Source organism: Copadichromis virginalis, linkage group LG18 (genome assembly GCF_057382275.1).
Source record: "Copadichromis virginalis isolate Kocher_CV1m ecotype Utaka linkage group LG18, C_Virginalis_male_GT1.1, whole genome shotgun sequence".
In the NCBI taxonomy this organism is placed as follows: Eukaryota; Metazoa; Chordata; class Actinopteri; order Cichliformes; family Cichlidae; genus Copadichromis; species Copadichromis virginalis.
This window is the reverse complement of record NC_140635.1, coordinates 3,974,829-4,247,158: the sequence shown is the minus strand read 5'-3', so window position 1 is coordinate 4,247,158 and position 272,330 is coordinate 3,974,829. Positions and strand designations below refer to the sequence as shown.

The following is a 272,330-nucleotide window of genomic DNA, read 5'->3' as shown; positions in this document are numbered from 1 at the left end:
GAGCTGACGGTTCACTCGTTAAGCTGAAAGAAAGATGCTTTAATCACAGGAGTCACACATGTGTCCACTGTACCATCTGGGAACTCTTCTTGTTTAGCACTTTGTGTTGGATGTAAAAAGCAGGCTAGAATCATGGCGGTGGTCAACGACGGTCCAGGCGTGGGATTTCTCTCATGGAAATATGCACATTATCTTTCTATTGGTAGGTGGCACAGTGCACTTGTGGCAAGTAAGCAAGCTAGAGGACTGGCAATCATGCTGGCTATCCAGTTACAGAAGCAACACATTAACAAGAGAATTCTGAGTAAAACCAAAGTTACTTTCCCTAGTAACTAGTTACTTTGAAAGTTATATATGATGTTAATGCAGCACTACAAACGATACCTACAGCCACGATTACCAACTATCGGAGTTGCAAAAAGGCACAATGAAGAAGGTGCCTAAGAAGTACAGGAAGCTGTCCATATCTGAGGCCCTGGAAACTGCCATGCAATGACTCACGTCCTTGGCCAGCCGCTTGAAGAGGTACACCAGAGAGATAGAAGGCAGGAGAATAAACCAGCTGTTCTCCACGGAACTAGCCAAGGTGTACAGGGGCAGGGGAACAATATGAGAACAGCACCACCAAGGCTGGAGACAGAACAATACTGGAAGAGCATATGGGAGAAGGACGCAACCCATAACAGCAGTGCTCAGTGGCTAGTGGATCTGAGGGCAGACCACAGCGACCTCCCCGAACAGGGTCCAGTAACCATCACAGTGGCAGATATCCAAGAAAGGGTCTCCAGTATGAAGAGTTGGACAGCACCAGGTCCTGTTATGGTTCGCGCCTTCTGGCTGAAGAAGCTGACTGCACTCCACGAGCGCCTGGCAGCACAAATGAGCCAGCTGCTAGTTGACGAGAGACACTCAGAATGGCTAACCGAAGGCCGGACAGTCCTGATCCTCACTGGGTCACCGACCCAGGATCATAACAGATACTTTTGTTACAAGGAATGTCTTACATAGCTTAGCATAATTTATTGTTGGAAGCAAGCTCAGCCTTAGACATCTGCAGCAGTATTATTAAACCATATAACCACTGAATTCTGCAGAATAACTACATTTTCTTTTGATACCTTAAGAACAGTTCAGCTGTAATAGTTTGGCTCATAAAAAGGTGTTTGGATGTGTGGTATGACTACGTCTGCTAGTAGTGGTTATAAAAAAATCTCTTGGCACTTGTAATTGTCAGCCAATGGTGAATAATTTGATAATTATAGAAGTAATAATATCTTCATCCAGGAAGGCGTGCAGAAAGGTGAAGACATATCCAGATGTGGTGGCCCAACTAGTTAAAAAACTTAGACAATATGTGGCAACCAGACAATATCAAATTTGTCAAAATTATTTTTAGTAGTCTTCACAGTATCAATGCCATTTATCATAAATTAAGTTTATATGACTTTTCATGAAAAGGCATTTACCTCTGCATTTCATTCCACTATGAACTGAAAAGAAGTGAATGACTTGACAAGAAGAAATTGTTAATAAATAAACAGCTTTCTTTCAGGTCACATTGAGATTGATGACATTAGTTTTGGAAAAGCACTTCAAAAATGTCATGAAACCTCCACTTTTTTGGTAATTTTTGTGTACAGTGCTTATCGTCTTACCTTGTCATTTACCCTTTAAAAAACTGTTTTAAAAGGTCACTTTTCAACTTAAAATTTAAAACATTTAACAAACAAATACCAACTTAAGAGCTGTACAAAAATATATAATTTTACCACTAGATGGCAGAAGTAGCTTATTACCTAGTGCTTGAATCCTTAAAAATAAAGATAACACATAATTGTTTTTAAACAAGGAGACTTTTTTCATCCATTCATCCAACCATTTTCTTGCATTTATCCAATTTAGGGTCCTATTAAAAAACATTTAGCCAGTTATGTGGATGCATGTGCACAAATAAGGAGCTTTTCTCTCTAAAAAAAAACCTCTTAAATGTCCAACAAAAAAAGCTATATTGTGAGCTAGATAAGCTATTGTCTTGTTTTTGGTCAAGCTTTTAAATTGTTTAGACTCCCATACCTGTAACTTTCACTTAAGGTTCACTGAATCTTCAGTAACCTATATACAATGTTATGAAAAAGTATTTGGCTCTTTTATAATTTCTCATTTTTTGCATATTTGTTACACTTGTTTCAGGTCAAATCAAGAATAGTTTTAATTCAGTTGTGATGGAAAGTTTTAGAGCATAAACAACTTGTTTAATGTCATGCCAAAGCATCTCAACCCAATTTAAATCCACTAGGCCAGTACCAGGTGACCCTAAAGCCTTTTTCCTTTAAAAAAAAAAACCATTTAGAGGTGGTTGGTTGTGTGTTTCCAATCATTGTCCTGCTGCATAACCCAAGTGTGCATATTGAACATAAAAAATGAGAAACAAAAGCATTGATCCCATCGTAGGATAATGGTGATATCCACTTGTTTGTTGTTCTGTTGGATTTCTTATGTTTTTTTAAACCTTCCAGGTAAAAGTCTAAAGAGCTTGGAAAGAAAAGCGTCTGGACTTCTTTAAGTTGCTTGAAGACGTTTCACCTCTCATCTGAGAAGCTTCTTCAGTTCTAGGGTCAAATGGTGGAGAGTCCCAGCTTTAAGTCCTAGGGGAGTGTCCCCCAAAGGGGGTCATGAACCCCCTGTTAATCCTCTACCTAATCACACGAGTCAAGGTGTTAAAACGGGTGTAGGTCACAATTAGCCAAGGTTTCAGGTGAACCCTAGCCCCACCTTATCATGTGATTTCTTGAGGGCAAAAGGCCCAGGGTGTGAGTGGGCATTAAGGCGTCTGGGAAGGGATCTTAAATCTGGATTATAGATGGCAGACAGTTGGTGTCGTAAACCACCGCCTCTGTTCAAAGATGGTCATTCACAGTGGTCATAGATGGCTTCTTTCACTCCTCTTTCAAACCATCTTTCTTCTCTGTCCAAAATGTGAACAAAAGAATGACCTTTAACCTTTAGATGCAGATGGACAGCCAAGTCTTGCCCCCTGGAGGTGTCTCTTATATATATGTTATGCCATGCTGTTAAGTGGCTGTTTGGTTTCTCCAATGTAGAGGTCTGAGCATTCCTCACTACATTGTACAGCATATACTACGATGCTAAGTTTCTGTTTAGGAGTTCTGTCTTTGGGATGAACCAGTTTTTGTCTGAGTGTGTGGGTGGGTCTGAAGTACACTGGGATGTCGCGCTTGGAGAAGACTCTCCTGAGTTTTTCCGATAAACCGGCAACATAGGGGATGGCAATGTTGTTGCGTTTGTCTTTCTGATCCTCCCTAGCTGGTGTTTGATCTTCTTTTCTGTGCCTCTTTGCTAACTTGACTGTTTTTATCCACAACTTTGATGTGAGCAGTGAAGGCTTCTACTTCTTGGGTTTTGATTTTGACCCCGGTGTCATCTACATATCTGTACCAGTGGCTAGGTACTCTGCCTTTAAAAGAGCCAAGAGCCTTTCTTTCCACTTCTTCCATGTAAAGGTTGGCTACAATAGGTGACACCGGGGAGCCCAAGGCACATCCATGTTTTTGTTTGTAAAAACCCTCGTATTTAAAATATGTGGTGGTAAGGCAGAAGTCTAACAGTGTGCAAATCTAGTTGGGGTGAAGCTGGTTTTGTCTTCCTGCTGTCTTCTTGTAGTTGTTTTCTGACAGTCTCCACTGCTTCCGTGGTGGGTATGTAAGTGAAGAGAGAGACTATATCAAAGGACACCATTGTTTCATTGTGCGCAGTGTGAGCGGCTGTGGCGACACCCTCACGACAGTCGTGAGGATTTCAAACAGGTTTGAAATCCTCCCGACCAAGCGCTTGATGATCGGGAGCTGGTCATGAGGTGTTAATCGCTTCTCGTTACCCCACGTATACTACGCGATGCACGACGCACAATGAAGGCCAAACTCGGGCATATCACCAAAATGGTTGCACGACTCAAAAATCGGCTCAAAATGGGCCAAAAATCACACAGTGTAAGCCCAGCATACGTTTCTGGACCTTGTTCGTGAAGTCGGTGGAGTTTTTGATGTGATTTGGGGTGTTCCCCACAAGGGGTGCTAGGATGGTAGCAAGGTGTTTAGAAATGCTGTAAGTGGGAGAGTTTATGCTGCTAACAATGGGTCTGAGTGGGATCCCGTCTTTATACCCACACTTGGGTATGCCATCCCCTGGGTATAGATGATGATATGTAGGTCGGTCAATGATTTTGTCCTTTTCAAATTCTTGAAGGCAAGCGATAACTTTCTTTTTGTAGCTGCTTGTCTGGTCTCGTAGGTATTGTTGACACTGAGGAGTGTAGTAATCTTTGTGTGGTAGTGGTCTTTGCTTAGGGAAGCAACGGCCTTCTTTTCTTGTATTGTATGGTTAGATGGAGGAACTTTAGCACTGGAGAGGGTGGCTGAAACTTTCATCCTAATTTGCTCTACTTCTGTTTGTGATATTTTATTCATTATGGCGGTTTCTATGGCTGTGATGAGGTTCACTATGGGAATCTGTTAAGGAGAAATGGCAAAATTGAGTCCTTTGGCTAGTACTTTCTTGTCAGGTTCAGTGAGATTACTGTCTGAAAAGTTCTTCACCCATTTTCCTGACTGTCTTCAGGTGTGAAGTCTTCCTGTTCTTCTCTGTGTAGTGTGGGTTCTGATTGAGAAGTAAATGTTTTTGTTAGTAAAGTGTGGAATTTCCTGAGTTGTCTTTCTTAAATTTCTTAAATCTGGGACTCCCCACCATTTGACCTTAAAACCGAAGAAGCTTCTCAGATCAGAGGTGAAATGTCTTCAAGCAACTTAAAGAAGTCAAGACACTTTTCTTTCCAAGCTCTTTAAACTACGATGACCTGGATGACTGAAAACCTTCACAGGCATATCTTCCAGGTAAAATTTGAAAACATGGGTGCACCACCCCAGCTAAATCAACACAGGTTTTAAACTGTATAAGTTATCAGATAATTCACCTGAACAGTTTAAACAGAGCTTAAGTAAGATGTAGGCTAAAGGACAGGAAGCAGACTGCAAAAGATGTGTTTTGTCATGGCTGTGGTGTGGTTAGCACACTAATAAATATATTTGGTTTTGCCCTGATATACATGTAATTAATCCTCTGTTTTCAGTGGTAAATGTACAGATACGAAAGGTTCAGGCCAACCAATGCTACATTCATCATCAGAGAATAGGAGCAGTTCTTACACTATATGGAGCTGCTGGTGGTGAAGGTAAAAAATATGCTGGAAGGCAAGGTTCCTGTATGAAGAGGAGAAGGTTTGATAGTGTTTTCTTAAATGTTACTGAATTTTAAAGAACAGCTGCAGTTAATAGTGTGATTGGGGGTACAGCAGGGAAGCTTGATGTATTCATATGACTTTATCTGTGAGACCTGATTGTACAGTTTAGCTAAGTGGAGTTCTTCTGTTTGCAGTGCTGTAGTGTGATGCCCTGCAGTGGTACATTTGTTCTCTGTGTTGATCACCTGTACCTGTTTCTAACCGGTGTGGTTACATTGAAGGTGATATCGGTGTCATACTACATACTGTACTGTACATACTGTAAGGTATACTTTCTGTACAATGCAAAGTGCTGCATTAATGTAACTAGAACAAAGTTTTGGGATCTCTTCAGTGTCACACATGAGACAAGTTTTATTACAATAGTGTCATGGTCCTGAGTTTGTGGACTCAGTGGTTTTGTTTTGATTGTTATTATCTTTTGTTTCAGTTTAATTCTGTTTAAGATTTTCTAGTTCTGAGGTTTTAGTTTCCTTTGTAGTGTGTTAGTATTGTGTCACTGTGTTCATGTCATTTCCTGTTTTATTTTGACAGTGCCATGTCCTACGTTAGTGTGTCTAAAAAAAGACACAACCCCAAAAAAAAGAACCCAAAATGAAACTCAGCACCTCCTCTCTATCCATGTTCCCTCCCCTTCCGATCTGCACTTTGACCGAAATATAGTGACTTGTAAGAGCTGACAGGCCCCATTAACTGTAGAAACACAAGATTTTTAGATCAGAGTTCAGAATAGTTTCAGTTATAAGGAAGTGAAACTCACACAGTCACTGACACTCAGAGAAGAAATGGCGACGAAAGGAGTTCAGCTGGACCGAGAAACTTTTTCTTGTTCAATCTGTTTGGATCTACTGAAGGATCCGGTGACTATTCCCTGTGGACACAGCTACTGCATGAACTGTATTAAAATCCATTGGAATACAGAGAATACAAAGCAAATCTACAGCTGCCCTCAGTGCAGACAGACTTTCACACCGAGGCCTGTCCTGGTGAAAAACACCATGTTAGCAGTTTTAGTGGAGGAGCTGAAGAAGACTGGACTCCAAGCTGCTCCTGCTGATCACTGCTATGCTGGACCTGAAGATGTGGCCTGTGATGTCTGCACTGGAAGAAAAATGAAAGCCTTTAATTCATGTTTAGTGTGTCTGGCATCTTACTGTGAGAACCACCTTCAGCCTCATTATGATTCACCTACATTCAGGAAACACAAGCTGGTGGAGCCCTCCAAGAAGCTCCAGGAGAACATCTGCTCTCGTCATGATGAGGTGATGAAGATGTTCTGTCGTACTGATCAGCAGAGTATCTGTCATCAGTGTTTAATCGATGACCATAAAGGCCACGACACAGTCTCAGCTGCAGCAGAAAGGACTGAGAGGCAGAGAGAGCTGGAGGTGAGTCGACAAAACATCCAGCAGAGAATCCAGGACAGAGAGAAAGATGTGAAGCTGCTTCAACAGGAGGTGGAGGCCATCAATCAGTCTGCTGATCAAACAGTGGAGCACAGTGAGAAGATCTTCACTGAGCTGATCCATCTCATCCAGAAAAGAAGCTCTGATGTGAAGCAGCAGATCAGATCCCAGCAGGAAACTGAAGTGAGTCGAGTCAAAGAGCTTCAGGAGAAGCTGGAGCAGGAGATCACTGAGCTGAAGAGGAAAGATGCTGAGCTGAAGCAGCTCTCACACACAGAGGATCACATCCAGTTTCTACACAACTACCCCTCACTGTCAGCACTCAGTGAGTCTACAGACTCATCCAGCATCAATATCCGTCCTCTGAGCTACTTTGAGGATGTGACAGCAGCTGTGTCAGAGGTCAGAGATAAACTACAGGACATTCTGAGAGAGCAATGGACAAACATCTCACTGACAGTCACTGAAGTGGATGTTTTACTGTCACAACCAGAGCCAAAGACCAGAGCTGGATTCTTAAAATATTCATGTGAAATCACACTGGATCCAAACACAGCACACAAACATCTGTTATTATCAGAGGGGAACAGAAGAGCAATAGCAATGATTCAACAACAGTCTAATTCTAATCATCCAGACAGATTCACTGAATGGTTTCAGGTCCTGAGTAGAGAGAGTCTGACTGGACGTTGTTACTGGGAGGTGGAGAGGAAAGGGATAGGAGTTTATTTAGCAGTTGTGTACAAAAATATCAAAAGATCAGGAAATGAATGTGCATTTGGACGTAATGACAAATCTTGGGCATTAGACTGTGATACAAAGAGTTATACATTTTGGTACAACAATTATAAAACTCCTGTCCCAGGTCTTCCATCCTCCAGAGTAGGAGTGTACCTGGATCACAGAGCAGGTATTTTGTCCTTCTACAGCGTCTCTGAAACCATGACTCTCCTCCACAGAGTCCAGACCACATTCACTCAGCCGCTCTATGCTGGACTTTGGCTTTACTCTGATTACGGAAACAAAGCTGAGTTCATTAACCTTAAATAGACTAAAGTATTTCATTTTGGTGTGTATTTCTTTTTTCTCCATCATTGTTGTGACATCTCTGCACTGCACAGAGCTCAGCTGTCAGTCAAACATTATAGGTGGTACCTTGACGTCTTCTTGTTATTCTCTTGATGTTTTTCAGGGCCATTTTTTTTAGGTCGAGCTCTTTCCTGTTTCCTGGAGGCTATCACTACCCATGATGATTTTTTATTTACAAGCCAATGTTCTATCCTTCTACAGCCCCTCTGAAACCATGGCTCTCCTTCAGATTCCAGACCACATTCACTCAGCCACTCTATGGACCGATTATACAGAACTGTAACAGCTGCAGAGCTCTGTGAACTCGGATAGACGGGGGAGATAGATGGATAGGTCTATCTACGTTACTTTCTCTGCTCCATTTTTCTTTCTCTCTCTCTTGCTGTCACTGTTTCCCATTACTGTTGTGCCAAGTGGAGATGCACCTGCAGTTTCATTGAAGGGCAATGTCTTTCTCTAAAATGAACTGACAGCCCGGATAGTCTGCATGACTTTAACACAGAATATCTGGGCTGTCAGTCAATTTTATGGTGTTTTGTCCTGCTCTGTGGTGAGGAGTGTGTTTCGGTGACTTACTTTTCAGTTTAGTGACCAACTCCTGGGTTTCTTTGTTTCCCTTCTTTAAAAGGTTTAGTAGCTTATTCATCTCTTTTAGTTATAGTATGAATAGGAAAATTAATAAAACTCTTTAACAATTTTGCACTCCTGTCTCCTTTTTTCAAACCAAACACCGTTTGTGTCTTCCCCCCACTTCCACTGGACCTTTTAGGGGAACGTAAAATCAATAGTGTGTTTTATGTAAATATTACCTATTTTAAAAAAAGAACAGCTGCAGTCTTAATAATGTGTTTGGGTGTAGAGCAGGGAAAGCTTCATGCCCTCAGGTGACTGCATCTAGGAGACCTGACTGCACTTTAATTGTGTAGAGTTCTTCAGTTTGGAGTCCTGAAGTGTTGTGCTCTGCAGTGGTGCAAATTTTTTTTATGTGTTGTCACCTATACACCTGTTTTTTCTGGCAGTGTAGTTACACTGTACTACTGGTTTGTACTGAGAAGTAGACAAAAAAGACAAAACAAACTAACTTATGACACTAATGTATTTTTTAAACAGTCTCCTTGTTTATCAGCTAACTTTTCTCTGTTCATTTGGAATATTTGAATTATTTTAAGGAAGAGAAATACTGCATTCAGCAGATTTGCACAAGAAACTGAGAAGAATGATTTTTTAAAGAGGGTTTTTTTTTATGTTGCAACAGATGATGTCATATTTTTACTGGTAGGAGTTGCTCAGCACAGCTTACAAAGCATCTTATTTTCATTGATATCGAATGTGAAACTCACATCTTTCTACACAACTGAATTCTGATTGGATTTCGTTTGTATTTGTTTACAAAAGTGTGAATACAAGAAGTGTGTGCATTAGTTTTTATTTGGTTATCGTCTTGTTTTTGCCAGAAAAAAAGGTTGTTGACAAAAATGATGAAAATTACCAGTGAACAAAATTCACACTACTGTCAACATACTTTCTCGTTTCCTGCTCGTCAGATCTGGAGGTTGTAGATGGTGGAACCAACACGTTGTGACATATAAGAGCTGACAGACCCCATTCACAGCAGAAACCCATGTTCTTTTGATCAGAGCTCAGTCTAGTTTTAGTTTCAGGAAGTGAAACTAAGGCTACATTCACATTGCAGGTCATTGCAGGTCTACACAGCAAACGCGCTCTAGTGTGAACCCTTAAAGCGGCCCGCATGCGCAAAAGCAGACGTTACACACAACGCGCTCTGTTTAGACCCAGACCAAACAGTATTGTTTGACTGATGACCTTAATATAAAGACTTGTTTCGGACTTTACGTTTCCCAATTTTGCTTTAAGTTATTTTGTTATTTAAAAATGATCCTTATTGTTATTTTAGAGAGGAGCGGTGCTTCAAAGGATAGTTGGAAATTTCTGTCAGAATCTGCAGATTATACAGTACAAATAAAATGTTCATGTTTCTCCAACGTTGTCTTCCCAACAGCTTCACTGGATGGCCAGGAAGCATTCGTGTCTTATCGGGTGCTTCTTCGGAGCTGGTCTGTCTTGTGTCAGTGACGTAAAAGACGGATTTAATGCGACATGACCATTCAAACAGCAGTCGTTTTCTGAAACATCAGATATGTATCGGATTCAGTACCACATAGGAAAGTGACCCAGATCGGATTTGAAAATATTGGATTTGTGCTGTTGACACTGTCATACCATGATCGGATATGGGTCGCATAGGGTCAAAAAAGTCGGATTTGATCCGCTTTCGCCTGCAGTGTGAACGTAGCCTTAGAGTCACTGACATTACTCCTGTTCTGTTGAAAAACTCCATGTTAGTGGAACAGCTAAGGAATGCTGGACTCCAAGATGCTCCTGCTGATCACTGCTGGACCTGAAGATGTTGCCTTTGATTTTTACACAGATAAAAAAAAAACTTCAAAAAAGGCTTCAAGTTCTGTTTAGTTTGTCTGGCTTCTTACTGTTAGAATCACCTTCAGCCACAGTGTAATGTTGTTCCATTAAAAACAAAAAGAAAAGAAACACAAGCTGGTGGAGCCCTCCAAGAAGCTCCAGGAGAACATCTGCTCTCGTCATGATGAGGTGATGAAGATGTTCTGCCGTACTGATCAGCAGAGTATCTGTTATCTCTGCTCTGTGGATGAACATAAAGGCCACGACACAGTCTCAGCTGCAGCAGAAAGGACTGAGAGGCAGAGAGAGCTGGAGGTGAGTCGACAAAACATCCAGCAGAGAATCCAGGACAGAGAGAAGTACTGTGACATCTGTTTTTTGTTTTGTTTTTTGTTTTTGTTTGATTTTTTAGATGGAGCTCTTTTCTGTGCTTTTTTTTTTTTTTTTTTTGCCATGGAGCCTATCACTGCTTCTCTTGCTCTAAACTTGGACTAAGCATTAAACTGACCAGGGAGGCTTTAGGAAGTGCAGAAAAGGCGTCACCTGGTGGGTAAACACAGACATGACAACAAAAAAAATAAACTGCACAGACGTGACAATGGTTGAAAATATGTTTCAGAAAATGCACAGATTTTCTGAAACATGCAATAAGATCTTTTTAATATAACTTATGGTGTACAGAGCTGGTATTTGGCCCCTTCCTGGTTTCTCTCTTATTTATATATCTATTTGTTTTTGCATATTTGTTTGCATATTTGTTGTTCAAATTTACATGTTTCAGATCATTAAACAAATTGTATTAATATGCAAAGATAACTCAAGTAAATCCACAAAGGAATTTTTATAACAATGATTTCATGTATTAAAGGAATAAAGCTATCCAAACCTAAACCAAAGTCTGAATTTAAATTACACTGAGCTGCTTTGGCATGATAAACATAAGCCATAAACAGGCTATTCACCAGACTTAGGCTGGTGCACTGTGATTTCAGTTATGGGTTGGCACTTATTATTGGTCATCATATTGAAAAAATGCACATGTGGAAAGGCAGAATGTGCTAGGCATGCTTTTATGATCGGCTCCACCTATGCTGAGAAAGAAACTTTATGCATAGACTATTCCTTGGATCAATATTTAACTTGGATTATTTTAGAGTCATACATTCAGGTTTCTTCAAAGTACCAGTGAGGGGCTCGTAAGTAACTCGTTGAAATTGTACGAATGGCCTGAAGGGGGCAGCAATAACATTTTGATGCGTTTAATCTGCCGGAAATTAACAAGAAAACAATAAGAACGGAAATGACGCACGCTTACTACTTACCTCTGTGTTCAAGTGAGAGTTTATCGAGGCGAGATTAACTGCTGTTATCGAAGACGTTCTCTCAGGTTGCAAAACAATCGTCCGGTATGAGGAGGAGATCAATCATCACCGCAGACTGCTGGATATCAGCCGGAAACTCGAGATAAAGTTACACATAAATTGGTATGTAAAACTGTGACGATCACAATGAACTAACGCAGGAATACGACTCATGTAGGACACTGATCGGAGCCCAGATTGTAGACAGAAAGAGTAAATCAATGAGCAACTATGACCTGTTTGTATAGAAATAACACAAGTTCCCTTTTAAACGGTAAACTTCTTTTAGCGTTACACACGAGGAAGTGATTTTACTGGAAGGCTTCGTGTATTAAAGTCAAACAGAGACAAAGAAAGCTTCTGCTTTCTGCACAGTACCGTAGGTCTCTCTCAACATCGCCATGTGGCTGTTGTACAGGTCTTCCCAGCTACCATATACACTTTGGAGAAGCACAAAAAAAAATAACATAAAAATAAAACCTAGTGCGCGTCTACATTGCTGTTTACGGCTAAACGCACCTTCACAAATCGTTTGTGTGGTGCCTTTACGTATACACCGTAAAGTCAGAAATTCGGACCATACAAATTTCTTATTCTTAAATATACTTGTTTGTGATATGCGCATGTTATTCCCCTTTTTTCAGTTTACTGTTGTGATTTTAATACTTCAGCCAAGAGTTATTTACATTACTTTTCCATCTCTTTAAATCTTTAAATATATTAACTATTAAAATTTTCAACAAACAAACAAACAAAAAATCTTGTTCAACGCTGCGATTATTTTACATCTTGTTTTACTGCCGCGCTGAAGAGATAAAGCCCCCAGCTCTCTCTTGCTTTTTCTCCTCACTTTTGCATAGATAGATGTAGCCTGTCTTTCAAACTGTAATATGAACAGACCTATTCCCTTTAGAGACAACAATTAAATATAAAATTCTGTTTCTATGTCATATTATTTCAAACCCCCGACCAACAGTAGACCTGAAAATTATGAAGAGCATTGATAAGTGTAAACTTGACTAGTGACGCTTTGCAGTTAAGAGTGAAGGTAAATGGCAGACTAAATATATCTATTTAATGTCAGACACACTGAAGTGAGAGTGCTTGTGACTTGTTAAGGTACCATGCAAAAGTCTCGAGCCACCCCTCATCTCTTCATATTATGAGAAGAAAATTGGAAAACGGTTATTGAAACACATGCAAACATGCATGGAAATCCAGTATGTAAGGCTAAAACAGAGTTTGTACAATTCTATGAGCTTGAAAGGCAACACTTGGTATGACCACCTGTGTTCCTCAACACAGCCTGAAATCTGTTAAAATTAGCTTTCTTCTTGAATGACAGTCCAAAGCTCTCGACTGAGTTTGAGTTAGATGCCTGTTTTATGCTTGATTGGGAAAAAAAATCCTCTGATAATTGTCAGGTACAAGGGCTGGACTGAAAAAAGTGAAAGAGCAGCCAATTTCTAAAGACCTTCTGAAAGGCTGGAGAAGTATTACTCAAGACCTCTGTAAAACATTACCAGAAACTGGCTCCTTGGATGCAAAATATAAAGATTGGCTGAAGACTTTTGCACATCACTGGTATCTGTTTTAAGTTTTCCATCATTATATGTTGGGAAGTTCGGTGAGTTATGTGAGATAGGCTATTTATACATCCTAATTAGATCTGTAGTTCACCAATTGGTAAAAATACTTATTATGAGGAAATTCATGGCCTGATTCAAACCCTACATTAAATATGGACAGTATGAAGGATTACAGTAGTGACTGCACTGCACTGAGCTTTGGATGTGCTGCTGCTCCATGGTGCTGAAGCTCTTTGGCTTCACATCATTATGTGGTACCCTTGTGAGGTCTCTTAATTATTACGGTAGTATAGAAACAGAGCTGAAGAAGTCGCTCAAAAGCCAAACACTAAAATGCAATAAAAAGTCCAGAAAAAAGCAGATTGTCCCAAAGCCAGCTAAAATGATAAAATCTCAGTCTAAGAATATAAGAACACTTTGTTGGTAATATGTTTATATAGGAAGTAACAAAGTACAAATACTTTGTTACTGTACTTAAATAGAATTTTTGGCCTTCTGTGCCTTACTTGAGTACTTTTTACTTTTACTTCTTACATTTTCAAAACAGGCTTGTTACTTTTGGTTTAAGGGATATGAGGGAAGCTATTATTTCATGTCACTGCACGCCTTCAAACATCAAACTGATTTAAGCGTGAACAGTAACACATGAGGGGCAATCCTGTTCGTGTATTAATCACCAGGGTATGTTGATAAAAAGGCATTAAAGAGGCACAATGGTGTCTGATAGTCAGGGTTTAAAGTGGGTTGCGTTTTCTTCTTCTTTTCTTATTTTTGGCACAACACCAGAACAACTGCAGGTGTCCATAAGTTGCAAGTGTGATACTTCAGCCTCTAACTAGCCCTGCAGAAGAGTAGTGAGCATAAAGGGAGCAATGTTTTTTTAGTGGCAGGTGATTTCAAATGCAGCATTTCTATTGGCTCAACAAACATCAGCTAACACACAAACTGTTTGTGTGGAGTTTGTCTCACAGTGTGTTGCAAGCTAAAGGTCCAGCTGCTGTATTGCACTGGGAATGAAAAGAAAGAGCTAACTTCACTCAGAGATGGAGAAAGATAAGAGAGATAGGACAGGAGAGGATAAAGAGAGCTTAGATTTAAAGGGAAGGACTGCTCATTTAAAGCTTACATTTAAGTCCTTGTGCTTTTTATCAGATATTGGGTTTGTACATGTGACACTGTTTTGTTTTGTTTTTGTTTTTTTTTTAAAATATATATTGTAAAACATGCTGCAAAACAAACATGAGGTAGACTGTTATTTAAAGGCTGCATTAAAATAGATAAACAGGTTAGTTTGCTGTACTGTGATGGATTTAAAGTAAAGATCAGTGTGTTTGACTGGTGTACAGTGGCCGTCCAGTATAAAGACAGCACAAACTGTATACTGTCAGTGTAGAGCAGTTGTGTCGTACTCCAGTCCTTGTGGGCCTGTGTCCTGAAACTTTTCCATGTGTCCCTCCTGCAACACACCTGAATAAACTTAGTAGGTCATTAGCAAAACACTTGACTGCATGCTGCGGTAGCAACCCCTAAACCTACTCAAGTAAACTGAAGTGACGTAAAGTGTTTGGAAAGATGTACTTCTAAAACTACGTGCACCGTGTTCATTCAGTCATGAGCTGCTGTTACATGAATCAAATTGCTGAACTGCCACCTCAGCATGCAGTCAATTTCTATAGAGTGTTGCTAATGACCTACTTATGTTATTCAGGTGTGTTGCAGCAGGGACACATGGAAAAGTTTCAGGACACCGGCGCTTGAGGACTGGAGTTTGACACCATGAAACATCTGGTCGAATTCAGGTGGAATTGGACTTAAGTAGAGAATGTCTATAATTTTGCCAGCCTTCTGCATATCCTCTTTCTCTACATGCATGAATCTTCTCTGTGGTCTACCTTTTTCTTACTGCTTTGCAGCTTCATTCGAAGTACTGCTTCCATTTTCTCCATACACTCCCTTCACTCATTAGTACATATCCATATTTATCCTTAAACATGCTAACCTGCTGCACATCTTTTCCAGCTTGATCTCTGCCTAGCCACCGATGTGTTCCTGTTGACTGACTATCCTCCTTTTTCTTTGCTAACCTCTTCCTTTGAATACTTTCCTGTAGTTCCTCTGTCCATCAACAAGTCTCTTTGTTCTCTTTCCTCTCTCCAAAGGATACATCAATCACCTGGTTGTGAGTTTCCCTCACGACTACAACTGTACCTTCCCATTCATCTGGCAACACGTTCCTACTAGGGCTGGGTATCGTCACTGATTTCTAGAATTGATTCTATTCCGATTCACAAGGTCCTGAATCGATTCAATTCGACTTGAATCGGGGAAATTTTGCCTCAGACAGTCAGAAATATTATAATTCTGATCATTTATCAGTACATATCCATATTTTTATATCTATAAAAAGAAAGCTGACATTTGTGAGACTTTATCAGAGGTGTAAGCATCACAGCAGATGCCTTTGTGTCAAAGTAACTGAGCATTAAACACGGAAAAACATGAAGGCGATTTTCCTGGCCTGGCTTTTTATAGCAGATAACCTTAAAAATGTAGTAGAACAAAAACTGAAGAAACCCATGAATCAACATATAAACATTACCTGATGCTGATGAAGTGAAGCAGAGTAAAGTTACAGAGGTTTTATTAGAGACACAGCTAAGCGTTTTGCAATTTTGCATAATTCTAAAAAGTTTAAATTTCTTCAGTATTGAACAGCAGAAATGAGGCTTTCTTGTTGGAAGTCAGTTAGATTAACAAAAACAACAACAAAAAAACAGTGCCCGACAGCGCTGTACATAACGGTAGACTGGTGGGTAATAAGCAAGCAAATAATGCAGAAAACAGAGCTGTTTAGATGGGAAACTGTTGTTGAAGTACACTGAGAGAGTGAGCGCTGCAGGAAGTGTGATATTTTTTTTTTTTTATCGTGGTGGAAGCAAAACAGGAAGAGGGAATTAACGATGATGCTTATGTGAAGCGACATGTAAAGCGTAGTTTGGATCTTCTTTTGTGGCTGGTTCAATCAACTTTGTTTGGAGAGAGACAAAACCTGAAGCTTCAGAATCTAGCACAAAACAAGATTTAAGCACAAAGTGCAGCCCCGCTGACACATCAGAATCTGTGAGCTCTCGGCTTTCAGCCCCGACGGCGTGTCCATGCCGTCGGGTGAGAAACTGTTTCCGATGCGTTGGCGAGTCCACGCTCTCATTTACTGCTTTAGCCGTTTGGTGGTTCTCGAAATTTTGTGAGGTTTAACCTGAGACTCTAGCATTTTGGGCAAACTAAATTTATATTTAAAAATCGATTCAGGATTCGATATCACATTATTCAAGCTAGAATCGATTTTAATCGGAAAATCAATAATCAAAACCCACCTCTAGTCCCTACCACCCAGAGCCTGTCTCAACTCCTTCCAGAACTCTGTGGAACATTTTTCCTTCTTCAGCTTCTACCATTTAATCCTTGCTTCTTCCTTCACTTGTTTCCTCTTCTTGATATTTGAAGCCATACCATAGACTGCCATCCGATGCTGCCTAGCTGCATTCTCGAATAACACCACCTTCGGGTGTCTTTGCTTTCAGACCGCACATTCTGCATAAGCTGTAATCCACCTGTGTGCTCCCTTCTCCACTCTTATCTGTCACCCTAAATTCCTCCTCCTTGTTGATCCATGTGTTCACTACAGTTGTTTCCATCCTTTTCATGAAACCCACCATCATCTTTCCTGCACTACTTAACAGGAACACCATACCAACCCAAGACCTCCTTGTCTCCTCTTTTCACTTCACCTACATTAAAATCTGCAGCTAGTAATCATTAAATATAGATTTCTTTTTCTCATGGAAAGGATTTTCTGTCATGTAGTTACTGATGTTTGTTATCTCACAAAAGTGACAACCAAAAAGTGTTTTAAAACATAAGTTTCTTAGAACCTCCCCTAATGTTTTGTACTCTGCTATTAAGGGTGCTAGAACTCAAGAGTGACTCGCACAGGTGCTCTTGAAACATTTGTGCACTTATTCACATATATGAGAGACATGCTCATAGTGTAGAGGCATACTGGAAGATATTTTTTAAAATGTTTGTTTTCTTGTCATCACATCAATAACCTCTTTCTAGTGTCCCTTTCATTAAGACCTCCCACAGCAACATGAAGTGTGAGGAAGAGGAGGGTCTGGATGACCAGCAGATGTGTAACCAGGAGAGTACCTCCAGTATAGACCAGGAGGACTCGGAGCCTCCACAGATTAAAGAGGAACAGGATGAACTCTGGATCAGTCAGGAGGAAGAACAGCTTGTAGTGAAGCAGGAGACTGAAGGCATCATCATCTGGACTGGGGGAGAGCTAGATATTATGTGGAAGCCTGAAATAAAATTACACAGAATAGGTATGTGAAACTTCAAAATACCATTTATGTATTTTTTCCCCTAAACCTTTAACATTGAACATTAAACCTACATTCTCATAAGCCAAAGTGGAAACTGACTTCTTTCGTTCTGGTGAGGATTTCACTTCCCAGGTCCTTGGCCTCTGAACCATACTTGGCAATTTTTAATGCAACTTCAAATGCAGGACGGTTTGGTGAAAAAAAAGAAACTCAAAAACCAAAGGCAGAAAGTAAAACTCTCTCCCATGACGTTCTGCAGGAAGTACTCAGATTCAAGCATAATCAAAGATGGACAAGCTGCCCCAAGCTTTTGGGCTCTCAATTTCTAGAGGGTGGTCTTTTAATCGCCCACTTATTAATTTCAACTCATGACTTCACCCATGGCAGACATTAAGCTTCAAAAGATTGAAAACTGTCCAGTTTTCTGTTTATTATTTTTAGTGTGGTCACTCTGACCTGAAAATCTATTAAATATCCCCCCTTGTCAAAGCATTCCCCCTTTGAAGTGCCCTGTGTCCCATCTGAGGAACCTAAGTGCTATCTTTCTTCTACTACATGAAAGAAGACTGCCTGGACAGAAAACAGTCTACTAGTGCAGATACCTAAATACAACATATAGAAGTGCTTGAAACAGCCCATATGTGAGATGAATACATTACTTCTAAATAGGTGAGACATTATATGAGAATTAAAATAAAGTGTCCTTCAGTGCTGTTCTATAATATTCTAGTATGAACGTGTGATAATTTTGAATACTAGATTTACAACCTGAAATACCCAGTTGTGTTTTTTTTTTTTTTTTCATATCATTTTTGTCCATGTGTCACATCAGATCTCCCGCAACAATATATGTGTATGGAGGAGGAGGCTATGAATAACCAGCAGGTTGATAACCAAGATAGAAACTCCAGTCTGAACCAGGTCGACCCAGATCCTCCACAAATTAAAGAGGAACCGGAGGAACTCTGCACCAGTCAGGAGGGAGAGCAGCTTGTTCTGAAGCAGGAGGCTGATATCTTTATAGTGACTCCTATTTATAAGGAAAGTGACCACAGTGAATCAGAACCAAACTGTGACCATCTCCTTTCTTACAACTCTCCTGAACCAGAGAGCCAAGATCAGAAAGAAAGTGAGCATGTGCAGACAGGATCAACTAGATATGCAGAGCCGAAGAAGAGAAGACATCACAGTAACAAAACAGATAACTGTCCAGTGACGGAGAGTCAGTGCAAAACTGACATAAGTGAAAAGTCATTAAAATGTGACACCTGTGGAAAAACGTTTCAGTATAAATACAGGCTGACTAAGCATCTAAGAGTTCACACAGGTGAGAAACCTTACTCTTGCAGCACTTGTGGGAAAAGATTCAGTCAGCTCATACATGTGAAAAGCCATATGGCAATTCACACAGGTGAAAAGCCATATTCTTGCAGCTCTTGTGGGAGAAGATTCACAAAGAAATCAACTTTAGATCATCATGAAAGGATTCACACAGGTGAGAAACCCTATTCTTGTAGCACCTGTGGCAAAGGTTTCAGTCAGACGATACACTTGAAAACTCACATGAGAATCCACACAGGTGAGAAGCCCTATTCTTGTGAAACCTGTGGGAAATGTTTCAGTGACTCATCAGCATTCAGAGTTCATGTTAGAATTCACACTGGTGAGAAACCTTATTCTTGCATTGCTTGTGGGAAAAGTTTCCGTCACATGATAAACTTGAAAACTCACATGAGAATTCACACAGGCGAGAAGCCCTATTTTTGTGGGACCTGTGGGAAAGGATTTACTCAGAGAAAACACTTGAAAACTCACATCAGAATCCACACAGGTGAAAAGCCATATTCATGTAGCACCTGTGGAAAAGAATTTAGAGATCAGTCAACATTAAGAAAACATATCAAAACCCACACAGGGGACAAGCCACGTTCTTTTGACACCTGTGAGAAAAGATGCAGTCAGACAAACATAGAAACTCACACAGCTTAAAAGTTTCATCCTTAGAGTCTATCAGAGCCGTTAGACATAGCAGGGTGTTAATGGTAAAACTCACACTAGTGAGAAACCAAATAACTCCAAAACCAGAAGGAAGAGATGAACTTACATTCAGGTCAATGAGCTACATTTTATCTCCTGGACAGTAAAAACACTTTTTGTATTGTTTGTTTGCCTTATACTTATGATGTAGGGGAAACCCAGATTTTTACATTTGTCTGAGCAGATATATATGTACACCTATCAGGCATAGTATTATGACCAGTGAACAACATTATCTCTACATCTTGGCTCTTGTTGGGGGGTAGGATATATTAGGAAGCAAGTAAACATTCTTCTCTCAGAGTTGATGAGCTAAACAGGAAAAATGGTTGAGTGAGTGAGGTTGACTTTGGGTCAGACAACTGGGTCAGAGTATCTTCAAAAATGCAGCTCTTATGGGATGTTCCCGGTCTGCAGTGGTCAGCATGTATCCAACGTGGGCCAAAGAATGAAAAGTGGTGAACCAGTGATGGTCTCATAGACAGCCACGGCTCACTGATCCAAGTGGGATCAAAGGCTGGCCCATGTGGTCCGGTCCAACAAACAACCCCCAAAACAGAGTTAATGCTGGTTTTAATAGAAAGAAAGTTAGAATATACAGGGAGTGCAGAATTATTAGGCAAGTTGTATTTTTGAGGAATAATTTTATTATTGAACAACAACCATGTTCTCAATGAACCCAAAAAACTCATTAATATCAAAGCTGAATGTTTTTGGAAGTAGTTTTTAGTTTGTTTTTAGTTTTAGCTATTTTAGGGGGATATCTGTGTGTGCAGGTGACTATTACTGTGCATAATTATTAGGCAACTTAACTAAAAACAAATATATACCCATTTCAATTATTTATTTTTACCAGTGACACCAATATAACATCTCCACATTCACAAATATACATTTCTGACATACAAAAACAAATCAGCAACCAATATAGCCACCTTTCTTTGCAAGGACACTCAAAAGCCTGCCATCCATGGATTCTGTCAGTGTTTTGATCTGTTCACCATCAACATTGCGTGCAGCAGCAACCACAGCCTCCCAGACACTGTTCAGAGAGGTGTACTGTTTTCCCTCCTTGTAAATCTCACATTTGATGATGGACCACAGGTTCTCAATGGGGTTCAGATCAGGTGAACAAGGAGGCCATGTCATTAGTTTTTCTTCTTTTATACCCTTTCTTGCCAGCCACGCTGTGGAGTACTTGGACGCGTGTGATGGAGCATTGTCCTGCATGAAAATCATGTTTTTCTTGAAGGATGCAGACTTCTTCCTGTACCACTGCTTGAAGAAGGTGTCTTCCAGAAACTGGCAGTAGGACTGGGAGTTGAGCTTGACTCCATCCTCAACCCGAAAAGGCCCCACAAGCTCATCTTTGATGATACCAGCCCAAACCAGTACTCCACCTCCACCTTGCTGGCGTCTGAGTCGGACTGGAGCTCTCTGCCTTTACCAATCCAGCCACGGGCCCATCCATCTGGCCCATCAAGACTCACTCTCATTTCATCAGTCCATAAAACCTTAGAAAAACCAGTCTTGAGATATTTCTTGGCCCAGTCTTGACGTTTCAGCTTGTGTGTCTTGTTCAGTGGTGGTCGTCTTTCAGCCTTTCTTACCTTGGCCATGTCTCTGAGTATTGCACACCTTGTGCTTTTGGGCACTCCAGTGATGTTGCAGCTCTGAAATATGGCCAAACTGGTGGCATCTTGGCAGCTGCACGCTTGACTTTTCTCAGTTCATGGGCAGTTATTTTGCGCCTTGGTTTTTCCACACACTTCTTGCGACCCTGTTGACTATTTTGAATGAAACGCTTGATTGTTCAATGATCACGCTTCAGAAGCTTTGCAATTTTGAGACTGCTGCATCCCTCTGCAAGATATCTCACTATTTTTGACTTTTCTGAGCCTGTCAAGTCCTTCTTTTGACCCATTTTGCCAAAGGAAAGGAAGTTGCCTAATAATTATGCACACCTGATATAGGGTGTTGCTGTCATTAGACCACACCCCTTCTCATTACAGAGATGCACATCACCTAATATGCTTAATTGATAGTAGGCTTTCGAGCCTATACAGCTATTTGCCTAATAATTCTGCACTCCCTGTACAGTGCATTGCAGTTTGGGCGCTGCATAGTTGTCTTACCCTCACCCCAACTGGTCGTAGTCAATTGTTCCTCCTCCCTGAACCTGGTTCTGCAGCAGATGTCTTCCTGTTAAAAGGGAGTTTTTTTTTCTTCCCACTGTCACAGAGTGCTTACTTATAGGGAGTTGACTGATTGTTGGGGTTTTTGTGTTATACAAATAACATTGAATTACTGCATACCAGTCGGAGTGTCCATGCTTATCCCTGGCCATGTGGACAATGGGTATGTGAAGATCGTATCAACTACCTAGTATTGTTGTAGACCATGAACACCCATTCATGGAAATGGTATTCTCTGATGTGTGTAGTTTCTCAATCATCCAGGCATGTTAGTTTAAGGAGTTTGGAAAGAAAGTAACTGGACCTCTTTACCTTTTGTGAAGAAACCTTAAGAAGCCTGTGGCCTCTCTGTGTGGGGTAATGTGCCCCACCAAAAGCAAAAATGCTTGCAGGGAGCACAACAAGAATTTTGAGGTGTTGACTTGCACTCCGAATTCCCCAGATATAAGTCCAGTCGAGCATCTGTGGGATGTGTCGGACAAACAAGTCCATACCACAGTACACCTTCAGGGGTCTGGAGTCCATCCCTTGAACAGTCAGGGCTGTTTTTGCAGCAAAAGGGTAGCCAACACAATATTAGGCAGATGGTCATAGTTTTATGCTTGGTCAGTTTGTGTACATATGTATATTATAAATTTATATATTGTGTTAGTGCTGGTGAGGTGATAAATATTAATTGTAGATCCAGATTCTTCAGTTTTTTCACTTGACAGCGTTGTTACAGAAAAAATATTTTTCTGTGGGTACTTGGCTTTTTTTATAGCCAAGATTTTATTATTTTATTGTCTAATAAAGAGTCTTTAATCTCTTTAAAGAAAATTAAAAGCTTGACAGTTACAAGACCAAAAACAATGTGCCTTTATGGATTTGAGGTCACCTTATGTTGTAATACTTTTCATAAAAAATAAGCTTCCATATGGACCTCTTCTGTTGATTTATTTATCCTGATTTATTTAGTTCTGTTCCTTATTGTTGTGGGTTCTTTATTCTTAAAATTTAAATAAAAATTTCTGTAAAACGTGACAATTTTTTTCTGAAGTGTCATTTCTAAAATATGAAGCTTTGGTTGCGCCTGTCATTATTTTATATGTATTTTGAAACTGAGGTTTTGATTATTTGAGGAAACATGCTTCTGTGTGTATTACCGTTCCTGAGCTGCTCTGGCTGCAGAGCGTTGCTGCTTCATTGAAGATATTTGTGTAGAGTAGCTGCAGATTGACAGTTCATACAGCATAAAAATACACTGCTCAGATATTAAAAGAACACTTTTTAATCAGAGTATAGCATCAAATCAGTTAAACCTCTGGGATATTTATCTGGTTAGTTAAGTAGTAGAAGGGGTTGCTAATTAGTTTCAGCTGCTTTGGTGTTAATGAAATTAACAACATCTAGAAGGGCAACAATGACACAACCCCTGAAACAGGAATAGTTTTACAAAAGGAGCCACTGACATTTTCCCCCTCCTCATCTTTTCTAGAGTTTTGCATTTGCCAGTGTCACTACTGGTAGCACGAGCGGATACTTGGACCATTAAGAGTTTCCACAGGTAGCCTGAGTCCTCCTGGATGGCACATCAATATGTGCAATTACCAGAAGCTTTGCTGTGTTTGCCAAACACATTCTCAAGAGCATGGAGGAGGTTCTGGCACTGTAGGAGAGCTGAGTATGGCATAGAAGGTCCTTATTCCATCAGCAGTACTGATATCTGCTCCTTTGTGCAAAGAGGAACAGGATGATACAAAATAACCTAAATCAGGCCACTGGTGTGAATGTCAGTGAGCAAATGATCACAGACTTAATTATATATTTATGCGGTCAGTTTTAGCGACATAACAATATAAAAGATGGATGTAGCCACCATGAGGATTTGGCAGGTAGGGGAAATTATAGTTCTAGTGCAAAGGTGCATGGGGAAATTACTTACAAATAAGTCACCTAATATTTTTTATTGTGAGTTTTTAGTATTTAAAGCTAGAGGGGAAAAAATGAAACTAGTTTGTGAAACTATGCTAAGAACACACACCTTCAATCAAAGATGTCCAACCTTTCCTTCATCCTGGAGAGCAACTGTGGATCACACCCACATCCTCTGCAGGGACTGTTGTCGATTAAGCACTTACACCATGCACATGAGAAATGTAACTCCAGCGCTAAATAACATAAGAGCTTCAGGCAAAGAGAGAAAAAGCAGTGTTACATGTTGTGGCTCCTGTGAGCAAACTGACTCGCTGTGTCACACACAGATATTTAAACCTCTCTTTATTGATGATGTATAAGCTGCTGAAGGTTCAGTGAAGTTTTTTATATCTTTTTCTGCTAAGTTAACTGAAGTCTGATGATGCACAACACACGAGGGCGCCGTCATCATGCTAACAGGGGTGTAGAGGAGGTTAAAGCACCTCAGCTGAGCTTGTCCACATATTTTTAGGATGATACAACTCTTTGTCACAGCACACTGTGTCCCATCAAAGTAATTTAGTTTGAAGCTGCATCACATTCCTTCAGCTTCAGCACAGAGTGTTAAAAACAGAACAAACAGCAGGTTCAAAGCACCAGCATGGTCTTTGTTTTTTTCAGTAATGGGTGTCAATTTTCTGCCATCGCTGCTAGGCAACAGGACCAGCGCGACGTAAGAGATATAAAAACGCTGAGTGCGGCCTTCACGGCCTGAAAGGATGCAGCTGATGAGGTGGGTCAAAAGCTTTGTGCAGTTCAAGGACTCTGATGGATGGTGTTTTATGTGCGGTAGACGGTTAGCTTGAAGAGCCTGTTTTGGTGGTATGAGAGAAATATTTCAGTTGTCCGAGCAGCACTGCCTTTAATTCAGTGTCCGAGCGATTAACTGCTGAAAAAATCTGCTCAGAGGCTAAAAACACGATCGTACAGTATGAAGAGGAGATCAGCCTTTAACGCGGACTGCCAGCTATCAGCCGAAGACTCGGGATAAAGTCACAGATAACAGGTATGTGACGCTTACACAGGAGTAAGACGTGTAAGGACCCTGATCGGAGCTCAGTCTGCAGGCTAACAGACAATAATGAAGCAGCAGCTATGAGCTATTTTTTTAAAATAGATATACCAAATAAAGTCGCCACCACCCTCTCTCTCTTTAACAGTAAACTTTTGGCATTAAGCATCCAAGGAGACACAGGGGAAATTTACGTTAGCAGAGGATGGCGTTAGAGATTACGATAGAGGAGGCAGTAAGGGAAAGCAGTTTGCAGGGTGCCCCCAGTTGGATGTCCGCTTCGGCTCTCTGTCTGCCGGTCGGTGGCTACACAAGAGCCCGCTGCCGCCTGTGGCTCTCTTCGCCCAGCAGGCCGGCAGGAATTTTGCTTTCAGAGAGGGGCTTCAAGTCTGGACCAGATAACCAGATGATGATCCCACCACCCTCGCTTATTTTTGTTTTAAATATAAAATGTTAAATAATTAAAATGGTCATACTGGCCAAAATTATGGTAACTGTGACTTCAGCATTAACTTAGACTAAAAAGATCCAAACGAAATCTCAGTCTATTAGATGGCAGCACCCGATTCCCCTTTTTTTTTATTTACTCTTTTTGCCAACCCTTGGCTAAATGAGAGTCCGCTGCTCCAAGCTTTTAATGTGGAAAACTCAGATAATAGAAAAACGGTCAGAAATCCCACTTGGCAAAAATAAAATACAGAATGTTGTTCAACAGCATCTAAACTTATACACTTATACTACAGTCAGTTTTTAGAAAATAATTTCTTTTGGATTTAAGAAAAGGCATTTCTTCTTTGGCATTTGCGTAGTGCTTCCAGAACGCACTGGAGTGATGTGGCACCATTTGTATGTGAATAAAAATATTCACAAAACAGGTGCTCATCTTAGGTGTCACAGGGAGAGAGGCAGGGTGCAGCCTTCACGAATTGACAATCTGTTGCAGGGGTACACACAGAGAAAGAAACAAACTCTCTTTTTGGAAAATGCTAATGCGGTGGCTACAGGGCTGGCCTTACATTCCTTGTTGACAGTTCATTGGTGGTTGAAACTGAGCTACATTAGGAGGCAGCACACCTGAACAGGTTAGGCTTAGGGCATATGAAACAACCCTGCCAAACCTTCTATGTACTTACTCCTGCCTTGTACTACATGCCGTTGGATTGATGAACAGAGGATTTGGTTTCTGTCTTTGTTGCATGCATGCATTTACCATATTTTGTTTCTTCACTTTATTATCATAGCACTGAATCTCACATCAAGAATAAATGAGGTTACCCTTTTTTGCCACATTGTGGATGCTGTAGGGATTGTGTGTTGACTGAGACTCAAGTGGATACTAGGATTTATCCAGAGGAGAGCTGCATTATTACTAATGTGCCACTGTATGAACCTGACATGTTAGTGAAGCAGATCCCCATGTATTTGTATGTTAATGAAGTTGCTTTGCCACCTTCATAAATGCATGCATTACTCTTTTTTTGTAAGCTGTAGGTATTTAAGTCAGTATTATATATTTTTATATCTGTATTAACGCACTAATACAGTCCCAAATCTGACAAAAACCCCGAAACACTGCAAACCCATTGCAAGGGCGTAGATTTGGTTTTAGCATTGGTGGGGATGATTCAACCACCGAGCCCTGCCCTGTTTCTTTTTTTTTTTTTCCTTTTTTGTCTTTGCTTCTTGATAAAAAAAAAGGAGAAATATACTTGCCTACATATGCTATTCTACATACTTTTAAACCATTTAAAATTACAATTCATAGTTTTATATGTGAATTATATAATGTTAAATTACTATTAAACAAATGACTAAGTGAAACTAAAAAGAGCTCCCTGAAAGGCACAACCAATCACATTGGCCATATTTGTCACATGAGGTAGGACTCCAGTAGAGAACGTAATTTAACTCTTTCTGCACCGCTAAGTGAATGAGAGGTTGACAGATCGTTTTTTTCTTTCTATCGGGTTTATTTTTCTTTACTAGAAGAGACCAAATTATTGGTGGGGACAATTCAATAATCGCTGGATATTGGTGGGGACATGTCCCTTCCGTCCATGCCAAATCTACGCCCTTGACCCACTGTCACAGTACCTGGGTCATTGACCCAGTGTTTCGTTCTGGTAGGTCAGGTGTGTGGAGAATGGAGACAGAGGACCAAAATGCTGGACTCATAGATTTATTATTAGGTTGAATGAACTGAACATAAATGACTGAATGAACTAGGAACACACACGAGCAGTTGACAACAACAAGAGTTCAGCACTGTTTAATCAAAACATCAGGATTGACATTACAAGAAATATTTGGGGTTGGCTCTAAACATGCAGGGTGAGGACTGAGTGATGAGTTGCAGGATAGAGCCAAAGTTACTAATAATCTAACTAATCTTAGCTCTTTGAGCCATCTGCCCATGGAAATTACCCACTTGGTGTGATAACATACAAAAGATCACTGCATCACAGGAAACAACAATAAGAATAGCTAATCGGGTAGTGATTCAAGAACTCAATATGTACTGGATTATATTTGTTTAGAGGTGTATTTTCATGTCATCACATTAGTAACCTTTTTCATGTGTGCTTTTGTTCCTCAGACCTCTAATAGCAGCATGAAGTGTAAGGAGGAGGAAGGTCTGGATGACCAGCAGGTCTGGATCCAGCAGGAAAACTCCAGTCTGGACCAGGAGGACCCAGAGGCCCCACGGATAAAAGAGGAACAGGAAGAAATCTCCACCAATCAGGGAGAGGGAGAGCAGCTTAAACTGAAGGAGGAGGCCGAAAGTGAGGATGAACAACTCAAACTCAGTGATGATATGTGGAAACCTGAAATAAACTTACACAGAACAGGTATGCAAACCTGTATCGGTCTTAATAAAAAATGAATTTGAATAATTTAGGATCCTACTCACTGCTCAAATTTACATTTATTTTTAGAGAAACAGGAAGAACCTAAAAATCAGCTGCAATCAGTAGCAATAGTGCATGTGTTTCTTAAACATTTAACATCAACAACATTTCTACTGGTGCAGTGGAAATGATGAAACTGAAGAGTTCACTTCCTTGGAGCTGCAGAAAAACGGAGTCACTCTGATTATACAGCCTTTAGAAATGATTTGTTTCCCTCATAAAAATATTTGCTGAGTACAGATAGCACCATAATGTCAAAGGTCACAAATGTTTTGTGAAGCTTTAAAGACTAGTTTCTAATTTTCCAAATGTCACTGAGGGAATGTTCCCTGTTCTTCTTGTTTTTATTCAGCTTCAGTGATAGTGGAGGAAGCAAATATCTAGAAACTGTCTCAAATGTTTTTACCAGTCCCCAAATTACAGAGAACAGATGTATTTTCTTCCCCTGTTCTCCTCTCCATCTCTCACCTGCTGCTGTCTCGTTTTTTTCCTCCTCTTCCTCACACATAGCTGAATTTGTCCTGGTGTTTCATCAGGGGTGGAGAGCCTTCACCTCTCACCTTGTCAGTCTTTTCTGACTCTAGACACCTGCAGAATGAAGTCAACCATGACAGTTAACAACAAAAACAGCAGAGGTTTATCAAATATCTGTTAACTTGCAGGATGAAAACACAGTTTTTAATAGAATTACTCTTTATGTATTTTAAAAACAAAAAAAGGGGAAACAGGACATGTGACCCTGCAGAAATGTTGGGCTTTATTACAAAGGTGACAGACTCAGGTTGTATGATATAAGCATGACAAAACATGGAGGAGGACTTATTATTAGTGGTTTATGCAGGATGAGAGTTCTTTTAACTATAAACCAAGCACAGCATGGTTGGGTCTGTTTCCTCACCACAGCTCATGGGACAGATGTTTGGTCCCTGTGAATACACTTAGCTTAAAGATTGAACTGTCTGCTTGGTTTACTCTAAAACGTTTAAGTACCGTTGGCTTTACATCTACAAACAGACCCAGCTTCGGTAGAAAACTAAACTATCTAACCAAAGCTTGTATGACTCAAGCCAGGTTATGTGGCGATACCAGTAACAATTTTTGATTTGAAGTATTTATTAATGAATTAATTATTCATTTTGAAATATTGATTAGTGTTTTTATTTTACATTTTTATTTTAAATAAACGTATTAAATAATAAATTACTTATGTAATGTTTGAATAAATAAAATAATTTAAAAAAGGAATTTGTAAATTAATTTACAAATGCATAATTTACTGTACAATTTATGCACAGAATTCTTTATTTTGATGAGTGTGGCTCTTGTGGTCCTCCATAATTACTGAAGGGACCAGGTGACACGTGCACCCCCCCCCCCCCCCCCCCCCACACACACACAAAAACTCAGCAGTCATCTGTTATCAGAAAAATAAGAGAACTAAGTAAATTATATCTATATGTGTAGACTTAGAAGAGAGAGAGCCTCATTGCTTTTATCTCATTACTTTTTCTTGTTCTTTTAATTATCACGCGCTTGATTTTTACGAGTTTAACATTTCCACTTGCTGTTGACACTAAATCTGTGCCCGTGCAGAGACACAAACCCAACACCAGAAGTTTCATTTTGTTCTGTCATCCATTTAAGTTCTAGAATTACATGTTTTTGCTGTAAGCATAGAAATTCGATTTCAACAGCATCCGGGTCTGGAAAAATATATTGGCTTCATCCTGAGTCTGTGTTGTTAGTTTAGTTAGTTATATATGCATTTTAGTTATTGTTATATTTTAATCCTAGTTTAATATTAGTGAAGTTGTGTTTAGTTCCCTCATTTCTACGTTCATTCAATATTTGTTACTTTCCGTTGGTTCCTATTTTTCTTTGTCAGTTAAAATCTCTGTGTGATTTGGAGTTTGGCTTTCTCACCCTTGATTCATTTAGATCATTGCCTCAACATCATCACATTTTTTAAATTTTCTGACATTTGTTTTGTTTATTTACCGCTTCAGATTTTCCATATCAACATGTCTGTAAGGATGAAGAGGATTTCACAGACCAGCAGATGGATAACAAGGAGAAGAGCCACATTATGAACCAGGAGGATCCAGGGACTCTGCAGATTAAAGAAGAACACGAGGAACTCTACACCAGCAAGGAGGGAGAGCAGCTCGTATTGAAGCAGGAGACTGAAACCTTTCTTGTAACTCTTGGTTATGATGGAGGTGACCACAGTGATTCAGAGCCACACAGTGATCAGCTCCTTTCTCACAGCTCTCCTGAACCAGAGAGTCAAGATCAGGAAAAAAGTAAGCACATCAACTCAGAATCAACTCGATATGCGGAGCTGAATAAGAAGACATATGACACGAATAACAGTAACAGAGTGGAAAATTCTCCATTGTCAGAGACTCAGTGTAAATCTGAAATAAGTAAAAAGTCTGCAAAATGTGAGATTTGTGGAAAATCCTTTCATGATAAATCCAACCTAACGAGACATCTGAGATCACACACAGGTGAGAAACCTTATTCTTGTACCACCTGCGGGAAAGGTTTCAGTAGGAAATCAGGATTGGAGACTCACGTAAGAATCCACACAGATGAGAAGCCATATTGTTGTAACACTTGTGGAAAAAGATGTAGTCAGATGATACATTTGAAAAATCACATTAGAATCCACACAGGTGAGAAACCATATTCTTGTAATACCTGCGGAAAAAGTTTCAGTCAGCTAATTAACCTTAAAACTCACATGAGAATTCACACAGGTGAGAAGCCATATTCTTGTACCATCTGTGGAAAAGAGTTTTGTGCTTTGTCAGCATTCAACAGACATATGCGAATTCACACAGATGATAAGCCACATTGTTGTAGCACCTGTGGGAAAAGATTTAGAGACCAATCGACATTCAAAAAACACATGACAATTCATACAGGTGAGAAGCCTTATTCTTGCATCACCTGTGGAAAAAGATTTGGTCATAAACCAACAATGGAAAGACATCAGAGAAGTCACACAGGTGAGAAACTACATTCTTGTAGTACCTGTGGAAAAGGATTCAGTCAGATGATAAACTTGAAAATTCATATGAGAATTCACACAGGTGAGAAGCCACATTGTTGTAGCACCTGTGGGAAAAGATTCATTCAGATGATACACTTGAAAAGACACATGAGATTTCACACAAGTTGAAAATTTCACATAAAATCTGGAATAGCTGTTAGTTGTAAAAGTGGGTTTATGACAGGGCCAATACAGGCAAGCAGGCAAATTACTCAAAAGGTTGATTCTGTTCATCTGGACGTAGTGTTTTCAGTGGAAGAAACCATCTGTCACTCATCACTACTCCTCAGAGAGTAAAATGAGAATTTTTAAAAATGAGGATGAGAGGAGATATTTATCTCATATTTGGAAAGTTCTTCTGCAGTGGGAATTATTATTATTATTATTATTATTATTAATAATAATAATAATAATAATAATAATAATAATAATAATAATAATAATAATAATAACAACAATAATAATAACAATAACAATAATAATAATGTGTCTGAATAGCATATATAATAAGATATGATATAAAATCCTGGAAAGGTATATGCCTGGACACGGGAGAGAAGAGTCTGCCTGTTAGTTGAAACCAGGATTCTGAAGGAACGATGCGGATTTCTTCCTGATCATGGAAAAGTGGATTGGCTCTTGATTTTCTTGAAGATATTTAAAGATGTGTGGAAGTTTACCAACCAGTCTTGTGGAGTTGAAGGAGACATTTTCACATTTTCCCTTGGAACCCTGTTTTGGATGGAAAAGACTGAGAATATATTTAAAAAATATATCACCATCCTGTCCACTACCCCACGTTTTTCCCAACTATTGTTAGAACATTCCTTGAAAAAGTTGTAGTGTGTTAGTGCTTAAGTCTGTGAATCTCTTGTGTGAAATTAAATATCCTTATGCATTATCTTGCTTCTGGGTCTGTCCTTAGTCCTCTTCGGAAACTGATTATCTCATCGTTAGCCTTACTGGTATTGAGTTGTAAAATTTAGACAAAGTTTCCTTTTTAAAGAATCAATGTTTTGTTGGAGACAAACAGAGGCAGAACTAAACTTAACAAAAAGCGAGCCTTTTATTGTGACTGATTACAAGCATAAACTAAACAAGAAAACCAACTAGACAAGAAACTAATCATAAAGCCTAAAGTGGGAAAATTAACACATGAAAACCTGGAACACTTGGAAATACCTTGAAAACACAGGAACACGAAAGAGGATTAACTGGTGGTCTGACAAAAGGCTGAGGAAGACGGAGACAATGTATACACTAAAGGGTGACGAGGAAAGTGGAAACACAAGGGATGAAGTGAAGATTGAGGATGAAACGCAAAGGGGAGGAACGTGGGAGGGCGAGGGAGCCAGAAACATGGAGAGAGACACAAATACGAAAACAAACATGAGACAGAGGGAATAAACATAGACATGACTTGGGAAACATACATAGAGGACATGACAGAATCTCACAAGAGACACAAGGATGAGACAAAGACAAGACAACATAAGTAGAAATACAAAAAACTCAGACATAAAAGATTTGGACTCAAGACCAAACTGTATAAACTTGAACTTAAAACATCTTCATAAAGCTGAATACTGAATACAAAATAAGACTCAAATACTGAGTCAAAGACCTAGTACCCTGATAGTTCGTAATTTTCATGGGCAGATAAATCAAATTTCAAGAGCAGAGATGCTACCCTAAGCACACAATTTAGCCAAGAACCTGTTAAAGATTATTACAGAAGTTGTGATCAGCTTGACCATAGAAAGAAAAAACATATTCTGACATGTTTCATGTTTCTCTTCCTTCGTGAACATAAAGATGAAGTTAGAAAATTCTTTCATTGCTTCAATTCAAAAATGAAGAAAGATTTTGTGGCAGTAAATGTGTTTGCTTTATGAAAAACATAGTTTTATTTAATTGTGAATCATTGGTTAAATTTAGAAGTTTGAGACTCGAATCTGTGTTTAAGTGAAACATGATATTTTTTAATGTTCTTTGTCATATGCCTCAAATGTAAAACACTTTGGGTTATCTCAGATTTTAAATGTGCTATATTGTAGCAGTTTTGGTGAAGAAGTGAAGAAGACTGGACTCCAAGCTGCTCCTGCTTATCACTGCTATGCTGAAGCATAGACTTGACCCAATAAATGAGCCCCATTTTATTTTAATCTTTACTTGGTCTTAGACTGTTAGACCACTGACACCACTAAGGCTGCAGCTGTAAGGATGAAAACTAAAACTATCTTTCTTCTTTTGCAAAACTCAGCTCTTCTGCTGCTAGTATACAGTATGTATACCAATGTTTGTGATTGGTTAGATGGTGCCAATGCCACCACTCTCATGTGAACATGCAGTGGAAACCCTGGTTTAACTTAGTGATTTGATAACCAGCTTCATGTGAGCACATATCCTCGTGGAAAAAGGGGACGTGAATCCAGATAACAGACAGATATCCTGGGTACATTGAACTTGGAAGTATTTTAGGATTTTCGTAAACTGGAAACTCTTTTCTCTTATCTTTCCCATGGTTCCTTAATGCAGGATCGTTGTTACAGGCTGTGACTGCTGTGAACAAACTGACAGAAAAATATTTAAATGTTTGCTTACTGATGGTCGTCCAGAGTGTGAGCACAGGTTCTGCTTACTGAAAACCCATGATGACTGTTTGCTTTTTGTTGTTGTTATGTTGATGTCTCCAGAGTGACTCTCCTCATGTGATAGTTTGTGTAACTACTGTTGTTTTTAAAGCATATTTTTCATGTCTGCTGACCTACAGTTTATGACTGGTGTCTCTTATCCTATTTGTCACTGTGCTGGAACAACGACACTGCAGAGGATAAAAAAACGGTTGTTTTATGAGTTTTAACTCTGCTGCTCCTCATCCTGGAATGTGGTAAAGCCTGAAAACACTCCCTCTGCTTTCTGCTCTCTCACAGCTGATCCCTTCCCTTCACACACCTGACAAAAATGAGATCAAATGATGAGAAGGAAACAAAATCAAATGAGAGAGTGAACAAGAAACAAACAGCATAGGTCAGAGTTTAGAAACTGTTAAAACCATAAAGAAGTGAAAATACTGCATATATTAAACTCAGTGACTCTGGCAGATAATTACCTGAAAATTGGTACATTCGCTGACTGACATTGGATGACTTTGAAAAACATGGAACCATCAACAACTGCCAATAAAACATTTCACATAAACTTAATGTAGAAAAATAAGGCAAAGGCGAGGAACAAACTTTAACTCCCAAGAGCTGATCCTTATCTCAGAATATTTAAAAAACCTGGTCGCCTTCATTCCTCTTTCTCGTCACAGAAACAAGAATGAAAATTTTAACGCAATTAAACCATTTGGAGTGCAGAATGACTCAAAATCCCTGAAATGTCTCTGTCAACGCATTTCGGACAGTTTGTCCAAAGTTTGTCCATTCTGCGCTCTAGATGGGTTGATTGCGTTAAAATTTGTAATCTCATTAATCGTGATGAGGGTGTTAATGTTGACAGCCCTAGTTTGTTGGTTTGTTTTTATTTTGTTTTATTTTGCGAGCAAGTTATTAGATCCCGCTCCAGCCAGCCAGAGAATCCTCTGCCGTCCCCCCTTTAACGCGTTGAAGTTTACAACCCTACAACAAACACAAAAACTGAAGACATTATGATATAGACTTATAATTTGCACCGATCTGTTTTCTGAATTCTATCACACACATATAAGCGAAAAGTGAGCGCGAGGGCCCTCAGTGAGCCTGCAGGGCACCAAGCAGGCAAGACAGAGCAAAAATGTAAAATGATTTTTAGATAGACTGTATGATTCTAATCGCTGTTCTGTAGTTTGACTAGGTGATTAGACAATGTTTTAAGTCATATTTATTAATATTCAAAACAGATAACTAACATGTAAGCATAGGTTAAAGTAAGGGAACCAATCATTTCAATCATTCTCGAAACCTGTCTTTTCCCATGTACTTCACTAAACAATGACATGACTCACAAAAAATCCACTGACTTGTGTTACAACAGCCAGAAGCACAGTGACCCAAGACATATCAAAGTCCTCAGTAGATCCTACAGAGCTTAAATCCCAAATCACCACAAGTCAGTCAGAACCGAAAAACCCTCCTAGATAAGAGATCCAATTCAATTCACATGTTAGGAGCTAAAAGTTAAAGCTCTGAGTGTAAAAATTCCTGTTTAAATTCCTGTAAACTGTTTAACTGGGTCATAGTTGTTACTGTATTCAGTAAGTCAAGCATAACACACCATGCCTGTCACAACACGCTCTTTGTCACACTGTTAATACTTCCCCTGTATAAGGGTGGATTGCAAGAAGTAAAAAAGAGCTCAGTTTCCCTTCAGGGCACAGAGGCTGTTTGTCTTCACAGAACGTGAAACCTACGTGACAGTCAGAGAGAAAATAGGGAATTAGCGCAGCAAGAAAATCAAATGGACCCAGAAACCTTCACTTGTTCGATCTGTTTGGATCTACTGAAGGATCCAGTGACTATTCCCTGTGGACACAGCTACTGCATGAACTGTATTACAAAACTCTGGAATGGCGAGAAGGTAAAGAAAATCCAAAGCTGTCCTCAATGTAGGCAGATCTTCACAGTGAGGCCCGTGCTGGTGAAAAATACCATTTTAGCAAATTTAGTGGAGGAGCTGAAGAAGACTGGACTCCAAGCTGCTACTGCTGATCACTGCTATGCTGGACCTGAAGATGTGGCCTGTGGTCTCTGTATTGGAAGAAAACTGAAAGCCCGCAAATCCTGTTTAATCTGTCTGACTTCTTACTGTGAGAAACACCTTAAGCCTCATTATTATTCACCTACATTAAAAGAACACAAGCTGGTGGAGCCCTCCAAGAAGCTCCAGGAGAACATCTGCTCTCGTCATGATGAGGTGATGAAGATGTTCTGCCGTACTGATCAGCAGAGTATCTGTTATCTCTGCTCTGTGGATGAACATAAAGGCCACGACATAGTCTCAGCTGCAGCAGAAAGGACTGAGAGGCAGAGAGAGCTGGAGGTGAGTCGACAAAACATCCAGCAGAGAATCCAGGACAGAGAGAAAGATGTGAAGCTGCTTCAACAGGAGGTGGAGGCCATCAATCAGTCTGCTGATCAAACAGTGGAGCACAGTGAGAAGATCTTCACTGAGCTGATCCATCTCATCCAGAAAAGAAGCTCTGATGTGAAGCAGCAGATCAGATCCCAGCAGGAAACTGAAGTGAGTCGAGTCAAAGAGCTTCAGGAGAAGCTGGAGCAGGAGATCACTGAGCTGAAGAGGAAAGATGCTGAGCTGAAGCAGCTCTCACACACAGAGGATCACATCCAGTTTCTACACAACTACCCCTCACTGTCAGCACTCAGTGAGTCTACAGACTCATCCAGCATCAATATCCGTCCTCTGAGCTACTTTGAGGATGTGACAGCAGCTGTGTCAGAGGTCAGAGATAAACTACAGGACATTCTGAGAGAGGAATGGACAAAGATCTCACTGACAGTCACTGAAGTGGATGTTTTACTGTCGGATCCACAAGCAGAGCCAAAGACTAGAGCGGAATTTTTAAAATATTCACGTGAAATCACACTGGATCCAAACACAGCAAACACATATCTGTTATTATCAGAGGAGAACAGAAAAGCAACATCCACAAAGAAACAGTCTTATTCTGATCATCCAGACAGATTCACTGGATGGTGGCAGGTCCTGAGTAGACAAAGTCTGACTGGACGTTGTTACTGGGAGGTGGAGTGGAGAGGTGGAGGAATTATTGTAGCAGCTGCGTACAAGAATATCAGCAGAGTAGAAACTGGATGTTGGTTTGGACATAATGACAAATCTTGGGCATTAGATTGTTTGAAAAATAGTTATACATTTCAGTACAACAACATCCAAACTCGTGTCTCAGGTCCTCGTTCCTCCAGAGTAGGAGTGTACCTGGATCACAGAGCAGGTATTTTGTCCTTCTACAGCGTCTCTGAAACCATGACTCTCCTCCACAGAGTCCAGACCACATTCACTCAGCCGCTCTATGCTGGACTTTGGCTTTGTTATTCTTATGGGGACATTGCTGAGTTTGTTAAACTGAAATAGACTGAATCCTTTCATACTGTTGTGGGATTAAAACAGTATTTTAGTTTCCATTTCTTTTTTTATTTCCGTCATTATTGTGGCATTCTGCAATGCACAGAAATCAGTTACACATTACAGGTGGTACCTTGACATGTTCTAAATGTTCTCTTGATGTTTTTGAGGTCTTGTTAGATTGAGCTCTTTACTGTGTCTGTCTAGCCATAAAAACAATCACTTCTTGTGACTCCTGTGAACAAACTGACACGGTGTGGTTTTACAAATGTCTCTTTGCTGATGTTGCTGAAGATGCTGAAAGCTCAGTGAAGTTTTTTTTTTAATGTTTTTCTGAAGGTTAATTTTAAAATTGATGCACAACACAAGAGGGCACCTTCATCCTGCTAACAGGGATGTAGAGGAGGTTAAAACACCTCAGCTCAGTTTGTCCACATTTTTTAGATTCTGACATGTTTTTAGCCTGATAAAACCCTTTATGAGTCGATTGTATTGCAAATCATGGTAAAAAGAATCAAATTGTCATTAGCTAATTAATTTGGAGCTGTATCATGTAATATTATAGAAACATTTCCTTCAAAAACAGAATATTTACTAACTGACCTTTTTCCATGGACTCATGTCTTCCTCATCTTACTGCCACGTTGAAACCACAAACTCCAGAAGATGTACAACAAATTGTGCATCTTCACCACACAGCTTTCTACTGTTTACTTTCATACCCACTAAATAAGAACCAAAAATATAATATAATCAATATGAAAGTATGAATTTTTATGTACCCCTTAAAAGAAAAGAAATCTTATTTGCTTGTTTCTTCTTGGTCATAATCCTGGATCCTGAAAGGTTTTGAGTTTTTGGACTTCTAGTGTATCCCTGTTCACTGTACCCTCTGCTAAACACCCCTCCCAAGAGGTTTTGGCCTCTAGTCAAAGGAACATTGTAATAAAGCATATTTCACCCAGTGGGGGTTTAATTTATTCAAGCATAAAATAAATGTCTGTATGCCAAATGCTCAGGAAGAACAAGGAAGTCCACAACCCCAAGCGAGGTAACACAGAATCATTGCCATTTCTATAGCCAGACCAATCCTGCATCATCTCCCAAAAGCCTGTTCTGAGCAAAAACCCTGTATGTTATTGAGGCTGACTTCACACAAGGAGGACCTTTCCTTAAGATTAGTGAGCAAACTAGACACAGTACCTATAAACCTTTAAAAGAGAAGAAGATGAACCTTGTGGCTCACAACTAACCTGAAATTGAGTATGTGGTTTCCTTCCCTTTTTATAGTGAGACGGAGAGGAGCGGAGAGAGAGGGAAATCAGCTGGGACCGACAGCTGTCAGACTGGTGATAAAGACCTGTGTGTGTGTACCTGTGTATAGTGCATTTCACAGAGTATCATCCTACTTTTCCCTTCTGACTCTTCTATGGTCATCCATTTGCATTTGTACATGACATCAGAAGAGACACCAACACAGACTGAAAACACTGCATCATTAACTCATAATTTATATTTTACAAATATATAAAATACAGACAGTGTTGAAAAAAGAAAAAAACTAAATGACTGAGACGGATTCTGTTGTACTGGATTAACTTTCAAGATAAGCCCACGATTCCAGATGTTCTGCAAAACCTTTTTGCACAAAATTGCATTTACCTTATTTTACTGAGACAGTGTGCAAAGATGAGATCAACAGCAATGAGCTGTGGGCTGAAACACAACACAGATGTATAACATTGTTAATAAAGTTAATTTGTCTGAAATAAATTGATGACATTTATATGTCCTAGGGCCCATTCAGATGAACATCAAGATTCTCCTCAATTATTTAACTGTTTTTAATATTATTTAACAGAATTCTACTTGTACAAACACAGAAGGGCATTCAATAACAAGAAACCCAAAACTGGATCATCCATTAACTCAAGTTAAGGTAAATATGGTGAGTTGTGAATTTAATGTACACTCGGCCTAGTGTGGAAAAGCTGGAGTGCTGGGCTGCAGCTTGTCAGTCTGGTAACTCAAACAGGCTCTTTTCCACACTGTTCTTATTTATAAAGTGCATTACAAATCCGAACACGACTACTAACAGGTGGATATTTGTGTTTTAATTCAAATAGCCAAACAACATAGAGCCACTTACTCCTAAAGAGAGAGACAGTGAAAGTGAACAGTATATCCTTGGTTTCTTAACATAACACTCATTGTTGCAGACAGGTGTGGCCCAAAAAGTGATCCCTTAGACTGATTTTTAGTTTTAGTGTTATTCATTTTCCTCTGAGTTATCCATTCTGCCACTAGTTAGCTAACATAAACTAATCTAAGTCTATTAGCTGCAACTAACAAACCAACAACATGACATTGGATGATGTTCCATACTGACAGAATATGGCACTAAATATGTTTTTAAAACTTTGAGCACTTATTTCTTAATTCCAGCTTCACAGACAGCATTATATCTATATCTGTTTTTGAGATCAGGGCTCAAAGGTTTAAATTAGCATTTTTATGTGTAGTGTTTCATGTCTTCTATAAGTAAAATAAATAAATAAATAAAACCTTGTGCAGATCATAATTCAGAACTCATCAGATTTTTACATTTTCTTTAACATCAAGTAATATAGTAGAATCTTCCTTTAAATGTATGGCTATATTTCAAATCAAACTTTTAACAGCTTAATCAAGATGATTTTATGACCAAAATAATAATCGACTGTCTGACAAAACTGGGACTTAAAATCTGACATAACATCAGATGTACTTACTATGGATCAGCTAATAATCTAATTTGTTGGGACTAAAGTCTTCCTCATTCCTGGTTCTCTTTGTTTGACGAAGTCTATGTGTTGTATTATCTTGATTAACATGTTCAACTCTAGATTTGATGCTTCTTAGTAGTGAATAACGTCCACAACCCAGTCTTTCTCCCTTTTCAGTAAAATCTGCAAATGTTTGAGGGTATCTTTTAACAATGATCTTAGCAACCTCTTCACAAGATGCAACGTTTAGGGTTTCTGCAGTTAACTTGCATGGCCTCCACAACAATTCTAACCATACTTCTCCTGTCCTCTGGATGACCTCTGTCTCCTCTTGTGATTGCATGCGACAGTTGGAGTGGAAATCTTTCCCAAGCTCAAATTTTTTTTCAAATTCAAATTTTATTTGTCACGTACACAGTCATACACAGTACGATATGTAGTGAAATGCTTGGACAACTGCTCGTGACCTAAAGAGAACAAAAAAGGAAAAGGCTATGAATAAGATAGGAAATAAATATGAAAAATTAAAAAGGGTAAATTTAACTAGGAAGGAATAAAATATAAATTAAGGTTAAAAATGAAATAACTGTACAACACAAATTAGAATGAAGGGTAAATTTGACTGGGAAGAATAAGATAAAGATAAATATATAAATTAAAGTTGAAAATAAAATAACTGTACAACAAAATACACAATACACAATATAGAACTATATAAGAATGTATGAAGGAATCTAAATATAAATAAATATATACACAATAACAGCAGCTGTACAAGTATTAACCGGAAATGAAGAATATAGTGACCAGTGTTGTGCAAAACCAAAGTCCAGAAAGTCCAGTGTGTGTGTGTAAGAACTCTATGTGTGGGTCAGTACTGTGTGGTGGTGTGATTGAGAGACCATATCGCCTGCGGGAAGAAGCTCCTCCTCAGTCTCTCTGTGTTGGTCTTCAGGGAGCGGAATCGCTTTCCTGACCTCAACAGAGAGAACAGTCTGTTGTTGGGATGGCTGAGGTCCTTCACCATCTTCCTGGCCTTGGTCCAGCACCGCCTGCTGTAGATTGAGTGCAGGTCAGGGAGCTCGGAGCGGATGGTGCGCTCAGTTGACCGCACAACCCTCTGTAGAGCTCGTCTGTCCTGCATGGTGCTGTTCCCGAACCAGGTTAAGATGTTTCCCGCCAGGATGCTCTCTATGGTGCACGAGTAAAAGTTCCTGAGCACCTTGGAGGGCAGTTGGAAGTCTCTCAAGCGTCTGAGGTGGTAGAGACGCTGTCGGGCCTTTTTCACCACGGTGTTGATGTGACAGGACCATGACAGGTCCTGCGTGATGTGAACTCCGAGGTATTTGAAGCTGTCCACTCTCTCCACTGGGCACTCGTTGATGACGGGGGTCTGGTAGTTCCTCTCCTGCTTAGTGCTGAAGTCCACTATCAGCTCCTTTGTCTTACTGACGTTTAGAAGGAGGTTGTTCCTCTGGCACCAGTTCTCCAGATTCCTCCAGAGTAATGGTGTCATTCAAATTCTTTGGTCTGCCATCTAAAAAAAAAAAAGAGAGAGAGAGATCATTGGAAAAGCAACTTTATATGGCTATTTCAACAAATATGTCCTCACTAAAAGATGAACCCTGCAATTAGGATTGAGTACTAACAGAAAGGCAGTTTTGGGGACCTTGTCTGAAGATGAAAATCAATCCCAGGACTGCAAAAGAAATACAAACTCAAGGTCTTGCATTGAAAAGTTGAAAAATACATCGTAAAATACAGTATATTTTACAGTTTGTCACAATTTCCAACCTTAGTCCTACCATTACCAACTAAAGGTTAATGGTGTTAGATTCAGTGTCTACTTTTGCTTCGTGCATTGCACAGCTTCAAAGATCCTGAAATTCCTCTATGATGCTCTGTATAGTGCTGGTTGGCAAGAGCATTTTAGCCTGCATTTTTAAATGACACAAAGTCAACTGTCTTCTAATAGATTGTTTCCTGTCCTTGTATTATGGCAAATCCCCCAATTTCTTGTTTCCTTGACTGCTGAACTGTCTATTTATGTTTTTGAGAAATATGGCTGGAAAATGATGTTCGGACACTGAAGTATTTAGAGCAACCTTCAAATGGACATAATACTCCCCCCCCCCATGTTTGATATGAAATCTGAGAGGGGCACAAAGAGCTGTGAAGTTTTGTGCAGCATACCCACATCCAGGAACTTGACAGCTGAGGTCACCAGTGAACTTATAAAACTCCTCCTCAGTGGTCTCCCTTCTTGTCCTGTGATTCCTAGGCATATGTGAATGAAGGCAGAAAATGTTCTGAAAGTGGCAGGGCAGTTCTCAGTTCCACAAGAAAGCCTATAGTTAGCTACATGTTTGTGGCTTTTAACATGCAAACTGAACAATATAAATTTCCGTGCACTGAAGCCACAAAATTTAGAAATACACACAGTTGCAAAAAGTTCAGTGACCAATTACCTTTCCTAAATGACATATGCAATGCAAAAAATAAGAGTATTGTCAATAGGGACCAATTCCCAGTTTTTACATGATCAAAATTATTCACAAAAGGCTTCAATAAACAGAAAATGTGTGTCGACAAGAGAGCAGTGCACAAAAATGAAAAGATATCTGAGCTTGACGCTTTAATGGGTTTAACATGACTTAGTCAGCACTCCGCACCGTACAGGTAGTACAAGCACACCTGAAAACACTGACCAGCTAACAGCTTTAAGCATTTGGGCGCAAAGATCCATGGCTATATCCCAATTCAGGGTCTGCATCCTTAAAGCCGCATTTTAAGGCCGATTACGTCACCGTGAGGCGACAAAGGCTGTCCCAATTCGAAGGCTGCTCAAAATGCGGCCCTCAAATGCGTCCTTCATTTCCCTGAATTTTAAGGACGTGGCGGAGTAGACTTCGCGGCCCAACATATCCCAGAATGCATAGCGCCGCAGTGGGTGTGGATAATTTTGCCGAAAAAAAACGGCGGACGAGGGGCAGCCGAAGAGTAAACTTTAAGTAAGTACTGAATATTATGTCACTTATTTATGTGCAAATGTTTAATAACGAAGAACATGAAAACATTACTGTTGGCCACATGTCGGCAAAGTTATGTGACATTAGTGACGTTTGTACTAACTTGGTTTTAAAGCCTTTACTTTAAAAAAAAATACGCCGTTCAATAGCTGACCTTAATCTTACAGAGAATGATCAAAGCTCATGTAGAAACAAACAAACAAATGAACAAAAGATTTTCTCCTTCAATTCCTTCAAACAATGCTGTATGTAGCGTTTCCAGCTGTTAGTATCATGGTTGCTAGGCAACCTGGGCATCGCAACGGAGGCTAGACCGTCACATTTCACAAGCCTCGCACTTCCGGCCTTAGCGGTCTTTAAGTACGCGGCCCTTGAGGATCGTTGAGGCTGCGTACTTTAAGGCTGCAGACCCTGAATTGGGATACAGCCGATGTGTCTGCTCTTCTCTCGGTGTGCCCTTTGAACTGGCACAAAATGTGTGTTAGGCACCGTCAGCCAGAGTGCTGGATGTGGAAAGGGGACCCCTGTCTCCCACGCTGGCAACTCATACTTACCTGGCAGGGGAGATACCATGATCACGAAGGTGGTTCACCCAGGGTGAGGCTCAACCATTGCACTGCGGTTGTGCTGACCCCTGTGAATTCCCCAAATGCGGGAATCTCAACTGCATAATTTGTGGTAGTGGGGGACTGCGTTCGCGCTCTCCCCTCACTCTTGTGTCCAAATGCAAAGATCCATGGCTGTATCCCAATTCAGGGTCTGCATCCTTAAAGCTGCATTTTAAGGCCGATTACGTCACCGTGAGGCGACAAAGGCTGTCCCAATTCGAAGGCTGCTCGAAATGCGGCCCTCAAATGCGTCCTTCATTTCCCTGAATTTTAAGGACGTGGCGGAGTAGACTTCGCGGCCCAACATATCCCAGAATGCATAGCGCCGCAGTGGGTGTGGATAATTTTGCCGAAAAAAAACGGCGGACGAGGGGCAGCCGAAGAGTAAACTTTAAGTAAGTACTGAATATTATGTCACTTATTTATGTGCAAATGTTTAATAACGAAGAACATGAAAACATTACTGTTGGCCACATGTCGGCAAAGTTATGTGACATTAGTGACGTTTGTACTAACTTGGTTTTAAAGCCTTTACTTTAAAAAAAATACGCCGTTCAATAGCTGACCTTAATCTTACAGAGAATGATCAAAGCTCATGTAGAAACAAACAAAAAAATGAACAAAAGATTTTCTCCTTCAATTCCTTCAAACAATGCTGTATGTAGCGTTTCCAGCTGTTAGTATCATACTTGCTAGGCAACCTGGGCATCGCAACGGAGGCTAGACCGTCACATTTCACAAGCCTCGCACTTCCGGCCTTAGCGGTCTTTAAGTACGCGGCCCTTGAGGATCGTTGAGGCTGCGTACTTTAAGGCTGCAGACCCTGAATTGGGATACAGCCGATGTGTCTGCTCTTCTCTCGGTGTGCCCTTTGAACTGGCACAAAATGTGTGTTAGGCACCATCAGCCAGAGTGCTGGATGTGGAAAGGGGACCCCTGTCTCCCACGCTGGCAACTCATACTTACCTGGCAGGGGAGATACCATGATCACGAAGGTGGTTCACCCAGGGCGAGGCTCAGCCATTGCACTGCGGTTGTGCTGACCCCTGTGAATTCCCCAAATGCGGGAATCTCAACTGCATAATTTGTGGTAGTGGGGGACTGCGTTCGCGCTCTCCCCTCACTCTTGTGTCCAAAAGCAAACATCCATGGCTGTATCCCAATTCAGGGTCTGCATCCTAAAAGGCCGCATTTTAAGGCCGATTACGTCACCGTGAGGCGACAAAGGCTGTCCCAATTCGAAGGCTGCTTGAAATGCGGCCCTCAAATGCGTCCTTCATTTCCCTGAATTTTAAGGACGTGGCGGAGTAGACTTCGCGGCCCAACATATCCCAGAATGCATAGCGCCTCAGTGGGTGTGGATAATTTTGCCGAAAAAAAACGGCGGACGAGGGGCAGCCGAAGAGTAAACTTTAAGTAAGTACTGAATATTATGTCACTTATTTATGTGCAAATGTTTAATAACGAAGAACATGAAAACATTACTGTTGGCCACATGTCGGCAAAGTTATGTGACATTAGTGACGTTTGTACTAACTTGGTTTTAAAGCCTTTACTTTAAAAAAAAATACGCCGTTCAATAGCTGACCTTAATCTTACAGAGAATGATCAAAGCTCATGTAGAAACAAACAAACAAATGAACAAAAGATTTTCTCCTTCAATTCCTTCAAACAATGCTGTATGTAGCGTTTCCAGCTGTTAGTATCATGGTTGCTAGGCAACCTGGGCATCGCAACGGAGGCTAGATCGTCACATTTCACAAGCCTCGCACTTCCGGCCTTAGCGGTCTTTAAGTACGCGGCCCTTGAGGATCGTTGAGGCTGCGTACTTTAAGGCTGCAGACCCTGAATTGGGATACAGCCGATGTGTCTGCTCTTCTCTCGGTGTGCCCTTTGAACTGGCACAAAATGTGTGTTAGGCACCATCAGCCAGAGTGCTGGATGTGGAAAGGTGACCCCTGTCTCCCACGCTGGCAACTCATACTTACCTGGCAGGGGAGATACCATGATCACGAAGGTGGTTCACCCAGTGCGAGGCTCAACCATTGCACTGCGGTTGTGCTGACCCCTGTGAATTCCCCAAATGCGGGAATCTCAACTGCATAATTTGTGGTAGTGGGGGACTGCGTTCGCGCTCTCCCCTCACTCTTGTGTTCAAAAGCAAAGATCCATGGCTGTATCCCAATTCAGGGTCTGCAGCCTTAAAGGCCGCATTTTAAGGCCAATTACTTCACCGTGAGGCGACAAAGGCTGTCCCAATTCGAAGGCTGCTCGAAATGCGGCCCTCAAATGCGTCCTTCATTTCCCTGAATTTTAAGGACGTGGCGGTGTAGACTTCGCGGCCCAACATATCCCAGAATGCATAGCGCCTCAGTGGGTGTGGATAATTTTGCCGAAAAAAAACGGCGGACGAGGGGCAGCCGAAGAGTAAACTTTAAGTAAGTACTGAATATTATGTCACTTATTTATGTGCAAATGTTTAATAACGAAGAACATGAAAACATTACTGTTGGCCACATGTCGGCAAAGTTATGCGACATTAGTGACGTTTGTACTAACTTGGTTTTAAAGCCTTTACTTTAAAAAAAAATACGCCGTTCAATAGCTGACCTTAATCTTACAGAGAATGATCAAAGCTCATGTAGAAACAAACAAACAAATGAACAAAAGATTTTCTCCTTCAATTCCTTCAAACAATGCTGTATGTAGCGTTTCCAGCTGTTAGTATCATGGTTGCTAGGCAACCTGGGCATCGCAACGGAGGCTAGACCGTCACATTTCACAAGCCTCGCACTTCCGGCCTTAGCGGTCTTTAAGTACGCGGCCCTTGAGGATCGTTGAGGCTGCGTACTTTAAGGCTGCAGACCCTGAATTGGGATACAGCCGATGTGTCTGCTCTTCTCTCGGTGTGCCCTTTAAACTGGCACAAAATGTGTGTTAGGCACCATCAGCCAGAGTGCTGGATGTGGAAAGGGGACCCCTGTCTCCCACGCTGGCAACTCATACTTACCTGGCAGGGGAGATTACCATGATCACGAAGGTGGTTCACCCAGGGCGAGGCTCAACCATTGCACTGCGGTTGTGCTGACCCCTGTGAATTCCCCAAATGCGGGAATCTCAACTGCATAATTTGTGGTAGTGGGGGACTGCGTTCGCGCTCTCCCCTCACTCTTGTGTTCAAAAGCAAAGATCCATGGCTGTATCCCAATTCAGGGTCTGCAGCCTTAAAGGCCGCATTTTAAGGCCGATTACTTCACCGTGAGGCGACAAAGGCTGTCCCAATTCGAAGGCTGCTCGAAATGCGGCCCTCAAATGCGTCCTTCATTTCCCTGAATTTTAAGGACGTGGCGGAGTAGACTTCGCGGCCCAACATATCCCAGAATGCATAGCGCCGCAGTGGGTGTGGATAATTTTGCCGAAAAAAAACGGCGGACGAGGGGCAGCCGAAGAGTAAACTTTAATTAAGTACTGAATATTATGTCACTTATTTATGTGCAAATGTTTAATAACGAAGAACATGAAAACATTACTGTTGGCCACATGTCGGCAAAGTTACATTTGTACTAACTTGGTTTTAAAGCCTTTACTTTAAAAAAAAATACGCCGTTCAATAGCTGACCTTAATCTTACAGAGAATGATCAAAGCTCATGTAGAAACAAACAAACAAATGAACAAAAGATTTTCTCCTTCAATTCCTTCAAACAATGCTGTATGTAGCGTTTCCAGCTGTTAGTATCATGGTTGCTAGGCAACCTGGGCATCGCAACGGAGGCTAGACCGTCACATTTCACAAGCCTCGCACTTCCGGCCTTAGCGGTCTTTAAGTACGCGGCCCTTGAGGATCGTTGAGGCTGCGTACTTTAAGGCTGCAGACCCTGAATTGGGATACAGCCGATGTGTCTGCTCTTCTCTCGGTGTGCCCTTTAAACTGGCACAAAATGTGTGTTAGGCACCATCAGCCAGAGTGCTGGATGTGGAAAGGGGACCCCTGTCTCCCACGCTGGCAACTCATACTTACCTGGCAGGGGAGATTACCATGATCACGAAGGTGGTTCACCCAGGGCGAGGCTCAACCATTGCACTGCGGTTGTGCTGACCCCTGTGAATTCCCCAAATGCGGGAATCTCAACTGCATAATTTGTGGTAGTGGGGGACTGCGTTCGCGCTCTCCCCTCACTCTTGTGTTCAAAAGCAAAGATCCATGGCTGTATCCCAATTCAGGGTCTGCAGCCTTAAAGGCCGCATTTTAAGGCCGATTACTTCACCGTGAGGCGACAAAGGCTGTCCCAATTCGAAGGCTGCTCGAAATGCGGCCCTCAAATGCGTCCTTCATTTCCCTGAATTTTAAGGACGTGGCGGAGTAGACTTCGCGGCCCAACATATCCCAGAATGCATAGCGCCGCAGTGGGTGTGGATAATTTTGCCGAAAAAAAACGGCGGACGAGGGGCAGCCGAAGAGTAAACTTTAAGTAAGTACTGAATATTATGTCACTTATTTATGTGCAAATGTTTAATAACGAAGAACATGAAAACATTACTGTTGGCCACATGTCGGCAAAGTTACATTTGTACTAACTTGGTTTTAAAGCCTTTACTTTAAAAAAAAATACGCCGTTCAATAGCTGACCTTAATCTTACAGAGAATGATCAAAGCTCATGTAGAAACAAACAAACGAACAAAAGATTTTCTCCTTCAATTCCTTCAAACAATGCTGTATGTAGCGTTTCCAGCTGTTAGTATCATGGTTGCTAGGCAACCTGGGCATCGCAACGGAGGCTAGACCGTCACATTTCACAAGCCTCGCACTTCCGGCCTTAGCGGTCTTTAAGTACGCGGCCCTTGAGGATCGTTGAGGCTGCGTACTTTAAGGCTGCAGACCCTGAATTGGGATACAGCCGATGTGTCTGCTCTTCTCTCGGTGTGCCCTTTAAACTGGCACAAAATGTGTGTTAGGCACCATCAGCCAGAGTGCTGGATGTGGAAAGGGGACCCCTGTCTCCCACGCTGGCAACTCATACTTACCTGGCAGGGGAGATACCATGATCACGAAGATGGTTCACCCAGGGCGAGGCTCAACCATTGCACTGCGGTTGTGCTGACCCCTGTGAATTCCCCAAATGCGGGAATCTCAACTGCATAATTTGTGGTAGTGGGGGACTGCGTTCGCGCTCTCCCCTCACTCTTGTGTTCAAAAGCAAAGATCCATGGCTGTATCCCAATTCAGGGTCTGCAGCCTTAAAGGCCGCATTTTAAGGCCGATTACTTCACCGTGAGGCGACAAAGGCTGTCCCAATTCGAAGGCTGCTCGAAATGCGGCCCTCAAATGCGTCCTTCATTTCCCTGAATTTTAAGGACGTGGCGGTGTAGACTTCGCGGCCCAACATATCCCAGAATGCATAGCGCCGCAGTGGGTGTGGATAATTTTGCCGAAAAAAAACGGCGGACGAGGGGCAGCCGAAGAGTAAACTTTAAATAAGTACTGAATATTATGTCACTTATTTATGTGCAAATGTTTAATAACGAAGAACATGAAAACATTACTGTTGGCCACATGTCGGCAAAGTTATGTGACATTAGTGACGTTTGTACTAACTTGGTTTTAAAGCCTTTACTTTAAAAAAAAATACGCCGTTCAATAGCTGACCTTAATCTTACAGAGAATGATCAAAGCTCATGAAACCAAACAAACAAATGAACAAAAGATTTTCTCCTTCAATTCCTTCAAACAATGCTGTATGTAGCGTTTCCAGCTGTTAGTATCATGGTTGCTAGGCAACCTGGGCATCGCAACGGAGGCTAGACCGTCACATTTCACAAGCCTCGCACTTCCGGCCTTAGCGGTCTTTAAGTACGCGGCCCTTGAGGATCGTTGAGGCTGCGTACTTTAAGGCTGCAGACCCTGAATTGGGATACAGCCGATGTGTCTGCTCTTCTCTCGGTGTGCCCTTTAAACTGGCACAAAATGTGTGTTAGGCACCATCAGCCAGAGTGCTGGATGTGGAAAGGGGACCCCTGTCTCCCACGCTGGCAACTCATACTTACCTGGCAGGGGAGATACCATGATCACGAAGGTGGTTCACCCAGGGCGAGGCTCAACCATTGCACTGCGGTTGTGCTGACCCCTGTGAATTCCCCAAATGCGGGAATCTCAACTGCATAATTTGTGGTAGTGGGGGACTGCGTTCGCGCTCTCCCCTCACTCTTGTGTTCAAAAGCAAAGATCCATGGCTGTATCCCAATTCAGGGTCTGCAGCCTTAAAGGCCGCATTTTAAGGCCAATTACTTCACCGTGAGGCGACAAAGGCTGTCCCAATTCGAAGGCTGCTCGAAATGCGGCCCTCAAATGCGTCCTTCATTTCCCTGAATTTTAAGGACGTGGCGGTGTAGACTTCGCGGCCCAACATATCCCAGAATGCATAGCGCCTCAGTGGGTGTGGATAATTTTGCCGAAAAAAAACGGCGGACGAGGGGCAGCCGAAGAGTAAACTTTAAGTAAGTACTGAATATTATGTCACTTATTTATGTGCAAATGTTTAATAACGAAGAACATGAAAACATTACTGTTGGCCACATGTCGGCAAAGTTATGCGACATTAGTGACGTTTGTACTAACTTGGTTTTAAAGCCTTTACTTTAAAAAAAAATACGCCGTTCAATAGCTGACCTTAATCTTACAGAGAATGATCAAAGCTCATGTAGAAACAAACAAACAAATGAACAAAAGATTTTCTCCTTCAATTCCTTCAAACAATGCTGTATGTAGCGTTTCCAGCTGTTAGTATCATGGTTGCTAGGCAACCTGGGCATCGCAACGGAGGCTAGACCGTCACATTTCACAAGCCTCGCACTTCCGGCCTTAGCGGTCTTTAAGTACGCGGCCCTTGAGGATCGTTGAGGCTGCGTACTTTAAGGCTGCAGACCCTGAATTGGGATACAGCCGATGTGTCTGCTCTTCTCTCGGTGTGCCCTTTAAACTGGCACAAAATGTGTGTTAGGCACCATCAGCCAGAGTGCTGGATGTGGAAAGGGGACCCCTGTCTCCCACGCTGGCAACTCATACTTACCTGGCAGGGGAGATTACCATGATCACGAAGGTGGTTCACCCAGGGCGAGGCTCAACCATTGCACTGCGGTTGTGCTGACCCCTGTGAATTCCCCAAATGCGGGAATCTCAACTGCATAATTTGTGGTAGTGGGGGACTGCGTTCGCGCTCTCCCCTCACTCTTGTGTTCAAAAGCAAAGATCCATGGCTGTATCCCAATTCAGGGTCTGCAGCCTTAAAGGCCGCATTTTAAGGCCGATTACTTCACCGTGAGGCGACAAAGGCTGTCCCAATTCGAAGGCTGCTCGAAATGCGGCCCTCAAATGCGTCCTTCATTTCCCTGAATTTTAAGGACGTGGCGGAGTAGACTTCGCGGCCCAACATATCCCAGAATGCATAGCGCCGCAGTGGGTGTGGATAATTTTGCCGAAAAAAAACGGCGGACGAGGGGCAGCCGAAGAGTAAACTTTAATTAAGTACTGAATATTATGTCACTTATTTATGTGCAAATGTTTAATAACGAAGAACATGAAAACATTACTGTTGGCCACATGTCGGCAAAGTTACATTTGTACTAACTTGGTTTTAAAGCCTTTACTTTAAAAAAAAATACGCCGTTCAATAGCTGACCTTAATCTTACAGAGAATGATCAAAGCTCATGTAGAAACAAACAAACAAATGAACAAAAGATTTTCTCCTTCAATTCCTTCAAACAATGCTGTATGTAGCGTTTCCAGCTGTTAGTATCATGGTTGCTAGGCAACCTGGGCATCGCAACGGAGGCTAGACCGTCACATTTCACAAGCCTCGCACTTCCGGCCTTAGCGGTCTTTAAGTACGCGGCCCTTGAGGATCGTTGAGGCTGCGTACTTTAAGGCTGCAGACCCTGAATTGGGATACAGCCGATGTGTCTGCTCTTCTCTCGGTGTGCCCTTTAAACTGGCACAAAATGTGTGTTAGGCACCATCAGCCAGAGTGCTGGATGTGGAAAGGGGACCCCTGTCTCCCACGCTGGCAACTCATACTTACCTGGCAGGGGAGATTACCATGATCACGAAGGTGGTTCACCCAGGGCGAGGCTCAACCATTGCACTGCGGTTGTGCTGACCCCTGTGAATTCCCCAAATGCGGGAATCTCAACTGCATAATTTGTGGTAGTGGGGGACTGCGTTCACGCTCTCCCCTCACTCTTGTGTTCAAAAGCAAAGATCCATGGCTGTATCCCAATTCAGGGTCTGCAGCCTTAAAGGCCGCATTTTAAGGCCGATTACTTCACCGTGAGGCGACAAAGGCTGTCCCAATTCGAAGGCTGCTCGAAATGCGGCCCTCAAATGCGTCCTTCATTTCCCTGAATTTTAAGGACGTGGCGGAGTAGACTTCGCGGCCCAACATATCCCAGAATGCATAGCGCCGCAGTGGGTGTGGATAATTTTGCCGAAAAAAAACGGCGGACGAGGGGCAGCCGAAGAGTAAACTTTAAGTAAGTACTGAATATTATGTCACTTATTTATGTGCAAATGTTTAATAACGAAGAACATGAAAACATTACTGTTGGCCACATGTCGGCAAAGTTACATTTGTACTAACTTGGTTTTAAAGCCTTTACTTTAAAAAAAAATACGCCGTTCAATAGCTGACCTTAATCTTACAGAGAATGATCAAAGCTCATGTAGAAACAAACAAACGAACAAAAGATTTTCTCCTTCAATTCCTTCAAACAATGCTGTATGTAGCGTTTCCAGCTGTTAGTATCATGGTTGCTAGGCAACCTGGGCATCGCAACGGAGGCTAGACCGTCACATTTCACAAGCCTCGCACTTCCGGCCTTAGCGGTCTTTAAGTACGCGGCCCTTGAGGATCGTTGAGGCTGCGTACTTTAAGGCTGCAGACCCTGAATTGGGATACAGCCGATGTGTCTGCTCTTCTCTCGGTGTGCCCTTTAAACTGGCACAAAATGTGTGTTAGGCACCATCAGCCAGAGTGCTGGATGTGGAAAGGGGACCCCTGTCTCCCACGCTGGCAACTCATACTTACCTGGCAGGGGAGATACCATGATCACGAAGATGGTTCACCCAGGGCGAGGCTCAACCATTGCACTGCGGTTGTGCTGACCCCTGTGAATTCCCCAAATGCGGGAATCTCAACTGCATAATTTGTGGTAGTGGGGGACTGCGTTCGCGCTCTCCCCTCACTCTTGTGTTCAAAAGCAAAGATCCATGGCTGTATCCCAATTCAGGGTCTGCAGCCTTAAAGGCCGCATTTTAAGGCCGATTACTTCACCGTGAGGCGACAAAGGCTGTCCCAATTCGAAGGCTGCTCGAAATGCGGCCCTCAAATGCGTCCTTCATTTCCCTGAATTTTAAGGACGTGGCGGTGTAGACTTCGCGGCCCAACATATCCCAGAATGCATAGCGCCGCAGTGGGTGTGGATAATTTTGCCGAAAAAAAACGGCGGACGAGGGGCAGCCGAAGAGTAAACTTTAAATAAGTACTGAATATTATGTCACTTATTTATGTGCAAATGTTTAATAACGAAGAACATGAAAACATTACTGTTGGCCACATGTCGGCAAAGTTATGTGACATTAGTGACGTTTGTACTAACTTGGTTTTAAAGCCTTTACTTTAAAAAAAAATACGCCGTTCAATAGCTGACCTTAATCTTACAGAGAATGATCAAAGCTCATGAAACCAAACAAACAAATGAACAAAAGATTTTCTCCTTCAATTCCTTCAAACAATGCTGTATGTAGCGTTTCCAGCTGTTAGTATCATGGTTGCTAGGCAACCTGGGCATCGCAACGGAGGCTAGACCGTCACATTTCACAAGCCTCGCACTTCCGGCCTTAGCGGTCTTTAAGTACGCGGCCCTTGAGGATCGTTGAGGCTGCGTACTTTAAGGCTGCAGACCCTGAATTGGGATACAGCCGATGTGTCTGCTCTTCTCTCGGTGTGCCCTTTAAACTGGCACAAAATGTGTGTTAGGCACCATCAGCCAGAGTGCTGGATGTGGAAAGGGGACCCCTGTCTCCCACGCTGGCAACTCATACTTACCTGGCAGGGGAGATACCATGATCACGAAGGTGGTTCACCCAGGGCGAGGCTCAACCATTGCACTGCGGTTGTGCTGACCCCTGTGAATTCCCCAAATGCGGGAATCTCAACTGCATGATTTGTGGTAGTGGGGGACTGCGTTCGCGCTCTCCCCTCACTCTTGTGTTCAAAAGCAAAGATCCATGGCTGTATCCCAATTCAGGGTCTGCAGCCTTAAAGGCCGCATTTTAAGGCCGATTACTTCACCGTGAGGCGACAAAGGCTGTCCCAATTCGAAGGCTGCTCGAAATGCGGCCCTCAAATGCGTCCTTCATTTCCCTGAATTTTAAGGACGTGGCGGTGTAGACTTCGCGGCCCAACATATCCCAGAATGCATAGCGCCGCAGTGGGTGTGGATAATTTTGCCGAAAAAAACCGGCGGACGAGGGGCAGCCGAAGAGTAAACTTTAAGTAAGTACTGAATATTATGTCACTTATTTATGTGCAAATGTTTAATAACGAAGAACATGAAAACATTACTGTTGGCCACATGTCGGCAAAGTTATGTGACATTAGTGACGTTTGTACTAACTTGGTTTTAAAGCCTTTACTTTAAAAAAAAATACGCCGTTCAATAGCTGACCCTAATCTTACAGAGAATGATCAAAGCTCATGAAACCAAACAAACAAACAAATGAACAAAAGATTTTCTCCTTCAATTCCTTCAAACAATGCTGTATGTAGCGTTTCCAGCTGTTAGTATCATGGTTGCTAGGCAACCTGGGCATCGCAACGGAGGCTAGACCGTCACATTTCACAAGCCTCGCACTTCCGGCCTTAGCGGTCTTTAAGTACGCGGCCCTTGAGGATCGTTGAGGCTGCGTACTTTAAGGCTGCAGACCCTGAATTGGGATACAGCCGATGTGTCTGCTCTTCTCTCGGTGTGCCCTTTAAACTGGCACAAAATGTGTGTTAGGCACCATCAGCCAGAGTGCTGGATGTGGAAAGGGGACCCCTGTCTCCCACGCTGGCAACTCATACTTACCTGGCAGGGGAGATACCATGATCACGAAGGTGGTTCACCCAGGGCGAGGCTCAACCATTGCACTGCGGTTGTGCTGACCCCTGTGAATTCCCCAAATGCGGGAATCTCAACTGCATAATTTGTGGTAGTGGGGGACTGCGTTCGCGCTCTTCCCCTCACTCTTGTGTTCAAAAGCAAAGATCCACGGCTGTATCCCAATTCAGGGTCTGCAGCCTTAAAGGCCGCATTTTAAGGCCGATTACTTCACCGTGAGGCGACAAAGGCTGTCCCAATTCGAAGGCTGCTCGAAATGCGGCCCTCAAATGCGTCCTTCATTTCCCTGAATTTTAAGGACGTGGCGGTGTAGACTTCGCGGCCCAACATATCCCAGAATGCATAGCGCCGCAGTGGGTGTGGATAATTTTGCCGAAAAAAAACGGCGGACGAGGGGCAGCCGAAGAGTAAACTTTAAGTAAGTACTGAATATTATGTCACTTATTTATGTGCAAATGTTTAATAACGAAGAACATGAAAACATTACTGTTGGCCACATGTCGGCAAAGTTATGTGACATTAGTGACGTTTGTACTAACTTGGTTTTAAAGCCTTTACTTTAAAAAAAAATACGCCGTTCAATAGCTGACCCTAATCTTACAGAGAATGATCAAAGCTCATGAAACCAAACAAACAAACAAAAGATTTTCTCCTTCAATTCCTTCAAACAATGCTGTATGTAGCGTTTCCAGCTGTTAGTATCATGGTTGCTAGGCAACCTGGGCATCGCAACGGAGGCTAGACCGTCACATTTCACAAGCCTCGCACTTCCGGCCTTAGCGGTCTTTAAGTACGCGGCCCTTGAGGATCGTTGAGGCTGCGTACTTTAAGGCTGCAGACCCTGAATTGGGATACAGCCGATATGTCTGCTCTTCTCTCGGTGTGCCCTTTAAACTGGCACAAAATGTGTGTTAGGCACCATCAGCCAGAGTGCTGGATGTGGAAAGGGGACCCCTGTCTCCCACGCTGGCAACTCATACTTACCTGGCAGGGGAGATTACCATGATCACGAAGGTGGTTCACCCAGGGCGAGGCTCAACCATTGCACTGCGGTTGTGCTGACCCCTGTGAATTCCCCAAATGCGGGAATCTCAACTGCATAATTTGTGTTAGTGGGGGACTGCGTTCGCGCTCTCCCCTCACTCTTGTGTTCCAAAGCAAAGATCCATGATACTTACCTGGCAGGGGAGATACCATGATCACCAAGGTGGAGAACATCAAAATGACACCGTTATCCGGTAGAGAGACCAAAGCTGTGACAGTGATTATGCACTCTGAATACGTGAGAATGGAAGACATTAAGACCTGGTTGTCTTTCAAATGTATGGTGAAGAGAGGTTTGGAGTTAAAAGATGAAGACGGAATTACAACTGGAGCATATCGTTTCTACGTCCACCTGCAGAGAGATGAGACCTCGGGTGATTTGATCCACCTGCCCCCAATTATCCAATTGGTAGCAATCAGAGGATATGTTTTCTACCCGGGGCAACCGAAGACATGCCGCAAATGTGGCGGTAATGACCATTTACCTGCAGAGTGTGAGAATGTAGTCTGCAAAAACTGTAAAAGTGAAGAGCACACTACAATTGAATGTCCTGTTCCGCGGAAATGTAACCTTTGTGGGGGTGATGGACATACTTTTAGGGCATGCCCCCAATCCTACGCAAATAAAGTGAAAAAACCTCATTAACAACTAATTGAGGAGATGCCAGTCTTAATTGGAGGAAGTCTGCCAGCTGTTGAAGAGGTAATTAACAATCAAGTCAACGAGTTCCAGCAAGAAGAAGTTGAGGACCAAACGACCTTCAGCTGGGGTGGGGAACAAGTTGAAGTGCCCCCCCCCCTCCTCCCAAGTGATCACCAGTGAGGATGTAGTGACGGAGGAGAAGAAAGTATCTCAAATAGATACGGAGCCTAAGACACAGGACGAGGTCCAGGAGGAGATGACCGTGCCTTCGGGTACTCATACCACTTCACAGCCATCGACATCCCAAGAGTGCAGAGACATGCTTGACTACATGTTTTCTGAGATTTCAACGTTACAATCAAACAAAACTATCACTTTGGAAGAAGAAGGTTTTTCATTACCACCTTGTGACATTGAAGATAACATAACTATTTTTTCTGAATTGCTACCACAAGTAAATGTCAGTGTAGCACCGACATCACAAAAACGACAGATAAACACTTCAACAGAATCGTCTACAGGGATTTTGGAATCAGAAAGTGGGGACCAAATAGACTCCTCGTCAATACCCGTACTGGAAGAAGACTGATATCTACTCAGGGAGTTGTTCGTGAAAGTCAACAGGAAGGTAATGACGTGAGCGCCCCCTTTACGGCATGGCTCCCACGGAAAAAGAAAAAGAAGAAGGTAAAAACATAGTAAGAGACTTTATTAATAAAGCCAGAGAGTAAAAGATTCCCCCTATTTAGTACAAACATAAACTCCTTCTATGTATCGACAATCAACACAAGGGGGTTGAACGATGCAGTGAAGTGTCAATCCGTCTTTAACGTGTTACACGAAACAGGTGGGGACATTTGTCTTCTACAAGAATGTGCCCTTCCCTTTATGGACAATTATACAAAGTTCACAAATCGATGGACATATGGCCAATCTCTTTGGTCAGGGGATAATCAAAATCGGATGTCTGGTATAGGTATTTTGATCAACAATAAAACAGTTAAGATAGAAAAAGTGGAGGTTGTGGTGGACGGAAGAGCTTTATGTATGGATGTAGAAATAAACAGGAGTAAAATCAGGATTATTAACGTCTACGGACACACAGATTCGAGAGAACGGGCAGCATTATTTCAACTGTTACAACCATTTCTTTGTAATAGAAGACAGGTAATATTGGGTGGGGATTTTAACTGTACACCGGAAATAAGTGGAATCCAGGGTGCGGCCCCAACAGTGAAGAAAGATTCAAGTACTTGTGCTTTAGACAACCTAATTAAAGACGGTAAATTAAAAGACGTGTTCAGAGTTCTTAACCCGTCAGACCCTGGATACACCTGGTCTAATAATAAGTCCTCTTCACGGATTGACTTTCTGTTTGCCAGTGAAAGCTTAATACCCCTATCATGTAAAGTGGAACCAGTACCTTTTTCTGATCACCATAAGGTAATGTGTGGATTCAGGATTCAATCTTCCTTTCAGTCGGCCCCAGGGCCATGGAAACTAAACCTGAATCTTTTGAAAGACGGTAAAGTGACGGGAAGGTATAAATTTAAATTACAGCAATGGGTCTCCCTACAACCACTATATGAATCTGTAGAGGAATGGTGGGAGAGTATAAAGATTAGGACCCAAGTATTTTTTAGTCTTGAAGGGAAAAGGCAGGCAAAGAGGAGGCGACAATGGTTATTGAGAAAGCAAGCAAAATTACAAAGGTTCTATAACCTTCTGAATTTGGGCTTTGATGTTAGCGAAGAGATTACGAATCTGAAAAAAATGATGGTTTTTTAAAATGAGAAAAGCAAGGGAGTATTAATACGGAGTAGAGTAAAACATGTGGAAGAAAATGAAAAATGCACGAGATACTTCTTTAAAAAATTGTATAAAGCTAAGCCTGCAATTGACACCCTTATAAATGAAGAAGGGAAAGAAGTGAAAAGCACTCAAGAAATTTTAAAGGTAGTACATTCCTTTTACACCAATTTGTACAAAGAACAAAGTGTTGATGAGGAGACTGTAGAATCCTTTATCTCTAAGTTAACACAAAAATTAGACCCAGAAGATAGTATAATTTTAGACGAAAATATAACAGTAGAGGAAATCACAAGAGCCATGGAAAGTATGCAAGATAATAAGTCACCAGGTATGGATGGCTTACCTAAGGAATACTACCAGGCCTTTTGGGAACAACTTAGCCCCTCGTTGTGTAAGGTTTATAAAGAAGCGTGGGATAAAGGCGTATGGCCAACGCCCATGAATACTGGAGTGATTTCCCTACTATGGAAAAAGGGTACCAAAAAAAATTTGAGAAACTGGAGACCACTGACATTGTTAGGGGTAGATATTAAGATTTTATCTAAAGCCCTTTTTTTCCGTCTACAAACAGTAGTATCTAAGTTAGTTGGAACGGAACAAACATGTGGGATACAAGGTCGTAAAATGACAGATAGTCTAGCGATTATAAGGGACAGTTACCTCTATAGTTTAGAGTGGAACATCCCCCTTTGTATGTTAGGTCTGGATCTAGAAAAGGCCTTTGACAACGTCAGTCACGCCTTTCTGATGAAAGTTCTTGATAGTTTAGGATTTGGGGAAGGGTTTAGGAGATGGACCCAGGTGTTATATACTGGATGTAGTAGTGTTGTCGTTGTGAATGGGGTACAGACCGCTACGGTCCCAGTGAAATCTGGAGTAAGACAGGGATGTCCCTTGTCCCCTATTTTGTTTATATTGGTGATGGAGCCACTGGCATGCGCACTAAGAGCTAATGATCTAATTAAGGGGCTGATCCCACCGGGTAGCGGAGGGTTGGAAATAAAATTCTCCATGTATATGGACGATATAACTCTGCTGCTTACAGACAATAAGTCGATTGAAGTAAGTTTGGCAGTTTGTGAAGCTTTTACAAAAGCCTCAGGGATGAAAATTAATAAAGAGAAGAGTGAGGTGATTTACTTTAAGTGGTGGGAGATTAAAGAAAATGGGGATTGCAAGAAAAAACCAGAAACGTTGAAAATTTTAGGGGTGGAAATAGGAGAAAATATGAGAATTAAGTGTAGCCGAGTGGTAAATTAATAATAATATTTTCCATTTCAGTTAACCAAATATCCATTTAAGGTTCAAAAAGGGGTCTTAAAATGTTGTTTCTTTGTTTCCATGTATGGTAAGACAAGAATGTTATTGGGTAATTTAATGTTATTGCTGGTGCTATTTCTTTGGTTATCTGCATGTTGTGTGCACTTGAAGCTGTTAATTTTATAGGTTTGTGTAGTTGCATATTGTGGTCACTGGGGGGGGGGGCAGTGCTTAAGGGTTAACTGCAGTTTTCCAAAAAAAAACTTAACAAGAAATGCATCTTGGGACTTCCTGTTTACTTTTCTTTTTGTTGTGGATGTGGAACGGGAATGTTGTGAAGGAGTTAAATTGTTGGTAAGGAATTGTTAAATATGCACATAACTCATTGAAACATATTGTTATAATTGTAGTGCAGTGGCAAAACGTCAGTATTTTAACAAGATGATGTATTTCTTAAATGTATGATGCAAAGGACCTGTATGTGCAGCGTGGAGCGGCCATTTTCTCCATGAAAGGGATAAGCTGCGAGATCATCTGTGTGCTCCAGTATTGCAAGTGAGCTGAGATTTCTGTGGAATGTAAGTGTTTATAAACATGTATGTAACCCTTCCACATTTTTTTAAAGGAGCCTTGTGTGATTTAGTTCTTTGTATTTTGTTCTGCACAGACAGAGGCCACTGCCGTATTTTTGTATTTTGTATTTCATTTCATTTCTTTTATTCCTCGTATTGTAGTGGCGCATCTTTGTTTAATAGGTCATTCTGTTACGTTGCCACGTTACCTCTCGTGCTGTAGGTGTTCAGTACAAGTCCATATGGCCGCTGTTTGACAAAAGTAAAGGTCAAAGGACATTTTTTTTTGTTTATCCAGTCGTCATTGACAATAAAACTGCACATTAAGAACCCCAGTAATTGTGTCCTGCGTGGCTAACCATTTCCCAGGCTACATAAGAATTGGAATTCAAAATTACAAAAAATACAAGGGAAACTGTTGAACTGGAAAGATAGGGAACTCTCCTTTATAGGTAAGGTTCTGGTAATAAAAGCTGGAGTAATAGCTTCTATAGCCTTTTTGGCAACGACGTTGCCAATCCCTTATGAAATATTAACTTCATTGAGGAAGGCGATGTTTCATTTCTTTTGGGGAGGTCAACATGAGAGAGCAAAGAGGGAAGTTATGTACAAACCAGTAGGGAAAGGGGGGAGAGCAGTACCAGAATTAGAGTCCAAGTGCAATGCGATGTTTATCACCCCAATTCTTAAGGCATGTTTTAGTGATCCTAAAGATAAACTTTGGCCATACTTTACTAGGTTTTGGGTGGGTCGGAAAGTTTTGCAGGCGTGGGGTGTGCGCCCCCCCCTTAACGTGCCCTTTTCTGAACAATATCCTGTAATCTACAAGGTAGTGTTTAGTTTGCTGAAACGTCTTCCGACTAGGATAACCCTTCAGGAGATAACGCGCGCAACTATAGAGGAGACATTGTTTCCAACAGGTAGCATGTCACCGATAGGAAAATTGCGTGAAACCCACACTAAAATGGCTTGGGGTAACATAAATAACAAATGCCTGCTAAATCCTCATAAAGACTTAGCGTGGCAAGCTGTTCAAGAATGTTTGCCGACAAGAGCCTTTTTGAAAAAAAGGGAGTGCACGAGGAGTGCACAATGCCCAAGAAAGAGGTGTGGGGGTGACGAAACGATTAAACATATATTTTGGGAATGTTTCTTAGCACAAAAAGTGTGGGGCCTATTAAAACAGTGGTTGAATGAGTTAAGTAAAGAAGAGTTGACATATGAACTTATAATGTATGGGTTTTTTGAAAAAACTTGGGAGAAAAGGGAAACGTGTTGGTGGATAATGGTGAATTGTGTTAAAGATGCTCTGTGGAGAGCGAGAAACATTTGTGTATTTAAAAAATATGAAATATCTGAAAGAGTTGTAATCAATAGTATGAGTTGTTTGTTAAAGGATTACATTATGAGAATCTCAGTTGGGGATAGCGAAGAAGACAAAAGAAAGATGTGGAAAGTACCAAGGAAGTATTTGAATATTTGTATGTAGGAAAATGTGAGAGTATTAGTTGTTGTTTACTTGACTTTTTTTGTGGGGGTTTTTTCCCTTTGTGGGTTTCCCCATTTTGGGTTTTTGATTTCAGAGTCTTGGTTGCTTATTTGTTTTAATTCTTTATGAATGAACTGATGTAATTTTGATTTTGAACAATAAAACTCTTTGAAAATTGAAATTGGTTCATTCAATGGAGATGGTTCGCCCCCATGATGATGACAACATCTGATGCTACTGTTAGCATGGCAGGTTCCAGGCGGAACGCTGTACGTTTTGAGCTACAAGAGGTTTGTGAAATGGATCGATTGCAGTTTAGGACTGTTATTCAGAAGGAACTGGGTTTTTCACCTAACCAGTTGGATTACATTTTTGGCTTGCCTGGAAGAAGAATTTATGAAGTGATTTTTACCACGACAACTTTGTATGAGTCTTGTATTAACATCTTCAATAGAAAGAGACAATCCAGCCCCTAGCTGGCTCATATCGAGATGACTCCACTATCAGGCAGAGAGCCTAAAGCAGTGACTAAAGCAGTATGCATTCAGAGTATGTGAGAGTCGAAGATATTAAAACATGGCTGTCCTTTAAATGTTCGGTGTTAAGAGGATTGGATTTAAAAGACGAAGATGGGATTCGAACTGGAGCATATCGCTTCTATGTACATCTGAAAAGAGATGAGAACTCTGGAGAACTGATGCAATTAGAGGATATGTGTGTGGTTCTAATGACCATCTGGCCATGGAGTGTGTCAACGTGGTTTGTAGGAACTGTAAAAGTGGTGAACATATTATAAAAGATTGCCCTTACCCAAAAAATTGTAATTTATGTGGGAAAGAAGATCATACCTTTAGGTCATGCCCACAGTCTTATGCAAATTGGTTGAGAATGCCCCAGGTTCAGCAAGCAGAAGAAACTCCAGTGGTAACAGGGAATTCTGCACCAACGAATGCGGATAGAGGTTACAATCAAAGTAATGAACCTCAGCTGGAAGCCGTTGGGAACCAAACGGGGGGCTGACCAGGACGGTGAAACAGCTGGGAGCTCATCTTGTCAAGCAGGAAATGTTAGAGAGTCCAATAGAATTGAAACTATTCAGGAAGAGATGGAAGTTTTTCTAAGAACCCCAGACCTCGCGCTTCCTTCAACATCGAAAGAGTGTAGAGATTTGTTGGACTATATGGACCCTCCTATGGAGGGAAACAAAACATGCTGTAAAGCTTGACGAAGATTTTCTTCCTCTACCTGTGCATGCAAGCAAAGACAAGCCCCCCCCTTCCCCCAGAACTTCTAATACAACCTGGGTCTAATGATGTGTCAAGTTCACTCAAACGACAAATAAATACGTCAACGGAATCTTCAACCGGAGAGGTGGATTTGGATGGTACGAGTCACCCCACCCCCTCACCAGTACCCCAGTTTGAGGAGCAAGTTTCGAAAGTCACCCAGGAAACTACCCAGATAACCAAAGTGAGGGATAAAGTAGGGAAAGTAACATCAGCGGTTTGGTTAGTATCCAAAAAGAAGAAGAAGAAAAAGGCAAAGGTCCAGCAGAATTAACATTTCTCCTTTAGGGGTCAATGAACACACTTCAAGTAACTACTATAAATACGAGAGGGCTGAATGACGTTGTGAAATGTCAGTCAGTCTTTAACTTGTTACATGAAGCTGGTAGTGACATTTTTTTACTTCAGGAGAGTGCAATATCCTACATGGACAACTATGCAAAGTTTGAGAAACGATGGGTATACGGGCAATCTGTTTGGTCAGGGGATAACCAAAACCGTTTTTCTGGAGTGGGGGTGTTATTTAATAATAGAACCTTTAATATAGAAAATGTGGAGACTGTGGTGGATGGGAGAGTGTTACTTGTTGATGTGGAAAGATGTGGGGTCAAATTTAGGATTATCAATGTTTATGGATATACTGACAAAAAAGAACGAACTGCACTTTTTCAAACTTTGCAACCCTTTCTTTGTAGTAGAAGAAATATAGTAATGAGGGGGTTAATTGTACCTTCGAAAAAAGAGCTAGACGGAGTGAGAACCCTGTGGATAGAGGGGATGGGAGCTCCTGTGTGTTAGAAAATTTAATTATTGATGGTAATTTGAATGATGTTTATAAGTCACTTAATTTAAAAGACCCAGGATATACTTGGTCCAATGGGAAATCCTTTTCCCGAATTGATTTTTTTGTTCGTATCAAAAGCTCTGAATCCTATTTCTTGTGAGGTGGAGCTAGTGCCTTTTTGAGATCATTATAGGTTAAAAGGTACTTTTGAAGTGCAGTCCTTTTTTAACCCGGTTTCGGGACCATGGAAGTTAAATATAAATTTATTAAAAAATAAAAAAGTGGTTGGGAAATATAAAATTAAGTTACAACAATGGTTTTCTCTCCAACCTTTATATGAGTCTGTGGGTGAGTGGTGGGAGAGCATTAAAGCTAGGCCTTTTTTTGTTTGCAGGGGAAGAATTTGGCAAAAGGGAGGAAGCAATGGGAAAGAAGAAAACAGGCTCGTTTGCAAAGATATTATAACCTTCTTGTTTTGGGTTTTGATGTGGGTGAGGAGATCACGAAATTAAAAAAAGAGATGATGGTGTGTCTGAATGAGAAAAGCAAAGGGGTATTAATAAGGAGTAGAGTAAAGCATTTTGAAGAAAACGAAAAATGTACAAGGTATTTCTTTAAGAAATTGCATAAATCCAGACTAATTATTGATTGTTTGAGGGATGATGAAGGGAAGGAAGTGGAAAGCACAAGAAATTCTTGAACTGACTCATTCCTTTTACAACAATTTATATAAAGAACAAGGTATTGATGAAGAAATAGCAACATTCTTTCTTTCAAAGTTATCATAAACATTAGATTCGGCTGATAGTATTTTGTTAGAAGAAGATGTAACTATAGAGGAAATTACAAGAGCAATGCTAAGTATGCAAAATAATAAGGCACCAGGACTGGATGGTTTGCCTAAAGAGTACTATTTTACCTTTTGGGAACAGCTTAGCTCCTCTTTGCTTTTAGTTTACAAAGAATCTTGGGACAAAAAGGTATTACCGTTGTCTATGAATGAAGAGATGATTTCGCTGTTGTGGAAGAAGGGCTCAAAAAAAGATTTAAGAAATTGGAGACCCCTAACACTGTTAGGTGTGGACATAAAAATTTTAACAAAAGCCTTATTTTTCCGGTTGCAGGCGGTTGTACCTAAACTTATTGGTGTAGAACAAACATGTGGGATATTGGGACGGAAGATGACAGACAGTTTGGCTATTATAAGAGATAGTTATTTTTATAGCCAGGAGCAGAATATTCCCCTTTGCGTTTTAGGAATTGATCTAGAAAAAGCTTTTGATAATGTTAATCACATGTTTTTGATGAAGGTTCTTGAAATTTTGGGTTTTGGGGAAGGTTTCAGGAGATGGATTCATGTGTTATATAGTAGCTGTAGTAGTGTGGTTGTTGTTAATGGAATGTTTACTGATCCAGTTGCGATCAAGTCGGGGGTACGTCAGGGATGTCCGTTGTCCCCTATTCTGTTTATATTGGTAATGGAGTCACTTGCATGTGCTTTAAGACTGGATAATTCAATTACAGGGTTAATCCCCCTAGGTAGTGGGGGGAAGAAAATAAAATTCACTATGTACGTGGACGATACAACTTTGGTACTCACAGATAATATGTCGATAGACAGAAGTCTGTTGGTTTGTGAAACCTTTGTGGCAGCTTCTGGAATGAAAATTAATAAAAGTAAGAGCAAAGTTATTTATTTTAACTGGCGTGAGACTAAAGAAAATTGGGGATTGACCGAAAAATTTGAAACAATAAAAATTTTAGGGGTGGAAATTGGAATGGATATGCAATTTAAGAATTGGAATATGAAACTACCCAAAATACAGGGGAAGCTGTTGGGATGGAAAGACAGAGAGCTTTCCTTTGTAGGCAAAGTTCTGGTGTTGAAAGCCGAAGTAATCGTGTCTTTAGCTTGTTTAGCAACTATATTGCCAATTCCTTATACAATGTTGGCCTCCCTGCGGAAGGCCATGTTTCGCTTCCTTTGGGGAAGCCAACATGAAAGATTGAAGAGAGACATTATGTATAGACCAATAAAAATGGGGGGAAGAGCTGTTCCAGAGATTGCATCTAAACTTAATGCAATGTTTATTACTCCAGTCCTTAAGGCTTGTTTTAGTGACTTTAATGATTTGATCTGGCCATATTTTACAAGATTTTGGATTGGACAGAGAGTTTTGAAGGCACGGGGCAGGAGATGCCCCCTTAGTACCCCCCTTTCTGAACAATATTCTGTTGTCTACGACATAGTGATAAAATCATTAAAGTGTTTTTCATCTCAAATCATGCCCCAGGCTATAACCAGGACTAATATAGAAGAACTATTATTCCCAACAGATAGAATGACTCCAGTAGGGAAACTTCCAGAAAACCTCTGTAAAATGGCATGGCTTAACGTTAATAATAAGCTTTTGTTAAATCTTCATAAAGACTTAGCTTGGCAGGCAGTTTTGGAATGCTTACCTACAAGAGCCTTTTTGAAAGCAAGAGTGTGCACGAAGAGTGCACAGTGCCCAAGGTTGAGATGTGGAAATGACGAGACGGTTAAGCATTTGTTTTGGGAATGTCCTTTTGCTAAGAAGGCATGGTGTTTATTACGACACCGGTTGAAAGAGTTATATAAAGGAGACCTAACATATGAATGTATAATGTATGGGATTTTGAAAGGTAAGGGGGGGGGGGGGGAGATCGTTGGTGGATAATTGTGAATTGTGTTAAAGATGCATTATGGAGAGCGAGAAATATTTGCCTTTTTAAAAAATATGAAATTCCTGCACGAGTTGTGGTAAATGGTGCCTTTAATTTGTTGAATGATTATTTTCTAAGAGAAAATATCCCTTTGAAGAAGGGAGTATAAAAATACATGGTTGTTTAGTTGAAAAAATTAGAATATGGGACCCCTTATGGAAATCTTTAATTTTTTTTTTTAAGGTTTAATTTTATTTTTTCTTTTATTCTTCATTGGAGAGTTTGTGGGTTGTTTTTTTTGGGGGGGGGGGGGGGGGGTTAGTCTTGTTTCTGTTCAAAGTTAAGAATTTGTAGTGGTTTTTGTGTTATGAACAATAAAAAATTTTGAAAATTGAAAAAAAATTGATTGGTTCACCCAGACCCACCATGGCGACAACGACTGCTAACATGACAGGTTCCAGGAGGATTGCTGTGCGTTTTGAGATTGCGAAATGGACCGACAACAGTTCAGCAGGATTGTTATCCAGAAAGAGTTGGGATTCTCGCCGACGCAGATCGACTATATCTTTGGCTTGCCGGGAAAGAAAAGTTACGAGGTGATTTTTGCCACCAGTACCTTCTACGAATCATGTCTGGATAAGTTTAATAGACTCAGGCAAACTAGGCCTCAGCTGGAGAACATCAAAATGACACCGTTATCGGGTAGAGAGCCCAAAGCTGTGACAGTCATTATGCACTCTGAATATGTGAGAGTGGAAGACATTAAGACCTGGTTGTCTTTCAAATGTATGGTGAAGAGAGGTTTGGACTTAAACGACGAAGATGGAATTAGAACTGGAGCATATCGTTTTTACATCCACCTGCATAGAGATGAGACCTCTGGTGATTTGATCCACCTGCCCCCAACTATCCAATTGGGGGCAATCAGAGGATATGTTTTCTACCCAGGGCAACCAAAAACATGCCGTAAATGTGGCGTTAATGACCATTTAGCCACAGAGTGTGAAAATGTAGTCTGCAAAAACTGTAAAAGTGAAGAGCACTTGAAGGAGAATAAGAAGAAAGTTGGAAAGTATCAAGAATTACCTGTGTATTGTATATAAAGCCAAATGTAAGTATTTCTGTGTTGTGACAGCCTGTAGTGGTGTTTGCCCTTTGCTTTCTCACTTTGTATATTTGTTGTTTATTTTACTTTAGATGAATTGTTGTAATTTGTATTTGAAAAAAAAATCCCCCTTTGTGGGTTAAGCTTGGATTTAGAAAAAGCCTTTGACAATGTCAGTCATGCCTTTCTGATGAAAGTCCTAGATAAATTAGGATTTGGAGAAGTTTTTCGGAGATGGCTTCGTGTGTTGTACTATGGTTGTAGTAGTGTTGTGACCCCACGCCCGCCCCGGACCCACCCCGGACCCACCCCGGGGCAGCCAGGCTACCAGGTCAGTAACCCACGTCCGTCAGCACAGACCCTACCCTAGCCTCGCTGCACGCAGCCACAAGGAAACCGTCACCTAAGAGCCAACAGAGCCCTTAACAGGCCATGACCGCTACCCTGGGTTGAGCCCCCCAAGGAAGATGCTTCTGGGGAACCCCCCGACGCCCTAAGCCTGTTCCTACCCCCACACCAATCACAACAGCGAAGGTGGGACCAAACTATGACCCCCCCACCCCCACTAGGTGATGGAGCTGATCAAAGGAGCCCAGAGCAATTGATCTTATGTGGTGGCAGAGGCTGTATCAAGACTAATGTAATCTAATAGATAATTTCTATATTGGTTAGAATTAAGATTATTTTTATTTTTCCAGTTCATGAGGACTGTTTTCTTGGCTATGCATAGGGCAGTGAAAACTATATGGGCGGTATTCTTTTCTGTAGTGACATTATCTAAGCTGCCCAACAAACACACTAAGGGGGAAGTTAGAATGTTACATTTCAGACACTTCGATAAGTCTTCACATATCTCGCGCCAAAACTTCAGAAGTTAATTGATAAATCCGCTTCCCATTTTGCAATAGGAAGTGATATTGATTCATCTGTTTTAGAAAGCATTCTGTATATTTTGGATAGTAATTTGGGGGTTTTAAGAGTAAGAAATTGAACCACACTTGGTGGTGTTTGTAGTTCAACTTGACCCAGTTTTAATTTCTTTTTTACTATGGATTTAATTTGTTGATATTCTAAAAATCTTTTCTTGTTGATCCCATATTGTGTAACTAGTCTGTCAAATGAAATCAATTCTGTTCCTTCTAATATATGTTCTAAGTATTTGATTCCTTTACCACTCCAATCTGAAAAGTTTATCATATTATTGTTTTGTAATATGTCAGGGTTGTTCCAGATAGGTGTACGTTTGCATGGGATTAATGAAGACGCCGTCAATTTTAGAAACTCCCACCATGCTGTCAGAGAAGAGCTGATGCTGATGCTTTTAACACATTCATGTCGTTGGATGTTTGAGCTGATAAATGGTAGATCTGAAATCTCTAGATTATTGCAAAGTGCTTGTTCTACATCTAGCCAAGGTTCATCTAAGAGAGTATGTTTTAGCCATCCTGAGATAAACTGAAGCCTGTTGGCTAAGAAGTAGTGCTGAAAGTTAGGTAGTTCTAATCCTCCTTTATCCTTGGTCTTTTGTAGTGTTTTTAAGCTTATACGTGGAGGTTTAGTTTTCCAAAGGAACTTGGACATACACGAATCTAGAGATCTGAACCAATCTTGTGGCGGTTTAGTTGGGATCATTGAGAATAAATAATTTATTTTTGGTAAGACCATCATTTTTATAGCGGCAACCCTTCCCATGAGTGATATGGGTAGACATTTCCACCTAGCCAGATCACCTTCTACTTTCTTTAAAAGTGGGATATTCTTTAATTTAGTTAGATCTGCAAGCTTGGGGGAAACATTAATACCTAAATATTTTATATTTCCCAATTGCAGTGGTGTTGAAGAAGAATTATGGAAGGAGCAATTATTCGGAAGGTCTGTAGATTTTGACCAGTTAATTGAGTAATCTGATATTCTTGCAAAAGAGTTTATCAATTCAATCACCACAGAGATATTGGTTTGTGAGTTTTGGAGAAAAAGTAACACATCATCCGCATAAAGGCTGATTTTATGTTCCACGTTCTTGCATTTTATGCCCTTAATTACTGAATTCTGTCTAATTGCTGCTGCTAGTGGTTCAATAAAAATTGCAAACAGTGAAGGGGAGAGTGGGCATCCCTGCCTGGTGCCCTTCAGGAGACAGAAGCTGGAGGATTTTTGGTCATTTGTTTTGACACAAGCTGTTGGGGAATTATCTAATATTTTTAACCAGTTAATGAAAGAGGATCCAAAACCAAATTTGTGTAAAGTTGCAAATAGAAATTTCCAGTTAACTCTGTCAAATGCTTTTTCTGCGTCTAAAGAGAATATTGTAGTTTCTAGGTTTTTACTGTATGAGTAGTCTATCAAATTAAGTAATCTGCGTGTATTTGTTGATGAGTGCCTACCTTTTATGGTCAGGATGAATTAAGAGGGGGGTTATTTTTTTGCCTCTGTCGTGGGCAAAAAGATGACAGTCAATAAAATTCTAAAAGATAATTTATTGACAAAAAAATATATCAAGAGATAAAAGATAAAACAGTCCAGTGTCCCATTTATGAATTATATAAAAAACACACAGTCCCAAGGCCAGAGCCAGCTATGCCACACGGCCAGTTGCACTCCACGTGTTGCCTGTAACAGGGTTAGAAGTTGTCCTTGGAGACCCACCACCCTGCAAGCATATAGCCAGTGGTCACTCCAGCCTCTGCAACTCTGCTACCTTTAGGCTGTGGCATATAATAGGCCCTGGCCTGCACAGAGAGACAAAACGACACTTTCACTATAGAATTCATAGCACAAAATCCATCCATCCCAAACATATCTGATTTCATCACATTACATACCTGCACAGAGAGACAAAATGACACAGCAGTGTTTGTAGTGTGGGCTATAAGTAGACCAGTGTATCAGTGCAATCAAGTACACCTGCCTCTAATTAGTCCAACCCCATTCCAGCCATTGGCTCACCAAAAATGTGACACACACACACACACAAAACCACTCCCAACCCAGTGCAACTTCACACAATAATATGGAGCTGAATTAACACAGGCACATTAGTCTACCATGTTACATAAGGGATATTGGATGATAGCTTGAGGGATATACAGGGTCTTTGCCTGGTTTTAGCAGGAGATCAATGTTTGCAGAAAGCATATTGGATGAAAGTCTGCCCTTTTCTTTGATTTCCACCAACGTTCTGTAAAAAACTGGTGCTGGAATCATCCAGAATTCTTTGTAGAATTCTGCAGGAAAGCCGTCTGGACCTGGAGCCTTATTATTGGGCATACTTATCAGGGCTTCCTGGAGTTCACCTGATGTCAGTGGCGAATCCAGTGCTTGAGTGTCTAATAATTTTGGAAGAGTTATGTTGTCTAAAAACTGATCAATTTCCTTTTTAGATGGGTTTATTTGTGGTGAATACACTCTTTTATAGAAATCCCTGAAAATGTTGTTTATTTGTCTCGGGTCATATATTGTGTTCCCAGATGAATCTTGAACAGCACATATAGTAGTTTTTTCTTTATTTATTTTTAGCTGGTTTGCTAGAAATTGACCGGATTTATTACCATGTTCATAATTTTGTAAGCATAGTCTTTGTACTGAGAATTTTTTTTTTTTAATCAATTATCTCATTTAATTCTAGTTTTGTTTTGTGTATTTTGTTCAATGTTTCCTGATCTTGGTGGGACGAGTAGGCTTCTTCTAGGATTTGATGTTTTTTTTTCTAATTCCTGAATATTTTTTGTTTTCTTCTTTCTTTTTATATGAAGAGAAAGAAATTATTTTACCTCTCATCATAGCTTTCCCTGCTTCCCATAGAACAGCAGCTGATGTTCCAGGAGTGTCATTATCCGGTTGTTCAGTGATGACGCGACGAATCCTACTTCCGGGTCTAAAGTAGTCTGCGTTTAATATGGCTTTTGTGTTGTTAACATGTTTAATGTTATGTATTTTCTTCTATTTGATCTCAAAAAGCTCCTAAAACAGTCAGTGATCCCTGTTGACCTCCCTCGGCTTTTATTACCACTAATCATTTATTTAAGCTCAGTCTTTAAAACCTTACGATGTAACTACAGCCCAGCCCATGCAACAGTATATGAATGACTAACCTCGTATTGTTGATGGATTATCTCAGTTGTTCTCCTGGCTGAAGTTTGGTCCTTTTACAGCATCCTGCCATGCGATTACATTTGTTCCTGACCACCGAGAACACTCACGGTAACTTTTATCGAGTGGAAAAAAAAGTTAGCTTGTTTATATTATGCTAACATAGCTGTGTCGTTAGCGGTCACGTAGCACATCATTATATACCAGCTAGCCCAACTTCAGTAACCCTACAAACGTCACTGCTGTTTAGTTTTCTGTCTTCATTTATGCTGGAAGTGATAGCAGAGCTGTACGTTTTAATTTGTTTCCAAAACCCCGCAGTCAGGACATATTGTATTTAGATAGAAGCTAGCGAGCTAACTTCCTGCTAACTTCTGAAGAAAATATAATCTGATCAAACATTATTCAGCTTTAAATATTGTTCAGCTTTAAAGTTACTGTGCAACTGTGTAATAAAAATGTGTGCTCACGACTTTGGCCTTGAGAGCGATAAGAAGCGATCGCCTCATCCTGCAGGTGGAAGATATCTGCAAGCGAAGAGGCTAGAACACCCAAGGCCGATTTCCTTTTATGGAGTTGTTTTTCTGCTAATGCAGCACTTTCCTCACAACCCCCTCCTGTAAGTTTTAGAGAATATATACCCATCCTTACAGCAAATATTAGGAATCTCCTGATGTGAGCTGTGTTGAGAGGTTGTCTCTGTCTCAATAAAAGTTCACTGATTCCCCATCTGCTGCAGGTGTCCGGTTGTCTTCATTCTCCGCCAGCCTGGTTAAGTCAATTCCTCCTTAACATCTAAAAGAACCTATTTAATGAAGGAAGACGGGTTCACTTTGTGTTTAATATTATTCTATTGCTGTTGTTGTTTTTTTTATATCCTTCAATTGGCGTCACGGAACAGGATCCGCTCCAGGCCAAACTGGAACGGGTGGGAGGACATCGGCAGTGGTCTGAGTGAACGGAGTTTGGACAAAAGCTGTGTGCACACAAAAACAAGGTAAGCAGACCTTTTATTTCTGCTATATTGAACATTATAAAAATACTTAGTGTCCAAACTCCTAGTAATTCATAACCAAAATTGTCTGGCTTACTTAAGGCTTGTTGAGAATCAGACAAGTGAATAAGAGATAAGTGAAGAAGAAATAAGTGAATAAGTGAATAAAGATAAGAGTGAACTGAGGTCTGACCACGGTTGCAGCCGACGGGTTGCTCTCCGGTGTCGGATAAATACCTCAGTGCAGGTCTGGGACCTTGAAAGGGTTTATTAGTAACGCCTTTCTAAACAAATTAAAAGGTTAAAGGCCTTGAGAATATTTTTTAGTAATATTCTCTAAACTACAGAAGGGTTAGGAAGGCCCAGAGGACTTTATTAGAAAAGATCCTCTAAAACTTAAAAAGGAGAAGTACTGGTTGGAGTCCAAAGGAGGGGTCCCTTTGATCAATAGGAGAAAACGGATCTCTTCTTAAAACCCCGATGATTTTAGTGTTTTAAATGTTTTGATGTTCTGTTTGATATTGGACACACATAAATACACGCTGAATGCTTGCTGTGGAACACTGGGCAGGACAGTTTGGTTCTCCGTTGTTCACAGATTACACAATTAAAGGAACTAGGTTCCTCTTTTGGTTAAAATAATACACCACACATAGAATTTTTTTTTTACACATTTATTACATACATAAGGAGGGTAATGAGTGACTGCAGGTAATGTATGAAGTGTGAATGAGACGTGTGAACAAGGTGACAACCAACTAGCACCCCTATCAGGAAGCTCTAGGCAAGGTTACCCGCCAGACTCCGGTTTGGTAGAAGCTTGGTAACACCTGAAGGGATATTTCAGTGCTGACTCACCTTTAAAGCAGCGCCCCAGCTGTTAGTGCCTAACAGAGGCAGAAACCCAGCTGGCCCAAATTCTCCTTTAAAATCAATAAATAGAACATAAATTACCGGTGTGTGTAAATAAGTTGTATAAATCTGTTAGATCTGAAACTCCTGCTAAGAAACTTCCTCTCTACAACTCTTTTCTCTTCTCTCCCTCTTTCTCTCAGTTGGGATTCTGTGTGTGTATGTGTGCTGGAGAAATAAAAAAAAAGGAAAAGGGTCTCTCTCTCTGTCTCTGTGAGAGGAAAAAGGTGGGGGCCGAGTGAGCCCGCGGGGCCGAGCGGGTCCGCGGGAGCGAGCGTGTATGCTGTATGAGGAAGAAGGGAGTGAGAGGGAGCGAGTGAAAAGAGTAATCGAGTATTTGGTGATTTTTTTTATTATTTCAGAGGCACTGGGTAAGAGTTTTGACTTTAGCTGTGAGAGTTGTGAAAAGAGCAGGTTTTTCTTTTGTTGTAGACTGTGAGTAATCGGTGTTTTTCTGCCTATTGTGCTGCGTGGAAGACACAGAAGTGTAGAAATGTTTGTGGTTTATCTTTGTTTGACGTTTTATATAGAGTTGGTTGATTCAGGGTGATTTCTCCCGTTTAAGGGAGGAGTTGCATTGTGGTTATGTTAAAGCTTTGCTGTAGGGGTATGTGTGTGATTTTGTGCTGGCTTCGCATGTTTAAATGGATGCATAGAAGTTTGTCAGTGAGAAATTGTTATGGTGGGGTTTTAAAGTTAGTAAAGAGTCAAACAACGCCCACTGTTTTAAAAAGGCCCAAAACATCATAAAAGACACCTCACATCCTGGCCACTCCCTGTTCGAACTGTTGCCCTAAGGCAGACGGTACAGGGCAATCAGAGCAAGGACTAATAGACTCAAACACAGCTGTTATCCAACTGCAATAACACATCTGAATACTACAAAAATGTCCACCATGCCACTCTTGTGTTAATCTATGCACGGTCTGAAGCATGACGGTGGGAATACTTAGTATTTTAAGTATTCTATCTATTTTATTGATTGAATTTTATTGTTTTTTTATATTTGATATTACTAGGGATGATGCAATGATCGGGGACCATTCTTAATGTCGTCGGTCTCATGACAATGACAATAAAGTTTTTGATTTTGATTCTGATTCTGAAATACACCCTCCTCAAGAGTTCAATGATTTAGGCAGTTATGTTTATACAAATACTAAATGTATGTTTAGTGTCTTCATACAGGTGTTTTTTCTTAACCTGGAAGCCTGAGTACGGCAGCAGAAGACAGGCCAAGCTTTGGCTAAAATTCACGGCTGGACACCAGAGTTGTCCTCACCCCTCCCGGTAAAACAAAAAAGAGAGAATGTAGTTTGAGGCGGGTTTTTCTCGCTGAACTGCTCTGGGTGCTGTGTCCCTGAATCTCACCAGTGTTAACCTCTGGCGGAAGACATGGAGAAAAGGAAAAGATGTTCCTGGTAAATCACTGAAACAAATAAAACCACACACAATCAGAGAAAGATATGAGAAGGGTGAGGAACAGACACATGTGCGTGTTAGAGAAATGCCTCGTTTGAGAAAAAGTTAAAGTAACCCATATACAGACGCACCCATACATGCAATGAAGAAACAGCTTACATACATGTGCACGTACATGCAAGGTTAAAGTAGCGACACTTAACATACACCTGTTTTTAAATGATATAGTTTATACATTACTGACAATTAAACGCTTTGGGTTGCAGGACAACAACGTAACGTCAAAAGACAAAGACACTGGTCTGAGGATTAAGTGAGGACACGACAAATTTAGTGGTTAAAAGGGTCGACTTGGGACATGTTTTTGTTGATTGTTTAAGATAAATGACTACTGAATGATAGGAAATTCCTTCTTAGGTTTCTAAACAGGATCTTAAGAATTTTAACACGTACCTGTGTTGTCCTGTCAACTTGAGGGGTTATGAGTTGATTATATGGTGAAAAAAAAAACAAAAACAAAAAAGGGGGGAGACGAGATCTCGTTGTTTCTCCCCTCTCGGGATAACACAGCCAACACAGCACAGCCAACACAACATCATTTTCCTGTTCGCCTGTTTTGTTTTGTTTTTGTTTTTTCTGAGAGCCGAAGCTGACCTGGACTCCTACCCTCCCCTCTACCATCGTTGCCCTCTCCGCGACCATCTTTGACCCTTTGACCCCTGAAGGCCACAGCAGCTGGACTCACAACAACAACTTGAGGATGTCAACAGTGCTGCAAAAGAGTGATCTCATGCAGCAGAGACGGAGAGCACTAAACCTAAAGCCCGTTTCACTACACGGGGGAAATTCCCAGGCTGCGTCAGCTGACAGAGCTGTGACGAGACGCGCATTAAGCCCGGAGGAAAAGGGACGGTGAGCAGAAGGATGCTGACCTCTGAGAAGAGCCGAACAGCAGAGCTGCAGAAGGCAGAAGCAAAAGGGTCAAGGTACAAGGAGAAGATGCAGGCAGCTGCAACAACGGATGAAAACAGACCCAAAGAGGAGGGGAGGACCCTAGGCCATGCGTCAGGCCGCTGGTTTACCTAAACTACAGAACAGGAAGGTGATGAACACAAACATATACCAACACACGAACACACACTTCTGCATGCGCCTACTTAGAATGAAGGGAAACACACACATGAACACTTATGCACTTGTTGAGGGAGTAAAAACTGATACATACCCATGCACTAAAATCAAAATGTTGATTTAATTTACTAAGAAGTGACACACAATGCTCCAGCTGCTGCAATGAAGAATGCTTTACTGACAAAGGCTCAATGCTGCACACAACAAAGTCAAATACAGAATTTGCTATAATAATAAGCCCAGAGGGCATTTGTGTGGTCTGGGGAGCAGAGTCCGGAGCGGTTTGGTTATGAAAATGATGCCCGTGCGAGATATCTGGGGCTTAAGGCCTCGACTTAATTGTTTACTCTACACTAAAAAGAAAAGAAAACACTCTGAGCAGTGGTGCAGAGTGAAAACGAGGAATTAACAGTGTGAGTTTTATTTCAGAGCGCCACGTCATTGTGATGGAGATTTAATAAAGGAGGAACACACGGACAAAGAAGAAGAGAAGGGGGGGCAGCCCTTGAACGCGATTCCCTGAGGCATTAAAGTTCTGTACTAAATTCTGGTTTCCAGTGTGAGAAAAGTCACGCAGTGCCAGTAGTAGAGCTAGGTTGAGTGATGATTCTAAATTACTGTAAGTAAATCATCGTACACCGTTCAAGTTTCATGATAACGGGGATCTAGACTTTGTTGAACCCTAGGCAATTTGAACAGGTAAAAGTCGAGTGACCAAGTAGCAGTTGAATAAAAGTCATTGAATAAGTGTTGAAATAAACTGGCAGAATTAAGAGAATTAAAACATTTCAAGAGCTCAACTTACTTAATGGTTCAATTTTGTTTCACGAACGCAAAACATATAGGTTTATGAATATGAAAAGGTTGAGGTGGTGTTGATTTGACTCTGTGTAGGTTTAGGTTGGTATTTTTATTGATGGGAAGAATATTCAGTGACAAGTCCTAAGACCCGGGCGTCTGCATTTTGTTTTTGTTATTTTTCATTTTATTTTGTTTTATATTTACTGATTTTTGTTTGTGAATCTTTTCTTTAAGCAGATCTGCACATCGGAAATTACAAGCATTACACGTCGGCGAGAAAATTGTTGTAAGTGAGTTTCTCCGCATTGAAATGGGTTCTGGAGGAAACACTTGTGGGGACAATTAGAAACGAGAGTCCCTGTTTAAAAAAGGATTCAGCGAGGTAATCCAAACTCAAGTTCTTGTTTCTTTTTGAGATGACGTCATTTTGCTGAGTGTGGAAACTAGATGCGATGACAGGTTTCACTATCAGCAAAGAACGGATGAATGGATGAAAGACTGGGAATAAAAACAAACGGACTGACTGGTAAAAGATGACAAGACTTGACCATGACTCAAGGTTAACCACCTCCACCTAGATAGGATAAAAGGGTGGATGAATTTATGTGGGTTTCTTTTACAGGAGTAGAAGGATGACAAAATATTCGAGGATGAGTGAACCTGTAAATGCCATTTTTGTGTCTTGTGTTGCTTACAGAGGTAACTGCGCAGCGTTACCATTTACATTTTCTTCCCTACAGGGTTACAGTGTTAATGTTTTTCTATTACAGGATTTCTGGGCGGATGTATGAAGAAACGGTGTTTATGGGTTAGGAGTTGGGGATGCTATTACACTGTATTCTGGTGAGAGTGTTGGGGGAGACACACCCTGTCTTGAAAACTGTGATTCTTTTACAGGAAATGTTTTATAGCACCTATGGAATGAGGATGCCTGACTACGGTCAATGTGCTGCTAATGTTTGCTTTGCTTTGGTGAGAGGGGTGCAGTAGAAAACAGACAAGTGACATGAAAACAAGTAATAATAACAAATAACAAATTTGGGGACAGTTTGACCTAGAGCCCACTAACTGGCCATTAGGGGCTCTCTCTCTCTCTCTCTCTCTCTCTCTCTCTCTCTCTCTCTCTCTCTCTCTCTCTCTCTCTCTCTCTCTTGGAATAACATTGCCCAAAGGGTGAATAAAGCAAATTGTGGCAATAATAGTGATTTAATGATTGGAGAAACCTGAACATGATACTTGTCTGTTGAGCTGAATCGTTTATTACTCTTATGATTTTCCGGTGGGACTATGAAGATTTTTTGGTACAGATTGCAGGTTGTTGCTCTTTAACTCCTAGAACACGCCCTTGGCGAGGTGGGGGGAACTGGACCACCTTTCTCTGCCCCATCATCCTCTATTAGAAGACATCCAAGCTAAGTAAACATGTCTTGGCCCTTTCCCCCTGAAATGACAGGCAGGCAAAGATGTTGCGTCTTTGTTTGCTTCCTGGCCCTGGGTCTCATTCCCATTGGCATAATCCTGATCTGTGAAGGGCCCCCGACACTTCTGACACCTTCAAGTTCAAAAGCTTCGCCCCCTTCTGACAGTCCCAATCTGACAAATGTAGCCCCTAGGGTCTTGCCCACCACTTCCTCTCCAGTTTTGCCCACGCCCGATCCATTTAGAAAGAAACGAGACACGGTTACCTCCTCGCCAACGGATGATGAAAACTCTGATCGTGAGGGTGACGAACATTATCGTCTTTCTCTTGTTTAAATGCTTCTAGAATGGTTGTTTCTCTGTGGTGTTTTGTATTAGGCTTGTTATTGATTGTTTCCCTCACCCACTTCCTCTTGAAGGATATATCTGGTTGAACTGTGTCTGGTCGGGTTGTGAGGGTTAAGCGATGTTCTCAGGGTCTCCGGACTTAAGCCTGAGCGAATGTGTACTCCCACCACTGGATATAAATTGTTTTTTTTCCACACCCCTTCCTCACGTTTTACCATATTCACTTTTGAATGTCCTTAGCAGTTACCGTTCTGGGTTTATTTTACGGTTGATTTATTCTTTCACATTTTCACGTTTATATCTCTCATTATTATAGTATACTCTGTACTCTCCACATTTTTATCATTACTTATGCTTTTTGGTTGCTGAGTTACAGGAACTGTTAATTTTGTGTCACTACCCTGGTTGCACTGACTCGTTGTATCCTTTTGTGCAGGACAGCTGTTACTGCTTTCATCGGGAACCGAGACTGCTTGCAGCCGACCCCTGGGCAGGGTGGTGCCTGGACTCTTTTCTCCTCATCTGCAATGACAGATAAAGACAAATGATAAGACCCGAGGAGTTTTTCGAGCCAGGCTTCGACACGTCTCTGTGTTCCTTTGAATGTTACTTATTTTTGTGTGTTGACCCATTTAAGATGGGTCAAAAGGGGGATTTGAAGAAAATATAATCTGATCAAACATTATTCAGCTTTAAATATTGTTCAGCTTTAAAGTTACTGTGCAACTGTGTAATAAAAATGTGTGCTCACGACTTTGGCCTTGAGAGCGATAAGAAGCGATCGCCTCATCCTGCAGGTGGAAGATATCTGCAAGCGAAGAGGCTAGAACACCCAAGGCCGATTTCCTTTTATGGAGTTGTTTTTCTGCTAATGCAGCACTTTCCTCACAACCCCCTCCTGTAAGTTTTAGAGAATATATACCCATCCTTACAGCAAATATTAGGAATCTCCTGATGTGAGCTGTGTTGAGAGGTTGTCTCTGTCTCAATAAAAGTTCACTGATTCCCCATCTGCTGCAGGTGTCCGGTTGTCTTCATTCTCCGCCAGCCTGGTTAAGTCAATTCCTCCTTAACATCTAAAAGAACCTATTTAATGAAGGAAGACGGGTTCACTTTGTGTTTAATATTATTCTATTGCTGTTGTTGTTTTTTTTATATCCTTCACTTCTAACTCCGTTAAATGTCATAAATTCCGTTTTCATGGATGCCTGGATGTTAAACTCAATTGTTACACCTGGTAGAGCAGAACGCTGATCATTTTATTAAAGATGAAAGACTTTAGACAGTTTTTCAACTCTCAGTAATGCCATAGTGATCGTTTGATATATGAACCTGCAGCTGAGTTTAGACCCAGACACGGCTAGTGACGTCAGACTGAACAACCGGATAGTCTAAATATGAAGTCCACTCTTTTTTAAAATATTTAATAAAGTCTTCATCTTTAAGCAGCGATGTATTAAATCTCCAGTTTTTACTTGGCGTAGTATTATTCTTGTGCATTAGTGTTAAAGATACAGGACCATGATCGCTGACAGCTATAGATTGAATCTCAGTGTCTGAAATGTCACTCAGCAGTGAGCTACTGACCAAAAAATAATCCAGACGAGAGTAGGACTGATGAACATGTGAGAAAAAAGTATATTCCTTACTGGTTGCCAATTGCGCTGAGTTCCTGCTGTGTTGAGCCTATCCATTTCTTCATTTAGTCCAAGGTTGAGGTCGCCTCCAAGAGGTTTCTGATGTTAAAAGCTGAAGTAATGGCTTCTATAGCGTTATTGGCAACAATGTTACCAATCCCTTACAAAATATTAATATCAATGAAGAAGGCTATGTTTTATTTTCTTTGGGGAGGTCAACATAAGAGAGCAAAGAGAGAAATTATGTATAAACCAGTAGGGAAAGGGGGGAGAGCAGTACCAGAAGTAGAGTCCAAGTGTAATGCGATGTTTATCACTCCAATTTTTAAGGCATGTTTTAGTGACCCTAAAGATAAGCTTTGGCCATATTTTACTAGGTTTTGGGTGGGTTGGAGAGTGTTACAGGCCCCCTTAACATGCCCTTCTCTGAACAATATCCTGTAATTTACAAGGTAGTGATTCGTTTGTTGAAACGTTTTCCAAATAAGATTACATCTCAGGAGATAACTCGTGCAACTATAGAGGAGATATTGTTTCCAACAGTTAGTATGTCACTGATAGAAAAATTACGTGAAATCCACACTAAAATGGCTTGGGGTAATGTAAATAATAAATTTCTGCTAAATTCTCATAAGAACTTAGCGTGGCAAGCTGCCCAAGAATGTCTGCCGACAAGAGCTTTTTTGTAAGAAAGGGAGTGCACAAGGAGTGCACAGTGCCCAAGAAAGCGGTGTGGGGAAGACGAGACGATTAAACATATTTTGGGAATGTTTCTTTGCAAAAAAAAGTCTGGGACCTATTAAGACAGTGGTTGAAAGATCTAAGTAAAGAAGAGTTGACATGAAATTATAATGTATGTTTTTTTGAAAACAACTTGGGAGAAAGGGGAAACATGTTGGTGGATAATGGTGAATTGTGTAAAAGATGCTTTGTGGAGAGCGAGAAACATCTGTGTATTTAAAAAGTATGAAATATCGGAAAGAGTTGTAATCAACAGCATGATTCGTTTGTTGAAGGATTATATTATAAGAATCCCCTTTGGGGAAAGTGAAGAGAACAAAAGAAAGATGTGTAAAGTACCAAGGAAGTATTTGAACATTTGTATGTAGAATAATGTGAGAGTAATAGTCGTTGTTTTGGACCTTTTTGTTTTTGTTTTTCCTTTGTGGGTTTCCCCATTTGGGTTTTTGATTTCCGATGTTTCATTATTTTTTTTTATGAATGAACTGATGTAATTTTGGTTTTGAACAATAAAACTCTTTGAAAATTGAAATTGGTTCACCCAGACCCACCATGGCGACATCGACGGCTAATATGACAGGTTCCAGGAGGAACGCTGTGCGTTTTGAGATGCAAGGCAATTGCAAAAGGGATCGACTACATTTCAGCAGGATTGTTATCCAGAAGGAATTGGGATTTTCTCCAACGCAGATTGACTACATTTTCGGCTTGCCTGGAAAGAAAAGTTATGAGGTGATTTTTGCCACCAATACGCTTTTTGAATCATGTATTGACAAGTTTAATAGACTTAAACAATCAAGACCTCAGCTGGAGAATATTAAGAGGACAGCGTTATCAGGCAGAGAACCCAAAGCTGTGACAGTGATTATGCATTCGGAATATGTGAGAGGGGAAGATATTAAGATCTGGTTGTCCTTTAAATGTGTGGTGATGAGAGGTTTGGACTTAAAAGACAAAGATGGAATCCGAACCGGAGCATATCGTTTCTATGTCCACCTGCATAGAGATGAGAACTCTGGTGATTTGACTCACCTGCCCCCAATTATCCAATTAGGGGCAATCAGAGGATATGTTTTCTATGCCGGGCAACCCAAGACATGCCGTAAATGTGGCGGCAACGACCATCTAGCCGCAGAGTGCGACAATGTGGTTTGTAAAAACTGTAACAGTGACGAGCACATTGCAAGGAAATGTAATCTTTGCGGGGGAGAAGGACATAATTTTAGGGCATGTCCCCAATCCTATGCAAACAGAGTGAAAAGACCACAGCTGCAGCAATTAGAGGAGATACCAATGCTAACTGGAGGAGGTCCACACGCTGATGAAGATGCAAGTAACGACCAAGCCAACGAGCGCCAGCAGGAAGTGATTGAGGGCCAAACGACCTACAGCGGGGGAAGGGGAACGAGTAGATGACCAGCCCTGCCAAGTAACTACACACGAGGATTCAGCGACGGTGGTGACAGGGGAGACCACAGGATTAATGGATGGGAGTGAACAACTATTAAAGACACAAAAAGTGCCTACGACTAACGTGCATGTATCTCAATTGGGTCACAGTAAAATCTGGAGTACGGCAGGGATGTCCCTTGTCTCCTGTTTTGTTTATACTGGTGATGGAGCCATTAGCATGTGCATTAAGACTCAATGAGTCAATTAAAGGGTTAACCCCACCAGGTAGTGGGGGGATGGAAGTTAAATATTCTACACTGAACAAAAATATAAACGCAACACTTTTGTTTTTGCTCCCATTCCCCATGGGATGGACGTAGAGACCTAAAATTCATTCCAGATACACAATATAACCATCCCTCCCAAACAGTGGTCACAAATCAGTCCAAATGTGTGGTAGTGGGCACATCTGCTATATTGAGATAATCCATCCCACCTCACAGGTGTGCCACATCAGGATGCTGATCTGACATCATGAGTAGTGCACAGGTGTACCTCAGACTGCCCACAACAAAAGGCCACCCTGGAATGTGCAGTTTTGTCTCACAGCAAAATGCCACAGATGCCACAAGCAATGAGGGAGCGTGCAATTGGCATGCTGACAGCAGGAATGTCAACCAGATCTGTCGCCCGTGCATTGAATGTTCATTTCTCAACCATAAGCCGTCTCCACAGGCGTTTCAGAGAATATGGCAGCACATCCATCCGGCCTCACAACCGCAGACCTCGTGTAACCACACCAGCCCAGGACCTCCACATCCAGCAGGTTCACCTCCAAGATCGTCTGAGACCAGCCACCCAGACAGCTGTTGGAACAATTGGTTTGCACAACCAAACAATTTCTGCACAAACTGTCAGAAACCGTCTCAGGGACGCTCAACTGGATGCCCGTCGTCCTCATCGGGGTCTTGACCTGACTCCAGCTCGTCACCGTAACAGACTTGTGTGGGCAAATGCTCACATTCGATGGCGTCTGGCACGTTGGAGAGGTGTGCGCTTCACGGATGAATCATGGTTCACATTGTTCAGGGCAGATGGCAGCTGAGAATGTCCCAGTTCTTGCATGGCCAGCATACTCACCGGACATGTCACCCATTGAGCATGTTCGGGATGTGCTTGACCGGCGTATACGACAGCGTGTACCAGTTCCCACGAATATCCAACAACCTCGCACAGCCATTGAAGAGGAGTGGACCAACATTCCACAGGCCACAATTGACAATCTGATAGACTCCATGCGACGATGTGTTGCACTGCATGAGGCAAATGGTGGTCACACCAGATACTGACCGGTTCTGGGTCCCCAGACCCACAATAGAACAAAAAACTGTAAACTTCCAGGGTGGCCTTTTGTTGTGGGCAGTCTGAGGTACACCTGTGCACTACTCATGATGTCAGATCAGCATCCTGATGTGGCACACCTGTGAGGTGGGATGGATTATCTCAATATAGCAGATGTGCCCACTACCACACATTTGGACTGATTTGTGACCACTGTTTGGGAGGGATGGTTATATTGTGTATCTGGAATGAATTTTAGGTCTCTACGTCCATCCCATGGGGAATGGGAGCAGTAACAAAGGTGTTGCGTTTATATTTTTGTTCGGTGTATGTATATGGATGACATAACTTTGTTGCTTACGGATAATAAGTCGATAGACGAAAGCCTGGCAGTTTGTGAAGACTTTACGGCAGCTTCGGGGATGAGAATTAATAAGGGTAAGAGCGAGGTTATTTATTTTAAGTGGCAGGAGATTAAGGAGAATTGGGGATTGATTGAAAATTTTGAAACAATGAAAATTTTAGGGGTGGAAATAGGAGAAAATATGCAAACTAAGAATTGGAATTCAAAACTACAAAAAATACAAGGGAAGCTGTTGAGTTGGAAGGACAGAAAACTTTCCTTTATAGGTAAAGTTTTGGTGTTAAAGGCTGAAGTAATTGTGTCTGTATGTTTCTGGCAACTACACTACCAATTCCATATAAAATATTAGCCTCGCTGAGGAAGGCTATGTTTCACTTTCTTTGAGGAGACCAACACGAGAGACTGAAGAGAGAAATTATCTACAGACCGGTAAAAAAAGGGGGGAGAGCAGTCCCAGAAATTGCATCTAAACTTAATGCAATGTTTATCGTCCCAGTGCTCAGGGCTTGCTTCAATGACCCTAAAGATAAGATTTGGCCATATTTCACAAGGTTTTGGGTGGGTTGGAGAGTGTTGAAGGCATGGGGCATGCGATGCCTTCTCAGTGTACCTTTCTCTGAACAATACCCCGCTGTCTATGATATGGTAATTCAATCGCTGACTCAGATCACACCTCGGGAGATAACTCGAGCCAATTTAGAGGAGATATTATTTCCAATGCATAGAATGACTCCAGTAGGGAGACTTCCTGAAAACCTCTGTAAAATGGCATGGGCTAATGTTAATAATAAGATACTGTTAAATTCCCACAAAGACTTAGCGTGGCAAGCTGTTCAAGAATGTCTACCCACAAGAGCCTTTTTGAAGGTAAGAGAGTGCACGAGGAGTGCGCAGTGCCCAAGAATGAGATGTGGAAATGACGAGACGGTTAGACATTTGTTTTGGGAATGCCCCTTTGCTAATAAGGTGTGGTGTTTATTACGGCACCAGTTGAAAGAGCTATATAAGGGGGATTTAACATATGAATGTATAATGTATGGGATTTTGAAAGGTAGTGGGGGAAGAGGGGAAGATTGTTGGTGGATAACAGTGAATTGTGTTAAAGATGCATTATGGAGGGCGAGAAACATTTGTGTTTTTAAAAAATATGAAATTCCTGCAAGAGTTGTAGTAAATAGTACCTTTAATTTGTTTAATGATTACTTTACGGGAAGATATCCTTTTGGAGAAGGGAGTAAAACAAAATGTATGGATGTTAGTTGAACATTAGTATATGGCAGGGGTCTGCAACCTTTAACACCCAAAGAGCCACTTGGACCTGATTTCCACGCAAAAGAAAACACTGGGAGCCTCAAATACTTTTTGAAATCTAAAATGAAGATAACACCGTATATATTGTTTTTTTTTACCTTTACGCTTTGTGTGAACAACTAAAGTAAGTAAGTAAAGTTTATTTATTAAGCGCTTTTCACAGACAGGCAGTCACAAAGCGCTGTACACAAATATTAAAATAAACACTACAATCAATAGACATTATACACAATGTAAAATATCAAATGTAAAGAATATAAAATACGTAGATCAACAAAAGGCTTGTTTGAACAGAAAAGTTTTTAACTGCTTTTTAAAAGAATCCACAGAGCAACTAAGGTGTGTCGCTTATGAAATCCATGAAGTGCTACAGAGAAAATTACATTTTATTTATGTAATTAACACATTTTGAACTCTTAAAGAAATATAACAAAAGGAAAGATACCCAGCTGAACTAAAATGATCCATGTAGCAAACAAAAACTGTTGTGAGTCGCCACCCTTATATCGCCTTTGGGCTTTTGGAGCCTTGACCTGACTTTTAAAAAGTAATTGGAAAAAAAGCTCTATGCTGCTGAAAAAAAAATGGCTATTTGCAAAATTCTGCCTAAATATGTATTTTACCTGGTTAATGTGTGTGATGGGGCGTGGTCTGCAGTGCCGCTGCATGGGAGTCGGGCGCACCTGAGCAGCACCCGCAATCACGCCTCGCCACCTTAAAGTCTGTGCTCTCTCTGCTGTTGTGTTGTCGGGCTGTGAGCTGAAAAGCTACAGCCCGTATCCGTACAGCAACCGTGTGTGAAAAGTGGTCAATAAAGAGATGCTGAAAAGCATGTTCATACAAACATCGTCGGGTCTGCCGTGGTATGTTTACAATAAGACTTATGGTCCCGAACCTCTGCGCACAGCGTCTGCAAATTGGGGCTGTACGAAGTCACTTTCATCTTTACGCAGGACTGTAAGCTGTCATCTGTGAGGCGTAAGCGGTGTTTGTTTTTAACATAGTTCACGGTGGAGAACAGCTGCCGACATAATGTGGATCCAAGATCCATAATTGGCCTGCCTGGGGTTGAAAGTCTCAATAAATGCACAGCGTTTCAGCGGAAAAACATAATAAGATATAATTTTATTTTTATATTTCAAAATCACAATAATCTTCCAATTTAGGGTTGCTGACCCCTGGTATATGGGATCCTTTGTTGAACCTCTTTTATATTATTTTTATTTTTATTTTATTTTTTCAATTTTTTGTTTTGAGGTGTTGTGGCTTTGATGCCTTTTCTTGGTCTAGACGTTTGAGATTTTGTATAACATTTCTGTAATGAACAATAAAAAATCGTGAAAATTGTAAATTGGTTCACCCTCCATGATGATGACACCAAATGCTACTATGACCTTGACAGATTCCAGGAGGAATGCTGTGCGTTTTGAGCTACATAAACATATTTCATCGCCAATGAATGTGGATAAGGGTAACAACCAAGTTAACGAGTTTCAGCTGGAAGCCATTGAGAACCCAACAAGGGCTAATCAGGACGGGGAACCAGCTGGGAAGTCATTCCACCAAGCAGCTGTGTACGAGGAAACAACGATGTCTCACAATTATCAAAGGAACCTAATGGAGTTGAAATTATTCACGAGGAGATGGCATCCTCCCTAGGAACTTCAGACCTTACCCTTCCAACAAATGAAAAGAGTGCAGAGACTTGTTGGATTTTATGTTCCCGGATTTTCCAACGGAGGAGACAAAACATACTGTTAAGTTTGACGAGGAGGTTTTCCCTTTACCAGCACACGCCATGGAAGACAAGTTGCCCCGCTCCCCTGAACTAGTATTACAACCTGGGCCATATGATGTGTCAGGTTCACTAAAGCGGCAAATAAATACGTCAACGGAATCTTCAGCTGGAGATGCTGACTTGGAACACCCGTGGCGTGGTTGGTATTAAAAAAGGAAAAGAAGGTAAAGGTCCACGTCACGCTGTGCACCATGTTATTGTTTAAATGAGATTAATTGCAGAATGACAGATAGTAAGGTTAACAATAACAGTATTTTGTCTCTATCTTCAGGTTTTACACGCTTACATTTATATACGCAGTTACTGTCCCTCTATTTAGAAAGGCAGAGGCGTCACGGTGTAATTATTTTACGTGTAGTTGTTTTTTTCCTGTGTAACAATATTTAACATTGCTATCAATACATTTTTCGAAAAATACCTCTCTGTGCAAAATGGGTTTAGAAACATAAACAACTGTGAGATGCTGTTTGTCCGTGATTTGAACTGAGGGAACAAATCGTGGCAGGATCAGCCTGATATTATTTGTATCCCACTGTAACGTTACTGTATACAGAGCTAACATGTCAGGAGTAGTTAGTCTTTACAAGAAAGGTTTGTGAACTAAAAATCAAGAATGTGGGATACTGTTTATCCGTGATTTGGAGAGCCCAGCGCGTGCTCCCGATGCAGGGGAAACAAATTCTGCAGGGGAGACCTACCTTGGCACTTGTGCAGGTGAAGCCAAAGGGAAGATTTGCTTCACCATATTTTCTAGTCTTTGGCTTAGAATGAAGAAGGTTTGGAAACATACTTGGCGATGCTTCATCTCCTGCTTTGCGTTTGTGTGGGAGCCCCGTCAAAAACCTGTCCATTATGCTAGCAGTGTCCAAGCGTTTTCTGTTTTTGTTTTTTTTCTCTTTTCATACTGCTCCCCCCCCCTGCAATAGCTCTGCCCCCCCCCCCCCCCCCAGGGGGCGGGCCCCACACTTTGGGAACCTCTGCCTTACATGGACAACTATGTAAAGTTTGCAAAACGATGGGCATACGGGCAATCCTTTTGGTCAGGGGATAACCAGAACCGTTTTTCAGGAGTGGGAGTGTTATTTAACAACAGAACCTTTAACATAGAAAATGTGGAGACTGTGGTGGATGGGAGAGTGTTACTTGTTGATGCAGAAAAATATGGGAGTAAATTTAGGATTATCAATGTCTATGGATATACTGACAAGAAGCAACAGACTACCTTGCAACCCTTTCTTTGTAGTAGAAGAAATATAGTATGGGGGGGGGGGGATTTTAATTATCCATCCATCCATTCGCGTCCGCTTATCCTGTTCAGGGTCGCGGGGGGCGCTGGAGCCTATCCCAGCTGTCATAGGGCGAGAGGCGGGGTACACCCTGGACAGGTCGCCAGTCTGTCGCAGGGCCACACAGAGACAGACAACCATTCACTCGCACATTCACACCTATGGGCAATTTGGATTAACCAATTAACCTATCCCCACTAAGTGCATGTCTTTTATATTATATTTTAATTATATCCTTGGAAAAAAAGTCCGGCGGGGGGAGAACCCTGTGGGTAGAGGGGATGTTCCTGTGCGTTAGAAAACTTAATTACTGATGGTAACCTGAATGATGTTTTTAGGTCGCAATGGCAAAGAAGGAAGCAAGCTACATTGTAAAGATATTATAACCTTCTTCTTGGGATTTGACGTGAATGAGGAGATAACGAGATTAAAAGCGGAAATGATGGGAGCTTTGAATGAAAAAAAGCAAAGGGGTATCACCCTCGCCCTGGGTGAACCAATTTTTATTGTTCATTGAAGAAAGGTTATTCAAATTCTCAACACTGGAACAGACAAAAGGGATACATCAAAGCCACAGACACCTCAAAAAAAAAAAGGTCTATACATAATAATCTCCTCAGTCTTTCATGTTCTTTCATGTTGGCCCCCCCAAAGGAAGCGAAACGCTTCAGTGATTGGATTACTACATCATAAACAGCGGGGTATTGTTCTGAGAAAGGTGTATTAAGGGAGCATCGCATGCCCCATGCCTTCAACACTCTCTGACCAACTCAAAATCTTGTGAAACATTTACATGGTAAATTTTACTTCATTCCCCCCACTTCATACCCGGGGGGTGTTAACCCTTTAATTGACTCGTTCGGTCTTAAGGCACATGCTAGTGGCTCCATCGCCAGTATAAACAAAATAGGGGACAAAGGACATCCCTGTCGTACTCCAGACTTTCCTCCGACCGTAGCGGTGAGTGTTCCATTTACGACAACCACACTACTACAACTATTATATAACACCTGGATCCATCTCCTAAACCCCTCCCCAAAACCTAAATTATTAAGGACTTTCATCAAAAAAGTATGGTTAACGTTATCAAAGGCTTTTTCCAGATCTATTCCTAGACAACAAAGGGGAATGTTCCGCTCTTGAACTATCCCTTATGACAGCCAAGCCGTCTGTCATCTTACGTCCTAATATCCCACGTTTGCCCTACTCCAATTAGCTTAAGTATAACTGATTGCAACCAGAAAAATAAAGCTTTAGTAGATATTAAAATTTTAGCTAAAGCTTGATTTTTCTCACTATTCCATTACGTAGGTAAGACAAACATTTCCCTACTCAAACCTATAATGCTATTCTTTACTAGCAATAAAAACTCTAAGGTGTAGTCAACACATATCACAATACTAAATCCATTTTGCTATAAACACACTCTAAAATCAACTTTAATAAGTGACAAGGATTCTCCTCCTTCTTCACCTGGTCTCTTCCGGTGACCTCAGACTAACTAGGAAACTTGTACTGGAAATTTCTTTATTTTTATGTATTGATCACATATTTTAATTACATCACTTTAGTATGGCAAAATCACTCCTGACACCTCTTTGTATACATGCATGTGAAATGTTCTCACAAGTGGGCCTCAGGTTTTATTACACCTCACAGAGGTGTAGACTTGAAGATCTCCAGAACATCCTGCTTTTAGGGAGGTGACGGGTGGTCGTAACTTTTCTTAGAGTGGGAGAGGGGCAAGGATGAGCTGGATTGAAGGCATAGAGCTATATGATGTGCTGTGGAATGTTCCTTGTTTGAGAGTGCTCTGGGAAGGTATAAAATGGTTCAGGGCGGTGTCCTTCTTCAGAAAATTGTTTGGTGTTTGGTCTGAACATTCTCTCCACTGCAGTGTTTTCTTTTTTTAATAAACCTCACTTCAAAGATAACCCTGGTTGTTGAAGTTTATTCAAGATTTTCTATAACAAACTATAAATACAGGAAGTGACGCTGCATTTCCTCCTTTCGATCCTTGAACACAGGTATGTAAGGTGAGGGTTTTTCAAAGTGTTTGTTGAATTGGCACAGGCAGAAGAGTTGGATGAGGCCGGAGACTTGTATCACATTCCTTAAACACTTCAAGCTGTAAGCTAATGATAGTTATATAAGAACAGATGCTGCTGGTGCAATAAGCTGTACATTTTACGTCCAATGGATGCATGATCTGATTAGTTGACTAATCACAAAAATAATCAGTGACTAGTCGACTATCAAAATAATCGTTTTGGGCAGCCATGTATTCTTCCCACACACCTTTGTGATTTGAGGAAAATCAACCCTAAAACTACAGCACACATTTTACATTATCTGCATTCAGATGGGGTGGGTGTTAGTCTGCTTGTGCTAACTGGGATATCAGTGTTTAAATTGGTCTGTTCAGGCACAGCAGGAGGAGTCAGAGGGTGCAGCATCCCCGGTTGAAAAGATGGTCTCTCAAACTGATGGTTCACAATCCTTTTATTGAACACACCGTAAGAGCTACAACATACAGAATAAAAGACTATTAGTAAATCAAACAGTGTATTACCTTTAACCTTTTGACTTACTCATTAATCACAAAGTAATTATCTTTACCTTACATAACATATAACAGTGAAACAAATTTAGCATATAAGTGAAATCGTTGCATCGCTGCCTAAACATGACGAGGTACGTTAGCGCCCTCTAGTGGGTGAAAACTTAGCCTTTATCCTTAGTAGCGGTCAGCAGCTATATGCTCCGTAAAACAACAAGGTACATATCCACAGGACAAACTTTGTTACGAACCTTGTTCCCTCATCAACCAGGTGCTAAGAAACTGCTTTCAACTCAGTGTTGCACCTTAATAGCCGTTCTTTTCCCCATTCCCGTCCATTAACCATATAGCATAACTCGCGCTTCTGCTATTTGGTTTACGCCACTTGATTTACGGCACCTTGTAGCTCTGTGACTTTCAAAATAAAAGCACCCACTGGGTCCAACAATATAATAGTAACTCATAACTTTACAAAACACTTTACAAAATATTAATGAGGTCATTTACAGAGGGTTCAGAGTCTGTTACCCCAGTAAGTGACTCAGAGCTTAAGTTGACCTTTTTCTGGAACCAAAAAGAAAATGTACTTGCTTGACCTTTATGTAATTAATGGCTCTGAAATTATGCCTGTGTATGAATAGAAATTTATACACAATGACACACACATCATGTTTTTAAGTAGTGTGTGAGGCAGTAGAGTATGAGCTGTAGTACTGAGCTTATATTCATAAACAATAACTGTAGACAAGTTAAATAATTCTTTAAATGCGATAAATATCAAAAGAATGATTGTATCATCAGTACTTCTACCATCATTATATGCAAAGAGCAGGAATGCACTCAAAATGTTCATTATTACTGAACAATAATCGGCAAAGGAATAACTGAACCCTATTTATTTATTTAAACTCTGGTCATAGCATTTGAATTAGTTAGTAATCAACTGTTTGTTAAATCACGTTTTGCTATTAGTAACAGACTTTTACTCTCATGAATACAATCTCCACAATCAAACATTTATAGAAATTTTATGAAGAACATAGTATCGTCAAGCCTTAAAGAAGCTGATGGTGAACGGAAAATGAGTCAAGTCACACACGTTGTATAAATTCCTTCCTCTTCTTCTTGCCCTCCTCTTGCCAGTACCACTTGTATGAAATCACATTTATGTAAGTATCATATAAGATATAAAATGCCCATTTGATGGGCATCCCAGAAAGTTGATTCTGTTCATCTGGACGTCCTGGGTTATTGACTCAGTTTTTGAGTTTATTTTGAACTTGTGATTAATTTCCTTGGAATTAAGAGATAATTTATGTGCTTCCTGAGTATCTTACTTTCTAGTGCCTCTGAGTTTGGTATTTATAATTCTTGATTTCTTGTTTTGTTATGTTGGTTCCCCTTCCATGTCTAGTCTGCTCTAGTTTTGTCTCTGTGTTTGGTCTTTATCTCTGTTCTTGTTTACCTTCAGTCTCCCCAGTTTGTCATAGCTCCATGTCCATTTGTCCCCAGTCCTAGTGTAAAGTTCTCATGTCATTGTATGAGTCTTGGTGTGCACGTGTTACTTCCATGCCACCTCCTGGGAAGAGCTGAGGAGAGTCCCAGATGAGGGGTCACCCAGTAGCCACAGAGCAGAAGCCAGAGGGGGCTGGACAGGCGTGCCCGCCGGCTCTGCTGGCAGCCAGCTGTGCCAGAGTGAACCGAGCCGCAGGCCCAGAGGCTGAAGGCCCGAGGGCCCCCTACACCCCGGAAGAGGCCTGACCGAAATCTCTTAAAACACCGGGCCCCTCCCCTACCTTCACTGTGTGCTCATGCACCTAGCACAACAGAGTTTAATGTGGAAGAAGTAGCTGAAAAATTAAGAAAAAAACCCCTAAAAAATAAATGCAAATGTGTCAAATGAACCAACTGTCAATAATAGTATTCATAACAATAAGCCTTTGTAGTCAGAGGACGCTGCTGTTGCTAGTACCAGCCGTGGAAAAGTACAGGGGGACGGATTAGTATCAACATTGTGTTGATACTGTGTTGGTGTTTGGCTCAATAGCGCCATCTGCAGGATTAAAAAAACATTGATGCAATCTTAATAAAGAATGTGGAGAGACTGAACTTCAATCTGACTACTGGACATCAAATGAGTGATGAATGGTCCTGTTTAAATAACCAGCTAATGATGCCAAATGAACAAAAGAAAAGTGTCTATTTTTTGTTCACTGCGGTACGGCAGCACTACTGCACTACTGCTGTGGACCGCAAACGCCTACAGAGAGTGATAACAACCGCGGAGAAGATCATCAGGACTCTGCTGATCTCTCTGCAGAGCATCTACCATCGCAGAGTCCAGAGGAGAGGTGCCTCCATCCTCAAAGACGCCACACACCCCCAACACAGACTGTTCACACTTCTCCTTCTGCAGACGAAGCTTCAGAAGTGTGAAATCCAGAACATCCAGACTCAACAACTCATTCTTTCCCACTGCTATCAGGCTTCTGAACAGCTGATCTATTTTTGAACAGTAATAATAATTTTTTGCACATCAGGTCATCCTGCATATTAAGCTCATAGCTCTTTTGCACACATCTCTGTTTCACAGTTCAATATTCTCTTCTTTTTTGTCTTAATTTATTTATTTGTACTATTTGTATTTTAAATCACTTTTATTGTCACATCACATTTGCAGGTACATTGGTACAGCACATGTGAGTGATGTTTTTTATTTTTTTATTTATGTTTTTTATGTTCTATTTCTATTGTATATTAATTGGCATCTGTGTGTGGACAGCAAAGAAAGAATTTTGCACAGAAAAATGCCTTTTTTTCTTTGGACACCTGACAATAAACACTTAGAATCTTAAAGCAAAACTCGGGGAAGCAGAGGCATATGAAAAGTAAGTAAAACAAGATGTCCATAACTGAGGCTCTAGAAACTGCCAGGGTGGCTGTAGCTCAGGTGGCAGAGCAGGTCAGCCACTAATCAGAAGGTCGGTGGTTCGATCCCAGGCTGCATCCTGGCTGCATGCCAAATATCCTTGGGCAAGATACTAACCCCGTGTTTGCCTACTGGTGGTGGTCAGAGGGCCCGGTGGCGCCTGTGTCCGGCATCCTCGCCTCTGTCAGTGCGCCCCAGGGCAGCTGTGGCTACAATGTAGCTTGCTATCGCCAGTGTGTGAATGGGTGAATCACTGAATGTAGTGTAAAGCGCTTTGGGGTCCTATGGACTAGAAAAGCGCTATACAAATGCAGGCCATTTACCATTACCAAACAAAGACAGCTCTGGGAACTATAGTAGTAATATACGACGGAAGCAGAGGCCAAGAAAATAAATGGCCTGTTCAGTGTGTACACTCAGCTACAAGGGAAAAATGTCACAAGGGCAGACCAGAGGGAATAACAATCAGGATGCAAGATACCTCCAGAAGATAAGACAGGTGTTGAGAGCAGTGGGAATAAAATCCAACAGTTCAAGCCTATACCCTTTCAGTTTATCACCCAGGTTAAACTGATTACCATCACAGATCTGACTTAAAAACAAAACCAAAAAATCTGCCCACAGTTAGTGGTTAGCACTATGGCCTCACAGCAAGAATATTTGGGGTTTACGTTGTTTAAATCCACCAGCTGGCCACGTGTCTGCGTGGGTACTCCTGCTTAATCCAAACGTCCAAAGACATGTCTGTGTCTCTTTATATGTCTCTCTCTCTATATATATTTAGCTCTCAAGTTGTTTTTCCTCTTTTTAAAAAAATTTTTTTTTTAACGGCTAGCCTTTGTTTTACTTGAGTTTCAGTTCACAATAAAAGCTTTTTGTTGTGAAAGATTAGCCATCCTTGTATAACAGGAACCGTTTTATACACGGTAGGTGGCAGTGATGCGCCAGATCAGAAAAAAACCCCACCACGAAAAGGAAGTTCAAAGTTCACCAGGAAGTCATCCTCGTGTTTTTGTGGTGTAGTTACGGCATTGAGACAGGTGCGCACATACCAGAAAGTGGTTAAAACACCTTTTTCGGAGAAGTCATCTCATTGAACAGGTGAGTAAATATTGGTGGAGAGTCGGTGGTGGTAATGTGCTGCTGTCGTCACCGTTACAAACGTATGATTTTAGCTGCTGTTAGCTTCAGTGTTTGCGGTGAAATGCGTGAAATTTCCGAGCTGGTTTCTGCCCAGTACGTTTATTTCGGAACAGCGCAGCGCCACCGTGTAAACACTGAATGTTGTAGCAGCTATTTTAGATTCAGTGTGCGTGTAGTATCGTTAATAATCTGCGTGGTTAGGTAAACACGTGACTTCACAACGCTAGCCGGCTAATGGCTAGCTCCGTATGCTAACCCTCCTAGCTAACATCCATATACAGACGGGTCATTAAAAATAATGACGTCATCACGTGTCTGAAAAGGAAATGTATAAACATTACACGTGGTTTTCTTTTTTTAAAAAATATGCATTTTATGGTTGTCACATAAAACAACGGTGAATGTTTGTACGTGAAAACGTCGTTTTTTCAGTTAATCTTGCATTTAAAATTCAGATTTTAAGGGCTAATTTTAATGGTATCGTTAAGAAGCATCAGAAAGGGCAAACAAGATAAAACATTTAACAAACTAGACATAACCAACTCCAGAGAACCAACTTTCTTTTAAATAAAATTGTTTACGGCTAAACATCTCTACATTGAGATGCCTGTGATTTTTTTTGTTGTTGTTGTTTTTTTGGGGTTTTTTTGTGCTATATGCTGAAAGTAAACCTACTTGAATCCCCAGGTTCCCATGGCCTCATATACTTGCATCAGCTGCCGAGTAGCTTTCGCAGATGGTGAGGTGCAGCGTGCACACTATAAAACAGACTGGCATCGGTACAACTTGAAGCGGAAGGTGGCCGACATGCCCCCCGTCACTGCTGAAAACTTCCAGGAACGTGTCCTCGCTCAGAGGGCCGCTGCTGACCAGCAGCTGACCGATGCATCAGCCACTGAGTACTGCACCATCTGCAACAAGAAGTTCTCCAGCGCCAATGCTTACCAGAACCACCTGCAGTCCCACAAACACCAACAGGCCGAAAAGCAGACCCTTCTCGCTGCCCAGAGGAGAGTGGAGAAGATGAATGAGAAGAACCTGGAGAAGGGGCTTAGTGATGAAAAGGTGGATAATGACGCAAGGAATAAGGCCCTGCAACAGGCGCTGAAAGAACAGCAGAGATCGAGCCCTGCCAAGCAAGACCATGCACAGACCTCACAAGGAGCAACAAAGCAGAGGACTGAGAAGCTGGATAAACCTCCCAGGATGATGTGGCTGGAGGAGCAAGCCAAGAGGCGAGAAAGAGAAGAAGGTGGCACAGCTGGTGAAGGTGAAGGTGAGCAGATTAAATGAAATAAAAAGCATTTCTCAACTGTCTGAATGTCCTGCCGCACCCACAGAACATTATAAACTGAATGTTGACATCAACACTTGCACTAAATTTAGAGGGGAAAAAGCAGTGAAAATGTCATGTTGTCTTAGTTTGAATGTATTTCCATAAAAATGTTGCAGAAGACTGGGAGGATGTAGATGAAGATGATGAGGGCGATGATGGTGATGAGATGGAGGCAGATGATGAAGAGGAGGTGATGGATCAGGAGGAGGGAGAGTCCACCGCTCTGTCTGACACCCAACCTCCCGCTCTACCCGGCTCCATCCCCGTCACTGACTGCTTGTTCTGTTCCCACCACTCCAAGTCCCTCATGAAGAACGTCACACACATGACCAAAGTCCACAGTTTCTTCATCCCTGATGTGGAGTTCCTCGTAGATCTGAAGGGCCTCATCCGTTACCTCGGTGAGTTTTGACTGTAAAATTGCAGCAGCAAGGCTTGTATTAATATAATGGTGTAGTTACAGAAAGATGTGGTCAGGATTATCACATACATAAAAAATAAAACATTCTTTTGCACATGAATGTTTTTTTTTCTTTTGTGCTCTAACAATTTTTTAAAATTTATTTGTTTTACAGGAGAAAAAGTCGGTGCTGGGAACGTGTGCTTATGGTGTAACGAAAAGGGGCGTTCATTTTACTCATCAGAAGCAGTACAGAGTCACATGTTAGACAAAAGCCACTGTAAGCTCTTCACAGATGGCGATGCCGCCCTGGAGTTTGCAGACTTCTATGACTTCAGGTAATAAAGACTTTTAACCAGAGCCTCTCTTTAATGTTTAGCAAATAGGGTCCTTTTTTGTTTAGTGGGAATGGATATAATGCATCTTGCTTCGTTAAACCCATCAAAGGCTCATTGATTTTCACTTTTCTTTTGCCAACAGGAATAGTTACCCTGACAGAAAAGAGGGGGAGGATGCTGAAATGGATGATGAAGAGTTGGCTGATGACAAGAACCTGGAATATGACGACGAGACGATGGAGCTGATGCTCCCTTCAGGTGACTTGAAATGAGATTAGTTTTTATAATTGGAAATCCTGGTCAAGTCTTAAATGTATGTAAAGGAATTATATGAATGCTTGCTCTATAAGCCATAACTCTAAACTTTTCATAGCTAACATAAAAATCGGCACCGATTTGGTTTTTAGTTGGTAATGGGTCACATAGATTCAGACCGCAATGCTGATTGTCCAAATTTAGATATATGCTGTGGTGTATTAACAACAACAACCTGTAAAATAATCACATATAAACAATAATTAATATTTGTAGTCCTTTTGGTCAGGAATGTTGAAATAAATTAATTTGCAAGACTCCACCATTGATTTTTTTGATAGTTTGCTCCGTCTGAAGAATGAAAGTTACTTTCAGTTAACAAGCTGTTGGAATTTGGGGGTTTTAGTAAGAGAAGAACACAAGAAAGATGTGATAAATTCAGATGATTCCAAAATTAAGGAATTAAGGCACATTCTGTAGTTTTAATGATATCTAGTCCTATGAAAATATAACCTGTTCAGACCAACTGCATCAGCTCATAATATCAATAATTTCATAATCATCCCTGTCTGAAATGCTGTGTACATTCTAAATTTACAAATTTGGAACCTATTAAAAACAACAGGCAACATCTTAATGGGTTTAGTAAATTTGGAAAATAATACATATAAGTATGTATTAACTTTGCCGTTTTTGTTGGGATTTTTTGGATAGTAAAAATATTAAATAACTATTACTAAAATCAATGAAAGGGTGAGCCACCAGCAGTACATTTGGATAACTGCTTACTCACTGCTGGCCTCTTCTATTTCCTGTTGATCTTATCTTAAGAAGAAAAATAATTAGCACTTTATCGTTGTCTGATTTGCCTTGTCCGACTGGAAAAACATGGCAGAATTGATTGCTGCTGCAGAACTGCTGAGCAAGTCTTTCTTTAGATTTCTCTGTTGTAACAGAATCCATGTCTTTGCTGTGTGTTTCTTCAGGTGCTAAGATTGGCCACCGCTCTCTTATGAGGTACTACAAACAGCGGTTCGGAGCCCAGCGAGCGGTGGTTCTGACCCACAATAAGAACGCCGTTGGCAGAGTGCTCCGGCAGTACAAATCCCTCGGCTGGGGAGGAGATACAGGTAAGAGTCAGTAAACACTCGTCAAAAAGCATGATATCATTTAGTTAGTAAGTTTTGTCGCAGCTCAATTTATGAATCACTTTTATGACTTTATGACAGTGCAGCCTGCTTGTTCAGCAATGAGTTGTCGACCCTGTTTCCATGTCAAAGCCTTTACTGTGTTAGCTTAGGCTTGTTACTCCTCCACATGCTGCGTAGACTGTGTGCGCCGTTCAGCAGTCATTCTACCCTTGGAGACCATTACTGTTAGCACTATTCTTTTGTAGCAAGCTGAGCTACAAGATGATGATGAAGATGATGGTTAATCAATGATGTTACTATGTCTTAAAAATGCAATAGAAGAAAATAATGATTCTAAGTGTTAAGAGGTTTAGAAAAAGATGTGGCTGTGGAAAGGTTTTTAATAAGAAACATGATTTTCTATAGTGCAGAGTAGGGCTGGGCGATATGACCCAAAATTCATATCTCGATATTTTTTAGCTGGATGGCGATATAAGATATATATCTCGATTTTTTTTTTTTTTTTTTTTTTTTTTAAGCCATAAGTTAAGAACAAAAAGAGAGTTCTTAGTCACACTGTGTCCCAGATGTCACACGGGCACTTTTATTTACATACAGCGTAGATATTACTCAAAAATAAATTATCAGCATATATTAAATAATCATGGTCCATAAATAAAAGAAAACAATGTTGTTTTTGTGCATAACAAAAAGCTCACAATTGTGCAGTCAAAATGTAAACTAATAGACGCTGAGCGTAATAACAAAGAGACAGATTTCACAGCTGCACCACGTCTCTGAACAGGTGCCATTTGTGGTCCTTATACACACACAGTACGTATCACTCCGCGAGGCTCCTCCTCTGTAGCCGTAATTCTCCGACAATCCATCAAGCGGTGCAGCTCCATAGCTTAGCAAAGTCATATTAAAACATTTTTTGACAGATTGCTGAGCGCTGTGTACCACATAAAATCGGTTCGCGGTCAGTAAGCACAACCAGAATTCATACATAAGGCGCACTGTCGATTTTTGAGAAAAGGAAAGGATTTTAGGCCGTGCAGCCCCTCTGGGCTGCATGTCGTTAGCGCGGTTAGCTCGCTAACACGTTGACGCCATCCAGCCCCACGCACGGTAACTCGCTAACGGAGATTTTCCGCTTTCATCTTGTCATTGCCTGCAGGTGAAGCTATGGGGGAGTTGTGTTCAGTGCAGGAGAGGCGAGGCCGAGTAACGTTGCGTAGAGACAAAAGTGGACGAAAGAGAGGCAAACCTGCGGCTCCACAAGTATAATTATAACGTAACATAGACTATATCGATATAAAGGATATTGTCACATCTTATATCTCGTATGAAAATATATCGATATTTTTTAAAAACTCGATATATCGCCCAGCCCTAGTGCAGAGCTGAATTTCCTCTGTTTATCCAATCATCTTTGAGGATCTTAGTCCAGATCATTATTCATTGTTGTATCGCTATGCTACAGCCTGCAGCATTATGATTTTCAGTTATTAATCCTTCCTCAATTCTTGTAAATAATACCCAGAAACTCCTGGGAGCTTCATTATTCAGCTGCTGTTGGTGATAAAGGTCAATAATAATAATAATTCCATTTATATAGCCCGATTAAAAACAGAGAGCCAAACAACACACAGCTATACAATAGAATACAATACAATTTTATATAGCACATTAAAACCAGAGGTATGCCAAAGTGCTTCACAGAACCAATTAAGAGCAATAACAGATACAAATACAATTAAAGCTGCAAGCAGCGTTACGATTATTGACAAATGGCATAACAAACATTTCCGAGCTCGAGTCTCATCATGCCTGCGACCTTTGGGAGAGATTGGACATTGTGTTTTTGAGTGACAGCAGATTACTGCTTTTTGGCGAGTGTTTGAAACTCCACGTGTCGCATGACCACCCCGTTTCCCTGAACGTAAAAAGCTTTGCAATTTAACATCACAAAGGTCTTTAGATTCCACGCACTGGAGATCGCGTCAATCTGACGAAATCCCTTGAAGGAGTTCGTCAAAATACGGAGCCTGAAAAGAGGGGAAATGTCCCCAAAATGACACATTAATTTTAAAATGGCTGACTTCCTGTTGGATTTGGGATATTGCTCCAAGAGACTTTTTTGTACATCTTGATATCTTCCATAAGCTTACCAGGTTTCAGACTCGTAGATGAAACACAGAGCAGGGGCTGATGTTTTGACATTTTGTAGGGGGTGCTGTTCAGTTTTGCGCTATTCAATGAAAATGATCACAAAACAAGAGCTTTCATGACATTGGAGCTGTGTGCCAAATTTCAAGACTTTTTGAACTTTCCAAGCCCACTTCATCTTTCATGGTGAACAGCGTTGCCACCAGGGTGTGCCGTTCAGTTTAAAGTCACAATTTTCGCACTGAAGCATCATGAGGGACTGATGGTGATATTCATCGCTTTTGAGGTGGCCACGACGAACCTGTGAAAATCAGTACAACAAAGTGTAAGACATGACATTTCCTGTTCCAACTAGGTGGCGCTCTGCGTATTCCTGACAATGGGCATATCAATCTGTTCAGGGCGGGTCTGGCATCATGTCTGTAAAGTCTGGTACTGATCAGACTGGATTTCATTGAGTTATACTAATTTGTTTCTTCATGGTGAGACATGAAAATTCGCCATGCTGCTGGGGTCACACCCTTTTGCGAAAACTCACAGCTTTCACTGTAACCCAAGACCAACTCCTTAATGCTTTCCTGGAGAATTTTGAGGTTGCAGATGTCACCCATCACAATACTGTATCCCAAAGTGTAAAACATGACATTTCCTGTTCCCAAAAGGTGGCGCTCTCCCCGATGTCAAATGTGGCAGTTGAAATATGTTCAGGGGTGGAGCTTTATCATATGTGTGCTCTTTGGTCCAGATCGGACAATGTATGACAGAGTGAGAGGCAATAAGATTTTCATGGCGAGTCATCGAAATTCGCCATGGCGCCACGGCCTCACCGTATCCCGAAAACTCAAAATCTCCGCAATTTAACATGGCCCAGGTGTGTAGTTGACACTGACCAAAGATGAAGTTTATGCAATCAAATCCCAAGGAGGAGTTCGCAGAAGTTCGAGGCATGGAAATGGCAAAATTAGAGCCAAAATGTCACCTTCACTTTTAAATTGCGGACTTCCTGTTGGGTTTGCGTCAATGGGCCCAGTGACTTTTTTGTTCGTCTCGGAATGATACACACGTGTGCCAGATTTCATACATGTAGCTCAAACGATGTGTTCGTAGGGCTGCATTTAACAACGCATAAGTGGCGCTCTAGAGCCATTTCCCAGTGCTCATATGTAAAACAATTAAAATATGAAATTTTTCACCAGACCTGATGCATGTGCAAAATTTCACGAGTTTTTGAGCATGTTTAGGCCCTCAAAAAGGCCCTTGTTTTGCCTGAATAATAATAAGAAGAAGAAGAAACGGAGCAGATACAATAGGGCCTTCGCATTCTCAGTGCTCGGGCCCTAAATGGCAATATATTTGCTAACAATAAATCGCAGAGCAGAAGATCAGTGTCAACACAACAAAAAAAACAAAAACGCCACCTTCTGGCACTATTTGGCAACTGAGCTTTACAGTTTAATTCTGAAATACGCTTTTACTCCCCAAATTACTGAGCATTAATATGATTGCTTCCACTGATGTCAGTGCTTGGATGATTATCATTAGGCATCAAAGTTGGACTGGCTCTGCACCAGGACTTGTACTGAGCCAGTGGGAAAGGACTGCCAAAAGAAAAATTCATGCAAAGATTCCCCCCTTAAAACACAAATGGCGATGGACCGAGTAGGTGCCCAGTGGTTGTTATACAATCTAATATTTTGTTGGACCACCTTTAGCAATGCTGCAGACAGGCAGGCACACGGCCCCTACCCTCACTAACAGCTGAAGTAGTTGATGTTCACAACACTGAGCAACACTTTCCAAATGTATATGTATAGTTCTTATCCCAGTTGTAGTAGTTTAATTCTTTTTCTCAATTGTTTTCTTTGCTTGATGCAGACTATTAGTTTGAACCTTCTGAAACAGAATAATCTCTTTTCCACAATCATGGAATATGTCGTCCAACATGTTTTTTTTTTTTTGTTTGGGGTTTTTTGGGTTTTTTTTTGTTTGTTTGTTTTTTAACCCTCCTGTTATGTTGCGGGTCAGATTGACCCAGAACAGAAGAGATGTCACACGTCATCTGCATCACTACAGAAAACAAAAAAAATAAAAATTATAAAAGAAAATTGTAAAATAATCAATGCCAGTGTTTCTGACACTTTTGGATGAGTAAATTTGCCCCGGGTCAAATTAACCCAGGACCATAAATGGTGTTCCAGGAAACCAACATAACAGGAGGGTTAAATGCGAAGCATCAGTTAGGATTGAAACATATTAGTCACTGTTAATTATGTGGTTCTTACTTATTTACTAAGTTAAACCCATTTGTAAACAGATTTGGTAGCTTTGCTTTGTTTGGCTGTCTTCTGTGGAACAAACTAGACTATTATGCACAGATAGGACCAACAACAGTGCTAGCTGTTTGAAGTTAAGCCACACATGCACAAATGATTAACTGCCATTATTTCAGTCATATAACATTTATATTAATGTATAAAATGTCAACCTTTTTTGGAGTGGTAAAGGCATTTAAAAAAACACTTTTGCTCAATATTTGCAGGGACATATTGAACAATTATTTAGCATCGAGACTCATTTTGGTAAATTTCTTTTTTTTTTTTTTTTTTTTTTTTTTTTTTTTTTGCCTGTCCCGTTTGGCTCTTTTGCCATCAGAATTGTTGTCTAAAGGCAAAGAAAGATGCCCAACGGATTTACTTTACCAAATTGACCATCCCAGCCTTGCCGTAATGGTCCATTTGATTCACCTTTTATTGTTTATTTTATTTTCACTTACTGAACATGGGACAGACTTGACTGGGGGAAAGAAGGGGAGAAAGAAAGAGGGAAAGAGAAACAGCTGAGAAGAGGGACGGGGGAGAAGGGCAAAAGACAAAAACCAACAGAATGAGCAGAAAAAGAAAAAAAAGAAGTAAAAAAGAAAAGAAAATGCATATATCAATCACCTGGATCACCTGCTGAGAAAGAAAAAAGAAAACAAGCAGAAGAGAACAAGAGTAATAGAATAAACAACATCACAATGATATATGGGAATATGACAGTAAATACTAAATATTAAACATTATTGTGCAGCACATAAGATCAACAGAACACAGTGTGCTTTGAGGTAGGAGCCAAAAAGGGTGTAGTTTGTGAGTGTGATCACCCGTGTGTACACCTGTGAGCATGGACGCGCTTGTTTTTTGTTTTTTAAAAGGTTCCTTCATGTAATGATCTGCTAGAGGGTGTGGGGGGGCCACAGCCCCGTCCTCCAGGGCATGAAGCAGGTATGGAGGAGATCAAAACTCCAGACATCCAGAGGCCCCCAGAACACAAGAGACCAAGGAAGACCCACAGAGGGGCAGCCGCGCCACTGTCCCAGAAAGAGCTGAGGAGAGTCCCAGATGAGGGCTCACTCAGCAGCCGCGGAGCAGAAGCCAGGGGGAGTTGCAGTGACGCGCCCGTGAGCTCCGCCGGCAGCCAGCCGTGCCTGAGTGACCGAGCCCCAGGCCGAGAGGCCGGGGGCACCCCACCTCCGAAGTGGCCCGAGCAAGCCCCAGGCTCCAGGCCCCGATAAGCGGCCGCCAAGGAGTGAGCCGGTGTGTACCTGGACGCCCATCCCCGGACACAAAGAACCACCAACGCACCGACGTCTGAGGGAGTCCGCCACTGGCAGGGGAAGTGGTGGTAGGGGGAGATAGGCCTCCAAACCTTGGAGGGCCTGAGATGTCCCCAGAGAGGTGGCGTCTGATACCCAACCTGACATATAGACACAGACATACAGGCACACACAGACACAAACATCCATTCCCACCCTCATGCTCTCATATGCACTCACTCCACACTCAACCAACGTGGAGACAGACATAAAGAGACGCTGTACACACAATCACACTCCCCAAGCGTACTCTACAAACCGGGTCTAGGTACCCTTGCCCCTGGAGGGGGGGGAACTGCACCCAGACCCAGGTGGTGTTACCCTTTTCCCTGCGGTGGGGGGAGGCAGACCGCCCCGACTCCGCAGCAGCAGGGAGGCCCCACACTCCAGACCGCAGTCGGACGGCCAACTCCTCCTCCTAGCCCCCCCGCTCCAGCAGGTCGCAGAGAATGGGGGTGAGAGAAGACTCCAAACCTCCCTCCACCCGCTCATTGTAGTGTTGATGCATGTGTGTTTTAAGGTGCATTTAAAACCCAGGAGGGCATGGAGCTACCTGCCAGAGAGCAGCAGGTAAGCGCATAGTCCCTCCTGCTAGCCCTCAATGTCTACGTGTATTTAACATTGAGAGGTGGGCAACGACGCCAGGGGTGGGGTGTACACCCTGATGGTACTTTGGATTCCGTGTATCGTGCCCACCCCCAAGATCCTATATGTATGTGTAATGAGAGTGTGAGTAATGTGAATGTCTAAGTTGTGGGATAAAATTGAGGCAGAGGCAGCCAGAAGGGGACAGAGGGGGGGGGGTGGCCTCCTCTGCACCCTGGTGACATACCCCTACTCCAAGGTGGGTGGTTGTGATGGAGCGGGAAGAGGGAGGCAGCTGGAGATGGGGAGGGAAGGAAGGGAGGGGCAAGTGACCCCTCCCTGGGGCCAGCTCCCCCGCTGACCCCAGTAGGCACCCCCATACTCCGCGACCCACCAGGGAAAGGGGGCCCAGGCCCATCCAGACCGGGGCCCAGCGCAGCAGCGCCTCCCGGCCCCACAGAGCCCAGGACAGTCCACCCAACCCCACCACAGAGAAAACTGCACCCACCCCACCATCCACTCATCTTCCAGACTACATAAGACAATAAACACCCAGGCTGAGATCTTCCTCCACCTCTCCTGTATCTCCCCCTCCTGTAGAGAGATTTTGGTAAATTTCTAAGGAGTTCCACAGAGCATTGTTTGATGGCTTTAGATGTCGTTGGCTTTGCATGTTTCTCCTCTCTTTGCTGCACACTTTGGTGGCCCTGCTCCATGCAGCTCATCGCAGACTGTCCCATTTGGGCTGTTAAATAATGGCAACAATTTTTAGCTTTATTACTGTGGCCAGAAGGCGAACATGTTACATTTTACTTGCAAATAATAATGAAAATGTATATTTTAAGACCAAAAAAATGGTCACAAGAATCACTTATGACAAAATGTTAGCTTTACTGTTTTAATTTAAATTTGTGTCATTTGCTGCTGTCTGTGGTCGATGTGACACCTTGTGCTCATTGTTTATCAAATTTTAACTGAGAAAACCTCTGCGATTTGATATTCTGACACACTGCTCACATGTTACTAACTCCCTCATCTTTCTGTCTCTTAGGTAACAGTGCCCTCAATCAGAAACAGAAAGACATGCCGTATGTACAGATGATGAAGTCCAAGTGGATGCTGAAGATGGGCATAAGCCACAACACCATCAAGCAGAAGCACTTCAGAGCCCAAGTTATGTTCTAAACTCGGACTGAATAACAGGACGGAGCTAAATGAGAAAAGGACTGGCAAGCTCTGAAGTTTAACATCTTCACTAACTCCAAGAAATCAGGCAGATGTCCTTGAACAGTGGTAGGAACAGAAATCGGGCTCGTCAAACGCACAGACTGTATGAAAAGGATGGATGTGGCCATTGTGTCACTCACTGGTTTGTGAAGTCTTGTTTTTAAGCCTCAAACACAGAAAATTGTCAGTCACACTTTTAAGCGAGATGTCATAAGTAATGTGTGGATTAGACCAGGAAACCAAAAGATACTACAGGGTTATACTCTGGATCCTTATTTATCACAGGGTAGCCAAGACCTCAAATTATGTTCTTCTTCATCAACTATTTTACTCTAAATACGACCAAGATTCCCAAAATTTAAAATGTTGTGTTAAATATGAGTTGAAACCAGTGAATGCTCATCAGAAAAGGTCATAGATAAAGTGAAAAAAATGCAGGTTTCAAGCATTTCTCCATTGGGTCCACCCATCTTTTGTGTACAGCCTATACTGAAAACCTGATTACAGTCATTCTTTGTTGCGTTTAAAGTAATGCACTAATGCCAGTTTTGAGGGTTGACGATTGCAGGGAATCTTTGATGTGGTAAATCTTTATCTTTGATCTTCGATAAAGCTTCTTGAATTTTTTAGAGCCTTTAATTTACTTTGGTAAAAAAAATCATCTGTCATCTCTCAAATGCTGCTGTACAAAGTGCAGGTTCTCTGTAAATCTCCTTGAAATTGTGATAGAGATCCTGGAAGCTCTTATCGACTTCATTTTGAAAACGGCCTGTTTGAAAACAGATCAAGGACACGAATCACATTTATGAGTTCTTTTTGAAATTATATAAATCCTGTAAAAGCTACATTACATAAATGATAAGAAACTGTTTTAATACTTTGGACAAAACTTATTTAACTGATAGGATTTCATCTTTGTCGTTCAACATGATAAATAAATGTTTGATATTTACCGCATACATCGCAGTCTTCCTGATGCAATGTTTCCTTACTTTTTATATTTTGTGTTTAAATAGAAAAAAACTGAATCTTTAAAATCAGCATTGTTTTGTTTGTGCTTAAATCAATCAACTCCTCATCCTTTCAACAATGTGACGATTGCTTCGCTTCCAACTAGATGAAACAGGCCCTTCATATGAGACATACAGTCAGGTGCATACGTTTTGTACAGTTACCACAGTGGATTTTGAAGCAAAAAAATATTTATAGTTGGGCAAAAGAATGATATATCGTGATAACGTCAGTCTGTCTGGAGGTTTCTTCGTCTTAATAGCGTTCTGTTTCTCTCACGTCCCTAATTGTTGTTCGGGGATCGTCTGATTGTTGGGGGTTTTCAATCTCAGAAATCGGGTATTTACATTGGAATATAAAGTGCCTTTCAGCCAAATGCTGATGTAAATGGACACTTATGCAACTTCAAAATAATTCTGTTCACCTAAATATTTTGAAGACAGCCTCTTAGGCCCAAGACTAGTCTCAAGATCAGAGCTTCTTCAACTGCAGGACGAGGACTTACGTGGTATCGTACAGGTGATTGCAATGTTGTGGTTGATGGATATACAACTATCATTAAGTCCAGTTCACAACAGTGGTTGAAGTTGGCAGTTATGACATATTTACTACCACATTTCTCTTCTTTGTTTCCCATTTATGTTTTTCTATCATTTTTAATTCACCACAGTCAGAGAAGCAACACCTCACTTCACAAGTATTTACTCTTATCAATGACACTTGGATGCTTGTTACTATATTTATTCTTTTTCATTTATGAGAAATTTGAAAACACTTTTTTTCCTCACTGTGACATTGCAATTTTCCTGCCATGATCACTCTGCTGCTTTCAGATACGTCAGATTTATCAATGACTCTGAGCCTCGTGCAGATGATGTAATCGAAAGCCGATTGGGCTTCGGCAGGATGCTGACCCACCGCGCTGCCACATTAATGAGCTCAGTTACTCCATTTGTTTGTGGTGCTCCACTTTATCTTTGGCAGGCTCTCCACTTCCTTTCGTCGGCTGGGAGAGTGTTTGCGGCTCGATGGTTTCAGGGGTTTAGGGCTCTTTGCCCGTACAGCACACCACTGTTTGACATAGTCGACAGGAAAAGCAGAGGAGGAGGGGCCATGCAGACTGGCCGACGGCGAGAAGGAGACTAATTGATCAGGATGACGTGGAGAGGGATGGGGCAGATGGCTAAGAAGCGTTAGCACTGTGGAAGTCATTGGAGGAGGTGATGCTAACTAGACAGACTTCTTTCTGATGGTTGATACAGGTTGTTTTAGAAGCTGATGATATAGAACACTGTCTCATTGAACATTTTTGTGACAAATCTACCTCAGGGTGTTTTTGTGAAATTAAAATGGAATTAAATAAACCAAATTCATGTAAAGACCCCTCCTCCCAAACGAATTAGCAGCTTATTTTCATTAGGGGGTGTGTTTTTTGTTTCATCCGCTTAAAAATTGAGTGATTAAAGAGATTTGAATGATTGGATCATAGCTGGGCTTGATTATCTTCCCCCTCACTTTCATGGAAATAATTATTTTTAGTCATGCTGGCAGCATGGCTTCAGGACAGCAGTGTCCATCAGCCTGTCCACCAGTTTAGTCCAGACTGAGATATCTAAGATCATACTGGCACTAAATCTCATGCAGATATTATTTTTCCACAGAGGTTGAATCTGATCCACTTTCACAATTCACCGACGTTTCCCCTCGCACCATAGTGAGAGTAACATCTTTTGTTTTGAGTGAAATGTCTTTGGTATTGGATGGTGTTCCTTAATCTTTCTCACTCTCGGGATGAGTCGTAGAACGTAGCAATTATCTTTGAGATCAGGTCAGAATTTTTGTGTATCCAATAATTATTTCATAAATGGATATTTCTAATGATTCTCCCTTCAGTACCAACAGTGTTTCAGTTGATATAAAAGGTGACAATGAAAAAAAACCAACATACGGTGTCCTAATAGTGTGTTGGACCAGTACCTAACTCCATAACAGCTTCAAAGCTCCATTGGTTCCTCAAGTCTCTGGAACTCTAATCGATGGTGTACGCAGTTCTTCCAAATGATATTCTTTCATTCTGTATGTTTAAGTTGGAGAGCACTGTCGGGCACTCCCATCTGTGTTCAGATATGTTCACATTATGTTGATACTCAAACCCCATTGCTGGAGCCATTTTCATTTTGGATGAGACCCCTCCTATTAGAATAGAAATGTTTCATCACAGGATAAAAGATGATCACTCAGAATACCTTTGTATAGATTTGCACAAGAAAAGTGGAGCGAAAAGCATGCTAGCAAAATTCCCCTCCCAGCAAAGCAGAGTGACAAAATCCTCTCACTGTACCTTCACCTGAAATGATCACTGGTAAATGTAATCGTACTCGGAGCTAAACTCATAGACTTGCATAAAGGATGGATGTAGCCACCATTACATCCTCTACTGGTTGGGAATTTTTAGAGTTGGACCTGACAGTGAAACCGATGCCATCATTGGGTAACAATGTCTTGGCCACACTGTAAAACACTCAAGATGGAAAAACCTGACAAAAAAAAAAAGGATTTCATATTGATCTCTTATATCTGATGTAAAATGCATCAGTCTATAATTTGTTTGGCATAACTGAAGCAGTTTATGAAAGTCTGACTTATCACAACTGTGGTTTTAAGACAAATTGAATTGATCCTTTTTGATTCTATGGATCGTAATTTGCAAAATAACCATATTGTATTAAATAGGACTTACTGTCTACAGTTCATTATGTGTTAAAAAGTGAAAAACTACAACAGGAGTGCTATGCTAGAGATGCTCCACCTAGCATCGTCTCCATAGCCTTTATTCTCCCACAAATCGTGACCATAGTAATAAAACATAAGTGCATTTATTAACCATTTAAAAGCTTATACTGAGGCTGCAGAATGGCTCTAAAAATAGTTTTGTCAATCAGAGGTCAGCTCAAGGCAAGAGTTTCGATTTCTGTCTATTTTAGATGCTATACGAGTCAGCTGTTAAATCCCTTGCAATACTTAAAACTGTCAAACTTTCTTTATTCATTTATGAATTTATTGCAGCTCTTCTGACTGAATCATAACTTTAATAACATTATTTTTCTTCTTTCTCCTCAAGACAGCAAAAGTGACTTTTTACAACCTGGCAACAAAAAGGATTTCATGCCTTGTGTCTGATATGGTGTATAACTCGTTTAGCTTAAGTAATTAATGAATTTCTGAATTATTAGAACTGTTGTTTTTAGACAAATTATAAAATATTTACAGACAAAACTAAAAATATGAAAGAAAATTTCAGTTTCTCTGTCTGAATTCATTAGGAAGATTGGCGCCGCCCCATCAGGCAGAAGGTTAAACTCAAAAGTAGATTCAGAGACGGCCTAAGTCACCACCCCTCCTAAACACAATGTGTTGAGAAGCAGTTCACCCGGCCCTCCCTGCTCTCAGCACGATCCCGGTCTCCCTCTGAGCCCTGGGGACCTGGTATTGATCGGTGTCTCGTAGGTAGTGATTGGACATGAGTGGATAATTTCCTTTGCTGCATTAGAGTCCATTACTGGCCTGCTCCCCGGAAAGCGATAGACATCCTCAAAAAAAAAAAATGAGAGAGAAGATTCTTCTTGGAAAAGCAGTCTCCGACAAATGATTCGCCAGCTGAGGCTCCTTGAACTTTATTATCAGGTCCATTTGGAGGATGATAATAGATACTGGGTAACAGCAAAGGAGGATCTGGCATTAACTGAGACGTTTTCTGTCGTTTTCTCAAGCCTGGGGGTGTTGCGTATGTTAAATAAGAAAAACAAAGATGAAATAAAGCTGATATATACAGACACAGAATTATATTCATTCAGAGAAAGAATCCCAGCTGAGTTTTAACCTTTACAGACTTCCTCCCACGGAGGCCGAGCAGGACTATTCTCAGCTTGAGAGTCTCTCTCAGAGCTCCACGGGAGCGTTTGTTTTGCTGGGTGAATCATTACTCATTGCCACCGTGACATCCTTTGTTTCATTCTCCTGTTTCTTCTTACTCACTGGGATCCTTTTTCTTCACGTTCGAGTGGAAATTGTGAAGCAGCAAGGCTCTATATTTACTAAAAAGAAAAAAAGAGGGGGGTGGGTAGCTGCTGAATGAGAAACATTGATATGCTGAATATGAACACAAATACACTCCCACAGGGGCATGAAACACAGAAAAAGAGCTTACACTGACAACTACTCTGGATTGTCATGCATGAAATTCCAACGAGCTTCTCCCATATGGAAAGTCTTTCCTTTTTTTGAAGAAATGGTTTTGATGACTTCTTCAAATTTCGTCCAGCTGGTTAGATATTAAAATGAGGTTCACATTTGAAAATGTCTGTTTTAAATAATGATGCATGTATGTATTTAAAGGTTTATTTAAAGCTTGTTATTTTTGCAGTAGTGGATTAAAACTGTTACACAGAAACGTATTGAAAAAGCTTGTGTCTCAGCCCAGGCTTCATCTGTGCTGTGGAAACTGAGCCAAAATATTTAAACTCCCCCTCGGAGGGCAGATATACTTGTAAGCAATAATGCAGATTGTAGACTAAGACCCCGTGTTCGATTTAAATCAATAACTGCCCTTTACAATTTATAAAGAGTTGTATCCTGCACAGAACAAATATCAAGTCATCTCCAAAACCATATCTAGAAACCAACTCATTTAACCCACCAGTCTCAGCTAACCTGAACTGGTTAAATTCTAGTAAAATACTTCAGCTTAACTTCATGACATTATTTGTGATTTGCTCAAATTTGATTTGAGGATATTTCTTTGCTGTTTGTTTTTAGCATGTAATTAAAGATAATTCCACCACCTGCTCGTTATTTACATTTGTTTTAAGCTTAAAGCTTTATTAAAACTGCAAAATTTCTCAGTGTGTTGAAGGAAATGGGGTAAACCTTTAGGCATTACAGGGATCTGAAGCAGACATTAGATTTATTGCTCCTGTAACATCAGATACCCCATTGGTATCCTTTTCTATTCATTTCTAAGGAGGCTATCTTACCCCTCACCTGTATATAAATGGCATCCAGGGTCTACGTAAAGATCCATAAAACAAATACTTTTACTGTCATCACTGTGATCACCAGAGTGCAAGAACGTGTTAAAGAAGCCTGTGATACTAGTACAAGTTTTTCACATAACTGCATATAATTAACATTTGTCTCCCACAAACTCACAGAACCCAGCTTTAGTGGATCTATAAAATTAAAGGTAAAATAAAGTTTAAATGGCTTGTTTCAGGTAATAGGTTAACTATAAATTACACAAAGCTACAATGCCAGAGTCCTAAGACTAGAAATAAGCAGCTGGAAACGAGTATAATAAGTCACATTTAACTTCTTGTTAACATACTGAAGTTTAACTTTAAGACCATTAGCTGGCTGTTAGAACACTTCTCCACGTGGCCCCAAAACAAACATCAAAAGACACTTTCCTATAATGGATACTCATGGAATAACTAATGAAATGACCTTACCCTGTCAAATGCTCCTTAAATGCAATCAGGACCTTTAAAACAAACACTGTTTGTGACTCTATCATCACCAGAACCCAAGATCAAGAAGTGAGAAAGATTTTTTTTTTTTTTTTTTTTTTTTTTTTTTGGCCTGTCCCGTTTGGCTCTTTTGCATCAGAATTGTTGTCTAAAGGCAAAGAAAGATGCCCAATGGATTTACTTTACCAAACTGACCATCCCAGCCTTGCTGTAATGGTCCATTTGATTCACCTTTTATTGTTTATTTTATTTTCACTTACTGAATACGGGACAGACTTGACTGGGGGAAAGAAGGGGAGAAAGAAAGAGGGAAAGAGAAACAGCTGAGAAGAGGGACGGGGGAGAAGGGCAAAAGACAAAAACCAACAGAACGGGCAGAGAAAAAAAATGCATATATCAATCACCTGGATCACCTGCTGAGAAAGAAAAAAGAAAGCAAGCAGAAGAGAACAAGAGTAATAGAATAAACAACATCACAATGATATATGGGAATATGACAGTAAATACTAAATGTGAAACATTATTGTGCAGCACATAAGATCAACAGAACACAGTATGCTTTGAGGTAGGAGCCAAAAAGGGTGTAGTTTGTGGGTGTGATCACCCGTGTGTACACCTGTGAGCATGGACGCGCTTGTTTTTTGTTTAAACCTTTAAAACAAACACTGTTTGTGACTCTATCATCACCAGAACCCAAGATCAAGAAGTGAGAAAGATTAAAGAACACCATCCAAAGACATTTCACTCAAAGCAAAAAATGAAAATGACTTGTGCATAAATAACACTTACAACCACACCTTCTTTAGACTATTAATGGCTTCCTGTTGTTGCACCCCTAAATTCATTATCAGCCACTTTAAGATCAGGCTTCAGCCTCCTAGGAAACTGTAGCTCTGTTTCAGATAGTTTTTTGTGCTCTTGGCTCTGCATGCTGTTATTAAAAGGTTGTATCCTTAAAATTATGACACAGCTCTGCATGTGCAAAGTTTTCTGTTTGGGACAAGCAGCCAATAAGGAAAAAAACGTTGAGCATTAATTAACTTTACCTCATTAAAGCATTAACTCATAAGTTCCCTTTAAATGCTTCTTTTAGATTCATTTTGGATCGGTAAGATTATTAACCACACGTTCCAAGCAGAGGACACCGGAATTCACCGTGAACCACCTTTAGAGAACCACAGGCTCAGCCCTCTACGACATTTAATAAGGCTATCATTTACAGGCTGAAGTTCCTCTTTAAGTTTCAGAAAGATTTTAACCACCACCACTGATAATGATGGCATTTGTAACCCAGCAGGTGACCCCTTTAACACAGGGAGGCTGCTGTGGGTCGCCACGTCTCAGCACATAAAATATTCTTTGTGGCAGGCGGGCGGACTGGCCAAGTTGCTGCTGCTGTGAGTATGATGCTTCTCATTTCTTTCTTACTGCTGGCTGTGCTGAAGTAGTGCCTGCCTGGGTCTGGAAACTTATGTCCTCCATCATATTAATGGGATAATAATATGATTGATTGGTCATCCCCCGGGGGAAATGGTCTTTTCTGCTTCCTGAGAGTGCACGACTCATCAGAGAACTTACAGCTGACTTGAAGTGGATTCGTGCCCAAGAGCCCCTCAGCAGGGTGAATGCTCGAGCACATCAGGCGGCTTCCAGCCCGGGTTGGACCGCTCGGAAGATTGTTTGCGTGCCGCTACTCTGTTGCCATCGGCTTTATCGGTGGGGACTAAAGAGGCGGAGGAGGAGGAGGAAGGGTAGAGGGGGATTTGGGTGCTTCAGGACGGCTGAGTCTCGTTGCGATGCATGGAGGCTGCTTGGAAATGCTCCCCGGGTCTCCGGAGCGCATGAGGCGGTTCCAGCCGAGCGACGGTCCGCAGCAGCATCGTGAGCTTCCTGCGGCTCAACTGCAGCTCTGCCAGGCTGTCACGCTGTAGGTTCCGTTACAGGAGGTGCACGGCTCGGTTCGGAAGCCACGGAGCGGAGTTATTTTCGCCGAGAGCGCCGTAATCAAGGAGCCTGAAGGCTGCATCGCGTCCCTGCGTCGCAGTGGTGGTGGATACTGTGTGAGCGTGTCGGGCGGCATCTATGCAATTTATTTTCGACTTTTCATTTTATTATGAGCACAGAGGAGGGAGAGGCGGGTCCCGCGTGTGGGGAGGCGAGTGGAGGTACCACCATACCTCACCGCCACACCTGGGAGGAAAGCGAACCTCACGGCTTCCAAGGACGTCCGCACCCCGACGATGAGGACGAAGCCTTGGGAGGAGAGGAGGGAGAGGGGGCAGAGGGCTGCCGGGAGGGCCGGAGCTGCAGGGACGCGTGTGGGGGTGACACAGAGAAATTCACTGTGGAGAACAACGAGGGGAATTTTTCCAGTGAGGACGGGGCTGTCGGGGGGAGCTCTTGCAAGGCTCAGACAATGCATTCAAACTGCAGCAGCGAAACCTGCATCCCCACTCCCAGCTGCAGGATCTGCTTCCAAGGCGCAGAGCAGGTACATGTGGTTTTTAGCTTACTGATGCCAACCAATGTGTGTCCAAGATTGTGTTACCAAATGTGTTTGTAGTGTTGGCAGATTAACAGCCCCGGTTTTGTGAGTGGTCGAAGTTGAATTAAACTGAAGGTGAGGGCTCGGTCCTCGCAATGCTTGACCCTGATTGGCTGAATGTAGCAACTCTTCTAATTAAAATTAGGTAAACCTGCTGAGTTCATATCCTGCTGGCTGGCCTGGTTGGACGGATTTCAGTAGCGCAGAGAGCCAATCAGAAAGAAACACACACACACACACACACACACACACACACACACACACACACACACACACACACACACACAGAGAGAGAGAGAGAGAGAGAGAGAGAGAGAGAGAGAGAGAGAGAATCCGAAAGCTTAAAGTGTGTGAGCTTTTTAATTCTCTGAGATGTTACAGGGAAAGGTTTTGTTCAGTAACGCCGGACCTGCTGCTGTCCGTGGTGCTGAAATCACCAAGGGCAGCAATTCCAAAGCTGAGCACAAGTACTTCTTTAGAAGTCCTCAAGAGCCAGTCATATTTTACCATTCATCAACCGACTTACCGGTGGATACAAAAAAATCATATCGTAATTAATTAAATCCCATAGTTAATTAATGTCAATTTCCATTTAATTTCCATTAAGTTATTACATTCTAATGAATTAACTAATTAATGTATCATAACTCATAAAGTACAGCTGCATTGTGACGTATAAGATTTTATATATTATAATGTATTTGTTAATAATTGTCAGATCTTACTGTGTTTAGTAGTAAAGGATTAATTCCTGATCAGGGCATCAAACACTGCTCTTTATTAAATGTGTGCACTGGATGTCCTCTGGGGCCACTGCAGTGAGACACCTGTTGCAACATAACCATTTTCACTGCCAGCTCCTCATACATATACTTGGAGAAAGCATTTTTCTTTTAACATTTTGACTACATGATATATGTAAAACCGATAAAGCTACCATGGCATTTATTTATCATTTACAAATTTTGTACCCACCAACACAAACTCTTATATAATATTTGCCCTTTGAGGGTGTAATAGATGTATAACTTAACTCCAGTAGCTTTCAGAGCACATTTATACTGCAATGCTATAGTAGATTCAGTGAGCATCAATATCTACTGTTATACTTTTAGTGCAGGCGACAAAATTCAGGCACAGGTAGCCTTAGAAAGGAGTCTTGAGGTCATGAGACTGGTACTGCTGAAGCAGTTGAAGCAGTTTCTAAACACAACCCAGTGTCTTGTTGCAGTTCTGTTTAAAAAAACAAAAAAATCCTGAAATCACACTGACCCAACCACATGCCACTTCCCCCATGTCTATAATGCCTGCACACAGCTGTTCCTACATAATGTTGTTTGTGTTATAACATGAAGTCAGAAGCTGCCAATATTTATCTTTTTACCAAGTAATAAACTAAAGTTTTTACATACCGAGACTGAAAAATTCATCCCTTTATGGATGAAGGATCCCAGCCTTACTATTCATCCCACTGACTGGAATTACAGGCTTAAAAACATAACTGTAAAGTGTGTGTACTTATATACACACACACACTTTAGTTAGAGGAAAATGTGTCTCTGTTGTGGTACTGGCAACACGATGTTGATAATGTGTGGGTTAATTTTATTTATTTATTTATCTAATAAGGAAATCCCACTGAGATAAAATGTTCACAAGGAAAAAAGGACAGGCATACAAAATATAAACATATTGTATTAAAAATGCAATAAGTACAACATGAAATGCATGATATGCAGACATTCACTACATGGCACCTTTAAATCCAGAGACGCATGTTTAAGTTTGGTTCTTTCTGCAAGTATTTCATTTCCAAGGTGTTTGGTGAGATCCTGTTTTGAAATCTCCAAATCTGTCAAAAACATCAGCACATCAGAAGCAACTGTTTAGACACACACACACGTGCACACACAGACACACACCGGTGCTGTTTCCTCTGTGGTCACTGATGTCCAGGATTAAAGAATGCAGTGGTGAGTGGTGATTTTGTTTCTCTAATAAATCTGTATAAATAAAGAAGTACAGATGAGCAATATGCTGAATCAATGTTCAATAAAAGTGAGGAGGTGGCTTGAACATACATTATATCACCAAATATCACCATCAATCCTCAAAATAGCTTCCACGTTAGTTTTTTCAACAATTAAAACAAAATCTATAAATTGTATTTTCTAATAAGAGTGCCAACTTGTACAATAAAGAAAAGCTTGTCATTTATCCATATACCCTAATACTTGTGTAATTTAAATGACAGTCTCATCAGCAAAGAGATGTATTCTTGCTGAAATATAATTTTTATTGTAGTATTAAGATAACTTCTAAAATTATAAAACAAAATATGTCCTCAAATGGAAGCCTCTGGGACACCTTTAGTTATTCAAGTAAATCAAATTTGTGCATCTAGACAAGAACATTGACTAAACATTGCTAGTACTATGTCATAGATTTCCACTGGTTGGTTTATTTTCAGACATGCCTCATTTCAGAAGCCAAAATAGTGCAAGCCCACAACCCATGATTTTTATCAATAACAAATAAATAAAAATCAACCAAACATACAGACAGAAAGGCTGAATTTTAGTAAACAGTCAACAGAATAGCAAACTTTTATTTGTTTACAAAAATAAAGATCAACAGATCTTCATGCAAGATCCTGAGCAGGGTCCAAAGTACGAAAAATGGATGATAAAAAGTTCCAGGTTCAGAGGCTAAAGTTCTGTTATTGTATTTTTGTAACAGGAAGGTTAAATGAAAACTGTTCAAAGTGAAGAGAAGATGGTAGATCCCTCCATAAGGACTCAAAGTGTTTAGCATTTTGGATTGTTAGCAGCTAAGTACACCTTTCTGCCACATGTCAATAATCTCTAATTTATCCAAATAACATTTCTATTAATCAGTTTTTGTGTTTAGCTGCTTCCTTTACAAACACACTAAGAAATCAAAGTCTTCATTTCAGAGCAGCTTTCTTGAAGGAGATGCTAGATGCTCCAAAACTATTTACATCCTGTTTGTGTATAAAGTGCCTTTCAAACACTCAAATAAATTAGCAGTGCTTTAAATGGGTTGTAGAAATGCATTAAAACACAATAAACTGAGAAATAAAAGCAGATAAAAGATAAACATGCTGAGCATTATTTTTGTAAGGGTGGAGGCAGCATGTAGATCATGAATGAAGTCCAGTATAATATTACATTACATTTTATTATTGTTTAAGTGAAGCTCCTGTTATAGATGAAACTAAGATTAAACTGGTGAGTCTTTCCACCCGTACACAGAAAACTGCAGCTCCTTCATCGTAACAGAGGGGGATGACAGTGACTGAATCATAGGCCATTAATAATAAATATTTTCCCTGAAGCGATGCATCAGTCTAACTGTCTGCATGTTTTCCTGGAGGTGAATGGACTGATGTGGACCTGCAGGGACAAATGGACATTGTCCTACTGGCTCTGAAACCTGACACTCTGCAGGCCTTTTGGGCTCGTGACAGTGATGGCTGATGAGGGACGATACATCCCTGCTGGAGCTTAAGGGAAGAGGGGAGTAAGGGCAGTAAATGCCTAAGTGAATATCCTGTCTTCTGAACGTGGGCTACAGCCTATTAGCAGAGTTAATCTAATAATGCTGCCCCCGGGTCCAGACTGATATTTGATTTTGATACACGGCCACAGGCTGGGCAAGCTCACCAGTTATCAAGCAAATTGCAAAACAGACATTTAACATTTTAAATATTCATGTCTCGGCAGATAGAGTGAAAATGTGCCGTAAACACCATAAAAATCCTCTTCCAGTCTTTGGATTGATTGGTTTAAGCCATACTCTGACATCTTCCATACCACCTTCCTTTCAGAAACCAGTGCTATTTTGTTCATTCAACAGTCCAGGCTAATGATTGTAGTTTATCTTAATTTTGGAAAGAGGAGCTGAAAAAAAACAACCACAACTTGGGGTCTAATTTTACACATTTTCTGCAGCTTTCGGGCTAATCCACCAGCAGATGTATTGAACACACTGAGAACTTCTCATTTGTTTGTTTAATAGATCTGCTTGATATTTCACTCAAACAGCAGTTGACAGGTGCTGCTGCTACATGGGATTTTTCTGGAGCTTTAAACCACATGTCATAACAATCGTCAGTGGGTAAAGGGTGCCCCAAAGGGCTGTTAGGTGGACTAAAATTATAGAATTTGATGAGTGTATAGTTTTAAAGAGGACTGCAGAGCGGGAAACAAGAGCCAATCAGGGTTGGCCTATGATATATAAACACAATTATCAAACCAAAGTAGTGGAAAACTAGATAAAACCTTAAAGGGAGTTATAGCTGTTGTATTGCAAATTACTGAAATTCTTTACCTTTGGTCTACTCACTAAAGTTTTCTGGAGATTTTTCCTCCATTGCTTATTCCTCAATCTAAAGATCGAGTGTTCCTGTGAAAAGCTCCAGAGCAAATAAAGCTTTAGGCCTTGAGCAGTTTTATATCTTTTATTATGGCAGTTCTTTCACAAGCTCTAGATTCATTTACTGCCTTTTTAAAGAAACTTTGTTGCATTGTTTACTCTTTAACAATCATCAGACTGTTTACTTGAGCTCCCCAGAACAACTGAATAAAAAGCCCTCGAGTTTCCATTTATTTTAAATGTTACATTTGCATTTGCCTGTCTGCACAACAAGTGTATACGCAGGCCTTGAGGTGGCATCGTCAGTGACATGAACTTGTTTATTTGGAGCTTTCATCTGCACTGTAAACACCATTTGATTATGAAAGTGTTTCTTAAAAGCCGCACTAAAAAGCTATAAGAGTGCCATGAATGACATGAGAACATTGCTGTTTTTCTTATCATGGTTTAAATAACGATTTTCTAATGTGAAGCATATTGTGTTCATTCCCAACTCCAAAAGTGTATTCTTGGAATGTACTAGAGTGGCTTTTTATTTGTTTTATACTGGGTCTCACTCAGACAATCAAAGCAGTGCTATAGATTACCTTCATTAGGCATATCTGCTCTCACTGACATCAGCAAAGGTGAAAAAACGGTGTTTAGAGCTTTTGTTTTGAGCTTCTGACTTTGGGGGGTGTATTTGCACTGATGTGCTTACTTCCTTATTCAAACTTTTGGACATGTTTTTTTTTTTTAATATTAGCACCCACCATTGTAACAGTATGAATATGGCAGAGAGTAAGAAAAAAAATAGCCCCCTTCAAGGTTTACTCTAAATGTTTAGCTACTAACACAAGGTCCAGCTACATAAGAAATACATTGTCTAACGCAGAGCTTGCAATATGGTTGAAGGGTTAGAGTGAAAATTTGCAATGAAGTTGGATTTTGTTGTTTGTTTGTTTTTTTGACAAATTAATCATAACTCGAGGACCATTTAATAGCAAGACTATACCACACAGACATGATTAGGAGCGGCCATGATAGCAAAAATATCTTCACTCATCAGGTAAATCCACTCATCCAGCTAAAAACGTGTTTATTCCCCAAGCTTATATGTATCAAAGCTTTAATCATATAATCCAATGTCTCTTAAGAAAAATCTTCCTGTTTCTCGGTTCAGAGCAGAATTACAAGATCTACATCTGTAATGAGGTCTTTCACACCAAAGCTAAGATGCTTTAAAAAAGCCTCAGACAGAGAGGATTCAAAGAGGCTCTGATTAAAAAAGCCTCATGTTTTTTTAAACATATCTCGAGCTGAATACCTTATCATTACAAATCTAAAGAAGGAGAACAAGGAATTGTTTATGCCACGCAGTATTTACTGGCATTTGAGGCTGTGAAGAGTATAATCAAAGAAGCCTGGCATTATTTGTGAAACAGATCTAGTTCTTAACAATTGTTTTTCTCAGCCCACTCAAACGCGCTGTAAGGGCCCTCTCAGCTGAGCAGACCTTCCCCTGCATCACCCTGACATTTCCTCATCTGGAAATTACCCAGGTGCTCATTGCCAACTATTATAACTCATTTAACCACCAACTCATTGGAAAAAAATACAACATTAAGCAAGTTTTACATTGTATACACACCTCAGTGTGGATTAATACACACTAGTTTGTACAGTTGAACACAGCAGCACTATCACAGACATCTAGTGCTGTGGATGTACACTTAGACAAAGTGCAACACTTCCTCTTTCAGATATGTGGGTATTGAGGCAATAAAACATCCACCCAGAGTGGGAGATATAAACTCTTTGCTCCTAAAACTTGAACTCTGCTGTATATACACACTGAGCACTTCAGCCCCTAAAGGCCTTAATGATGACTTTGACATTAAATCGTTTTTTGTGATTGAACACCCCGCGCTGCTGTGTGGGCTTTATTTTTCATATAGTTTCATTTGTGACTGCTCAATTTTTCTCTCGCTGTTATCCTCCCCATGGTAATAATAATAGACAGAGGTGCACACAGAAGCAAAATATACGAGTCCTTTATGGATTACCGATTATGCGGAGCATTTTATTTAAAATCTCATATACAATTTATTGTTATTTATCCTGGAAAGTCAGACTCTTGAGATGTTGTTGGTGTCCAGGTCAAAATAGGTAGCTCTGTCAGCTCAGTTACATTCAATTATAATACACACACAAAAATAAACAAACAGCAGTGCACACAAATGTGTGCAACACAGAGATATCACAAAATGATAAACTTCAAAACTAAGAAAATGTGAAATATGAGAATAAGTGAACCTAGCTCAGGTCCAACAGGGGAAGCAGTAAGTCTGCAGAAGCAGCTTCCAGGTCATTTAAAATGATCTTGAATCCGCTAAGATAAACCAGCTCCCCGAGATTTAATTGATTTTGCAGCTGGTAGTCAGCAGGCTAAGCAAGATGTTGATGCATTATTACATTATTTTATAAATTATTATAGATTATTTTTATATGCTTATATTGATTGCTGACACTAAGTAACTCTTTCTTTGCATTTTCTGTGTAAGTTTTGTACTCACACAGCAAGTAAAACTCAACACTGTAATCAATATGCTTTTATTTTCAAATTTTGTCACACTCCATTTCCAATGAATCAGTTTTCATGGTCAGTGGTAATAGTTTGTTGAAATGGACTGCTATTTGATAAAGTCAAAATATGAGACGTGATTTTTACACTTGATCATATACTTCCAAATCTGCTCTGGGGTAAGTGTGAGCTTGTCAGTTCCTCTTATCAATACTGTCATGATTCTCATTTGTTGTGCGTTGTAAAACAATGAAGTGTAAGTTTATTGTGCACCAGTGAAATTTTATTTCTGAATGCAAAACAAACACAAATTTAACCAGTATCAGATCCTAGTACTGATATTTTCCTGCTTGTTTACTTCCTCTCTCTGTGTCTGCAGACAGAAAATTTGTATTGCAATTTTTATCATACAATAAAAATGCTTTAAAGCTTGACTCTCATCAGGATATTTGACAGTGCAAAAGGATGGGCCAAAACAGATAAATATCAACCACTGACACCCAGGCCGTTTTCCTTCCCTCAACATAAAACAGTGCCGTTTTGTCAAAGCTGCTAGTGTGCACTACAAAGTGTCCTTGGGCGTTGTGGTTATGGCATCGGTGAAATAGGGCTGTCAGTCCCAACTCATCATTTATCAATGTGAACGAGGCTATTTTAACACAAAGCAACATTTGGTCCGGAACCCAACCATCTAGTTTTTGATCCTTGACCCAAAATGAAAATGAAAGTATAAAGGGGAAATTATTCAGAAAGTGGAAACAAAAGAAAAACACAAAGATCACTACTGCTACACAACTTCAAACTCAGCATAACATAAAGGTGTTAATTCTAGAGAGCGATGGGGTGGTTAATGCCAGCCTCCAACAAATGCTGCCAAATGATTTAAAAAACCTAATAATGCATTTAATCTGCATATAGACATTTTAACATCTTATTAATTCAGTTGTGCTACTGTTCTGCAGAACAAAGAGGACGGGAGCACCTCAAGGTTACTTTTTCATGTTTAAACAACATGAATAGGTGGCTTGATGAAAGATTTTAATTGTACTTTTCTATGAAAATACTATTAAGTGAAGGTTAATTTCAGTTGGTGGAAAAATAATCCCGAACAGCAGCTGGCTGATCAACTCGCCCAACACAATTTTTTTACTGGTGCCAAACCAGTGGTTATGTCAGACCCTGCAATATTGTTATTGCCGGTGCATTAAGGCACAGTGTGGACTGCTGTGACACTGGCATGCCCCGAGATTAGAACACAGGTGAATTGATTGCTTATCAATATGCCATTATTAGTCACCAAGCCCAGTATCGGTTGACCCAGACACCCATATTCATGACCATGGAGCTTTTCATAAACTGAGTCCCTTTTTCTGCTCTATTTCTTCAGTCAGTTCAGATTCACTAATATGTGAGTTGTTGATAAATCGCAACACTGATGCTGAACACCTGTGCAAGTTTCCCACAGAGAAACTTGATCAGGAATTAATAAGGAAGAAGGGAATGATAAGGAAAATCAATAAAATGTTATCAATGCTCATCATTAACGATCGTCTCTTTATAGATGTTTCTTTAATGTTCAGCTGGAAAAGAAATACACAAATAGTTTACATTATTTTCTGACCTTGTGTACTTCTCAATGGAACGACCTTGTGTTACTAAAATAAGTGCACTGTTTTCAGAGAGCCCCTTTAGAGAATTCTCTGACTTATTCAAATTATCCTTGAAGTTGGCTTTATCAGTCTCTGCTTCAGTGCATAGCTGACCTGCATCAGTTCATTCAAGCGAAAGCCTCCGAGGTCCTTTTAAACCCACAAGGTTAATATGACATGATGAAAAATGAGCTCTCTGACCACTGACCTTAATATACTATTAATATGCCACTCACAGCCCAGCCAGCAGGTCAAAGCTGCAGTAATGGCTGCTTGAGGAATGCCTAGAGGAAGAAAAAAGAAAAGAACCCATCGGAACAAATAGATGCGGCTGTAATGATTAATGTCAGGCTGCATCCCACCGTTAATATCCGTAAGTGTTGTAGCTTTGAGAAATGGTCATTGATCTGAGCGATGCTGGTAAGGGCCTCTGGTGAACAAGCCGTGTGTTTTCTTTGATGTATGACATGTTGGGATAAAAGGCCAAACTGAGGCCTGAAAACAAGAATTTTTGGATGATAGGAAAGATGACACATGGACCATGAAATGGATAGAAGATTAATATTGGATAGACAGCTCCAATATTAAACCGAAAGCAGATAGTTTCTCTCCGTTCCTGAAAAGAGTCTGAAGTTTAATTTATCACTGGTACTACAGAGAGTAGCCAAAACGATAAGAACACGAGACAAGATATGAATGTCAAGCAAGTATAGCTCCAGGTTTTGTTTGCTGCTTTTGCATTACCATATGCAGGGTTTGCAGAGTGATTGTGAAACACAAGTTCATATCGTGAACCTTGTACAAAGAAGGAGAGAAAAGTGCTCTATCAGTTTCATTATCTGCAACCACAGACTAATGGATAAAGTCACTTTGTATATGAACATAGCTTCCAGGTTTGAATACTAAAACCCGCTTGCCTTAAGGGAAGACTCCATGGGCTATACAACTTTTATCCAGATGAATAAAAGTCTATCAAACAATAGCTCTTTGGCTTCAATCTCAGTAAACATTTTCCTGTTGCATTATTGGCTCAGTCATCGTTTTTGAATCATATAAATGAAACATAATGGTATATTTTTTAGTAAAAATAAATTATGGTCATTACTCGAATCAGAAAGGAAGATTTTCCAGGGTTTGCTGAAAAGGCACAAGTTGTTAGCTAATGAGCATGCCGTCATTGGTGCAGCCAACGATCCAATCATCAATCATTGCCAACTTTTGGATGACATCAGATACACTGATCTTTTGGACTGTCTTTGAAATCTCTCAGTGGTCAGTGAGTCCTTGGGATGTCAGTGGAACAGATATGACTTGTTTTTGCAATCACAGGAGTTGACCCCTGCTGGTGAGTAATTAGATTTGTGTTAGATTTCAGGTCGGATGCAGAAGCATGTTCAAATTTGGGGCTTTTTACCTGTTGCTAGGCAGTCAGTAGGCTGTGGGCCTCTTGCCTCAACCTCAAATAGGCAACATCATTAGGGAATGATGTTATGCCATCATGTGGCATCTCTTACCAGTGATGTCACAGAATGATATTTCAGAGATTGAAAATGTTTCATTACTCATGATAACTAACCAAGAAAATTAAAGGTGATGTCACACAACTACAAAGAAGAGGTGTATTAGAGTTTATGCACTGATCCTCACATTTGTTTTTGCTGATGCTAACATGCTTAAAGATGCCGTGCAATAACAGATATCTAAGCAGAGGTTTGAGGATGTAAAGTCCTAATAAACAGGACGAAATCACAAAAATTGTGTGTGCCTGGTGCACCAGTGAGTACTGCACAAGTAATGAGAAAGGTCTCAAAGTTTTATCATACTTTATAGCTTGGTAGGATGAAACTTTGGATATAGCATTTAAAGTCAATGCTCCAGCAAAAACTGTAGTATTTTAGCACAGGTATCAGCAGTTGCTCCTAGAATTTGCACTCGGTCTAAGCTGCTTTAGACTGAAATGCCTACAAATGGTATTTAAGTTTAATCAGACCTTTAACTTCTTCAGACTCTTCCCCATTTACCTTGGAGACGGGTGATAAAACTCAAAAAAGTGACAAAGGACCTCAAGCTGCCCATGGCATGGAAGTGACAGTAAATAAACAGTTGCTCTTGGAACTTGCACTTGCTTTTTCTTTCACTGTGAGTATTATTGATGAACAATTGAGGCTAGACTAATCAGAAATCATCTCTGCATCAGTCGTCATGAAGATAGTCTAGCTATTTAGTAGTTAGTTTCAAGCTACAGCTGGATAAGCTAAACTATCTCCTTGACATGATTGGAATGATTTTTAATCCATCCTCAATCATTTAACATATAAACCAGTGGTGTCAAACATAAGGTCCAGGGACCTTGCGTGTTGTGCGTGGCCCTCGATGTAAAATGAATTTGACAGCTCTGGTCTAAACTGTATTTGTGTATTTGTGTCAGTTTGTCCCCTCCCTTAAAATTTATCTCTGTTTACGTTTGACCTTTGCCCTCTCTCTGGTCTCCAGGGGGACTTGTTGAACCCATGCAGGTGTGACGGCTCAGTGCGGTATACCCACCAGCAGTGCCTGCTGAAGTGGATCAGCGAACGGGGCTGCTGGACCTGCGAGCTGTGCTGCTACCGTTTCCAGGTGATCGCCATCAATCTGAAGAGACCATGGCAGGTATAATACTGCTGAAAGGCAGAGTATTTACCCTCTGCTGAAGGTTGCCTCACTTTCAGACTTAACTGTTCTCTCTTTATTATGATAGCAGTAACAACTTTTAAAATAACTCAATAGAGAAATGCATAATTAAAGCCATGAAAGGTCCAACCATGGATTATTTAACAAACAGATTAAATTGAGTTATTTTTCTAGGCTTTTGTTTGGTTTTGTTGTTTAGTGTCTTTAAAACTTTTAAATTTAACACACACAACCCAAAAGGGGTTTAAGGGGCTTTTAGGAAAGGCACTAACTGTTTGTGAGTCAGTTACTTGTTATGAAAAATAATACAAAGTCCTCCAAATGGAATGACAAAATAGATTTGTTTGCCTTTTCTAAACTTCTACCTCTATGATTAAGGTTTGGGTAGATTTGTGCAACTAAAACTGCTTAGTTAAGGTTCAGGAAAAGTGGCAGTCATTATATACAATGGAGATATGGAAGATGTTAGCTGACCACATAAATAAATAATTACACTCTGACTGTTTAAATTTTGTGTTGTGACATTTTAAATAAATTTGATATGTATTTGTGAAAGGGCTGTTCAGTGGGGCAGTGCTTAGGACTTGCTTACAGCAAGCCTGGGTTTAAACCTGCTGGAGGGTGTGGCGTTTGCATGTTCTCCCTGTGCCTGTGTGGCTTCTCTCCAAGTAGTTTCTTCCCTCAGTCCAAAGACATACATGTTAATTGGTTATTCTTTTTTTGGCCTGAGGTATGAATATAAGTATAAATGGTTGTCTGTTTCTCTGTGTTTTCCCTGCCAACTTTTCCATGGTACCCTGCTCTATGCTTAGTGTAGGCTGGGATAAGCTAGTAGCGTAGGAGAGCAGAGTGCTGTTTCATTATGTGAATTTTCCTTTTTTTCATTCTTGGTCAAGTACTTCCAATTATTTTGGTTTTCCTGAATTCATTTTTTTTTTTATCAGACCACTTGCGTACACTGCTCAAAACAACAAACAAAAACAAAACAATCTTGTCTGATCTGGTCAGTTAAGGGTTGTTAATCAGTTTCAGCTGCTTTGATGTTAAATTAAAAACAGGGGCAACAATGACACAACCGCCAAAGCAAGACTGGTTTAATAGGTGGAGGCCACTGACGCTTTGTCCCTCCTCATCTTTTCTGATGGTTTCACTAGTTTTAGCATTTGGCTAGGTCAGTGTCACTACTTAATAGCTTGCTCAAAGGGGAATCATATGATTTTGGGGGTTTTCTCTGTTTTCTTTATATTATTGGTGAGGAAAGGTCTCAAACGCCAGTCCTTGAGGTCCAGTGTCCTGAAATTTTTCCATGTGTCCCTGTTGCCACCTCAGCATGCATTCAAGTTCTATAGTCTTGCTAATAACCTACAAATCGTCTTCAGGTGTGTTGCAGCAAGGACATATGGAAAAGTTTCAGGACAGCGGCCCTTGAGGACTTGAGTTCGAGACCCCTGTAGAGTCTTCGCCTTACAATTTAAAGTGCCTTGAGTCAACTGGCAATGCCTGGGCCCTGTAGAGGTTGCACAGGTAGGCATTTGTGAATGCCAGTTGAATACTAGAGTTGGTAAATCCCTGTGCTTTTTACAGATGAAAGCAGGTTCAGTGTGAGCATATGTGACAGACATAAAAAGGATCTGGAGAAGCCATGGACAGTGTTATGCTCAAACAGCAACCTGACTGCCATGAAAACCTTAGACCCACTGTCAGACCTCATGCGGGTGCAGTGAGTCCTGGGTTCTTTCTGTTGTTCGACAATGCCCGGCCTCATGTTAATAAAACTGTTAGGTTAGGGTAAGAAAAAGAACATGATACGGGTCAAAATACAAAGGTTGCTGGTTTTTCTAAACTCCATATTCTTTCCCCTGGAGACTCTTGACAACATATGTGCTGCATGCACAAAGTATACTTCCTTATGAGTTTCAAAGTCATTCTTAACGTCTTGTTAAAAACATATGGCCAAATCCTATTCATGAACTGAACAAATAGAATATCTCACATTGGTTTTTCATGGTTTTCTGTGGCAGAGGTAAAAACCACATAAAAGGTGGTTTCTGGTTTATTTTAACTGTCTAATAAGGTCATTCCACTTCACTAATTTCTAAATGAGATTCTTCAGTCTTCATACTTGCAAACTGTGTGGAAAGGACAGAGTACATCAAAAAACAGATGTTTCAGGGTCATTTCGATGACTGTTATTTTTAATATACAATTTTGAGCTAAAAGATCCTGTCATGTTTTTTTTTTCTTTTTACCCCATTAACGTTGAAAACAGCAGCTGTTTTGGAGACCTTCAGCAGTCCTTTGCTGCTCTGCATGATTATACCAAACAGTCACATTATGGAGTAACTGATGATTTTTTTGGTAACTGCCAATTCAGTGCACATGGATATGATTGAAAAAGCGAGTGCTCTTTTTTCCAAAACAAAATGCTCTCTGAGATTTGTAGTTTTAAGAGGCTAAAAATGACACATGCCACCAAACTGCAGCCATTTGTTTCCTGTCCGCCTTTTTTTAACTGCTTTTTACTACCGTCGAGGTTACAATTTGCCCCCACTAAGCATGCTCTCTAAATTATTATAGGGGCATTAACTAGAAATTGTTTTTACAGTCACTGATGTTATCGACCCATCAGTTGGATTTATGCTCAGAAATATTCACAGCTTCTCAGTTGGAGTAAAAACAGCCTCACGGAGCCAAACTGGTAAAAAGCCATTTCACTGGCAAGCTGACAACAGATAAACCCACCTGCGTCTGTTAGAGCTGCTCTTGTAAAATGTTGGCTTAAAGTCATACTCAGAACCCAAATGTGGAAGTGCACTTATCCTATGATGATGATGATGCACACCTTTCTCCGTACTGACGTTTAAATAAGCGCCTCTAATTGCAGTTCAGTGACTCATTGTGCACAGAAAGTAGAAATAAGTGGATGAATCTTGACCTTTTTCAAAGTAGGATTTAACCCTTCAGATGCAGAGTTGTTTTGCAAAAACTTTAGATTATAAACTAGACAGATTTTTTTTAGCAGCAGTTACACAGCTTCAACCACAATGACACATCAGATCCATAGCTGGAAATACACAATGCTGCAGTCAGGGCTGAAATAACAGAGAAGGTCAATGCAAACATATAATGTCGGTATTCTTAAACCAAGAAATATAAAAGAACTGGAGTACCTGTTACAGCAAAAAGGCATTTGGTTTGAAGGTGTACCCTGGGTTTGATCTGGTGTAATCTGTCTCGGGCCTGCCATGATTAAGCAGTTAAAAAGTTGGATGGAGGGTTTAAATATGACAATGATGTAGTCGCTGAAGTCAATAATAAGTAATGCAGCCTCACCAGACAGACGCACATAATTAACATTTCTAGCTTTAGTTGAATCTCAGTATCCACTTGAAATAGTAGCCCTCAAAAAGATTTACTCCGGTTACATTGCTAGAAATTTGAAAGACTTGAGCACTAGTGATGGCTGTAATAAGCAGTTGCTTTACCACTTTAGTTCTTAGACTGAAACATGTCAGCATATATTTGATGAGCTGACATTAAAATGTCAAAATTTACAGCAGAACTGAACACAGCACGGTCCAAAAATGCTTTTGATTTTCCCTTTTATAGAAACATCCATCCATCCATTCGCTTCCGCTTATCCTTTTCAGGGTCACGGGGGGTGCTGGAGCCTATCCCAGCTGTCATAGGGCTAGAGGCGGGGTACACCCTGGACAGGTCGCCAGTCTGTCACAGGGCTAACACAGAGACAGACAACCATTTGCGCTCACATTCACTTCCGTATTAACACCTATGGGCAATTTGGATTAATCAGTTAACCTATCCCCACAAGCTGCATGTCTTTGGACGGTGGGAGGAAGCCGGAGTACCCGAACGGAACCCACGCAAACACGGGGAGAACATGCAAACTCCACACAGAAAGACCCCGGCCTGATGGTGGAATTGAACTCAGGACCTTCGTGCTGTGCCACAACAGTGCTTTTTAAATAAAAACAGTACAAGGATATTTTTTTAAATAACCCATTTAGAGTTTGGTCTATAGTTGAAATGTGGCTGTTTTGATTGACAGATGTGCTGCTGATATGGGCGGCTGTAGCCCATTGATATCTCGTAGGCTTAATCTCTGCTTATTTGAGTCGCTGAATTGAACCTCTGAACTGTGTTTGTGTTTTGTATTTTCAGTGTCACTGTCTGATAAATAGCATATCTTGCTGCGTGGTACAGACTATAGAAGAAGTTAATTCTCTGTATGGATGCAACTCGCTAACCAAGATTGCTAGCTTTAAGAGAAAGTTTAGCACTCAATAATAAAGAGAACCTATAGGTTTCAGAGTAGAAGTTGTTAAGAGAAAGCTTGGTTAACAAACGGATGGTGTGACATTAGAGAAAAGATGTGTAGGTGTACACACGGGTGTTCACAGACAAGGACTACAGCTTTCTTGGCTGCTGCCTCAAAGCACATTGTGCGCTGTCTGTCTTGCGTGCTGCACAATATCGTTTAATATTTAGTATCTACTGTTATCTACTGCTAGCTCGTTTATTGTGATGGTGCTGTATTTATTATTTTGCTCTTTTTTTGTTTGCTTTCTCTTCAGTTTTTTTTTCTCCATACAGGTGATCCAGGTGTTTTGTTTGTTTTTCTTTCTTTCTTCCCCCCCTTCTCACCGTCTCTTCTCCCCTCTGGTTTTCTTTCTCTCCCTCTCTTTCTTTCATTCTTTCTCCCTGTCCTATCCCCCAGTCATGTCTGTCCCGTTTGTAGCAACCGAAAATAAAATAAATGCATAATTATAACCAAGGTCAATCAAATGGACCAATATGGCAAGGCCATGATGATCCACTTGGTAAAATAAATCCGCTTGGCATCTTTCTTGGCCTTAAGACAACAATTCTGATGGCTAAAGATCCAAACGGGACACAAAAAAAAAAAAAAAAAGAGAAAAGATGTGTAACCAGTATCCAGTGACAGCTGTGATCTTTCTGAATTATAGAAATCTATAACTGAGATATTTTTGCCTCTATTGCTCTTTTTTTTTTTGCTCAGCTAAACTTAAAGAAAATGTCTCTTCTCTTAAAGTAATCAAGTACAGAATTTTTTATTGATGAAAACAGAGACAGTGATGGCTGCTTTTGGTAGCTTGAGATGGATGCAGCGTTGAGTATGAACCTGCTGTGTGTTTCTGGTGCCACTTCATGTCACTGCTGTCATTTTGGAGCATCAGGATTCCTGCAGTCGTTCTTTCTTTCAAAAGCCCGAACAGACAGAGACTCCTGAGGCTTAAAATATCTGCATTCTGGATCGTTTCTCTCACTGAAGAACATTCAGGCCTTTTCATATCTGTTCGCTCCAGATGGGAGTTGAGTCACTGGCAGACTGAACAAACACACAGCTGAGGCTCAGCAGAGCTTTAGTTTCTGTCCACAAAGTCCGCCTTAAGTCTTTTCTTCTGAAATGAGCATCGTGCAGCTTCAGTCATCTGCTCGTTGTCAACAATCTTCTGTTTCCAAGTATTTTTATTCAAAAGTTTATTCTGTACTTTCTGGTATCTCCCTCTCCATTCTCCTATTTTCTGTTTTCTTATTGTTATTGATTGAGCTCCATAGTTTTTCCCTCCTTTTGTCCTCCTTTTTTACTTTCTTCATGGCCTCCTTCCACTGCTTCTTGGCCATCCTCATCTCCTTTTTGGAGACTTTGTCATTCTTGTAGCATGTTTTCAGGGTAGTCTTGAACTGTTTGGTCATTTCTTTGTATTGTCGTCTGTCAGAGTTCCTCGTCCTGTTTTGGTTAATGTGTTTATCCAGCCATGTGTAGGTCCTTCTAGTTAGGTTGGCTATAGCCTGTTGGACAGAGGAGATGACAGGCTCTTTCACTCAGGTTTTTGTTTACATATGTATACAAAATATATATATAAATATATAACTTAGCAGAAGTTGCATCACATTAATTACATTTTGTGCCTCTTGTGTTTTCCTTACTTTTCGTATCCTGCTCAGGAGTTTACTCCAGCTCAGTGACAGTCTTTTCATCCTACTTTGTGTCTTCAAAGAAACATAAATAACAAATCACAAATACTACCAAGAATGTTGCTACAAAGATGACTGCCTAACAACATCTACTGCAGTTTTTAACTTATTTTAAATCTTCTTACATCATTTTTTTCACTATACTCCCACAAGGACACTTAAAGAAAACCTTTACCACCAAATTACATGTATTCAGTTTAGATTTAAACTCCTTATTATACTATATTTAGATTTTAAATTCATATGTTTTTTATCTTTACTGAGCAACATTGGTTTTCATGTTTTGGTGTCTGTAATTATCTGTAATTGTATCTGTACAATATCAAGACAGTAGTTTCCCAACCTTTGGGATAAATAAAATCAGGCTTATTTTATTTCTCTGATAATATTTTTTAAGTTTTTACTCAAGCAAGATTTTTTAAACGCAGGAATTTTGCTTTTTACAGAGTAACTTTACAGAGTATTTTATTCTTGTATTAGGCATGTGTTGCCTCTCTGTGCCGTTCTGGACCACCCCCAGCCCTCCTTCTACTGTTAAATGGCTCTGTGGAAGTCACTTTTACATTTGCTTTAGTGCACCACCTTTATTCTCGTGTTTTAAAACTGCAACCCTTCAAACTTCACTTTAGTTTTCCATTAGCACACACAATCGGTGTACAATATTGGAATGTTAAACATCCATGAATTTTTTCGGAGTCCTTTGCAACGAGATTTAGTCATGTCCATTATGCAGGTGCAATGAATGGAGTTAAAAACGTTATATTTTTCTTGAATGAGACAAGCTAAAGTCACCTGACTACCAGTGTTGGTCAAGTTACTTGAAAAAAGTAATCAGTAACTAATTACTGATTACTCCCCCCAAAAAGTAATCCCGTTACTTTACTGATTACTTATTTTCAAGAGTAATTAATTACTTAGTTACTTAGTTACTTTTTAAAAACACGATTTACAACCTGAAGAGGTGATAAAGTGATAGATCTTTCAGCCCAATTCTACTTTTTCTGCATAATCCATCATACAAAATGTAATCAAATGGAAAAGTCTCTTTTTTTAACTTGTTTTATCAGTTTTAATCTTTTAACTTTATGCATCAAGCAAAACATTTAATTATATGCAACATTCTCTGAATTGAATAAATTAGTTTAACATTTAAACCTATTTTCTACACATTCCAGCACATAAAATAAAATATTTTTTTGTGTTTTCACTCACTCTTTCAAACAGATGCAAGTAAAACACAGCAGAAAATAAATAAAGTCAAAGACTCAGCGGTCCTTTTGCTCTATTTTCACCTGTAAAGCAGGAGCAGGGTAGGCGGAGGGTTACCCTGGTGCAGGTGTGCTGCGGTCAGTTGAAGAATCCGCGCGAGTGTCTCTGTGAGTTTCCCATCATGTCGTAGCTACTCGGTGCTTGCTCGGAAGTTTAGGGGTTTTTTTCGCTGTAAAAAGAAGTTTTCTTCCCACGCACGATGGACGCTAATGTTTTTGTCACTTTTTATGGAATCAAACTCAAAGTAAGGTCAGTACTTCCACACTTTAAACGCTGCACGCTCATACTCTCTCCCGCACTCGATATATTATCCATTGTTGATCTGCACACAGCTGCTGTCACCAACGTTGCACTTGCTTACGTCACTGTCATGAGACATTCTCGCAAAAAAATCACGGTTTTAGTAACGCAGTAACGCAGCGTTCCTACGGGAAAGTAACGGTAATCTAATTACTGATTTTGCAATAGTAATCCCTTACTTTACTCGTTACTTGAAAAAGTAATCAGATTACAGTAACGCGTTACAAGTAACGCGTTACTGCCCATCTCTGCTGACTACACACCTTATTTGTATGCAAATATGTTTTAATTAACAGGAATGTGGCACCATGTAAAAAAAAAAAAAAAAAAAGCAGGTTTATTTTGGTGCAGTTTTATTTTCTACTAAGCAAAGCACTGACTTTAGGGTGAATAAAGAGGCCCATTTTTATTTTGATACATAGATTTTTATATTAGCAGGACTGTGGCACACGTGTGTAGGCTATGTGAGCTTAAAACTGTGAAATCAGTCTAATGCTTAGTTTCCGAGATTGGACCAGATTGCGCATGCACAGGGTGCAGTCCTAAAGTCCCAAGTTATGTAAAAATGCCCTCTGAGATCAAACCCCAGTGCATTATTACCATACTGACAATGCATGAACACCAAGCTATTTTCAAGCGTGCAGCCTATTTGAAAGCAGTTAAAATTTGAAAAGATGCAAAATGACCAATTTAAAGTAGCGCAGTAAAGTGCGACACTGATGCATTCAGTTATGCATGTTTGAATCTGATGCATAATGATGCATATTTAAGGTCACTTTTAGCAGGTCTGTCTTGTGAGCCTCCCCACATCACTGCACTGATATCATTCGAAGCTGCTTTGTTATACTTAATAAAAGTAGTTATATGCAGCAAGTTAGTGAGTGGAGTGTTTGAGTGTTTACCATCTCGGTGGAGGGTTTTCTGCGCGCTTCTCTCGCTTCCTTTCAGGCTTTTCTTAACTGATAGTTGTATAATAAAAGGAAGGCTAAGAAAAAACTCTGTGTACAACAACCAGACAACTTAAAATCTTTCGAGGTGTTTTCGCGGCTCCGTTTTGTGGCTTCTCGTTTCCAACAGAACATGACGTCACGTTTTTCTGCTGTATGAAAATATTCTATTTCTTTGTTAGGCATCATTTAAAATCACACGAGGCTGTATAAACTAACATAAACTGCTGTGTTGTTTTCAAATCGTTGTTGGTGAACTGTTCACAGCTACTGCTGCTTAAAACATAGTGTTGTCTAAAATAAAAGCACAATTTAGGGGATAATGGTTTCTCATTGTGTTTTTTGGTCCTCACAGGGTGGTTTTGTGCAATTCCGCCTCTGTTATCGCCAAATAAAACGAGTGTAGTAATTATCCCTGCGCTCAGTGGCGGACTGTGGGGAGTATTCTGGTGGTATGAATAGTTGTATTGACCCGCAATAATATAGAAACCGGATATGAGCTGAAAGAACTGCCAGAGTTCACCAATCACATAGTGGATAATCTCTCTGCCTCGCAGCAGTGTCCACAGGGTTCATGCCTGCTGGCCTCATGCTTATGTATAAATAAACTTTAGACGCGTTTCTTGGCGAAATGGACGGTCAGAAGACTGAGAGGGGGGATAAAACAAGGTGATCCTTAACACAGATACAACTAAATGTATTCTAAGACAGCGGTCCCCAACCCCCGGGCCTCGGACCGGTACCGGTCCGTGAGTCGTTTGGTACCGGGCCGCGAGAGTTGAGGCTCAGGTGTGAAATGTAGGGTTTTCAGGGTTTTTATCGGTTTTCAGCGTTATTTTGTTAGCGTTTTTATCGTTTACTCTGTTTTCCTGGGTCTTTTCACGTGTGTTATGAATACATTTTCTTTTTTTCGGTACCGGTACTAGTTTTATTTTGTTGTATTTATCCGCGACACCTTAAAGGCCGGTCCATGAAAATATTGTCGGGCATAAACCAGTCTGTGGCGCAAAAAAGATTGGAGACCGCTGTTCTAAGAGACCAAGTCATTGAAGCCAACACACACACACACACACACACTTCGCTTCAGCGCATCTCAACCTGCAGTGAAATGTGTATGATTAGTGTATTCCTATTGATTCTTTTGTTTTTACAGAGTGCTCATCACCATAACATACCTTGAAAACTCAGCTTTCAGTGAGACCACTGTGTTATTTCCATTTTTTTAAAGAAAAGGAAAAGAAAAAATCACCTTCCTCCCAGACATGATAGTGGGCACAATTATGTCTAGTACCTGTTACCAGGATTATTTAAATGAGGTGACAAAAAAACAGATGTGTTCTGCTTACATCCAGACTGTTTATGCTTCGCTGTATGGTAGATATAGAAAACAATGTCTTTTAGGGAACGGTAAGAGGTGGACAAAACCATTGTAAGACATTTAAGGGTCAAGTCAAGTCATTTTGCCCAAACTAAAAAAATAATAATAATAATTAAAAATTATTTTAGCACAATTAACAACTTATTATATTGTTTAATATTATTTAGATATACACTGTACTAGTTTGTTGTAGTGTAGACAGATGAGTGAGAAGAACTCGCTTCACTACAGTTTACTGGTTGAGCTCCAGTCCCACCCTCACACTGAACTTTGAGCAGTGACCAAGAGATTAATATCATTGAGAGGTGGGACAGGGAGGGCTGGGCTTCTCTGATTAGGCTGCTGCTTTCTGAAAATGGACAGATTGATTGACAGATGCATGGAATGAACAGATGGATGGATATAATTATATATTCAATAATGCATTAATAAGTCCAACATTGTTTTTAATCATAAAAATGGGACTCGGACTGCCTTGTCACACTGACATGATACTGTGGAAAGGCCCTCCTTTATTTATGTATTTGATTAACACAGGTCGGGCATCCGGGCATTTTGTGGTGCTGCAGATTGATCCGACATGGAGCAAAAATACTGTTTTGATTAGGTTGTCATGACAAAAGAATTTCCCACGGGATAAATAAAGATCTTACTTTATCTTAACTCTTGCTAAATATAAACAAAGTCTTTAAAGTCAAAGTGTGTATTTAATGTATTGCCTCTGTTCTTTGTGCAGTGGCAGTCCATCACCATTACCCTGGTGGAGAAGGTGCAGATCATTGCGGTGTTCCTGGGCTCTCTCTTCCTTGTAGCCAGCATCTCCTGGCTGCTCTGGTCGGCGCTCAGCCCTCAGGCCACCTGGCAGCGTCGCGATGTCCTCTTCCAGATCTGCTACGGCATGTATGGCTTCATGGACCTGGTCTGTGTAGGTGAGAATGGGCATGCGGCTGCACACCAAACACCTGTGCTTTGTTGATGTGGCTGACTCTCTGTCGTGGCAATGTGTAACTTTTAGGAAATTCCCTGAAACTCAGACGTGGATGTATCTGACTTTTTGACAAAGGCATGACACCACAAGGCAACAATTCTAGTTTCAAGCAGAGCATTTGATCTCAAATGTACTTGTATAACAAAAATTCCTAAACATAGGCCTAAATTTCAGTGCTTAAAATCAGTGTCTTTATAAACTCATTCCTCAGATATGCTCTTAAACGTGTTTAGCTGTTCTGAGGACAGAGTGAGGGGGTGGTTGGCTGAGGGCAACAGAGCTAGAAAGTACAGTCAGTACTCAGTGCTCAGGTCTCCTCTCACCTCTGCAAAGCTGGACGATCACAACGTGAAGTGAGTGTGGAAAGTCTGAGAAATGATTCCCCCTATGAGTCAGAGCTGTTGGGTTTTTGTTATCCAACCATCCAATATACACGTTGGACAGACCATAAATCCTTCCTAAGACTCCAAGATCCACTTTACACTTCACGGACAGTGTATGATCTCGGGCAAAAAAATACTGCATTGTGCTTTGAGGTTATCGACTAAAGTATGAACAGCCTTGGAACCACAGTTTAGTGATCAGTTCAGTATTTTAGCAAATATTTCTTTGCCATCTTAAAGATTTTCTGTCAAATAGGATTATAAATAATATTTTTCTCAACATCTAAATTGGTTGAAAAGTAATTCCTAAAATAGGATATAATATGAAATTTCCCCTTGTGGGACTAATAAAGGTATATCAAAATAGGATATGATACATGCACATCTACACCAGAAAATGGGACAGGTGCTGTGCTGAAATATGAGTCAATACGTGGGAAAAGAAAAATAACAGCTTGCACACTGCAGATCTCTAGTTTGCTTATTTATTGCATCGTGGTACCAAAACTTTAATAATTTTTCATGTACTGAAAAGTAATTACAAAATGAAAAGTTGTGCAGGGACTTGGTGTCTGTCTTTCTTGGACTTCTTTAGTACAAATAAAGTTTTTATTCAATAATTATTTTATATTAGCATTTCATAAACAAAAACAAAATGAAAGAAATAAAACATTTAGGCTTGTGAGAAGAGGAAGACATGAAAGCCATTTAATCGCTAAGAGATTCAAAATGACAGTGTCTTTCTGCGGAGACCATGAGTCACTGTACTGAATGAGTGTCAGTACGTATACATGAGCGCAGGTCTGATAATATGATTGTAAAATTGGTCACTGTGGTGTGTGTCATGGACAATCGGTGGTTGGCAGAGAAGTCCAACAATAGAAGACCGTTTAGGTTCAGATCAGGCAGGCTGCTGAAGTTTCCCAGTAGCTTAATGGAGTCATCCAAGAGCCTTCTTCAGTTACCAGTTCAGTCCAGTTGTCTCCTTTTTTCAAGCCCTTAAGACTACGGTGATCTGGATGACAGAGAACTAACACAGACACATGAACGGGTTGTTTAAATGATCGTTCTTGGTCTGTTGTACGTTGAAACTGTGTCATCATGTGTTTATATACGATGCAGTTTTTTGCCATCATACTTGTGTCAGTTTTGACTGGTGAGATAATGTCGATGCTCCGCCCTTGTTTGCAGGACATAAATGACTGTAAATGATCTTTTTAGCAGTCGGTGCTACAAATTAGTTTCACAAATATGAAAGGTTTCTAAGATTAGCAGTCTAAAAGTTCATCTCTCAGAATAATGCTGGACCTCTTTATAATTTATGGTGCCAAGAAAATAATGCACTCCTGTGTTTTTGATTCATTCACAGTCAGTTTCATGCTATCTCATAATAGTACTGAGCATATCCAAGGGAGTATTTCTCTTCAGTCTTTTGTTGTAGCCATGTTAGCAGACTGAACCTTTCCAACACTGATTTCTTGACAACCGCTCTCTGTTGTCAAGAAATGTCACAGCCACCTTAGGTTGGGTTACACAATAAATCACTAGAAAAAACAACAACATAAAATACCACCTTCTGAGCAGACAGTACAAACACTAAAAAGGTTTTTATGTATTTTTCCAATTTAGGGAGGCAGGGTATCCCTAAATTTGTCACTCATCTACCACTCCACTGGGGTTTTTTGTCAGTGGAGCATACAGAAAATCCATTTCCCTTCAGATTTCCTCTAACATGCATATAAAAAGCCACGTTCAGCCTTTAAAATCAACAAAGGCTTTGGTGTTACTCTAGATCCACACACAAAAACTAAAACAGCTTTCTCAGCAAATAGTTTATAGATGTTGTTGGAAGAGAAGGAGAGAAGGGCAACTTTAAAGTGAGGAAAGATGAAATATGTAAGAGGAAACAAAAAGACAAAATACTTGCAAAATATTTTATATATGTCTGTGCAGGTTAACAGTCATCCAGGTCGTGGTAGTTCTATGTGCTCAAGTTGAAGGCAACTGGACTACTTTTTAAGTTGGTGAAGACATTTAAGAATTCGCACCTTGGCTCACGTGACCATAATGGCTCACATGATTACCAGGTAGATCGACAGCACTCAGGACAGTCAGCAAGGCACCAACACCACTACAGTTTGAATATGTGGGACTTCCCATCAGCTGCTAGAGCTTTCAGATGAGAGGTGAAATGTCTTCAACTACTTGGAAAAGAAATCGAGTTGCCTTCAATTCAAGCACTTAGAAAACCTTACAGTAAAGATTTCCTGAAAGTTGGTCATGACAAACTGCCTAAAATCAAAATTCCTATAAATGTGTCAATTGCTGTCATCATAACAGGCTTGATCATCCACGAGGGGGCAGCAGTGTACAACGTGTTTCTGCGCTGGCGAGCAGTGAACCTCCACTGGGATGTTCAAAGCTATGACAAGACCAAGGACATGGAGGACACGAGCACTGGTCACTCTTCGCTGGCCCCCAGGACACTTTGGTTGCCTTTGGCCACTTTTGGGCCCAGCGGCCCCTTACACCCGACCCAGCTGGGATCACATCCATGGACTTGCCTGTGTTTGGCACCCTTTTGCCACAGAATGGTAGCCCGAAACAACCTCAGCCAGGACAGTGATTCGGGAGAGGTTGTCATTCGTGTAACATCGGTATAAACTCCAAGCAGTATTTGTGGAGAGACGAAGCATCTGATGGGTTACATCTGGGAGTTACAGTCTGAGCTGTGCTGCAAAGTTGTTTTGTTGCAGATTTTTTTCCGTAACTTAATACTTTTAATTATTTGAACTGTGTGTGCTGTCTGGGGCTGGTCCTCAAACCAATCTAATACCTTCAGTAACTCACATTTTTGTGTTGGTGCCTTTGTTTTTACTCTGAGATATAACACTGTTTATTTTGTGACAGAGACATGAGCCACCCTCACATAAATCTTTTTTTTTTTTGTGGTTTTCCTTTTAAACTGTTGTGTGGCACTCATGTCATGTGGAATTGAAGGAAGTGATGGGATTATCCAGATTACAAATCTAAGGCACAACATCAGACATGGTGTAGGATCACAGGGTTGCCTGTTCAAGGTTGAGGAATACTGTACACAGCCAATATCCTCTCTCTCTCTCTCGCTCTCATATATCTCTGCTCTAATGTGGCATAGAGACAGTATGGTGTCATAGTCTCAAGCCACCCTTAATTTCATTAGGTTTTGTTAGGAAAATGTGAAATAAGTGTAGCGATTTATTCAAATAAGTGCAAACATAGATGGAAATACAGGATATAAGGCAAAAAAACAAAACATATTTTCTACAATTCTAACAAGCTTGAAAGTCAATAATTGGTTTGACATTTCTTTTTCAACACAGCCAGAACTTTCTTAGACAAGCTTACTTACCTCTTGTAATTTCTTTAAGGAGCATTCAGCAGTAGTTCTCCAGACTTCTGGAAAAGCCATTCAAAGTTCTTCTTTGGATGTTGGCTGTCTTTTTGTTCCATTTACTCTAATGATTCAACGTTGCTTCAATAATGTTGAAGTCAAGGCTCTGGGGAGGTCAGTCCATGACTGACAGTGTTGGCAGTGTGTCTGAAAATGATCAGAAGCTTTGTGGGTGGCATTCATGGTGAATTAAAATCTGATGGTAGACTTCTATACATTTAGAAAACATCCCCCAAGAACACCAGCTGAAATTCAGCCCCAAATTATGACAGAGCCTCCACCATGATTTCCAGACGGCTATAGACGCCCTTGTAAATATTGAATGATTTGAAACAAACATTTTACATTTAAAACTCAAAAAGAACTGATGCCACTGACTTCCAGTCCAGTTCTTGTGTAATTTTCATTCCTCAGCCTTTCCTCCCTGTTTTTGGCTTTCAGATACTGTTCGTCTGCTGTATATAGATTTTTTTCTGCAACTTATTCTTTTGTCCTCCATTTTTCTCAGTTTTCTCAAATTTCTTCAAAATTTGAGGAAAAATTGCTGAGATAGACCAAATTATCAACTAATAGGCGTTGATCAGACTGAAGACAAAGTGAATTTTATGAACTTTTTTCGAGAAGCAAGTCTTCCAATATGGGAGCCATATGGGCATCACCCTCTCTTTATTTCCTTTTCTTCTTCTTGGGTCGGCTATTTTTGGACACACTGTCAGCTGCTGAAAATCAGTGTTACAATTTACTGTTATTACGAATTATTCAAAAGTGTTATATTGTTAATGCATCATTGCAGGACTGCTAACACAAAAGTGTTCTAGGTTCAGAGCTGTACTTAGGAATGATGTATAGCTTTTAATTTTAAGCAGGGTCTCTGAGCTTTGTAACTATACAACCAGATGTCCTGCTTTATGTTTTATGCCGATAAAAGGATTTGACAGACAGGGATGCAGGAATTATGACACATTTCATATGAGCACAAAAACCTGATGTCAAAATGATATTGAAAAAAATGATCCAGCAAACATTTAATGCTGGTTAAGGATGTGATTCTTGCTTTGGGTATAAGAGGTCCAAATCCTGGATGAGCCCCCATGATGTTACTCTCAGTCCTAGAAGAATCATGGGTGTAGCATAAAAAGTGAAAAGAAGCATTTTCACCAATCTAAAGGACTGAAGAGTGCCACGGCAGAATTGCACTCCAGAAAGAAGAGATTTATTTATCTATTAATGTAGACAATATCAGGGTGTGCACGAGGCCAAAGAAAAAGAAAAATGCTTCCCACACCTATGCTTCCTGGAGGGAATGTCCAAGATAATGTCCATAGAAATGGCTTTCTATGCTTATCGATTCTTAGGAGGAAGGAGGAGAGAGGTCAGCCTAATAGGTCTCTAATTTAAAGGAGCTACCATCAGTCTCCCGTCCAATCACCAGGTGCCACATAGAACTCAACATAATGGGTAAGCAGAAATGGTTGGACCCAGGGATGAAGGGGCAGACACCCAATGTACATAAACACAATTTAAATTATGACATGGGGCCATAACGTGACCCCCCCCCCCGATCCCCCTTTTTTAGATTTCATTGTCATTCATAACATTTCCAGTGCTGGTATAAGCTGGCAAAGTGACATCTGTTCAGCATGGCAGTGTTTGCCTCAAAGGACTGATCCTCAGATGGTTTGTGCCAGTATAAATATAGCTATTGGAAATTGTGTTTTTCCCTGTCTGTAAACCATTCTTTTGAGCTTCCATGAGCCCTGTGATGTTTGGGCCATGGGCTAATCTGTTCTTGACCTACGAGTCATTTACTTTTTTTGGTGCCTTAGGAGGCTGGGTGTCGACGTTGCAATGCGCAGCACAGAAATGACTTGAATGTGACTTTTGCTGTTGGCTGTATTTCTATTTGTTTTGACTGTAACATGGATGTAATGTATAAAGAATATTTATAGATACAAAGCTGTGCGAGTTATTTGCCCAACGTCATATTGGTTTTGAGTATCTGCTGCAGGATGCTACGTGTGTGGCATCGTTACAGGAGATGAAATCAAACCCCCAGTGATGAAAGGTATCATTTTTGCTCATCTAGACCAAAGAACACTACTGCATATTATCACAGAAATTTTATTTATGACAGCTGGGCTGGTGACATCCATGGGAACACTGATCAGACAGTGTAACATCAATAAACCTAGGTGGCGAAATATCAGACATTCGTCACTTAAGTACAGATACTGGTGTTGAAATAATAGCAGTCTTTACTCGAGTAAAAGTGAAAAAGTACAAGCTCAGAAATGTACTTGAAGTCAAACTAAAACTAAAAAGCAGTAACTTAACATTGACCATGAACAGCACAGCTGCTCTGCCCCACTCCAACTTAGTGCATTGCTGTAAACTTTACCACAGTTAGCAAAATTAGGTGTGTAACAAACTACACAAACATTTAGTGTTAGCTGATATTGAGCTGTGAGAAATGTTGCATTTTAAATTACCTGTCACTTAAAATTTTTTTACTCCATTTATGCTTCTGCAGTGTGAGCTACATGCTGAAGAACTATGACCACAACTAACTGACTTCTGCAACAAAAGCGCTGTTCCAGATTGCTCTTGTTAGGTATGTGTTTAATACTGATCTTATCTCTCTATCTACATAGATATATAGATACATACACATATAGCGAGCTAGCAGCTGGATAGCGTAGTGGTAAGACTACATGCCTTTGGAGTGGAAGCCGCAAGTTCGATTCAACATTTGGCTCTCACAGCTACAGATTGACAAGGTACAACACACATACTACGGCAAGGGGGAGCCAGGACCACAGGTCAGGGGGGGAGATGTTGTCATCACCCCCAACCAAGATTAGGAATCAAGGTGGTGGAAGTTGAGTGTAAGAGGAAGTGACTTGACTGGTTAGTGAAGTTAAGTACCCTTGAGATCAACTAGAGGATGTGAGATATATACATGGTGATGATAAGTAGAAAGGAAAAAAAGTAGCTGCTGTTGGTGAGGTGTATTTGTTTGTGGCCTTTTTTAGGTTCTTGGATGTGTGTCCAGCAGCTTTAGCCGTTGGTTGTCACATTAACTTTCTTAAACTAAACCTTTTTTTTTTAATAGTCAGGAAAAACAAAACGGTAACTTGAGACCAAAAGTGTAGCGATTTATTGTTAGAGTCATCAGTTCAGCACATAACACTAATTACAGCTAGGAGGAAACCCCCCCCACAAAACATTGTGTCAAAGATCCACTGTCAGATAGTTGTTTAGAGAAAAATACAAGATTTGTTAGCTTGGGAAAACTGCCATCTGATCAGGATTCAGGAGAAAAAAAATAGAAGGCAAAGACTTACAATATAAAATGTACAGCCACATGATTAAAGTATATATAACATTGCACATATACCAAAAAAAGAACCCACACATGAAAAAAAAAAAGTGTACATCATATACAACAAGGCACTGTGGAGGAAACCTGCACACGCATCTTTGGATGGATCTGCCGCCCGCGGAGGTCCAGTGAAACGTTTTTAGGAATGTTACACTGCAAACAGTCCAACTGAACAAGCCATTCAAGCTAAATCATGACAGATTACACTGAAATACAACGATTAATTCTTATGTCTATTATGTAATAAACACATCATGTAATAGCTTTTTGAATTTGTAAGTGCTTTTTGTAGACAGGCAGCAGACAGAAAAAAATATCTACATCTTCTTATTTCACGTTTTTAAAAAATGTATTCCAATATTTCCTCTTTTCTACCCCCCAAAGAACCAATTTACATTTTAAGTTCAGGTTGTTCTAAAGGGAAAGATGGTGTTGCAGTTCACATTTGTTGCCAGCAGATGTCAACGTGGATCAGAAAGAGACGTAAAAGATTGTCTGACATCAAATTACCCATCTGCAAATATTTTATTATACATAGCTTTTTTCTTTTTTTCTTTCCCAACAGCAAAAAAGAAAGAAAGAAAGAAAAAAGGTTTGGAGAAAAAGATAAAAACAACTGCATGTATATGTCCAATATTGTCAACGCAACATTGTCAGTAAGACTCACGTACTCGGGTACATTTGCAAACGTTCAATTAGTCAATGATCCAGGCTGCTGCCCTATATCAGTATCTTTAATATTATAAACAATTTACGCCTCAATTCATTTAGTTTCTCACAACTGACAGATTTAAAAACCCTTGAATGACGTCCATTGCTGGTCAGAGTTTGCAGTGCACAAATACATTGGCAGTTAAAGGGAAATGTGTGTGGGAGCACCTTTCAGATTCAGGCTACACAGGAACGAGTGTGGCACCAATAAAGGCTAAATCTGATTAGATATCATCCTGCTTCAGTTGGAACAGGCACTTTGTATCGTAAGCAAAACAATCAGTCACAAACGTAAAGGTACAGTTGCATCTTATTTACAGTGAACAGGAAAAGGTCAAGTCCCAGAGTTTCTCAAAGCAGAGGAAAAGGCTTGTAGGCTGCAGTTGTTTTTCCTCCGTCTTCTTTGCCTTTAATTTTTTTATACATTCGGACAGCCTGTAGACACTCTTCTTTTTTTCTAATAACATACTTCCTCGCACACACACACACACACACACACACACACACACACACACGCTTACCAACCTCTGTGAGAAATCGACCCCTTCTGCAAAAACAGTCCCTGTAGGGCCTCAGAGGTTTACCATCGGACAGAAAATTAACTGTTTCTTTTCAAAACAAGACACATCCACCTTTTAGAAGCTGCATCTGACTTCATGAAGACTAATATAAAAATATGATTGTGTATAACCACCACCTAGTTTTCTTTGGTCTAAGAGACTGTGGTTTGTAATCAGAGTCTGGGGGTGAACGTCTGTCATGGTACACTTTGTACGCCTTGGGATTAACAGATTAAACTGATCCTTTGTTCTGTTTTCTCTAGTCAGTTTAGGAAGCTTAGCTAGAAGTCCCCTTTACTTTAATGTGGGGCAAAAATGTGCACTTGTTAGCTTATTTAAGAAAGTGAAGATTGTACACAACTTCCATCTTTAAAACAAAAACTTCATATTATGTTGGCTGAACAGAGGTGAATGTGACAAGGATGATAGTCCTTCAAGCATTTTATCACTTTATGAAAAATAGTAATTAACTTGTGGAATTTATAGGAGCAATTGATCTTAAGCCCTAAAGGATCTTAAATAAAAAAATAAAATAACACTGACAGCTGGCAGGCTTTGAGGGAAACCAATTAGAAGCTGCCCGCAGTTTGAGTCTTTTAAAGTCTGGTCCCTGCTCGTTATCACATATCTGTTGATTTAGATAACAAGAAGCATTCTCATGTTGCTTTCTCAGTCAACTTTTGGACTTCATTCTGTTTTCTTGAGTTTTATGGATAACTTTCCACCATGTTTGCTACAGAACTATCCACAGCCCTGTGCCTACATTTTATCGTGATGAATAAGGAGTGGATGTGTACTGTTTCTAAAAGAAACCAGGTCAAGATAAGTTGAGCTAGTTTACATTAAGAGCATACTGGGTTTTTTTTTACTTTTTTTCCTCCAGCATTCAGAGTCAGTCTGACATGAAATGTATGAGCTGCTCTCTCCAGAGTGCAGAGGATGGGCGTCCATGCATGGCCGGCACCGGCCACGCTCGGCCCCCTGGCTGCACTCCTGCATGTGGCTGCGAGGCAGAGGGTGAAAGGGCGGAGTTCACCAGGTGCTACAGTGGCTGCCGTGGCTGCTGACGGACTGACAGTTGCTGTAGCGCTTCTTGACGATCATGCTGATGTAGGCTTTCATCAGCTTGGCGATGTCCATCACCTGCAGAGGAGAGGAGTAAATGTTGGTGTTGTATTTAATGACCTGCATTGAAATTATGGGGAGACCAGGAGTTATGACTGAGTGAGGATGTACACACCATTTGGGTTTCAAACACCAGCTCTCGGCCTTCCACGGTGATTTTGTAGGTGTTGGATAACGGAGCTCCGAAAGAGAGTATCTGTTCATACGGGAACACCTCCAGAGGCCACGGCTCCCCTCGCTTGTACACTGATATGGCCTCCCGGCTCACACCCAACCAGAGCTCGGAGGGGAACATGCCATCCCGGCACTGAAACAGCAAGCATGGAACATCAAAATCTCCTATCATTCCCTCTAAGATCAGTTTTGTTTAGAACTGGCAATAGATGACTTTAAACCAACCAAACAATCCCATGTTTCCACCTATGGCTGTGTAGCTGTCTTTATGGGAACATAACCATCCTTTATCATGGAGAACAAAGTTTTTGCTTAAACAGAAAAGTGATTTCTCTTCTCACCTCGACGTTGAACAAAGTGGATCCGTATCCCTGCCACTCCTTCACCAGCGCCATGTATTTGACCATTGCCTGTTCCTGGTTCATCCCCTGCAGCTTCTTCCACTTGTCCATCACGCTGGTTCTCACGGCCGCCGCCTCCTCCCTCATCCAGGCCTCCAGGCTGTTCTCTTCTTCAAGCTTCTGCCGACTCAGCGAGCTGCTCCTGAAACTCCGCCTCAGTGTCCCCTCCAGGAAACTCGAGCGTTTCCTCTCCGCCGTGCCTGAGCGGTCGGCCACCGAGCCGGTCCCCGGAGCGAATGTCTTGGCCGAGTTCTGCACCCGGGCCCGCAGTCGAGACATGGGGAACACCTGGGACATTTCAGGGATGGTGGACTGGGAGTTGTGATCACCCAGAAGGTACTGAAGTCTCAGAGCAGCCAGAAACTGAAGAGTCTCCTCAGGGGCCGGGTATTGACCACGAATCACAGCTTCATGGGCCTTTGAGGGAACACAGAGAAAATTATAGTTAAAACTATAAGATCTAAGCATTTTTTCTTTTTTAATTTCCACAAAAAATCTTTCCAAGTTCAGTCAGAATCAGCTACAAAAGTCTCCTAGTCCCATCCCCAGACAATGAGCCACGAGTCTGACCTGCTCGAACATAAAAGCAAACTCCACGCTGTCTTTGGGAACGTTGTCCGTGTCTAAGAAGCAGTAGAGTTTGAAGTAAAACTTCCATCCAGTGCTGCCTTCGTCTGGGCTTGCTGAAAGCCTGCAGACCACAGAGTGATTGTGTTAGCATTGGCCAGAAGACAAAAACATTTGCTTCAGAATCAAACATGGTGGGGCTTACTTTTCAAACTTGGCGAGCACGTCAGCCACCACAGTGCGGCTCTCGATGGCTTTCTCTGTGGTGTCGTTGTGTTCAAACAGGGCAAACATATTCCTGCTGTCCTCCATGGCCAGACCGCGGATCAGTTTCTCCACCACCTGACACACACGATGAGATACAACAGGGACACATGCAACTGGTTTTAAAACTGTAGATGAGATTAAAAAAAGAGAAAAAAAGCATGAATTCTTGTCTAAATTCCAGACATTTGGGACTGCCATTCAATAAAGGTGGAAAGTACAATTTCTATAACTATAAAATATTTAAAATGTCCTTTTAACAGGGTCTTAGCTCATCATATTATCCAGATTCTGATATTTTCTGCAGCATCAGAAAATAATAAATTCCAGCAAGCATGTCAGTGTATGAGCATTTAAGCCTGGATGCTTACACAGGCTCCAGGCCAAAAGAGCTGAATAAAAGCAGGATTTTATTGCTGTGACTGATGAATTAATTAATTGTTAATTAATTATTGTTAATTATTATTGAATAACAAATAAGGAAAATTGTAAGGAAAAAAGCAGAAGAGAAGAAGATAAGAAGCTCAGGCTGTTACAATACAAAGTCATTTTTAAAACAGCTGTCAATTGATTTTCAATTAAAATAGATGATTGACAATCATTTCAGCTCTGTATTTACTGTTGGGTTGTTCTGTTGGTACAAACATATCTTTTATACTGTGCTTAAATCATAAAAACTAGAGCTGAGTAAAAAGTACACTGTTTATTTGTATGCTTTGGCACATAACCCCGTTTTCCACAAACCTACCTCTCCTGCGGTGGTGTGCGAGTTGATGGTTATCTTGCAGGACCCTCCTCCGTGGCAGTGAACGGTGGTGCTCATGTCCTGTCGGGCCACGATGCAGCGGATCTCCTCCTGAGACGGCACGTTCTCTCTGGCTCGAGTCTTCCTCAATGAATCAGCGGCGAAGGCAGCATAACGATCCATCTCAGAGCCGGGAAACAGCTCGTGAGTCCTGCAGAGAGCAATTTGGAAATGGTCAGCTTGAGAGAATAAAAGTAATTTATCTATAAACATGTGGCAGCCTAGTGCACACCTCTTCAGGTGGAACTTGAGGTATCTAAGGATGCTCCTTGTCGGGACAAATGTGCAGGACATGCAGGCGAGGATCTTCCAGTTGCACAGGTTCCCAGGGCTGCCGGGCTGTGGCGGCCGTGTGGTCTGCTTGATGAGCTGGCAGTAGAGCTCATCTCGCAGTGGTTTGAGCTCCTGGCCCGTCTGCAGGATGCCCTGAATGATGGGCACGGGGTCAGCCACGCCCTCCAAATGCTGCAGCGAGCTGAACACCTTGAGGGCTTCATCCTGCAGGGTTGTGTAGCTTCTGCTTCTTGGAGCTGAGCAGGGAAGAAGTTGTGATTAAATCAGTACATATGGTACATTAATATCTTAACTAAAATGGTAAAAATTAGATACGTTAAAGACATTAGTACTAAGTTAGATTGTCAATCCCAATTTAATCCTATTCTGTCTCAGTGGTACTCACTGGTGAGATGAATGTCCCCGTAGGGCAGTGGCAGCAGCGGGGAATGCAGAGGGTGATGACTGTAGCGAAGGATCGGGTTCCTCTTGTAGATCTGCTCAACGACCTCCAAGTTCAGACAGTTCTCCTGCAAAGAGAAGAGGAGCTTGGGTTTAGTGCAGTGCTGATTATCTGAGGCTTTACTGGAAGGAAAGAATTAAAATGACCACTGACATCCATTTTTGCACTTTCAGAGTTTCCTACCTTGATGTCCTGGATGAGCTGCTGGGTGGGTGTGTCGATGGGAGCTTTGGTATCTATGACATTTTGGACGGAGTTGGCCCAGCGTGTGGCTTCAGTCAGCAGCTTGCAGTAGAGACGGTACGAGTGTTTACGGCCGTACACGATCACGTTCCAGTATCCTGACACGACAAGAGGGGCGGAGAGAAATTGAAGCTACTGGGTAGAGAATGAGTTGGCAGTTCTTGCCATTTTCTTCTCTTACCAGTCTCTTTGAAGACCTTCTCATCGGGCTGAACCACTGAGCAGAGGCTGTTCAGCACCAGCGTTCCCAGCTTGAGGGCATTACGCTCTGAGCTCTTATAGTAGTCCAGGGAATTGTGGGTAAGCAGGAACCAGCGCTTCTTCAGCTTCAGCGAAGCTTTGGTGCTGTTCTTCATCTCTTTGTGCAGCCAGCCTGGTGGGAAATAATTATTAAATAACTTTTTGTATTCTCTGGTTTCCTCTGAACTTTTCAAAACTATAAAAATGCAGAAAGGTCAAGCTTATTCTCTGTGAAAGAGCTTTATTACGGTTTTCTTTAATAACAGAGAAAATCAAACCTGCTTAAAACTGAGCGTTTGAAGCTTTTGCCTTACAGCTTCTACATATACACATTTGATTACTTGAATTATAACATTGATATGAGCACCCACCACTGGAGCTGTAGATATGACAGGGGAAACTTCTTTTATTTAAAATCTGATTTCCTAACCTGCAACTTTTAACCTGTAGTTAAAAATTTTAAACACAAATTAAAAAAGGAAAAACGGCCACGATAAACGAATCATTTGTCACCTCGGATGATGAACTCCTGTCCATCGACTCGGGTGTCTCCTTTGGAGCGCTGCAGCAGAGTGATCCAGTGGTGCATCTCCTCAGGCGTGTCAGCATTGCAGTGCAGCACTCGGTTCGCAGTGATCATGACGAAGGAGTTCGGCCTGTCGAAGTTCAGAAATTAATAAGACGACAGAAAGGAGATCAATAGTCTAACACCGTAATAGCTCTTGGGTGCACTTCTTGGATTAAGAGATATGAACTAAACTTTTAATTTTGAACCAGACGACTAAGAAGAATTAAAGCTACTGACATAAAATAGCAGGAATTATATATTTGTCACATATAGGTTAGAACACAACAGAAGAAATACAGGACCAGAATGTACTGATCTAAAATGTTCCCCGTGTGAAGAAATGCAGCTGCTGAGGTGCTGAAACCCAACGGGCTTCACTCTGATGGCTTTTTTCCGACACCTTCTGGTTTCTTTGCTTTAGTCTTTGTCAAAGAAAATCCATATATATATGATGTGATGTTTGATGGTTTGATGTAGGTCCTCACCTCTCTGGATTATCTGAAGCACACACTGAATCGATCATCCCCACATCCAGCGTTCCCTGAGGAGACACACAGAGAGATGGAGGGAGGTTCACAAACAGTTTTCAGGGTGTGGATAATGAGTTTGACCTTCGCTGCACCGTGGAAACCAATTATCTCACACGCAAGCAGCAAGGCCTTCACTCACAGGTGCGACACTGAAAAAGCACGTGGCATTTTCAGCACATCTGTGTCCTGTTACTTCAAAACAAAGCATTACAACAAAATTTTAAATTTAAAGAGGAGAACAAAAGAGGGTTGGGGTTAGGGTAGCATGAATGCTGGATGAAAGGCTCAGTGACAGATTTTGGGGCTTTTTTTCTAATTTTCAGTTTTTCCACCAGGTGCCATCCTCAGTATAATTCAGCTGCTTTTCTGTGAGCTTCTTGTCACACCAGCAGACAAACTCCAACTCCACAGCCTTTGCCTGCAGCTCAACTTGGAGCTTGTTCTGCTCTGGAAATCTGCTGAGAACTTCCACTCTAACCAGTTTGTCTTGAGAGCTGACTGGAGAGGCAGCTGATTATTACCATGTCATCTCTTTTCATAAAGTACACAATATCTCCAATTATTTATTAAATGGCCATTGCTATCCATTGTGGGGAAACCCAGAGCTATACATGCATATATTAACTATGTTTTTATTGCAGCTGGAATTTAAAGGAGGAAAAAATGCTACTAAGAGGTGAGGCATGAATAAGGAAATGGAGGAACATCTATTAAAGGCTAACGTCCTCTCCTCTGTGTGAGACGAAGGTTTGTGTTATGGAAATCTGTTAAAGCAAAGTGCCGAACATTCTGCTGTTAGGACGACATTAAACGGCCGCATTTTGAAGACATTTATTTTCTTTAAACAGAAATGTTATTAGAACTCCATCTCCCAGAGTGCTTTGTTTCCTCACAGTACTCACCACAGCATTCTGGGGATTGGCCTGCTCATCGTGCATTTCTCTGATCTCCTGCTCTGTGGAGCCGTGGACCTGACTCAGCACGCTGAACCACTGACTGTAAACAAAGAGATCATAGAGAATAGAATAGCCCTTTATTGTCAGGACACAACATAAATAGTAGACAGCAGGAATAAATAGCAAACAGGTGAAAAAAATATAGAATCAAGAGAAATATAGAATATATTTCTAATGCAAAAAGAACTGAATAGACTCCGTGTGTAAATGACCTGAGTGATGAGGGTTACTCAGGCCATGGCTCAGATTGGCGAGTTTGGTGGGCAGGGCTGGGGCGTGGGGATAGTGTTTGTTAGCAGTCCAAATGGTCCAGGGGAAGAAACTGTGAGTCTGGATGAACCTGATTGATCTGAGGCACCGACCAGAGGGCAGCCGGTCAAACGGGTGACATCGTCATCATCACCATGGAATAAACAGTAATCAGCTTTAACAGTGGACATACAGGCCGGTCAGTTAGACACAAGCATCTCGGCTCCTCCTACGTCCAAAAATTCATTTGAAACTGAATCTTACTCAACACTAAACTACTTCAAAGTGAGAACAACTAAAAATGAAAAATAAAATGAAAGGAACGTTTTAGCCATACTTTTATCATGAATGCAATTATTAGTGTGAACCTGCATGTGTGTACCTTTTAATATAAATTGTACATCTATAAGTTTTATATGTGTGTAAAATCCAAAACAATTCTGGGTTCAGTCTGATTGTGTCTCAGACACATGGAGCTGATGTTGGCTCGCACTGAGAGAGCGTCTGGTTTTACAAACCTGCTCCTATCACACACCCACAGCCATGTTTTCCTCACTTCAGAGTACATTGCATTAACTAGCATTCATGTCCTGTGACCTCAAACTAAGATTTGTCCTTTTGTATTTTTCTCCCTTAAAGGAGGTCAAATCCCCACAATGTGACAGAGCAAACATAATTATGTCCCAGATTCAGACAGACAGAGTGCTTGTTGCCCTTTTGAGCCACAGCGGAAGTAGACTGTCTGAGAGGAAATCAATGTGTTGCCAGAGGCAACCGTCACATTGACCTATAGCAACAATACCTCCTGTTTGTTATACAGTTTTCGACAGACTGTGAGCAGGTTCATGCCAGTTGAGGAAATAATAGGATCAGGAGAGAAGAAACAAATGGGAGGACTGGGAGCATTAGGAGTGTAATAACAATGTGACTAATAATCACTACTGTCATTATACGAAAAAGATTATAGAGCACATTTAAATCCTGCCCACCAGAGAGAAACGGTGCATGGCTCTCCATTTACCCTGTAATGTGTAAAGATGCCTTCTTGTCAATTGTACTTGCTAGCAGGTACCAGAAATGATGAATAACACTAGAGAGCTGAGGTTTCCATGAAAAGCTGGTCATGGTTTTTGGCGGTTGCAGGGTGGAATCGGTCACAAAGCGAGTGTTGCTGTGACTTGGTTTCTACCAAAATGATGCAGCCATCAATGCTTTGTATGGAAGAAACCAGCTTGCAAACACTTTTCAAAAAGTGTGACGTAAACCAGATAAAGAGGCTTTCCTCCAACGTTTGACTTACTGCTGCAATCAACATGTAAGGCAAATGATTTCCACATCCAGTAAGCCTAGCATTTTTCAGTTTCACTACCTCTTGGTGAAAAGTTTGCAAGTGTGTACAGGCAACTCGGCATCTTCTATGCAAACTACGGGGGACCGTGACAACCTGCCATTGACCAAAGCAATCGTGAGGAGGTTTTTGGTGTCACACCGTATCCCTCTTTGCTACTATTTAATGCTAGCAGCTACCAACAATCTTCAGCAACCACTCATTAGCCAGCTGTGGAATACCGCACGACTCTTGGTTATCAGCGGGTCACAAGCTATTCTCTAAGCCTATAAGACCAAGACTTGAGTAGGTTATTAACACATAGCTACTGTTAGCTGTTAGAGGTTGCTAAAGATACTCCTCAAAAGAAGCTAAACCTTTAAATAGTTGAAGACATTTTGAATCATTGCACTTTTATTCTGAAAAATGAATCTGAGATATTTCTACTCATATAATGCATATTTCTATTAATGGACAAGACCATGTAATTAATTCTGACAGTGTAATTAAATAGACCAGGTAAGCGAAGTTAGTGGTGTCACTGAAACTAACTTACTACTGAATTCTAGTTTTTACTTGTTATTTCAGTCATTTTGACTCCATGCTTGCATGAAAGGTCCTTTACAGATCAAATCACAATTCATTTCTTTGGTTATTGTGAAAAGATAAGAACAATACATCAAAGACAAACACACAGCTCACCTTGCATCCTCAGCAGACTCGGCAATCAGATGATAAGTTCTCTCTGGCATCACTATGTTGATTCCATTCTCCTTACCGGTGTTATCAATGATTTCTCTACAGGTCAAAAAAAAAAGGAAAAATAATGAGTGAGGTTCCCTGAATATACAAACATCCTTCCATAACCATTTCACCATGAATCCTTCAGAGGTCTGAGTTTTTATCTCTCTTCAATAACACAACCATATATCTCTTGAATATTTTACATGTAAATGATTAACTGACAGCTTTTCTGTTGTTACTGTAAATGAAAGTATTGTCATGCAAAAACAACAACCCTCAAAGTTATGTTCTCTTGTCCTTACTTGGCGTTGTGCATGTCCAGCACCCCCTTCATCTTCTCCTCTCCGTCGTTCTCAAAGTACATGAGTTTGCTCTGACGCAGCACGAACCAGCGCCGCTTCCAGTTGCGTCGGGAGAGCGTGGACGAGCCCCCGCCCTTCTTGTGCAGCCAGCCCTGCTTCAGAGCCTCCTGCTTAGTTCTGAACCACAGGAAAGTCTCGTCCTTCAGAACACACCAACGCCGCTTCCACGTGTTCATCAGACCACCTAGAGAAGAAAGATATGAGATTTCAAATGCTCCACCATCATTACGTCACCTGGAGGGGAGAATCTTGCTCTTTGTCTCTTTGTCTTCACTGAGATATTTGAATGCTAATCAATAAAATCAAATCAAATCAAAAAATCAAATCAGAAGGTAACACAGAAAGTACAATGCTTTTTCACCAAAATACATCCTAAAGCCATATAGATGATGCACTTAACTCTCACCTGTTGGGGTTTATTAAAAGAAGAGTATGTTCTATAAGAAAATAATAACCTTTGATGTAGAGGAAGCTGTGGAAGTACGGCAGCGTGACACAGCTGTAGACAGAGTCCCGGCGATAAGACAACTCGTCGTCTGTGTCGAACCTCTCAAAGTCGTCCTCGCTGTCCTCAAACTGGAGCAAATCAACAAAAATTTGAAATTAAACAAGACATGCAAGACCTTAGTTTGCATATTATTTCAACAAATAACAGAGAAGGTACAATGTGGTGCTCTTTGCACCTGTGAGTTGTAAAATGGCTAAAGTCATGCCATTTAATTGATCTCTCTCACTGGATCCTTTTTTGAAGCCTGCGTTTTTTTTGCTAACTTCAAAGACTACACTACTTTGGAGTTAGAGCAGCTAAGTTTGAGTAGAAAATCGGGCATGAAATGTTCTCCCTGTCATTGAAAACAGAAGTTAAACAAGGATTCAGCTTACCGAGGACTGAGCCCCCTCTGAGCTAAAGCGGTAAGCCCCTGAGCTGTTGTAGGTGCCAACAGATCCGCGGTAATCCGGAGACCACTGTCCACTGCGAGGGTTGGAGAAAGCCATGCTGCCACTAGACACGATGGCACCTTCATCGTAGTCATCCTGATCATAGTCTGAATCCTCATCTGGAGGTATCAGCTCTACCAGCTCATCAGACTGAGCCTCAGATGAAGCCTGGGGGTGGCAGTAAGCCGAATCCCCGCTGGATGATGCGCTATGGCAGGCCGAAGGCATCGCTGGCAAAGAGTGGTGAAGCACAGTGGTCGGTGGCAGTGACGGAATCACAGCATCGTTGGCGTACGGGTCTTCTTCGGATGAGTCATCGCTCGTTCGGATACCGCTCGTCCGCTGGCCGTCCGAGTGGCCGTGCTCGCTTGGGTTTGGTGAGTCTTTGAAGGCATCATCATCAGCACCAAACCCTTCATCAACCTCTTCTTCCTCGTTACCCCTCCTCTGGTCATCCTCCTTCTTCTCATCTTCTTCACCCACGCCCAAGGAGCTCTCAATGTTCCTCACACACTCGTCAATCTCATCAAAGTTCAGGGAGTCCAGGAACTGCTGCGCTGCCTTACAGGCTTCATCCTCCAGCCGCCGGAGTTCCTGATCGCGAAGCTGCTGCAGGCGGTTCAGCGAGGCTTCAGTCAAAGAGAGCTCCTGGCGCTCCTTCTGTCTCTGCAGCACCTGGATCTCCCGCTCTAGTCGAAGAATTTCCTCCACTTGTGATGCCTCGTGCGGACGTATTGCCTCCTCTTCCTCTGCTGATGCCTCCACAAAGGTTTCTGCTGACTCCAGCTCCTCCAGGGCGTCTGGTGATGCTGCAGCTGCTGCTGCATTTTGAGACTCTGTCAAAACCAGCGAGGCCAGCTCCTCAGCACGACGCAGCTCCTCCAGTGTTCTGGCTTCCTCAGCCTGAAACCACAAACATGAGACTGCAGTCATAACTTTTTCCCCCCAAGATATCAACATTAATTTATACAAAATACCCAAAACAAGTTGATTTACAGAAACCAAACACTGAAGTAATCTTAGTTTACTGAGAGAGGGCCAACTTTTATAAGCAAATTATACACGACAAATACCTGAGAGGATACAAGCTGTTTATTGTACTGGGCAGTGTGTTTTTCACTGCCCAGTACAATAAACTGAAGCCTGCTACAATAAGCAGAAGCCTGTGTAACATAATAGAAAACATAATTGTGTTCTCTGTGTTCTTTACCAATCAGATATGGCTGTAGAGAGTGGGCTGCTCAGGAGACAGTTGGCCAATAAAAGTTATACACCGTTTTCCACTTAAATCAGTTTTATCATACCTCTCTGGTGAATCTCTCGGCCTCCAGCCTCTGTCTCTCCCTGCAGGGCACAAACACACAGACATCAGCTGAACGAACACACAGTAGGAGATACGATGTACCAAAACCAGAGTAACTGCATTTCCTGTCTCACTGTGAGATTAAAATACCAGAAACCCATTTAGTATGCAGTTCACTATCTATCGAAACAACAAAAATACAAATGTTGCACCACACTGTGAAACCTTCTTTGGAAAACATAATGCAAGCTACAGATGTAGTCCAATAAGGATGTTTATACAAACTCAATGGTTCTCTACTAAATTGTGACAGCAGCAGTGATTATAAAGCAATCAATCTGCAGTATAAACTGAGCTGTGGCCCCTTCAAGGTCAAAGGCACCACTGAGGATATGGAGGTCATGACTCAGTCTTGATTGTGGGATTTGAGGGATTTACATTCTATTCTTACAGACAAATTACATGCTGTTTTTCAAGCCTGATGACATCTCCCGTCCATGAATCGTCAGAATGACTACCGTCATAAGAGCACTGCGTACATCTGTAGCAATTTACATTGTTGTCCTTACACATGCATATGTAGTGAGCATAAGATGGGGAGCAGCAGCATGACCCCCCATTGCAGAAAAAAGCCAGCATCAGTGAAAACAAATGTGAGATTCATTCAGTGAGGTAGTCTCTAAAAGAGGAGCTCAGGTGGTTGCAAAGCAGCTTGCAGATGCACAGCAGCTGTAGCCAAGCTAAGCTACTTAAATAGCATGTCCTACATAAGCTTTGTAAATTAGCTGCTGATGAGATCCACTCATCTGATGACTGCAGCTGAGAATGAAATAGTTGCCTGCCAGAACTAAAGCTATGCTCTGTTTCTCCTCCAGTATTATACACTGGCATTAGGAACATTTTTTATTATATACGTGTAGTATTTTTATGTCATTTGAAATAATGGAAGCAGGGGATTTGTACTCCTTAACTACTCATGATCATATTTGAAAGTCCTGAATACAGCCCAGATGATGGACTTGTGTTAATTCCTCACTAACTGACTGAAATAAACCAGTGCCAGAAGAAGACAGTGGGCACACGTTTTTCAAACACATTTTCCAGTCCAGATTTCTCTCTCATTTCTTTTTCTTTTAATTTAAAAAAACAAACAAAAAAAACAGTCATTTGCAAAAACCTACTTTCTTTTTGCACAATAACTTTTCATTTGGCTGTAGCTATAGTACCACACGGTAAATAAACTGAGTAGCCCACCTCTCCATCTCCTCCATCCACCTGCGGCGCTCCTCCTCCTCCTTCTTCCTCCTCTCCTCCAGCATCCGGCTGCAGGTCTGACGAGCCAGCTGCCCTCGCAGACACTTCTGGAAGGTGAGCGCTGCCCAGCGGAGGAGCAAGAACTTCCTCCTCCAGTAGAAAGCCCGGTAGTTCTTCTGGATGACCACAATACACCGCAGCAGCTTCTTGTACTGCTTCCTGTTTGGAGGACAAGGACCGGGCTATTGAGCATTTTGGTTTCAATGAAGATTAAAACTGATCCTATTGAGGTTTATGATGTTTTTATTCATTGTTTGTACCTGGCCATGTAGCCTGTGACATAGGCCTGAATGATCATGGCTGCTTTCAGCACCTCCACCTCCCTCTGCTTCTCCAGGCGATGCTCCAGAGACTCCCGAAGGAAGACCTGATAGATAGGATAAAGAGACAAAAAAAAAGTGTTATTTTATTATTGTTACTGAGGGGAAGTAAGGGAAAAATCAATAATGTAACTGCTCCTCATTTCTTTCTCTTCTAATTTTGATTTACTTTTCAGGTAAAATCATGTTCACGTTGACCTTTAAGAGTTAAAGAACATCTCATGACATGTTTGCATAATACACAGCAGAGTTTAAACGTGTCATATTTACAGTGTGCAACACCAAAACAATTTTGGGGTAAAATAGTTCAAGGAAGTGCTAATATTCAGAGGGAAAAATGCATATTTGTGAGAATATGAAGGTGTACATTTGCAAAAGTCACATTAAAATGCCCCATCTCTAATAGCCACAGAATGTTCAAGTCCCAGCAGCTTAACATAGTTTGTCCATTAGTTACGCTGTATTACCCACACTTTATGAATAAAAGATTTACAAGTGAACAGAATTAAAAAGAGGCAGGCCGTTTCTTTTTCTATAACATTACCATTTAACAGACAGTCGCTCACAGAAGAACAACAGAGCCAAACAAAGCGGCCGACATAAATCAAACCCAGATCCTCCTCTCCCTTTGTTCCTGCTACTAGAGACTGCAGATTACTGCAGCGAGTGATTTCAGCTACATCTCTCCATGAAAAGACCGATCTTACGGGCACTTAGTGCAGCTGCCTGCTCCAGGAACCAAGCTGTCGTCCATTGATAGAGAAACTGGGCCCAGCGAGGGCCGCCAGGGGTTAATCCGATTAGGGAGGGAGGAAAATGAGATATGGGACGCGGTCTCAGGCGACTGTGACGGTGGGGAAATATCACGGTGCTACGGGGGTACAGGAGTACACACTGCCTGTTGATATGGTGTGTGTGTGTGTTGGCTGAGTGACAGTGTTGGATCCTCAGCAGTGAGGCAATAATGAGATTTTTTTGGGGGAAATGTAAACTTGTCAGGGTGACGTGGATGTCACTTATGAGCAGGTTAATTAACAGGGAAACATCCATTACATGCCGAACACGTGCACATGCAATACAAAGACAAGCACACAAACCACTGGTGTCTCTCCAGGAATTCAGTTTTCAGGCTGGAAAAGCCCCAGAGACAAAATTTTAAGTATCGAAGCAGATTGGAACCAGATTAATATTTATGTGATATGTAAAAAATATTCATAGCAAAATAAGAGTACCAACAAGTACATTTACTCATCTAAAAATAACAGAAAAATGGGCTCATTAACAGCATGCTTGTGGACATGCTGCCTCTTGCACTCTCTTCCCAGGTGGCACTCTTGCCTAAATGAGAGTATTTTAAGTAATACATTTATATATTAATAGAACACATAAAATATGCATATCTATGAAAATAGAAAGATGTGGACTGTTGTTGGAACCATTGCTAATAAGGGAGCAGCTGAAAGAAGAAGTGCAAGTGCCTAAAGTTAAGTCTCCTGCTGGGTGCTACGTGGCAGAAAGAGCAACTTCTGAACACATCCCAACCTTATCCTCTCATTTTATAACACTGGTGAGCATTAACAATCATAAACTAAGGGATAAACCTGACCAAACAGGAGGGAGGTACAACTGTGGACCCCTCTGAAACCTTACGCCATAACTTTATGTGCACATCCCTAGAAATGTAACTACATGTTGCGTCAGTACAGCCTGCAACTATCCTCAGTACTGTCGACTTCCTTATATCCATTTCTGGCTACTGTTTTGGAACAATTTTTGAATTCATCAGCAAGAGAATAAAAGTAATCGCCTGAATATAAGGACTTGCATATGTCATCAGACTCCTAGAGCAAAACTGGTTGTGAGGAAATGCACAGAGAAGTGGAATAACTGGATGGACAAATATGTTTGCCTTCGACACAAAAACAAAAGCAAAAAAAAAGAACAAAGAACAAAAAGTTCCACATAATGGTGACAATTTGATTATTGAAGGTTTACAATTCAGTTCGTTGTAAAACTCATCTGACCAAATGCATCATTATAAAATATCCCTCCCATCATGGAGGGAAAAAGTCGCAGCATTTCATTTGTTTCTATCATCGTCTGCAGCGCATATACAATACCGGAACACAACTAAGTGGTAATTAACACATAAATCACCATGCCAAAGCACGAATGTTGGTTATGGTGTCGTCAACTTTTGTAGATTACTTTATGGGCTATCCAAAGATTCACCAGAGAAGTCTACATCAGCTGTCACATTTTATACTTTAGAGCCAGAGCCTGAATCTGGGTGGTAAGGGTTAGAGTTAAGTTGTTGAATGAGAAAGTCACTAAAGTCACTTCCAATCTGTAGGACTAAATACTAAAATCTAGTTTACCCTTATTTCTTTCATAGTAGATTCAATGTAACATGAATGTGTTTTTCCACTGTATTTATATAAAATAATATATACACTTAATCTAAAGAAAGAAATCTAAAATTTTCCTGTGAAGTGCTGCTATCCAGGCTCATTCAGGCATTCATACAAAACTCACACATATAAGCTGCAGAAAGCAGCTCTTTGTGAATCTCTACAGTGCACACGCTGATCCTTTTATTAAACAATCTCCAACATGAGCTGCACATGCTCAGAACGCGCAGCCTAGTGTACAAGTGCACACATTTGCATCCCAATAAAATGGGCGACTAATCCTTTTTAATCATTACTATGCTAATTAGTGCAACAAAGGCCTCGCTAAGCCTCGCCGCGTTTTGATTCTTGCTGCTGGGGCCTTTGGGGAGCACCGCTTACCGTCCCAGGTCAGGCCCGTGGAGAAAACTAAGCAGTAGGAGAAGAAAGCAGAGCCACATCTTTTCCAGGAAATTAAGTTTAAGGCGGTAAAAAAGCAAGACATAAGTCTAAGACAATAGTCTGGACATGTGCTGAATGAAAAGAGCTGCAGGCCTCCTCGATGTAAATCTCACTGCGAGAGGCAGCGGGACAAAGTGGACAAATCCCTCTGAGGGAGATGGAATTGATTTAACAGTTTACAGGCAGTCACAGCAGCAGGGACGACTCCGTGGTTCAGTGGAGAGTATGGTCTCAGGGTTAGAAGGTCTACAGAGGCCATTCAGGCTGAATGTTTTATAGGAGATTTCAAAAAAGGTCTTCCAACCAATAAGTGAGTCACGAACAGCTGTGTAAATCTGGTAAAAGGTGGCAGACACCCAAAACAAAAGAGAAACCAAAAAACAAAACATGTTTCTCTCAGTCTTTTAAAATCTGTTACAAATACGTTAGTAAAAAGTATATGAAATAAAGCAACCACTGCTATTTATAGTAGATTGTACATATATTGTAATATAATGGATATTTTTGATGACTAAATAATCTCCAAGAATCTTTTGGGTAATCTAAATGTTGTTGTTCTGAAGCATAAACCATTATGAATCCATTTCATCTGCTTTGATGATAACAGGTGCACTGGAGAGGCAACAACAAGAAAACCCCAAAAAGCGAATGGCTTGACAGGCGATGGCTACACACCACTGTGCTCATCCCTCCTGACTGATTCTCTCTATTTTTGCTTTTTGTTTGTGTCCTCGTCACTGCTGGTAAAGCGAGACGGTATCTGCAGCCCACTCAGGTTGAACGGGTAATCCAGCTCCTCCAGGACGGCTCATCTATATGTGCTGTCAAAAGAAGGTTTGCTGGGTCAGCACAGTGTCAAATGTGTGGACGAGATACCAGGAGGTGGACTGCTACATGAGGAATAGTGGAAAAGGCCACAGAAGTTCATCAGCCCAGCAGCTCTTTTGTGCTATATATGTGTCGTGAATCCATCTCATCTGCTCTGATGCAAATGAAAGCAGATAAAATATATATGGGTGCACTGACACCTGTAGTCATAGAAAGGCTCCATATAAGCACCGGTCCACTTAACAATTTTAAGTCTATTGTTATTCCTGTGACTGTAATAACATTTGTTATCCTCAGTGTGTATTTTATTTTATTTTTAGCTAAATAGCTAATTTTACTTGAAAATAATGAACAGAATGTTGAAAACTGTCAGTAACATGAAAATAGGTTTTTAAATGGGCTACATGTAGTGGAGGGATCCATTAAATATTCAACCAAAGACACACTTGTTCCACCTCGCCGCTCTAACGGGGTATTCACAATTCAGCTTCCTGTGCCATCGTTGGTCCTGGATGGACACTGACACACATACTAATGACCACTCATCCGTTCGTCTGTCCACCCACGACCACACTTATCCTTCACTGCTGTCACCTCCTGCAGCATCACACGGTCATGCTGTGATTAGCGATCTGTATCCCCCATCTGTCATTTCCCCTCAAAACACAGACACACACACCCTGGCAGTAGGTATATTCTTCCTGATCCGGTGTAGTGGAAGCAGGAAGCATTAGACTGAAGACTGGATCCAATAATTGTTGGATTCTATGCTTCAGGTGCTCTGGACCTCAATATCACACACACACACACACACACACACACACACACACACACACACACACACACACACACACACACACACACACACTGTCTGCAATGGTTTCATAGAGCTGAGTTTCTACGGTGTATGAAGTCAAATTAAGCCTTGAGGGGAGCACAGAGCAGCCAAAATGGATTGGCATCCCCCAGCAGTGATGTTCAGTCTGCATCCAATATTCCAAGTTAGCAAAGAGAATACAGAACAACCGGTATGGAGCCAGATACATTCAGGAGCTCAGACAGGAAAAAGTCAATTACGCCACCGAGAACTGAGCAGAAGGCATATAATTCACAGCTGACAGAAAGGGAATGCAAACCTGTAAGTAAAGACTGAGTTATTATATAAATTATATTTGTATTGAGGAGCCTTAAACATAAAAGATGTTTGGAACGGTATCGTTTTCAGAAACACTTTCATCTTTTAAGACCAAGTTTAAACTAAACCAATAAACAGCAAGCTTTATGGTTAAGCAAGACTTATATGTTCAAAAGGACCTTATTGGACAACAATATAACCTGGACTGAATCTGGACCTGGATCAATTCTTGAGCCAAAGGCCTCCCTGGAGACTTCTATTTAATGATCCACACAAATGCAGAGAGCTCAAATGAGACGAAATTATCAGGAGTTCAAGAAGAAAAAACTTAAAAAAAAAAAGAAAAGAAACAATGATGACTTAACCTTATATTCCTGAAAATGTGAGAAATTTGTTCTTCTTCATGAATCACTGTTTACCCAATCCACCAGGACCCTGAATAAGTGCAGTCCTGAGTTTAAAGTGCTTTCCTATACCAGCCTGCTCCACTCCGTGTGCAGGAGAGACCGGCTATAAAGTGTGGCAACAGGGAAAAACCTGGGTTACACTCTCACCTTGGTCTTGCCCAGCTGCCACTCTGCACTGCTGCTGTCATATTGGCAGAGCAGCTGGACGCAGCACCCTCTGGGGTCTTCTGAATTCAACAAACCACGCATCAGCACCTTGTACCTGAAGAAGTAAAAGCAGGGGTGAAGGGTTTTTGCATGATTTTTAATGATTGCTTTGTTCTTTAATGTCTGCATTTCAAGAACTGAAATGACCCTGCGCCTGTTTTGGGGTCTGACATTTTTGGTAGAGCAGTGCTTATGTATGATTGCACAGCGTAGTGGGTACAAACCTCGAGCAGAAGTCCTGAATAGTTCTCCGGACAGGGAAGCCGGTGCGTCGAATCTTGACTGTTTCCAACATGCCGGAATACCTGAGCTGGTTCAGAACCACCGTCTGGTCAAAATGATCAGGCATCTTTGAAGAAAAACGGGAAACATATTCAGATGAATGTCTCTGTGTTCAAGTAAAAGTAATATTGTCTCGAAAATCAAGCACAAACAAACATCAACAGATTGAGCATCCGCCTGCGTCCTGCAGCAACCGCTAACGATTTTCATTCTTTGACGACAGAACACTTTAACAACACAGCGCACATCTATTGATGTTCCCCTACAAATCACTCAATGCTGCTTTCATAACACTGTTACAACAATACTAACAAAGTGAATCGCCTTTCACATTGCGACCTTACCACTCAGCATGGTGCTCGGTGACGGGGATATTATGTTTTTCACTGCAGTTTTGATTGATTTTGCTTTCTGACTTATTTTCTGTGTTTGCAGCATCGTGTGATTTTGATGTATTTTGTTGTGTTTCACTGAGGTGGTCATTGCTTTGTGAGTGTGGCTGGCAAAAAACGTTCAGAAAGAGTAGCAACACATCACATGTGAACACCATGCCAACCAGATAGCAAAACAGCCGATGCACATAAGCTTGCTAAAGCTGGCTAACACTTAGTTCTAAAGTGTTACCTTGGTATAATGTGTTTGGTTAGCTGTAGGTAAGTAAGGCATGTGCACACTTACAGATAGCTTTATGAATTCTACACAATAGATTGCAACACAAACTGCACACCGAAAAATGCTTTAGCTCAACTTAAAGAAACACAGTGGCTTTCTAAAATTTGGATATTTGACATATCAGAGATAACATGCTTGCTCTACACACAGGCATAATTGTTTCTGGACATGCTTCCCCCTGTTTGCCCAATGGCTGTATTCTGGTTATACTCCTATATAAAAGCAAGGTTGCCAAGCATCTACATCATTTTGTAGTTAAACTGCAGTCCTGCATTAACCGCCCAACTACTTTTGTTTCAGATCTATGAGCTTCAGGCTGGTCTGAAACTGGAATTTCTGTGTATATAGATGCAAACAATTTCAGATTTTCACTAATCTATCAAAGGTAATGGCCATATTATCACTAACACATGCATTTCTACCTTCACTCCATTCAATGGCAAACACACTTTACCAGTACTGTACTGTACCATGAAGGGGTGTGTGTGTGTTACTCACATCTAAGTTATTTGCTAGCAGATAAAATTGACCAAAGTTTCATGATGTTCAGAAAAGGCAGACATTTTTAAGTCCATGCCTTCAAAATTCAAACTATCTATATGGATAAACTGAAGTGCAGGTTAGAAAAAATACATACATTTGATTTCTAGAAGATTTGTCCCCTGTGAAAAGCACCTTCTTATATCACAGACATGGCAACATTATCATCCACTGGAGTCACGTTTCACTTTGCATCACAAATGCAGCTCTTTGACTTTGGTTATCTGGCTCCTCAGAAGCTGCATGTTGTTAGATTGTGTACAGCAATCTTATCACAGCTCATTTGTTTGAAACAGCAGTCTACTGATACAAACTCAGTTGATGTGAGAACAGAAAAAGAAGCAAAACTAGGCAATGAAAGAAGCTAAAAATCCCCAAGAATGAATCCTGGATAACTGAAACAATCCACCCATATCACATGACGTCTGCAGCTAAGCCTCATGAAACTTCAGTCCCTTTAAACTCTCATGTACACGCATCCAACTGCATACCAGCCATTCAAAAGTCTGAACTCTGAGACAAAGAAATGCGTATGACAGCAGCAGCCAGCAACAAACCAATCCCTCCCCTCTCCAAAAACACACTTGGCTCTGAGATACCATTATTACTTACAGAAGTGCATTCAGAGAAAGCCATTTTCCCGGGAGCCCTCTCACCCTGTAACCTCGGTGGGCGTAGAGGGGGACTCCAAATAAGAGGGTGCTTTCATACTCGATCGTAATGCCCCCTTTATTCAGCGACCGTCTCCCCTGATAGCCCGCTGATAGTCCATTTGAGCAGTTGAGATGAAGGCAGGCCAATTCACCACCAGATCTTGACTGAATGATTGAATGGCGCCCTTTTTACTGCCACTGGTTGCAGAGTGCACCTTATTAGCATAATTTGCATTTGCATACGGCCAGGCTGTGGAGGTACAAAGCCAAGCGGTGTCGGGAAGCTGCCCTCTGCCTCCTGGCTTTCTTTGGCCCCACTATCGCTTCCTCTTTTTGCTCAGCTTTTGGCTGCTTCTGGGATGTCAAATACAGCTTTGTCTGGATGCTCCTCTGTCTTGTTCTTCTTCGGCTGTCTGGCCAGCTTCAATCTGTCTGTTTTCTTTGATTTTTAAGAAGTTCCAATATGTTTCCACTGGCATTTTTTCTTTTTTTCTTTCTTTATCAGAAAGAAGGTCAGAGAGAGACTTTCCTACTTTCTTCATCACTTTTTCTGTTTTAGAAAGATTCATTTTTTCCTTTGTAGTCAGTATTTTTAGTGCTGAATGTAAGCAAACAGCTGGAAAGGAGAGGAGATAATAGATCAGGTGAAATTATATCCCTACAGAGAAAAATACACCAGGCTCTCACACAGCTTTTGGTATTACACAAAATCACGTGAAAGCATTTGACACATGAATATAGCCTTTAGGTCTCACAAAATAGGGCAAGTGTCTGGACATTTTCACATAAACAAATTATGTTTGGTATAATTGTTTGGAAAATTCTCCCATTTTTCCCTCTCTGGAGCCAGGAGCCAACTGTTTTTATTACTAAATCAACTTTAATACATGGCCATCCCTTGTATATGAGGCTGGTCTCATCCCAGTCTGAGGCTGGCGGTTACGCCTTAGATTTAACAAAGGGGAAATGTACCTAATTTCACTTGGATATAAAATAAATCATTCACTAAACATCAAATTTTTTGAGAAGGCTGCCAAGTTATAAGGATACATGTTTTGGGGAGAGTTACCAAGAATCTAACAATCCATCAGCCCAGAACAACAAAAGTGACATGAATCAGCTATCAGGGGAAGGCGAAGCATCCCAAGCCTCCACAGGTGCATGACAACAAAAGCCTGAAGGGTCGATTCAGTAACTTTCTCAGCCCAACTTTCCAGCTAAAAGATCCCAAACTCGGAGCATTCAGCTGGACAAAAGGAGTCGTGGTAGTCGGCTCCCGAGGGGGTTGGGAACTGGCGGGGGTTAAAAAAGCAAACAAGGAAAAACAACCAAACTCAGGATGAGCTGTCCATCCTTCAGTCCCAGTGACAATGTCCAGAGAGCCGCATTTCATCATAACCAGCGACTGCTCCATCATTTTTTTAATAGTCCTCAGGATAAGTGCAGTAAAAGTCACAAAACCACTATGTGGCTAAGATATGGATATTTGAAGCTGAAACAGAACGCACAGCAGAAACATGAAAACAAAATCAAAACAATTTGCAGCTGTGCTGAAGCCTGAGATGTCAAAATGTCCTTTCTCGCCTTCATGAACTACAATTGTTTCTTTTTAAAAAAAATCTAATTAATGACAGAATGAGATCTGACGTTTACTTTGATAGAACAAAGGAACCGTTACCTACTGGCTCATAGTTAAAGCTTAGTGTTTAAAAGGTTCATCTCTATAAACAGACACAAATGAACATGCAGAATATGATGTTAGAAGCTTCTGGCTTCCATTTGTTTTCCTGATAAGATAAGATAACGTTTATTAGTCCCACGCGTGGGAAATTAGTTTTGTTACAGCAGTGGACAGTGCAAAGGTGCAACACTGGAATAAGATATCAATAAGATACTGTACACAATAGAATAGAATAAAATACAATACAATACTATATACAATCGAATAAAATAGTACAAAATAGAATACAAATGCTATATACAATATGAGAACAATACAACGATGTACCCAGGTTCTGTTGGTAGGTGCAGGTACACAGGTACAGTGTCTGCAATGGTTCCATTGAGCTGAAATTATAAATCGTAAATGTTTGGTGAGCCCAGGGTGTAAGTCAGGTGGATACCTGATGGGACCCAGAGTGAGAAAAGGTTTGTTGTTAATCCAAGTTTGTTTTTAGGTAATAAATTAAACTCTCATTTTGACAAAATGTTGGGTTTCTAGAATATTTATGAAAAAAAAGGAAGAACCTCTTAAAGTATGGCTGTAATACATGTTTAACTGTGTTGCTCTGATATAAAGCTGCAGTTCATTGGCCACAGGCAGCAGTAATTGAATGATGAACATCATTACTCAGAAAGTATAAAAATAGGACAGAGAAAGACTGACTGCTGTTACAGTATTTGCTGTAGTCTGCACTTCAAAGTCCAGATTCTTCGGATTAAACAGCAAATTTGACAAAATCTAAACCAAAGCCTTCTAACAGCTTATTTTGTCCAATATAAAGTCCACAATCCAAAAGCATTCAATGTACAGTGGCTTTAAAGCAAGCAATCCAAATGTATTTGAAGCCTTTCCATCTTTGCAAGGATCAACATTCCTGCTCTACTGAGAGGAATGAAGGCGTCAAGAGCCCCAAAACCTCTCTTTGTCAGAAGGCTCTTTTCCTGTGAGCATCCAGGTCCGCCTGTGGGAGCCAGCTGGATTATCACTCACTGCTCAGTGGGGGCTCCTCCAAAGAGTTTTCGGGGAATCCCCGGAACAATGTTTTCACTCACAGGTGGACATAAATCCAGCCTAAATCCCTGACCCTGCTGGACTTAGAGTTAAAGCACTTTGAAGAAGGATTGTTGTGGGTTTGCATTTCTTGGTTATATCAACGGCACAAAAAAAGGTAATGCAACTGAAATGAAACTAATAAAACAACTTTTCCACTAGTGGCTCATCTTTGACAAATCCTCTTTTGGAAAATATCTGTGCTGATTTGAACAACACTTCTTAGCCCTCTCTCATGTGAGTATCAGTTTTAATGAACCCTGAACCTGAGATCCAGCAAATAGGTCTGAGCTGTATAAGAGCCCTGATATACTTCAAAAAAAGAGAAACCATTAATAAACCAGTAAAAAAATGTGTAGCCTGATGCAGAAGACATTTCAATTATCAGTTAATCCATCAATTAGTTCACTGGGTGAGTGCCCGGTCAATGCATCGTCTGAAAGCAGCGTTTAAAGGCCAAAATCTCATGGTGAGATCATTTGTTTGGTCTAAAATCCAAAAGGACTCAGTCTCCAATGATATGATTATAACAAAAGCAGCAAATGCTCACATATAAAATATTGTAAGTAAGCAAAGGATCATGCACTAAATCCTACGACTTGACACATTAAGTAACACCACACAAGAGAAAACATCTATAAAGTGACGTCCCACCTTAGTGTCTTTAGAAAATGTCAATTGTGTAGAAAAGGCAAACTAAAGAGTCAACTAGTCAGAGTCACGCTACAAGTGCATTCTTAGCAAACACACAGTCGTTTTCCTCTTCATTATTCTGCCATTAACTAAATCAAACCTTACCATTGTTTTGTCCTTGAACATTGATTCTAACAATCATCACGCACTCAAAAAGCAAAGGCTTTCACTCTTCCCTCTTACCTCTCCAGTGTCGCTTCCCCTCAAAATGCACTGTGCATCACTCAGGGACTAACAGCCTTCATGTCCAATTAATGAGACGACAAACAGAAAACATCAGAAGGGCGATGTGTTCCTCCAGTGCACGGCTTTATGAAGTTACAGAGGAATAACGACATTGATGGGAATAATTCCGGCATTTAAATGAATTAAGGAATGCATGCTTGCATCTTTTTCTGGACAGAGTCGTAACTAATATGCTCACAGATACTTGGACTACAGAAGAACACAGATCAGCCTAAACAGATTCACATGTTTGTACCCAAACTTTAGAAATGTATAGATTGATTCTAATTGCTGCTGCACCCCACTGCCTGATTAGGTTAAGTCTGTAGTTGAAGCACTAAAAACAAGTTTAGACATTAAAAGACAAGAATTGAACCCATGTGTCCCTGGATATTATAATATATTTGTCTGCAAAAAGTGGAAATGAAATCTGCCTGAAAAGCCTGAGACCTGCTTTGTGCATCTGTCATGTAGCCACACACACACCAATGCATCGCCCCTCATACCACAGCACTAAAACCCACCGCTTGACATTTAATCCCCATGCAACAAGCAAGTACTTGAACGCACCACTTCCCATTCAAAGCCTGCATCAGGGTCTCACCTTGCATCGTAGCTCCTCCACGCCACGATCTTTCAGGGTTTTTCAGATTAAAGACAATTGACAGAAAACTTCCCAAAGCTGCTGTCCGTCTCCCCGTCTCTCTCCTCAGACACACACATGCACACTCTGCCAACACAGACTCTAACAAAGGCTTTCAATCCCCACAACTCCACTCCCCCCTTTTTTTCTGTGTGAGTGGAGAGAGGGAGGGCCACGGTTGCCATGGTGATGCATCTCCTGCTGAGGCTAATTTGTGCGGGCCACTTGTCGGGCCTGACGGAGTGTGTGTGTGTGTGTGTGTGTGTGTGTGTGTGTGTGTGTGTGTGTGTGTGTGTGTGTGAAGGGGAGAGAGTGAGGGAGAGAGAGCAGGCTGTTTACTTTCAAACATGGTGGTGACTTTTGTGTCCGCTCAGCACTGAGATGCTGCCTCAGACTGGATCCTTGGTACGACCCAAAGGCACTGCAGTGTTTCAATTATGATAAACTTCACATCTAATCATGGTGTGTTTCTAATTTCTGCTCCTCTCGTCACACAATCCACACTGTAACATTGTAACAAACCATGATAAATGTTCCTTCAGGTGTTTATGCATTTCTTTTAAGCTGGAATGGTTCAGTTTTTTAATTACCTTAATTTTTCAGACCCAGAAGTTGCCACTTCAGTAAAGCTCATTAGATGCCTGCACACATTCTGTAACTCCAAATCTAGGAGTAACAATGTTTTCCTCTGGCATAAATGGAAACATAGCAAAAAGACAAGCTTTTTTCTCTTCATTATCCCTCCATTAACCAAACCAAACCGTATTACTGCTTTGCCCTCAAACATTAATTATAATAATCATCACGTACTCACAGCGCAAAGACTTGCAGGCTTTTCTGTGAACTTGGGGTCTTTAAGCCTTCAAGCCCAATTAATGAGATGACAAACAGGAAACAGAGTGGCGGTGTGTTCATCCAGTGCATGTCTTTATGAAAATACAGAGGATTAACACCTTTTTTTTTGGGATACCCATTTTTCTACAGAATGGAAACATTAAAGGCCACAGTCTGTGGTTTAAACTGATTACTACCAGTAATTACAAGATGTTCAATATACACGTACACATACAGGAGTGTGTGGAGTGAAATTTGTCAAAGAAACACGCGATGTGCAGTCAATACAGGTCAGGCTTGATGAAAACAAGAACTAAAATCAATAGATTGTGATCAGCTTCAACTGTTATTACTGTCACTGTCACAGAGAGTGCAGACACACAGATACTATAAAGCTGGCTGCAGAGAGGGGCGGGGATGCTGTGGTAACGGTCGACTGCATTTGATGAGTGAGGATGATGAGGGTGACAGCTTTTTATGAATTTGAGGTGATGCAGCTCACAGACAAAAAATGGAATATGTCTGTGAAAGCTGGAATCTGAACACGATCCTTTTATCCAACAGAAATCCTTCTGTCATCTAATAGGCAGTGAGGGTGTCACAAAAAGGACCCCACCCACCAAAAATAGTGGCTGGTCTGGTGTATTCAGGGAAAACAAAACAGTTTTATATGTTAGCTCTGCTGCGTGTGACTGCATTGCACTTTTAAATAAAATTCTGTGTCCACGTTTCAGGCTTTAACACAGGGTGATGTTGTGTTTTGCTGCAAACTGAATTGAAGATTTGTTGCTTTGCATTCATCCAATTAAATTAAGTTTTCACAGTTGCTAGTCTGTCAGTTCACCAGCAACACTGACAAAGTCTTCAAACGGTTCATGCAGAGATGCAAATGTTACAATTTCTGTTTGAAAAAGGGAAGTAATGTTGACACCATATCTTCATTGGGGTCACACTTCCTCATTTTACTATAGATAACTTGTAGATCTGCGTGCTGCGCCTGCTCTGGACCAGTCTGTGGTGGCACGGTGCCAGTGTTTCCATTTAACATACTGGCTGTTGGACTCAAACACAGAGCACCAAGTGTTAAAGATTCTTAAGATTATGTCTATTTGAAAATGTCCAGCATATGCAAATGCATTTTATATGCTGATATCGCTCCTCGTTGTATTCAGAGCCAACGGTCCCTTCCATTATGCATTCATATATTGATATTTCCACAGACTCCACTCACCATCTGCAGGAGTCCCATTGACCATGCAGGTCTATTCAACAAACCATTACATCACTGCAGCCAAAAAAGCTCTTAGTTTACAGCTAGACTTATAGGAAGTTCCTGAAAATCTTCCTGAAAGTCCTAAATGTTGAAACAGGGAGGGAATGTCTTGCAGCAAGAGCAATTTATTATTTAATTGCTTTTTTGTAGAATGAGGTTTTCACTTTCAGATGTTTGAGACTTTTACCGCTGCTCATATGAACACACTCACTGCATCCCTCCACCTCTCCCCCACCGCCCTCTGACACCTGCTCTGAGTCAAACGGCAGATGACAGGGACGCCTCTCGAGGGCTTTTTAGGGGCCACGTGCCGTGGTGCTCTGACCCCTGTATCCCCCTGGGGAGCGGCTGATCCTCTCTCCAACTCGTTTCCCCACTACATTAAGCTCCACTCAGGAGTCATCACCCAGCCTTGTTTAACATTCGATCAGAAGAGGAGTCCAGACGTTCGTGTTTCGCCTCATAAAAACACGCTGGCTGTCCAGCTGGACTCCCAGCGGACAGTCAAGATACTCCGTCTGTGCTTCTTACCGCTGCATCTTTGTGTATAATATAACCTTAAAAGCTTTTCATGAGAACATCGTGTAGTGTGTTTTTTGGTATAAGCAACAAAGAGATCTGTGATTTGTTCATTTGTTTAACAGTGTGGTCTTAAATTGCTGGGTTTTTCACTCTATGCTACAATTTTGTCCTGCTGTTTTCTATAACAAATATAATGTCTCTCAATATACAGTCAAAAAAGTACAACGTTACTGCTTCCATTAGTTTCCACGATCTTCTGAGCAAATTCATCCCAAGGTCAGACTCTGCAAGCTTAGTGTGCAAAGATAGAGGTGAACATACCATAAAACCTCTGGAACAATTTCCTTCAGACAGATGAGACCAAGGTGAAGATGTTCGCCCTTCCATTATGCACAGTGGCACGTTTGGTGAAAACCAAACCCTACGTATCAGCACAAACTCTCATAGAGATCAGTCACAGCACAGACTCAACCTGAGTGAAATACTGTGGTGCAACCTGAGCTGTGCATGAATGAAAGCACAGAAGAAGAGTGGGCCAAAATTACTCCACAGGGATGTGAGAGACTGATAAAAGTCATAACGCTGCTTCAGGTGGTTCAACAAACTACTGAATGAAGGGGTGTGATTAGCTTTTTACTTCCTGGTTTAAAAATCTCAAATATCTCAGATTACATTAAGTAAAGATTAAATAAAAAAGAAAACATTTTTATTTAGTTTATAGATTATAGGTTTTATTCCAGTTACACTCACTACAGTTTTCCAAGGAAAAATATAAAAATGCATCTTAACTCTCATGGCAGCAACCATCTCATATGTACTGCTGATGCACAAAGAACAGACAAACTCTCTTTGAACACACAACACACACACACACACACACACACAGAAACAGAAGCGCCCACTGTGTGTGTGTGAATCAGACGACTTCCAGAAACGACAGAGGCACTTTCATACACAGAAATGTTCACGGTGACGGTGCAGATGCACCACATCTGCGTCACAAACCTCCGAGTATCCACGTCCAACTTCGCCACAGCTTCCCAGCAGAGAAATAAAGGCTCAGCAACATAAAGCGAATAGTGTCACTTTAAATACCACAGCTGTGCCATAAATCTCAGAACTGATATCAGTTGGATTTGTCAGCAATGAAACAGGACCCACTTCAGAAAACAGGGAGAATGTGTATGTGTGTGTTGATGCAACTTCCCACAGATTTTCAACTTCCCTGAAAGTCTTTTCTTCTTTTTCAGTAAAAATCCAATCATACCTCGACTTCCTGACCTTTCAACTCTGTGAAAGTCTTACTCTCAGACTTTTTTCTACTTCTATTTTTTTCCATTTTCTTTTAAAAGCCATTGTAAGATAATGATGAAAGAAAGACAAAGTGTGGCTGAGAAGCAGATACTTTCTATATTTAAGGACGTTTTTGTTTTTTTTAGATTAATAGTCAAAGCGATATTTAGAGATATCTGTGAATAAGAGCACTGGTAGTATAAAGAATCCCTATTAAATTAAACACATAATATATACAATAATCCCCACAAATGACTCAAAAAGGTTCCAGCTACAAGAATACATTTTAAATACAAATCTTGAAGATCCAGCAATCTTCTAAAACTGGTAAAAAAAAAAAAAATTAAAATAGAACAGGAAAATCAACTCTACAAATAGAGACAATCTTCATATGAGTCCATATGAAGCGCCTTGAGGCGACTTTTGTTGTGATTTGGCGCTATATAAATAAAATTGAATTGAATTGAATTGAATTGAATAATACTGTAAAATGTTACACTTTCCTCATAAATGAACTAAAAACAGTTTCAAATGCTTATGACCTCTGAGCATCACTGGTGACCTTGTGGTTAGAGAAATAATGTTAATTAACATAACAATTAACGTCTGCCAGACAGTCGAGTAGCAGAGGGAAATTCTCGGGCAGCAAATGATCACTGGCATCAACAATCAATGAGAGTATTTCAAATTCAGCTTGACACATTCAACATTTGCAGTGACGTTAACGAGGCAGCGAGGCATCCAGACAGATATTGATGATATCCATCAATACACGAGCACCCTGGGAAATTTGGCCAATTTTAAACCATTTTCTATAAACCATAGCCTGCAGATAAACATGCAGCAGGTATGAGCTAGAAATAAATACGCCGCAAAAAGACAGAATAAAAGAGGCAGCTGCTGAGAGTATGTGTGAGAAAACTGACAACCAAGCAAACAAAACGACAATCCAATGTCATGCTCCATTTTCAGGTTCCAGCTTCAGCTCAGCTCTGCTTCTGAAAAGCTGAGAGCTTCTCTGCTGCACTGAGCAAGTATCTACGACTATACTGGGTCATTTTGACTGATTCGTATTTTAAAGCAAGCCGATCATTTAATATTACATAACTACACTGTTTTAGAACCATGTAGTTACAAGCTCTGAACCAAAACTGTATAAAAATACATTATACCTTTGTTGTGGCTCATAATTAACTCTCACTGTGCACACAAAAAACAAAAAAAGCAAAAAAGCTGACGATGTAAAATAAAATCCATCGAGACAGCTGCTGGAAAACACAGGTTAAGTAGTTCTACACAAACCAAATAGTTCCCTGTTTCTTCTTCAGCTCTTTGATCCATTTACAAAACCAAATGAGTAAATATGTTTGAAAAAAATGTGTTTTAGAAGTTATTTTTGCTACATATGTTTCTATTCAGACTCTAAGCTAGCCTTGATTATTTTGGCTAATTGGCTTTTATAAGGACGCACAATTTTAGTGGAAGTCAGATGATGGGAAATCACCAAAAAATCTGTTTTAATAAAATAAACACAAGATCACAGAAATATATGCTTCAAGCTGGGAAATGAAAACAGACTTATATGAATTCATATTCACATTTTTTACATCCAAGACGGCTTCTTGGTTGTCAGCCAGCAAGTTGTAACTTAGGTAAGGTGCATCAACCTGGTGATGGTCAGCTCAGAGCATAATGGAGAGTTTGGATTCATGGTCTGCAAACCGTTCCTGTAGGCTAACATTCCCAGGGTCCCTAATGGTAACACATGCCATGCTGATGCTGACTCTATTTTTCTCAACCCTCTTTGTTTTTGCTCACATGGGCTATTGTATTTTCTATTGTGTTGTTTTCTATTTCCTCCAATCCTTAAATCAAAGAAACCAAAAGCCAAACACAACCATGCAAAGAATTTGAAAATATTTCATATGAACAACTGAAATCACTCATTTAACATTATTAAAAACAATATGCAGTAGATTTGGTTGATCCTTAGTTGGCAGAGATACTTAGTCCCACTAGTCCCAGTATATCATTTGTGTACATTAACCCTGCATTTTCCACTTCTCCTGCCTGTTGCTAAGCAACTGGAGGTGAAAGGTCACCAGAAGGGCCATACACTGTTCATTCCTGTCTGCAGTTCGTTGGTGGGGGAGGATTGTTTGATTATTAAATGACAGTCCCACACAGACTTCCCCACGGCCCAACATCTAGAATGTGTGCTCAAGGCAAAGCTGTGTGTGTTCGTGAGCACTCACCTTGTGTGTATTTGGTTTGATGCACCGGATAAAATATGGGTTGGAAGTGCTGAGCGTGGCCATCAAGGAGTGCAAAGAGTCCTGTAAGAAAATAAATGGGTGTAAACACTTTAGTTACTGCCACTATTACAGCCGTCTGAGCACAGAGAGCGTCAGACACTATAGACAGAGATGCTCCTGCTCCACTATTTTCCAGCCTGCTTTGAGGATGCAGGCACAGTTGGTACCCTTACTGAGTGAGCTCCACAACCAGCAGGGTACACGAATACAGGACGAAGCCCTGCGTTTGCCGTCTGATGATGAAATTTATGTCACTTTGACCTTTTTTTAACTTGTAATCTTTACAAACATTTACAACAGGTCCAGTACTAAAGGTGTGTGAACATGTGCAGAAGCTACCGTGACATCCAACAGAAGCACTCGGAGATAACGCCTCTCTATACATTTCATTCAGTCCTTATAGTATTATTACAACTTGTACAACATTGCTGCTACAACCACTGTTTCTGTTACTATGTCAGCTCAAACTCTTATTGCTGTAATAACCACAGACTGCAATTTCCTGGTCTGTAAAGAGAAGCCTATGAGAAAGTACCTCAAACATGTATTCTTTCTAATGGCCAGCAGGGGGAGACTCCTTGGCTGCAAAATAAATCTTTGTATAGGATTCTATGCAAAAATGACCCTACTTTTAAATTGATTTATTATCATAGCGTCTCCTTCTTTTAATTACTGTCACAACCATTATTTCTCCAAGTCACATGTTTTTGCTTTATCTGGAAAAACTACTTTACTCAAGCACTCTCTATTACTTTCAAAGTAGTCGCTGCTGCTACCACAACAACTGCACATTATTTAATAGGTATTAGTTAACAAATGTTTCTGCTGTTGCTCCTAATGCAATTCTTCCTATTATCACTCTTTCTTTTACTGCCTCTCTTACTAAGATTTGTGCCCCTGTAGCAAAACTCCCACTGCTGCTAATAAATAGCTTTTGGTGGTTTCTACACACCTGTGCAACTTTCCCAAAAACAGATCAATCAGCTGCAGCATTCAGCACTGCTAGAGAACAATTCAGGAAGACTTTAAAGTATACACACTTTTTATTTGCGACTTACCTTAAACTGGGTGCTGACTGTGGGCCGTCTGTGTTTGATGCTGCTCTTCAGAGTGTCCTGTTTGTTCCGGCTCAGGACGTGTTCAAACAGATCGTAGACAAAGTCCAACCTGACAAATAGAAGCAAATAGTGTGATGTGGAATTTGCAGTGCAAATGCAAAAATGAAATAAACTGACAATAGTGTTGTTATGTAAAAGTCTAATTTAATACTATTGATGACCCTCTTTATGTGGGACTGAATAGCATTTTTATAGCTTCGCCTCCGTCCCACATTTTAAGTGGTTCTGCAGAACAAGTGCTTTTCTAAAGTTTAGCTTTTTCCCAGTATATATGAAAGGAAGGGTTTTTATTCAGGAAGGTCAGCCTGTCTGATGCGATACACATCAGGGACAAAAACAAATCACAAAAAGTCTCTAGCTTTACAGATTTTGTTGAATGTGATGGGAAATGAAGCCGCTGTTTATTCTGAGAAATAAAGTTTTTGCCTTTTTTGCTAGAGTTATTTTTCAATTTCACACAGGGGGAAATATGATATCTGCTAAACGTGTCAGATGTGGCTCAGAAATGTCATTTAATCTCTAAATACAGAAGCTGATATAACAGTGAAATAAACTCAGACATTCAGTCTCTGCATTGTTGACATGTCTCACTTTCTCCCACACAAACGGTGTTTGCCCCACATTTAGCTGGCTGGGATCTGGTCACCCTAGTTAATACTTACAGTGCCAGCCCCAACAAAGTGAAGGTTAAATAAAAGTCAGTTCTGATCAATCAATTTGAAAAATCACATTTTTGTCCAATTTCTAGTTTTCAGTTTTTGATTATTGGTGTGAAAAAAAAATTTAACTGAAGGAAACGAGAGAGGCCACTTAGAGGCGCTGTGCAGCTTAAACCATTATTGAGCTTAGCTGTAGAAAGGTTAGGAAAATGCTTTTGAGTCTAAATTTTTGTGAAAACTTAAACAAATATGAGATCAGTATGCCCATTTCCTTTTGAAATATAATTTAATAATTTAATTTATTTTAATTTCATTTAAATAAATGTGTGGTCCAACAATAGAAACGCAAAAATGCAAAGCAGGGCCACACGCCTACCTGCTCTCCCTCAGCATGTTCAGGATGTCGTCTCTGAAGGTGTCTCTGTTCTTCTCCAGCATCCCCCTCACGTCATACACCACCTGTGCCAAGCCACCACAGTGCGTCAGAGAGAGGCTTTCACTGGAGCAAATAAAAAGCCGAATAGCACCTGGACACGTGATTTGCTTTGGGGCTTCACTTTAAATCAATCTGCTGCTCCATTAAAACCACAAAAACACAACAATAAAAACAGTAAACAGAAACAGATATTATGGTCTCACCTCTCCTGCATAGTGTTTGACTCCAAAGTAGTGCACAGCAACACGTGGCTTCACATAGAAAGGGTTTTTCTGCAGGAGAAAACATGCTTTATGGTATCTGAGGTCATACCTGCAGAAAACTGAGGGAAATATTTGTTCCTAATGCTAAAAATTACAAATCAAGTCCCACCGTTGCTGTTTGAGTCTCCACTTAACACTCTTCTCTCTGGTTTTAATATATCTAAGAGTCATTTACTGGCTCTGAATCCTCTATAACAAGGCTGTAAAGCTGCACTAAAAGCACAGCCAAGAAATTATTTAGCAACATTAAAAAAAGAGCTCCCACTCACTCAAAGTATTACTCCTCTTTACTACTTGCAATGACATCAATGTTAAGTCAAATCAAATCAAGCTGCTTGCTCCACAGCCAAACGCCAAGAAATGAGCAGCGCTGTTTGCTGGAAGCGATCGATATCCTCTCAGCAACATTAGACGTGAAGCTGCACCACAGCATGTAACGTGACACACTGTGAAGTTCCCAGTTTACCAGTTATTTATCAGATGGAAACGGAGAAAGTAGATGTGAAGTTGTGTGAAATTTGAGGCACTGATCGAAATTCATTTGAACATTATCGCAGAAGTCTGACGAATATTTAAAATTGGGTTTCACCCCACCATAAAGGAGTCTGTGTTTATTAATTAACTGTAGTGCCAACTAGGTATTAGTAGTATTAAAGTATTAAAGCATGCATTTAAAAAACTAAGATTCCTCACAAGTGAAAATGAAAACAGCAAACTTTTTAAGACTAAGGACAGGTGGGACCACTTTTATAGACCTTATATTTTTAAAGCAATGTAAAAAAAAAAAAGAAAGAAAGAGGGAAGTAGATGCACGTGTGGGACTGAACTGTTTTCCAACAGTTAAAAGGAGAAGCTCCAGCTGCCAAAGTGAATCAAAGTCAAGCGCGACATACTGAGTGCTGGCTGTGGAGTTTCTCCAGCAAGGTGTCGTCTGTGGCTTTGGGGAAGTGACTCTCCTCATTCATCAGTGCCAGAAGACCCAGTTTCTATGGAAACACAGATTTAATTACTATCAGCAGACATCACCATGATTTATATCATCATCATCATCTTAAATGTCTCTACACTCACCACCTTTGTGCTCTTTTTGTTCAAGTCTTGTCTACTCTGATCTCATCACTGCTTTTTTTCTTGCTTTTGTAAAATAGTATCAGTCTACCACTATTAATATAACCACCACGCAAGCAATATAACCGCTGTCTCAATGAGGTCAAACCAATAACTAATACTACCTGCAACTGCACTTTTTGGAAATATTTGTTTGCATGGATCGTAGAAACACTTCTTTTAATCACTGACACAACAGTATTCGACTGCCACTTCACAAATCTTGAATCATCTGCATACCTTCTCAATCAAATCCAAACATTCTCCATTATCCATCCAGTCGATGTCAACCCAAACCAGGCCTTCTCTGCAAGACGCAGCAGGAAAAACAAACAAAAGGATTTAGTAGAGCGAATTAATAACGGACACATTTAAAGGCAGGGATGAAAGTACATCTGGTTTTATGCGTCATTCTAGTCTTTGCCACCTGCACCAGCATGTTTTCATCCCTGACTTCTTCTCATAGAGATGCTATGCATTTATAGCACAAAGCACAGATTGGTGGTGATCAAACTTAGTGTTTTAGTTCATAAGACAAGATTTTTCTTTAGGACAAATCTTTGTTCTTTTTTAAAGGAGCATCACGGTTCACTGCTACTCTGGGTTACTCCCAATAAAACAAACCCTCAAGACAAACATGAACAGAGACAAACCATGGATAAATGGAGGTGCTGGGCGATTATGCTGATTTCCCTCAACCTATTGATCCCATCAACCTACTTTTCTTTAAAATGAGTGGATATGAAAACATTTTGTTCAGTATATGTAAATTATTTGGCAGCGTACAAACTGCAAAGATTTTCTGTGATAGCTTAGCTGATGCAAAGCACTGTTTAACCCAGCGTTAAGAACGAGCTTATGTCATATTAAAGGCCTATAAACTTTAATCTTATTTCACACATAACATGACTTCACAATTTCCTGATATTCAAAACATCTTTTGAAAAACATTAGCTAGCAACTAATAAAGAGTCATCAGCAACCAAAACAAATGCTATAAGAAATATATCTATTACCATCTCAACCAGCTATATCAAATAAAAATACCTTCAGCATTTGTAACTGCTAGCTTACTTAATCCTACATATTCCCTTTTTAATTTTATTTTTTAATTATTAAACTTTCTTTGTATAACACATTTAGTTTTGTTTGCTCTCCTAGCTTAGCAGAAAAAAGTAAAGTTAGCTTCACAATCAGAAAAAAAAAGCTTTATTGCACATACATCTCCCATGTTTGAATGACATTGCATTCAATGAACAAACTTCTAATATATTCTGAGATAGACCAGAATAAACAAAGCTCTGTGGAGATGTAGGCTAAACCATGTTTCTGTGGTAAGCATTTCCCCTACTAGCTTCCATTAAGTTTTCAGCATGAGATAATGATTCAGTTCCATTTTTGTGGGTTTATAATAGTAACAAATACTTGGCTGAAAGTGGCAGCGTTTCACAATTAGCAAAAACGACATTAATAATATGTGGATTCTTTTCTTTTCACCAATTTTCATTTAAGACTTCCTTGCATGCACCTCCTGCTGTAACACTAACTAAATAAAATCTTTAGGAGTACCTTCTACTTTTCTGGTCTCAAAATCTGTTCTGTAATATGTGTCGATCTTTTGTTTAATTTCATAATGTTAAAATAAAGTCTAAAATATTAATGTGATACATTAATATTAATTAATGTATGAAAAGGTAACATAACTATCAAAGAGTTGACCTGGACGGCCTGAAAACTTTACAGTTGTCTTCTTTTGAAAGCAGCATTAACAAACAGCAAAGTAACACTAGATCACAGACTTTTGGTGCAAAACAAATCGACGCATCACGAACAAACAACCTCCACCTACTTATTGTATTCAAGTTGCTCCAGGGAGAAAATGTGCTTGTTAAAATATTCCTGAAGCTTCTCATTTGCATAGTTGATGTTGAACTGCTCAAAGCGGTTGACCTGTGGGAAAATCAGGCGGTTATCAGACACAGAAAACAAAGACGAAGACTTAATGAACTGGAAAACGAGGAATCCCTGAGGGTTATTTACCGATTTCTTGATTAAAAACAAAGTATGATTAAAATTCTTGGGGAGGGGAAAGTTTATTCGAATGTGCTTGAACAAGCGATTGAAATTTAATTGAACTCAGTTACATTTAATAAACGTATTTGTCCCAGAGGGAATATTACATTCTCATGTCACAGTGGACTCACAGCCTGCTCACCCGTGGGTCTTTCCTGAGTTAACCCTTTGAACCACATAATACTTGGTCATTATATTGACATTTTAAGGGGGAATTTTACTAAACATACCTCAAAGTTCTCAAATCCAAAGATGTCCAGGATGCTGACTGACTTGAAGTCTTCTTTGCCCTTGATGCGGGTGTTGAGTTTGCGAATGATCCAGTTGAAACACTGAGAATAAAGTGCCATGGCCATGGAGTCTCGAGAGTCCACGGCCTGCAGAGGAGCAGGACAAACACAGTTGGTGTTCAGCTAAAGTCTTTAATTAGTGGCTTATTGGAAGGTCATGAATGAATAAACTGACACTACCTGGAAAATTAACATCATCCTCATTTTCTGACTCTTATTCTAATTTCTTATTAATTCACTTAATACTTTTACTATAAACACTGCCACAACTCCTCAATTAATCAATATGTTAAGTGACAGAAATTTATCTTCATGAAAAGTAAGAATAATCCATTATGCTAAATATTTTCTTGGTTTCCTGTTTAGATGATTGAAGCGATCATTTTTAGATTCTGTCATTAGCAACACAGACAAGAAACTGGGTAAAGAGAAAAAACGTTTTTTAGATGTAAAGAAAAATGTAAGATAGCCAGTTAAACTGTGGAGGTAACCATAACCAGTAGGATACACAGTCCCCATCCTCCATGTTAACATGTTCAGAGAAACATAAGAACAACTGGACTCTCAGGTCCCGGTAACATTTACTTTACCTCCATTGATGAATTAGTGAAAAAAAGGCACAAACAACCTGCTTTTGACTCAAGCGCAGCCCCCTACAGACTGATGAACTGAGGAAATAAGTTCAGCCCCCCAAAGGCCTCATTCATCACAAAGCAATAACAGCAGAGAATAGCCGGAAAGCTCGAACACTGTTTGGGTTTTGGGTGTGTTTTGTTTTGCCTTCACTTTAAACAGCCGGAACCTGCTTCAGGCTAAAATTAGTGAAGAATTGTTCTCTGTGAGGTTGAAGGTTTAAATGTGGAGATGCATTATGGGATGGATGCAGTAGATAGTATGACTACTCACGATGTGAAAGTCAGGATATTTTTTTTTTTTATCTCTGTTGCACATATTTATCTGTGTTTATAATATGTAGATTTTCCACCTGATTCCATGAATATTATTAAGCTCTTTCAACCAATAAGAACTGGTCCTACTGCATTTGTCACCAAAGAACAGCAAAGCCAGTTTTTCCTGAACAAACATTCGAACTAAACTTCTTCTTGACAAATACTGTTAATGGTTAATTAATGATGTTAATTAATGATGTCATTTTCCTTGAGTCAAGCGTTAGGTTTTTCCTTCCATCTCATATTTATCACCTTCACTGCTAACTCTGCTTTGTATCAGTGTACTCATGGCTGTGGCAAGGTGTTGAGATTCAGTTTGATTTGGCCTCACATGCATTAGAGGCCCAACAAGGAAGGACCATTATAATCAAAACATGGCTGTTATTTTTTATCTGTAGCCATTTTTATTTGGTGGGATGGCTTTGATCTGGGATGTTTAAAGTACAACTGACCTGTTCCACAGTTAGTGGTGTGGAGATCTCCTCGCCCCTGAGGATCATGGACCGGTGCGTCAGGACCTCGGCAACCTGATCCGAGTTCAGCCCCAAGAGTTCAGATGTCCAGCTGAGTGCTGCCAACAAATGAAACACACCGTTAACGACTTTGGACGTAAAATGTCATTTTAAGTGGAGGAAACCACGAAACCAGACATCGTGTTTATTTAACTGGTCCTCATTCACACCATGATCACTGTCGTCAGCATCCTTTCCATTTGGCTTTTGACCTTGAAATGCATTAGCCTTTAATCAACCCAAAGGTGAAGTCACAGTGAAAGCAGATGAAAGTTTAAAACAGTCAGAAATTAAAGTTTTAACATGCTGAGACAATGTTAATAACGGCTTAGATCCTGGGTTTGTTTGTGCCCTGAAGTCTGAATATTTTACTCTGAATGAAAAGTTTTCAAGGAAAGTGAAACCAAACTAATGACAAGCTGTGGAAGTATTTAGTTCTAATCTTCCCAAACAAACACTTTAAACATTTTGTTTGTGAGTAAAAAAAAAAGTTCTTTGTTTCAGACGTGGTTAAGTTTAATCATGAGAACTATTAGCTCGCCAAAGTTCATTGTAACCATATGAAGAAAAATGTGTGGAGGGGAAGGGTAAACTACCTGATTTGGAGGAAATCTGAGCCCCTCCGGCCGTCACGAACTCAATGTTTCCTGTGTGGAGGATCCCAGCCAGGAGGCGCAGGATCTCGTTGATGTTCTCCTCTGTAAATTGCATCGTTCGCATGGCGTTCTGGGAACCACAAACACACAAGGAGAAAAGAACGGATGAAAACCTCAGGTCGCCTCTGGTGGCCTCATGTTTAAATTCTCACCAGCTGATTTTATTTCTTTTGGGTGGAAGTTGCTGTTAGAAACAATCCGTCCTGAGAAGCTGTAAAGACTTTAGGGCGTTCTTTGAGGTTTGGACTGATTTAAAGCCATAAGTCTGATGCTTTGGTTTGGCAGCAGTGATTTCAGCTTTCAGTCACCAGGATCAAAAGTTTCTTACTCTGACTTGTGATTATGAATCATGAGTACCATACAGAAATATCATTTATGTCAAACTATGAGGGAAAAGGAAAAGTATGTGCAGTCTGTGCATTCTAAGTTTTTGCCACATTTTAAATTTGACCAAAACCAAATGTTTTGGAACACAGCACACACAGTAAAGTGCAAATAACTGTTACTTTTAGCCTTAAATCAGTAAATGCAACATAATCACGCGCACCAGAACATCCTGAAAAGTGCCCTTGTCGTTGATTGTTTTGTCATCCTGGCAGCTGGACTGTCTCAGGTAGTGATAGCTGTCAGGATGGGTCAACCCGAACGCCTCTGCAGACACACAGAAACACACTAATTACAACATCTATGACACATTTGAACCACGTTAGCTTTCTGCTCTTTCTGTGCCTGAAGTCTGTTTGCACTGACTCATAACTTCATCTGTGTTAACCTTCCTACTTAAATGCTTATTAAATTAAATGATGGTATTTTTTCCCATCATTCACCTCTCTGCTGGTTGTTGGTTCCTGCTAATATGGCGTAGAAAATGTGGTAGTTTCTCTCCCCTGGGTTCTGCCTGACCACTCGGTTCTGCAGAGGAAGAGGAGAGTTAATATACATCTTCACATCAAAACTAATGCTAATTTTCACATTTGACCAAACACACAGAACAGCAGCCTTAGTTAGTTTAAACTTCTAAAACTGAACCCAAAGATGGTGTGCTTTTACAACAAGATAACAAAAGCTCCATGGAGCTGCTTGCACCTCCCTTCTTTACAAACATATTTCACAAAGTGAAAATGTGAAGTGAAAACCAGCAGCCTCCAGCACTCCTGATTCAACCCTAATCACAGATTTGGTGGGAGGAAGGAAGAAGAACACTCACCTTTTCTAAGAGGTCTGCAGCCACAAAAGTGTCAAGTGTCAAGGAACAAAACAGTCAAAAAAAGCCTGCACGCACAAAACTGCTAACAGAATTCTGCAGAAATGTTCAAATAGGACAACTTAAGCAAAGACCAGCATTAAAATGTATTAAAATTTCAATTCTGTGTTTACCAGCTAGCTAAACGTTGCATGAATTGTAGCTGGACTTTAAAATAAACTTTCAAAACACATGTGAACACATAAACACATAAATAAAGATGAAGGAATAACATCATCAAAAAAACAGTCAAATCAGTTTTATTTTAATGTTACAATCCTCGTGCTCCTAATGAAGGATTTGTGCTAATAAATGAACAGGAAGCTGTGGCTCTCTCTTGCTTGCTGTATTTTTACCCTTGACAGCAATTTTGCTAACCCCTTACAGCATGGCCTCCTTTAATGCTAAGCCTGCGCAGGAAATGAGCAGGGAAAGGAAGCGTAGGCCACTTAACATCAAGTTGGTTTTAAAGGATACAGTCGACAATTTTGCCTCCCTGGATGTTGCCTTTCTGGCTGACATGCAGCTGGACGAACTTCCCAAATCGGCTGGAGTTGTTGTTGTACACAGTCTTGGCGTTCCCAAAGGCCTCCATGATGGGACTTTAGAGTGAAGAAAGGACGTGATCATTAACCAGGAAAGCAATTGAGCCATTACCCCATAGCACTATGGAGTTAATTTGTAATGATAGGTGTAATTTACCTGCTCTCCAGCAGTGCCTCCTCCACATGTGACGTCTTGTCTCGGGATGATACTTCCAGCGAGTGTTGGCTCATTGCTGACAGGAACTTCAGGATCAGTTTGGTGCTTTCTGTTTTACCAGCGCCGCTCTCTCCACTGAGGGAAAGGAAAGAAAAATAAACACAATCTCGAAGATGCCTCAGAAATTAAGCAGTGATGTCATAAGATTCATTTAATGGATTTCTTTAGCAGGTTTCAAATCACACTTATAGTTTTGGTTATAAGTTAAATTTAATATTAGCGTTCCACACACAGCTCATGGCATCGAGATGTTCTGGGGAAATATTCAAAACCCAACCACTAGATGGCGCACTGGGCACTGCTAACTGACTTAGGATCCCTGGCTCTTGTATTGAAACCGGTCAATGAATCAAATCACACGTGAAAGTCAATATCATAAAAATAAGAAGTGACATAAAGCCACGGGAGGAATGAAGCATGACGGGATGAAAAACCTGATTCATGTGGGAAACAAAACAGCAAAAATGAGTAACTAATAGTTAAGAATGGCTCCTTTTGCTTTTTCTAGCCCCACATTTTTATTCATACACTCTACTAGAGCAGCTTTGGATGATTAACACAGAGCATCAAACAGAACAGGTGGGTTTGACCTCTCTGCTCAAAGACAGAACTGTGTGCTTCAGGCGACCAGATCAGGGAAATCTATTCTCACTGATCGGTGAGCACAGAGGGTCGATAAAACTGAAATGCAGCAAGCTCATGCCCTGTAAGGATACAGCAGCCACAATGAAGCACACAATTGAATGACCATTGCAACAATGATTAAGTTTTATTCTATAAATAGAGAAAAAGCATCATTTAGTCATGGATAGTCATTCAACAGCTACAGTCCTTTATAATAACCCCACTTTATTCTACAGGCAGGGGCTGTGTGTATATGGGGCAGCAAACTCCACACACTCAGAGCCAACGCTTAAAACAGCCACTCTCCACGCGCTGTGCTGATGACTATGATTTTTGCAAGTCAAACCACCTGACAAGCTTCATCTGCCTGAACCACAATCACCACTTTCATCCCACTACAGACTTGGTTCTCACACACACACACACACACACGCACACACACACGGATTCTAGAAGTTTTCACTTGAATAACCTGGTGACATTTATCAGATGCCTGAGGTACATTAAACACAACACGACTGACAGAAATGGACAGAAAGGGGTGTAGAATCACCCAACATAATGTCCAGCTGCACCTCTACTGCTGTAATCGGTAACACAACTTTCTTGTCAAACACAGCAGGATACCCTCACGCACATCACAGTGACATTTAACGTGAACCTGGCAACCCACAGCCAAACAGTGTGAGGTTCAGGCGAGTCACGTTAATAATCAACCCTGAAAACCTAGACACCGAGAGCAACCCCCGACTGTTAGATTACTCTCCCCAAAAATGCATTATTCAACAGACACACTAAAGACCTGTAAGAAGTTACACTTAGTGGTCATAAGTAAGACAACTACAGCAGTAACAGCTCCTCTGACCTTTTCTGGAAGCCTGGGAGAAAATAGGTTCGAAGGAAGCGTACCAGTGATACTGTCAGGAAACATCAGAGCGTGCTAAGTAGACTGAAAAGAAATCCATGCAAGTCAGAATCACCAGCAGAATATTTTATTAATCCCTGAGGAAATTATGTAGTTACAGTTGCTCCAACTTACAAAATATAACAAAATAGTTCTGATATATACAAATAGCTCAATTTATAAATATGCTACTGGTAGGTAAAAGACGGATGCAGCTTGCAAGTCTGTGAAATAAATGTAGAATTGACCTAAACCTGCACTTATAGAAATGACAAACGGGGGGCGACACCTCTGGATGCAAAAAGAAGTAAATGCATAGAAGTCTATGGAAAAATGACCCTCAGTTATTTACTGTGACCTCAGTAAACACTGATGAGTTTATGGGCTGGATCTGTGAATGACATATCAGGATAATTTGGATCATGATTTGCTCCCATCAGCATCCATGGGGATAATAAAGCAGCTGGCCAATCTTTTGACTGAAAAACTGACACTTTATAAGTAAGAAGTGTCCCTTTGTGATATCTGAATGTCAGCGAAGCTAAAATGGAAAAGCTCAGTTAGGGGCTTCAAAACTGTGGGATGGCACCGTGGCTACATCCATCTTTTATATACAGTCTATGGGTTGCTGGCATCTTTACTTTTAAATCAATATAAAGATATAGGCGAGAATACTTATCATTTTACTTAGTTTGGTGGGATGAGCTGGAGATCTGGGCTGAATAATTAAATCAGAATGTGATGAAACTTTTAAACTTTATTCAAAGAAAAATTAATCAAACCTTTTAAGCTGCCTTTAAAAAAAAAGATCTGATTTGACTGGTGACTCACGCAGTGTTTGCGTCCCACTGAACATGGAAATGAAAGCTCTGGCTTCCTCTCTGTTCATTTAGGCAGTAGATAGATGCCCAGAGGCATTTCCAAGATGACCCCCGAGTTACAAGATTGCTTCTAGATTTGAGTGAAAATAATGTGAAAACCATTATCTTCAACATATCTTCAATGTGTTTTTGTTGGGTGGGAGCCTTAATTAAATGTCTGCGGGCCGAAATTGCTATGTGACCTAACCCCCGAGGAGGAAGCACCACAGCACGCTTGTTTGCCTTTGTTATGAAATCCTGTTTACGACACCTCAAAACATCCTTTTTTTTAAAATGAGAGTTTCTCTCACATCTGCAAACATTTGGTGACAGTAGATGGGACTTTATTTAGGAAGAAAACTCTTCATTTGGATAATGGCTGGGTGACTCCCCTCAGAGAGATCACAGTGTTTGACATGTGGTTTTTCCTGCTGGTAGCTCCTTCACCACTGAACAGACGTGTTTCTGTGTTCTGGTTTGTATGCAGGGAGGAGAAAAAAGCCTGAAAGAAACTAAGGATGGGACTAAAAACATTCATGGATATTTTTTTAGCCTTAGTTCAGCTACAGTAACGTTCTTCTTTTTCATTTTTTATTGTTTTTCTAGCTCATCTAACATAAGTCAGGCTGAGAGTTCAGTACAAGGATGTTGTAACTTGGATCTTATGTGCATTAAAACAGCCCATTAAACTTGTTAGCTGACTAGAAAAAGGTCAATCAGCAACAGCTCTGGGGGGCGGAGTCAGTTTTGGCACAAAGAATTGGGAATTTAATCTTTTTTTGGTATAAAACTTTGACACTGTTGAATACTTCGAAGTGAATACATCTGCTTTAACTTTGTTAACTAAATAACTGATATATCAAAAAATTATTTTTCACATTATGATCATCTGTAACCGACTTTCTTTCCTTCATTTAAAATAATCCTCTCAGAATCTGCACATTACCGAAGAGGCAAAGACTTAAAGGTCGACTAAAGTCCTCTGCTCATAAGCCCACAATCCAAGCAGATACTACAGAAATATTACAACACCTTGGAAACTAATTGGATGCATGCTTTATATAATGACGCTGGCAGCAAATTGAGGAAATTCCACTTGAAGAGAGGCAGTGGGAAACATATGGACAGGGTTGCATTACAACAGATCGTCCTCTCGAGGCATTATGGTGGTTCAGAGGCCTGATGGACATACCACACAGTCACAGCACCATGAAAAACATTCATGCTCTTTACATCACCTCGCCTACCACTGATAACGCACAAATGTTCTTTGTTACCCGACAACTACACCAGGTGATCTGACAGCCATCCTGCTGAACTTCTCTTTTATTCGACATGTCTGCAGATGACTTTGTATGTGGGAAAGTGGAAAGATACCATCTCATTTACATCTAAAGACTGCAAAACATTATTCAGATATTTAACTTTCTATTACAAATATTATGAGTGATTATCAGCTTAGGGATAAAATCCCTTTAACATGCATTTAATGCATATTTTGGATCTATAAATTTAAAATATTTTAAATTCAAATTATTTAGAGCATAAACTTCATAGCAACCTTCACTTTTTGGACCTTAATGCTTTTAATTTTACTTTTATTGTTGGCATTTAAAAAGTCTTTGTTGGTTTTAGGAAAAGTTTATGGTTTGGGTTACAGCGTTTTAGTTGATGAAATGTACAACTAGAAATAATGTTTAAACCTTATTTATGTGAAACTGCCTCAACAAAGTAGTGAGAGAACCTATTTGTGGGTCATCTTAAAAAGCAGAGCTTTGACAGCCTTGTCATTGTCTCTTGGACAGTGCTTTGGGAAACACTGCTTGCTTTTGCAGAGTTTTATAAATAAAGTTGAACTTGTAGCAGGAGAGGCCACATCCTTAAAGTCAGTGTCACATTCCTGATGGACACAGAACAGGACTGGAGATAACATAAACTCTCTGGGTGACTTGCAATAACTTCTGACATGAGTGTCGATGTTATGACAGAAGAGACTGAAGTTAAAAAAGGTGGAAAATGAAGTTTTTGTGATTCAAACGGCAGATCTCAGCAGTGCGTCTCACCAGCAGCAGGTCAAACTTTAAAGGCTTTCACATGTGACTCATTTGAATAACTTCTTCTACACAAATGGGCCAATCAGAAAAGGCCTGTTAAACGCAAGTCACCTAAAAGACTTCTGGCAGAGAGCCACACACACACCCACCCACACACCCACAAAGATGCCTAAACAGGTACACACACACACACACACACACACACACACACACACACACACACACACACACACACACGGAGCTATACAGCACCCTGCTTTTGTACTAATCCCTGGCTCCCCCCGTGTTGTTGCCACCCAAGGCAAAAGCCCCCCCACAGGCAGGAAGGAGGGAGTCTGCAGCCAGGCGACTGATTGTGTTGGACGAACTGCCTCCACAGCTCTGGACCTCACTCAGACTCTTTGTACTGAGGCAAAGAGCCTCAGTTTCTGCTAGAGAGTGAAAGAGTTTCTGAGCAGGGAAGAGAAACCGAGATGAGGAGCGACACGCAAAGAGAGAAGAGAAAAAAAAATCTGTCTACACAAGTAATTGAATCTGGGAAATGTACTGGCTCTTTTCACTGGGACAAAAAGGTGAAATGTTCTCATCGACCGATAGAAGCTGTTTTCATAAAAGAAGATTAAGATTAAATTACTTGTCGAGCTGGTGTGGAATGCACCTTGTAAGGTTCGACGGGCACCTCTGCACGTCATGTCCTACACACTTACACACTTCTGTGAGTTCAACAGATACTTGATTATATCTCACCCTGTCTATGCCTATTAACCCTTTTACAGTAAATAACTAGACCACATTGCATCATGGGACGTTCAGATGGTCTCACACTCTATATTTATTGTTTTATTGTTGTTTCTAATCTGCTGTGTAAGTTAGGGGTGTCCAGAGGATCTGGAACATTTGCATTCCTTTAACCAACATGTTGACAGTAAAGCAAATATTAACTGACCTACTAGCACATTTTAGTAAATCATACTATGAATTCTTAAGACAATGCTGAATTAACTACACTTCACATTTTTTGTCACTTTAAACATGTAAAAATCGAGAATTAAAATAAGAAATAATGTGCAGCCAGAAATATAAAAACTAAAACACTTAGAGGGAAATATTTTGTTTTATTGTCTTTAGCGAGTCTCTGTTCTTCCTCAATACACAGATTTATAAACAGGTGAGGACCTCCTTCATCTTCATGACACAAAGCCTCCTGTTTTAGATTACTGCAACATTGCACACTATCAAATGATAAGAAGTGTAGACGTGCGAGTGATAAAGGTATACAGGTTATTGCATGAAAAAAAAATGCATTTTTCAAGAAAGAAATACTTGTTAGAAACTCCAAAAACACATGATTACCATTTGGAGTTGATAATCGGAAGGCCAATTAAAAACAAATGCATCATTCATTACATAAAATTGTGGGTAATTTATAAATGGCAGCATCCAATAACACTGATCACACTGGATCCTTACAGCTCACGACATCCAAACAAAATGAAATCTCAGACCAAAAGTTGCTAAAGTTGATAAAAGAGGCTGCTGGTGATGTGTGACGGGGGAAAGGTGTGAGAACACTGTATTAATAGAACGTATATGAAGACAAAGCCATTTCCTGCACTACACAGTCTATGTATGAACACAAACTTTTGCATATTTACACTGTGCTGTTTGGCTGAGTGCTTTCTTGTGTGTGAACAGTTTGAGATTAGATAAGAGACGTGATGATAGGCTGACCAGACGTCTGCAGATGTTGCAGTGGGAGCGGGGCTTAACTCAGAAAGTTTAGTCTGATTATCAGAGTGAAGTGCAGCTAAGCCTGAGCTTAGACTGAAGTGCGACTCGTGCTAAAAATCTAACCCTGTATAAGGGATTAGACCTTTTTCTTCCAGCCCAGCGTCAGACTAATGTCAAAATACCCACAGCTGGAGTTTTCAATCTGAGCCCAGACAGCTGTGCTGATCCAGTCTCTGCTGCTTACTTATCCAACAATGGACTGAGTTCAAGGTGTTTTTCTTCAGGCACTAATGCCCCCTATAGCAGCACCGCCTCTTACCCTACCAGTGTTTGCAACAGCCTTTACTTCCATGTGACACCAACCTCCTCCACAGCATCCAGGATCAGGTCACCAGTCCTGTCTGGATGTCCCCCACAGATGGTGAAGAATGATTAAAACCTTCCCCAGCTTTTAGAGCATCTTTAACAGGATCTCACGAGTATTTTAAGTTACCTGGGATGCGTCATTATTTAACGTGAAACTCATGAAAAGGCACTGATGCTTATTTCTACATGTAAACACTGATAAAACGCAAACACCATAAAATTTCACATTTAGAAAACTGCTCGTCTCATGTTACACTTAAATCTGCACAGTTAGTTATGTTTCCGCTCCACCAGGCTCTCTTCCTTTGCTGTGATCCATTCCTTCCTTTGGTCACAAATTATGTGTCAGACACTCAAAGCAGGCGAAACAGAGAAATCCTGCTGAATCCCAAGAGAAACCCTCTCAGGTATGTTTTCATAAGGCTTTGCTGCAGGGCTTTTGTGACCCCCACATGCCTGAATAATTAACAAGGCTGGAGACTATTGGGTTTGACCCGGCACCCACCTATGGGTCAGGAGGTCAGAAACAAACTGCTGGGGGAGGGAACCTGTAGGCTGGGCAGAAAAACACCTCGACAGCTTTGCAATTTAAAAATTCGAGCCTTTCTAGCCATAAAAAAAGCAGCCCAACAAGCCAAAGTTTGCAAATGAAAAAGTTTGATTGTATTGAAGCTTCAGGCATGAGTGTGCTAGCTTTTGTTTTGTTCTTAAATGACAAACTTGTTCTGACTGTCGATTATTACAGTGTTCAAACACCCTGGCTGTCTGCTTAATATGACCATTTGTAAATGTTGAACCAATAACATGAGTGTTAGTGAGCTGCTCTAACAGCCTCCACTCTTCGGCCTTTAATCTTTCATTCACATGTTGGAACCTGCCTGCAAAGGCTTGGTCTCATCCACAGCATTAATGAGGTCCATCACTTCTACTGTGTGGTAAGGTGTTTCACAGTCTGCATTCCAAGTTCATCCCAGTAGAGCCGGACAGGGTCAAGGTCAGTGTTTACTGCAGGTCAGTCAAGTCCTGTCCCGGCAGTAACCTCCATACATGCAAGTCCCAAATACTGTACAAGGATTGAATTTATAGAAGTCACCTGTTCGTGTTCCATTTAGATTTAGATATAGACGTATATATATTTAGATTTAGGGCGTGGTTAATACAATTCTCTGATGAAGGCATGGCTTATTCTGCAACACTAAAGTTGTAAGAATGCTACTGAGCCAACAAAGAAATCAGGTTCATAAGAAATGGAGAGAATTAGCTAATAAAATGTGAATTAGAGGTCTGCATCTCTGGTTTATTGCTTTATTATCCAAACTTAAACCTGCCATGGTGGCATCTTCTGTGCACAGCGAGCGTTTGGAGGTTTTCCAGGATTTTCTTTGCTGGCGGTGGGGAGGGCATTTTTGCTGAAATCTGCAGCACCAGCTCAAAGGGGGGGCTTCCATTAAAACAATGTGGCTCGATGTAGGCAGGTACCCGCATAATTGAAAATGCAGAGTGGCATTTATGAGCATTAATGAGCAGATGGCCTTGTGTTATAGAGCTGGCCTCTTCCTCCTCCTCCTTCACCAGCTTCTGTTTCATTCGCCTCCCCCTGACTGGATCTGATTACCCACAATCCCTAAATCCAGTGAGAGAAGCTTCCTGCCTCGCCTGAAAGTGCCAGCTTGCGATTTATAGCTCTTCTTCCTCCCTCTCTCTCTCAAACACACCATGAAGCGAACCTTTCTGTGTATGGGTGGAGGTGCTGGCATGTTACATGTTTTATGAGGGTCTGCACCGAGACCGCTTTGGTGATTTTGGGGGACCTGCAGGAGAAATGTGTGTGGGTGTCAGAGATCATTGTGAACCATGCCACGTACTGCGGCAGCTGGGCAGGACTTCGACTCTGTGTTAAAATGATCCTCCACCCAAAGTCTAACTTCAGGGTATCAAAAATACGACCTTTATGAGCCTGAAAACCTGCCTGTAAAAAGTCTGCAGTCGGCTCTGTCATGGAGGGCAACGACTGCGTCAGTGATCTGGTTTCAAGTATTGGTCGTCTCACTCTTTGCCACTGAAATGCATTTAAATTATCTTTTTAAATGCAAGTACAGTAAAGTCAGTAATTCAGTCACATTTAATTTGACCCAGTTCAACACACTGCAGCCAATCGGACGTGGTTAGAAAGTTAGAAATAAACTGCTTTAGTGGGAGATCACATATGAGAGGCGAGTATTTAAACACTCAGGTCTTTCTTCACTGCCATGACTGCCACTCATTAATAACTGCACTTAATGGATCCTGTGTTGACTAATTAAATGATATCGTTTGATATATGATGTTGAATGACTCAGAATTATTTTTGTGTGGTTACAGAGAGGGCATCATGTGTTTTCAGTGACCACCACAGAGCATGACAAAAACAGCCTCAGTTCTGATCCTCAGTCAAAAAGTCGGCCCACACAGCCGGCAGCGGCCCTCAGGAGAAACACAAGGTGGTTAAAAAAAAAAAAAGGGGGGGGGGGGCGTTCTCTTCCCCTCCCTGCAATTATTCACAGCCTCACACATCCATCACTCAGAGGGGGGGGGAGCACCACCACTTCATGATGGGGTTTAGAGGTGGGGGCGGCACAGCGGTGAGGTGGTTGGCACTGTCGCCTCACAGTCCAGGGTTTGAAACCAGTTTAGGGCTTTTCTGTGTTTTCATGTTCTCTCTGTGTTTACGTGGGTTCTGCAGAACATTTTTCTAGCTTTTGAATTTTGTTTTAATTCAAAGATCGTCTGTTTGATTTTTACAGTTTCACAGTGGAAAAATAGATATCTGTATGTGTTTTTCACAAAGCGCTGCCAAGTCTATAACCCTTAACCTAAGCGTTTTATTCCTTTGCAAAGTTTAAAAGTCTACCTTCAGGGTAACAATTAGCAGCTAATTAGCAGCTCAGAGGCAGTAAAACACTGACAGAAAACAAACCCAGTGCTTAGAAGTGAAAGTCTTAAACTTCCCTGCCTGAGGGGTCCAAAAGAAAAAAAGAAAGAAACTCTGGTGGTACCGTAGTTTAAAACAAGTTATTTAAGAGTAGTAGTAAATTCTGTACGTAAACTTAAGTATATTGCTAAGTATAACCTTAAGCATATAGTGGTCAGGCTGTCAGACGACAGTGTTTGCGCTCTTTCATTGTAATCACCCTCATTTCCTATTTCGCAACATTGTAACCAGCTGAATTCTTAAGACAATGGAGCGCATAAAAAGCTGCAACATCGAACCTCAAAATATTCGGAATACGAAACCAATCAGAGTTAGAAGAGGATAATCAAGCAGTGCAGAGTGTACCTTGGAAAGCTCAGTGTGTCATTTACTCTATTTTAACAGACAGAAAACCATCAGGTTGTGTTTTAGCTGAGACAACAGCTAAAGGTTACGGCTGTGGTCTGCGGTCTGTCCTCTCTGGCCTGGATGACTTCACGTGCTGCTTTGCTGTCATGGAAAAAAATTACACAACTGAACTGTAGGCTTTATTTTTCTTTCAACTTTTCACTTTCTGTGGTGAATTTAAAAAGTTTCACAAGCTCTGTTCCCCTTTGTTAAAAATGTTCCACAGTTTTGTCCAATATACAAGAAACAACAAATGATTTTTCTTGAAAAGCGAAAGGTGATGAAGACAAACACAAAGCAGATCCACAGCAGCGATACGACTCGTTAACAAAGTGACAGCATTGTGTGGCTCAGGACTTTCTGTAGCGCCACTACAACGTTTGTGTTTACGCCTCGCTCTGTGCACCATGGCGCATGTTCTTCCCACTAACCAACATCGTGCCAGACAAAAGAATTTCTGTATCCCAAATACATCATCAGACCAGAAGACGACAGACAGAACACGTGAGACTGCATGCCGTGCACAAGCACAGGGAAGTATTCCCATTCATTTTGTAAGTTAGGATTAAAAATGGTCATCATTGGTTTTTAATAAAAAAAAACAAACTTGAATGCATGCAAGGTTACTGGCACAGATCAAATGATGTGTTTACATGTGCTGCAGCAAGTAAGCCAAAATCTGTTTTTATATGGAGCAACCATCTTTTTCATGTCTCTCTGCAGTTATTAAGCTTAATTATAACCTTTATGTTACTGGGACATAGAAATTAAATTTATAGAATGACTGATAATAACTCCATGGTGGAGCTGAAGAGAGTGCCAGATGAAATGCTACCTCATGATCCAGGTGATGGGACACCAGCACCAGTGCAATGCAGACGCCAGCACTGAACCGTCTCTTCCTCCTCATTTAAGAGCCAACTCACACTTTAAGAGATTCTTAGCTAAATTTTATTTTTATGGGAAGACATTCAGAGCGGACAGAATCTGTAGGCTGCATCTGCCAATATTTCAATTTCTTGTGAGATCTCCTCCCAGCACACCAACATGAACAACATGCCTTCTAAGTTTGGGCGCAACAGTGGCAGCTTTTGGAAAAGGCTGTGAAAATGAGTCATGGTGAAAATTTCCACTTGACATTTTGGTTGACAAATCATGTGAGTGATGTGGATCATAGAGATGTTTTGTGTGGTAGATGGTCAGGCCCTCAATGGTGATGACTATAGAGGTGCAACTTAAACCATCAGCAACACAGAAGGAATTAAACATAATCGCTAATTAATGTTTCATTAATGTGTAATGCAAACAACAAAATCCCAGCTACTTAACTTTCTGCTTTCCCCACAAACTTAAACCGGTTCAAGTTTAAAGGAAACATGTGTGCCTCGTTATCCCCAACGCCAATTAAGCGAACCAAACAAGGCTGTAAACTAATGCCGGCTAATCCTAAGAAAACTGCAGTACTTTTGCATGAAGCAGCAGACTGAGACTCTCCGAACACGACGCAGCACCATGTTTATTTCTTTCTGCTTCAGATACTATCTCTAAACAGTCTTCAGAAATATGGAGATTTCAGTTTCCAACTCTCAACACATTTTAATATGCTCTGTCTTGTAGATGAAAACATGACATGCATTTCATAATGGAAGAAACAGAAATGTGAAACTAGAATTTTAAGCTCTCAACTCTTAACTACGACAGCTAATGAGCAAACTGTCACAGGAAAAGCTGATAGAGCCATTCTGGCTCAATAATCTCTGTGTAGTGTACCACCCTTTTTGTGCTCTTAATTTATTTGCTCCTCTTTACAACTACTTTGCTGCCAACAATACAATGTTGCAACAGGAAGTTGAATGGCCACGTACTCAGGATACCTTGATGACAACTAACAACAATTCCCACGCACTTAAACTCAGACACAACTCCTGTATCCGTCCTTCACTAAATTAGCAGCCAAATATTATCATATCTGAGTTACAAAAATAGCTCCTTTTTAACTTAGTAGGAAGAGAACGTCTGTGTGTGTCGACTGAACAATGGAGCCACAGTCGACGTGAAAGTTGTCCGACTGAAATCAAAGAGGAAGGATGTTGGGACGGAAGGGAGCAGACAGAGGATGGCGATAGAAAGAGCGTGTGTGTGTGTGTGTGTGTGTGTGTGTGTGTGTGTGTGTGTGTGTGTGTGTGTGTGTGTGTGTGTGTGTGTGAGAGAGAGAGAGAAAGATCCTCAGAGGTGCAGCCAAAGCGCTGAGGAGACTTGAAACCAGATGAAGGAGTTTGGTACTCTGTGGGGGGGTTATTCAAAGGACCAATAAGGATGCTTGATAAAACCTCAGGCAAAAATGGTGCTGATATTCTAAATGTGAACCATCAAGTCTGCAAAAGTTGTAAAACAATAACAAAATATTTAAAATACTCCAACGTTTCACACTCTGCTCTCTAGTAGCCGCTAGACTTTACATGAGTTTGCTTCAACTCCTTGCTGTGTTTTTGTAAATCCATTAAAACTTCTGGAGATTCAAAAACAAATAAAATACATTCACAAAAACAGATCACACACCTGATCAGGACACACTGGTTCTGCAGCCTCTTCCACAGCGAGCGGTAGCACTCATTGGCGATGGCAAAGATGTGCGGGGAGATTTCACCGAGGTGGTGCTGACTGTACATCTCCACAGCGGGTCGGTCATACAGGCCAGGGAGCGGCTGGTAAGGGTTGACTGCTGCCAGGATGGAACCGATGTACGTCTGTGGATCAAAGAGGTAAATTATCAATAATTACGCAGACAGAAAGCAAATAAATCAAATTTCACCTGAATGTTTTAAGTAAAGGTGAAAGAGAAACATGAAAAAATACTATCATGATGCATTACACGATAACAAGATTCAACGATTCTGCAATACTTCATACTCCGATGAAAATGTACTTATTAAAATACAGACATTTTTAATGCGTCAGTTCAATTAATAAGCCCATACTGTCCTTCTCTTCACTGTTCCCCAACCGTTTCATCTTCTGTGTTGCTAATTAGCAAAGTTCTGCTCATTTTATCTTCATTTGACTAAATGCGCCACCATGAGGAGCCATGAAGTAGTGAACCTGGGTAATTATATTCGATACCAGCTATTGGTGCTGTAGAGGAAGCTCCCCCCCCCCTCACTGCCATTTCAAAGTATGAACATTTGCACAGCATCCATTCTTCTCTAATGATAACTCTCTTGACCTGCATGTCGTTACTTGCCATCTACTGAGCAAAGATCGGAGCAAATCATCTCTGCTGCCCGTCACTGCTCAGGTGGAAGCACAGAGAGGCCAAAGGCTGCACTTAAATCCAATTTCTCAGACAGAAACACAGAGTCGTAAAACCCTTATTAGGTTCCCAGGAGGGTGGACAGCAGCAAACATCAAGCAGCCAAACATGTGACCTTAGTGATGAACACTCTTTTACAGCTTCCACTCAGGCTGTCAAAAAGCCCAGCAGCACGGCATTCAGCACGTTTGACCTTTTGCTTTTATTTTCACTGCTGAGAAGCAGACTCAAGATTTTCCAAATTAGTTTCAGATTTCAAAGTTCAAAGCAAAACAAACCAAGCTGCTGAAATAGAAGCTCGTGAAGCCAGAAGAAAACTTGGCTGAAGCTTCAGTGATGTGGTGGTGACTGATGGATAACTAGGCAGGCTTGGGAAGAAAAAAAAAAAGGCAGCACATCAGCGTGCATCTGTGAGAAAACATCTGGATATTCCTATTGCTGGCCTCGGTTTGAAAAGTTGCAACGGTTACAGCAGAATTAACCGGATTCTCACAGTTACTCGAACTGGGCAGGAAAAGAGGTAATGCTGTCAGAAATGCTCGTCCTCAACCGTGAAGGTCTGAGCATTTGCAAAGGGTAGAGAAGCATTAAGCCGATTTTTCACATCCACTTCAGCATAAAAATAGTAACACTGTCAAAACCTGTATGTTCTAAAAGGTCTAGTAACCACAGAGAGAAGCTTTCCATCCCGCATAGAAGAAAACTAAATCCTTAATTGGTCTTTCCACTAAAACAAAAATACTGGAACAGTAAAGGTCATTCACTTTGGAAATGCTACCATTGTTGGTTTACCCCAAACAAGCTTCTTTTGTGAGAAAACCCCTAAGAAACATGCGCAAATACTTTTAAAATGCCTACATTTACAACACAAGCACACACGTTTCCAGCCTGGTACTACTCATAGTCAGCTTTGACTGAGAGGTGCTAACTGTGGGTGCTAGCTGCTTCACCTCAGCTAATAAGAGTCACTGAAATGGACTGTTTGATCTTGTCTGTGGTGTTGATGTTACCTGTTTTAGTGGAATTACCTGACAAGTAATCTAGCCTGTGGCTTGTAACTGAGCACTCCACACTCTGGTTCAGATATGACTGCTCGAGTTTCAAAAGTCCCAGGCAGCAACAACCAAAATGGTTAACTTATCGCTTCCAAACGGGACTTCACAAACAAGTGTGTGACATCAGCGTCCATCTTTTATATACAGTGTATGATCCTGACACATGTTAACTCATCGGGACATGCCACTGTGTAATTTCAGCAGCAGTCATAAAAATATTGGTTTCACAATCAGTCAGCGATCATCAATCAGCACATGCTCGCAATCTGATGCAAAATGTGGTTTTTAAACCAGGAAGAAAAAAACAAAAAACAAACACAATCCAAACAATTTACAGCCACATAAACATCGAGCTAAACACAATCGCTACATGTAATGTGGCGATCTTTTAAACCTCACCTCTCTTTATTTATTTCATTTTTATGTCTCTGAATTCCTGAAGGAAAGTTAAGTTTGCTAAGTGCTCTATGAAATATACCAGCTTTACCCTTACTGTCTCTGTCTGCTGCTGTTCTGGAAACCAAAAGGGATTTCTAGAGCATTTTTTTAAATTTAAGACTTCTCAAATATGGCTTAAACATCTATTAACAATAGTGAAGCTGATCCTTAACACCAGGTTAATCTGTGAATTACCGTTTTAATGGACTGACTGCTTATCTGGCCTACAAATGTAATGTGACTAGTCTGACTTACCATGAACATTCATTCAAACAACAGAATCATCTGAGAAAACAAAAGTTTGGTCAATAATAAAAGTAACACATTTTCTAACAGGCACAAGAGTTGCAGGTAAATTACCTGCTGCGACTCAACAACCACTTTTGCCGAGAAAAGAGCCACACAGACAATCTGCAGTGAGGTGAAAGCAGCAGTAGTTAGCAGCTCCCTCGCTGCTCATATTTCTTTGTGGCAGGTTTCACAGGGGAAATCCCCACTCATTTTCTACTTAAAAGGTACAGTAATAATAAACCTCACACTTTTCCCTCTAATCTCTGCAAACACGGACAAAGATAACATTTTTGATCACACTATCAAAATTAACGACAACATTTCTGCCGGCGCAACTTGGATGTAAAGTGAAAATCTCATTACAGCAGTGCACAGTGTTCCCATAACACACACATTAGCTTCTGAGAGTCTGTTGCCTGGAGGAGGAAAAGAATTGCATTTAGGAGAAAGAGAGTGGGACATTTCGATCCACAGAGCATCTACGTCCTCTGCAGTTACACGGCTCGACTGTCTTCTATCCTGTTAATCTCGCCTGGTTCCCACTGACAGACAACAGCATGTGAAAACAAACAGGACCGTCGGTTTTCTGTCAGTCACGGTCTTCATACCAGTCTGACATTTGCTCTGTTCCTTCATCTTGATTTATTAAAGCCTGTTTTCTTGCTGTATTTTTTTTATTTCCTTTAATACAGTTAGTCAAACTTTTTATCAGATTAGAGAAGAGCACCAAGAGGACATAGAAGCACATACATATTACAAACAGAAAGCCCTTTTTCCTCAATAAAGGGGTCGATCAGGGGAAAAAAAGCCTCAAAAAACTATTGGCTCTGGACAAGCAGAAAAAAAACGTGTGTTTATAACCAGCCTGAGGTGAAACCGTGCGCAGAGCTCAGAAGTGGAGTGGAACTCAAATTACAACCATAATAGGCATAATTAGGTTAATAGGCATACCGATGTATAGACCGTGGAAAGAATACCAACAATAACATCACACTGGAAATGCAGTTTCTGATGAGCAGTCTGTTGCAGTCGGACACTAAAGACTCTGAGCATCCAAGCTGAAAGGAAATATTTACAGAGGGTTTCTCAGGAATGAAGAAAACAGCTTCTCTCTTCCAGTTTTTTAATTTTCCAAAGACCAAGTCATGACCAACCTCAACCAACAGTTGATAACAAATACGAGAAAACACCAAACCGTTGGTTAGAGCTAAAAGATGTAGTTCAGTCATTAAATGTTTTAAAAAGCATCAGCTAACATGCTTGCACCACAGGAAGTGAGCTGATGGTTGTAGGAGCAGTGCTGTAGATACAGTGGCATTAGGTTACGATCATACAGACTTCAGGAGTCTGTGAAACTCTTTGGCTTTTTCATTCATTTGAATGGGATCACCACTCCCAACAGATCTGAGAGAAGAGTTAAACCTGTGGGAGTGTCTTCTGGCACCAGGTTAGACGACCATGTACCAATAGTTAAAAAAAAAATCTGTTAAAATTCTGATTGTCCATAGTACTGCTTGAAAAAACACGTCAACTGAAATGAATACCTAACACTCCCTGAAGCTCACACATACATTGCAACACTGAACTGTTCTAGACATTGCCAGACTGACGTGTATGTGAGAAAGACCATTTGATCTCTAATTCTACAAAGCCCCTGTAATGTCTGATTACACCCATGCAACACAAGCAAAGGCAACGGGCTTGTCGATTTACAGCAAGAAATTAAGCTGATCCAGGTGATTGATAGATGTATTTTTTGTCTGCTTATTTTATTGGTTTTTGTTTTTTGCCCTTTATCACCGTTCCTCTTCCCCGCTGTTTTTCTTTCCCTCTTTCTTTCTCCCCTTTCTTTTCCCCAGTCAAATCTGTCCCATATTTAGCAAGTGAAAATGAAATAAAATAAACAATAAAAGGTGAATCAAATAGACCATTACGGCAAGGCTGGGATGGTCCATTTGGTAAAGTAAATCCGTGGGCATCTTTCTTTGCCTTTAGACAATAACTCTGATGGCAAAAGAGCCAAATGGGACAGGCAACAAAAAGAAAAAAAAATTAAGCTGACCATGTGGAAAAAAGTACAAATATGATTCTGCCAAGTTCCTTCCTGTTAAAAGGGAGTTTTTCCTTCCTGCTGTTGCCTAAGCAATCATCTGTTTGTTGGGGGTCTCTTTCAAACACTATCGGGCTTTTTTCCTTACAGTACACATTATCTTAAAAGAACTTTTGTTGTGATTTGATGCTACATGAATAACCTTGAACTAAAAAAGACCTTTCAAACTATCAAAACCATAAACCAATCTTTTTATACTTTTGGACCTATCACTCCTTCCTGGCTAGACATAAGATATAACCCAAACAACAGAGGCGAGATGTTCTTAAACACTGCTTCACAATAACTGTACAAGATAACAGAAGAACAAGGTGATGAAGAGGTCTGCTAGGAGTCCACACTCACTGTACTCCTCCTCTTCCTATACAAACATCTTTATCACCTGCACTGCTCATTAAGCTCCTCCTATTAATCTTTCTATTCAAAGATCCTACTGACTCACTGACCTACATTTGGCCCGGATGCAAAAACATTTGAATGAACGTTGAGATGACATTTACATGACAAATGCCAGGTCTGGGCTATCCTGCCTGTGCAAATCAGCACAGTACAGGGATGGTATGTCATAATAATATAGAGTGGATCATAAAGGTCTGAGTGTTATTACAATGTGGCAGCGCTCTGCTCAGGTGAAGGAATCAGTTTCTACACATAAAAGCAGAGAAGTCCTTCTTCCGCCTGCAGTGTAAACAGTTTACAGCTAATCTAATCTCTGGCTCTGAGGCTCACATGCATCGATCAGACCATCCTGTAAACCTCTTTACAGATGCTTATGTAGTGTCATGTATTGTTTGGGATTTTTATATTCACAGTATGTGGAGAAAGTAGATGGAGAAACACTGTGATTCGGACTTTTGCACCTTCTGACAGCTGGAACAGTCCAACACATCGTAAGTCTTACTTGTATACAATACGCTATACAGTAAGGTGAACACGGCACCAGCTACAATGAGCTCAATATTTCCGTGTATCTTTTGTCAGTTTTTCCCTGCTGTCCACTCTGACACAGTTTAAAGGTGCACGGGGAAAATATTTTTTATATTTGTCAGCAGTTTTTATGATGATCTTATTTGCCCCAGAAAGGAAAATAAATAATCCTCTTATCTGTCCCATAACCTTTGTCCATAATATCAGTATTTACACACCTCCATAGGAAATTGTCATGTTTTAGAGAATTTATTAAGATCTTTTGATCCTAAGAAAGACATCCAGTCACCTTCAAGTCAAATACCATGTTACACAGAATATCATTTGTAGCTATAGATGCAAGTAAAAATTGCCAAACTTAAGAAAAAACTCAAGGACGTGCCTTAAACTTGCATCCTTTCTAAGCTCCTCGCAACTTACAGGAGTCATGAGGAGTGATTCTTATAAGTGCAAAAAGCAGCAGGAAGCAGGAAGCACAGATGCTGTAACAGTCCAGTAGACATTCGCCTGAATATTTTCACGTCTCAATCTCTTGTTTCAAGTCTTATTAAGCACAGCCTGATTTTTTTTCCAAATTATGGTCACCATCTATGGCAATAGAGCTCCGTATACCTCAGGGTAGTGCTGTCTTGTGATTCACATGGTGTGACCTTTAGCATATATGGCTACAGGTCATCCTGCCTGTACCTTCTCAGTAAGATCTGTCCCTCACTTGTAGTGTCTAGTTTCTAAAAGCCACGATAATAAAACCCCAGGCTTTAAAAACATGACTTTTCAAACTAAAACTTTATAATGGTCTTTTTTGCGTTTCTATTTGGTTCAGAAACCTTAATCTGTCGAGTAAAATGACATCTGATAGTCTGTAAAACCGACCAGTGGACAAAAACCCCCACAAAAAACCTTCAAACCCTTTCTTAAAAACAAAAAAAAAAACAAAAAAAAAAACATGACAAGGAAAGTAATATTTAAGCACGAGTCTAAAGGGCAAAGTTCACATAAAACAGTTAGCGCTGCTTCAAGTTAGAGAAAAAATAAATAATAAAACAGCCTTAGGGAAAATTTGTGCCTGCCCTTAACTCGATGAATTACAAACATTTGGACCCAATTACATCCCCCTGTTGGTCCGTCGTGGTAACAGTCTCCCTGGCAGCACCCCAGCTGTGACTCTCATCAGAAGCCTGCCCTGCTGGCTGATGTGATTAACTGCGGCCCCTCATCCTGCATGTGTGGTGTCGAATACTTGCAGTCATCCCACTGAGGTGACCCGAGTAATGCGATAGCCACTTTTTACAGTGTTTGTTTGAAGTGCTTAACCTGTGGGACTCATAGCAGTGAAAGCAAAGTTTTTTAACACCGTGATGGCTCAAAAAGTTGAGTCTGTTCAGTCAGAAGAAGTCACCTGGATGAGTGACGAAACATTTCTCCGACTGAAAACGCGACGCCCAGATGAACACAATCAACTTTTTGGGATTTCCTTACCTGGATGGTCGAGCATGCATCATTTGTAAATGAAACATTTGTATTTGGGCAGCACTCATTATTAAATCTCCAACAATCTATGTTTTATACTAATACTGGGTAAAAAGAAAAGTATAATGTAGTATTTAAGCATGTTCTGGCTCTTTCTCTGGTCAGGTTCATTTTCATTTCTGTCATCAGCCTCATTGGGGCAGCAGGAAAAAGTTTCCAGTTAAGCCTAAAGTTCAAAAACTGCTCTGCACTCGACAAGATGCAGTCAAAGTGAAACATTTTCAATAAAGAAAGCCAAACGTTTTAATGAGTTGGCAGAGACCCAATAAAAGCTAAGAGCACAGTGAATATTGAAACAAGATAAATGTCAATGTCATCTGCGTCAGCTTATTCCACTGCCCACACATGGCAGCAGGAATAAGCTTTAAAGTGACACCCAAGAAAAATAAGATGAAAGCTCCACAGGTGTGTAAAGAAACGAGATCCATGCTCTGTCCAGGAATTCCTCTTCTGTTGCTCCTTTGGAGGTTTCTTCCCTTTCTTGTACTGTGTGTGTGTGTGTGTGTGTGTGTGTGTGTGTGTGTGTGTGTGTGTGTGTGTGTGTGTGCGCGCGCGCGCGCGCGCGCGCGCGCGCGCAAGAGAAACCCAGGGGAAATCAGCTGTTTGGAATATTGGCCTATATAAATAAAACTGACTTCTCTCAAATGTATTGCATTACAGTGGATTCCAATGAAACATTTTTCAGTTACACAAACAATAGTACATCTTAATCTGCTCTTTATTCAGCGTGTTCCAGAGAAATAATGGCTTCTTTAAAAAATATGATTAAATCAGCTGCTTCTGTTCTGAAACACTGCTTTCCCCAAATCCCAAAGAAAGCAGCAGCAGCCCCAGTATAAAAGTTTATAAGATTAACATTTTCTTTTCTCTGCTCTTTTTGCAGACTCAGTGTAGAGATGATAGGCTAACACTAGCAAGCTACATTAGCTGTATGGGTCTCTGCACAGATCACATACCTGCTAATCAGTGCTAATTAATGGATTAACGAACCACTCATTAAAACTAGAACATAGACTGCGTGGATGGGTTTTACCTCAAAGCAGGTGACATTCATTTGTAAGATAATGTAATTAAAAAGGCTACAAAAGGCACAGACATGTTGGAGACGCCCAGTTCTGTGACTAGCAGACAGTTCACACCTACAGCTGCATAGCCCCTAATTTTTCACCAAAAATCCAAAATGCTGATTTTAAAAAAGCATTACACAGATAATGTTCGGATGACTTTTACATAAACATTTTGCGTATTGATCGCAATGTTGGTTGATTTTTTACCACGAATCTTCGTGCATTATCCCATTCGTATTTTGAACAATTCTAAAAAACTATAAACGTTCTACAACCAACAAATCTGTGCAGAGTCCCCGATAATCAAAATAGGATTACGGATAAAAGTATCACGTTACATTTTGACATTGTGTTCCTTCTATTCAAGAACTAAAAACAGCTGACAAATGCAGATATCTTCTCAAACTGACCTCCGCTTAATCTTTTCCCCCCTGACAGATAGCAGTAACAGACGCTGGAGCGCCTTTATGTTTATAGAAAGGCGTCAGTGGCTGATGATGGTGTAACTGTAGAGCAGAGAAAGGCATGCAGGGCGTCAGAACCTTCCAAAAAAAAAAAAAAAAAAAAAAAAGATGGCTCTGAGACAGAGCCAGATAAATTCACAGAGAAGGAAATGAAGTCCAGATGGGGAAAAAACCCTGCAGGATCAGAAGAAAAAGCATCAGCAAACCTGCCTTACTGACGGCAGGAAATGTACGAGCGAGGGGAGCGAGGAGGGAATATTCTGCAGAATTACTGTGTCACAAGACACACATACCTTTGCATTTGTTATACTTGGCATTTAAAGGCATCTTGATCCGCTGTTTAGGTTTAATGTTGCTGCTGATGCACATGCGTGAAAGAAAGGAGATGCCCATTTATTTTTGAAACGATGCGGTTTTTCCGAGTTCCCGGGAACACAAAACTGTCAACACCTTGTGAAACGTGCAGCTTTTGCTTCAGCTATAATGCTGAATAAAAAGTTTTCTTACAAATGAAAAAAAATATCACTGTAGAAACGTGATAGTAGAGCCATAACCTTAACCTCACTTTAAGGAGCTTGCAAGTTCATTGCTGTGCTGACATGGATCTAATAAACCTGGGCAGGAAGTTGGATGCATGTCTGCTGTATAATGATAATCAGAGCCAACACGGCTGTCATTGCTCCGTTATTTGTCTCCACGCTACGTCCTCTTTGGCACGGTCATGGTAACAGCTGGAGGATACATCATACACAAAAAGCTTCTGCTACCACAACTCAACTGGATTTTGGAATCCCAAGCATTTTACTTCCATCTATAAGCTCTGAGTCTGTTTTGTCTTCATGTTAACCAGCACATCATTTCATGCTGCATTCCTATTTGAATAGCAAGTCGCACTGTGAGACGCTTATCCTAAATTTCAGTTGCAGAGTTATTGCCTCTTCACATTCCCTCCTTCATGTTAGTCAACTTTTATGTGGCCTGTGTGACATTTTTGGAAGGAAAACAGTTTGAATTGTCAAGCATGCATTTTTTCTTCATTTGTGGTTGGGGTTGTCGCTAATGAAACTGAACATGTGTATAATGACAAAGAACAACTTCTGCATATCTCTAAAGCACAAACGCCATTAGATGCATTGAGAACAACAGTTGTTTTAATTTTCTAGTTGAAAAAATAAGACACCTCAACTTTCCTTTTTTTGCCTTTTTACGGCTTTATTTGAAAGGGTGCAGTGAGCTTAACCGGCGCCAGAAACCTTAACTTTAACCAGTGAAAGTTACCTTATTGGTTTGCTTCTGAAACTGTGTGTTTTTGGTGTACAGTCCCCATTTAGCATCATCTTTGTAGCTGTATGAATTATAAAAGATTTATTGTTACTAATAACAAGTTTCAAATGAGTTTCAGATAAGCTAAGCTAAATCCAGCCCACATTAACTGACATCTGCCGATTCAGCAGATTCTTCACATTCAATTAGCAAATATGATAAAAAAAAAGTTGACTCCTTAAGCTGCTTTAGTTTGCTGCACAGCTGCAAGGTGCTATGTAGTCCAGCTTGTGGCCTGGTTGTTTCTGTACGGAGGTCCTGTGATTGCTCAAAGACACAAAGTCACACCACCGAGTTCTAACTCGACATATAAGTGTTCATCAGTCTCATTAATGTTCATGAATCAATCGTGTCAGTGCACTGCTCATTAAACTTTCTAACTAGAAATTAAACACTTTACCTAATTTTGCATAAATGGGCTATGTAAGTTTAAACCACACCGCAGGAGTAGTGGTTAGACTCGAGATTGTTTGCCCAAAACCACATCTTAATGAAGCTAAAACGATAAGTCAGAGATATGAGCCTGAAAGAAAGATCTAATCAACCAAGCCAGGAGTAATCTGTACACCAGATTCCAGACAAATCTGTTTCTCGCTCTTCAAGATAACTCAACAAATAACAGATGGGTGGACGAACTTCAGCCACAAAGTAACTAGCAAACCAAAAAAAAAAAAGACAAAAATGGAGCAAAAAACCACGTTCACTAATGTTGTTGTCTTTGCTAACATTTAAAAAAAATAAATAAATAAACCAAAATCAGGATTTAAAGGAAGTGAGATCAGCACATGTTATTCATAGACATGTATGCATGTATAACGCTGGACGTTTCCTCACATCTGACAGTAATCACAACTCTTCAGCTTTGGCTGAAATCTCTAAAAATGTAAAAAGGACTAAACTGGGTTTGTATTTCAGAGTCTCCGAAGGAATTTGTGTGTGTGGCTTAATCCCAAACCCAGCAGATATGTACAGAGGGAAAACGAGTGAAACATAATCCAACCCAGCTAAACTATTGATCTGAAAGGAAAATTCCACATAAACAGTCATTTTCGATTCCTCCCTTCTCTGAGCTTGCATCATCCAGATTTTTTCAGATATTAAGACATGACCCCAAAGCGGGATTTCAAAACACCAAACCAGCCTTTCTACTGCTATAAAGCCACATTCCACCCATAGCTTCTTTGTTTGCAAGTACTTCAGATAATCAAATGAGACCATTAGAAGTTGGTCCATCTGTAATCTGGTTTTGAGCAGTCGATCTCATTGTCAGTACAGACTTTCTACACATTCTGGACTTCTTCCTCCCCCGTTTATCCTCACAGCTATGAGTCAAGAGCTTGTGAAAGCGGAGCAGCAGCTGCCTGTTGCAGTCTGTCAGCGGGCCGGCAGCAGACATGCAGACTTGTCAAAATAACCGAAGCGAGCGATGAGACGGATTTTGCTCTGTGCTGAATCTGCCTGAGCCGGCAGAGCCTATGATCAAACCTATTACGAGGAAGAAGAGTGATTTAGTAGCTGTTTCTCAGGTATCCTCTCTGAACTATGAAGACGCATTTTTGTGCCGCTCTACCTGATGATCCATCTGCTGTCATCTCGATTCTGATTGATTACAAAGGCCATTTGCTCCCACCCCTGTGGTTACAGTTAATAGTTCTGTAGGCGGGGTTGGGGTTACGGTTAGGGCAGAAAACACTGCTTCTATTATAACCCAAAATGTTAAAGAACAAACATACTGTAGCTTAGCCTCAGTGTCACCACTAAGACATCTGAGCTGAATGTTGCTTGAAACTCAGTTGCCTCTTTTATTAGATCCATTATATTTAGTTCTCTTAACTCTTCACATGCACTGCAAGGACTGTTTTTGTCTGCATGTCAAAATAAACTGTTTTTCAAAACCAAAAGAAGGGAGTCTAACAGACAAACATATTTTAGATTTCTCAGATTCTCATATGATCAAGGATTCCTCGGGTCTGCAGGAACGTTCTTCAATGCCCTTTCTGCAGATCGTCCCCTCCAGAACAGACAGCGTCTCCAAACCTCTAACCAATTTTGCTAATGTGTGCATCTTACATTGAGCATCAGTGCAGACCCACAGTTCATCCACAGACTGAAATGAACCCTTTTAGCTCTTCTCCCTTTAAAGTCTCCCTCTCGTCTGATTGGTTGCCCCTCACAAACTTAGGATTTTAAACACCAAGTGGGTTGGTTTGAGATGATATAGCCCAACTTTGGGAAACCAGGATTTTAGAGCAGTCTGAAGTCTGAATTTTTGTACATACACTAAACCAAACTTGTGGCCCTGTTCAGGATGAGCACCATAACATCATAGTGTCTTTAAGATAGAAAATGAAGAAAAGCAAACTACAGCCACTTAGGTTAAAGTGCTCTGATTCTTATAAAAGAAGATTTCTGGGGGAGGATAGTCTCATCTCCTTATACCCATTTCTATTTTTGTTTTTAAAAAAAAAAAAACTTTTGTTGTATAGTTTAAAAAGTAGCTGCAGATCCAACGAGCCTTGGAGCCTGTGGCCAGAAGATGAAGAGTTGTGTATGAAAGTATTATGTAAGCTTTCATGTAAGAAGGTCCAAACTTTCATCTTTATATCCATGTTCCCATGACCATGTGATCAGGCACAAAGAGCACATATACCAGCAATTGTTCAAATGCTTTCAGGACCTGATCTGTTATTTTCGGTCAAACTTCTCATTCCAACCAATCAACAATCAGAGTTTTCTGTGTGTAAACAGAAAAATAAACTGTATGGGGATCTGCTGCCATCACATGACATCGTCCTATTTATGTTTATAGCACATGGGACACGAAAACATTCCTGGTTGGAATAAAGAGTTCCTGATTGGATGAACTCCCCTGCAGAGTGTGTGTGTGTGTGTGTGTGTGTGTGTGTGTGTGTGTGTGTGTGTGTGTGTGTGTGTGTGTGTGTGTGTGTGTGTGTGTGTGTGGAGAGAAATGAGCGGGAGGTCACAGAAAATTGTTGATGGGATGGGGGACAGAGAAAAAAAGAACAGCATGTGATAGAAAACTGAATGTCAGTGTGTTTGAAAGAAGGACCGTGGGGTACAGACGAGTCAGAGATTTCTGAGTTAAAGAATGTATGTGTGCATGTGTGTGTGAAGCGGAGTCTTTTGGCCCAGATCCCTTGTTTAGAAATCGGGTAGTAGCTCTGGTGGTGTGTGTGTGTGTGTGTGTGTGTGTGTTTCTGCACGCGCTTGCAATGGAATCTGCAGAGGAGACGAGTGAGGCCACCAGTCGACAGCACAGCTGGTTACAATCACAGCAACTAAACACACACAGACACACACACAGAGGTCTGGTAGCCTACAGACGAATCCCCTGTCTATGTAATGGTGCTGCTAGCAGCTCTGATGCAGTTTAGCTGAAACAAAAATATTTTTTTGTCAAACCAACCAGAAAAAGCTCAAAATAATCACTTCTGTATTTTTACACCATCAAAAATCAACATGTGCCCCCAAAAAGTATAAACTATAATTGAGATTTTGCTTGCTTTGTTCTGAGTGTGCACATATTGATAGATAGAAATCTACCTCTACCCCATCATCGTCATCACCATACAACTTTCTTTGAGGCCAGAGATTTATTCATTGTGGCCATTTAATTATGTGATTGCAGCAGGTTTGTACTCGTGAAAAATCTATCAAAACCACAAATTCCCCCACTGTATTGTGTTCTTTCCATGTTCTCCGTGTCCACATCCAAGCTTGGCTTTTTAATGGATGTTTGACAAGGACTTGTGTGATTTGTCCAGCTGGAATGCTTTCAGATTTATTGTGCTGTTTGGATTAACAACAAAACAGTTTTGTAATGTTCTTCAAGCTTCACCACCAAAGTTTAAGTTTTATCCAAAACCCTTTACAGCGAGTAGAACAAGCCTTGAAATCTGCTTCATTATCCTGTAAATGTAATTCAAAATATGGAGCTTAAAAAGATATTTTGGCTACAGGGCCGCTGAGAAAATCCACCAAGGCTCTTTATTCATATGCTGAATTTATGCATCACCTTGTTCTGCTTGTGTTTTTCACTGCATGTACTTTTCCTGGAATCTAAACTCTACATATGGCTCCTTTGCAATAAATAAATTTTATTATAAGAACTGAAGAAAAAAAAAGAAAGAGAAGAAGAAGCCCGAGGAAAACAAAGGAGACGAGGATGAGTAGTGGTGGTAGTAACAGACCCCTCTAAATCACTCTGAACCCTTTAAACTGGGGTTTGACCAGTTTCATATTTGATCCTTGATGCAGCAGAAACTGTTGTTGGCTACTCTGACTTCAGTATTGTGTTTATAGCTCTTCCCTTTGGTTAACCATGACCCTCTCCATTAAAACATTCCCTCTAATTTTCCCCTCTTTCCAGCTTCTGGCCCAAAGAAAAAAAATGTCAGGCCAGAGATTGGGTGGCTGTGATGAATTGATTGGATAATTTCGACCATACGGGAGCATTCAGATGTGATTAAAGTAACAAGATGGCATTTGTCAAAGGTTAGCACGACTGTTGCGTACAGCGAGCACAATGCCGCCTTTGTTGACAGCTTGTTTCGCTGGAGAAAGTGCTGGCTCAGGTTTGTTCTTTAAACCATAAGCACAAAATGGTTGAGAGCCATTTGCTCCACATATTCCTTTGCGTTTCACCGGAGCAGGAGGGTTTGAAAGGTTTCTTTACTTTAACTAGGATGGGCAGCAACAGAGCTGCTTGTTTGCTAGCTCACTGTGCGATGCAGGACAATGCATACACCTAAAACGTTGTAAGGACAATAACACAATGCAGATATCATGTGTTCAAGGAGGAGTAATCAACATTATGGTAACATCCTGTCATCAACACTCCTGGTTACAGCTACTACTGTTCACACCAGCACTAACTAGCACGATGAGACTTATTAACTTGGATTAACCAAGAAAATCACCTTCTTTTGGTCCCTTTAGCATCTCAACTGTTCTTTCTCACAACTCAGGAGATTAAGCCAGCCAACTCTAATTGTGTTCCCTCTCACTTGGCACTTTTCTGTTTTTGGCTGCCAAACAAGGACCACCATTACGTGGCGTCCAGTTTCTAACAAACGTCTGATTGAAAGGGACTCAAAATCCTTCGCCTTATTTGGTTTGGTGCTTTTCATCGCCTGGTCAATAGCGCAAACATGGAAACACCAGAAACAAGCACAACAATACTTTAAACCTCTCAAAAACAGAGTGGAACAGTAAAAGTTTATGCAAATAACCACACTAACCACAGGACAAATAACAAGGCTAAATTCATCTGAAGCTCTTTGGTCACAGTGCAGTAATGTTTAAGAATTCAACCACCTGCATAAATACTCTGCAAAGGCGTCACAAGGCCGCCATTTCTGGGAGAATAAAACGATCCAAGCAAAATAGTTAACTTAGTGTTTGGACTGTTTAACAGGGTTAAAACTGTCCAACTGTGTAACCCCAGCCCTGCATTTTAAAATTAACTCCCTTAAATTGAATGCAAAAAAAACAACAAAAAACAGCAGGCAGCAACTTTTGAGGTAAGGGTTCAGATTAAGAATGTTAAGGCTGATGTGATGCACTATGTTATATAGACAGAGACACAAATCCTTTCCTAAGAAAAAGGGGAAAAATACAACTTGAAGCTGTGAAAAACCATTTCGAAGTGCCAAAGACCTTAGCCAGGTCTGAAGACTTCTCTTCTAACAAGATAGTAACTCACAGTGTAAATCTTTAAGCTTGCACTGCATTTGGGCAGCGGTTAGGGTGCGGCTTAGGTGCCAGCATGGATGAGCCAATGTCTGAGGGAATGTGAGACAGCTTTTTTAAGGGCACTGGTGTGTGTCTGTGCTGGGAAATGGGACATGTGTGCTCTTACACAGAGAACAATGGCAGGTGTTCATGTGGTTTTACAAAGCATTTTAAAAAGTAAAAACAGACCCTTTTAAGTAGGAAACAGCAATTTGTTTATGGTTACATTTATGCAGCTATTTTACATTCTTTTAACATTTTATAATTAGGCCATTCTTTAACACTGTCATGCATGAATTATGACAACCTCAATCAGGATTTTTGGCTTAAGTATTTTTATTCATCTTTTCATGCCTAGAGAAGTAAGTAAAAATACTTAATGAACGGGTTAAATAACAATAATTACAATGACACACATCATACATCTATAGTAACATGAAACAGCCAGTGGGTGGCAGGGTATGGAGGGACACATTGGTGTCCAATGTAGTGGTTTATGTGCAAGTGTGCCATCAACACTGACACAAATACAAGAAAACAGCCTTTGACTAGCTGCCCACTGCAGTGGCCACTATGTGTGAAAGGGTTAAAATAATGAGCACTGCCACTACTATGATTTATTATTCTTGAAATGCTTTTTCATATATATGTTTTAAGGAAGTGACTAAAACCAGAAGCTGACTTTAGTGAATTTGAGCAAATCCACCTACAGCTGACATAGAAAGAAGAAAATCAGAATCAACCCCAAAATTCTATTTATACTCTACTATATTAGGTTTTTAAGCCATAAAAGTGTTTGCAAAAAGTCTATGTATAATCCACCAAAAATATCAGTTTAATCTATGTTGTATTTACAGTGAACATTAGGAACTAAATCAAGAAGCTGTCCTGCAGGTTTGTGTTTTGGGAAACCCCTCATCGATACCCTGCTAGGTCTCTACATGTGTTTCTTGGAAGTTAAATAACCAAACCTTTGAATCAGCTTCACACTGTGTAAACCTGAAAACTGAGTCCCGTTTGTAATAAATCTGAGCCGGAAAGCCAAACTTTTTCTGACAGGATATCCCAGAGGAGCCAAAGATCCATGTAGGGATATGCTTTGATTGCACTGTCAATTAATCCTACAGTCATGTACAGACCAGTAAGAAGCTCCAGAAAGATACAATAGCTCTCTCACGTCCCCATTTCCTGGCACTGATTTAAAGCAGAGGAAAGCTCTCTGACCCAACCATCTCTTTCACCTGCTCGTTTCTAGATGGTTATCCCTGCTGTTGTGCAATGTTTGAGCAACTCAAGATATTCATGGGAGAATGCTGCAGAGCTGATGGATGAAGGTAATGTACCTTGACAAACCAAGCTGTCAACGCAAGCACTGATAGCGCTGATGGACTTCAGATTGGTTCTGGTTTTTGATGCTAGTGGTTCAGATTTTGTTTTTTGTAACCTGCCTCATATTACTTCTGCCGAGTTATCCCAGGGACTGAAACTGCAAATTTAGCAATATTTAGCAAGTAAACCACATGTTGATGAACTGTTGAAGCTCAGTCAGGACCACCATACTCAAAAGAAGATTATTATTTCCATCTGTGGTAATTTTTATTTGATGGAATAGCTGTGTGCTTAAAACCTCCCTGCCCTTTAGCATGCTGATGTGGATGTGGAGAGAACTCCTTCGCACTCTTGGAATCCCAGAAGCAGCCAGACCCCCTGCACAGATTATGCTAGGTGAGACTAATAAGACTTGCATTGAAGGGCATTAGTGGAACCGTCAGCTGTTGTGCAGATCAGCTGAGCTTCAATTCATGGTCAGTCTTCATATTAATATGTAGGATTTTCACCAGGGACAAAAAAAAAATCAATCACTGTGTTGTTCTCATCAAGTATTGCTTGGAGGAAACTTACATAGATGTACTTCTGTTTATAGCGCAGGTACAGGTTGTGCATGATGGCGCCCTCGTGAAGGTCCTCAAGGCTCGCCATGTCCTCCACCCCTCTGATGCTGCTACAGTGCATGGGTTGCACTTTCTGCCTGGTGAGCGTATTCTGCTTGTAGGTGTACACCTGGGTCAGAAAATGGAAAAAGTCCATATGTAAACTACGTAAATGATAATCACATGAATCCACATTGACATTCTAAAAGCAGAGGATCAAAGAACTACTGCAGGAAATCTTTGAAGTAGAATTAATAAAATCAACCCTCATCTTACTCAGACTTTATTTCCCCAACTTTAGGGGCGATATATCCCCTAAGAGGCAATCATGTTAAAAATCACAGGAAATCATTTATCCCTACAGCAGAGCAGTTTCCTGAGATGCTGTTTTATAGCAGAATTGGTCCATGTCAACTTCCTCTTAAAGTCTGATCTGGTCACAGGTCATTTAGTTTCTGGTTTAAGGCCAGATGTGGACATCAGGCTGCCAGTTTTCTACCACAAGTTTTACAAGTGCATTTTTAGATTTGAATTTCATTCGGTTTGGCTCTTTTGTGAGAGAATGAGCCAGACGAGAACAGATAAAGGCAAGAGCACCAGACCACAGCAGTTTCTGAGAAATGTTAAAAAGCTCAGACTTCTGAAAACCCAGATGTATCGAACAAAGCCGACGGCATTTCCCCCTTTTACTTTGAAACTCAACATAATTAAAGTTCTAGAATTAAATTGCATTCACGTGCGTTTATCAGGGATAAACTAGAATGAGAAAAAACATGAAATTCCAAGAACACATAGCAAACATTGTTGTGGTGCATAGTTTCATGTCTCAGTCATGATGAAGCGTAACAGAAAACAGCTGAGAAAAATGACTGAACCATGACAGGAAATATCGATGTGTCCAGCTTAACACAACTTCTTTTTCTACAAATTGCAGATATTATGGATGTCAAAAGTAAACCATAATAACTGTATGCTTTTACAATGAATAGTATTCTGTCTGACAACTTTGATCTTATGTTACTCAAAGGATGAGATGCAAAGTTTGGTGGTTACAGGCAAACACAATATATTTGATGTAGAATTTCCACATGTTAAAGGTTAAAGGTGTCAAAAACCCACTGATTATGAATTCTAGTGAAGACAGGACACAATGCATGCAAGATACAACTTCAGAAAACGGTAGAGAAGTAGGAATACCAGAGGCACAGACTATGAGAGAGACACAGCACACTGAAAATCTATGAGTGAATTACACAAGAGCTAAGATGATGGTAGAAATCTACCTCCCAGGGGAAAAAGCAGTTTACATTTTATTTAGGGACAAAGCTGCAAGCCATTTATCAGAACTGACTGCTGATTCAGTGCATGCAGTCTCTATGCTCCATTGAAAGGTCAATATAGATAATGTTTCAAAATACCTCCTTTAAAAATGTTTTTTTAAATGCCTTGAGACATTTTGAGATGGCTGTCAAGGCGAGAATCTCTTGAAGGGTTTAAGAAATGTCACAGTGGTCAGATATCCCTGCTTCTTTTGAAAACAGGTGCTTTTATTTTGCATAAAGAGAAAGTGCACAAGAATACTGAACAAGATGGATCTTTAGTTTTTTTGTGAATCAAAAGAAAAACTACAAAGAAACAAATGAAAACCTTAGATTTGTTTTAGACCTCCAGCTGAAAATACACCTCCATTAAGCTGCTATTATTTTGCAGGTGGCAGCATTTAACTGGAAGGTTTCATGTAAAAGTATTGTAATTCCTCACAGCTTATAATTCAAGGCTTGTTGTGATAAACCTGACCCTGAGCCTGTAGACTACATGAAATCTGGAGCTGGACAAGGGCAGCCATCAGTAGATGTCTTCTTATCATGTGTCTGAGGACAAGGCCGAACAGCTTCTCGAGACTAAACTCTCGTCCTGCAACGTCTCGTCAAAACTAGTGATAGCTGTTAAATACCCCACTGCATTTTCAAACCATTATGAAACTCAGTCTGTCATTTAATTACCAAAGTTTTCTAAACTTGTATTACTTCCACCTTATGTTCAGTCTTCTGTGTGTTTCATAAAACTATTACTGAGATAAAAGACAACTTTCTATCTTGCTTGTGATTCAGTTTGGAGGGCAAATTAAGTTCACTCTTTGCATAAATGTATAAATTGTTGGTTTCCATCATCAGACAGCCTTAAAAGCCTGATCAAACACTACATTTAACTCTGAAGAACTCAAGCTAATCAAATCCTTAAAGGATTGGTGCACAGATCAACCCACCATCCATTTATTTCATTATTATTATTATTATTATTATTATTTGGTTGAACTAACTGTGCAAAATCCAAACAGACTCAGTTTGTTGAGATCTGATGCATGTTTACACTGTAGTTAAGGACATCAGGCCTCAACCACCACAAAGGCTTCTCGTGGAGATTTGTTGTTCAGAATGTGAATTTATGCATGCAAATAAGCCGGAGACACACCTGTCTGTTATAGCGAAGAGAGACGAAGACTAAGCGGACATTTGAGCGCTGAAACATGTAACGTGTGATGTCATGACTTCTGCTTGTTGGAAAGCCACAATTTCTCATCCGTGTTCTTTGGTAAAGTATCTTTCCTTAAAAATTGATTTGGCCTTCATGGTCAGACCACAAACTTGAGTCTGAACATCATGCAGAAGTCACAACGTTGATAGCAGTATCAGAAAGAAAGGACATTTCATCCAAGCCATTGGGTCCAAAGCCGTCCGTGCCTGTAGGACTAATCCGTTAAAAGGTTCTCCTATTAACCATATACTATTTTTGACCATTTCTGTATTAAAATATTATATTTATTAACTTTTTTCACCTCCAATTAGTCTTCTGGAATTATTTGTAATAAAAATGAAATCCAAATAGAAAAGTAAACACAGAAGGAACAAATCTAGAGTTTCAACCATGCAACAGGCTTAAATCTCTTCAGCATTTCGACAAAGAGGCCATTCTTCTAAGCAGCTTTCTACAGTCGGTCAGTAGTGCCAACTGTTTAAGGCCACACGATGGTCCAGTTGTGAAAAGCAAGAGACAGAGAGGTTAATTTAGGGCAGACCTCCAATTATCACTGCTCTGCAGGGAGTTGCAGCCTGCAGGATCACCAAGGGAGATGTGCTCAAAAATAATGACCCATCACTGCAGGAAGGTCTGGGCATCTTTCAGAAGACAACTATCAGATTCTGAAGTAGAAAACTGTCCTCACTGCTGGACTCTGTTGGTAATCGCTTTTATTTAACTGCTATAAATTCATCAGTGAGGTATTACTCCATCTGACTTTAAGTCTAGTTGGCTTTGGGATGGAAAATGCAGAGCAGCCAAACCCTCTGCTGTCTCAGCCTTTTCTCCAAACAACCAAACCACGAAGTATTTTCAGCAACACACATGAACGGGGCATTTCCCAGATATTTCAGTAACCTTTAGCAATGACACACGAGGTGAAATAATGCAGCATTTCAGTTATTGCAGAACTTCGGGATACAGAGCATTACAGCACATTTTATCATCCTCTCTTCCAACAACGGCCTCTACTGGAAACAAAGTGCTGAACATAATGAGACATTTAGCAGTAAAAGCTCAAGATATTACCGACCAATATACGAGCTAAAAAAAAAAAAAAAGAGTGAATACTGGACTTCAACACATTTCACACAAGAACAAGCCGGCACATTAAAGACCAGCTAATGTAAAAATGTTTCCATTCTCACATGTGGTTCTGCTGGTTAATCAACAAGAACTTTAAGGCTACAACAAAACTTGCAGTACAAAGAAGAACTTTTATTTCACAAGCTCAAAAATGTTGGTCAAGCATTAAAACTGTTTACACTACAGGTGTAGCTGGTGCTTTAACTGCTTCAGACCTTATCTTCACCGTACACTTTGGAATTACATGAAGCCCAAAGCCTAAAAATCCTAAAAACATTCAGGGAGTGCTGACTTCATGTGAAAACGGCTTTAGAGACGAGCTAGAGTTTGCATATTCACCACATTAAAACAATCACCACTCCAAAGGTCATTCTGGGAAATGGTAAAGCCGTAGCTTATAGGATACCAAAAGAGGAAAAAGTTGGCTTGTGGTTTCAATAGGCTGGAAAAAACATAAATAATGAAGTGAATATTCCATCATTTGAAAATTTGAAAAACAACGTAACAGAAAATTACAGAAAGACGTTACAAAGATGCCGTGTACTTTAAATTCTTTCTTTTGTCCACATAAACTATTGTTACCAAGAATAAAAATGAGACCCTTATGAACCAGCCATCTCAGCGTATCCACACACACAAACTCAAACAGCAGAGGGGCCCTGAAGCCATTCGGTGACCCGCTGAGGCCGAGGGACTCTTCCAGAAGAAAACAAGTCTCTGTCTGAGGAGTCGATCACATCTGACCCCCCACCCCCACACACACATTAACACCAAAACTGCCCTTCAGCATCCTGCCAGGCTTCATTTCTCACATTCCTCTCTCGGTGACGCTTCAGGGGATTCAGTTCATCTCTCAAATGTGTTTTTCCTTTAGATGGATGAAACGTGATCGAGTCCAAGAGCCGTTCAAAACCTGCCGGCATGTTCAGACGGGTTCATTACTCCAGGTCAGAACACCACATAAGTCAAAATACTTTGACTTCTGGTAACGAAAGCTAAACTGAAAGAGGTTTACACTTCTGTAGTCACCTCACTTGCAGTTTCCATGACTTCTATTTTACTAACTTCGACATGTCTCTGACATCCCCCCATACATTCCTGTAGCACCTGTTTTCAAACTATATATGAAACCCTCAGCTATAGCGCTCCTGTCTTTAAGTTTCTCAGTTATTCATCTGTTGGTGTCGTCTTGAAGTCTGTCAGGTTTGTTCAAGATGATCTTTACAAAATGTCAACACTAATCATAATAAGTTCAGCACTAATGTTGGGCTATAAATGTATGAAGCATCCTTAGTGTGTTTTGCATGATGTTAAATTTCCCCAAAAACCTGAGTAATTTAATTTAGCCACTTCTTAGCAAAACGTTTTTCTGTGACAAACAGCAGCTTCAGAATTCATGTCTAAAGGTCTGCGTTAAACAAACTTTATTTCAGGCCTCCAACAAAAACTAATTCAAACTGACTTCAACATGAGAGAACAGTAAAGGTACAAATATGAACTCATTTCCAAGTTTTAAGAATCATTCCCGGGGCAGAAAGGTTTAGGTTGAGCCTCGTCATTCTGTAACTTTCCAAGAGATCATAACTTGTGTGAATGGTGAGTTTGTCAGATCACAATCACAGTCGTAAGATCAGGATTTTAGGAGTGCAGAGCTCTACTCTCTATGGGTCATAACGGGATGTGGCTGTTTCCCTTCGTTTTTGTTGTCTGACAGCAAACATCTGAGAAAACAAGAGCTTCTTTACTCGGCCACATTAAAATGCTGACTGCCTCAGATGAGGGAGTTGCTCAAGGATGTTGACTAAACTAGCTAAACACTCGGTATACGTCAGTTTGGCATGGGCTTTGGGCTTTTTAACTTTTATGTGTACAATAAAAGGCATCGCTATCCCAAAGTAAAGGAATTGGGAAACCCCAGAAAGAAAGATGCGTATATGAATGCCATTTCAAACTATTTGCTTTTCCCTATGAGGCAAACTGTTGTACGGTGAACAGTCTTGTTAGACTAGTCCAATGTAAACACTGTTTATAGCCAGCAGTCAAACATGCGAGCCCTGAACCTTAAGGGCAGGTATTAACTTTTTACACACCTTTATCTGTCAGGTAACAACTTCACCTTCACCTTTTCACTTTGTACTTATTTCAACTAGGATGTTACACAATGAAGTTAGAAAAAAATCCACCTTTTAACACCCCAAAAACCTTGAGCATATATATATATGGCTCTAAATACCATCTCTTTCCTTATTTTCCTTTTAGAGGTTCAGTCCTGGATGGAAAATGGCAACCTCTTATGTTATGAACAGTATTCTATGGTTGTAGCACTAGGAGAGCACAGATTGTTCATCCACAATGACCCAATTAGATTTCTAATTGGTTCAGTTGTCTTCGTGGAGGTCCACGCCTTGAAAACAAAGCCACGGGGGCCCGAGCGCTAAGCCTATAGTGACAGATGCTAACAGGAGTAAATCTCAGTGAAACAAAGCCATTACACAGCATCACTGCACGCGAGGAGGATGCAGGGGTGGGGTCACTGCTGTACTCCTGGATCAACAGGCTCTATTCCTGGATCAAACCGGATAAACTCTGTTGTTTTTGCTTAGATGGATCCGGAAAGTGAATTCACTTTACGTTCAGGCAATTAGAGAGGAACTTAAAATTAGCAGCGAAGGATTTTCCCCTCGACTGGTCCATCACCCATCATGGTGATACTTATTCCATGGCCTGTTCTCTAAGAGAAGTGCAGATTTCGTCAGATTATCGGCCAGTAGCTCGCTCTGAAAGTCTCAAATGACCCCAATAATTTTTTTTTTTAATTTGCTACTTTTTTTACTTGAAATATTGCCAATATCTTTTCATAAAGCAAAACAAGGGGCTTCTGAATCATTTTATCCCGGCTATATGTTTATAATATAGCCTTTAGTACTTACTTTTTCTCTATTTTTTGCTTATGTGAAATTTTCCTACTTTTTTCTATCAGTTTGGCGAGCCACATGGCTGTAATTACCACGATGAAAGGATATGAGTCAAAGGTGTAATTCCCAGACTAAAAACAATTTAAAAGCCTTTATCTGCTTCTTATCTTTAGCTTCAGTTTATAAAACAGGGAATTTCCACTGTGGTGTTTATAGTTGTTTGATACTACTGCATGTAGTCTCCATGGGGAGTCTGACAAATCCTCTCAGGTGATTTTGCTTCTTGGATGTTTAATCTACAAATTTTTAAATCAGGGGGAGTGGAGACGTGCCCGCCAAATGTCCGAGATAACAGCTAGCCCAGAGCTAGTTCAGCTAGTTCTATGCTGCTAGTATTTATATTGTTTTTGCACCCACACCTATTAGAACAGGTGTGGGTTAACAAAAGCCTTAATGAAACAGCATTAGGACCTAAAATGTCTGAACATCAGACTGAGTCTGTGTGTTAACAGACACCAAAAGGCTGCAGGCGGCTAATTACTTCAGTAACATTTAATAATCACTCTGACTTTTCGTGCCAGTAATCAGTTTGTCAGGAGAGGGGAAATGAAACTCTTCATTATGTGTTGTTAGGAGGGAAAACTGAGCCCCCCAGCCCCTCGCTGTCCCTCGCTCTGTCAGCGAGTTGAACAGGTAACCATCCACTCTCCTCCAGCTTCACTCCCCCACCTTTCATCATCATCAAAAGCAGCAGCTGCTCTTTGAATCACCATTCATCTCCTCCTGTATTGTCCTGCAGTCAGTGAAGGAGGAGGAGACTGTCTGCACCGTCAAAAACACTGAAACCCGAGCAAGACGAGAGGAACTCTGCAACCTCTGACAGAAAGGTGTCCACACACACACACACACACACACACACACACACACACACACACACACACACACACACACACACACACACACACACACACTTAACAGCACTTTAACCACTGAAGGCCACTCAAAGCTTCATTATTCTTTCTGGGTAGAAGGAATAAAAGTTTGAATTTTATCCCGAGTCTGGTGTCACCAAATTTATCCTCAGGATTAAGAGCTCAGCAGATTTAATGGCTTTAGCAGCTAGATTACACTCAGGCTGAACACACTAATTCCAATTAGTTCAATAGTTTGTTGTTTGTCACTAAGTGTAAGTGACACCGAAGTAACAGAAAAAGGACACATTTAGCAGCAGGGTGCTTAAACGCTGACAGAAAATTAAACGCAGTATGTTGTCTTTGCATTACTTCAAAAAAAGGAGAAAGAAACATTCAAAGATTGTTGTTTGACCATGTGCAATAGGAATAAATGACACGTGTACACATGTGCACAGTGCTGTAAGCAACAGGTTGGGCTAATTTTATATTTGGCTAATTTTGGGAAATAATAATAATAATTAAATACAACTCCACTCCAATAACACACTTTTATTCTTTAAGCCTTAAAAACCATCAGAAAGCGTGCAGCGTTGCACTTGTACTAGTGAAGCACTTCAGTAACTTATGAGCCCACAGCGTTCACTCTGTAGCCACTGTGATGTTAACAGTGTTGCAGTAACGTGTTTCTGACTCGTCAGCTTTGGATTTCCTCACAAGGAGCAGCATTTGCGCTGAAGCTGAACAGGTGACCTTCATCTCCAGTTACACACAACAGACAACTGGCAGACACACACGAACACACACCTTCATATTTAAATCTATGAATTAGAATGAGTTCACACAAATGCACAAAAGGACAATGGACATGCATGCAAACACACTTGTTTGTATCACGACTTCAGCACTCGCTTAATGATACAAAGGAGGTACGATGTCTTGCTCAAGGGCACACACTGCAGTCACATACTGTTTTAAGGCACTTTTTTTAGTTACAGGAGAGCCGACGGAACAGAAGGCCACTCCTGATGCTAGTCACACTAGTTTGTGGTGTGCAGTAAGCGATTATAAGTAACCATTACTAGTATTGTTGAGGCTCTTGAGCAGAGTGTAGTGCCTTTATGTTCTTAACTCTGAGCTTATCAAAAAGAAACCGTTCAACACACAATCCTCAATAAGATTATCACAGCTGTTTACAGCAACTGAAGGAGCTGAGAGAAAAATAAACTATATGAGAAAGAGGAGATATAAGACGAGTAATATATGAAAAGCAGAAATAAAAGGAAATCAAAAAGATGAATAACAAGAAAATACAGAAAAAAGACAAGGATGGAAGAGAGAAAAATAAGAAACAGGTGGGAACCCAAGGAATAATGAAGAGATCGAAGGAAAAATAAGGATTAAAGAGTCATTTAACATTTAAAAAAAAAACGAATCCCAAAAATAAATGAGAGAAAATAAAACCCAAACAAGTTAAATTATCAAATGATTAGAGAATTAAAATAAAACAATTTAAAAAAGAATTTAATTTTAAAAAATAAAGAAAAATTAAATGGACAACAGAGATGGATGTATTGGAAAAAAAAATAAGAGAAAGACACAAGAGAAGAAACAGGTACAGGAAGTGAAGGTACAGGTAAGATGAGTAATACGAGGAAAACTTTATTAACAAAGACAACTTTATCACCACAAAGCATAATTTGTTTGAACTGTGAGGCTCCAAAGCAGCGAGTCAGTTAGCATGCTACGGGCTGAAATTTATTACTTGGAATAATGAAAAATGGCTGGTAAGAGGGAAGAAAAGATTTCGAGTTACTTGGATATAAAACCATTACAACTCATCCTGAGGGGAGCATGAATGGTGGCACTACAAAAAAACAAATAACAAACCAAAGTGTCTCCTATATCTGTAGGATCTGTCTGATCCACGGATAGCTTTGTTAAGGTTTCGTGCTAATTTATCATGTAGATGTGGAAAAGCAGAGATTTTTCACTCAGTAAGAGAAAACTTTGACCTGCTGGAAACACATTACAAGTTTTAAGAACGCCAAGTTCACGTGGACTCCTGAGGCGACAGATGTAAAGAGAGACGGACCCCTCCATCCTCTAGTTGACATTTTTTACTGTGGTGAGGAGAGTCATTAGCTTCAGTGGACGGCAGGTCTAACAGACTCTCTGAACGAGCAGAGGCCAGGAGATAAGAATGCCTTAATCTGCCAGTAAATCTTCAGGACAATACTTCAGCTCAACATGACCCTAAATCCCTCAGCACTCACATTTAGCGGCTGTCCTCTGGTAGTGACCCTCTGCTGCTCACTGGCTACACAGGAAGTCTTTGTTAAAGCTGTCAGCACAGGAGGGTAGTGCAGAGTAAATCCACCCAAACAGCTTGCACAGGTTATTGTTTGTTGGCCTGATTTTAAAGGCTTTGGTTGAACAGGAGAATAGGTGGCAGTGGAACTCACTGAAGCACAAACATGTGGAAGACTGCAGATATTAAACATCCTGGACTCTTTCAATTCCTAAAAAGGTTCCTCTATAATAAGATAAGATAAGATAAGATAGAACTTTATTAATCCCTCGGGTGGGTTCCTCTGGGAAATTCGACTTCCAAAAAAAGCACAGCAACGACCAAAGTTACAGTTACAGAACTGTTATATATATATATATATATATATATATATATATATATATATATATATATATATATATATACACACACACACACACACACATATAAATACAGAGACAAATATAAATAAAATATACGAAGGGGATAAATAGAATAAATAGGAATAAAAAATAAAAATACAAGTGAATTGCACATTTCAAGTATTGAGTCTATTGCACTGTTGACTATTTACAAAAAGTATTGCACAAGGTATTGCACAGTGAGGTGCAGAGGCACTACAGCTTAGTTGTTCCCCCCTCCTTTGTCCTCCTGTTTCCCCTCCCTCTCCCCTCCAGAGAGGAGTTAAACAGTCTGATGGCGTGTGGGACAAAGGAGTTTTTAAGTCTGTTAGTTCTTGTCTTGGGGAGAAGCAACCTGTCACTGAACAGACTCTTCTGATTGTTTATGGCCGTGTGCAGAGGATGCCCAGCATTGTCCATAATGTCCATCAGTTTCTTTAATGTCCTTTTCTCTGCCACTGTCACCAGAGTGTCCAGCTTCATGCCGACCACAGAGCCAGCCTTCCTGATCAGTTTCTCCAGCCTGGATGAGTCCCTCTTTGCTGTGCTGCTCCCCCAGCACACCACAGCATAGAAAAGTACTCCAGCAACCACCGACTGGTAAAACATCCTCAGGAGCTTCCTGCAGATGTTAAAAGACCTCAGCCTCCTGAGGAAGTACAGTCGGCTTTGGGCTTTTTTATACAGGTGCTCTGTGTTGCATGACCAGTCCAGTTTATTGTCCATCCACAGCCCGAGGTACTTGTACTTGTTGACCACCTCCACCTCCTCCCCCTCTATCTGAACCGGCAGTGGACCTTCTCTGGACCTCCCGAAGTCCACAACCAGTTCCTTAGTCTTTGAGGTGTTGAGTTGCAGGTGGTTTGTGTGACTCCATGCGACAAAGTTCCTCACCAGACTTCTGTACTCCTCTTCCTGATCATCCCAGATACACCCCATGATGGCCGTGTCATCTGCAAACTTCTGAATGTGGCATAATTCAGAGTTGTAGCAGAAGTCAGAGGTGTACAGGGTGAAGAGAAGAGGGGACAGCACAGTTCCCTGTGGTGCTCCTGTGCTGCTGACCACTGTGTCAGACGTGATGTCCTTCAGCCTGACGTACTGTGGTCTGTCGGTGAGGTAGTCGGAGATCCAAGCCACCAGGCAGGGGTCCACCTCCATCCTGTTCAGTTTTTCCTGAAGCATACAGGGCCGGATGGTATTAAAGGCACTGGAAAAGTCAAGAAACAGGATCCTGACCGTGCCTTTTCCCCCATCCAGGTGTGAGTGGGCTCTGTGTAGGAGGTACAGGATGGCATCCTCCACTCCGACACCCACCTTGTATGCAAACTGTAGTGGGTCCTGGGCATGTTGTACCTGTGGTCGGAGGAGGTTGAGGAAGAGCCGCTCTAGAGTCTTCATAAGATGTGACGTCAGTGCCACCGGTCGGAAGTCATTCAGCTCATTGGGCCGGTTCTTTTTGGGGACCGGGACGATGCAGGATGTCTTCCATAGGGCGGGCACTCTCCCCAGTCACAGACTGAGGTTGAAGACTCGTTGTAGCGGCTCCCCAAGTTCAGCAGCACACGCCTTAAGCATCCTAGGACACACCTTGTCTGGGCCTGCTGCCTTTCTGGGGCGAAGCTTCCTCAGTTGCCTCCTGACCTGATCCACTGTGACACTGGGAGATGTTTGGGAGGAGGGGAGGGGGGGAGATGTCTTGCTGCTGAGAGAGGGATTGGAGGAGGGGGGTGTCATGGTGTCAGGAAGGGGGGGAAGCGAGGGAGGCAGGAAAGTGGGGAGAGGACTCTGTAGTGAAGGTGAGGGTGAGGGTGGGGGGGTTGTGGGCTGGTCAAACCTGTTGAAGAAGTTGTTGAGTTCGTTTGCCTTCTCCACAGTCCCCCCCACTGTGCTTTTCTTGGTGTTGTGGCCTGTGATGGTTTTCACACCATTCCAGACCTCCCTCATATTGTTCCTCTCCAACTTCTGCTCCACCTTCCTCCTGTAGGTGTCCTTTGCTTCCCTCAGGCAGCGTTTCACCTCCTGCTGTGCTGCCTTCATCTCCTCCTTCACTTTGCTCCTGAAAGCCTTCTTCTTCATGTTGAGGACAGCTTTGACTTCCTGTGTTACCCACGGTTTGTTATTAGGATAACACCGTACCGTCTTAGCAGGGGCGACTGTGTCCACACAAAAGTTGAGGTAGTCTGTAAGACAGTGTGTCGCCCCTGTGACCTGTGACCCACGGTTTGGCTTGTTAGGGTTTAGTTTAGACAAGCCCACCTTTTTTCCTTTTTCTTAAGCACTTTTTTTTCTCCAGATTCAGGTTTTTTTTGCAGTTTCACTTCCCCACACTTGCGTGAGTTCAGTGAAATGACAAATCATTTAGTTCTTCTCCTGCTGCTGGTTCTGGTTAGAACTACTAGTGTAGAAAGACTGTAAGCAGTTTCAGTTTAAGCGTGTCCGAGGGACGAGAACCTTCTTGAAAAAAAGCTGACATACCTGAACTACCTGGTCAACGATTCAGCTAACAGAAGACAGAAAGTTCACGTCAAGTTAGTTATCACTGACGCAATGTCAATTATCCGAACCACCACAACTGGCTATGATCAAGCTCCTCACCTTATCTCTTTATCACTGTTGATATTGCACCAGTCCACCTATCAGTCTCCCACTTGGCTCTTCCCTCACGCATGAACAAGATACCATGCCATGCCACGGCCCCACACAATCTGGAGGGGCTCAAAGGTGGAGAAAAGCCGACCCCAAATAAGCTGCATGGGTCTGAGCTCCTGTAGACCAACTTCCTGCAGGATGGGCTGTTGGTGTCTGGTGCAATGTGGATTGGGTAATGATCAGTTGCCAAATTTGGCATTAGGGAAATGGAGTAAAGTCTAAGTGTTCCAAATAGTGGCGTGACCGATGTCTCCACACCAACATGTGGACATCAGCCATAAGAAGTTATCTCAGTTTGCAAGCTGTAGTTCAGTTACTCAAACAATCATACAATTAAATTCATTCATCTGCCAACGCAACATCCTAAAACACAGGTGTCGAACTCCAGGCCTCGAGGGCTGGTGCCCTGCAGGTTTTAGATGTGTCCTTGATTCAACACAGCTGATTCAAATGGCTAAATGACCTCCTCAACATGTCTTGAACTTCTCCAGATGCCTGCTAATGAACTAACCATTTGATTCAGGTGTGTTGACCCAGGGTGAGATCTAAAACCTGCAGGACACCGGCCCTCGAGGCCTGGAGTTCGACACTCCTGTCCTAAAAGTAACCTTCACATTAACAAATGTATCCCATCCCAACTAATACTACAAACAATGAAAATAATATTAGGGTCTACTTTTTGTTTCGATCTGCCTATATAAAGAAACGCAACAGAAAGTTGGTTAGACACCCAGCAATCCAGATGAGAACAGAGGTGTGACTATCTACAGGAAGCCAGCCAAATGCTGCTCTTACATGTGCTCTGGTTTGTTGACACCACATGATGCTGGCACCTTTGGCTGTCTTTAAAGTGATTACTTTAATGTTTGGAGTCAATAGACCACCATTGTGTGCAGAAACCAACTTTTTGGGTACTCGTGACACTTCAGTCCAAATCTATGGAACAAAACAGCTCACAGAAGATGTTTTCAAATCTAACGTCAAAACCTCCTTGATTGATTGAGGCATGTTAATTCTTAATAATCAACCCAAAACAATGTAAACCCAGTTCCATCTGCCCTACATCCTCCATATCCACTGTTTTGAAAACATGTGGATCAAAGATGTTATGCAGAGCCATATGGAGTTTAGGGATTTTGAGCTTATCCCAAATTATGGGAAGATCTCGCTAAGCCTGGGCTTTCTTATCAGCAACAGAACAGGTGTGGGAAAGATGGGAATGCTTCTTGTCTGCTAAGCAAACAGGCATATAGACTTAATGTTTTGTCCCAGTAGGATGGAAGGACACTCAAAGAAATGTAACCCTCAGAATCCAAAATTTAACCTTGGACTATACCTGCTTTTTAAGGATGTGCTATTTTACTACATCCAAATTTAATGTTAAGTTTAAGCAAATTGGGCCAAAAAGGTCATTCTACCTGTTGTGTTCTGTGAGTTTTTGCTCCCTTGATGCACTTTACACCTCTTACTTCATATTTTAAAAGTACTACATAGGTCATCTAACTCGTGTTTAAACACTGGACATACACCAATGCAAATCAGAGTAGCAGGGAACCACCACTGCTAAGGAAGTCTCACCTTATAGCCTAAAAGGCACAGACTTCATTTTAACAGCTAGGTGATATAAAGAGGTCCAGCTAAACTTTTACTTCCATAATGAACATGTATGTCTGCTAAGAGAAGCTCATTATTTGGCACTAACAGTCAGTAGAGTTACTCGAGTGTTACCTGCTATAGTTGTTCTTACCTGGCCATAGTCAGTGGCAAAGACAACAACACCTCCGGAGCAAGAGGACACGGTGCTGGGAAGGAACTGCTCATCCTCCCGTAACCACACCCGGTCGCCCTGCAGAGGAAGAAGAAAAGTTTGCTGAAGACTCTGAATCAAAATATGACATTTATACATTTGTCTCTAAACAATTAATCAGTGATTTTCTGTCATCAATGATATTGCATGAATGGGACCATTATATACAACCTACTACATTTCTTTTTTTAAACTGATAATTTACAAAGCAAAGGGCATCTTAATTTGTTGTTGACCCTCAACAGATCCTAACCACACCTATGCTATTACTGCATAACAGAATCATCTAAATAACTGAATTAAAACCCAAGAAACTGCTTCATGTAACCTAAAAACATTAGAACTCGCTCCTTTTAAATTATTTCACTTTTAGGTTTCAGATCAATCCAATCTTGTGACTCTACACAACAATGCTAACTGAGTAATGGGATCCACTTCTGCGTCTGGTTTTTTTTGTACAGCACTCTAGAAATCTCAGGGAGACAGAGAAACGTAACTTTATGACAGTATTTAAATAGACTATTTCAGAGGTGGTGCTGTTGGTATATTTTGTCCTTTGCTAAAGACACAGGCTTTCATGTTGCCACGGCATGACCTTTCTCTGACCAAAAGCAGAGTCTCTGCTTTCATGAAAACACGGTAAGCTGTGCAGTGTTTAGTTTCAGAGGTCTCCACCTGCCGTCACCCAGGAGGCCAGTAAAGCTGCATGTTTATTGATGCTTTTTAGCGAGGAGTTCCTGAGAGGACTTTAATACCTGCTGACCAGTCAAGTTTACTGCCACTGGTTTCTACAGCGTTTCTCCTTAGGGTTAACAGCTGGATATGAAATGACTAGAATTCCCCTATTCTTTTGTGTTTGTGGAGGATTAGCAGGGAATCTGTGGAATTTACAAGAGGAGGTCTGATTCTTAACTGCATGTTTAGACGGTTGAAACTTTGTTTGAATCGTTCTTTTGGCTTTGGAAACCTTTAAAAATAATAGCTTCACATCAAGAAAAGCTTTAGTTCAGACAGTGCAGATCATTGATGGATTCGTTTGTTTGATAGGACAGTTTCAGACTAGAAACCAGCCTCCCTGAAATACGACTGAGCTACAGAATCGAGGGGCCCTTCGAGTGGATTCCCTCCTAATCGCATAGCCACATGTGCTGTTGTTCATTAGCGTGGCAGGCTAATGCTAATGGCAAAAACAAGCTCTGCACTTCACTGAGAGGCCCCTCCTCTCTCCGAGCTAGACATACATGTGACCTTTGACCCATGGGCCCTCACTCAGACAGAGCTGCCCTGGTGCAGCAGAGAGGGGCACCTGGGTGGGAAAATGTTAGCAGATGAATGAATGACTGTGGAGTAAAACGTGCACACACAGAGTAAAGCTCAGCGTTGCAGTGTCAGCAGCAGATCAGAGGGGTGCTGCGTGTTGTTCTAAACCCCTGACCGCTCCTCTGTGCGGAGGGAAGCGGCACAGTTCAAACGGTCCTGGGATCTCCTGGTGAGATATAAATGTGGCAGTCAGAGGGACTCGAAAAGGAATTTCTCTTCTGATCCCAATTTGGTCATAAGAAGTCTTACAGAGAAACTGCTCATCATTCTTTACTTTGTTTGGCAAATTATGAATGAAACCGTTGTTATATGAAGTCCTCAATTTCGTCTTTGTTTTAGTTGCTAGTTTTTGCATTCCTTGCTTCTTTGGTTTTGTCTGCCGTATTATTCAGACCTGCTTAAATGACCGAACAAAAGGTAAGAGGGAGAAGAGGAAGGTCCCAAGAGTTTAAACCTTAAGTGTTTAAGATGCTTTTCTGCTTTTGCTGACCACCTGAATGTTCTCCTCCTGTTTAACCGTCTGAATGAACTTTTCCTCTCACGGTTGTGTTGAAAGAAGTCGTCTCCACATGAAGATAAAAATCCATTTTGATATCTTCATCAGAAGATCGTTTACAGGCCTCAGAATACATGAGGACCAAGAGTGTACCGTTGTTCTCACATTATATTTAACCAGGCCTGTTACCAATGATCATGATGTATAAATCAGCCTCTCTCCCATCGCACCATGTATCTATATCCCCTTTCTGTTTTTTAAAATTATCATTTACCGGGTTGGGTTCGTGTTATGAATGAACACATTTTAACCCCAAACCATGACCCTCACGATTCCTGAACCTAAGTGAAAGCGAAATTAAGCGAGTGAAACAAAGGCAAAACACAAATGAGAGCTCTAAACAGAGGCTGGGCAGACAGCGGCGTCGGATTCTTTGGTGCTCCAGAAAAGAACCGAACAAAGGAAGGTGCTCCATTGTAACACGCACAAAGAGAAGGAGTGTGCTGTTTACCAGCCCGGGACATATGGACATTCCTGGTGTGCACCAGCACGGGAATCTGATGCTCGCACCAAGTTTGGATGTAGAAAGCAAAAGGAGGGTCTCCTTCCACCCACTGGCACACTTTTCAAGGCTCTTTTACCTCTAAAGACACCCCCCATCCCACCCCCAAATACACACATACATTCATTTTGTTTGTCCATCCTCTCTCTGCTGAGAGAAGAAAAAGAGGCATCCAGCACACATCTTATCCTTTCTCTCCCACCCCTCTTAATCTTCTCTGTATCTCCTCCTCCCTGAACTCTATCCCTACATGAACACACACACACACACACACACACACACACACACACACACACACACACACACACACACACACACACACAACCCTATTTCTAAACAAGGGATCTGGGCCAAAAGACTCCGCTTCACCTCCTCTCCGTCATTCATCACCACTGATTGCCTGAACTTTGAACATCAAAGATCTCATTGGTACTTTACAAAGGAATGAAGAAATTAAGGACCTAAAGTTGCATCTGTTAATGGATGAAAACCACACAGAGTTAAAGGCTAATAAAACTAGCAAATCACTCAAGAAGCACGTACCACGCTGCACAAAGCTTCAGTAACTGATATAAGGTGGGCTGGTTAAAGGGGAAATGGTCAAGAAGGTAATGTTTTTAAAACAGCAATACCACAAAAGTTAAGTGTATAATGCATATTTTTACTAGATTAGATCAAGTAGGCAGAGCAGAGGTTTCTCAGACGGCTGCACACAATTCCAACGTGCACGGAAGAGAGGAAAAGTGTTCAGGCCAAACATGTAACAGACATTTGGTGATTACATGTAAAGTCTTCCAAACACATGACTCAATGCAAACAAACAAAAAATCACTTCACATGCTGATGTACAAGCCTTTCAGCTGAAATTATTCCACACCTGTAGAGTCTCCTTATACCACCAATAATCACAAATAAATCACAAGCTCATCATCGCCAATTAAAGGACATCCAAAGCAGTAAAGCTCAACTTCAATGAGGAAAGAGAACAAGAGGAAACGGTCGAAAAAGATGTTACTGTTACTGTAAATGATTCTGCCCATCAGTCATACTTTAGAAACGAATAATTCTTCATTGCTAGGAACAAGTTTAAACACATCATTAACAGGTTAAAACGCCAGCATTATTTACAGTACATAGAACATTACTGCGTTTCATCTTGTGGCGTTCATCAGGGTCACAACTGAAGCCAAACACACTGGTCTAGCATTAAAGGTGGTCTGTATGCAACGAGTGATAAGAGTTCTGAGCTCTTTAAAACGAACTCGTGATTTGATAACAGAGCATCAGTACCTGATAAGAGCACAACATGTGTTCCTGGTCTGTTGCAGACTACATAAAGACATGTAGTGCATCAGTTTCTTCTAATTAACTTTTCTTCAGGATCCAACCAATGGTTCAGATACCACAAAACTATGTCAAATTACAAAGAAAGTTCTGTTGAAGCAGTCAGAGAATTTCAGCTCGTAAAAGCTTTCAAAACCACATCAACACAAAACCACCAGCCAAAATTAGGAAAAGTGAGACACCTGTACAAATCTGCAGTTACACTAATTTTCTATCACCACATTGACATGAAAGGAAGCGGGGCCTCGCCGAGCTAATGTCAACACATGAGCTGGGAAACGCTTGAGAGTCTCGACTGGGACTGGGAGCTGCGGATCAAAGCCCAGCTGTTACACCAGAAAGACCTCTGAGCCCCTCAGTCCAGCTAAACCTGAACAAACTCTCTCACACACTCAGAGGTGTCCGAGTATGACTGGTATGAACAGGCAGGATAATTACAGTGGGAAAGAAGCTGCTGAAGAATTATGTTGGATGCCCCCTTACACCAGAAAAGAGGTACAAGTGTTTGGATATAGTGAGAAAGAAATAGCTTTGAGTCATAATTGGTTTTCTGAGGGTAGACACATGTTATAAGAAGTGCTTTGTGCATGGTTTTGGTGTTTTTGCAGGCTGTCTTATCCTATCAGATTAAAAATAATATATATAATAGTGAGATTCAACCTTCTATTTTTAGTCATTTTTGATTCATTAGGTTTAGAGCTTTATCCATCCTCCAACGTATAATATCTTCTGTAAACATGTTGGACGCATGTCTCAGTTATCCAGGGAGATGCTCTTTTCTGGCTGTTATCTCAATCCTGACACCTCCTCGTGGCCAGAGCCAAAACACCAACACAAACCTCCCACCCTGAAAGCTCTGGGAGTAGAATTGAAGCAGTCATCCATCGCCTGCGTGTATTTTCCCTGAGTAACCTCGACATGTGTGGCTAATACTCTCCCAGCAGGGAGCTGGGGAGGGGGGGCGAGGATATGTTCGGGGCTGGGAGCGTTCATACGCCATCGGTGTCGGGAATGAGCAGCTGCCTTGTTTGGGAGATTCCACTTCCTCTCCGACAACAAACTGAGTCTTGTGCTCGACCACAGCTACCCCCTCTATCAGCGCCGTCAATGCAAAAGCCTGTGAGGCTTTTTCTTTATCTTTTCGTGAGCATTAAAACTTTGGCTCAACACAACTGCTGGTATGTTCTCTGGAAGATGACCCGCTGCTGCTCCTGCAAACAAACGCCACTATTTTCTTCCATCTTCATTTATTCCTCTGACGTTCAACTGCTGTTAACAAATAGCTAGAATAAATGAAAAGCCTGCCTTTACACGTATGTATCTGCAAACGAGGAAGCAGCAGTCCAGTTGTTTTCTAGAAGAATCCATGCAATGTGTTGCTGCTGCTGAACTTTGACCTCGTCTACACCAGTTGTTCTGAGAGCAGGCACATCTCCAACAGCTGCAGTCCTCCATCAATGTTTGCAGTGAATCTATCCTACCACAGTATTCCTTCAGTCAACTCTGAAGCTCTAAAGAGAACTGAACGTTATGGTGGGTGTTAATGGCATCGTTGCCAGCGAGATGTCTGCACTGCTTCCCTGCATCAGTTACTTGTTGGCCGAGCCACTAGTGACAGTATACGGCTGACAGGCCGCTCAAACACCTGGTTATGGTCCATGTCAAATCTGCTCCCAGATTTCACACTTGTTTCCGATATATCTGAGGTGAAATCCGGGCAGAAACTGCCATAGCATAGCATCTACACAAACAAGTACTTTAAACAGCTTTAGGAGTTTCCAGAGAGCTCAGTTATATAAAGGAAAGTCCAATTGTTTTGATAACTGATCTTTTCAACCATCGTCCCCAACCTTTTGAAGTCATTTTGACCTGACAAATAACACGCCTTACTCTGTGTTACAGACACCCCAAAAGATTTGTGCTTAACTTTTGGAGATGTGAAATTTCCTATTTTATTAGACGGTGTTCAGTTCATCCATACAGCTTATGAATGCTGATAACTGGGCGCTCTTTTGACTAAATATAGTGACCTTTGGCTCCGCTGTCTGTCTATTTTTCACTCTGGTTGATATTCACTGATCTAAGATAGAAGATTCGTGTGCAGTCTTCATATAACATTTAGCATCTGACATCTTTGTTTCTTTGTTAACTGAAGAAAAGTGTTCAGGGTCTATACTGAAATGAAGAGTTTCATTTATTTACCTTTATTTTAGCAGGGAGAGACATTTAGATTAAATCTTTGTTATACAACAGAGACCTGGCAAAGCAGCAGCCGTACATCAGTGTTGATATATGATACTACCTCTAATCATCAGAATATGATACAGTCTGCCAAATGGTACTTTAATCTCGTCTCCAACCCTCAGTCGTCTCCACCTGCAGATCATCAGGTCCCCTCAGTCAGTCGAGTAGAGCGGATTATCTGCCCCTTGTTTATACAAGCCCCACATGCTCATCACACCATCCCCCTTAAACATCAGGCCGAGAAGAAACGAATGACGGGTTAAAGCAAAAAGAAAAGAAAACTGGTAATTTTTTTAAAGTTCTGCACGACTGCGAATAGAAACAAAGCCGAACAACGGATCAGAAGTGCTGCGTCATGCACCGCTTATCTGAAGTCTAGAAGGCTTATGAACCCATTTTGATCTCAACTGTTCGAGCACATGATTCATGAGTACTTGAACCCTCAGAAGCAGGCATGCGGTTTCAAAACCTTACTAAATCTAAATTATTCTCTCTTCAGTGCTGAAAACATTATTCTGTGGCTTGAATTTGAATTTTCCACCACCTGATACTCACGCACAGCTATCACTCAAGAGTAAAGATAAACAGTGAGGCTGATCCTGCACCCCGTCTTACTCTGACCGTGATAGCAGGAGATTACAACAGACGGAGGGCAGGCCCAGATGCTTATTATCACGTCGGCTTTGTGAGAGACATTGTGTGTCCAGCAGATAGTGATAATTTCCTGCAATGTGTCGTAGACGGCAGCTCCAGACCTTTTGTTTTGCTTTGTCTTTGGTGTGAGCAACCTGCTGGATGGATTAATTATTAACTGTTAGTGGGAAATACTTTTTATGACTTAGCAACTGTCACACGCTCACGTGATTTTGAATTTGTCTTCAGTTTATCAAGACGTGACATTTAAACTGCTGCTGAGGAAAGCCTCTGAGTGTTTGTCAGCCGAGTTGTGAGCTTAACGTGAGACGGATAAATTGTCTGGAAGTTTCCCCTACTTGAGGTGACGGTGGCAGTTGGAGAGTAAATCATTTTTACCGCAGAGAGATAATCTATGATTTCCACAAAGGTGAAAGTGTTTGATTTTTAAGCCACTTCAGAATAAAGTTAATTTTTTTGCAAACCATGTGCTCCCTGTGCTTCCCTGTGATGACAGTGAGTTACAAACAATGGAAACAATGCACACCTATACACCGGTGTTTACTGTGAAACTGCTCTCTGGGGAATGCAGCCAGGAGGAAGTCCACAAATTGACCTTGAACCTTTGCCAGCATGCGGTGCAGACCAATCACCTTGCAAAGCGTTTGTGGAGAACCAACCAGCACAAGCTCAGCGGAAGACGTTATTTAGATTTGAAAGACTGGACACACAGAGTGAGATCAGGGGATTGTGGGAACCGATTAGCCCGCTGTATTGACTTGCCTGGGAAAGCCTCACAACGTGTCACACACAGCAAAACAAACACACAAAGACAATTACACATGATTAAACCCAAGCACACTGACAGAAATACACACACTCGTCAGCGTGAACTCATTTATCGGATGCACACATTTCACTCACAACTGTATGCGCGCAGTAATATCAATAAACAAACACGTTGTAATGCAAAACACATCCTATAAACTTGCAAACGTGCATTAACTCACACATGGAAACAAGCAAATCATACAAACTGCAGATGCACAAGCACAACGACTGCATGCGCACACACACACGTACTCTTACACCGACAAATCCAAACGCACACAGTTTTACGACCACGCAAACACAAGATCAGCTAAACATACTAAGAAGAATATGGACAACTGAACATGCATTTGGGGAAATTAGTCTGTCGGAGTCACGAAAAGCTTCACCGGTTAAAGAATTGTCACAAAATAAAAAGAGAAAACTGGGGGGGGGGCTATTCCAGGTGTCATATGGTGAGAGGGGGAATGAACCTGACATCCATGTGTTTGGACTGTGGGAGGATGCTGGAGGACGTGGAAAGAATCGTTGCAGACACAAACTACACACAAAAGAAACTCTACCATATCAAATATTAAACAAATACATACACATACTGTATGAGGCTGTAAACGTACATTTTTGCTGAAAAAGGGTTCTATGGGGAATGAATCACTTCGCACTTAGTGGCCCAGTTTTCCAGCCATGAAGACTGCTACTCATCCCTGCAGCCTTCAGCACAGCTAAAAATAACAGTTACTTTACATATTGAGTATTTTAAAAGCTTCGGTTTGTTTTTCATTATGTTGATTGGAGACATGTGAAACCAGTTTTCCTTTAACGAGCTTTGATGTTCTTCCATCTTTCTTAAAAAGCAGTCTAATCTCAGCCTATCGTTTAGGGAACGCTCTTATGTAACTCACTGAGGATGGAAGTTTACATTATCAAAGTCTGCTACAAAACTACTTGTTGTTTTTCCTTTTTTTCCCCTTTAGCTTCAAGCAAAACTCAATTCACAAGAGTTATAGGAAGTACAGAGTTGCACGGGGAAAATGTAATTGTCTTCTTTGAAGCCGCTATATGGACCAAATCTTGGAAATGGTTCAGCACTGTAAGTGACGTCCCCACCGGTAGCTCGATCAGCGCTGAATACACTTCATCTGTCATAATAACTGCTGCCTTTACATGAGCTCCTTCTTATTGAATTTCCAGTGCTTAATGCACCTTAATTAGACGTTACTTAACCACCCGGCTCAGTGAGCAGTGCCACGTATTACTGTGCCCTGAGCTGAGTGTGTCTGCTGAAGCCTGCGAGTCCTGACACATGACATGTCATTTCTTCTGAGAGCGGAGAAGTTTTATTAACGTGAATAAATTGGGAGTGTGGGATATTTGGAAGGTGAGTCTGGATGGATGTAAGGATAAAACCTAAAACTGTTGCACGATGTGTAGAGACACTGCACAATTATTTATGAGTTTAAAGATGTTTTGTTTTTTGTCGTCTGAATTCGGCTTTTAAATATAAGTCTTCCACTTATCCAAGTTCTCAAAAAGACATGAAGATGAGTACAGAACTACTAAACTAAACTAAATGAGACAGAAAGAGGGAGAAAAATGAACTATTAATGCACCAGATATCCCCCTCTGTGTGCGGCTCCTTGATGTGGCAGCAGAACAACAGAGTCCCATCACAGCCAAATCGCACCCACTCAGCTTGTAAGACAGATACTGAAAAGCCAAATTCCCGCTTCCCATGGCTGTTCGCTAGCACAGGGGTAAATGGAACCATGTGTGTGGCCCTGCAGACACATCGTACTGAATATTCTGAAGGTTTTTCCCGCAATCCAGTGAAAAGGTGTGTTTTTTTCCCCTGGCATCTTTATTCAAACAGGCTCATCTATGACACAAACTTCTTCTCAGTAAAGCGATTCACTGTCGAGACCCGTGAAGGCTTCAATCGACAGTTCTGAAGCTTTCTGTATTTACGAGGACAAACAGGCCCGTGCATTATGGAAGGAAGTCGGAGGTTGCAGAGGCTTTTTCTGGGATAACTAATGTTGATGATCATGATGATGGATAAAGGAGAACTGTGATTATCACACTAAAAAACACACCGACATATGCAGAAGTACAGAAAAAAACCCCAGTCTGCACACACACAGGCTCTGCTCGTATATGATCTGTGACCCATTACACAGACATGAGCAGCAGCCATAAAACACACACGGCTCCGCTCGCAGCGGCCAATCAGATGCTGCGAGGAGCTGCTGACTTGACTGAGTTTAGATAATGTTTCTGATTAGATTTTCATGCACCGCAGTAATCAGAGCGCTGGCTGTATTCTGACTCTGATGCTCTGTGGAAAAAGGCTTTTTGTTTTTATGAGGTGTTTATAGAACTACTGCACACTGCATTCCTGTTTACAGCACACTGAAAAATGACCGTAGATGTTTTAGTCACTTGCGTTTTCCTCCAGCGGCCAATTTCAAACTCGATCTCACATTATTTTTTTCATGCCATTTTCACCATTTAAACGAGCCCTCCTGATTTAAACAAACCGTAAAAATCCAAACACTAAATTATAAATCGATGGAGGTGCAGACATTGTGTTGTATACAGTACATTGTTTGATTGCGTTTTATTAATTGCTGCTATGTTTGGCTCATTCTATGGAAATCCCATTCTGACCACCTCCACATGCACTTTCACCCTGGACGTCAAGCACACAGCAAACGTCCTTTTTTGTATCAAAACTTTTACGGCCAATCTGCAGTGCAGACTAGGGTTGTGATGATTTTAGGATTTCAAACTCAGTACCAATACCCAAGAACACACTTGAGACTCCAAACCCTTTTCAATACCACAGGCATTTTTATCCCTGTGACAAACATCGTTGGGGGGGGGCACATTTCAGCAGATAAAACAAAAAGCAACAGTGTGAACCGACTGTAGTAGAAGCTCTGTGCTAGAGGCTCGGCAGTACCGTTTTATCTTGATGAGGAAATTGCATAAATGACTCTTTTATGAAAGTTTTACTGATAAATATCAGCGAACTCTGCATACATGGTCAAGGAAAAGCAAGCATAAATATAAAAATGAGCCAACGGAAATCTGTTTTATGACATTCACTCAGGACTTCCAGCTTTCACTGACCACAGGATCAACTTTTAACAAGCTCCCTCTGCTTGCTTTTCACTCCTGTGCCTTATTTTATGGTTTATGACGTCACCATAGCTCAGTGGCTTTGTGGTTGGAATATACTTAGAGTCCAGATTCAGCTTAGAGATGGTAAACATTTAGAGAGCAAGTGTGTGGGTTTTTCTTCCCTTTTTCCCCCTTCAGGCGAGTGGAAGTTCATCCAGGATCAGTTTACTCAGAGGGAATCTTCTCAGCCAGAAACTAGCTGCTTTTAAAACATATGGAATCAGGAATGATTCAAATTTACCCCGTTTTTCACTTTAAAACATGTTGCAGTCGAGCTGCCTTCACTCAATTCTAATGCAGCTCATAAATTTAATTTATGAAGATGGACACTTGGTTTACAAGGCAGGAGAGGACATCAATAAGCTCTCTGCTTATGAGGATGTGTAAGGACACAAATTCTCTCTGACTGTGGTGGGATGGTACCTGAGCTGAAGATAACACACAGCTAACACACATTGCTAACAACAATTCTGTATTTAACCTGGCCAAAATATACAAAAACAAGGTTTTAAGTTACATCCTTAACCAATCTTGGGCTTTCAAGGTTTGGACACTAAGTAGACAGAAATTATTACAAATGAAAAAACCCACCTAAAAATATTAAAGAATATTAGGGCATAATATTCCAGCGGCATAAAAGCCAAGCACTTCAGGTTGGCTCCAAAAAATAGTTTTGTCTCTATAGTTTTGCCCTTAATGACAACAGGATGGGGCTGAAATGTTCGCATACACCTCGCCTGTATTAAGACTTAGAGTCATGCAGATTCACGGTTGGCTCCGCTGAGCCATTTCTTCTTGTTCGGCATTCGTTTTCACAAAAGAACACCCGAAGGAGTCCGCTCGCTTCGTGCAAAATTACAAGAACATTTTGTTTTGGCTGTTACAAATATTAAAGCCGAACTTGAGCTCTATAAGTACAAAGAGGTGATGTCATGTCTTTAGCTTAGCTATGTGCAGTTTTTATTTTCATTCATTTCTGTAAAGGTTTGGTTTGAGCTAGAAATGGTAGTAATATTTTTCGGGTGTATCCATAAGTATGGATGTATCCATATAGCTATATATCCTGATGTATCCGTATAAAATACAAAAATCAAGACAGCAGAGCAGCAAAGAAACTGGGAAATAAATCCTATTCTAAAGTAAACAGTGTGAGGAAGCACAGCTTTGGTACCAATGGTTCAAATTTTCAGGCTGATCATAAACTGTGAGAAAAAAAAAATGAAAAAACAAGCTCAAAACCCAGTGAACTGTACATAACACCTGGTAGGCTTAAATTATTAACGACGCCGTTGTCAGCAGGGGTCAGAGGTCCCGGCACGCAGCACACTCCGATGTCAGGGAGTGAGCGTGAGCAGAGGTGTTGACTGGTAGCTCCACAGGAAGCAGCTGCTCATCAGCAGACCGTCTTCCTGCTGTCAGTGATCAAAAACAACGTGCACAAAGAGACAAGAGGAAAAGGTATCCTCACACTCGTGAAAGTGATACTCGCTAAACAGGACTGCACATCTCAAGAGAGCCGATTAATTAAAAGGCCCATTCATCCAAATTTAAAAAGGCATATTTCAGAAAGCCTTTAGGCCTTAAATAAATGCATGAATAACACTTTCCCACACTAAATTCTTAAAGCTTCAGAGACGCGTATGTCTGGGAGATGAAGCTCTCAGTATTCTCCTTCAGCTGCTTGGTGGATAATTAAAAGGCATGTCGCTGTGGATCTGGAGAGCAGCTGTAGGGTGGATACATGTGAGTTTGCAGCTGACTCGGGAGAGACTTGGAACCTCTTTTGGTTGGAAGACAATCAAACCGCCAGGGGGAAAACACAAGTACGCTGTTTCATGAGCTGAGAACAAGAAACAGCACTCGGCCGGGCACTGCAAACAGGACAGAAGGCAGAGCCACAGAGAGGTGTCACTGTCGTGAAATGCCTCAGCAAACACAGGTCAGTGAATCTGATGCCAATTAAATATGTTTCTGCCCGTTTCTTTCTGTTAGGGACTCAGCGTGCTGAAGAACTTCAGCTTTTCCAACTATAAGTGTACTTACTGTCAATATTAATAACAGAATCCCAAAAATGTAATAAATAAATATAGTTTGGAGTGGACTCGAGGCCTCTTCAAGCAATACACAATATTCACTGTATTCATGTTTTACCCCCTTATATCCAACTAGGGTAGCAGTCGCCCCCCCCCCAAACCTCCTCTGGGGTGAGATGCGGGACACGCACAGGGACCAAATCAGCTGTCTCATCTGACTTCCCTGTTTTAGCCAAGCTGTCACCAAAAAAAAAATGAACCAAGTCTTGTAATCATAAATCACTGTGCAGTCGTATGACTCGGGTGGAGGGACGTCTGAATATAAAAATACAGTTCTCTGTTAGTACTTACTAGGACGGATGCCCAAATACTACACAGTTTACTTCTAACCTTAACAGGAGGAAACCTTACCAGCCTACAATAAAGACCACCTTCAGTCGGGCCAATCAGGAAACAGTTAGTTTATGTGGGAGAAGAAAATATACCGCAGTGCTGTAGGTCAGACACCCGGTTAATCTGCAGTTAGGACAGTGCAGATAAGTGTTCTTCTGAGTGTGTTACTGCTAACAGATGAGTGCAGTAAAGCTTAATTTATAGTTCTGTGTTCAATCACCTACGCTGTAGCCTGACATACACCTTTTCCAGAAGGGTAACTACATATTCCAGCAATGCAGACTACATCAACTGTGGTTGGTCTGCTTTATTTGCTTTGCACGTGCATAATCCCTCTGTCAAACTGGACCTTTTTGTAAACAGTATGCACACGTAGCAGTGATGGAAGCTCACATTAAACAGATCAAATATGTATATGACATCAACGTAAACCAAAAGCACAGAAGCTCCACCCACCTGCTGTTCAAACCTTCTGTTTGAAGGTTCAGCGAGGAGCAGCCAATGAGAAGATGAGCATAAAGGGCTTGTTTTAGAAACAATAAGACCTGACAGTCTGCACAAAGACCAGTATCGGATTATTTCCGAGTAACTTTCCAAGTTAAGTTACTTGGAAAGTTGCTATAGTAGTTTTGCATGGTTCACATAAATTTGAGGATTAACATGACTGGTCAATTTTAAACAGATTTAAGGCACATTTCATGTGCCATTTTCTAATTTCCTAATTTTTGTGTATAGACTCAAATAATTTTGAGGTCCTCTCTCTTTCAGTGTCTCAGTAACAGAAATTATTGATCAATATCTAACAGCTCCAAGTCCAACAGGATAAACTCAGAGCAGCAGAACTGTTCAGTAAGCATGATCCACCGTGCAGTTTGAAAGGTTAGATTTTCATAGGAGCCACAAAAAGACGGATTTGGAAGTGTTTCGAAATATTGGCAGATTTCCAGGATGAATCAGTCTGCGTTACAAGCCAACCAGAAGCCCAGGAAACATCACTCTGGATGTCACGCTGATTCCTGTAACTGCACTAATAACAGTTTACCTTCTCATCTCGCTCCTACAAGTGGGTGTCGTTTCAACGGGTAATCTGACAGTCCCACCACGTGTCAACACCGTGACATCTTCAGCTGAAGCAAAAGTGAGGGAAGCATGCAGGAATTTCACAATGACTGAACATCTGTGAATACTTTACTGTCGTTCCCAGACAGGCTTCAACTGTTTTTTCCCAATAAGTGCAGTTGCTTAATAAAATTTGCTCTTGGCTGTTTGTGTCTGGACATGTTTGACGGGAGCCTTTCTGGATGAATTTATATTATTTGCTAATCGAACTTGACTGACTCAGCGGGGTGTGTAAGGTTTCACCGCTCTGTCGCTGCCACCAACAGAGATGGTCAGACTCAGATTATTTTTATCTTATGCCAAAATGAGGAAAAACCCCGAGACACAACATGCAGCTCTACTTTTGTTACAATATTTCCTGTAATTGAAACGTACCCCCACCCCCGATATATTTTCAAGAATGAGATAAGCACAGGTTATGAGACTAAACAACAACTACAATAGTTCTTTGTAGGCTGAAAATGTGCCGCAACCTGTACAACAAGCCTTTGAGGCAAAACTGTAATATCACAGCCAGTCGAAACTGTCAGTTAAACACTTAAAATGACATCTTAACAAGTCATGTACTTTGTTTTTTTACTACACATCCTTAGCAGAGAACTTTACTGTGAAAGTAGAATGGGAGGCAGAGCCCTCAGCCTTCAGGCTCCTCTCCTCAGGAACCAGCTCCCAGTTTGGATGCAGTCAACAGACGTCGTCTCTACTTTTGAGATTAGGCTTCAAACATTCCTTTTTGATAAGTTGGTTAGCGCTACAAACCACTCCTTCATTCTTCTTAGTAACCTCATACGATGCACTGAGTAGCTCTGCTTGCTTTACCCCCCAAGCAGATTCTTTCTGAGCCTGGTTCTGTCACAGCTTAAAAGGTGGTTTCTCCTTCACGCTGCCACAAAGTGCTGCTCCGGGGGGATTATTAGCTTTCTCTATATATAATACTGTAAAGGCCTTCATCATTCCATGCAATGTACTTTGGGTTGACTTTAAACTATAAAAATAAATAAATAAGCAAAGAGAATGTGTAAATCAGGAGGGAGTAGCAGCTAAAACTACTTAAAATTTCATTGCTAAAAACGGAAAATGTGTAAAAACCCGGCAGCTGCATGCTCAGAGTTTAATGGAGCTTATAAAAATAGTTTCAGAATCTATCCACATCTATTCATAGTTTCAGACATAACATCGAACTTCTAATTTTATATATTTAAAAACAAAATTCAGTACATCAGACTCGTTTATTCACTTTAAACAATTTAAAATGTTTAAGCTGCGTGCACGTTGATGGAAACTGTCCATATGGCAGACGGCAGGAGCCACGACTGACGGGCTGTTCAGCCTGAACCACAGTGACTAATGATGCAGTCAGTGATGACATGGAAGTTTATTTATTACTAAACAAAGCCAGCGCAAACAGAATACAAATCTAACAATGAGAGCGACGCCCTCCAGACTTTAGACCACAATGACTGCTTTTTGCTTTAGACATGGCGTGAACATGTCTCTCAGCCACATTGTACGCCATGACTCAAAGTCAAACATGTTCCCACCTTTAGTGTCTCACCAACAAACTGTTCTCTGAGATATTTATTTATTTCTCGGAGCTTTCTAATGAACTCCTGATGACAGCAGCGTTTGTCTCCATGCACTTCCTGTGAGCTGCAGATGACAGTTTGGTTCACTGCGTCTCATTAACTATTCAGTAGCTCTCATTGTGTTGTTCTGGTAACTCTTGAGTCACACTGCACGAAGGTGACATTGTGTGTTCATTAGTCTGCGTTAATGACTCAGTGGTGTATTTGGCGTTAACTAAACTGCCAAACAAAGACACATATTAGTGGGTTTTACACATTTAGCGAGTTTAGAGTGGTCAGACGTGAGGATGTCTTATTTATCTTAGAGCACCAAACTAACTCCATCATCACATGTGCTAAACTGCAGCTCTCAAAAACAAGATCCAGGCAACATTACAGTTAACATTTACAGTGCAACAAACACATTATCTTAAACCATGCAATCAGCCGCCACATAGAGGAAGCGGACCGTCAGCCACTGCCAAAACTGGAGTTATACTGGGAACCTCTGAGGATGTGAATGAATAGCATGGGAATAAATCTATGAACATGGAACAGACCAATGCTGGAAAGACCTTAAATACTTAGGAAACCACACTGTAATTACAGACAGAAATATATGTATAAAAAAAAGACAATGTGCAATGAATCAATTCATGAAGAGAAAACAAAACATGAAAAATGTGTCTTTAGGGGTCAGACGTGGGAAAGTTGGAATGCAATGATTCCCCCTGAATATTTGACAGAGGCGATTGACTTTGGTTTTGGCTGATGAAGAAAACAGGTGTGGAGCTTCATGCACCACAAGAGACATCCAATTCAAGCTTAGCTGCAGCTTTCTTGCAGATCTGGCACATATTACAACAACATGAAGAAAAAGGAGGGAATTTGAAAAAAACGAGCCAAATTGAGCATAGCATTAGAGGCCAGGAAGTTAAGCTCCGCAACATTCACGGCATCCGTCGGGATCCTTCTGCACATCCACCTGGGAGCGCAGTTTTAAGCTGGTTTAGTTTGCGTGCAGTCAGTCTACCTCTGCAAGCCAGTTCGCAACCCAATTTGTAGTAACTTTACAGATACATCAACCTTTGCCCATACTGTATACAGCTCTTGCTTACTGCAAGTTGTTAGACTTGATGTAATACTGTAGATTGTTCCATGATGCCACACAGTGTTAAAATATGCAGGTGGTCGCCCAACAAGAACATGGAGATAGTAACTGTTACTTTTGTTGTCCACTGAGGTTCAGCACTCTCCCTCTTTCCTCTTTAAAGCTTCCACCAAGCTGTGCATGTCACACTGCAAAAATAGTTCCAAGTTTATGTTTCTGCTGATCCAAAACTCACAGTTTAGCAAAGCCACCTGCACACTGTGACCTTTCTCTTTTTCTTCAGCTAAACAGCTCCTGACTTTCTTTGAATTGGCTTGTTATTTAGTGCCAGCACCTGGTCGCTGGCCCCACTACAGACAACTGAAAAGACGCTTCTGGTTTCCCCGTTTCAAGGCAGCCACATGAAACAACACAAGAGCCAAAGACGACTTTGGCTCAGACACACTTTTAAGAGTCCAACTAAGACATAAGCAGCATGCGAAAAGACGAACGTGTTCAATGGAGATCTGAAGAAGTCCTTTGAAAGCAAACAGCTTTGAAGTGAAGAAATTCTGACTTGCCTTTCCTGTGAGGACTAATGTCTTCGTTGACCCAGTTCTTTCTTTTTCTGCCCAGGTCACCTCTGTGCACAACGGGTGAGATGGTTGTCAGTGTGGTTTCTCATCCATATGAAATGTTCTGAGAATGATTGTGGTCAACTACATTACAGCCAACCATAGGTTTTTGAGAGCAGCTTGCAGGTGTGAAGCGGTAAGCGAGGCAGCTTTAAAGTCGAAACCCTGCATCTCCAAAAGTAAAAATAAATTCTCTTTTCATGTTTTTTGAATGAGGATCCACTTTTGGGCCGTTTTTGGTTTGCAGAACAAAGTGACTGTGAATCCCACAAACCCAGGCTGTAATCTCAGTTATGCTTGCTGGGCGGCTTCCTTGTTTTCTCCTCAGTGAGTCAACCATGCAACATGAACAGAAAGAGCCAGTGGGGCTTTGTGTGCCATTTTTAGTCAGGTATTTGTTCTTTTTCTTTTCTTTTTTAACATTTTTTAATTGGGGGGGACTTTATTGCCTAAAAAGCACTGAACTGTTTTTATTGTGGTCATTCAACGAAGAGAAAGATTTGTTTCTGTAACACTAACATTTTTTTACCTTCAACTGGCAACCTTGTTGTACTCTGTCAGTGGTAATTTTATATTTCCATGAATGATTTTAGACCAACCAGTCCGCATATTTATTTTTCTCTACAGTTACATTTTTTCATTTATTTGAATACATCTCATTTACATGAGCAAAGTCGCTTTTGTTGCATCTGATCTTAAACAAAACAATCATTTGTATTTAAGGCAGGTTTGGTTTGGTGATCAGCTTTCTCGTAATTATGCTTTTCCAAGACATTATTTCAGTGAAATATATCCACAGTTGCAATTGGTATTCTGGGCGCTGCTTCCATCCAAGCTTTGGTGTGTTTCCAGCATTTAGATGCAAATGAAATCCTCCACATAAATGAATAAAAATGAACTGGTCTATGAAATTCACAAACAAAATGTCAAAAGCCTAAGACTACAGATGTAAAATGGAAACAGAAAAGCCAAGTATGACTCAAAAAAAAACCTCTTACAGAGCACTAGTAACAGCTTAATTGAATTCACTTGTAGTCTAAATGAATTCAGCGAAGATGGCACCGTGTTTCACTCCCCAATCCAAAAATTAAACAGCATGAATTTGCTGCAGCTCTGATTCATGCCTCTGTTTGGCTGCTACTTTAAGTCAATGGCACCTTAAATGAATTCATTTAATTTTCAAATGTAGAAAAACAAATACTTTGTACAAGAAGAAACCAGCGGTCAAAAATGGTTCATGGTTTTGCCACCAACAAAAACTTTTTACAGTGTCTGCTTAATCATGTTACCTACACTAAGCTCGCCCCACTAAGCACCTAATGGAAGTGAATATAAACACACCACTGCAATCTACCACTATTAACTGTGTTTATACCATCACAAGACTTGGCTATCTCAGCATATATTTATGTCTCCTTCTGCTAAGAACCATGCAGATCATGATTTCCAGATTTCATGAAGCTGGACCAGACCACAGGAAACACAGCTCTATATTAAATAAAGCCATTTTATTTTCTCCTCTGAGAGCTTTCAGTCAAAGGAAGAACAATAAGTGAGCTTTCTCCACGCTGCTCCACAGGGAGGGAAAGAAGATCAAATTAGTGGCAATAAGGGATTTAAACATTACACTGTACATGAATCTAATGCACAACTTGAAAACATGATCAAAACACTGTATAAACAAAACTGAACACAGTGAACCAGTTTCTGGCTAAACAAATGTCTCGTCTGCGACTCATTAGTCATCACAAGCATGCATGCAAAGCGATTCGTCTCCGCCGCTGCATGTCTGAGCCCAAATCAAACTCACGTGAGGAAATCTGAATTCAAAGGAATAAACTAAACTTAGATGAGACTCTTAAACTTTCTGCAGATGTGAAACTCAGGATCAACAATGACCTGACGTTGAACTAACTGAGCTTAGACTGGTTTCCATCCCTAAGGACCACTTAGACCATAAAGGAGGGAAATGACCAGAGTCCTTTCTGTTGGGCCCACCTGACCTACTTTCTCCTTCTGTGTTTGTCTATGAAAGTATCCATGCACACGAGAGCATGGGAGAGTAATTTGTGCACGTTTAAGGCATTGTTTGCACAAGTGCAGCATTCCGGCTGAAAAAGCGTGCACACATACAATAACTCTCATTGTAAACGGCGCTTTCAGCGACTGCGTTTGCAGGATGTTCTGTGCATCATTGTGTTAGTGTGTGTGTGGGTTTGTGTTTGCTACAAGTTGGCAGCTGAGGCCACAGTTGCCATGTGTTGCCCAGCTGTGGTCGCATGGCGCTGCTTTTGCAGACTCCAAGAAGGAGAAACGGACGAATATAAATACCGCCTTCCCCTCTCTGCCATTCTCCTGGGACCAGCAACAGACGTCTTGTTATACAAAAAGAGGCGGATTTACCCCCAGAAACAGATTGTGTGACTCTGCAAATTAAGGTAGCAGTTTGGTGTGACCTGGAAACATCTGAAGTCATTTAACGCGCCAATAAGCAGTGAAAGCAGTGAAAGGAGTCTTCCAGCAACAAAAAATAAGATGGCATGGAGAGCAACCAAAGGTTTCACACATGCATGTCAGACCTGAACTTTTCCAGATATTACCCATCAAAGCTGCAGATACCATTGTCAATGTCATTTAACCTGCCAGCTCCTCAGAACAAACAGGATGTCAGATTGAGCTCATGTGGGAATACTGCACTTAACTGTCTGGCATATTCACAACAGAAGAGTGGGAGTCGTGTGTCCTACATCCTGCACTATCTAACTTCCTCAACTAAACCAATTTTCCACATTGACAAAGTGGCATCAGCGGATTCCTGCTACATGTGAGAAAGGACAATGTCCAAAGCTGCCCTAACCCGATTCTCACAACAGCTGATCAGCATCAGCTGACTGCTCAGAAAACCCCATTCTATACGGGGTACCTTCTTTAAGGTACGAGGGCCATCCCAAAAGTAAGGTCTCCAGAGCAGTGGGGTAGAGAAACAGTTCGTACGGCTGTTCGCCACACTGTTGTGATTGGTGCTTCCTCCACTCCCAAACAAGAATGAGCAGCTTCGCTGGGACACTCAATCTTGGCTTGGCAGCCCTTGAAAATGGAGCCCCCGTTCAATGCTACCGCCAAGTGCAAAGTTCGTGCAGTTATTCGACTTTTGAATGCAGAACGCGTTAAACCAGTTAAAATTAATCGCCAATAAGTGTATGGACAGTCGTGCATTGATGTCACGTTGGCAAGTGGTGTAGAGAGTTTACAGCCGGTCGTACTGAAATTCACGAAGAACAAACGGCAACGAGTGGATTGCTCAATGCTTCCCGAAGGAGACGACGGCGAGCTGGTATGACATGGGCAGTCTAAAACTGCCACAACATCTACAAAAAAACCATCGACTGAAATGGTGATTATATAGAAAAAGAAATCATTTTTCAATAAACAGTTGTTTGTATTTCTAAAAAAGTAAAAATAAAATAGGAGACCTTACTTTTGGGATCGCCCTCGTATATTAGCAGTTTCCCAACAGTTGATGTGCATTAACAAGTTTCTTGCAACACACCTCCAGATGTCACTGATGGCTGCTCTGATCGTTAAAAGAGTCTTGCTGCTCTCTAGCTTATGCTTTTAATGTTTATGCATGCAAAGACAGGGAGGACCTGAACATGCTGCTGTAACTAAATAACTGCAGAGGTAAATAATCTTTTAACTAGAGTGGCCTGACCTGAACTTTGAGAATGTCTAATCTGTTTGTTACAAAGGATATTTTGCTTGGAGTGATTCAATTGAAATGTGGAGCTGCTATCCCGAGACTGCAGATAACATTGGCTAAATCAGCAACAAATGCTCTTCAAATAGACATTAAGAGTCATTACAGAACACTACTTCTTATATTTAATTCAAATTCAATTTGCTTTTTCTGTCTTGCTCACACTTTATTGACGTACATTTTTACATTCTCCCTTGAAATTCTCAGTTATCTCCATCTCTGCTCAGTTTAGGAAACAAGCCTTGATTTTAAGGTACAAAACCCCTTTGAAGCCGCCTGACCAACTGGACAGCAGAGATAACCTTGTTTTCTTTGTCTCAGCATCTTAGCTTGGTGAGCATGAGAAAGGCCTTATTCTGGGACATGCTTCAAGCCTCAGAGCTTTTAACTTCCTCTAATGACTTTATGGCTTTTTTGGAAAAGTGTCAAGTAACTGAGTGCACTCACAAAGACAATCTATGATTCTGGCGGCTTGGATGGAGAAGAAGTGGGTTAAGTGGCCTGGCGAGGAATGAATTAGAGAAGAATTGCTTTGCAGGGTAAACAAACTTTAGGGCTCTGTTTTATCACAGCAGACCCGAGAGTGTGTTTAAATCATCATGTTTCACATAGTGTAATGGGGATATTTTTCAGGCTGCATATAACTCAAGAGATCTGCGAACAAAGGTAGACAAACACAGACTCTCTGCTACTTATGGCTCAAGTGCACACTGAAAATGGGTGCAGTCTATTGCCAAAGACAAAAAAAGAAGGGAGCTTTTCATTCATTATCAAACAAATAAGAGCTAACCATTAAAGCGTGAATAAAAACTGTTTGCCAGGCCTGAATCGCTGTAAAAACTGTAAACTGATTAAAAAATTTTAAGTCTACTTTGTAACACTCAAAGATGAGAGAGAAGAAAAAGGACAGAGAAGGGCTTCAATGTCTCAAGGCAAAAGAGAATGAGCTTAAAGCCAAATGACAGCGTTTGTTTCATTCAGGAATAATTTGAAACCTGGGCCCTGTGCTTCGTACGTCGCTTACTACATCCAAGATCAAATGAAACATCCAAGACCAAATCATCGCGCTAACTCTGAGCTCGCTATTCCGGTTCCCCGAACACACCTGTTGTTGACGATTAGTATAGCTGGATGAAGTAATGTGACATCACTGGGTGTCGTAAAAGGGGCTACGCATCGATAGTAGAAACATTGATCGGCAACCCTTTGATTGGTCGGCGAAAATGTCGAAGGAGCGCGCTCGGTATTTTTCGGCAGCAGAGCAAGAACTCTTGAGTGAGGGATTTCAGGAGTTTCAGAGTTTAATTAAAACGCAAGGGAACACTGCAAAGGCTGCAAAAGGAAGGAGAGAGGGCTGGCAGAAAGTTGCTGACAAATTAAACTCGTAAGTAATTCAATAATAACAATAATAATGGAGTGGATTTATATAGCGCTTTTCAAGGCACCCAAAGCGCTTTACAGTGCCACTATTCATTCACTCTCACATTCACACACTGGTGGAGGCAGCTACGGTTGTAGCCACAGCTGCCCTGGGGCAGACTGACAGAAGCCAGGCTGCCATATTGCGCCATCGGCCCCTCTGGCCAACACCAGTAGGTAGGGTAGATTTATCATATCACACCATATTATCCAATATTATATTACATTATATTATATTATAATATGTTATATTTTATCCTCTTTCACATTAGAGCCACGACAGGACCCACTAGAACATGGGAACAAGTAAAAGTGAAATATAAGAATATTCTACAGAATGGTAATATTTATCACTTATATTGCTTGTCGTCTCTTGGAAAGAGACCCTGGAATACTCTGTTTGTTTGTTTATAACAGCAACCAAGAAAAGGGTAGAGCAAAAAAAAAGACAGGTGGTGGTCCTGCACCCCCTCGTCAACAAGTTGGTTAAGTGAATAATACCCTCACGGGAAAATCGATATCTCTCTATGAGCACACTGTCGCGCTGAGCTAAAGGATCCTGTCTATCCCGCAATATACGCTGAATTCTGAAAACTCTCCTTATCAATCTTGCACCTTCCGCAATGGGTTGCTCGCGTAAACGGACAGGACATGGCTGCGACAGACTTCCCAAATCCACCTTCGCTTTTATAGCCGTGGTCTCTCATCTTGATTACACGAAGTAATTTACAATTACTACTCTGAAATATGAATTACATCTGTAATAATCACATACATGTAATAGAATGTTAATAGTACATTTCCCTTTTTTAGGAAATGACCTGTATGTATCTGTGTGACATCAATAAAAGGATCAAGTGCTGCATTATCTTTAGTTACATTGATGTTATTTATTTATGGTGAAACAGTGGTGGAATATCGCTGTTGCTTTCGTATGAATGACGCGGACATACCTGCGTGGCCGCGATCTAATCCTGTTTACATAAAGTAAACCTGCTCCCCAGCAGGTTTACGCTTACGGCTCTGTTGCTATGACAGCAAGTCCGGGATGGGCTTCGGGGAACCGAACGATCCAGGATCACGCGAAATCGTCAACAATCTCATCCAGCTAACTCACTTAGCGCGGTACGAAGAACAGGCCCCAGGTCTGGAGCTGAAGGCATCCAGAGTTTAAACCAGCAAAAACAAACAGTTCATTCTCCCATCAGCACTTTTCACGCCAAACCAGACCAAAAAAAAAATTAAAAAAAATGCTAATTGAGGACTATCAAGCAGCACTGCTGCAAACCAGTTCTTTGAACAACTTCTTCCATCACTAACCTCAGTAAACACCAACTTGAGTACTTTAAGAGGAGATGCAATCTCATCTCACTGTGCACTCAATTGTTTCTGACCATGGTTGTCAAAAACCAGAAGAAAGATATCAGTGATTAAGAGATTCTCAAGGACATCTCAGCTATTTTGGCTCATCGTCACGACCATATTCTAGCAAGTAAATTGTCAATAGACTGGCTTATTTATTTATTTAGCACTTTTCTTACTGAGAACTCAACGTGGTTATTCACTACAAGCCACATATCCCTGTTCACACATACTTTCATATAACAACTTATTCTATAAGGTATTTTATAAAGGTTTTTTTTAACCTAACACATTCAGAGATACATCAGGGACAATTTGGGGTTCAAAAATACTGACTAAGGACTATAGAAGTCAAGGGTCGTACCAACCACCCGCTCTATCCTTGTGGCCACTAGAAGGTAGAGTCAGGTGCTACTATATTGAGGATTTCAATTTACTGAATATTTATTTATTTATTTGTTCTCAATTAGGTGGATGCAAATTTAGCAAAATAAGAAATCATGCAAAAGAAAACAAAACGAAAAAAAATTACGTGGCAAGAGACTGCCAACTGGTTTTCCCCCAACATTAACAAAGGGTGCTTTTGCACATTCTAATCCCAGATTCAAACCATCTCGGCTCATCTAGGCTCTTGCCCAAAAGCAGTTCATCAAAAAATGTCTCTGTACTTGCCACAATTTGCAGGCCAATTGTGCGATTACACCACTGTACATGTTCAGGGGCTGGAAGATGTCGACTGCTCTGGAAACATTATTCTGGAGATTTTATGTTCCACATCAGCATCTTGAACCTTCCAACTTCCTTTTTCCTGACATCAGTCCTGGCTGTCAAAATGAAACATTAAACACAAGACAGACTGATACGGACTAGAGCGTGGCGGGCAGATGAACATCTCTTTTAGCTGCTGTTGCTCAATAAGATTTTATTCAGAGGAAGTGAGACGAATCTGTTCAGTGATTCATGTGCTTAGTTACAGATGCAAAGAACCATCATTTACTGCTCAAAGGTATCGGGGGAAAAAATCGAAATATGACAGATAACTATCTGCATTAGTAATGAGACATGTGGGTATTTGAGATTAGATAAATGTTGTCCTACTCAGACTTCAGACACGTCAAGTCTTGAATTCAACCGATCTGTTGAATTAGTTTCATTTTCTTGTAAATTCCCCTTCAGAGCTGAACTCCATAAACTGATAAAGATAATCAAAAGCTACATGACACATTCACATTCCCAGGGTGTAACGTGGTGCTGTTCTGTCAAACCCGTGGACAAGATCCCCATGATGCACTGGGTGGAGAATCTCAGGTTTTACTCCAAACTCAGTACATACTGACATTTGTAACTTGCTGTCACTTTTAAATGGATTGGGTAGCTTTTATTCGATTCGATTGTACAGGGTTTGAAAAGGCTCCATTAGAACCCAAATCTTCTTCTAAACTTAACCAAGTAATTTTGGTGTCTTGTGCTGTTGTAGCTTCTGTGTCCACTAGCATGCAAGGTTGTTCTTTTCACATAAATTCAATAATTTGAGGCTTTGCATAGACGTTTGTTAGCCAGTCAATTTGTTGTGGCCACTAAAGTGTGAGGGTACCAATTGAAAGGTTGGTTGTTGGATTCCACCAATTTTATACATGTTAGAAGAACTTTGACTCTCATGTACAGTAGAAAAACACTTTATAAGAACCAGTTCGTTTAAATCTAACCAGTGAGTAATGTTAAAATAAGAACCATGTAAAAATCAGCAGAAAAAACAACAAAAACAACAAATGAAACATGTACTACACCATCCCGCCTGATCAACTTGTGAATTACTATCACTCTATATGCAGATTTTGTAGCTTTTTGTAACTAATATGGTCAAATATTGCCACGGCTGGTGCATCAAGTTACAGAGGTAAGAAAACACAGTGTGGATACTTCTGCAACACCAGTAGCATCTAGCAGAACAGCAATGTTTGGCACCCAAGGATAGGCCATGTAGTAGAAATCAAGGTAAAGTAAGAGCTTAAAATCTTTATTTTTAGACAATACTTCAACATCATTGTGTCACGCATTCTGTTCACATATGAATCTTAAAAATATCCTTTGTGAGAGTCCTCAGGCCTCTCCCTCCTGGGTATTCTCATCCCATCAATGGGAGTATGCATACTTAATTGCTGCTTACGTACAAAGCAAAACAGCATGGTAAGTAGTAAATGGACTGATTCTTATATATTGCTTTTCAAATCTGAGGATTCAAAGCGCTTTATACAACATTCCTCATTCACCAAAACACCCATTCATACAAACACTTTTTCTGTGCTTAAGCGCTTCCTATCTAACATTCACACGCAGTCATACTTGGACGGATGCATCAGAGAGCAACTTGGGGTTAGTATCTTGCCCAAGGATATTTAGCGTGCAGGCGGGGCTCAAATCACCAACCTTCCGGTTAGTAGACGACTTGCTCTACCGCCTGAGCTACAGCCGCCCCGGAGCATACTATAAGTATATTAATAGAAAAGTTATCTTGACCACTCAAGCTGCAAATACCCCTTAATGGCCTGGAAGAATCAGCAGTAAATATGAGGTTGAAGGAAAGAGCTACTTTGATTGCCTTTTAGACTCCTGTAGCATAGGGAAAAAAAGAAAGAAATCAATCACATCAAATGAGATCCTTAAAACGATGGAACTTCTTAGTCTTCTCTAACAGAGCAAATAAGAATAGCGTGATGTTCCAGAACTCGGAGTAGCCTCAGAGGAGTGGACCTGCACTCTCACAAGGTAACAGGATCGCATGAGAACAAGCCAATTAGTGGAAATGGATGTTTGGCTTTTCGGGTTGCGCCTAGCTTCTAACTTGTGTGGTGTTGTGTGCGAGTGTGTTTGCATGGATGGGGTTGCCAGGAAGCTGCATTCAGCACAGTGCAGGATCAGATAACCCTCCTCCTACTTCTCTCTCAGATCTGATCTTAAACAGAACCGTGTTTATCAAAGATGTCCAAGACAATAACCAACATCCGACTTAAAAGAAACAATTACAACATTCAGAAAATCAAAATCTTTCAAACAATTTAAATCAGGGGATTTTTCATTTTTTACAAGTCCAGTTTAATGTTCTGGTGATTAAATCTTATGCAAGATTCAATGCATCTGCAAAAGGCTGAAAGGCTTCCTTCGAAGCACTCGAGTTAATGGAAAGCTCCGATATCTTTTTGTACAAAATGTTGTCAACTGTCATTAGAAAGCAAGTTTGTGAAGTGAATTTATCTGAGTTGTATCTTCTTCCACAATTGAGAGCTGTCAAACTGATGAACTAGAGTTGTCTTTAGTGATGTAGTTAATTTACTAAAGAGAGGAAAGTGTCAGCCACTGGTCCTCCACATAGAGAGGGAGAAACATGATATTCCTTGGGACTGAAAGTGTTTCCTGAAGGTAATCACTGTGTTTCGGCTGGTTGTAAACATGCAAGGACACAGTGATAGTGAGAAGCAATATAAACCGAGTTCAACACCTGCATTCCCTCGTGACTCAACATAATGGGCCAATCACAAACTGAAGGGGATGTAATTTTAGAGTAACTGTCAGATCCAGCTCCAAGATGTCGAAGGAGGTGGTTCTCTGAGAGCCACAAAACCCAAACTAAGCCTAATGAATAGTTCAGGCTGTTCCTGTCACAGTTACAGTCACAGCAACATGGGGATAACTCATCAGGCTTTAGATCAGCCTTTAAAAGTGATTCTTTAAGGAACTGATCTTGCCCCTCTTACACTCTTGCGGCGCCAGTCTACATTTTTATATTTGCAAGGGTCGTGATGTGTTTGGACCATTGATGGCTTTTGCCTGACAAAACTACAGTCAGAGGAGGTTTCCTCATTATGGGAATACTCTGACCTCGTTTGAACCCTGATCATATCTGTCCATGTTTCTGTTTCTGTATCCTGTCTGAAATGTGAAGTTTAAATAAGAAAAAAAAGTTTAACCACATTTTATCAGGCCCCCTCTGAAAAAAAGGCAAAAAATTAACAAAAGCACAATAACAGAATATTTGACTGGGTGAGTGAAAATCAAATTCAAATGTCCAACAAGTCGAAATAAAGAAAAAGAAGAGGAAGAAAACAACAGAAATGTTATCCTAGACAAGTGAACATTGTGAGTCATCTGCTCAAAGATGTTCTTTTTTACTTTATTTGCATTTAATTATTTATTTTTTTCCATCCAAGAAACCTGGAGTGCATTTAAAATTACCTTGTCACATTCAACATGCAGCTTGCTCTAATCTCCAACACAAATTTCTGACCTTTGAAGGGCTGAAGGCAAACCACACGCTGACATGTATGACCAAACCCTGTCTCCAGACGTGCCTTCCTTTGAGCCCATTGGTTTTAATCCTTGCTGGAGATGTTTCCATTAAATTATTACAATCATTTCTGAGCGTGGTGATGTGTAAACCCTGTAGCGCTATGTGCAATAATAAAAGTGCTACATGCCTTTAGGTATGTGCAAATCCTAAATTAAACCACACCACTGTTCGAATCAAACAACATCAAAACGTTATTCGCCTACTTAACCTGTCAGGTGTGTATTTGAGTGGCTCGCAGTGACAGGTGAGACAAACACAAAGCCGGCATACGTACATAAAACACAAATTCTGACTCATCTTTGTAAAGCATGACTCCTATACTGCATGACATATTTGCTAATATCATGTTTTGCTTGGCATTTATTCTGAAGTTATTCTGAATCAAGCATGTTAAAGATATTTAATTTCAAAATTAAGAAATAAATGGCAAAATAATCCTTGTAGTATCTTTACCACTGCAGAATTTCTAACTTGCATTTTACTTTTAGGATTTATTTGCAACTGATTTGGTAATTTAAATAAAACCAGATGAGAAACTCTATATGAAAAAAAATTCCAGAAAAAACCCCCCAGACTTTTATACTTGGATACTGATTTATGAAATAAATAACAGACGGTGTAGATCTGAAAGGCAGTGAAAAGATCTAAAATACCCTCAGCTTTCCTCTGCCTCCTTCTGCAGCACAGTGATGCCGCAACATTGAAAGAAGTCAAAAGGGGTCAGATCTACAGTCGTCCATTCCTGGTTTTAATTGACCATTTCACCAGCGGGAAACCACGACTCAGCAGGACACTGAGGGATTAGTGTCAACAGACCATCTCAGACTAAAACCCATTTTACTGCTTTTTTTTTTTTTCTTCTTAAATATTGCTTCTACAGCCACTCAACCAAGAAATGACCTCTCATGCAGAGATGTGCAGGTTCCTGTGTAGGAACTGTACAGTAAGTCTGTACATGAGGTTAACGTAAAGGTGTGTAGACATGTTACACCAGAGGAGTGATGGTTTTTAACATTAACTTAATGGAGTCTGATTTATTACACAATGATGGGGTCATAAAGAGGTCAGGTGACAGAAAATCCTTAAGTTGAAACTAAATCTGCCTACAGATGGTACCTCGATGGCTCGGTTGTATTACAAAAATAAGTTGGAAAAAAAACTTGAGGTTGGCTCCAAAAGAGAGCCAGGTGCCTCACATGTTTATAACATCTTTAGAGTCTGATACAAAAATGGTTTTTAGTAATAGTTGTAATAGTTTCCCCTTCATAATAACTGTACTGTGGTAGTTTTGTTATAACTCACATGTTTATGTTGCGTTAAGGCTTAAAGTTTGGATTAGCAGTCTTATGTAGCCACTAGCTAAGCTATGCTAAGTGATGCGGTGCTAATCTTCAGCTGCACTAACTCAAGTCACTTGGAAGTCGGAATTTCTGAAGTCAGAGCAGCCCCACCAAGTCAGAGTTAATAATCCAAGATGGCAGCACTGAAAGTAAACAAGAGTAAAACTAGAACTTCTAGTTTGTATTTGTGACTCATTAAATGAGCCATTCACAGAACACTGAGCAGGCTCCATCCATGACCATGCTGCAGCAATGTTTTTAAGCAAAACAAAATATTGCTCCGTTCTGGTGATGAGTGCATCGCTCTATTGTGCTAAGAAGCTAAATAAATCATGTTTTTCCTGCTTTAATATTGAAACATAATCAACTTGGGAGCGACGTCACTCTTCTTCCGACCTCTGAGATCAGGAAAACAGCAACTGAAATAACTCTCTGAATGGTGTTTGTGCAGCTAGTCCTTTTTTGAAAATTTAAAAAATTGTCATCATTTAAAAAATAGTTTTGATGAGTGAAATGCAAAAACTTTATAAGTTGCTCACTTAACACTTATTATTATTGCACCCATAAGTGCTGCCACAAGTCCACAAACCAAAGGCTGTGATGTCAGCTAAGTACACCCATATGGAAAAGAAATAGTAAAAACTTATAAAAGACTTGCATAAGATGTGGCCTACATCATATAGTGAATCATATCAGGCTTACATGATTTACTCATAAAAGTGGCCACTTTCTCATTACTTTCATATATTGTTTTTAGTAAGTATCCAAAACATACAAGTTTCATTTATATCATTTTTCAAGGGATCTTATATGTGTTTTCACTCTTGTATGCTTTTCATACAAGTTTCACACAAGACAGATACAAACTTTATATATATATATATATCTTTTCCATGTGGGCATATTTTCCATATAGTTTAGACATTTTTAGGTAATATTTAAATTAAAATTTAAGGATTTAAGAAAAACAGATGCAAACAGTTTATTTGAAATGACCTAACATGACGATCAGTTCAATAAATATTGACAGTGCACACGATAACTTCAGCTTTATCCTTCAACGTCACCTAAGCGCATTTTATTGACTGTTAGACAGAAAGTGATTATGTAAGTTTCATGTTATTGGGAGGTTTAAATTGTAGTTATGTCACCAATTAAAACACCAGGATTTTTTCCCCCAGCAGTGTTAATGTACAGATAAAAATCACAATGAATTGAGCTGCGCAAACCTCTGTGCACAATGTTCCATAAAACACACATGTGGAGGAAGCTGGACTGAGGGAGAGGTTAGGAAGCGTTAGGATCCAGAGGAATGTTTAGAAATATCCGTCAGGAAGTCAAGACTTAACAGAAAGCCAGAAGAGAAAAGAGGAGGATCGAGCAACGAGTGAGGAAGGTGAAGAAACCGAACAGGAATGATTTTTCTGTTCATTTTGTGTCTGGATATTGGGCACTTTTAACACTGCACTCTGCACCTTGGGATTTTGACCAAAATCTTCTGCTTCTTTAATTTTGTGGGCTCATTTTGTTGACAAAGATCTTTGACAAGAGACAAAGAAAACCTGCAGCATGCACATCTGAATCATTGACTTTATTAGTGAATAAAATTAGGTGACAATTTATTTTTGAATTGGTGAACAATACAGAAGGTTCTGAATTATTTTAGTGATCATTTCCAGAAAAAGGAAAAGTGATTGTTTACCAGCAGGTTTGACATGTAAGTGTGGACTAAGTCCAAGTATGTGTTTAGTCGTTTAAATTGTGAGCCATTTAAAAATGATGACATCATACTGTTGATCTAAGATAGCATGGTAAAAGCTTCCTTTGTCTACTTTGTAACTCAGACTTTTGGCAGATTTTGCAACCTTCCAGTCTTAAACCCGGGGATCTTTCACGTGTTAGACAAATGTGTTAACCACTATACTATGAAGCCACTAAAGCAGGGGTGTGGAAACTCCCGACCTCACGGCCCGGTGTCCTGCAGGTTTTAGATGTGCTGTTGATCCAACACAGCTGATTTAAACGTCTAAACTACCTCCTCAACATGTCTTGAAGTTCTCCAGAGTCCTGGTGATGAACTAATCGTTTGATTCAGGTGTGTTGACAAAGGGTGATATCTAAAACCTGCAGGACACCGGCCCTCGAGGCCTGGAGTTCCCCACCCCTGCTTCACAATGCATTTTATCAGCCACACCCTTAAACCAAACTCCATTTCTCTGCAACAATACATAAATAATAAGAAGCCCACTTGTTTCATTTCATTATTCAAGTTCTGCATGCATTCTCTTAGATAGAATAACAGCTGTCAATGTTCTTAAATAGGTTAAAGGAGATTAAAGAGTTTATGAATTTAAAAAAAAATACAAAACAAAGACAACCTCAGTGCTAATCCTTGAATCCTAATCCTACATCTGATGCGTTTGCAGTCGAAACATATGTGTGAGATCAGCCTGCACCTCATCCTTGTCTGAACCACACAAAGACTAACGTCGTGTCAACCATGAGGTTCTCTTGATAACAATAACACAGACATACATGTACACAGCTGCTACAATGGCATCTAGATCATTGATTAACCTACAAACTGAGACAAGAAGCAAATATGAGGAAACAGGGCAGCGTTTAGAGCGTTTTCAAGTCCTAAATGTCTCATCTTCAACGAACCAATCCCTCACACGTGAATGACCAATGTGATCACACAGGAAGAGTCTGGATCAGCTATGTTGGTGCTTTCAACTTTTTTGTGAAAAAAGTTGAGTGTTTATGTCTCTGCATTGCTTCCAAGATAACTCAGAAAGGTCTGAATACTGACAAAATCTTACACTGAACATGAAGGCGGCTCATCTGTGACAGAAATGCACAACTGAGGCCGGAAGACACCGAAACAAGCAGCTGACCAGAGATGATTAACTGAAAAACAATTACAAAACTGCTTGCATCAGTTTAGTTTTATGAATTCAACTTTATGGCAATTTTCACCAACTTTGATTGTTATTACATCATTTGGGGTGGCTGTAATTCAGGAGGAAGAGTAGGGCACGCACTAACTGAAAGGTTCAGTGTCCCTGGCTGCTCCAATCTGCATGCCAAATAATCTTGGACAAGATAATAACCCCAAGTTGTTTTCTGATGGATCCATCGGAGCGTGAATGTATCTGAATGTCAGATAGGAAACACTTATGCACAGAAAAAAAATGCTTGTGAATTAAGCAAGTTGCATAGAGCACTTTCACTGCTCAGGTACAGTAGGAACCACTATAAATAAAGGCTTAATCAATCCTGAACTTTATTGCTGATCCATTTTCCATTTTCATATCCATGATGTTTAAACGTTTCGGTTATTAGTATCTCACTAAAAGGTTCCCCTGGTGCTGAGCTAAAAAGAACCCCAAAAACAGGGTTTTAAGAGCTCTGATTGTCTCGTGTTCCTGCAGAGCGGCGATGTAAAGAAATGGGAACTTTTAAAGAAAGTTATGAGCACCATCAAAAAAAAGCGCCCGTTGATATGCTTTTTGTTGCTCCACCAGCCTGCTGAGCTGCTCATTAAAATGATCAGCTTAAATGAACGTTTTGGAACGGACTCACTGCTGCAGTCGGCGGAGGGAATAAAAATAAACAGGTTTCCTGTCTGGGCCCGGGTCTGAAACTGCAAGCCTGAGACTGTTTGATTTCCCACAGTCGCTGCTGCCCCTCTGCCCTACATGCAGTCAGTTGAGAGCAGTGAAACCAGTTTAGGATCGGGTGCAGGCGCCTCTGGCTCGTCTCCAGAGTGTGTGCCGGCTTGAGAAGTTGTTATTTTAGCAGGAGGGTAAAAAGGACTGTGAGCCAGAGCTCGACTCCTTTCTTTTCTTTTTTTCCTCAAAAAGACGTAGGAAATAGGACACCAGCCCTGTTTAAAGATTGTATATGTGACTGTGGAAAAGAATATTTTTTGTTCCACACATACACACAATTAGAAGGCTACAGACAAGGTAGCGAGACACTGATAGTTTGGCTTCAGCTCCAAACAGAAACATTTACACCAGAAATATGTAAAGTTTCATGTTTATCTGGTTAAATCTCGGCTTTGATGTTTGCATATATGACATGTTAGTGCCACAACATATCATATATTGAACACTTTGCTCCCCCCCCTCCATATTGACACATGACCATCTCCATTATAATCAATAAGGGATATTAAAAACATCATTTATCCCAAAGTAAGTAAATCTTTCGCCTTTTCATCTACGTTCCAGGGCGAGCAAGCTAAATGACATTATATTGGTGTCCACATACTTCTGGTGATGAACACTGCTGGGGGTGACTGTGGGGATGAGTCACTTATGCGCATCTTGAACTCTTCAAACTCTGACTGGTCACTTGTTAAGATGACCTGAAGAAACTCCTGCAGACCGAGCAGGAATTCAGCTGTATGTATAACAGCTGTCTGACATGAACAACATGGGGGGGGGGACAAAATGACAAATCTGCAAGCTGTTTAAATTGCAGTTCCTTCTGCCTGCTCCACAGGTGTCAAGTTTCAGCTTTAATAAGCACCGGAGAAACGGAGGGAGGGAGAAGAAGCAGTTTGACCCTTCTGCTTGAAATGATCATTAAAATGGAGCAGTATAAAATGGGCAGGGCCTCTGCTTGTTGTGGTGAGCCTATTAATGTCTATGATTGAGCTGTTACTTTTTATGGTTTTAATGGGAAATGCAGGCAGCTGAGGCTGCTGGGAGGAGAAATAAAAGAGGCTCAAAGAATGAAAAGCTTTGCAAGTTTTTCAGGGCTCGTTTGGAATCTAGAGAAGCAGGTTAACGAGTACAGGGACCCGAGTCTCACAGGTTTGTTTTGGAGGCATGTTGGTCCATGTGACTTTCACACAATACTGAATGCAACAGAGCTCTGCCAACATGGACGTTTATATATTCACATCAGTGTATGAACACAGAGACGGGTTTGAGCGGAGGATCTGTGCTGTGTGCAACACTCCAAAAGGGTGTGTAGTCATGTAGTCAAATATAACAGTGTTAATCAGGAGAAGAAGCCCCTGAGTTACAGATGAGTTGTTCTAAACCAGCACTTCCTCAAACGACCTGCAGCTCACCACGTCGAAGCACTGGGGAGTTTTTTTTATGACATGCATCTTAAGAAGTTTATTTATTTATTTATTTATTTTCCTTTTGCCTGTCCCGTTTGGTTCATCATCAGAATTATTGTCTAAAGGTGAAGAAAGATGCCCAACGGATTTACTTTACCAAATTGACCATCCCAGCCTTGCCGTAGTGGTCTATTTGATTCACCTTTTATTGTTTATTTTATTTTATTTTATTTTTTTTATTTTCACTTGCTAGATACGGGACAGACTTGATTGAGGAAAAGAAAAGGGAGAAAGGAAGAGGGGGAAAAACAGTGGAGAAGAGGGAAAGAAGAAAGAAGTTTATTTTTCTAAACTTAGCTAACTGAATGGTTGTAGCTTAACGGATCCAAGTAGCCTAATGTTCATTTTTAACCAACAAATTTAGATTAAATAATTTATTCACCAGCTCAGTGAATCATTCATCACTGCATGTGAACGAGGCTAACCACGCTTTGGAGCTGGTACAGACCTATATTACCGTCTCTTTATGCTACAAGTGGGAGATAAACGTGTTATGGTGGGTGGACAGAGGTATGCTAATTGCTTACAACCTGCCCATCCCCACCACTCAGTGGCAGCCTTTCTGGTGCAAACCCTGAACTTGAAGCCCAGTACATATACTGGTATTCAAAATTTAAACCACATGGACAAATAATAAAGTTACAACTCAAACTGCTGTCTGCTTCCTGTCTCCTACAGTAAAGAGAGAAAACGTTTGCTTTAAAGCAGAAAAAAGCCAAAGCAGCCAAGAAAAGGCATGAAGGCATAATTATACCTAAACAACGTGAGAAAATATGATTTCATGATTTGTTCTGATTGGTCTTTAAACATAAGCCAGCCATCGTTATTAAAAACAAAGTAACTCTGTATGTCTTGGACTTTATAGCACAAAAATGTACAATCCTACTATCATTGCTCCCTGCCTTCAGGAACCCTGACTGACATCTGTTCTCTCTTTTTTTCTTTAACTCCCCCATTGCTGAATACATTTACACTGCGATCACTGCAAACACACACCTGAGGCACAGCCACTGTCTGATTGGTGGACAGGTGAGGCCCAGCTCTCTCCACGCCCACCAGTTCAAATAAAAACAAACCTTCTAACCGACTGAACTTAGTGACTCCATTATGTCAACACACACCGCCTCAAAACACACTGCAGTTCCTCCTACCACAGAAGAGAAAATGATCCTCTGCAGTTTATTGGATACAACAGAGCCGAACATTAGCCAATCACTGACACTGACACAGGATTCTCGAGGCTGTTGGTCAGTGAAGTCTGAATGAAATCTGCCTCATCCTGCCAATGACGACCCAAATAACACAAATGGATAAAGCTAAGCATGCAACCTCTCTGCTGGATTCAAAGGGGTTTTTCTGTGACAAATACAGAGCATTCGTAACATTAACTTTGTTCATCCTTAACACTAAAACATAAGTGACCGCGTTATGCAGCCGTTTTCTATGTTTAGCAGCTTTTCTCCCCGTGAAACAAAAACCTATATAAAACGACTCTGATTGCTGCTGGACTGCAAGACCGATTCCTGTTTCAAGAAAATGACCAAGTGATGAAAATGTGCCGTCTGGATTTGTGGTTAGGCTCTATTTATAGCGGCTGGACTGAGTGCTGCAGACTGTTTTGGCTGCAGCTCAGTAATTAGAGATGAGAAACCTCCTGCTGAAGGATGTGTCATTGTCAACGCATTCGTGTCTCTGATGTTCAGGACAATGTGCTCTTCTGTAGCTCGCAGGCATAACTTTGAATTTAAGTCAGGCTGGAGAAATCGTTCCGAGCATTTCCACATATGAAAATCTTTCAGAACTCGATGGATAATATTAAATAAATCGCACAAATTAGGAGAAAATGATCCTAACAGATGTGATGTTGACAGTGAGATTTCTCTTCTTCGCACTCCTCCTCAAACACTTTGAACCACAGTCATCATAAAGATGACAGCCATTAAGTGCTGAAACTAACACATTCTTTCAGTCATTTAACACTGTCTCTTAAATGTGTCATTCTCCAGTTCAGCCTGTCAGCTGCTTCAACTCTTTGAACCTCACAAATACTCCATATAAAAGTCTCCCTTCTCCCCAGGAAGCCAAATAAGTTAATAATAATAGGATGAATCCTAACTAAGTGAATGGTCACTGGCTTGTTTCGGCATAAATGTAAATAAAAATAAAATGGCAAGGCTAAAACCAACAGAAATCTGACAATTAAAGATGAAATATTCACAAAATGTAGCTAAATGGTGGTTAGCAGCGTTACCAGGTTCTCCCTCGTCTGCACGAGTTCTCTCCAGCTCCCTCACTCAGTAACATATGAATGGGTTTAGGTTAACTGGTGATTCTAAAGGTGACCATTACCACAAAGCAAGAAGATTCTGTAACACAGTGAATTTACTAATGGAGTTAATCAGGCATCCTAAAGAGGTTTTCAAAGACAGCCGGCTGAAGGTTCGATGCCCTTTATTAACAGCATGTCTTTGTCTGTCCGGAGACTGCGGGTCCCTCGTGTACACACTGCATAAATAAGAAACACTTCAGGTTCTTTCCCAGTTCACATTCCTCTCTTGTCAAACCGTTGGCCTCCGTATGAAATGACTGAAGCCGGTTTACTTCCTTGTCAAATGCCCTTTTCCTTGAAGACTGGGCTCTTTGTTTCAGCTGTGATTAGCTGGCAGATATACAGGCAGGCAGGCCGATATTTGAGACTATTGTGCACGCCTGCCTGCTTCTGGCAATGAGAATTATTCCCCCTCAGACTTCCACAGAACTGAACTGCTGGATGTAGCCCTCCATACTCGTCATGAGACCGGCTCGGCCTCGCAGTGTTTGTTTAACTCAGCCTCACACATGCACCTATGAGCTCAGTGAGTTCCATGACCTTTGGCCCTTCATACTGCCGAAAGTGAGACTGGAATTTCAAATTTTACAAGCACCAATGGGAAAGCAGGTGTTTTTTTATTCGTTTTTTTTTTTTTTTCAAACCAGGAAGCAAAGCTTTTTATAATTGTTCGCCAGCCTTTAACGCCGCTACCTGAAGAGAAACCAGTTTTAAATCACTTTCAGTGTCATACGGTTTTTGTTTGTTTGTTTGTTTTTCTGAGCAGGTCTGTTAGTGAAACCAACCGCAGTGATGACAGGTTGTTTTCCTGAGGGCTTCCAAAGGGGAAAAAAAGAAAGCATTGAGGTATGAGTCAGGGATGACTCAAGTGTTACCGCTGTTACCTGGCCCACGTCATCAGAGGAAAAGGTGTGAGCGCTGATATTGCAAGCGTATCGCAATGAACACCTTTTATCCCTGAGTCACAGCTCATGCTGTTAGATGGTGGACGTACAGCATGCTTACAGAGTGCTTCAGGTAATCGAGAAAAACCAGCTGACATACCCAACAGTGACGAGGGCAGCCCAAATGACCAGGTAACAGAAGTCACAGTTAGATCCACAAATGTCAGGAAATTTCTACGCATGTACTTCTGAAGCAAATGAAGCAAATGTACTTATTTGTTGTTAATATAATAATTACATTACTGCACAGTAAGGCTCACCAGCTGATCACCGCTTACACAGAACATGACCATTCTTAACCTGGAGTGAAGCCAACAGTCTGCACAAAGAACAAGACAAGAAGAGGCAGAAAGTAGGCCAACAATCGGCAAGCTGCAACACTGATGTTTAGTATTGGAAAGCTTTCTTTTAATTTACATTTTAATTATTGAAATATGTGTTTAATGTCGTTGTTTTGATGAAGACTTTTAAGTGTGTTTGAAAATGTTTTTTGACGAATAAAAACCAGAAATAGTTGAGGAGTCCAAACTCTGCTGCACCATAACAGAGCAAAGCAAAGTGACTGCTGCCATTAATGAAACCTCAGTGGTAGCTTACACTGAATAAGTTCAATCAGCTTTTAAGGCAGGAGCACAGGACTCGTGCTTCCGGACATCCTACAGTCACTGAAAGTGTGAATTTCTGCATCTTGGCCAGAACAAAACTCCCCTTGGCCGCAGGTTTAGACTTCTATCAATATCTTTACAAGACCGTTTCTGCGGAAGGAAAGAAGAAAAGAGGTGCGGAAATACCAAAGGTCCACTGGGACCAGTCCAAACCCCCCTCTGTCCCTGTGAGATCCATGTTTTAATGATGTACGTTTGATATTCTTACAGGGATTTGGGAAAAGCGCGTTTAAAAAATCTAAAAAGTGCTTTATGGCATCTTTATGACATGAGCAGGAACTCCACTGGGTTTATTTTACGTTGCTCACCGTTTAATTTCCATTTTAAAGTATCCTATCTTACCATTACTCCTGGCACTCAGTAGTAAGTTTATGCCTCATAGTATTTGCATCCTTTCAATAAAGCAAGATTTGGAGCCTGCTGTGCATGAGCTGCACGTGTTTGGAGAGGTTTCCTTGTTTTACAATTCTCCAAAAGTTTGCAGGACGAGAGGAAAAGTAACACTGCGAGCATATGGAAGATGTGCTGCGCGCTGCATGAACGAAGCAGTTGCAGACTTGAGCGTCTTCTTACCTCCGTGAAGAAATTATCCATTGCACGATTTATTTTAATCCCCGAGGATTTACTGTATGGCACCCGCGCGTCCGGTCAATCCAACTCATGTGTTGTTAGTGGGATACAAACAAAAACCCAGAAAGAAGAGGGGCGGCGGATCCGAAAGCTTCAGTGCATCATCTTTCTCCTGAAAGTGTGCGGGCTGGAGGACGCTCACAGCGTGGGTCAGTGTGGAGCTACAGTAGTAAGTTTACTCTTTTGTTTCCTGGGTTACTCATCCAGCACAGAGTCCTTTAAAGCAGATCTTTGGGGGCTTCTCCTGTTGGAGCTCTCTGCGTGTCCTCCGCGCGTGTCCGGCTGTCACTTCTTGGTCCACGTGGTTCGGTGCGCACTTTGTTTGATCAACAGTGAAAATGTGGAGGAAACGCGACTAAACGACACCCCGGTCAAACTTTGGAGACTCTCTCTCGGCCAGCCAGTCACTCAGACCGGCGGACAATAATACTCAAGCTCCACCTCCAGCCCTTCCAGCACCTCCCTCCTTCTCCCACTACTGCTGCCCCGCTGTCTCTCTGACTCCTCCTGCTGTCAACATGGAGAGTCCGAAGGTGAGAAAAGGCGCTGGAGCGCAGAAAGGCTGAAAACTGCTTCCATTTGGAGAAGAACTCACTTTTGGGGGCAGCCTCAAGTGGCCAATTGAAGAACTGCAGTTTTTTTGTTTTTTGTTTTGCTTCAAAGATGATGTTATTCATATGATTGTTGTGTTTTTCTCTGTATGTATTACTGTAGGGTCTACCTCACAATATAAAGCACCTTGAGTCGCTGTATAAATAAAATTGAATTGAACAACTGGATCAAACCTTTATTCAAATCCCCTCCTGCAGAAAAAGAACGCTTATACCTAACATGTCATATCTTTCACCAGTCAGTAACAACAGAAATACTTTCAAGTTGAATTTTAGTGAAATAAAACAAAGGCTTATAACTTAAGCAAACTCTGTTTTCCCCTTGTAAATCATTTTCCTTCATAGCTTAACTCTACATTTTTCCACTGGTCATCCACCCATCCTGAAGGGACTGTGCGCCTCACCACAGCAGGTGCACTCCACAATTTGAAAGTCACTGGTGTATATATAATTAATTTTACTGCTGTGAGACACAGGGCCGGAGCCAGTGAGTAGCACGAGGGGTGGCAATGGCCACAACAGACTATAGTCAGTGCACCAATCACTGCTATGCAGGATTTAGAGTGCTTTGTTTGTGATTCTTTGCGTACATATTTGTGTATGCAGATGTGTTTGGATGCAGTCCTTCAGATGACCAACAGCATACAGAGAAGAAAAAACATCAATAAAATATAAGCTTATAACATCAGTGTGAGAAAAGAAGAATCACAG

At 40.9% G+C, this 272,330-nt stretch overlaps 6 protein-coding genes, 2 long non-coding RNA genes and 13 other non-coding genes across 22 annotated transcripts; 19 read left to right on the top strand and 2 right to left on the bottom strand.

Moving 5' to 3' along the window:
- The first annotated feature begins 5,986 nt into the window (after positions 1 to 5,986).
- LOC146686978 (tripartite motif-containing protein 16-like) lies at positions 5,987 to 8,442 on the top strand. Its single transcript, XM_085437956.1, has one exon. The coding sequence runs from the start codon at positions 6,100 to 6,102 to the stop codon at positions 7,768 to 7,770; it is 1,671 nt and encodes a 556-aa protein (XP_085294082.1). The 5' UTR covers positions 5,987 to 6,099; the 3' UTR covers positions 7,771 to 8,442.
- A 6,568-nt stretch (positions 8,443 to 15,010) lies between these two features.
- LOC146686977 (uncharacterized) lies at positions 15,011 to 30,882 on the top strand. Its single transcript, XM_085439475.1, has 4 exons — positions 15,011 to 17,586; positions 18,419 to 19,569; positions 27,383 to 27,635; positions 29,702 to 30,882. The coding sequence occupies exons 1-4, from the start codon at positions 17,349 to 17,351 to the stop codon at positions 30,880 to 30,882; spliced, it is 2,823 nt and encodes a 940-aa protein (XP_085295601.1). The 5' UTR covers positions 15,011 to 17,348.
- A 4,224-nt stretch (positions 30,883 to 35,106) lies between these two features.
- LOC146686976 (tripartite motif-containing protein 16-like) lies at positions 35,107 to 37,794 on the top strand. The gene has a single exon (XM_085438953.1). It carries the CDS (start codon positions 35,194 to 35,196, stop codon positions 36,844 to 36,846), a length of 1,653 nt encoding a protein of 550 aa, XP_085295079.1. The 5' UTR covers positions 35,107 to 35,193; the 3' UTR covers positions 36,847 to 37,794.
- A 5,383-nt stretch (positions 37,795 to 43,177) lies between these two features.
- LOC146686975 (U1 spliceosomal RNA) lies at positions 43,178 to 43,341 on the top strand. The gene has a single exon (XR_014916602.1). It is a non-coding gene; the product is annotated as a U1 spliceosomal RNA (small nuclear RNA).
- Positions 43,342 to 44,197: 856 nt separating this feature from the next.
- On the top strand, positions 44,198 to 44,361 carry LOC146686974 (U1 spliceosomal RNA). The gene has a single exon (XR_014916630.1). It is a non-coding gene; the product is annotated as a U1 spliceosomal RNA (small nuclear RNA).
- Positions 44,362 to 45,219: 858 nt separating this feature from the next.
- Positions 45,220 to 45,383, top strand: LOC146686973 (U1 spliceosomal RNA). The gene has a single exon (XR_014916609.1). It is a non-coding gene; the product is annotated as a U1 spliceosomal RNA (small nuclear RNA).
- An 858-nt stretch (positions 45,384 to 46,241) lies between these two features.
- On the top strand, positions 46,242 to 46,406 carry LOC146686972 (U1 spliceosomal RNA). The gene has a single exon (XR_014916607.1). It is a non-coding gene; the product is annotated as a U1 spliceosomal RNA (small nuclear RNA).
- An 844-nt stretch (positions 46,407 to 47,250) lies between these two features.
- Positions 47,251 to 47,415, top strand: LOC146686971 (U1 spliceosomal RNA). Its single transcript, XR_014916606.1, has one exon. It is a non-coding gene; the product is annotated as a U1 spliceosomal RNA (small nuclear RNA).
- An 840-nt stretch (positions 47,416 to 48,255) lies between these two features.
- On the top strand, positions 48,256 to 48,419 carry LOC146686970 (U1 spliceosomal RNA). The gene has a single exon (XR_014916625.1). It is a non-coding gene; the product is annotated as a U1 spliceosomal RNA (small nuclear RNA).
- An 856-nt stretch (positions 48,420 to 49,275) lies between these two features.
- Positions 49,276 to 49,439, top strand: LOC146686969 (U1 spliceosomal RNA). The gene has a single exon (XR_014916613.1). It is a non-coding gene; the product is annotated as a U1 spliceosomal RNA (small nuclear RNA).
- Positions 49,440 to 50,297: 858 nt separating this feature from the next.
- On the top strand, positions 50,298 to 50,462 carry LOC146686968 (U1 spliceosomal RNA). The gene has a single exon (XR_014916605.1). It is a non-coding gene; the product is annotated as a U1 spliceosomal RNA (small nuclear RNA).
- An 844-nt stretch (positions 50,463 to 51,306) lies between these two features.
- On the top strand, positions 51,307 to 51,471 carry LOC146686967 (U1 spliceosomal RNA). Its single transcript, XR_014916610.1, has one exon. It is a non-coding gene; the product is annotated as a U1 spliceosomal RNA (small nuclear RNA).
- Positions 51,472 to 52,311: 840 nt separating this feature from the next.
- On the top strand, positions 52,312 to 52,475 carry LOC146686966 (U1 spliceosomal RNA). The gene has a single exon (XR_014916619.1). It is a non-coding gene; the product is annotated as a U1 spliceosomal RNA (small nuclear RNA).
- Positions 52,476 to 53,331: 856 nt separating this feature from the next.
- LOC146686965 (U1 spliceosomal RNA) lies at positions 53,332 to 53,495 on the top strand. Its single transcript, XR_014916604.1, has one exon. It is a non-coding gene; the product is annotated as a U1 spliceosomal RNA (small nuclear RNA).
- An 860-nt stretch (positions 53,496 to 54,355) lies between these two features.
- On the top strand, positions 54,356 to 54,519 carry LOC146686964 (U1 spliceosomal RNA). Its single transcript, XR_014916603.1, has one exon. It is a non-coding gene; the product is annotated as a U1 spliceosomal RNA (small nuclear RNA).
- An 853-nt stretch (positions 54,520 to 55,372) lies between these two features.
- On the top strand, positions 55,373 to 55,537 carry LOC146686963 (U1 spliceosomal RNA). Its single transcript, XR_014916608.1, has one exon. It is a non-coding gene; the product is annotated as a U1 spliceosomal RNA (small nuclear RNA).
- Positions 55,538 to 71,538: 16,001 nt separating this feature from the next.
- On the top strand, positions 71,539 to 79,207 carry LOC146686962 (uncharacterized). Its single transcript, XR_014916324.1, has 2 exons — positions 71,539 to 71,939; positions 72,070 to 79,207. It is a non-coding gene; the product is annotated as an uncharacterized LOC146686962 (long non-coding RNA).
- Positions 79,208 to 94,459: 15,252 nt separating this feature from the next.
- On the top strand, positions 94,460 to 106,733 carry znf622 (zinc finger protein 622). 2 transcript variants are annotated; one of them, XM_085437975.1, is made up of 7 exons: positions 94,460 to 94,655; positions 95,385 to 95,967; positions 96,150 to 96,434; positions 96,609 to 96,771; positions 96,914 to 97,029; positions 98,013 to 98,156; positions 105,599 to 106,733. In XM_085437975.1, the coding sequence occupies exons 2-7, from the start codon at positions 95,391 to 95,393 to the stop codon at positions 105,730 to 105,732; spliced, it is 1,419 nt and encodes a 472-aa protein (XP_085294101.1). In that variant the 5' UTR covers positions 94,460 to 94,655; positions 95,385 to 95,390; the 3' UTR covers positions 105,733 to 106,733. The 2 variants fall into 2 exon arrangements, with proteins under 2 accessions (XP_085294101.1, XP_085294100.1); XM_085437974.1 differs by having other exon boundaries at positions 94,462 to 94,655; positions 95,385 to 95,973.
- A 7,340-nt stretch (positions 106,734 to 114,073) lies between these two features.
- marchf11 (membrane-associated ring finger (C3HC4) 11) lies at positions 114,074 to 142,804 on the top strand. The gene is made up of 4 exons (XM_085439601.1): positions 114,074 to 114,801; positions 125,959 to 126,114; positions 136,787 to 136,979; positions 139,762 to 142,804. The coding sequence occupies exons 1-4, from the start codon at positions 114,424 to 114,426 to the stop codon at positions 140,082 to 140,084; spliced, it is 1,050 nt and encodes a 349-aa protein (XP_085295727.1). The 5' UTR covers positions 114,074 to 114,423; the 3' UTR covers positions 140,085 to 142,804.
- On the bottom strand, positions 131,218 to 134,814 carry LOC146686960 (uncharacterized). The gene is made up of 3 exons (XR_014916378.1): positions 134,628 to 134,814; positions 132,109 to 132,171; positions 131,218 to 131,970 (listed from the first exon to the last, which is right to left on the bottom strand). It is a non-coding gene; the product is annotated as an uncharacterized LOC146686960 (long non-coding RNA).
- Positions 142,805 to 143,988: 1,184 nt separating the features above from the next.
- Positions 143,989 to 271,475, bottom strand: myo10 (myosin X). Its single transcript, XM_085438071.1, has 41 exons — positions 270,952 to 271,475; positions 231,567 to 231,665; positions 216,959 to 217,117; positions 199,347 to 199,534; positions 186,831 to 186,965; positions 186,606 to 186,730; positions 186,093 to 186,106; positions 185,713 to 185,797; positions 185,433 to 185,536; positions 184,826 to 184,955; positions 184,170 to 184,288; positions 182,708 to 182,854; positions 182,254 to 182,354; positions 180,645 to 180,711; positions 180,191 to 180,283; positions 179,238 to 179,306; positions 178,975 to 179,057; positions 177,880 to 177,988; positions 176,762 to 176,842; positions 164,328 to 164,452; positions 164,044 to 164,158; positions 158,615 to 158,721; positions 158,295 to 158,513; positions 157,042 to 157,081; positions 155,681 to 156,640; positions 155,254 to 155,374; positions 154,739 to 154,982; positions 154,395 to 154,490; positions 152,063 to 152,156; positions 151,116 to 151,171; positions 150,576 to 150,718; positions 150,004 to 150,195; positions 149,763 to 149,920; positions 149,523 to 149,646; positions 149,076 to 149,373; positions 148,787 to 148,994; positions 147,980 to 148,116; positions 147,778 to 147,898; positions 147,148 to 147,624; positions 146,748 to 146,939; positions 143,989 to 146,650 (listed from the first exon to the last, which is right to left on the bottom strand). Exons 1-41 carry the CDS (start codon positions 270,970 to 270,972, stop codon positions 146,540 to 146,542), a joined length of 6,267 nt encoding a protein of 2,088 aa, XP_085294197.1. The 5' UTR covers positions 270,973 to 271,475; the 3' UTR covers positions 143,989 to 146,539.
- Between the last annotated feature and the right edge of the window lie 855 nt (positions 271,476 to 272,330).

Coding starts and splice junctions, on each gene's coding strand:
- LOC146686978 (XM_085437956.1), top strand. CDS start 6,100: ATGGCGACGAAAGGAGTTCAGCTGGACCGAGAAACTTTTTCTTGTTCA.
- LOC146686977 (XM_085439475.1), top strand. CDS start 17,349: ATGAAGTGTGAGGAAGAGGAGGGTCTGGATGACCAGCAGATGTGTAAC. Junction 19,570..27,382: donor CAAACATAGAAACTCACACA/GCTTAAAAGTTT, acceptor TTTGTTCCTCAG/ACCTCTAATAGCAGCATGAA. Junction 27,636..29,701: donor AATAAACTTACACAGAACAG/GTATGCAAACCT, acceptor TTACCGCTTCAG/ATTTTCCATATCAACATGTC.
- LOC146686976 (XM_085438953.1), top strand. CDS start 35,194: ATGGACCCAGAAACCTTCACTTGTTCGATCTGTTTGGATCTACTGAAG.
- znf622 (XM_085437974.1), top strand. CDS start 95,391: ATGGCCTCATATACTTGCATCAGCTGCCGAGTAGCTTTCGCAGATGGT. Junction 95,974..96,149: donor CACAGCTGGTGAAGGTGAAG/GTGAGCAGATTA, acceptor AAAATGTTGCAG/AAGACTGGGAGGATGTAGAT. Junction 98,157..105,598: donor CGGCTGGGGAGGAGATACAG/GTAAGAGTCAGT, acceptor TCTGTCTCTTAG/GTAACAGTGCCCTCAATCAG.
- marchf11 (XM_085439601.1), top strand. CDS start 114,424: ATGAGCACAGAGGAGGGAGAGGCGGGTCCCGCGTGTGGGGAGGCGAGT. Junction 114,802..125,958: donor GCTTCCAAGGCGCAGAGCAG/GTACATGTGGTT, acceptor TCTGGTCTCCAG/GGGGACTTGTTGAACCCATG. Junction 136,980..139,761: donor CATGGACCTGGTCTGTGTAG/GTGAGAATGGGC, acceptor TCATCATAACAG/GCTTGATCATCCACGAGGGG.
- myo10 (XM_085438071.1), bottom strand. CDS start 270,972: ATGGATAATTTCTTCACGGAG. Junction 182,355..182,707: donor TTGGATTTGAGAACTTTGAG/GTATGTTTAGTA, acceptor ATTTTCCCACAG/GTCAACCGCTTTGAGCAGTT. Junction 179,058..179,237: donor TCAAACACTATGCAGGAGAG/GTGAGACCATAA, acceptor GGCTTGGCACAG/GTGGTGTATGACGTGAGGGG.